The sequence below is a fragment of the Pogoniulus pusillus genome, chromosome 12, assembly GCF_015220805.1.
Source record: "Pogoniulus pusillus isolate bPogPus1 chromosome 12, bPogPus1.pri, whole genome shotgun sequence".
Classification (NCBI taxonomy): Eukaryota; Metazoa; Chordata; class Aves; order Piciformes; family Lybiidae; genus Pogoniulus; species Pogoniulus pusillus.
The window spans coordinates 2527497-2780861 of record NC_087275.1 but is presented as its reverse complement, the minus strand read 5'-3'; the positions used below and the strand labels follow the sequence as shown (position 1 = coordinate 2780861).

Here is a 253365-nt window from a genome sequence, read left to right as displayed (position 1 = left end):
TAGTTGCAGACAGCAATGAGCTCTGCCCTGAGCCTCCTCTGCTGCAGGCTGCACACCCCCAGCTCCCTCAGCCTCTCCTCACAGGGCTCTGCTCCAGGCCCCTCCCCAGCCTTGCTGCCCTTCTCTCAACACCTTCCAGCACCTCAACATCTTTCTTTAGTTGAGGAGCCCAGAACTGGACACAGCACTCCAGGGGTGGCCTGAGCAGTGGTGGGCACAGGGGCAGAAGAACCTCCCTTGCCCTGTGCCCACACTGCTCTTGCTGCAGCCCAGCACAGGGCTGTGTCTGGGCTGCACTCCCACTGCAGGCTCATGTAGAGCTTTTCGTCAGCCCAGATGCACAGGTCCTTGTCCTCAGGGCTGCTCTCAGCCATTCCCCACCCAACCATTAAACCATGTTTCTCAGCACCACATCTCCAACTTTCAAAAATGTCTCCAGGGATGCTGACTCCAGCACATCCCAGAGCAGCCTGTTCCAAGGCTTTGGGGGAAGAAGTATTTCCTAATGTCCACCCTAAATTTTCTCTGGTGCAACCTGCTACCTGGGAGAAGAGACCAACTCCCACCTTGCTAAAACCTCCTTCCATGCAGCTGTAGAGAGTAAGGAGGTCTCCTCTGAGCCTTCTTTTTCCAGGTTAACAACCACCTTTCCCTCAGCCACTTCTCATAAGACTTGTGCTCTAGATCCTTCCACACCTTTGTTGCAAATAACTGGACACACTCCAGCACCTCAATGTCTTTCCAATTGTAATGGCTTAGGAACCTCCACACACACTCACGGCTTGGATGGCAACACTCTGTGCTGGGTTAGGAACTGGCTGGAGGGCCGGACCCAGAGAGTGGTGGTGAATGGTGCCACATCCAGCTGGCAGCTGTCACTAGTGGTGTCCCTCAGGGATCAGTGCTGGGCCCCATCCTCTTTAACATCTTCATAGATGATCTGGATGAGGGCATGGAGTCAGTCATCAGCAAGTGTGCAGATGACACCAAGCTGGGGGCAGATGTGGCTGGGTTGGAGGGCAGAAGGGCTCTGCAGCAGGACCTTGACCGCCTGGACAGATGGGCAGAGTCCAAGGGGATGGCTTCAATAGCTCCAAGTGCAGGGTGCTGCACTTTGGCCACAACAACTCCATGCAGAGCTACAGGCTGGGGTTGGAGTGGCTGAGAGCAGCCAGACAGAGAGGGATCTGGGGATGCTGATTGATACCCACCTGAACATGAGCCAGCAGTGTGTCCAGGTGGCCAAGAGAGACAGTGGCATCCTGGCCTGCATCAGGAATGGTGTGGTCAGCAGGAGCAGGGAGGTCATTCTGCCCCTGTACTCTGCACTGCTTAGACCACACCTTGAGTGATGTGTTCAGTTCTGGGCCCCCAGTTTAGGAGGGACATTGAGATGCTTGAGCGTGTCCAGAGAAGGGCGACGAGGCTGGGGAGAGGCCTTGAGCACAGCCCTACGAGGAGAGGCTGAGGGAGCTGGGATTGGTTAGCCTGGAGAAGAGGAGGCTCAGGGGTGACCTTATTGCTGTCTACAACTACCTGAGGGGTGGTTGTGGCCAGGAGGAGGTTGCTCTCTTCTCTCAGTTGGCCAGCACCAGAACAGGAGGACACAGCCTCAGGCTGCACCAGGGGAGATTTAGGCTGGAGGTGAGGAGAAAGTTCTTCCCTGAGAGAGTCATTGGACACTGGAATGGGCTGCCCGGGGAGGTGGTGGAGTCGCCGTCCCTGGAGCTGTTCAAGGCAGGATTGGACGTGGCACTTGGTGCCATGGTCTGGCCTTGAGCTCTGTGGTAAAGGGTTGGACTTGATGATCTGTGAGGTCTCTTCCAACCCTGATGATACTGTGATACTGTGATACTTTGAAATGACCCAGACTAACTCAGACAGTTTTGGAAGTAAGCTGAAGCTGTATTTACAGCACTGCAAAAAGACTACAAGCACATATACACAATATATGCAAGTACTAACAATTATATACAAGTTAGCAATAATACTGAACCACTGAATCCCTCCTGGACAAAGCAAAACTGCCCAGAAGGACTCAAGGCTAACCCCCACACCTTTCTGATTCCTCCCCCTTCTATCTCAGGAGTCCACACATAAACAGCTTAGATGATTAGTTGCTGATATTAGAGCAGGTTGGGGTTAGAAGAAAGTGATTAGAGCAAGCAACACAGAGTCCAGAGAGAGAAGTGAATGGGTCAAGATCCCAGGAGAAAGTGCCTGAACATTATTTATGTTTTGACATTTTATCCCACTGAATGATATAGACAGCATCATTATTTGCTTTCCACAACCAATGATCTACTTTCTCTCAATAATAAATTCAGTAATTAATAAATTCTCTCCTCCAGCTGTGATGCCATAGACAGAAATATGCAAGTTCAAAGTAATGCAGAAACACAGCAGCTCTCCCAGACATCAGAGTCCCCAGGAGGGGCTCCCAAACACCCTTCCACCTTCTCCTACCCCTCTACCTTATCCCAGACTTTGCCTTACGTGTAAGGTGAGCTTGGAGGATCGGCAAGGGGGGTTAGAAAGCAGAGGATCAGTTATGCAGAAGCAGCCTAGGGTACCAACTTCAACAGAGACTCACACACATACACTGCCTCTCGAGCTCTGTCTTATCTATATTTGTGTCCTTGTCTTTATCCATCTCAGCAAGCCTATGAGTGCAGCAGGCATCATCAGTGTTTCCTTTTCACAGCCTCGCATCTAACTTCTCTCACTAAAATATTCCAGTTTGCCTGAAAGCAGCACATCCTGCTCTTAGACAAGCAGTCCCAGAGAAAGTGATTGAGCTCCTCAGCTGTCAGTCTGCATCATAACCCCTTCTTAGCAGCAGAAGAACCCAGAGCAGCTATTCACTTCATTAATGCTACCTAGAATTTAGATAGACAGCTGAACTCATGGATGCTATTCTTGGTCAGAGCTCCTTCCCTTTTTCTAGGTATCATGGCTCTTGGTATCTTCTCCTTTAGAGAGTTCCCTGATTGCAAAGTGGCTGCAATACCAGAATGTGTATAGCAGTCAAGTGCTTTGTTCTGCATTGATCAGAGGCAGATGTCAGAATTTTCCCACCACTTAAAGCTTCCCTAAGCACAAACCCTTGATCCTTGGTAGCTGTCTCCTCAAGGGAAGAGGTATTGTGCACCCCCAGGATGCTAACAAAGTTGAAGGTCTCATCCATAATGATGTCACAGTCCAGAAGAGGCTCCTTTCTATGACTGAGCAGAGTATCAGGCAATATAAGCCCATTAATTCACAGCAAAATCCCCCCAGCAATAAGCTCTGATCTCCCACACAATTTAACAGGCCCTCAGCATTTCATAGAATCATAGAAGCAACCAGGTTGGAAGAGACCTCCAAGCTCATCCAGTCCAACCTAGCACCCAGCCCTAGACAATCAACCAGACCATGGCACTAAGTGCCCCAGCCAGGCTTGGCTTCAACACCTCCTATATGTGCCCCAGAAACAGGTTTAGATGGTTAGAAGCAGCATTGCAGCCTGAAAAGGGAAGCTTGGATTTAATAAGAAAGAGCTTTTAAATGCTGATAAAAACAGGTAGTGTGGAAAAGAGAAAGACGTGAGAGCATCACAGACCTCTCATTTTCCTTTTATTTTCACACAAGCCCATTAGGGGAAAAAAAGCAGAAAAGGCAAGGGAAAATGTGCAGTGTCTGCTGCGTAGAGGAAATTCACTTCCCTAATCAGCACTTGTGGTAAAAATCCTTTGCACTCAAAGGGGAGGCTGCTCAAATATAGCACTGCTGTGTTTTTCCTGCAGACCCACTGATATCACAACCTGAAAACAGAGTCACCGCTGCAGAAATGCACTTGTAGCACAGTCAAACCATCCTTATTTTGCAACAGTCAGCCACTGGTAAAGACAAAACAAAATAAGCCAACCTTCCCCTGTGCCTCAGCTGACAGCTGACAGAGGATCAGCAAGGGTAGAATGGGATAGATACTAAAACCCAAAGCACAGCACCTGCTCTCCAGTGAGGATTCATAACCACATTGCCTCCTGGGGAACTGGGATCCCTTTTGTGGTTTTTAATGTAAAAAGACATCCTCATCTGTGTTAATCTGAAAGGTTGGATGTTGGGAGGAAGCTCTTTCCTGAGAGGGTGGTCAGGCACTGGAACAGGCTGCCCAGGGAGGTGGTGGAGTCACCATCCCTGGAGGTGTTTCAAAGGGGAGTGGATGTGGTGCTTGAGGCTATGGTCTGGTGATGAAGGATGCTGGGATGAAGGTTGGACTGGATGATCCTGGTGGTCCTTTCCAAGCATAGCAATTCACAGTGATCAGATGTTGTGCTGAGGGGTTTGGATGAGTCAAGGACTTGTCAGTGTGAAACTAATGCTTGGACTGGGTGAGCTTGAAGGGCTTTGCCAACCTAAGAGATTCTGTGATTCCATATACAGAAATATGCAAGTTCAAAGTAATGCAGAAACACAGCAGCCCTCCCAGACATCAGAGTCCCAAGGAGGGGCTCCCAACCACCCTTCCACCTTCTCCCACTCTTCTACCTTATCCCAGACTTGAAGGGCTTTGCCAACCTAAGAGATTCTGTGGTTCTGTGAAACAAAAGCATATCTGCATGTTTTTAACACAAGAACTTCTGGGTGAATGGGAAGCAATCAGTATGGCTTCCAGAGATGTACTTCACCAAAACTTAGTCATGCAAGTGCCCTAAAAGCATGTCAGATAAGTGATTCCATTGCAAAGCAGATTAACAGGTGCCAGCTTAACAGCTGGGCTCAATGATCTTAAAGGTCTTTTCCAACCTAAATGATTCTATGATTCAGTGAGCAATACTTCCTAAACAATGTTCATAGAGTCATGATTCTATGATTATGTGGTTCTGTGGTTCTATGATTATGTGGTTCTGTGGTTCCATGAGTCCATGGTTCTGTGGTTCTATAGTTCTGTGCTTCTGTGGTTCTATGGTTCAATAGTTCTATGATTCTATGGTTCTATGATTCTGTGTTTCTATGGTTCTGTGGTTCTTTGGTTCTATGATTCTATGGTTCCATGAGTCTATGTGTCCATGGTTCTATGATTCTATGATTCCATGATTCTATAGTTCCATGGTTCTATGGTTCCATGGTTCTATGGTTCCATGGTTCTATGATTCTATGATTCCAGGATTCTATGGTTCCATGGTTCTATAATTCCATGCTTCCATGATTCTATGATACCATGGTTCTTTGGTTTTATGATTCTGTGGTTCCATGATTCTATGCTTCAATGATTCTATGGTTCCATGGTCCTATGATTCTATGGTTCCAGGATTCTGTTTCCATGCTTCTATGGTTTCATGATTCTATGGCTCCATGGTTCTATGATTCTATGATTCTATGGTTCCATGGTTCTATGATTCTATGATTCTATGGTTTCATGATTCTATGGCTCCATGAGTCTATGGTTCCATGGTTCTATGATTCTATGATTCTATGATTCCATGATTCCATGATTCTATGGTTTCATGGTTCTATGGTTCTATGATTCTATGGTTCCATGGTTCTATGGTTCTATGATTCCATGATTCCATGATTCTATGGTTCCATGGTTCTATGATTCTATGATTCTATGGTTCCATGGTTCTATGATTCTATGATTCCATGATTCCATGATTCTATGGTTCCATGGTTCTATGATTCTATGATTCCATGATTCCATGATTCTATGGTTCCATGGTTCTATGATTCTATGATTCCATGATTCTATGGTTCCATGGTTCTATGGTTCTATGATTCTATGGTTCCATGAATCTATGATTCTATGGTTCCATGATTCCATGATTCTATGGTTCCATGGTTCTATGATTCTATGATTCCATGATTCTATGATTCCATGATTCTATGGTTCCATGGTTCTATGGTTCTATGATTCCATGGATCTATGATTCTATGGTTCCATGAGTCTATGGTTCCATGGTTTTATGATTCTAAGGTTCTATGATTCCATGATTCTATGATTCCATGATTCTATGGTTCCATGGTTCTATGATTCTATGATTCTATGGTTCCATGAGTCCATGGTTACATGGTTTTATGATTCTAAGGTTCTATGATTCCATGATTCTATGATTCCATGATTCTATGGTTCCATGGTTCTATGATTCTATGATTCTATGGTTCCATGAGTCCATGGTTACATGGTTTTATGATTCTAAGGTTCTATGGTTCCATGATTCTGTGGTTTCATGGTTCTATGATTCCAAGGTTGTATGATTCCATGGTTCTGTGGTTCTATGGTTCTGTGATTCTATGAACATTGTTTGGGAAGTATTTATTACAGAATCATAGAATCATTTAGGTTGGAAAAGACCTTTAAGATCATTGAGCCCAGCTTCTAACCTGGCACTGCCAAGTCTACCATGAAATCATTTCCCTAAGCACCACACCTACATGTCTTTTAAATACCTCCAGGGATGTCACCTCCACCACTTCTCTGCACAGCTTGTTCCAAAGTTTAACAACCCTTTTGGTGAAAAAAAATAACCCCTATATTCACTTGAAACCTCCCTTGGCACAACTTGAGGCTATTTCCTCTTGTCCTGTCAGCATCTGATGGCTCCAATACCAGCATGTGTAACACAAGATATATGGAGTAATGTACTGAATTTAGCTGAGAAAACTGCTCTCATCACCTGTGGATGTAGATGACACTTTTTGGCCTCTTCCTGTAAGAGAAGTGTAGAAAGCAGCCTTACCCAAGAGGGCACAGCATCCTGAAGATTTAGGTCATTCTCCTACACAATGTCAGTAACAAAATCATAGAATCATAGAATCAGGCAGGGTTGGAAGGGACCACAAGGAGCAGCCAGTGCCAACCCCCCTGCCATGCCCAGGGACACCCTACCCTAGAGCAGGCTGCACACAGCCTCAGCCAGCCTGGCCTCAAACACCTCCAGCCATGGGGCCTCAAAGACCTCCCTGGGCAACCCCTGCCAGCCTCTCACCACTCTCCTGCTCAACAACTTCCTCCTCACCTCCAGCCTGAACCTACCCACCCAGCTTTGCTCCATTCCCCCCAATCCTGACACTCCCTCACAGCCTCAAAACTCCCTCCCCAGCTTTTTTGCTGGTTCATCTCAAAGCAGAGTGCACTGCCTGTGATGGCTGTGCCAGCCCTCCTGGATGGGGAGTCACAGCCCTCAGGCTGTGAGGAAGGCATGGGCTGGTTTAAGTTGGCAGCAGCTATTTCAGCACATGGCTGGCTTAAAGTCTGCTGCTGTCTGTGTTATTTGTTACTGTCTGTGCTGCTTGCATAGTAGACTTATCATAGAATCATAGAATCAAGGAAGAGACCTCCAAGATCATCCAGTCCAACCTATCACTTCTGCTGGCTCATAAGGGGCAGAGAGATTTGGTCCTGTTTTCATAAGCAGCCTAAGCTAGCAGGGCACAACAGCTCAGCAAGAGGATGGCTGTGGCTTAGATGGCCTCATCCTATGTCCATGGCAGTCCTAGGACAGCAAGCAGGGAGAGCACAGTACCACTTTTATGATCAGGTTCCTGCCTGGTGAATGTGGGGCAGGCTGTGGATGGAGTCTACCTGGGCTGCAGCAAAGCCTTTGACACTGCCTGCCACAACAAGCTCCTGGCACAGCTGGCAGCTCATGGCTTGGACAGATTCACTCTGTGCTGGGTCAAGAACTGGCTGGAGGGCTGGGCCCAGAGAGTGGTGGTGAATGGTGCCACATCCAGCTGGCAGCTGTCACCAGTGGTGTGCCCTGTGCTCAGCACTGCTCAGGCCACACCTTCGGTGCTGTGTCCAGTTCTGGGCCCCTCAATTCAAGAGAGATGTTGAGGTGCTGGAAGATGTGCACACTAGAGGTGTGCAGCCTGCAGAAGAGGAGGCTCAGGGCAGAGCTCATTGCTGTCTACAACTACCTGAAGGGAGGCTGTAGCCAGGTGGGGTTGGTCTCTTCTGCCAGGCAAGCAGCAACAGAAGGAGGGGACACAGTCTGAAGTTGTGGCAGGGCAGGTCTAGGCTGGATGTTAGGAGGAAGTTGTTAGCAGAGAGAGTGATTGGCACTGGAATGGGCTGCCCAGGGAGGGGGTGGTGTTGCCTTCCATGGAGGTGTTCAAGCCAAGCCTGGCTGGGGCACTTAGTGCCATGGTCTGGTTGATTGGCCAGGGCTGGGTGCTAGGTTGGACTGGCTGAGCTTGGAGCTCTCTTCCAACCTGGTTGATTCTATGATTCAGTGATTTGCTTTTTCTGATCTTTAGAAAACATAAGCCCACATGTGTGTAAAATGTATTAGCTGTTATCAGTTTACATCTGCCCAGCAGAGACATCATACAGGGAGCTTCCAAAACTTCCATCTGCATCAAGGTTGTGCTGGCAGCCTGGGCCCCAGTCAGTCCTCACACCAGTGTAGTTTTCTTGCCAAACACAACATTGTTTTGGCAGACTTGGAGACATCTCTGTACCTGTCCGTGCTGATGCATCCATGGACTGCTCCCCCCAGTGTACACACAGATCAGGCAGCAACATGGGAAGTGTAAATTCTCAGCTTTCAGGAATCAGAAGCTCAAAAGGACTCAGTTCCAGAAACCTGCCACGTTGCCATTTGAAGGTGGGAGGGGGAGTGAAGGACAAAACAAACAAAAGCAAAAGCCCCAAAGCTTAAAACAAGAACCAAAGCTGAAAACATTAGACTATCAAACCTAAATGTGGTGTCCAGCTTTGGGTTGTTTCTTTTCCCTTCCAATCCAAAGGAGAGTGATTTTCTGTAAGTGCAGACCCTGGGACTTTCCCCTTTACATGAGTACTGCACTTTGGACCTCTGTTACATGGGCACCTTTTGCTTGGTTGTGCCTCCCTTCAGAGGCACCATCCACCCACTGGGACACTCAGGCAAGCCTGTCTGCTGAATTCAGTTCCTCTCTCCATATCACTTATTTTCCCCTCAGGGTATGGGGAAGATTGAGGGGAGGCCTGAAACCTGAACATGCTCATGAGAAGCCGTGGGAAGAGACAAAGCAATCCGACAGCACAGGTGCTGTGTTTGGCAGGTGTGCTGCCTGTGCCCTTAGACACACAGGTGCCCCTCTGCTATCCCACAGCCAAGCCATGGGTTTTCAGAAGTTTGAAACGTTTAGAGGAAGACTAAGGAGACTTGGAGACAGGGATCCATCCAGAGGGACGTGGACAGGCTGCAGAGGTGGGCACAAGCCAGCCTCAGGAGGTTCAACAAGACCCAGTGCAGTGCCCTGCATCTGGATTGAGGCAATGCCAAGCACCAATGCAGGCTGGGCAGGGAGGGGCTGGAGAGCAGCCTTGAGGAGAGGGACTTGGGGGTGCTGCTGGAGGAGAAGCTCAACAGGAGCCAGCAGTGTGCACTTGCAGCCCAGAAAGCCAAGCAGAGCCTGGGCTGCAGCAGCAGCAGTGTGGCCAGCAGGGCCAGGGAGAGGATTCTCCCCCTCTGCTCTGCTCTGCTGAGACCCCACCTGGAGTCCTGCATCCAGTTCTGGAGCCCCTATTACAAGAAGGACATGGACATGCTGGAGTGTGTCCAGAGCAGGGCTACTGGGTTGATCAGAGGCTGCAGCAGCTCTCACCTCTCCTATAAGGACAGACTGAAAGAGTTGGGGCTGTTGAGCCTGGAGCAGAGGAGGCTCCCAGGTGACCTTCTTGTGGCCTTCCAGCATCTGAAAGGGGCTACAAAAAAGCTGGAGAGGGATTTTCCAGGATATTAGGGAGTGGCAGGAGTGAGGGGAATGGAGCAAAGCTGGAGGTGGGGAGAGTGAGGCTGGAGGTGAGGAGGAAGTTGTTGAGCAGGAGAGTGGTGAGAGGCTGGAATGGGTTGCCCAGGGAGGTGGTTGAGGGCCCATGGCTGGAGGGGTTTGAGGCCAGGCTGGCTGAGGCTGTGTGCAGCCTGCTCTAGGGTAGGGTGTCCCTGGGCATGGCAGGGGGGTTGGCACTGGCTGATCCTTGTGGTCCCTTCCAACCCTGACTGATTGTGTGATTCTATGACTGCACTATGGCAAGGACCTTTAGAAGCCTGCAAGAACCATCAGGAGCTCTAGGACTGCCTTTAGGAATAAGCCCAAAGCAAACATGTCTGGAATAAGCCTGAAAGACATGTCTGGATCAATGGGCCAATGTTAATGCTATGAGCTTCAACAAGGCCAAGTGCCAGGTCCTGAGCCTGAGTCACAACAACCCTAAGCAGCACTACAGGCTTGGGGAAGTGTGGCTGGAGAGCTGCTGCAGAGAGAGACCTGGGAGGTTCTAACTGACAAGTGGCTGAATATAAGCCAGCAGTGTGCCCAGGTGGCAAAGAAAGCCAGTGGCATCCTGGCTTCTGCTAGAAATGCTGTGTCCTGCAGGGGTAGGGAGAGGATTGTCCCCTCTGGTGAGACCCCACCTCTAGTGCTGTGTCCAGTGCTGGGCACCTCAATATGAGAGGAATGTTTAGGTGCTGGAGCAAGTGCAGAGGAGGGCAATGAAGCTAGGCAAGGGCCTGGAGGACAGAAATTATGAGGAGTGATTGAAGGAGAGCTCTGCAGAGGGATCCTGACTGGCTGGAGATGGGTGGGCAGAGGCCAATGGGATGAGACTGAACAAGGCCAAGTGCAGGGTTCTACACTTTGGCCACAACAACCCCAAGCAGCACTACAGGCTGGGGCCAGAGTGGCTGAGAGCAGCCAGGCAGAGAGGGAGCTGGGGGTGCTGGGAGAGAGGAGCTGAAGAGGAGGCAGCAGTGCCCAGGTGGGCAGCAAAGCCAATGGCATCCTGGGCTGGCTCAGGAGCAGTGTGGGCAGCAGGACAAGGGAGGTTCTTCTGCCCCTGTGCTCAGCACTGCTCAGGCCACACCTTGAGTGCTGTGTCCAGTTCTGGGCTCCTCAGTTCAAGAGAGATGTTGAGGTACTGGAAGGTGTTGAGAGAAGGGCAGCAAGGCTGGGGAGGGGCCTGGAGCACAGCCCTGTGAGGAGAGGCTGAGGGAGCTGGGGGTGTGCAGCCTGCAGCAGAGGAGGCTCAGGGCAGAGCTCATTGCTGTCTGCAACTACCTGAAGGGAGGCTAGATGTTAGACTGGATGTTAGGAGGAAGTTCTTCACAGCCAAGAGTGATTGGCATTGGAATGGGCTGCCCAGGGAGGTGGTGGAGTTGCTGTCCCTGGAGGTGTTCAGGCAAAGGCTGGATGAGGCACTTAGTGCCATGGTCTGGTTGATTGTCTAGGGCTGGGTGCTAGGTTGGACTGGATGAGCTTGGAAGGTCTCTTCCAATCTGGTTTGTTCTATGATTCTATGATTATATGATTATATCTTCTTTAAGGAGCTGAGGATGTTTAGTCTGAAGAGAAAGCTAAGGGTAGAGACCTCATGGCTCTCTACAGCTACCTGAAATAACACTGTGGAGAGGTTGGTGCTGGTCCCTTCTCACAGGTAATTAGCAATGGAACAAGAGTGCCTGGCCTCAAACTGTGCTGTAGCCTAAGCAAGTTCTGCAGTGAGTAGCCCTTCAAATCTGACTGAATCTGATTACAGGTTGTGTTCCTCCTGGGTAAATGAGGAGCATTGCTCATAACCTCTTTCCCCTCTACTCACTTCCATTGGGGCTCAGCCTCCTGACATTTTCTTTTAAGATTAATCCTTACAACACTTACATTAATCTGCTCTTTTCCCAGTTTAATGGCTTTGCTTGTAGCACTCTAAGGACTACACTTCTGTGGTCCTCTGTCTACACACTCAACCATCATATCAAAACCTACCTACTAAGGCAGCCTGGCATAAAATAGCCTTGGTAGACTCATTTTGCACTTTATCTCATTTCCCATTTACTGAGATCAGGCCAGTTGGCTGCTTGGAGATCCCAGGTCACATATATCTCCTGTCTCAGTTTCTTAATTACAGCAAGGACCTTTGTAATTCTACCCCTCAGATGGTAGAAATTCTTACCATTAGATTGTGTTTTCACATGCCAGTCCCTGAACTTAGAATCACAGAATCACAGAATCAAGCAGGTTGGAAGAGACCTCCAAGCTCACCCAGCCCAACCTAGCACCCGGCCCTGGCCAATCAACCAGACCATGGCACTAAGTGCCCCAGCCAGGCTTTACTGAACACCTCCATGGAAGGCAACTCCACCACCTCCCTGGGCAGCCCATTCCAATGCCAATCACTCTCTCTGACAACAACTTCCTAACAACATCCAGCCTAGACCTCCCCTGCCACAGCTTCACACTGTGTCCCCTTGTTCTGTTGCTGCTTGCCTGGCAGAAGAGACCAACCCCACCTGGCTAGAGGTAGCTGCAGACAGCAATGAGCTCTGCCCTGAGCCTCCTCTGCTGCAGGCTGCACACCCCCAGCTCCCTCAGCCTCTCCTCACAGGGCTCTGCTCCAGGCCCCTCCCCAGCCTTGTTGCCCTTCTCTGGACACCTTTCAGCATCTCAACACCTCTCTTGAATGGAGGAGCCCAGAACTGGACACAGCACTCAAGGTGTGTCCTGAGCAGTGCTGAGCACATAGGCAGAATAACCTCCCTTGTCCTGCTGCCCACACTGCTCCTGAGCCAGCCCAGGATGCCATTGACTCTGCTGCCCACCTGGGCACTCTGCTGGCTCAACTTCAGCTACTCTCTACCAGTACTCCCAGCTCCCTCTCTGCCTAGCTCTACCATTAGGTTATGTTTTCATAAGCCAGTTCCTGAACTTGGGTACTGTTGCTCCTCATTTCCCCCCTACCATCATCCACACACACAACCACCCCATTTTCAGCAAGGGGAGCCATCAGCTCTTCTGGTTTGCTTCCTCCTGGCCATGGCACAAGGCAGCCAAGTATTCCTCATATCAGCCTCACTTATGGCTGGGCACATTTGTGTCAGTTCATGCATGGCTTCACAGGTTCTGCTGTCATAGTCAAGACAGCTGGCACCACGCATGGCTAAGTTACATCACAGTGCTTGGCATGTCAGGGATATTCAGTGGGAAAAAGATGAGAAGACACTGGAGCCCGAGGATGGGATAAGCAACATTTCACTTCCCAGGCACCAGTCCCAGTGCAAGCAGATGACAGAACAGCATGCAAAAGATCTCACACTCCTCTGCTTCGTGCAGCTCCCCAGCTACTCCAGCATGACTGTGGATCTGGCAGACCAGAGATCAACATGTTTCCCACTCCCTGCAAGTGCCTGCTCTGGCACACAGCCTGATGCCTGAGCTCATGCCCTTGCCACATCTATGTCACGTAAGAAGCCCTCCTGTGCTCCTCCTGCTGAAGGTGTGGGCTGGAGCGCAGGGAAAGGGGCTTCAGTACAGAAGCAAAGTGCAAGTGTGGTATTTTCACCTCTGCTCCAAGAAGTGGTGACTTAGAAGTGGTGCAGTGCTGCTGTCACTGAGGGTGCATGGCCTTTGGCACTACTGCACCTACAAGAGGGGCAGCAGCCTTTCCCCCATGCCTCATTCTCTCCTCCAGTGGTGATCTTCTCAACTTCGCAGAACCATAGGATTAACTAGGTTGGAAAAGACCTTTGAGATCATGGTGACCAACCTATCACCTGCCACCTTCTAATCAACTAAACCATGGCACTAAGTGCCTCATCCAGCCTCCTCTTAAACACCTTCAGGGATGGTGACTCCACCACCTCCCTGGGCAGCCCATTCCAATGCCAATCACTCTTGGCTGTGAGGAACTTCCTCCTAACATCCAGCCTAGACCTCCCCTGTCACAACTTCACACTGTGTTCCCTTGTTCTGTTGCTGGGTGCCTGGCAGCAGAGCCCAACCCCACCTGGCTACAGCCTCCCTTCAGGGAGTTGTAGACAGCAATGAGCTCTGCCCTGAGCCTCCTCTGCTGCAGGCTGCACACCCCCAGCTCCCTCAGCCTCTCCTCACAGGGCTCTGCTCCAGGCCCCTCCCCAGCCTTGCTGCCCTTCTCTCAACACCTTCCAGCACCTCAGCATCTTTCTTGAATTGAGGAGCCCAGAACTGGACACAATACTCAAGGTGTGGCCTGAGCAGTGCTGAGCACAGGGGCAGAAGAACCTCCCTTGTCCTGCTGCCCACACTGCTCCTGAGCCAGCACAGGATGCCATTGGCTCTGCTGCCCACCTGGGCACTGCTGCCTCAGCTTCAGCTCCTCTCTCCCAGCACTCCCAGCTCCCTCTCTGCCTGGCTGCTCTCAGCCACTCTGGCCCCAGCCTGTAGCACTGCTTGGGGTTGTTGTGGCCAAAGTGCAGAACCCTGCACTTGGCCTCTTTCAGTCTCATCCCATTGGCCTCTGCCCTCCAACATCTCCACACCTGCTCCTAGCTTGGTGTCATCTGCAAACTTACTGATGCTGGACTCAACCCCCTCATCCAGATCATCAATAAAGATACTGGACTGTGCCCAGTACTGATCCCTGGGGCACACCACTAGTGCCAGCTGCCAGCTGGATGTGGCACCATTCACCACCACTCTCTGGGCCCAGCCCTCTAGCCAGTTTTTGACCCATTTCAAAGTGCCCCTGTCCAAGCCAGGAGTTGCCAGCTTTGCCAGGAGCTTGTTGTGGCAGACAGTGTCAAAGGCCTTGCTGAAGACTAAGTAGCCTACATCCACAGCCTGTCCCACATTCAGCAGGCAGGGAACCTTATCATAAAAGATCTTGAATGCTATCTCAGTTTTAAGAGGAAGAGGTTTCTTAGCAAATTCCTTCTCCTAGTGGTTGCTGTGAAGAACTTGCCCTTCCTTTCTGCCAGACCAAGATCATTGTGGGAACACACCAGAGGGCTAACTGCAGCACCTCACTGTTTTTGGTGACCTCCTCCAAAGGCCTTGCTCCCTTGTGAGTTCAGGCACATGCATGGGATGAGAGCAAAGCTGGAACAGAGCTGGGCAGTACTTCATGTACTTCACAGTATCACAGTATCACCAAGGTTGGAAGAGACCTCACAGATCATCAAGTCCAACCCTTTACCACAGAGCTCAAGGCCAGACCATGGCACCAAGTGCCACGTCCAGTCCTGCCTTGAACAGCTCCAGGGACGGCGACTCCACCACCTCCCCGGGCAGCCCATTCCAGTGTCCCATGACTCTCTCAGGGAAGAACTTTCTCCTCACCTCCAGCCTAAATTTCCCCTGGACTAGCTTGAGGTTGTGTCCTCTTGTTCTGGTGCTGGCCACCTGAGAGAAGAGAGCAACCTCCTCCTGGCCACAACCTCCCCTCAGGTAGTTGTAGACAGCATCAACTCCCTGCTCCTCTTCCAGGAGGGCTACTCCCCACATCGAGGCAATGTCACCACTGAATTGCATCACACAAAGTACCAGAGTACAGGAAGGACACAGGCAGATATTTTTAAGCCTTGTCAGACCAGAGTACTCAGTGCTCTTGTTCATACGTTCCTCTTCTGTCATACACCACTACTTCCCAATTCTCTGAAACTCAATTAATGAAGACTCAAATGCAGAAGTAGCCTTTCAAATGTCATGTTTTGCTCTCCTTGAGCCCCTCCCCACCAACTCTCATGCCCCTTTGTTCTTTTGGTATGTGGCCAAAAGTAGGAGTCATTCCCAGGAACAGCAGTGTTTTCAAGGAAGGTGAAGAAACAGCCAGAGGAGAAAGGCAGTGGAGGAGGCTCAGGTCACAACCCAGCATCAGAGAGATCCCTGTGGTGGAAAACAACCACCCAATTCAATTACAGCCACCACTGGGCTTTTCCTGACCTTTCACAGCCAGGATTTTGCCTAGTCTCAGTTTAAGTCATTCAAGCTGAGGAAAGCCATCCTTCACTCTGGCAGCTCCTGCTGCTGCTGTAAGCACTCGCAGACAGCAGAGCACCATTTCCACCCACCTGCTTCCCCCCACCTCACATACCACCTCCAGCTCTTCCTCCTCAAGTTTAGCTCTCAGGCCTGTACAAACCCTCTGATTTCCTTAGGCAGCTTGGATACATTTGCAACTTGCTGGCAGAAGAGCCAAACCACAGGTCCCACAGGTCCACTGATGTCCTCAGGCTCAGAAGTAGGACTTGCAGTGTGCTGGGGAGGTCTCTGTGCCCACACAGAGCTCTTTATCAGCACACTAGCCACAGAATCATAGAATGGTCCAGGTTGGAAGTGATCTCCCACCATAGGCAGGGACACCTCCCACTAGAACAGGTCACTCAAAACTCATTCAGCCTGGCCTTGAACACCTCCAGGGAGGTCGTGGAGCACCTGGTCGTGCTCCACGACCTCCCTGGGCAACCTGTGCCAGTGTCTCACCACCCTCAACCTGTGCCAGTGTCTCACCACCCTCACTGCAAACAACCCTTTCTCACATCCAGTTCAATCTCCTCTCTGACAATTCAAACCCATTCCCCCTTGTCCTGTCATTACAAGACCTCATCAATAGTCCCTCCACAGCCTTCCTGTAGGTCCCTTTCAAATATTGGGAGGCCACTCTAAGGTCTCCTCAAAGCCTTCTCTTCTCCAGGCTGCAGAGCCCCAACTCTTATAGCCTGTCCTCAGAGCAGAGCTGCTGCAGCCCTCTGATTATCTTTGTGGCCATAAACCTAATGAGTTTGCAGTTCCTTTTGCTTAATGTGGATATGGAAGAGGTGATCACAGCCCTCAGCTCACCCAGGAGATGTTCCCTATGTCACTGACCTTGCTGGCTGCTGCAATGCAGTCCTCTCTCTGTGATAAAGCAGCAATCCTGCTTATCTGCTTCCCTGCAGAATTATGGATATTTGAACCAGCTAGGTTGTGGGGTTTTCTATCTTTCTTTTACACTTGTGTTAAAGAAGGCTTTTGGAAGCCTCCTGAGGACACTGGCAGATGCCACAGTGTACAGATCACACTAATTTTCCACTGGTTCCCTTTTGCCCTGGGTGGAGAGCCAGAGCCACTCTCAGCTCGTAGAAAGAAGCCAGGCTGGAAAGAAAGAGGAATCCATTTTCACAATGAAGTCTGATCCCTTGAATAAGAGGCCAAAGTCCAACGTACCCTGAAACCAAGTTGGTTGATGACAGGCATCTCTTCTGCTGCCATCTCCAAAACTTGCTTCAGCCAAGCCCTGAGGTGCTGGAAGGTGTCCAGAGAAGGGCAACAAAGCTGGTGAAAGGCCTGGAACACAAACCCTATGAGGAGAGGCTGAGGGAGCTGGGGGTGTGCAGCCTGCAGAAGAAGAGGCTCAGGGGTGACCTCGTTGCTGTCTACAACTATCTGAAGGGAGGCTGTAGCCAGGTGGGGGTGGCCTCTTCTGCCAGGCAACCAGCAATAGAACAAGGGGACAGAGTCTCAGGCTGTGCCAGGGGAGGTCTAGGCTGGATGTTAGGAAGAAGTTGTTGTCAGAGAGAGTGATTGGCATTGGAATGGGCTGCCCAGGGAGGTGGTGGAGGCACTGTCCCTGGAGGTGTTCAAGAAAAGCCTGTCTGGGGCACTTAGTGCCATGGTCTGGTTGCTTGGCCAGGGCTGGGTGCTAGGTTGGACTGGCTGAGCTTGGAGGTCTCTTCCAACCCGGTTGATTCTATGATTCTATGATCCTATGTCTAGGTGAAAGCATCTCTGCAACTGTCTTTGCCACAGGCCCAGGCTGTCTTTGCAGACAAGGCCCTGGATGGGATGGAGGGACAGAAGTGCCCCCCATGCCTGTCATCTCCATGACAAGTCTGGCAACATGTGAGAGTCACCCCCCCTACTAGAATTAGCTGCAGAAAGCAAAGCCCTGCCATGATTAAGGGTGAAGAAGCACAGAGGTACCACTGGGTGCCCATCATCTGCTGCAAACATCCAACCAGAGCAAGTGAAACAGCCCTGAGCACCCTGCAACTGCGAGCATTTCACTTGCATGTGTATGCAGGGCCATGTCCTGCTGCCTCACCAGCAGTTGCTACCCAGGCTCCCTACAGCAAGCTGGCCAGGTCATGAGCAGATCTGGGCATGAGCAGACAGGGGCAACAAACACTGCTGTCTCATGTCCTGCTGCCTCACCAGCAGTTGCTACCCAGGCTCCCTACAGCAAGCTGGCCAGGTCTTGAGCACACCCGGGCATGAGCAGACAGGGGCAACAAACACTGCTGTCTCATGTCCTGCTGCCTCACCAGCAGTTGCTACCCAGGCTCCCTACAGCAAGCTGGCCAGGTCATGAGCAGATCTGGGCATGAGCAGACAGGGGCAACAAACACTGCTGTCTCATGTCCTGTTGTCTCACCAGCAATTGCTACCCAGGTTCCTTCCAGCAACCTGTCCAGGTCATGAACAGATCTGTTCATGAGCAGACAGGGGCAACAAACACTGCTGTCTCATGTCCTGCTGTCTCACCAGCAATTGCTACCCAGGCTCCCTCCAGCAACCTGGCCAGGTCATGAGCAGACCTCACATGGTGTTTGCTGCCCCTGTTTTGAATGTCCCTGTTAGAACAGATTGCTATTTATTGGCTAGTAACAAAGACATGCACCTGGGGACTGAGCATTAGGCTAAGCCCAGAAACATTTCCCACTCAGAAGGATAAAAAAGAGGCTGCTGTCATTGCAGAGAAAAAAGAGCTATCAGAAGAATGAGAGACTGTTAAAAGGTTGGCATTGGTCCAAAACCAAACACAGGTTGAAGGCCACGGAAGATGCTGTGTAAAGCCACTTTTGAACCTCAGGGGCAAAAAGAAGATGATAGGAGAGGTGAGAAATGAGAATTCCAGATGTTCCCTTGCAGTGTCATTTTGAGGCCAGGTGTAGGGTGTACAACAGGGACACTATTGTGTTTGAGAGGGTGTGCCACACAGTCCTAGCATCTGCCTTCTGACAGCGCTTGGCCTGAAGGTAGCCTAGAGCTCTCAGGAAGCATCCCACAGGGTCTAAGTAAATAGATAGCTCCACCACTGCAATGCTACCCTTCACACTACCTCCAAACAGGAGCCTTCAACTCATCCAGAAATGCAGACTGGTTTTTCTGAGTCAGAAAAAATGATCTAGGGTAGGGTGTCCCTGCCCATGGCAGGGGGGTTGGAATTAGATGATCCTTGTGGCCCCTTCCAGCCCTGACTGATTCTGTGATTCTCTGATTCTAAAGAATTACCTGTTGTTTTTTTTTTTTTTTTAATCAGAGTACTGGTCTGATTTAAGCTTCCCAGAGGCTCAAGTACCTAACAGAACAAGACACTAATAGGAGGCTTTCCCCTCTCCCTCTTCTGGAAGAAAGTCAACGAAGCTGGGGAGGGGCCTGGAGCAAAACCCTATGAGGAGAGGCTGAGGGAGCTGGGGGTGTGCAGCCTGCAGCAGAGGAGGCTCAGGGCAGAGCTCATTGCTGTCTGCAGCTGCCTGAAGGGAGGCTGTAGCCAGGTGGGGTTGGGCTCTTGTGCCAGGCAAGCAGCAACAGAACAAGGGGACACAGTCTCAAGTTGTGGTGAGGGAGGTCTAGGGTGGATGTTAGGAGGAAGTTCTTCACAGCCAAGAGTGATTGGCATTGGAATGGGCTGCCCAGGGAGGTGGTGGAGTTGCCTTCCATGGAGGTATTGAAGCCAAGCCTGGCTGGGGCACTTAGTGCCATGGTCTGGTTGATTATCTAGGGCTAGGTGCTAGGTTGGCCTGGCTGAGCTTGGAGGTCTCTTCCAACCTGGCTGATTCTACGAAGGGAGGCTGTAGCCAGGTGGGGTTGGGCTCTTCTGCCAGGCAAGCAGCAACAGAACAAGGGGACACAGTCTCAAGCTGTGGTAGAGGAGGTCTAGGCTGGATGTTAGGAGGAAGTTGTTGGCAGAGTGATTGGCATTGGAATGGGCTGCCCAGGGAGGTGGTGGAGTTGCTGTGCCTGGAGGTGTTGAAGCAAAGCCTGGATGAGGCACTTAGTGCCATGGTCTGGTTGATTGGCAAGGGATGGGTGCTTGGTTGGGCTGGCTGAGCTTGGAGGTCTCTTCCAACCTGGCTGATATCATAGAATCAACCAGCTACTCTCTACCAGCAACCCCAGGTCCCTCTCTGCCTGGCTGCTCTCAGCCACTCTGTCCCCAGCTGCTTGGGGTTGTTGTGGCCAAAGTGTAGAACCCTGCACTTAGCCTTGTTGAATCTCATCCCACTGGCCTCTGCCCACCCATCCAGCTGCATCACAGACATCTTGTTCTGCTCCAAAGCATTTTCCTGTCCTCCTGTCGGCTTAAGGAACCCTGAAACTTTCCCTCAGCCTCTTTGCCCTGCAGGCAAAGCAGGAGGGGTTGAAAGCAGGAGGGGTTTTCCCTCCCATGGTCCCAAAACCCTGCTGTGCTTGTATGCCCTTCATCCAAATCAAGTCAGTTCAGAGTTGTTCTCTATAAACAGGCAGAGAAGCAAAGGTCAACTGGTGCCGCTGGCACAGCTGAGCCACAGCAGCTTCCTTCCCACTTCCTTTTCTGTTACTGTTTTCTCTACTAGATAGTTCTCAAACTCCACCTTTGCAGTGGGGCACAGAGGAGCAGCAGGCATCTCAACAGGCACAGCATCCTGAAACAACAGAGCTGCTGAGGTGGACTGTCCCGTGCTGCCCTGCACACTCAGATACCTGAAATCCCCCAGGACTCTGCTCCAATCTCCTGCTCTCACTTGCCCCCCAAATTCCCCAGGGACTCTGCTACACTACATTCTTGATTGCCCTGAAATCCCCCAAAGCTGCAGCTTAACAACTACCACTGCTCTCCCCTACAGGCATGGGGGACAGGGGGAGATAGTTTTTCCTTCATGTAAGAGGTGCCAGTACCTTCTGAGGTGAACTGGGGCTTTGAAGACCTGGCTTGTGGCATGTCAAGAGACAGCTGATTGGTAAAAAGGTTAGGCCTCCACAAAATGCAGTCCCAGACGTGCCCAATCCTGTTTCTTGCTCCTGCTTCCTTCTTCTGTCCCTTCCTCACCCATTCACTAGATGCCCTCAGCTGCCTATCTACCACGATTGAAAATAAATGATAAAGCAAGACAGTGGCATCAACAAGTGCCTTGAGATGCAACCCCTGGACATAGTAAAGACTAGCCCTGGTTTGGAAGAGGCTGATGTCACCACAGGGCTGATTTTGGCTGCACTGAGGGCAGTGGGGACAATGTTGCTCTAAACCACCACCTCCCTGGGCAGCCCATTCCAATGCCAATCACTCTCTCTGACAACAACTTCCTCCTCACATCCAGCCTAGACCTGCCCTGGCACAACATGAGACTGTGTCCCCCTTCTTCTGTTGCTGCTTGCCTGGCAGAAGAGACCAACCCCACCTGGCTACAGCCTCCCTTCAGGTAGTTGTAGACAGCAATGAGCTCTGCCCTGAGCCTCCTCTGCTGCAGGCTGCACACCCCCAGCTCCCTCAGCCTCTCCTCACAGGGCTCTGCTCCAGGCCCCTCACCAGCCTTGCTGCCCTTCTCTCAACACCTTCCAGCACCTCAGCATCTCTCTTGAATTCAGGAGCCCAGAACTGGACACAGCACTCAAGGGGTGGCCTGAGCAGTGCTGAGCACAGGGGCACAAGAACCTCCCTTGTCCTGCTGCCCACACTGCTCCTGAGCCAGCCCAGGATGCCATTGGCTCTGCTGCCCACCTGGACACTGCTGCCTCCTCTTCAGCCTACTATCTATCAGTACCCCCAGCTCCCTCTCTGCCTGGCTGCTCTCAGCCACTCTGGCCCCAGCCTGTAGTGCTGCTTGGGGTTGTTGTGGCCAAAGTGCAGAACCCTGCACTTGGCCTTGTTCAGTCTCATCCCATTGGCCTCTGCCCACCCATCCAGCCTGGCCAGGTCCCTCTGCAGGGCTCTCCACCATTAAACCATATCCCTAAACATCACATTTCCAATTATTTTAAATAGATCCATCAGTGACTTCATCATGTCCCTGGGCAGCCTGCTTTGAGGCTTGACAATCCTTTTGGGGAAGGAATTTTTCCTAATGTCCAACATAAATCTCTCTTGCTGCCACCTGAGACCATTTCTTCTTGTCCTACCACTTGTTACTGGGGGAAGAGACTAATGCCTTGCTCCTACCTCCTTTCAGGCATTTGGAGAAAGCAATGTGGTCTCCCCACCCCAGCCTCCTTTTCTCCAGGTTAAAAAATCCCAGCTCCCTCAGCAGCTCCTGGTAACATTCATTCTCTAGCCCCTTCTTGATTTCAGTTCATAGAATCACAGAATCAGTCAGGGTTGGAAGGGACCACAAGGAGCAGCCAGTGCCAACCCCCCTGCCATGCCCAGGGACACCCTACCCTAGAGCAGGCTGCACACAGCCTCAGCCAGCCTGGCCTCAAACACCTCCAGCCATGGGGCCTCAACCACCTCCCTGGGCAACCCATTCCAGCCTCTCACCACTCTCATGCTCAACAACTTCCTCCTCACCTCCAGCCTCACTCTCCCCACCTCCACCTTTGCTCCATTCCCCCCAGTCCTGTCACTCCCTCACAGCCTAAAAAGTCCCTCCCCAGCTTTTTTGTAGCCCCCTTCAGATGCTGGCAGGCCACAAGAAGGTCACCTGGGAGCCTCCTCTGCTCCAGCCTGCACAGCCCCAACTCTTTCAGTCTGTGCTCACAGCAGAGCTGCTGCAGCCTCTGAGCATCCTCCTGGCCCTGCTCTGGACACTCTCCAGCACCTCCACATCCCTCTTGTCAAGGGGGCTCCAGAACTGGATGCAGTACTCCAGGTGGGGTCTCCTCCATCAATTCAATGTCTTTCATGGAGTCAGGGGCCCAAAACCTAACACAGTATTTGAGATGTGACCTCAGCAGTGCCGAGTACAGCACTGAGCAATGCACAGAGAAGAAACAAGGGAAACGCTGAGAAGAGTCTTTAATTTTTACTCTTTGCAGGCTTCACCGCAGAGTCACAGAACCAGGCAGGCTGGAAAAGCCCTCCGGGATCGCCGAGTCCAACCTTCCACCCAACGCTTCTCATTAACTGGAGAAGAGGAGGCTCAGGGCAGACCTTATTGCTGTCTACAACTACCTGAGGGGAGGTTGTGGCCAGGAGGAGGTTGCTCTCTTCTCTCAGGTGGCCAGCACCAGAACAAGAGGACACAGCCTCAGGCTGCGCCAGGGGAGATTTAGGCTGGAGGTGAGGAGAAAGTTCTTCCCTGAGAGAGTCATTGGACACTGGAATGGGCTGCCCGGGGAGGTGGTGGAGTCGCCGTCCCTGGAGCTGTTCAAGGCAGGATTGGACGTGGCACTTGGTGCCATGGTCTGGCCTTGAGCTCTGTGGTGAAGGGTTGGACTTGATGATCTGTGAGGTCTCTTCCAACCCTGATAATACTGTGATACTGTGATACTGTGAACTAACCCATGGCTCTAAGTGCCTCACCCAGCCGCCTCTCAAACGCCTCCGGGGCTGGGGGCTGCACCACCACCCCGGGCAGCCCGTTCCCATGCCCATCACCCTTTCCGTGGGGAATGTCTTCCTGATGCCCGGGCTGAACCTGCCCCGCTGCAGTTGGAGGCTGCGTCCCCTTGTTCTCCCGCTGGGTGCCCGGGAGCAGAGACCAGCCCCGCCTGCCTGCAGCCTCCTTTCAGGTAGCTGTAGACAGAGCTGTAGAGAGCAGTGAGGTGTCCCCTGAGCCCACCCTCCTCCAGGCTGAGAGCTGAGCTGCCATGCGGCGACTACATTTCATGTGGCAACTCTCTTTCCGCGCTGACTGCTGTGCCTCTGAGCGACAGTCCCGAAATCGAAGGGGAACAACCAACTGCCCCCGCAGCTTCCGCCCCTCGGGCCCGGGAGCCGAGTCTGCGCCAGCCCCGGCAGGACTCTGCCCTGTCGAGCCGGCGGCGGCCGGGACACAGCGGCTCAGGCTCCTCCGGGCACGCCGCCCCCGGGCTCGGCGACTGACAGGCAAGGAGGGGCCGCAGCTGCGCGGGGCCTGCCGCACGGCCTCGGGAGCGGCGGAGGGGGAGGGCTGGGCTGAAGCGTCCCGGGCGGGCAGCGGGCGGCGGAGCCTAAGGACCGCGCCGCATGCCCCCGGGGAGCCGCTCGCCGCTGCCGGGCCGGGGCAAGGCCCTGCTCGCAGGGCTGGCCGTGTAAGTACCGCGGAGGCCGGGGAGAGGCCGCCGCCACTCCTGGAGTGGGTCCCGGCGGAGGCCTCGGCTGCCTCCGGCGTCCGTCGATTCTCTCAAGCGAAAGGAGTCGCTCCGGGAGGTGCACAACGAGTGTGGGGTTCTGTTCGGGGGGCGTCGCTGACAGTGCCTGCCCGGACAGACAGCTCAGCCTGTGTGCTCCCTGCTCTGGTGCTGTCCTGTGTTGGGTACACAGCTCAGCCTGTGTGCTCCCTGCTCTGGTAGCTGTGCTGTGTTGGGTACACAGCTCAGCCTGTGTGCTCCCTGCTCTGGTAGCTCTGCTGTGTTGGGTACACAGCTCAGCCTGTGTGCTCCCTGCTCTGGTAGCTGTGCTGTGTTGGGTACACAGCTCAGCCTGTGTGCTCCCTGCTCTGGTAGCTGTGCTGTGTTGGGTACACAGCTCAGCCTGTGTGCTCCCTGCTCTGGTAGCTGTGCTGTGTTGGGTACACAGCTCAGCCTGTGTGCTCCCTGCTCTGGTGCTGGCCTGTGTTGGGTACACAGCTCAGCCTGTGTGCTCCCTGCTCTGGTACTGGCCTGTGTTGGGTACACAGCTCAGCCTGTGTGCTCCCTGCTCTGGTAGCTCTGCTGTGTTGGGTACACAGCTCAGCCTGTGTGCTCCCCTGCTCTGGTAGCTGTGCTGTGTTGGACAGACAGCTCAGCCTGTGTGCTCCCTGCTCTGGTAGCTGTGCTGTGTTGGGTACACAGCTCAGCCTGTGTGCTCCCTGCTCTGGTAGCTCTGCTGTGTTGGGTACACAGCTCAGCCTGTGTGCCCCCTGCTCTGGTAGCTCTGCTGTGTTGGACAGACAGCTCAGCCTGTGTGCTCCCTGCTCTGGTAGCTGTGCTGTGTTGGGTACACAGCTCAGCCTGTGTGCTCCCTGCTCTGGTAGCTCTGCTGTGTTGGGTACACAGCTCAGCCTGTGTGCTCCCTGCTCTGGTAGCTCTGCTGTGTTGGACAGACAGCTCAGCCTGTGTGCTCCCTGCTCTGGTAGCTGTGCTGTGTTGGGTACACAGCTCAGCCTGTGTGCTCCCCTGCTCTGGTAGCTGGCCCGTGGAGCATCGCTGGGCATTGCCCAGGCCCCTGTGCCTAGCTCTGCCAGACCCTGCTAAAAGACGAGCTGAGCCTCAGCTTCTGTAACCTCCCTGCTCCTGCCCTGGGCTGGGTGCAAAGCACAGGTAGCACTGCTGTGGTCACGTAACCTGAACACAGTTCTGCCATCCTGGTCATGCTTTTTGGTCTGAGACCTGGCTGCAGCACACAGCATTGTCCTGGGCAGCTGCTGTGAGATGACATGCCCAGGAGCTGCCTCACACCAGTGAGTGCATACGGCTGGAGGTCCATGAGGAAGCATGTGCTTTGAAGAAATACCTCCTGAGAGGGAGAAGCAATTGCTAGGCTGGGGACCCAGCCTGATGGAGCTTAGCAGTAGAGGCTCATACTGATCTGGGAAAGGCTTAATTTTCGTTTTCCCAGTCTTTTTGTTTGTTTGTTTGTTTTTCTTCACAGTGTTTTCTGTATTGAAGCAGTCCTGGGGCAAAAACTGTGTCCTAAAGTGATGGAAAACTACGTGGCAGCAATGGTGCTGAGTGCAGTTGGCGACACGCTGGGCTATTACAATGGCCACTGGGAGTTCCTGCAGAGTGGCCCAGCCATCCACAAGGAGCTGGCAGAGATGGGGGGACTTGGCAACTTCAGCATTCAAGGTTGGAAAGTCAGTGATGACACAGTAATGCACTTGGCCACAGCTGAAGCCCTGGTAGCTGCTGGAAAAAACCCAAGTTTAGTGCATCTCTATTCCCTGATTGCAAAGAACTACAAGGAGTGTATGAATGACATGAAGGGCAGAGCTCCAGGTAACCCTTCTGTTATACTCTCTGGGCAGAGCTGTCCTCTTGCTAAAAGTTGTTCATGTTGTTAACTGTGTTTCTTGTACCAAAAATCTGGGGAGGGACTTTTTAGGCTGTCAGGGAGTGCCAGGACTGGGGGGAATGGAGCAGAGCTGGAGGTGGGGAGATTCAGGCTGAATGTGAGGATGATGTGAGGATGAAGTTGTTGAGCAGGAGAGTGGTGAGAGGCTGGAATGGGTTGCCCAGGGAGGTGGTTGAAGCCCCATGGCTGGCGGTGCTTAAGGCCAGGCTGGCTGAGGCTGTGTGCAGCCTGCTCTAGGGTAGGGTGTCCCTGGGCATGGCAGGGGGGTTGGAGCTGTCTTGTGCTTCCTTCCAACCCTGACTGATTCTATGATTCTATTATTCTATGATGGCAAAAAAATTCTGCACTCAGTACCTATTTCAGGATCAACTAAAGAAAACAGCATAAGACAAGCTGAAGTGGTTTAGGCTTCTCAGAGTTAGATGAAGAAGCCACTGTTTGCAAAACCTTCTTACAGCTGTGTTTGAGGCCTGGCCTTGAGCTCAGGGGAAGGATGTTGCCTTTTGTGATGGGGATGTGTCCTTTCCTACACTGATGGATGAGAACCACAGACTCAGCCATGTATAACACACCCCCTGAGGTGCTGTGTTAAAACAGCATATTTAAATAGAGAATTAGCACAGAACTGAAATGCAATGAATTGCACACAAAATATACTTAAGAGCACAAAGATCCTTCCTTGAAATTGTTATCTTTACTAAACCCATTAAACACAAAGTTTACTAAGGCAAACTTCTGGCTAGCTCCATATCTGCATTCTGAGACAGGATTGTCAGGCCACAGTTGCCTTTTCTAAACCCTGTGTTTCCATCATCTCTCTATTTTCCTGCATAGACATGGTGCTGAGTTTGGGTCACAGGCAGTGCAGACTGGCAGTGTGTGGCAGTATTCAGGAAGGGTGCCTTGGTAGGCTGCAGTAGCTAACCCATAGGCAACATAATCCTGTAGCTTCCACTTTGCTCAGGCTTGCTGACCCAGGTCTTCCCCAGGAACCTCATGTGCTTCTGTGCTTGTGGCCCAGTCTCTTCTGGCTGCTTGAACTAAACTTAGAGCTCATAGAATCATAGTATCAACCAGGTTGGAAGAGAGCTCCAAGCTCAGCCAGTCCAACCTAGCACCCAGCCCTGGCCAATCAGCCAGACCATGGCACTAAGTGCCCCAGCCAGGTTTTTCTTCAACATCTCCAAGGAAGGTGACTCCACCACCTCCCAGGGCAGCCCATTCCAATGCCAATCACTCTCTCTGCCAACAGCTTCCTCCTAACATCCAGCCTAGACCTCCACCAACACAACTTGAGACTGTGTCCCCTTGTTATGTTGCTGCTTGCCTGGGAGAAGAGACCAAACTCAACTGAGTACAACCTTCCTTCAGCCAGTTGTTTCCTGAAAGGCTGGCTGCAACCTAGAGTCTCCATGCCATAGTGATAAATCCTAATGTTAAAAGTTGCATCTCAGTAACTTCTTTTGGCAGTTCAAAGAACACTGAGACCATAACCTAAGGCCAAAGTAAGTCCTCAGTGGGGAACTGCAGCCTTTAAGGCTGAGAATGGAAAGTTGATGCTGCACCTTTAAGCCAACAGAGAATAGATTCCCCTAGAACAGTGGGGAAAAGCCACATTGCTCACTCACACAAGGGAGGCCAGACCTAAAACCAAAACCTGAAGTAAGAAAGGGATTCCCACAATTTATGTGTCATCAGAAGGTCACAGCAGGATCCCTCAAGTATGCAGCCCCAGGAGAACACTCATGCTTTTAATTCAACAGCAATTTAATCACTGTTTCATTACTGCTTTGTGATGGGCTGAAGCCCCACATTCATTGTTTTTGCAGATAACAAAGTCAAATGAAATAAGCAAGCATGGATATACTTCTTTTTTCATGGCACAATTACCTCTGCCTCCATAACTCTCCAGGAAAACTGCTTCAGAATTCTTGGAGCAAGTCCTCTCCTTGCAGAATTATTTACCACTTATGCAGTTGTTTTAACTTGCTTTTTTATGTCTGTTCATAGCATCATAGAATCAACCAGGTTGGGAGAGACCTCCAAGCTCAGCCAGTCCAACCTAGCACCCAGTCCTGGCCAACCAACCAGACCATGGCACCAAGTGCCTCATAGAATCAGCCAAGTTGGAAGAGATCTCCAAGATCATTCAGTCCAACCTAGCACCCAGCCCTATCCAGTCAACCAGACCATGGCACTAAGTGCCTCATCCAGGCTTTTCCTGAACACCTCCAGGGACAGTGACTCCACCACCTCCCTGGGCAGCCCATTCCAATGCCAATCACTCTCTCTGACAACAACTTCCTCCTAACATCCAGCCTAGACCTCCCCTGCCACAACTTGAGACTGTGTCTCCTTCTTCTGTTGCTGCTTGCCTGGCTGAAGAGCCCAACCCCACCTGGCTACAGCCTCCCTTCAGGTAGTTGTAGACAGCAGTGAGCTCTGCCCTGAGCCTCCTCTTCTCTAGGCTGCACACCCCCAGCTCCCTCAGCCTCTCCTCATTGGCCTTGTGTTCCAGGCTTTACTTCAACACCTCCAGGCACAGCGACTCCACCACCTCCCTGGGCAGCCCATTCCAATGCCAATCACTCTCTCTCCTAATATCGCCTCTTCCTATCATCCAGCCTCTACCTCCTCTGGCACCACTTGAGACTGTGTCCCCTTGTTCTGTTGCTGGTTGCCTGGCAGCAGAGCCCAACCCCACCTGGCTACAGCCTCCCTTCAGGTAGTTGTAGACAGCAATGAGCTCTGCCCTGAGCCTTCTCTTCTGCAGGCTGCACACCCCCATCTCCCTCAGCCTCTCCTCATGGGGCTTGATCCCAAACAACTGTTGCTGCCTGTGCTCATGAAGTGTCTGATAGGAGTGGGAGCCTATTCCAGAAATAGCATGCAGTTATACTTGGAACTTTTTCAGGTTGTCTTTGTTTAACACATGGCTTTCTGCTTGTATTTCTTCTTTCCTTAGGCCAGTACCATCCTTAGGTGACGTAGAGTTTTTCATTGTTAGTACAAAGGATTCCTAAGCAGGATTTGCTGGATTTCCCAAACATTTTCCTGATACAAAAAAATCCTACATCAGCTGCTTAAAAACACCCACTTTTTTTAGACAAAAGGGCCTGAAAATGTGATCCCAGCTTAGTCTTCCTAAATCAGCTTTCAAATACTTTAATATTTTAACTGTTTAAAAGTATGAGGATAATATTTGTAATACAGCACAAGAGTCTTAACTCTTGCCTGCTAGGTTTACACTTTGTATTTGTTCCATTTGTGAGTTAGCATCAGTCATCTCCTAAAGTAATATGCACATATTGCAAACAATAGCACTGAGCACAGGCACAGGCTGCCCAGAGAGGTTGTGGAGTCTCCTTCTCTGGAGCCTTTCAAGGCCTGTCTGGGTGTGTTCCTCTGTGATCTGTGTTAGATTGTGTAGTCCTGCTCTGGCAGGGGGCTTGGACTCAATGATCTCCTTGGGTCCCTTCCAACCCCTAATTCTGTAATCCTGTGATATTTAAAGCTTTAAATAAATCAGAATCAGTCAGAGTTGGAAGGGACCACAAGGAGCACCCAGTTCCAATCCCTCTGCCATGGGCAGGGATGCCCTACCCTAGATCAACCTGGCCACAGCCTCAGCCAGCCTGGCCTGAAACACAGTATCACAGTATCATCAGGGTTGGAAGAGACCTCACAGATCATCAAGTCCAACCCTTTACCACAGAGCTCAAGGCCAGACCATGGCACCAAGTGCCACGTCCAACCTTGCCTTGAACTGCCCCAGGGACGGCGACTCCACCACCTCCCCGGGCAGCCCATTCCAGTGTCCAATGACTCTCTCAGGGAAGAACTTTCTCCTCACCTCCAGCCTAAATTTCCCCTGGTGCAGCTAGAGGCTGCGTCCTCTTGTTCTGGTGCTGGCCACCTCCTGTCGTGGAGCCTCAACCACCTCCCTGGGCAACCCATTCCAGCCTCTCACCACTCTCATGGTGAAGAACTTCCTCTTCATGTCCAGCCCGAATTGTTATTGCAAAATAACAACTCCTTCCTTAGAGTTTCAGTGTTGTAATCTCCCCTTTTCTTGTGACCGCAGCTAATGAAAGAACAACCACATTTATTGTCAAGGACTGTGTTGCCTGGTTTCAACCTGCCCACACATGTGCTGAAGAAATGTCTTTTTCTCGGTCTTTCTGTAGTCAGGAGACCACAGAGTTTATTTTGCTTTTGTTACGCAGATTTTAATTTTAAACCACCCCAGTCCCTTTGCTCTCTGCCTTTCCCCTGTGTCTTCCTGGCAGAAGGGCTGGTTTACCAGAAGCACATGAACACAGTGGTTGACACAGCTCTTTGAGAACCTGGCTTTGTATGACATGGTCAACCAGACCATGGCACTAAGTGCCCCAGCCAGGCTTTTCTTGAACACCTCCTGGGACAGCAACTCCACCACCTCCCTGGGCAGCCCATTCCAATGCCAATCACTCTCTCTGACAACAACTTCCTCCTCACATCCAGCCTAGACCTCCCCTGACACAACTTCACAGTGTGTCCCCTTGTTCTGTTGCTTCTTGCCTGGCAGCAGAGCCCAACCCCACCTGGCTACAGCCTCCCTACAGGCAGCTGCAGACAGCAATGAGCTCTGCCCTGAGCCTCCTCTTCTGCAGGCTGCACACCCCCAGCTCCCTCAGCCTCTCCTCATAGGGTTTGACCTAACCCTTTTTCCTCTAACTCATCTTTTTGACATCTCACCGCAGATCTCCAGATTTATCATGTGAGATATACAGGGATTGGTCTGGTTATTTCTGAAGGGAGGTAAAGAGGGAGGAGGGAGAAGGTTTGGGTTGGGAGTGTCTTGGGAACTCTGTATTACTTTTAACTTGTATATAACTGTAAATACGTTGTAAATATCTGCTTGTAAATTGTGCTAAGCTGTAAATATAGCTTCATTCCTTAACTTCCAACTGGCTGAGTCTAGTCTGAGTGATTCCACTGTGTGAAGGTGACTCTCAAACCATCACATAATCCTATCCTATTCTATTCTAATTCTAGTCCTCTTCCCTTCTCTCTTCTCTCTTCTCTCTTCTCTCTTCTCTCTTCTCTCTTTTCTCTTCTCTTCTGTTTCCACTCACTTCTTTTCTCTTCTTATTCCACTCCACTTCTCTTCTCTTCTGGCTTTCAGAGTAACAGAGCACCTGCAAGTTTATCAGCTATCTGTTCTAGTGAGGCAGCAGTTGAGCTTAGCTCTCAAAACATGTTTTATAGTCTTGGCTTGGGAACCTGGCTGGGTTGTGCTGGATGTGTTTGTGTGGATGGCTTCACCCTATGAATGTGGTGGACTAACAAGTGAAGTTCTGAGAAAGCAGCACTGGAAGATGCAGTGGTCTCTGTTAAAAGTGAATAGCAGAATATGAAAGAGAGAGTGATGGACAAGGAGTTAAGAGTGTGGCTTCCCACCAGAAGAAAGACAACTTTAGACTTAAGGTGTCAGCTTCTAACAGGAGAGAACTAAGAGGGACAAGGTATCTATCATGTTGAATAGTGTGGAGCATGAAAAGTTGTTATTTCTTCTAATGTTAGAGGAGAAGTGAAGAAACTGTCAAATGGCAGTTTGAAACAAAAGGAAATGCTTTGCCTAACAAAGTTCCGGCTCTGGTTACCATGGGATGTTAAAAGGAATCTGAAGATGGGTTCGAGCTAAGGAGACCAATTCATGGTGGTAGGTCTGCTGGGGGTTATTGAATGCACCACTTTGATCCATCTTCTGACTCAAGTGGACTCTGCTTCTCTTGTCTGCTGGAAGCCAGGCAGGTTGCCTTGAGGAAACATTGTACTTGCCTTGTTTTTCTTGAGTTTATAGTTACCCGTTACTGGCTGAGTTTAGACATGAGCTAGTGGGCTGGCCAAATGTTTGACCTCACTAGAACAGTTGTTGCACACTAAGAGTAGTACACTAAAGTACACTAAAGCCAGCTTAAAGGCCATTTTTTTGAGAGGGAGACACAATGCTCATTGCTTTCAGGCAAAACTGCAGTGAGGAAGATCTGGAAACCATTTCCTATCATCAAGGCAATGGGAAAGACTCGTGGAGAGCTTGTGAGGTCTTTGGTTAAACAAGTCAAAAAGCAGAGATACATCATCTGCCCTAAGGTCAGGGATTCTCCAACCTCCCCCCTTCTGTTTCTCTTTTTATGTGTCTGCCTAGATAAATGTGTACACAATACACCTAATACATGTAGTATATGTGGCTTATTGTGGGTATTAAATAAATGACATTTAATGTAGAATCATAGAATCAACCAGGTTGGAAGAGACCTCTAAGCTCAGCCAGTCCAACCTAGCACCCAGCCCTGGCCAATCAACCAGACCATGGCACTAAGTGCCCCATCCAGTCTTTGTTTTAAACACCTCCAAGGGTGGACTCCACCACCTCTTTGGGCATCCATTCTGATGCCAATCACTCTCTCTGGCTAGAACTGCCTTCTAAAGAGGAGGAGAGCATTCAGAGCACTGGAACAGGCTCCCCAGAGAGGTTGTAGAGTCTGCTTCTCTGGAGACTTTCAAGGCCTGTCTGGATGCATTCCTTGTGATCTGTACTACATTGTGTGGTCCTCCTCTGGCAGGGGGGTTGGACTCAATGTTATCTCCTTGGGTCCATTCCAACCCCTAACGTCCTGTGAGCCCTCAAGCAACATAGGCTTGAGGTGAGGAGAAAGTTCTTCACTGAGAGAGTCATTGGACACTGGAATGGGCTGCCCGGGGAGGTGGTGGAGTCCCTGGGGTACTTCAAGGCAAGGTTGGACGTGGCACTTGGTGCCATGGTCTGGCCTTGAGCTCTGTGGTAAAGGGTTGGACTTGATGATCTATGAGGTCTCTTCCAACCCTGATGTTACTGTGATACTGTGAAATAAATCAGCAGTGGAGTGTTTCTTACCCCCCTAAACTCTTCAATCACTTTCCCAAAGAGGAATCTGTGAGGTCTCTTCCAACCCTGATGACACTGTGATACTGTGAATCACCAGGTCTGCTGTGAGGTGTGCAGGACGCATGGCAGGTTAAGGCAGGATATGTATGTGAGCAGCCAGCTGATGTTCTCAAAGGGAAGCTCAGCTCCCGTATGCAGGGTATTGCTTCCTTCCTCACTACTTTGCCTGTCTTCCCTCAGCTCCCAAGGTACGTGACCTCATCTCCCACTGACCTGTTTCTTTCTTTGGTGGGCTCTGCTGCTGCTGCCTAGGTGTGACCTGCGAGGAGAACGCGCGGAAGCTGGACCCGGAGCGGCCGGACGGCTGGAGGGTGCCCTTCAGCCCACGGGCGGGAGGCTGCGGGGCTGCCATGCGCTCCATGTGCGTGGGGCTGCGCTTCTGGCACCCTGCTGAGCTGGACACCCTTGTGCAAGTCAGCATCGAGAGCGGGCGCATGACCCACCACCACCCCACCGGCTACCTAGGCTCCCTCGCCTCTGCCCTCTTCACAGCCTTTGCAGTCAACAGAGTGCCCCCCCAGGCCTGGGGGAAGGGCCTGCTGGAGCTGCTGCCGCGGGCCAAAGCCTACGTGCGCAACGCTGGCTTCTTCGTGGAGGAGAACATGGGGCAATGGTAAGCTGTGCTCCCAGCACCAGGACTGACTCAAGTGGAAACCAGCCTCTCCTAAGAGAGGGCAGACTCTTGGTACTTAAGCTTATACAAACTCCTTATACACCTTATACAAACTCCTCGAGTGGCACATGCCTGCTGTGGGATTGAGTAGGATCAGAAAGTCTGAAGTCCACTTCAGAAGATAAAACAAAAGGGCAGATTGTGTGTGGCAGTTTTTGCACCCAGTATGAGTTTGCCAGACCTGCTATCTCAAGCAACCGTGAGCTGATGAAAAGTGGGAGCTCAATTTGAAAGTCACAACCTGCAGCTGGGTCAAGGCAATGCCAAGCACAGTGACAGGCTGGGCAGGGACTGGCTGGAGAGCAGCCCTGAGGAGGGGAGCTTAGGGGTGCTGCTGGACAAGAAGCTCAACAGGAGCCAGCAGTGTGCACTTGCAGCCCAGAAAGCCAAGCAGAGCCTGAGCTGCAGCAGCAGAAGTGTGGCCAGCAGGGCCAGGGAGGTGATTCTCCTCTGCTGTGCTCTGCTGAGCCCCCACCTGGAGTCCTGCATCCACTTTCTGGAGCCCCCATTCCAAGAGGGATGTGGAGATGCTGGAGTGTGCCCAGAGCAGGGCCAGGAGGATGCTCAGAGGCTGCAGCAGCTCTGCTGTGAGCACAGCCTGAAAGAGTTGGGGCTGTGCAGGCTGGAGCAGAGGAGGCTCCCAGGTGACCTTCTTGTGGCCTTCCAGGATCTGATGTGGGCTACAAAAAACCTGGGGAGGGACTTTTGAGGCTGTGAGGGAGTGGCAGGAGTGGGGGGAATGGAGCAAAGGTGGAGGTGGGGAGAGTGAGGCTGGAGGTGAGGAGGAAGTTGTTGAGCAGGAGAGTGGTGAGAGGCTGGAATGGGTTGCCCAGGGAGGTGGTTGAGGCTCCATGGCTGGAGGTGTTTGAGGCCAGGCTGGCTGAGGCTGTGTGCAGCCTGCTCTAGGGTAGGGTGTCCCTGGGCATGGCAGGGGGGTTGGCATTATCTGATCCTTGTGGTCCCTTCCAACCCTGACTGTTTCTGTGATTCTAGTCTATGTTTCCTCTGCCCTCTGAATACAGTGTCAGGCTTTTCTGTGATTCTATGAAATCTGGCAGCAGCTTCAGTGTGGCTGTGCACAGGGACATGTGCAGCCGGGATCAGAGAGAGGTACTCCAAGTTTGGGAGGGTGACTCAGTTCTTGCTGGGAGCCTCTGAATCCTCTGCAGCATGACAGCAGCAGGTGCTAGACTGCCAGCTCCCCTGTGACTGGAGGGAGGGGAAATCTCCTGCAGAGAATCGTGGCCTTGTACCTCTTACTGTAAATCATGTCTTTTGGAAACTTGGGGGGGCATCTGCCTGCCACCTTGTCAAACCATCACAAGGGCCTTTTGACGTGGCATGTTTTCAGCTGGTGCCCAGCATGCCTGTGGGGAGGGAGCTCAGATACTTGCTTCTGCCACGGGAGGTCTGCTACAGCCCCTCCATGTCACCTCCTGTTTTGCAGGCATTACTTTGAAGAGCAGTGGGAAAAATACCTGTCGGAGAGAGGCATATCGGATGGGGTCTCTCTGCCCACCTTCCCCCTCAAGTATGGAGTGAAAGAGAGAGACTCGTTTTACACCTCCCTCAGCTACAGTGGCTGGGGAGGCAGCAGTGGGCATGATGCCCCCATGATTGCTTATGATGCCCTGCTGGGTGCTGGGGACTCCTGGCAAGAGCTGGCTCACCGGGCTTTCTTCCACGGCGGCGACAGCGACTCCACTGCTGCCATCGCAGCCTGCTGGTGGGGGGCCATGCATGGCTTCCAAGGGGTCAATGCCTCCCTTTATGCCCACCTGGAGTACAGGGACCGCCTGGAACAGGTGGCCAAAGACTTATACCACATTGCCTCGGTGGGGGTGGCTGAGTCCCCCAGTGGCACTCTTACTATACCTGCTGGTCCTCACTAACTCAAGGTTGTGCAAAGTGTTTGCAAAGCTCCTGGATTAAAGCACATGTGTGTAAGCTGGAGCTGGGCCTGCTCTTTCTTTGTGTGTTGGCTTCAGAGGGGAGGCCATTCTGGAGCTAGCAGTTTGGGGCTTGTGGGTGGAAGGGAAGCGGTTACAAAGTGGTTTGATGGGAGCACACAATGGTCCTTTGAGCAGCCAGGCACTGAGACATCTCTCCTCCGCTTGCTGCACAGTGTCTAGTCCTCAGTGGGAACAGGAGCACCTGCACCAGCATTGCTAGCCATGCTTGAGAGACTAGAAGGTGTCCAGGGAAGGGCAACGAAGCTGGTGAGGGGCCTGGAGCACAGCCCTGTGAGGAGAGGCTGAGGGAGCTGGAGGTGTGCACCCTCAGCAAGTTTGCTGAGGACACCAGGCTGTGTGGTGCAGTGGACTCACTTGAGGAAGGGATGCCATCCAGAGGGACCCTGACAGGCTTGAGAAGTGGGGCAGCAACAACTGCATGAGGTTCAACAAGTCAAAGTCCTGCATCTCGGTCAGGCAGTCCCAGGCACAAATACAGGCTGGGTGCAGAGTGGGTTGAGAGTAGCTCTGACAAAGAAGGCTTGGGGAAGCTGACTGTGATGAGCACAGCCCAAAAGGCAAGCTGTATCCTAGGCTGCCTCAAGAGGAGCATGGCCAGCTGCCTTCCAGTATCTGAAGGGAGCATGCAGAAGAGGCTTTTCATAGGGGTGTCCAGTGACAGGACTAGGGGGAATGGTTTGAAGCTGAGGGACAGTAGGTTTAGAGTGGATCTTAGGAAGTAGCTCTTCAGTACGAAGGTGGTGAGACTCTGAAATAAGTTGGATGCCCCTCGCCAGAGGGGGTTAAGGCTAGATTGGATGAGGCCTCAGGCAACAAAGTCTAGTAGAGAGGCATCCCTGCCCATGGCATGGGAGCTGATCTGAGGTCCCTTCCAACCTAGAATCATAGAATCAAGCAGGTTGGAAGAGACCTGCAAGCTCATCCAGTCCAACCTAGCACCCAGCCCTGGCCAATCAACCAGACCATGGCACTAAGTGCCTAGACCATGGCACCTGGGCCATGCTATAATTCTATGACTCTTTCAGTAAAGAAGTTTTTCCTAATATCCAATCCAAAGCTCCCCTGGCACAACTGAACTCCATTTCTTCATGTTCCATTGCTAGTTTCTTGGGAGACAAGATCAACACTGGCCTCACTACAACCTCCTTTTGGGTGGTTGTGGAGAGCAGTTAAGACCTCCCCTTAGCCTTCTCTTCTCCAAACTAAACACCCCCAGTTCCCTCAGTTGCCCCTCAAAGGACATGCCCTCCAAACGCCTCATCAGCCTTCTTGTCTCTGGACACACTCCAGGATCTCAATGACTTTGGGGCCCAGAACTGCACGGAGTCACCCAGCTGTGGCATCACTAGGACCAAGCACAGGAGCACAGTCACAGTATCACAGCATCACCAAGGTTGGAAGAGACCTCACAGATCATCAAGTCCAACCCTTGACCACAGGGCTCAAGGCCAGACCATGGCACCAAGTGCCACGTCCAGTCCTGCCTTGAACAGCTCCAGGGACGGCGACTCCACCACCTCCCCGGGCAGCCCATTCCAGTGTCCAATGACTCTCTCAGGGAAGAACTTTCTCCTCACCTCCAGCCTAAATCTCCCCTGGCACAGCTTGAGGCTGTGTCCTCTTGTTCTGGTGCTGGCCACCTGAGAGAAGAGAGCAACCTCCTCCTGGCCACAACCACCCCTCAGGTAGTTGTAGACAGCAATAAGGTCTCTCCTGAGCCTCCTCTTCTCCAGGCTAAGCAATCCCAGCTCCCATTTGCTCAGGGATACAGGAAACTGATGTCCAGTAGAATCTTCCCTTATGGCCCTTAGCCCTTCCACTTTGTCCCTCAGTTCAGCCAGTAGGTTAAGCAGACCACTGATGTGCTCACACCTAATGCAGGCATTGTCTCTGCCACCCTCGAGTGCCAGGCTCCAACACTCATTGCCGCCAGTTGCCTGGATGCCTGCGTGCCTACGGGTGGGCTCTGTGATGAGAGGGGGAAGCGTGAAAAGCCAGAAGGTGCAAGGTGCCTGCAAGAGAGAGGAAATGTGCTACCAGAGTGGGAGGAAAGCTACCACGTCAGGGAAGAGGGGTGGTGGGAGAGAAGCTTGTTGAAAGCGGGGAGCTGGGCACACGGTTACACAGAGTGCACTCAGAAACATCCTGGGCCCAAACCCGACCCCAAGCAGCAGCAAGAAAGAGGACTCACAATTTCAACACGGTTTACTACAGCTCTCAGGTGTGTTGTATAAAACATGTCTTAGTGCAACATAGTACAAAGTTGGGGGTGGGGGGGGGGGGTGGGTTTTGTTTTGTTCTGTTTTAAAAACCCCAAAATCCCAAACGTTTTTCCACATCATGCATGGAGAGGGTTTAGCTCTCTTTCTTCTCGGGTTCGTTACGGACAGTTACAGCAGAGAGAGTGCTTTGAAAAAGCTTTGTTAGAACTCCTGAACGGGAAGAGTCTGCCCTATGAAAACAAACGTTTGAGACTGGGCCAACTGGGCCACTGCACTGCCAGGGCAACGGAGAAATGTCACCAGCAAGGGATGTTCAGGGTGGGAGTCACCTCCTGGGCTCAGTGCAGGAACCACAGGTTGCGAAGGGACCCATCTCAGCCAGGGGCAGGGGGGCTATAGGAGAGCCCTCCTCCTGGAAAGCCCTGCTCTGAAGCAGACAGGAAGGAGGAGCACCATTCAGATGCAGCACAGTGCTCTCCCAGGACAGACTGGCTCCTGCCAACTTCAGTTTCACTTATTTATTTGTTAACTTTAAAGCTGAAAGGAGTTGTAGTTCCTGCCCAGGAGCAGGATGTACAAAAGAGAACACATTCAGGGAACAGTACCCACTGGCTGCAGCTGCTGCTGTTTGCACCTTGGTTCTTCAATTCCATTCACTTCTCATCTCACTCTTTGCAGATGCCTTATCCAGAAAGGGAAGACAAGTGTGTGGGTGCTATGATACATATATATAGAGGAGTGTGATATTATGCATATGCTGGGGCCAGTAAGCAGTTGTGTCTGGAGGAGGGGCAGACTCTGCAGAGGAAGGAGTGAAATGTGGGCTTCTCAGCAGCAGAAGAAACCATTGCCCTTCTGGTGGAGGAACAGAGGTGGCTGACAGAGAATACCCTGGTGTGAGATGGTCTGTGGCCACATGGGTCCTCTCCCAGGTCAGAGAGAGAGGATGCACGGTGCAGACCTCCTACCTGAGGCTTCACCACCTCTGCAGAATCAAGGCATCAGGGTCTAACCAACTAGTGCTACAGAGCATCTGCCGAGGTCCCCTTCTCTCCACAAAGAGCAGGCTGGCCCTCCTGAAGCGGACAACGGCTGTGGCACGGCACCTCCCCACGGTGAGGCAGGGGCACCTTGTGGCTGCGCCCACTCGCCCCAGTTGGCTTCAGCCACGCTGCAAAAGAGAAATGGCTGCATTTGCCAGGAAGACATCAAGGAAGACAACAGAAGGCCATTTTTGGCAAACATTTCCTTCCGCCGGACAGAACGCTTGGGGCGCGGGCGGGAGGAGGCGCGTTCCTCCGCAGGACGGGGCAGGGGGGCTTGGCATCGTGGGGTAGGGGAGCTCAGGTGCCCCAAGTGGCTAGAGCCCAGGTTTGGTTTGCCAGAGCCATATCTTTCACAGAAAGAACAGCATTTCCTGCCACCTCGACTGCCAGGGGGAGCAGCTTCTGCAGAAGTGGTTTCTCCTCCTAAGGCCCCAGGAGGGACGCACGGCCGACGCTTGCACACAGAGGGCAAGACAAGAAAGCCCCCAGGATGCTGACGTGGTGCAGGCTTCTTGCGTTGTCCAATCTCGTGATGGGAAGTAGTGGAAGCCGCAGGGAAGCTCATGACATGTGGTAGTTAATTGCATGTCCCCTCTGTGTGGCACGGCTGAAACTGGGCTCCTTAGCTAAACCATTCAGGGGCCACGAACCCAATTGTGGAGCTTCTCCTTTCCCCCTTCTTAGAGTCATTACTTTGGTCGTGTTGAAGTCTTCAGAGACTGGATCCAGCCACCCATGCCCAGGTGATGGGGGCACAGAGAGGATGTGTCTCATCAGAGGTGGCAGCATGAACCCCAGGGAGCACAAATCTGATAAGATGGACCATACAAGGGCCCTCTTTGCTACCAACAAAGTCAGGGCTTTCTGGTGTGCTTCTATCCCCCACTTCAGTTCCTGGTGACAAACTAGATTACTTTTGTCCTGACCACAAGTGTGCTGAATATTCAGTCTCTCCAAGACTTGGGAATGCTCCCAAAAGGTGGTTTGTTTCCTCCTGAGAAAGCAGTAAGATGAAGGAGAGAATATGCTGAGGCTACAGCCAGTCTTGGAGATGAACCTCCCAATAGCCCAGCTAATCTGTCCAGAGGTGAAACTGGCTTTGTCCATTCTGGAAGAGGGAGGAGCTACCTCAGTGTACCCTGGGAAATAGCCTTCTTCACCATAGCACTGAGTCTGAGGAGGAAGACCAGTCTGGTTTGGAAAACTAAAACATGTATTAACTTCCAAAAAGCTCATCCCAGAACCAAACACCTGGGAACGTCGAGGGCAGGGGAAGCCTACACTTGAGTGACTGAAAAATAAACAGCAACATAAAAGTAATGGCCCAAAAGACAGGAACAAAATTAATCTCAGAGGAACATCTGCTACGTACAGCAAGTGCAGGGACCCTCTGTCCATCAGGGGAGGCGATGCACTCCTACAGATGCTGGAGTGAGCCTCAGCCCGTCCCATCCCTGCCGGCTGGGCACTCTGCAGAGCTCAGCTGCTGCACCAGAGCACAGACACTCAAACAGATGAAACAAGAACAACAAAACCCACTCCATTCCTTCGGTTCCTGCTGTGCCTCTGCTCCTCTCCCTCTCTCTGTGTCCTCCTGGGCACCTCTACCTCTTTAGTCCATGGTTCCCGGGTGGATGCTGAGGACCGGCGGCTCTAGGCAAGTGGGAGAGTAGTTGAGGTGAGGCTCTTTGATCCACAGCAAGGGGACCCCATTCTTGCCCTCTGAGTTCTTGCTGGAGTTTCGGCTCTTGAACCGCACCAGGAGAATAGTGATGATCAAGATGCCAAAGATGGGGAAGGGGTAGAAGAACACGAAGTAGAAGAGGGCATCACTGGAGCAGATGACAGACTGCAAGGTGGAGCCTGGAAAAGAGACACAAGACGATACCATTTCATGGCTTACCTGTGATACAGGGCCCACAAACGTCTTCAGAAACAAAACAGCAGATGACAGTATCACAGTATCACCAAGGTTGGAAGAGACCTCACAGATCATCAAGTCCAACCCTTTACCACAGAGCTCAAGGCCAGACCATGGCACCAAGTGCCACGTCCAGTCCTGCCTTGAACAGCTCCAGGGACGGCGACTCCACCACCTCCCCAGGCAGCCCATTCCAGTGTCCAATGACTCTCTCAGTGAAGAACTTTCTCCTCAGATGCAGTGTTCTGTGTGCATGTAGGAGGTGGAGCTCTGGGAAAAATACCAAGATTAGGAACCAGAGCAGCAGAAAAAAGTTGTCACAGGGATGCTTTATTGCCCTGAGGAGCTTCCTGAATGCTAAAGAGTCCTCCCTGGTGCAGACTTGGTTATGTCTTACAAAGTGGGGAGGCCTCACAAAGTGATGCTTCCCTCAGTGGTGTACACAGAGGTAGTATCCCAGGGTATATCCCCTGCCCGGGGAGGTGGTGGAGTCGCCGTCCCTGGAGCTGTTCAAGGCAGGACTGGACGTGGCACTTGGTGCCAGGGTCTAGCCTTGAGCTCTGTGGCAAAGGGTTGGACTTGAGGATCTGTGAGGTCTCTTCCAACCTTGGTGATACTGTGATACTGTGTGATATTGTATATCCTTGATGAACTCCTCTCATGAATTCAGTTATCTCTGGGGTCTCTAACCCATCCAATGGCTTCAAGAGCTGCTGGGAGGAGACCCTCACACCACAGCCTGCACCCTTGTGCACAGCTAATCAAATTCCATGGTGTTTTCCAAAGGGAAGAATTAATCCTCCACAGTGGGGAACACTGTGAAACACACCAGGTGCTGTGCAGCGCAGGTGCCCAAGCCCAAGCAAGCGCTGGTCTAAAAGCCATGGAGGTGACTGGAAAAGCACTGGCACCAGAAGCCTGTCCCAGTGCAGGTGAGACCCAAGCCCAAGCAAGCGCTGGTCTAGAAGCCATAGAGGTGACTGGAAAAGCACTGGCACCACAAACCTGTCCCAGTGCTGTGCAGCGCAGGTGCCCAAGCCCAAGCAAGCGCTGGTCTAGAAGCCATGGAGGTGACTGGAAAAGCACTGGCACCAGAAGCCTGTCCCAGTGCAGGTGAGACCCAGGCCCAAGCATGCACTGGTCTAGAAGCCATGGAGGTGACTGGAAAAGCACTGGCACCAGAAGCCTGTCCCAGTGCAGGTGAGACCCAAGCCCAAGCATGCACTGGTCTAGAAGCCATGGAGGTGACTGGAAAAGCACTGGCACCACAAACCTGCCCCAGTGCAGGCAAGACCCAAGCCCAAGCATGCACTGGTCTAGAAGCCATGGAGGTGACTGGAGAAGCACTGGCACCACAAACCTGTCCCAGTGCAGGTGAGACCCAGGCCCACTCACTCCTTGGCCTTTTTATCTTGGCTGAACCAAAGCCATGGGGGATGCCAGGGCCGTGCCCCTAAAAGGGTTGCTGCCTCTTCTCACCTGCATCCTGCACGTGGACGGCCACGGCCCCCGACTCCTGCTCTGCCAGCCGGTACCACACGCCGCTGGGGTCTGCCAGCCACTCCTCCACACGGCAGGAGTAGTTGCCCGTGTCGGCACCGCCTGCCTGCAGCACCGTCAGTCGGAACAGCACTGCCGAGAGCCTCTGGAAGCGCAGCCGGCCCTCCCAGCGACCAGCCTCAGGGCTGAAGATGGCATCAGGGCCCACGCTCAGCACGGCTTCCTTCTCCTCCTCCTCTTCCTCCTCCTCTCCACCTGGCTCTTTGGCCCGCAGGTTGTACCACGTCACTGCGAAGTGAGACTCTGGACTGGAGCGAGACAGGATGCTGCAGTCCAGTGGGAAGGACTCCTTCTCCTGCACTGTCAGGTTGCCAGTTGCTGTGTCCACCTGCAAGGTGGGATCTGAGAGGACAAAAAAGGGAGAGGCAAGCGCTGAGCAAAATGGTATTACCAAAGCCACCCTGCCCCAACACGAGCTTACTGTCACAACTCCAGTACTAGGCACAACCCAAGCAAAACCTAAGGGCTTGAGGCAGTTTGCCACCTCCCACAGGACCTCTGTGGTCAGCCCTGCAGGAGCAGCATCCTCACCTGGTTGCACAGTGTGGCACAGGGACAAACAGGAGATAGCTGTGAGCACCACACTACTACCCTGCCCATGCAGATGCCTGCACCAAAATGTGGCCATGCATGAGAGGAGAAAGCTGCTGCAGCTCATCTGAATCACAGAACTGTTTAGGTTGGAAAAGACCTTCAAGATCATCAAGTCCAACAGTTAACCCAGCACACCACATCCTTCAGCACTTCATCTACTTCTCTTTTAAACACCCCCGAGGACAGTGACTCCTCCACTTCCCTGGGCAGCCTGTTCCAGTGCTTGACAACTCTTTCAGTGAAGGAACTTTTCTTGAAGTCAAATCTTCTCTGGTGCAACTTGAGGCATTTCCTTTCTTAACTATCACTTGTTATTTGGGTGCATCCAGTTCTGGAGCCCCCATTGCAAGAGGGCTGTGGAGATGCTGGAGTGTGTCCAGAGCAGGGCCAGGAGGATGCTCAGAGGCTGCAGCAGCTCTGCTGTGAGCACAGACTGAAAGAGTTGGGGCTGTGCAGGCTGGAGCAGAGGAGGCTCCCAGGTGACCTTCTTGTGGACTGCCAGGATCTGAAGGGGGCTCCAAAAAAGCTGGGGAGGGACTTTTGAGGCTGTGAGGGAGTGGCAGGAGTGGGAGGAATGGAGCAAAGTTGGAGGTGGGGAGAGTGAGGCTGGAGGTGATGGGGAAGTTGTTGCGCATGAGAGTGGTGAGAGGCTGGAATGGGTTGCCCAGGGAGGTGGTTGAGGCCCCATGGCTGGAGGTGTTTGAGGCCAGGCTGGCTGAGGCTGTGTGCAGCCTGCTCTAGGGTAGGGTGTCCCTGGCCATGGCAGGGGGGTTGGAATTAGATGATCCTTGTGGTCCCTTCCAACCCTGATTGATTCTATGAAAAGCCTCCAATCCCCCACTCTTCTCTACAACCTCCTTGAAGGGGGCTGTAGAGAGGGATAAGATCTCTCCTCAGACCCCTTTTCTCCAGAAGCAAAATTCTTTGAAGAAGCAAAGTCTCCTCATCCAGGTGTGCTGGATGATCAAGAAGTCTCCAGGCTTTGTGCTGGAGCTGGGCACTACTCAGCTGCTGGTGCAAGGAGCACTGCACTCTGTGCTCACTTTTAATTTCTTTGAGACTACTCAAAGAACCTGAAGATCAGTATGACAGGGGAGGATTTTTGCCAGTAATCTGGCAAGTTATCTAGTTAAGAGGTTGCTCCACGGAGGTGTCCTCAGCACAGACACAGTGAGGATGCTTCCAAAAGTCTCCCTCTAGTTTTGTTTTCATACAGTGCTTGCTGCAAAGCTAAAGAGATGCTTTTACCTAGCTGAGATACATGGCCAGAACCCAACATGAGTTGATGAAGGGCTGACTTCAAGTGCAATTAACATCTGGTTTAGTCAGCATGCCAGGGAACACAGACTCCAGGGGTTGCAATCAGTCTGGATCTCAGTTTTCATTTGAAGATTAAAAAGCCCTTTGTGACATGGAAGCTGAGCAGGAAAGGGAAGTGGGTAGCTCACTGAAGACAGAAGTGCTTTCTCCTCCAGCAAAGACAGCCGGGCAAACTCTCCCTCATGCAGACTCTGGGTGTCCCTGCAGGAGGAGGCTGCTGTCCCCCAGCTCTCATCAGCCACTCCTCTGATGTGCCTAGGCAGGACTTGGCATTACAACACCTCCCCTACACTTTGAAAATGGTTCCATAAGGAAAGTCTTCCTTAAGACCAGAGCTCTTCTGGCCACAGGCAACACAAGTGTTTTTAGTTCACAGGCTCACAGGATGTCAGGGGTTGGAAGGGACCCAAGGAGATCATCGAGTCCAACTCCCCTGCCAGAGCAGGACCACACAATCTAACACAGATCACAGAGGAACACATCCAGACAGGCCTGGAAAGGCTCCAGAGAAGGAGACTCCACAGCCTCTCTGGGCAGCCTGTGCCAGGGCTCTGGGACCCTTACAGTAAAGAAGTTCCCCCTTGTGCTGAGCTGGAACCTCCTGTGCTGCAGCTTACACCCATTGCTGCTTGTCCTATCCCAGGGAGCAGTGAGCAGAGCCTGTCCCCCCCTCCTGACCCCCAGCCCTCAGATACTTATGAACATTGATCAAATGCTCCTTTAAGTCTTCCCTTCTCCAGACTAAGCAGCCCCAGGCCTCTCAGCCTCTCCTCATCAGCCATGCCCTCCAGACCCCTCATCATCCTCCTGGCCCTTCACTGGACCCTCTCCAGCAGATCCCTGTCCCTCTTAAGCTCTTCACATCTTCCCCAGGAAGACTCCTGAGCAGAAACGAGAATCAAGTCAGTCTTGAGATTTAGGGGACTACTGATGTGAAAAGGAGGAGAGGAAGGAAATGGCTTGTCAAAACCAACACAAATGCTCCCCCCACCTCAGCAGGTTCAGCAGATGCTGCCTGATGGTGCTGAGAGGGATTATTTTTGCTCCACTTTGCTCACAATTACAGTTCTGAAGGATGAATGTGGAGATCCTCGCTAATGAGACATGAGTCACAAGCGAGGCTGTATTTAAGTGTAGCCATTTTGTTAGCTACTGGCTGCCAGGAAAGAAAAACAAACAACAGCAAAGCACTTTCAGACAAAAATGATCTTGAATTAGTGCACCCCCAACTCTCCCTCCCACTCCATGTCCTCCTGCAGTTCAAAATGAGCCTCGAGGATTTCCCCTGCTGTTCATTCCTTCTTCCATCAGGACTGGCAATTCTCATCCACATGTGGGCATGCAGGGTATGGAGACTTCCTGGCACAGATGGCAGTGTCCCTGCTCAAGCCACCTTGGCCAGCAGAGTTTCCCAAGCAAGGACCTGCAGGTAAAGGCTTTGCTATTGCCTAAGAGAGCTCCTTCTTTGCAGCATAAATTCCTTCTGCTAGGAATGACCACTAAAACCTGTACTGAATCCTACCCTTTTGCCAGCTCTGCTGCAGTTATGAGGGTGGTGACAGGTTGGAAGAGACCTCCAAGCTCAGCCAGGCCAACCTAGCACCCAGCCTTGGCCAATCAACCAGACCATGGCACTAAGTGCCCCAGCCAGGCTTGGCTTCAACACCTCCAGCCACAGCCACTCCACCACCTCCCTGGGCAGCCCATTCCAATGCCAATCACTCTCTGCCAACAACTTCCTAACAACATCCAGCCTAGACCTCCCCTGGCACAACTTGAGACTGTCCCCCCTTGTTCTGTTGCTGCTTGCCTGGCAGAAGAGCCCAACCCCACCTGGCTACAGCCTCCCTTCAGGTACTTGTAGACAGCAATGAGCTCTGCCCTGAGCCTCCTCTTCTGCAGGCTGCACACCCCCAGCTCCCTCAGCCTCTCCTCACAGGGCTGTGCTCCAGGCCCCTCCCCAGCTTTGTCACCCTTCTCTGGACACACTCCAGCATCTCCTTACACTGTTATATTTAGTTTAAACTGTAAGGGATACGATGTCCTTTTTCCTGACTTTCCCAAAGATCCATGCTGTAGTGAGTTTACTCTACTGGGGGAGAGATCCACCCTAACCCAGGACACCTCCTCTGCTGTTCTCTCTTCATGCAAGGACCATTCCCTGGGTTGCACGCCTGGGAAGCACAGATAGCTTCTCCCACCTCGTTCTCAAAGGAGATGTGAGTACAATCTGAAGCCCATCCTACTGAATGTCCAGAGTGCTGCAAAAGCAGGAAGCGTGTGCAGATTTGCAGATGCAGTAGTGACAATGTCTCAAGCTCATCTAGCTGTGTTTGCACAACTTGCTCTGTTGTCCTTCCACAAAAGCAAAGCTGCACCCTTGCTTCCTGCAAGGTGACAAAGGTGCAAAGCTGCACCCTTGCATCTTGCAAGATGACAAAGGTGCAAAGCTGCACCCTTGCATCTTGCAAGGTGACAAAGGTGCAAAGCTGCACCCTTGCTTCTTGCAAGGTGACAAAGGCGCTAAGCTGCACCCTTGCATCTTGCAAGATGACAAAGGTGCAAAGCTGCACCCCACATCTTGCAAGGTGACAAAGGCGCAAAGCTGCACCCTTGCTTCTTGCAAGGTGACAAAAGTGCAAAGCTGCACCCTTGCTTCTTGCAAGGTGACAAAGGTGCAAAGCTGCACCCTTGCATCTTGCAAGATGACAAAGGTGCAAAGCTGCACCCCACATCTTGCAAGGTGACAAAGGTGCAAAGCTGCACTCTTGCATCTTGCAAGGTGACAAAGGGGCAAAGCTGCACCCTTGCATCTTGCAAGATGACATGCAAGAAAGCATCAGCACTGTCTGCATCACAGTGGTCCTGCTCTCTGCCCAGACCTGCTGTCAATGACAGACAGATGAGGGCTCATCCATTCAGTCCAAGAGGGCAGAGCACTTGCAAAGCTCTTGGCATGAGATCTTCTGTGGGAAGCTTTCTCCTGCAACGAGGTATTGAATGTAAACATCAGGCCCTGTGATGGGAAGTGTCCTTGGAGTCTTACTGATGCCCAGGGGCCTAACGGAACCATGAGCAACCCATGCACAGCTGTCAGGGGGTGGAATCTGCCGGCTCCTGGGGTGGACACAGCCCCAAGGGGGCTGACCCTGGCCAGCCCCCCTGGGTGGTACTCACAGGTTGTTTACCACAGGTAACCTATCTCTGCCTTACACATAACTTGGGGCCAATCTGTACTGTCCACTTCTGCCAGCCCCAGGCTGGCTGGAAACACCTCCTCTGAGCACTATATAAGCCATTGCACTGCCCTAATAAAGTTGTACTGATGCACTGATGCACAGATGCCTGGAAGCTGCTGTCTCGAGTCATCAGTACCCCGATCTCGCCTCTCACCAGCCTCCGTACCCCGACAATCTTCCTCACCTGGCTGCTTGACCGTGAGGGTGATGAGTCCAGAGAGGTCCTCCGCTCGCTTGTACCAGCGGTCACTGGGGTCAAGGAGCCACTCCTCCACACGGCAGTCATAGGCCCCACTGTCGCGTACGGTGGCATTTTGGATGGAGAGGAGGTAGAGACCCGGGGATGGGCTCTCCAGGTGCAGCCGGCTCCGCAGGTCGCCCAGCGCCGCCGGGTCCCCGTAGCGCAGGGTGTTCTGCCGGCTCAGCCGGGCCACCACCTCCTTCTCGGGGTGGCCTGACCTCCACACGTACCACTCCACGGAGAGCTGAGATGAGGGGCTGGTCCGGCTGCTGACCAGGCACTCCAAGGTCACCCACTGGTTCTCCAGCACCGTGATGTTCTTGTGGGTCTGATTCACCTGCAGGCGGTTATCTGTGGGAAAAGACCGTAAGAAATTCTGCTGGTTTGAGGCTGACTGGAATATTTTAGTGAGAGAAATGAGATGACAGGCTGTGAAAAGGAAACACTGGTGGTGTCTGCTGCACTCCTAGGCTTGCTGAGATGGATAAAACAAGAACACAAACATAGATAAGACAGAGTGGGAAAGTCAGTGTGTGTGTGGGTCTCTGTCACAGTTGGTGCCCTGGGCTGCTTCTGTGTAACTAAACCTTCTGCTTCTACCCCCTTGGTCGATCCTCCAAACTCACCTTGCACATAAGGCAAACTCTGGGATAAGGTAGAGGGGTGGAAAGGAGGTGGAAGGGCAGTTGGGAGCCCCTCCTGGGCACTCTGGTTTCTGGCAGGGCTGTTGTGTTTCTGTGTTACCTTTACCTTGTCTATTTCTGTCTGTAGCTGTAACTATTGTAACTCTCTGCTTGTATCTTGTGCTAAGCTGTGAATACAAAGCTTCGTTCCTTAACTCCCAGCTGGCAGAGTCTAGTCTGGGTGATTTCATAAGAGGGTGGGGGGCAGGGAACATCATACAGGATCCATCACACAGGATTAAACACTGAGGAAGAAATGCAGACACGGACGTAACAGGCTGGAGTTTCATTCTAGATGTAATATGCTAATGGACTAAATATAACCCCCAAACCATCACAGAAATACAGGGTGACCAAAGGTTGCAAGGTTTCTTTGTCTCCCCAAAAGCCCTTCCTGCATGGCTACAGTCCTGGGGTAGGATGAAAGAAATGAGGAAGGAGCCGTAAAAAAAAGGCAGAAGACTGATAGCTGACACCACAGCAAAATGGGAAGTGGCATGAAGGCAAAGTCACATATGGTGTTTGCTGCCTTGGGAATGTCCCTGATTGGTACTCCAGTTTCACTGATAGGGAGGCAGTGACTGCAGTCAGCTCTTCTGTGTGAAATGACTTGTTCAGCACTCCTGACTCCATGACTTCGTTCTGGGGGCGGTCTGGACTTCCCCGGTACAGCAGGCAACTGGCACTGTACAGTTGGCAGCTGTCACTAGTGGTGTGCCCACAGGGACCAGTGCTGGGCCCAGTCCTGTTCAATATCTTTACTGACCTGAATCAGGGTCTTGAGCTCAGTATCGGTTAGTTTGCAGATGACACCAAGCTAGGAGCAGCTGTGGAGCTGTTGGAGGGTAGCAGAGCTCTGCAGAGGAACCTGGCCAGGCTGGATGGGTGGGCAGAGGCCAATGGGATGAGATTGAACAAGGCCAAGTGCAGGGTTCTACACTTTGGCCACAACAACCCCAAGCAGCACTACAGGCTGGGCCCAAAGTGGCTGAGAGCAGGCAGGCAGAGAGGGAGCTGGGGGTGCTAGTAGAGAGTAGAGGAAGCTGAGGCAGCAGTGCCCAGGTGGGCAGCAGAGCCAATGACATCCTGGGCTGGCTCAGGAGCAGGGTGGGCAGCAGGAAAAGGGAGGTTCTTGTGCCCCTGTGCTCAGCACTGCTCAGGCCACCCCTGGAGTGCTGTGTCCAGTTCTGGGCTCCTCAATTCAAGAGAGATGTTGAGGTGCTGGAAGGTGTCCAGAGAAGGGGCAATGAAGCTGGGGAGGGGCCTGGAGCAGAGCCCTGTGAGGAGAGGCTGAGGGAGCTGGGGGTGTGCAGCCTGCAGCAGAGGAGGCTCGGGGCAGAGCTCATTGCTGCCTACAACTACCTGAAGGGAGGCTGTAGCCAGGTGGGGTTGGGCTTTGCTGCCAGGCGACTAGCAACAGAAGGAGGGGACACAGTCTCAAGTTGTGCCAGGGCAGGTCTAGGCTGGATGTTGTTAGGAAGTTGTTGTCAGAGAGAGTGATTGGCATTGGAATGGGCTGCCCAGGGAGGTGCTGGAGTGGCTGTGCCTGGAGGTGTTGAAGCCAAGCCTGGCTGGGGCACTTAGTGCCATGGTCTGGTTGCTTGGCCAGGGCTGGGTGCTAGGTTGGACTGGCTGAGCTTGGAGGTCTCTTCCAACCTGGTGGACTCTGTGATTCTCTGTACTTCCCATAGAGAGACAGGCAATGCACAGATGGAGGCAGATCACAGCTCCTCACTCACTCACTGCCCCACAGCCACCTCGGGGCTTGGCACAGAAATGAGGAGCTGGGACTGGCAGTGAGCTGCAGGCTGTGGCCTGATGTGCTCCTTGCACGACCAGGCAAAGCTGCACCAGGGGCCATATTCAATATCGCTCTTGCTCCCTCATCCATAGAGCTTGTGTCTAGCTAGCCAAATCTAGACCCAGAAATTGAATTGGGCATCCTAGTCCAGCCCTGATACCTGTATCCCTCCTGCATGAGGGATATTATCCTCCAGAAACAGGCACCTGCAGCAAGCAGGAACAATGGAGGCACCGTCCCTGGGGGCCTTCAAGAAAAGACTGGATAAGGCACTTAGTGCCATGGTCTGGTTGATTGGATAGGGCAGGGTGATAGGTTGGACTGGATGATCTTGGAGGTCTCTTCCAACCTGGTTGATTCTATGATTCTATGATTCTAAGGCTTCCTCGTGAAGTACTGAGGATGCTCTGCTGCTGTGCTAGTTTGAGCTGCAGTATTTAGGTGAGAAGAACTAGATGCTAGGCTGTGAAAGGGAAACACTGGTGATGTCTGCTGCACTCCTAGGCTTGCAGAGATGGACAAGAACAAGAACACAAACACAGATAACACAGTTGTTCTCTGGCTCTGGCTGCCTGCACTTCTCTCTCTAACTGCTGTCTGTGTAACTAATCCTTCTGCTTCCTAACCCCCCTGGCTGATTCTCCAAACTCACCTTGAACGTAAAGCAAGCTCTGGGATAAGGTTGAGGGGTGGAAAGGAGGTGGAAGGGTGGTTGGAGCCCCTCCTGGGCACTCTGGTTTCTGGCAGGGCTGTTGTGTTTCTGTATTACCTTTAACTTGTCTGTTTCTGTCCAGAGCTGTAACTATTGTAACTCTCTGCTTGTCTCTTGTGCTAAGCTGTAAATACAAAGCTTCATTCAATTTCCAGCTGGGCTGAGTCTTTTCTGGGGGATTTTCTTAAAGGAGGGGGTGGGGGGGGGGGGGGAACACCCAAACCATCACAGCCACCAAAGCACACATGGGATGCAGTCTGCTTTCAGAGATTGCCTCTGTACCTCCCCGCCTTGCATGAAGTGAAGGCTTTGTCTCCAGCTTGTGGTGGCCATCTTTAGCTCCTCCACCAGTCCACCCGTACCAGTAAAGCCTGCTGCCACAGAAACCACCATCGGAGCAGGCTTCTCCTTTTGTGGCAGCCACCTCCCCACCTCATTAAATTCGTTACTCCTATTTCATGTGCACAGCACAGAGGGAAAAGAGACAAGCTCCCCAGAGCTGCCAGAGTAACATTAAACTGTGTGCAGAACACAAAGATGCTTTCCCAGGCAGGCACACAGCAGCTCTCTCTCTCAGTAGGTCGCTAGTCGACACTCTTGCTACGTGATGCTCCTGAGGATAAAGAAACATAGTGTTCAATAGCTCCAAGTGCAGGGTGCTGCACTTTGGCCACAGCAACCCCATGCAGAGATACAGGCTGGGGTCGCAGTGGCTGAGAGCAGCCAAACAGAGAGGGATCTGGGGGTGCTGATTGATACCCGCCTGAACATGAGCCAGCAGTGTGCCCAGGTGGCCAAGAGAGCCAGTGGCATCCTGGCCTGCATCAGGAATGGTGTGGCCAGCAGGAGCAGGGAGGTCATTCTGCCCCTGTACTCTGCACTGCTTAGACCACACCTTGAGTGCTGTGTTCAGTTCTGGGCCCCCCAGTTTAGGAGGGACATTGAGATGCTTGAGCGTGTCCAGAGAAGGGCAACGAGGCTGGGGAGAGGCCTTGAGCACAGCCCTACGAGGAGAGGCTGAGGGAGCTGGGATTGGTTAGCCTGGAGAAGAGGAGGCTCAGGGGTGACCTTATTGCTGTCTGCAACTACCTGAGGGGTGGTTGTGGCCAGGAGGAGGTTGCTCTCTTCTCTCAGGTGGCCAGCACCAGAACAAGAGGACACAGCCTCAGGCTGCGCCAGGGGAGATTTAGGCTCGAGGTGAGGAGAAAGTTCTTCCCTGAGAGAGTCATTGGACACTGGAATGGGCTGCCCGGGGAGGTGGTGGAGTCGCCGTCCCTGGAGCTGTTCAAGGCAGGACTGGACGTGGCACTTGGTGCCATGGTCTGGCCTTGAGCTCTGTGGTAAAGGGTTGGACTTGATGATCTGTGAGGTCTCTTCCAACCCTGATGATACTGTGATACTGTGAAACCTGGCTGGATACAGCAGCTCCAGATCACAGAGGAGCTACAGCCTTCGTGTGGAGACATTGACAGCCTTCATGTGGGGACACTGACATTCACTCCAGCCCAGTCTAAATGGAGGAGGGTCACATCAAAGGAGGAAGACATCCCTCTTCACACCGGGGCATGCAGGCATGATGATACAAAGAGGAGGTGACCTGGCTGTAGCAGAAAGAAAAGCAAAGGATTCCTGCTACCCCACAGAAGCTCACTGAGCTTGTGAGTCATTGTGCAGGGTTAACCCTCCTGGGGGAGCGGTCTTGAACCTGAGCCCAGGTGGTCTTGAGCCCTCCCCAGGGGTAGGTCTGAACACTACCAGGTGATGATGGTTAGCCCACTCCCCCTTCCTGCCTAAGATCCATAAAAGCAGGGGGACTGCCTGTTTGTCTCACTCCCCTGCCTGCCTGCCTCACCTTTTCTGGTTCTCCTTGTTTTTACCACATGGCCTTCACCCCCACGAGGTGGACAAAACCCACTGCCATCAAATCTGGTTGTGTATTTACATGTTTTGTACCTTGTTTTCCCTTCCCTATACCTTTGTAACTTCCCTACCTCATATAGAGTCATAGAACCAAGCAGGCTGGAAGAGACCTCCAAGCTCATCCAGCCCAACCTAGCACCCAGCCCTGGCCAATCAACCAGACCATGGCACTAAGTGCCCCATCCAGGCTTTGCTTGAGCACTTCCAGGGATGGTGAATCCACCACCTCCCTACCTCTTACATATTGTTAAACTCCTTTTAACTTCCAAATCACAGTGAGATTATTCATTTGGGCTGTGCTTACCTTTTCTCTCTCTCCATCTAATTCTTTTACCTTCCAAATCGCAGTGAGATTATTCATTTGGGCTGTGCTTATCTTTTCTCTCTCTCCATCTAATTCTTTTACCTTCCAAATTGCAGTGAGAATATTCATTTGGGCTGTGCTTACCTTTTCTCTCTCTCCATCTAATTCTTTTACCTTCCAAATCGCAGTGAGATTATTTATTTGGGCTGTGCTTACCTTTCCTCTCTCTCCATCTAATTCTTTTACCTTCCAAATCGCAGTGAGATTATTTATTTGGGCCGTGCTTATATTTTCTCTCTCTCCATCCAATTCTTTTACCTTCCAAATTGCAGTGACATTATTTATTTGGGCTGTGCTTACCTTTTCTCTCTCTCCATCTAATTCCTTTTCCTTGGGAAACAAGGGGGAAGAGGGAAGGGCATCCTCTAAGTCGTTATTGGTCCTATCAACTATATTGGGGTCTCTGGGAAGCTTAAATTAGACCCTGGGCAGTCATGCCCCAGAGCTGATGCCAAGAGGATGCCTTTGGCGGGGCACGCGGTACCTGGCTGCTTGACGGTGACCTCCGTGCGGCCTGACACCTCCTCTGCCAGCTTGTACCAGGCATGGTTGGGGCTGAGCAGCCATTCCTCCACGTGGCAGTAGTAGCTGCCGCTGTCTCGGACCTCCGCCCGCTGCACCGTCAGGCTGAAGAGCCCTCCCGACGCCGAGCGCTCGAACTGGAGCCGGCCCCGCAGTCCCTCCTCCTCCGCGTAGGTGCCGTACTCGAAGGCTGAGCTGTGGGTGGTCTTCAGGATGAGCTTGCCGTCGGCGTCGGAGGGCTTGTGCACGTACCACAGCACGGCGAAGTGCGAGTCGGGGCTGGTCTGGGACTTCACGGAGCAGTTGAGGGGGATGGGCTTGTTCTCCACCAGCGTGATGCTCCGCTTTGACTTGCTCACCTGCAGCTTGGTCACTGCAAAGGAGGAGAGAGAAGGATGAGGAGAGGTGGATCATTAACACAGGAAAGAGACTCACCTGGCTTGGGGAAGGCTCCCCCCCAGCTGCAGGCATGGCTGCTCTTGCCTGGGTGCTGCTTGCACTAGACCTTTAAGGCGAAGACCTTGAGATGTTCTCTTACCGAGTTCACTTCCTGCACTATTCTTGGATCCTCCCACCGTGTCCCTCTGCCAGAGCCTGCTTTGGCACACTCTGTCCTTTCAAAAACTCCCTTCCTTAATTCATCATGAGTTAGGGCATCACATCTAGCAAGAAGGCTACACCCAAACTCAGTGGGGGTTTTTTCACGGTACAATCACACACACTTGCACCCTGGGGCAATGAGATGTTTAATCAGTTCAAGAGAAAAGGATTTCCAGGGAGAGCGAATTCAACGAGACTCTACTGCTGTTACAGGTCAGCCACCTCAGTGGCACAGAGCTGCCAACACACGATGGCTAGGGGTGCCAGCGTGGGCACAACCAGGCAAGAGCGAGCCCCAGACTGCACAGAATCAGTGCTTGCTCCAACAGCGAGCAGATCTGGCTCCAGGCAGACAACCCAGCCAGGACAAAACACCTCTCTCAGCTTCCCAAGCCAGCTGCAGTTCCCACATGGGTAGCTAAGTGCTTACACATAGCCAAGGATGACACGGCAGTGTCTTTGGCTTTTGTCCCTGCAAGGAGAGCTCCACACCAGTTTGTGATTCCTCTCCCACTACAGAAGCAGTGGATGTAGTCTGCCTTGACCTGAGCAAGGCCTTTGACACCCTCTCCCATGACATTTTAGTGAGCAAGCTGAGGAAGTGTGGGATGGAGGAGCAGGCAGTGAGGTGGGTTAGGAACTGGTTGCAAGAGAGAGTTCAGAGGGTGGTGATCAATGGTGCCAGGTACAGCTGGAGAGCTGTGACCAGTGGTGTCCCCCAGGGATCAGTGCTGGGGCCAGTCCTGTTCAACATCTTCATCAATGACATGGATGAGAGAACAGACAGACAGAGTCTGCTCAGCAAGTCTGCTGATGACACCAAGCTGGGAGGCTTGGCTGACCTGGGCAGACTGAGAGCTGGGCACAGAGGAACCAGATGAGGTTCAACAAGGACAAGTGCAGAGTCCTGCACCTGGGGAGGGATAATAAACTGCAGCAGTCCAGGCTGGGAGGTGACTGCTGGAGAGCAGCCCTGTGGAGAGGGACCTGGGGGTGCTGGTGGAGAACATCCATGGCACAGCAATGTGCCCTTGTGGCCAAGAAGGCCAATGGGAGCCTGGGGTGTATTAGGAGGAGTGTGTCCAGCAGAGCAAGGGAGGTTCTCCTGCCCCTCTGCTCTGCCCTGCTGAGACCTCATCTTGAGTACTGCCTTCAGTTTTGGGCTCCCCAGTTGAAGAAGGACAGGGATCTGCTGGAGAGGGTCCAACAGAGGGCCACGAGGATGATGAGGGGACTGGAGGGCATGGCTGATGAGGAGAGGCTGAGGGCCCTGGGGCTGCTTAGTCTGCAGAAGAGAAGACTGAGAGGGGATTTGATAAATGTTTATAAGTATCTGAGGGCTGCCAGGAGGGGGAGGACAGGCTCTGCTCACTGCTGCCTGGGATAGCACAAGCAGCAATGGGTGTAAGCTGCAGCACAGGAGGTTCCAGCTCAGCACAAGGGGGAACTTCTTGACTGTAAGGGTCCCAGAGCCCTGGCACAGGCTGCCCAGAGAGGCTGTGGAGTCTCCTTCTCTGGAGCCTTTCAAGGCCTGTCTGGATGTGTTCCTCTGTGATCTGTGCTAGATAGGATTGTCCTGCTCTGGCAGGGGGGTTGGACTCGATGATCTCCTTGGGTCCCTTCCAACCCCTCACATCCTGTGAGCCTGTGATTAAGTCTCTGCTGCTTGTGTTGGGCTGTGCCTCTTGCCGAAGCCTTGATCCAGGGCATCCCCATCTGCAGGAGAGGACACGAAGCGCCCTCCTGTGACACTTGTGTTTGCTGTGCCCTGAAACCCTGCTGGTTACCGACACAAGGAGCAGCTCCTTCGTCGTTGGACACATCGCTTCTCCCAGTAGCTCCACCAGCATCTCCCCTCCTTTGGCTCTCCCCAGGCGGCAGCTCCTCTCTGAGAGGATGCATACTGTCCTGCCACCAGGGGAAGGGACTCTGCTGACAGCTGGTACAGCTCTTCACGAAACTCAGCAAGCACCTTAGGCACCAGTGGCACAACGACAGTGTGGCAACACAGGCACGAAAAACCGATGGCTGTGCCCACCCAAAGCCTGGAAACGTCCCACACATCTTGTGTCTGTGAGGAAGCAGTGTCCCCTCTCTCTGGCCAAGGCACAGGCTCCTCACCATCATGCTTTGCTTCCAGCTCCTCTTGGGCCCCAGGGGCTTGGATGCCTGTCAGCACAAGCAGAGAGTGACAGTGCCGAGAGAGAGCCTGGGCACAGGCAAACAACATCAGCTGGGAGGAGAGAACTCCCACCGCAGCAGGCTTTCTGCTCGAGCACAGCATCTCAGATAGGCATCCCGGCAGCGTTAGATGTTCCCCGGGAGCCTGCCATGGCCCCTGCCTTTAATCACTATGCTAATAAGGACTCCGTGGCTGGCTTAGGGGCACAGCATGCAGACGGTGGAGGGAGGGAGGGAAACAGTCCCTTGGTTTTGCTCCCCAGGGACTACAACCTAATGGAGAGCTTCAGCACTACTGTTGGATTTCTGCTGTAGCCCAGACACACTCTTTCCCCTTTGTTTCACTTCGGGATGGCAGCCTTAGCCACAGCACCCACCCTCGTCCCACCTTTTTGGTTTGCTGTTGGTTAAGAAAGGTTATTTCAAGCATTCATCAATCTTCCAAGTCCCTGGGAGATGAACTAATAAAGGGGAAGGTGATACACAGCAGTTTCCTTTCTCCTCCAGCCCCCTTTCCAAACAGTTTATTTTTAATTGGTACTGGATTATTTTCTGCAACCGTTACTAAGGAAACCTCTGTTACTATAGCAACTGTGTATGTTAACTCAGCAGCCCTACAGCTATTAAAATGCACTACATACACATGCTGCCTGTGCTGGGGCTGCTCAGGATCAACACACTGAGAGACAAAGGCAGGATACAATCATAGAATCAACCAGGTTGGAAGAGAGCTCCAAGCTCAGCCAGTCCAACCTAGCACCCAGCCCTGGCCAAGCAACCAGACCATGGCACTAAGTGCCCCAGCCAGGCTTGGCTTCAACACCTCCAGGCACAGCCACTCCACCACTTCCCTGGGCAGCCCATTCCAATGCCAATCACTCTCTCTGCCAACAACTTCCTAACAACATCCACCCTAGACCTCCCCTGACACAGCTTGACACTCTGTCCCCTTGTTCTGTTGCTGCTTGCCTGGCAGCAGAGCCCAACCCCACCTGGCTACAGCCTCCCTTCAGGTAGCTGCAGACAGCAATGAGCTCTGCCCCGAGCCTCCTCTGCTGCAGGCTGCACACCCCCAGCTCCCTCAGCCTCTCCTCACAGGGCTCTGCTCCAGGCCCCTCCCCAGCTTCATTGCCCCTTCTCTGGACACCTTCCAGCACCTCAACATCTCTCTTGAATTGAGGAGCCCAGAACTGGACACAGCACTCAAGGTGTGGCCTGGGCAGTGCTGAGCACAGGGGCAGAAGAACCTCCCTTGTCCTGCTGCCCACACTGCTCCTGAGCCAGGTCCCTCCCAGCAGTCTTCCCATTTTGCAGCACCTCCAGGAGATGAAAATGAGGAATGATGGGCACGGAGTAATTTAAAGCCTGGTGTCTGGGGCAATACAGACCACGGACCTTGTGTGTGACAGATGTGTTTCACTGAAGCAGAATGGGCTTGTTCCTGGCCCATAATCACAGCAATTCTCATAGAGAAAGTGATTTGCCATTGGAATGGGCTGCCCAGGGAGGTGGTGGAGTGGCTGTCCCTGGAGGTGTTGAAGCCAAGCCTGGCTGGGGCACTTAGTGCCATGGTCTGGTTGATTGGCCAGGGCTGGGTGCTAGGTTGGACTTGGTAACCTCGGAGGTCTCTTCCAACCTGGTTGGTTCTGTGATTGTATGATTGTATCCTGCCTTTGTCTCTCAGTGTGTTGATCCTGAGCAACCCCAGCACAGGCAGCATGTGTATATAGTGCATTTTAATTGATTTAGGGCTGGTTGATTCTATGATCACAGACCCTTGAGCTCATCCCAGGGCTTTCAGGTGTCCTCCCTGCAGCTCTCCTTGCTTCCGTGTGACACTTGGGAAGAGAGAGTCTTTTGTGGAGGTGAGGGTGGTGGGGAAGAGAGCCTATTGACTCTGGCTAAATTTAAATCTTACATTCCATGCACACAGTTCAGCTCTCCCTGGCAGCAGCTGCAGGAACCTGCCAACGCATGCACAGCTCCCTCCAAATCTTGATGAGATGATCCCTTTTGCTGCTGCTGCTGGTAGGTGCAGCAGGCCCTGGCAGGGAATCACAGGTCTCTCTTTTGATAGACTGCATGCACTGGCACAGGTTCATAACACCTTCACAAAGTCTCATCTAGATTAGAGGTATCAGTGCTGTGTAATGACACCCCTGCCTGTGAACTTCTCATCCAGCATGACTTACCTAACAGAAGCACACCAAGGAAAATGCAAGCACAGACTTTGTCTCCCTCCCACAGACTTAAAGAGGACATTCTAAGGAACTTCTTTACTGTAAGGGTCCCAGAGCACTGGCACAGGCTGCCCAGAGTGGTTGTGGGGTCTCCTTCTCTGGAGCCTTTCAAGGCCTGTCTGGATGTGTTCCTCTGTGACCTGTGCTAGATTGTGTGGTCCTGCTCAGGCAGAGGAGTTGGACTGGATGATCTCCTTGGGTCCCATCCAACCCCTGACATCCTGTGAGCCTGTGAACACCAAATGTGTCTCCACCCAGGTGGTGGCTCCTGCATGGTAAATGTGCATATATCTCTTCTTCACTACCTTTTGCTGATCCTCCAGAACGAATTCATGGCTTTTGCAGACTGGAAAATGCTACATTGGAAGAACTGTGGCAAAGAGGTTGCCTAAGGACACCTTCAGTTTTCAGCTGCAGGCTGGTTTGCTTGCTCAGGCAGGAAAAAGATCCTCTGCCCACAGTCTGGTTAAGACATGGGAAGTACTATGTGCAGTTCTGGAGCCCCCAACACAAAAAGGACATGGAACTGTTAGAGTGAGTCCAGAGGAGGCCATGGAGACACTCAGAGGGCTGCAGCAGCTCTGCTCTGAGGACATGCTACAAGAGTTGGGGCTCTTCAGCCTGGAGAAGAGAAGGCTTCGAGGAGACCTTGGAGTGGCCTTCCAGTGTGGGAATGCAATGTGAGAAGAATAACAAGCAGCCTGAGCACTCCAACCTTGGTTCCCACAGCTGCAGCATACCTTATCTGGGGCAGCAGAGACAGTGGACATCTGGTTAATGAGCAAAGCAAGGTGTGATGTATGTAGAAGACTGGGCAGTGCTTGTCTAGCTCATGCTGATGTGTAGGTGTGTGCTCTGTGCTCAAGACTATGTTAATGGAGTCAGAATGAACAGTAAAGGTCTCTGGTGGGGTTCACATTGAATTCTGTGGAGTGGAGTCCCTGTGGCATTGATCTGATCATATTGCTCTGCATGGCTTTGCCTGCTGACCTCCCACAACAGCAACATTCCAGTATCTGAAGGGGGCTATAGGAAGGCTGCGGAGGGACTATCGACAAGGTCTGGTAATGACAGGACAAGGGGGAATGGGTTTGAACTGGCAGAGGGGAGATTCAAACTGGATGTTAGGAAAGGGTTCTTTGCAGTGAGGGTGGTGAGACACTGGCACAGGTTGAGGGTGGTGAGACACAGGCACAGGTTAAGGGTGGTGAGACACTGGCACAGGTTGCCCCGGGAGGTTGTGGAGCACAGAATCACCCAACGTGATCAAAGATCACGTTGGGTGCTTCTGTGCTCCACAACCTCCCTGGAGGTGTTCAAGACCAGGTTGGATGAGGCCTTGAGTGACCTGTTCTAGTGGGAGGTGTCCCTGCCTATGGCAGGAGGTTGGAACTGGCTGATCCTTGAGGTCCCTTCCAATCTAAACCGTTCTATGATTCCTGGCCAGGCTCCAGCATCACCCTCCACCATCACCTCCTGGAGCTTCCCCAGCAGATGCACTGGGATGCCCTCAGCAGTGTGGCAGAGTGTGCCTGTGTGCCAACGAGGGAGCTGATCTTCTGTCCTGGCACTGCCTGCGGGACCCCTGCCTGAGCACCGCCGCAGAGTTCACCACGTGCTCATCACACAGGTTGTGTGGCTCCACAGGAGCAGGGAGACCAGGCTGGCTTGAAAGAAAACCATCAGAGTTGTAACCATGACTTGTTGCCAGTGCAAATTGAAAGCCTTAGCAGCGTCTGCAAGGCCATTTAGAACACGTCAAGGCACAATATCCTCTTTAGCAGCACTCTCCAGGGCGCCGGGAGGCTGCAAGGGGATTATGGTGTGCAGATGATGTGCACGATAACTTCACCTAGACAGATGCACCTGTTCCCCTCCGTAAGCAGATGTTCAGGAGGCTGTTAAGAGAAGATGGGCCTCTTGACAGCAGGGCAGAAAATGCCATGTAGCACAGCCTGTTCACACGGCCACACCCTCACTGCTTGGCAGAGCTGGAGCAGCCCTGCCCTGGCACACCAAAACCTCAGCGCCTGGGGCAGACTGGATCCACTCAGCGTTCCAAGGCAGAGCCCTTTACTGGCTGTCTGCCCAGGCAGATCCCCAAGCCAGGAAAGGGAGTTTCCCCTGTGTCAGGAGGGTGATGTTTGTGTGGCTGGCTCAGTGCCTGGGGTGTCAGTCTTCCTGCAGCCTCTGTCACCTGCCAGCCCGCAGTCACTCCGTGCCACGGCAAGCGTCTGTAGGCATGGCCTGGCAAGCTGCACAGGGCAGAGAGGGACCCACTTTGTACTGCCACCAGAATGGAAAGAGCTGGACTCTCTGACATCGCAGGGTACTGTTACCATCACCCTGGACCACGATCTGCAGGGTTGAGTGGTTTTTATTCGCTTCTTTGCCAAGGGAGCCCTTTGCATTAGCTTGGATGTCTGTGAATGGCAGCTGATGGGCATCCTTGAGGGGGGTAAATGTGTGAGCCACCTCACAAAACACAGAAGGGTTTAGGCTGGAAGGGACCTCAAAGCTCATCCAGTTCCAACCCCCTGCCTGTCATCACAAGACCTCATCAATAGTCCTTCCACAGCCTTCCTGTAGGCCCCCTTCAGATGCTGAAAGGCTACTCTAAGGTCTCCTCAAAGCCTTCTCTTCTCCAGGCTGCACAGCCCCAACTCTCTCAGCCTGTCCTCATAGCCTGTCCTGCTGCAGCCCTCTCAGCATCTTCCTGGCTCTCCTCGGGACTGGCTCCAACAGTTCCATGTCCTTCTTTTGTTGTGGGCTCCAGAACTGCACCCAGGACTCCAGGTGAGATCTGAGGAGAGCAGAGTAAAGGGACAGAATCCCCTCCCTTGCCCTGCTGCCCACGCAGGATGTGGAGGATGTGAGGTGCCTGCTAGGGTCGAGAGGCTGGCCAAAACGCTAGCTGTCCACAGCAACCTCATACACCTACCACACTCTTCATCAGCATCACAGTCCCTCTGCACTAATTCCCAGGCTGAGGAAAAGACATGCACTCATTTGCAGGGACACACATTGTCTCAGGATACCTGCAGCAGCTGCTGGTCCTCCAACCTTGCACCTCTGGGCTGGTCAGACACACCATACAACCGCGTCAGGCTATGACAGCCAGGCACCAAGGGGCCTGGAGGTGCTGGCAGATAGCAGCTGAACATGAGCCAGCAGTGTGCCCAGGTGGCCAGGAGGGCCTTCACTGCTTCAGTGACACACATCTGTCACACACAAGGCCCGTGGTCTGTGTTGCCCCAGGCACCAGACTTTAAATTACTCCGTGCCCATCCTCCTCATTTTCATCTCCTGGAGGTGCTGCAAAATGGGAAGACTGCTGGGAGGGACCTGGCTCAGGAGCAGTGTGGCCAGCAGGACAAGAGAGGTTCTTCTGCCCTTGTAATCAGCACTGCTCAGGCCACACCTTGAGTGCTGGATGTTGTTAGGAAGTTGTTGTCAGAGAGAGTGATTGGCATTGGAATGGGCTGCCCAGGGAGGTGGTGGAGTTGCTGTCCCTGGAGGTGTTGAAGCCAAGCCTGTCTGGGGCACTTAGTGCCATGGTCTGGCTGGGTGCTAGGTTGGACTGGCTGAGCTTGGAGGTCTCTTCCAACCCGGTTGATTCTATGATTCAATGACACAGCTCAGTGCTCTACAAGCTGATGTGTACAGTAGGGGTTTCTCCACACCCTCAAGCAGGCAACCAGTCCCCTCCAGCCAGGCATGTGGTAAGCCCTTACACAACTCTTTGGGTGAAGAGAAAGCAGTCATCATCAGGGGAAGACAGAGGCAGTGATGTGACTCACAGTTTTTCTGCTGACTTGCTGTCACAGTGAAGTCTCTTGGCTCCCTCCCCTCTGTTTTCCAATTATCAAGCAGGGATTACAAAACCTTCCTTTACCAAAGCATTTTACAATCCATACCTAAAAGAGCTGCAATAAGATACTGTGTCTCTGAGCCCTTACATTGTCTTCCCTTGTAGGCAGTAAGAATCATAGAATCATAGCACCAACTAGGTTGGGAGAGACCTCCAAGCTCACCAAGTCCAACCTAGCACCCAGCCCTGGCCAAGCAACCAGACCATGGCACTAAGTGCCCCAGCCAGGCTTGGCTTCAACACCTCCAGGGACAGTGCCTCCACCACCTCCCTGGGCAGCCCATTCCAATGCCAATCACTCTCTCTGACAACAACTTCCTAACAACATCCAGCCTAGACCTCCCCTGACACAGCTGCAGACTGTGTCCCCTTCTTCTGTTGCTGCTTGCCTGGCAGCAGAGCCCAACCCCACCTGGCTACAGCCTCCCTGCAGGCAGCTGCAGACAGCAATGAGCTCTGCCCTGAGCCTCCTCTGCTGCAGGCTGCACACCCCCAGCTCCCTCAGCCTCTCCTCACAGGGCTCTGCTCCAGGCCCCTCCCCAGCCTTGCTGCCCTTCTCTGGACACCTTCCAGCACCTCAGCATCTCTCTTGAATTGAGGAGCCCAGAACTGGACACAGCACTCAAGGGGTGGCCTGAGCAGTGCTGAGCACAGGGGCACAAGAACCTCCCTTGTCCTGCTGGCCACACTGCTCCTGAGCCAGCCCAGGATGCCATTGGCTCTGCTGCCCACCTGGGCACTGCTGCCTCATCTTCATCTATTCTCTACCAGCACCCCCAGCTCCCTTTCTGCCTGGCTGCTCTCAGCCACTCTGGCCCCAGCCTGTAGTGCTGCTTGGGGTTGTTGTGGCCAAAGTGCAGAACCCTGCACTTGGCCTTGTTCAATCTCATCCCATTGGCCTCTGCCCACCCATCCAGCCTGGCCAGGTCCCTCTGCAGGGCTCTCCTACCCTCCAGCAGCTCCACAGCTGCTCCTGGCTTGGTGTCATCTGCAAACTTATGCCAGTGGTTGTGGTGCAGGAGTGGGCAGGCGGATGGGAAGCTGGTCACCATCAGCCCACAGAGTCCTCAGTGAGCCCTGTCATTGCAGCAGGGAGGCACTGGCCCACTTTGGAGGCTACTGCCCTCTGGGGAAGAGCTCCTGCAGAAGACAGTCTTGCCTGGAGAGATATGAAGAAGTATTGCAAAACAACTTTTCCTAGGGAACGTCCTACTTTTAAAAGCCTCTGCTGGGATTTCGTTGTGCTGAGGGATGTGTGTATGTGGGAGCAGAAATGAGGCCAACCAAGCCCAAACCCAGCCCCAGTTTGACACCAGACATGGATGGTTTCAGCAGGCCAATCAGGAGAGACTCACTTCCAGGAGCATGGCCTCAGGGTGACTTTCTGCAAGGAGTCCATCTCTCCCCAGCACCCTCAGCCTGCATCACATAAGGGCAAGGACTCAGCAGACCCCTTAGACCCCTGCAGTCACAACCCAAAGGTGCCCTCATCACTTTCTTTACCAGGGACTAAAAAGCACTCAGTGCCCAAATTCCTCAAGATGCTTGCCTGGGATCCAAGAGACCTGTGTGCAGATCACTGCTGTGCCACACCAATCCCCAGCTCCCTGCCAGCACTGCTCTCTTACACAAAGCAAGGCTGAAGAGCTTCCTCCACCTTCATGCAGACCTGTGTGCAGATCACTGCTGTGCCACACCAATCTCCAGCTCCCTGCCAGCACTGCTCTCTTACACAAAGCAAGGCTGAAGAGCTTCCTCCACCTTCATGCACACCTGTGTGCAGATCACTGCTGTGTCACACCAATCTCCAGCCCCCTGCCAGCACTGCTCTCTTACACAAAGCAAGGCTGAAGAGCTTCCTCCACCTTCATGCACACCTCTGTGCAGGTCACTGCTGTGCCACACCAATCTCCAGCCCCCTGCCAGCACTGCTCTCTTCTGCCAGCACTGCTCTCTTACACAAAGCAAGGCTGAAGAGCTTCCTCCACCTTCATGCACACCTGTGTGCAGATCACTGCTGTGTCACACCAATCCCCAGCTCTCTGCCAGCACTGCTCTCTTACACAAAGCAAGGCTGAAGAGCTTCCTCCACCTTCCTGCACACTGCATAGACAGTCATATTAATGACCATGGGGAGCTGGGACAATGGGAGCCAAGCAAGTGCACACTTGCCTTCAGACTCAGCATGGAGAGAGATGGGTGACTCACCTTTACTAGGCAAGCTGAATGCCTTCGAAAGGGAAAGGTGTGCAAGAAGAGGAGAAGAGGAGGCACCAGAGGAAAGGCCTTTGCAGAAGTGAAGACTCCTAGGAGGTTCCTAGGAGGACCTTGCTCATTAGGCTTAATCGTGGCATAGAAACCAAAGCAAAGGCAAAGGCTTCCAGCACCAGGGCAGCCCCCCAGGGGAGGGTGGGAGTGTGGCAGCACAGCTCTCAACTCCTACTATTCTCTTTTAACAGAACACAATTCCTCCTGAAACTGGATTAGTGAGGTTGCAAATTGCATTAGCCAACATGGGAGGCTGCTGCTGCAACAGGAGCAGGAGGAAGGGAAATAGCATTAGAGTTTGCCTGCCATTATTACTGCCATTATTAACTTGTCAGCTCACTGTAGTGTTCCTGTAACAATGAATTATTGCCTGCAAACAGACTGACATGATTGAATTACTGGGAGAGGAGCTCTGCAGGATGGAGAGACAATGTTAACCCTTTCCTGAGGAAGGCTCAGCTGCTGCCCCCTCCCAGGTGGGCAGAAACAAAGCCAGGGCTTTGACTCAGAGCACCAACCTGCCATCTTGACCCTCAGCAGTCTCTTCTGCCAGGCAACCACCAATAGAACAAGGGGACACAGTCTCAAGGTGTGCCAGGCAGGGGAGGTCTAGGCTGGATGTTAGGAGGAAGTTGCTGGCAGAGAGAGTGATTGGCATTGGAATGGGCTGCCCAGGGAGGTGGTGGAGTGGCTGTGCCTGGAGGTGTTGAAGCCAAGCCTGGCTGGGGCACTTAGTGCCATGGTCTGGGTGATTGGCCAGGGCTGGGTGCTAGGTTGGGCTGGATGAATTTGGAGGTCTCTTCCAACCTGGTTGATTCTATGATTCTATGCTGCTTTCAGAGCAATGCCAAGTTTCTATGGTCCCCAAATCATTCAGTTTCTGATCACAGGTGGGCTACTCTGGGTTGGACATGTGTGTCTGCCTGCAAGTAGTGACAGAGGTCACCAGCTTGAGCTCTCTCATCTCAGGTTGGATAAGGCCTTGAGTGACCTGTTCCAGTGGGAGGTGTCCCTGCCTATGGCAGGGGTTGGAACTGGCTGATCCTTGAGGTCTCTTCCAACCTAAACCATTCTGTGATTCTACCTTTCTGCAACTTCTGTAGTCTACTAATTCTGTAAAGTTAAAACCTCACTTTGCATGCTCCTCCTTTCTGATGCAGTGAAGACAGGAGGTTGGACATGCCACGAAGAATGCCAGTCTAGATGGATGGCAGTCATCTCTGGTCTTCCTCCTTTCTGCCTTTGCAGGGTCAGTACCATCTGCCTGCCATCAGACAGGCTGTTAATCCAACTCTGCTCTCCCCCTGACAGCTCTCCTGGAGAGATGGTCAGATGGCCCTTCCCAAGAAGGCTGTGCCAAGGCAAAGCCCCCTGCAAGGAGCAGGCACAGAATCATAGAATCAACCAGGTAGGAAGACATCTCCAAGCTCATCCAGTCCAACCTAGCACCCAGCCCTATTCAGTCCTCACCCACTGAAGCCATGCCCCTTGGGTGCCACCTGAATGCTAGTCCCACTCCTGCAAAGTTGAGGCTTGAGCTTGCCTCCAGGTACTGCTCATGTTTTGCTAAAGATCAGCCACACAACACTTCTCTGATCCCTGTATGAATGCTGCAAGCAATGCTCCCTGCAGCATGCACTGCTGGGATGCTCCCAGCCCCAGGAGCAAGCCACGACCCAGCTCCTCCCAGGGACAGAAAAAGGCCAGAAATAAACTACCAAACACATAGGAAGAGGGTCAAGTCTGTTCTGCACACCTCACACTGTGGCACAAAGACTGCAGGCAGTGGCAAGGACATCTGCTCAGCCAGAGGACAGCCTGGGGTCACCAGCCATGCCACACTGGTGTCTGTGGAGCAGCTAACAAACAGGTAGCCGAGTGGGGCCTTGGGGGAGCACACATATGTGACCCAGAAAGTCACCTGGAAGCCCAGAAGCCATACATCTGTGAAATACATATGCAAAAGGCTGTGAGTGTAGCTGCAGAGATGGAGAGATGTGGGAAGCCCATGGCCTCCAAGGTCTGGCCATACATAAGCCAGAGACCACCAGCTGGGACATGCCACTAGCCTGCAAAGAGCAAGAGCCTCCCCAGGGAACAGAAACCATCTCCCTCCGAGGGACAGCAAGAAACAAATGCAATCCAAAGCAGAATGTGCCACAAATCTACAGCAAGAAACCTTCCTGCCAAACCCTGAAATGAATGGAGAAGATCTGCAGCAGAGAGTGGAGGGGAGGGAAGAATAGAAGACACCCAGCATGAGTTGTGCTTGCTGCCAGAAAACAATATATGGCTCACTGATCACTTGTAAATTAAAACATGGAGATAGGATCACTGGAAAATGAATTCAGCACCAAGCTACAGCTACCCAGGGTAACAAAAGGGGGAAAAAAATAACATACTGAGATATTTAATCAAGTCCTGATCAGAGAGATTTCAAACAAAGGAGTGCTCTGTCAACTGGGGGAGTGGGAAAGTAATTGCATGTACCCAAAGAGCAAGTTGAAACACACACAGAGCAGCACCACACACACACTCCCATCACACACACACACACAGACCAGCACCACACACACACTCCCATCACACACACACAGCAGCACTACACACACACTCCCATCACACACACACAGCAGCACCACACACACACTCCCATCACACACACACAGCAGCACCACACACACACTCCCATCACACACACACAGCAGCATCACACACACACTCCCATCACACACACACAGCAGCATCACACACACACTCCCATCACACACACAGCAGCACCACACACACACTCCCATCACACACACACAGCAGCACCACACACACACTCCCATCACACACACAGAGCAGCACCACACACACACTCCCATCACACACACACAGCAACACCACACACACACTCCCATCACACACACAGCAGCACCACACACACACTCCCATCACACACACAGCAGCACCACACACACACTCCCATCACACACACACAGCAGCATCACACACACACTCCCATCACACACACACAGCAGCACCACACACACACTCCCATCACACACACAGCAGCACCACACACACACTCCCATCACACACACACAGCACCACACACACACTCCCATCACACACACAGCAGCATCACACACACACTCCCATCACACACACACAGCAGCACCACACACACACTCCCATCACACACACACAGCAGCACCACACACACACTCCCATCACACACACACAGCAGCACCACACACACACTCCCATCACACACACACACAGCACCACACACACACTCCCATCACACACACAGCAGCATCACACACACACTCCCATCACACACACACAGCAGCACCACACACACACTCCCATCACACACACACAGCAGCACCACACACACACTCCCATCACACACACACAGCAGCACCACACACACACTCCCATCACACACACAGCAGCACCACACACACACTCCCATCACACACACAGCAACACCACACACACACTCCCATCACACACACACAGCAGCACCACACACACACTCCCATCACACACACACAGCAGCACCACACACACACTCCCATCACACACACACAGCAGCACCACACACACACTCCCATCACACACACAGCAGCACCACACACACACTCCCATCACACACACACAGCAGCACCACACACACACTCCCATCACACACACACAGCAGCACCACACACACACTCTCATCACACACACACAGCAGCATCACACACACACTCCCATCACACACACAAAGCAGCACCACACACACACTCCCATCACACACACAGCAGCACCACACACACTCCCATCACACACACACAGCAGCATCACACACACACTCCCATCACACACACAGCAGCACCACACACACTCCCATCACACACACACAGCAGCATCACACACACACTCCCATCACACACACAAAGCAGCACCACACACACACTCCCATCACACACACAGCAGCACCACACACACACTCCCATCACACACACAGCAGCACAACACACACACTCCCATGACACACACAGCAGCACCCACACACTCCCATCACACACACAGCAGCACCACACACACACTCCCATCACACACACACAGCAGCACCACACACACACTCCCATCACACACACACAGCAGCACCACACACACACTCCCATCACACACACAGCAGCACCACACACACACTCCCATCACACACACACAGGGCTCTGCCATCCTCTAACAGCTCCACAGCTGCTCCTTGCTTGGTGTCCTCTGCAAACTTACTAATGCTGGACTCAATCCCCTGGTCCAGATCATCAATAAAGATACTGCACACCTTGGGAAGGTGTTCAATAGTTAGGTATTCAATTCAATAAAGATACTGAATACCTTCAGAGGGATCGAAGTAAATCCATCCAGGAGCTCTCTAGCTTGCTCCCCTCACCTTTCACTATTCCTTTCCAATGGGTTAATTCTCTGCAGGTTTAGTAAACTGAGGTGGTCTACAGCAGCATCAATGCTGGCATAAGAAATGGGGCAGTACCCTGTACCTAGAGTACCCTGTAGCCAGCAGCATGCATCAGGGATGAAGATCATCTCCTGTGATGAGTACTAGATCAATTCCACCTGTATCCTGAACACTCAGGTTCCTGCTGCATCCATCAATTGATTGTGAAATTACACTACTGTGAGGAAAAACAACCAAGAGAAACAAGCCATCTGTTGTTTCCTATGAGCAATCTTCTTGAACTTCCTAAGAACAAAGGAAGTATTAGAGTAAGCCTGGCTACAGATCCATCATTATCTGCAGTCCCTGCTTCTCTTACATGGAACAGGGAAAACTCAAAGGAATTTTCTTTAAGAGCATACCAAACTCCTCTTTAAGCAGATAAAATGGTCCTGGGAGCCAACTTTTATGTAGACATGTTATAAAGAAGACCCTGAGTTATAGGTTCAGCATGTCCAGGGCTCACCATTTTGCTGTAAGGAAGGAGATGTAGGTTCACTGAACCCAGGAGTTTAGCCTTTGCTCAATGTCAGAACAGGTAGAAATCCCAAAATAGTCACCCCTGTGGGCTCAAGGTTCTGGAAGAGCACTTGGTTAAAAACTGCCCTTGTTTATTCTGCTGACAGAGAGGTATCAATCCCACACTGTAAAAGCACCACAGCAAGAACCAGCCAGGCTTATTTTAGTGAAGTTGTTTCCTTCATGTGGGCATTGGCAGAGGCCAATGGGATGAGACTGAACAAGGCTCTACACTTTGGCCACAACAACCCCAAGCAGCTCTACAGGCTGGGGACAGAGTGGCTGAGAGCAGCCAGGCAGAGAGGGAGCTGGGGGTGCTGGGAGAGAGGAGATGAAGAGGAGGCAGCAGTGCCCAGGTGGGCAGCAGAGCCAATGGCATCCTGGGCTGGCACAGGAGCAGTGTGGGCAGCAGGACAAGGGAGGTTCTTGTGCCCCTGTGCTCAGCACTGCTCAGGCCACCCCTGCAGTGCTGTGTCCAGTTCTGGGCTCCTCAATTCAAGAGAGATGTTGAGGTGCTGGAAGGTGCCCAGAGAAGGGTGACAAAGTTGATGAGGGGCCTGGAGCAGAGCCCTGTGAGGAGAGGCTGAGGGAGCTGGGGGTGTGCAGCCTGGGGAAGAGGAGGCTCAGGGCAGAGCTCACTGCTGTCTGCAACTACCTGAAGGGAGGCTGCAGCCAGGTGGGGTTGGGCTCTGCTGCCAGGCAACCAGCAACAGAAGAAAGGGACACAGTCTGAAGTTGTGTCAGGGGAGGTCTAGGCTGGATGTTGTTAGGAAGTTGTTGTCAGAGAGAGTGATTGGCATTGGAATGGGCTGCCCAGGGAGGTGGTGGAGTGGCTGTGGCTGGAGGTGTTGAAGCCAAGCCTGGCTGGGCCACTTAGTGCCATGGTCTGGTTGATTGGCCAGGGCTGGGTGCTAGGTTGGGCTGGCTGAGCTTGGAGCTCTCTTCCAACCTGGTTGATTCTATGATCTTTGCACCACCTGGCTATGCAGGTGCCTGCCACATTGAAGGGAGAAGCCACTGTGCCCAGCCATCTGCAGGCACCACTCTCAGACCATCAGCTGAAGCAGTGCTCAGGAAGGCCAAATGCAGGGGCTGTACTGTAACAGGGGCTGTGCCATCTCTCTGCCAGTCTCTTTAGCACTGCTCTCAGAACAAGGGACAGCCTGGCTGTGCAAAGGACTGATGGGCAAGTTTCTCATCCCAGCAGAAGCACCTCATGTGATATGGGATCCAGAATAACGACACAGCTGCCATGCACGAGGATGGAGAGCTAAAGCTCCTGCTTGGATATGCTGAGTGACACTGGGGCTGCATACTGCTCTGACTAGAGGGCTAAGAATACACCAAGGGGAAAAACTGCTGCTGCAGCACGGAGCCTGCTTGCCCCAAGCCCACCTACCTTGTGGTGACCAGCATGGCAGCTGAGGAGCTGGGGCTCCAAGCATGAACCAGAGAAGAATGGAAACCCACCAGTGCTCTCTCTCCCACAAAGGGCTGTTTTAAGCCGAAGAGTCTAAGCACTGTTCACTGCAGAGTGTTTTAGTCCAAGGAGAGCAAACAGAATCGATGAGAAGCTGAAGTGTGTGGAGAGAAGACATCCAAGACAGCATCAAAGCAGCTGCACGTGCAGAGACTGCAAAGAGGCTGGCACCGTGGCTGTGCGCGTTGCACGCCACGCCAATGGGAGAGGAGAACTGCTCAGGAGCCATCAGAGACTGAAGCCAGAGAGTGCTTTGAAATGGAAGGGAAAAAAATTGCTCCTAAAGAAGTAAGTGTGAAGAGAGTGAATGTGACCAGAGCAGCATGTTCTGAATGCAGCCCAGGTCTCCTGGCATCGTCAGTCTTGGGACAGGGCTGAAGAGTAACACTGCCTGCAGCGAGATCAATGGGCACACACAGAGCAGGTGGTGCTGGGTTAGAGTCCCACTAGGTGCAAAGATGTATTCCCACCCCCTTCACCCTCATGAAATGCATCCAAGAAATGCATCCAGCTTCTCAGGTTATATACCCTTGGGTGCACTTCCAGCCTGAGGCCCCAAAGGAAGCCCTGAACGCAACAAATTGCAATCATCTCAACATGTTTGGCTCTGACAGAAACGTTTCAAGGGCAAACCTGCAGAGCAGCCAAATATTGCTGCTTCCAGATGGGAAATCAAAGGCAGGGGGAGGTAAATGACAGCTTTGACCCCAGAAGGCCAGCTTCAGAATCCCCAGCATTTGGTGAGGAATGCTGCAGCACACTCAACACAAGATCCCTCCCCTGCTGCTCAGGTCAATGAGCTCATTTCGACGTGACAGCCTTTTTGTGGGATCAAGATAGCATTCACTGGGGTTGATTCAGCTCTGCTGACACCAGTGTAAGCAAGGTCTAGATGACTGGATAGGGCTGGGTGCTAGGTTGGACTGGATGATCTTGAAGGTCTCTTCCAACCTGGTTGACTCTATGATTCTAAGGTCATGCCTACATGTAATGTGCACAGGGCCAGATCTGACCATTTGCATGATGTGGCAGAGCATCTCTCTGATACCTGCGAGCACAAAATCACAGCCAGCTTGAGAAGGTCAGCCAGGAAAGCACCTTGCTTGGAACGGGGCAGGGAGGGCATCCTCAGGGGGATGCATGCCAACAGGTGAAGCCTCACCTTGAATTTCTATTTACAAACCAGTGCCCAAACACCAGAGGGTACATTATGCACCACAGCAGTAGCAAGAAGAGGAAGCTCTCAGATGCATCACTTCACCACCAGCTGGGTAAGACCTGCTGTTCTGCCTCAGAGCTGCTGCTCTTTCCATACTGGCTTCCAGCACACTGAACAGATGAAATGAAGGGGCTTGGTGTTGCATGACCCATCTGTGACAGTGCATGGAGATGTGGGACAGTGATGTCTGGAGCAGGGTGTGATGGCTAAGTGTGGAAGAAAACCACCCTAGAATGCCAGCCTAGGATAAATAACTGTGCCAAGGAGGTGGTAGCAAATCGAAGTGGGGAAGCTGTCCCAGAGGACCTGGCAAGTGCAGGTACAGAGCTCCCCAGTGCAAATGCCTTGAGGTAGCAGACTACCAGGGGGGCAAATTGGAAGAAGCAAACCCACCTGTGCTACTTGGAGAAAAAACAGGCTCCAGTGGGTTGTTAAGGCAGGTCTGTGTGAAAGGACAGCCCTGGGTCATGCAACACCAAGCCCCTTCATTTCATCTGTTCAGTGTGCTGGAAGCCAGCATGGAAAGAGCAGCAGCTCTGAGGCAGAACAGCAGGTCCTGCCCGGCTGGTGGTGAAGGGAAAGGAGCAAGACCCTGAGCACCCAGGGGAGAGGTGACAGCTCTGCACCACGGTTGCAGCTGCTGATAAACAGCCTCCTGTCTCTCCTGAGCACTTTGTGAACTCCTCCATCACTCAAGCAAGTGTGTGAGTGTTTGCCAGATGGAGCAGGCAGCTGCCAAGCCAGGAAGCAGTGCTGTTCTACAGAGCAAAACCACTCTGGGATCAAGCAAGCAGCAAACATAAGTTTCTGGAGTTTGCTTCTGTGAGGAAGTTTCCAGCTCATTAGCTCTCCTTGTTTAACTTTATTGCTTGATGCTGCCAGCAGCAAAGGTGTCAGGCTTTAAAAGATGCACTTTGTGGCCCTGGAAAACACTTGTTTGAGCATCCACTCATGAGGCTGGTCAGTACCCCACCCATGGCAGAAAAGGCATCTTTCACATCCACCCATGACAGGATTCCTTGCATGCAGACATCACTAAGAGGTGAGACAGAAGAAAGGCATTAACAGAAATATCTGATGGTCCTTTCTAAGGAAAAGCCTTTCCCTGTACACCACGAGTGTCCCAGCAATTGTTAGGTCATTCCTCCTCCTCTCCCAGCATTAAGTGCCATTAGGCAGCCTGCTTTTCCAGCTGTCCTCTGCCTTATCCTGGCCACAGTCTGCACAGTCACAACCACCCCCTGCCTGGCAGCTCACTGACTCTGCAGAGGGAAGAGCGAGCAAGGTACTGAGCTGTCTCTCTGTGGCTTCCAGGGGTGGCTTTGGACAAAGGGGTGAGGGTCCTCTGCTATTTGCTCCTCAGGTTTCTCTGGCCAGTGCTAATCCAGTGCAGCCAGGCTGCCATCGGTGGTTTCTGGTGGACAGCAGGAGGGCAGCAAAGTGCTCTGCACTCACCCAGGGGCAGGGTTTCAGGCAAAGGACAGCGCTGGCTCACCCTGCTCTCAAAGCAAGGTACAGGAACAAGACTCCCCCAGCTGCTCCAAGGCCAGCCTGAGGAGCCTCCACCCTCCTCCATGACAGTTCCGACTTGACAGCTCCTAATAAACCAAACTTCATGAAGCAACCCCTGGAGAGCTCCTGGAAGCTAATTAATGCTCTAATGAAGAGCCTCTCTGCCTTGTTTGCTCAATGGCTCCCAGGTCAATCAATCTGCCATAGCCCAGCTTGCAGAAAAGCAGCAAGGAGCCCAGCACCCGTGGTGTCTGCTCAGTTACCATCCTCTGCCACCCCTCCCCGTCCCTCCTTCCACATTCATTACTGTCAAAACCCCAGCAGCAAGAGGGCAGATTTATAGCTGCAACTGCAGCATCTCCCTGTGTGCCCACTCCAGGGTTAGTCATGGAGGAGCTGGCCAAAGGGATGATGCAAAGATGGAGGGATGGGAAGAGCGCAGAGGCCTGGGGTGAGCTGCACATTGGGATGGGCAGCTCTGTGCCTGAGCATGAAAGGGGTGAGGAGGGTGCTCTGCAGGGGACTGTCACAACCTCCTGTTCTATGAAAGCCCTACCCTTTTATTCTGCTGCTGCCAGAAGGAGTTCCCAGCAGCCAGAGCCAAGGCCTTCCCAAAGCTCTGCCAAATCACCCTCTCGCTTGTGCGACAGGGGAAAGGTAAGTGTGGAAATGTGTACAAGGACAATGGTAATTTAATGCACCAGCACAAATCTGCTCAAGCCTCCTTGCCAAAATAGTCCTATCTGGGTGTCCTAGCTTGCACAGCTCTTAGGAGAGCCCTCCTCAGAGACTGCTGCCCTTGTCTGATCCCGAAGGCTGCACAGACCTGTGCTGTTCTCAGACAGCACCTCCCATCTCAGCTGCTCCATCTCTGGAAACTTGGCAGAGAGAAGACACATCCAAGGAGGAGTCAGGAACAGAGCCTGCCTGGATGCTTTCAGTTCTCCACCTGCATCTATCCACCCTACCACCTTCCTTCCTCAGGCAGGATCCAGAGCCTGGCACCAGCCCACTTCCATGCTGAGTCAGGAAGCAGGCAGACCACAGCGAGTGGCTAATGTCCAGTGGGCACCCTCACACCAAATGCAAACAGGATTCAAAGGGAGCCACTTGCAATCTGCCTCAAGAGATTAGCAAGTGCTAGGGAGCCACCACACCTCTCCCCTCCACACACTGGACATACCTGCCCTGACTGATTGCTGGCAGACCAGCCTGGTAAAGCTTGCATAGAGGATACTCCTCTCCACTGGAAAGGGTCAAGTGTGCAAAGAGCAAGGCAACATCTCTAGAAGGGAAAGGAGTGCTGAATCTTGGGGGAAAGAGGTGGTAAGCCTTTGGGGCAAGCCTCAGCTGTCAGGGATGAAAGAACCAGGGTTTCAGAGTGGGGCCAGATACTACAGCAGAAGGGGGAGCAGCAAACAAGGATGTGAGTGTGAAGAAATCTTCAGTGCTGCACTTGGGGATTGCTCCAAGGTCAGCCCATGCTCCTCTGCGTGGTCTCCTGCCAGCTCTGGCTTCAGGGAAGCAGCTGGCATGAACTGAGCCATAAGTTTATTGTTCTTCCTCCTCTGCTGCAACATGAGCTCACCAAGAGAGAAACAACAGGCAGCTTGAGGGATGGAAGTGAAAAAAGAGAGCACTGTGCTGTAAGGACACAAAACAGACACAGGCAGTCTAGCCAGTCTGGTCCTCAATCCTGCCCAACAGACCCTTACCAGACCTGGATTTCTGCCCCAGCCTACAGAACTTAAACCTCAGCACTCACCCTGCAGCAGTGCAGGTCTCTCTCCCTGCAAAGCACACACAAGCTACCTGGGGCTGCATGCCTCTACCTGTGCACAACCCTCCCTCTACTTTATGACCTAAGATGCACAGACTTGCACGACTTGTAGGATCAGGCCATGAAAGGGAGCTTCAGGTCCTACTGCTGTGGAGTTTTCACACCCCAGCAAATGATAATCACAGGCTCACAGGATGTTAGGGGTTGGAAGGGACCCGAGGAGATCATCGAGTCCAATCCCCCTGCCAGAGCAGGACCACACAATCTGGCACAGATCACAGAGGAACACATCCAGAAAGGCCTTGAAAGGCTCCAGAGAAGGAGACTCCACAACCTCTCTGGGCAGCCTGTGCCAGTGCTCTGGGACCCTCACAGTAAAGAAGTTCCTCCTTGTGCTGAGCTGGAACCTCCTGTGCTGCAGCTTACACCCATTGCTGCTTGTTCCTGTCCCAGGGAGCAGTGAGCAGAGCCTGTCCCCCACTCCTGGCAGCCCTCAGACACTTATAAACATTGATCAAATCCCCTCTCAGTCTTCTCTTCCCCAGACTAAGCAGCCCCAGGTCCCTCAGCCTCTCCTCATCAGCCATGCCCTCCCATCCCCTCATCATCCTTGTAGCTCACCACTGGTCCCCCTCCAGCAGATCCCTGTCCCTCTGAAACTGGGGAGCCCAAATCTGAAGGCAGTATTCAAGATGAGGTCTCAGCAGAGCAGAGCAGAGGGGCAGGAGAACCTCCCTTGATCTGCTGGACACACTCCTCCTAATACACCCCAGGATCCCACATTGCCCCCATGATACTTACATTGTCTCTAAGCTCTCACATGGGTTTTTCCTCACACTCCCAGTCCTTATAGAAGGCTTCAAGCACAAAGGGCCAGAAACATCACACTCAGGGGCCCAATCTGGCTCCAGATGCCGTGCAGGACACCTGCCTAGAGCCCTTGTATTCAGGGCTGACAATGCTGCCATGCCTGCCTTCTTCAGTCCCTCTGTCAGGAGCTCTGTTTCATTTCCCAAACACTGCTCATTTCTTCCTAGGAGTATGAAAGGACCAGAATGTTTCAAGCTGCTGAACATTACATGTTGGCTATGAGATAGCTGTAGGTGAAATTACTTTGCAGCCACATTAATACACAGAATTCGAAACCACTGCTGCAGCCTCTGCAGTTACCACTCAGAGTAACTCAAAGATGACAACTACAACCATTACCCACTGCAAGAGTGGCAAGGAGAGGCAGCCTGAGTGCTGAAATGGCAAATTGACACACCAGGAGAAGCTCCAGCACCCTGTCCCTTGAGGATGTGCAATTTCACACAGCCAAGAGATTAATGAAGCAATCAGGCAGCCACTATTTTACCTCTCTCACCTCAACATACTTGAAAGGCTGACTGCAGTGGTCTGAACCACATAATATTCTCCACTATCAGAATCATGGATTTACAACTGCAGCATGTGTGGCTGCAGGGCATTACCACCCTGGGCAGGAGAGGCTCAGGCTCTGTTACCTTTCCAGTCCTTGAGCAGAGGCTGTGTTTTCGCTTGTTAGGGGACTCATAGGGGATTTCCTTTCCCTTTGCCTTCTGTTTGCTACATGTACTGGTGTAATCTGCTATCTTGATAGCAGAGGAGTAAAATACTCTGCTCTCCTCAGACCCCACCTGCAGTCCTGGGGGCAGTTCTGGAGCCCCCAACACAAGAAGGACATGGAAGTGTTGGAGCCAGTCCAGAAGAGGACCACGAAGATGCTCAGAGGGCTGCAGCAGCTCTGCTATGAGGAAAGGCTGCAAGAGTTGGGGCTATGCAGCCTGGAGTAGGCATCCAGGAGACTTTAGAGTGGCCTCCCAGTATCTGAAGGGGACCTACAGTAAGGTTAGGGAGGGGCTATTGACAAGGTCTTGTAATGACAGGAGAAGGGGAAATGGGTTTAAAGTGGCAGAGGGGAGATTCAAACTGCATGTTAGGAAAGGGTTCTTTGCAGTGAGGGTGGTGAGACACTGGTACAGGTTAAGGGTGGTGAGACACTGGCACATGTTGAGGGTGGTGAGATACTGGCACAGGTTGCCCAGGGAGGTCGTGGAGCACAGAAGCACCCAACGTGATCTTTGATCACGTTGGGTGCTTCTGTGCTCCACGACCTCCCTGGAGGTGTTCAAAGCCAGGTTGGATGAGGCCTCGAGTTCTAGTGGGAGGTGTCCCTGCCTATGGCAGGGGGTTGGAACTGGATGATAAAGAGGTCCATTCCAACCTAAACCATTCTATGATTCTATAAATCAATGGCAAACTCTCCCTCTGCTTTTTTCCCCTCTCTTTCTTATCTCCTGGTAAGGAGAAAGAGGAGACAGGAGGTGGAGTGGGAGGTGTGGGGGAATTCAGCCCTTGCACTAAGCCATTATATTCTTTCTTGGTGTCCAGTGTGGGGCAGCAAAAGCAGCTGTGTCTTTATGCTCCCTGAGTTTTCACTTGTTATGGGATGCAGACAGCTATTCCTTGCCCTTTTCCTTCTGTTCTCTATATATGCTGATGTAATCAAGCATAATCAAGTTGTGCCAGGGGAGGTCTAGGCTGGGTGTTAGGAGGAAGTTCCTGGCAGAGAGAGTGATTGGCATTGGAATGGGCTGCCCAGGGAGGTGGTGGAGTGGCTGTGCCTGGAGGTGTTGAAGCCAAGCCTGGCTGGGGCACTTAGTGCCATGGTCTGGTTGATTGGGCAGGGTTGGGTGCTAGGTTGGACTGGATGAGCTTGGAGGTCTCTTCCAACCCAGTTGATTCTATGATCTTTTCACCACCTGGCCCTGTCACATTGAAGGAGAAGCCACTGTGTCCATCCTGGTTGATTCTCTGATCTTTGTAGCAGAGGAGTAAAACACTGTGTAAATCAATGGAAAACTCTGCCTCTTTTCCCCCCCTCCTTTTCTTGTCTCCAGGTAAGGAGAGGAGATGGCAGGGGGAGTGGTGGGAGTGAGGGAGTTCAGCCCTTGCACTAAACCACTACACTGACATTTATTGATTGCAATGTCTGCACCTGGATGCTGTCAAATAGAAAGGTCACTCTGACAAATAGGGAGCAGTGGTTTAAGAGGGAGCCAGAATCTCAACATGAACTTACAATTTGGAAACATGTTGGCTCAGTTTGCCAGAAGACCTCCAGAAAACTCTTCTCTACAGTGTCCACTGGTAGTGGAGAGCGTTCACCCCAAACCCACTGGCACAGGGGACAAGGCAAAAAGCCATAGCTTAGTGGCAAAGGAAAAAGAAAGCAAAGATTAAGACACCAAAGAGTATCCTGAGGTTGTATCACATTAAGGAGCCTATGAAGACAGAATTAGACTGACACCCTCTCAGCTGGTCAGTCCTTCAGGGTGCCTGAATGACCCCTGTTGAAGAAACTCTGAATATAGAATCATAGAATCAGAATCATAGAATCAGGCAGGGTTGGAAGGGACCACAAGGAGCAGCCAGTTCCAACCCCCCTGCCATGCCCAGGGACATTCTACCCTAGAGCAGGCTGCACACAGCCTCAGCCAGCCTGGCCTCAAACACCTCCAGCCATGGGGCCTCAACCACCTCCCTGGGCAACCCATTCCAGCCTCTCACCACTCTCCTGCTCAACAACTTCCTTCTCACCTCCAGCTTTGCTCCATTCCCCCCAGTCCTGTCACTCCCTGAGAGCCTAAAAAGTCCCTCCTCAGCTTTTTTGTAGGCCCCCTTCAGACACTAGAAGGCCACAATAAGGTCACCTGGGAGCTTCCTCTTCTCCTGACTCCAGCCTCATCTCTTTCAGTCTGTTCTCATAGCAGAGCTGCTCCTGTGAATCTGAAAACCAGCAGCTGCTCCATCAGCACAGATCTGACTGGGGGGCTCTAGGATGTTCATTCAGAGATGTCTGCAGATGAGACCTCCCACATTATCCTGGATACTCTCTGGAGGTTATCCAGCCAAAGACTCAGCAATGACATAAAACTGTGGAATAGCTGAGGTTGGAAACACTCCTAAGATCATCAAGTCCAGCTGTCAACCCAACACTACCATGACTACCTCACCATGCCCCAAAGTGCCACGACCCTCTGCAGCCTGCAGGACTCAGAGAATGGGAGTGGCTGCCAGTGCAACAGCTGGAACATCTGTTAAGGCATCACTTGATTGATTGCTACTCCAATACAAAACTGGCTGCCAGAGCACACTTAAATGTGCTCTAAGTTTTTTCCCAAGCACAAATGCAGGCTTGGCAGTGCCTGGCTGGAGAGCAGCCCTGAGGAGTGGTACCTCGGGGTGCTGCTGGATGAGAAGCTCAGTAGGAGCCAGCAGTGTGCACTTGCAGCCCAGAAAGCCAAGCAGAGCCTGGGCTGCAGCAGCAGAAGTGTGGCCAGCAGGGCCAGGGAGGGGATTTTCCCCCTCTGCTGTGGTCTGCTCAGACCCCACCTGGAGTACTGCATCCAGTGCTGGAGCCCCCATTACAAGAGGGATGTGGAGATGCTGGACTGTGTCCAGAGCAGGGCCAGGAGGATGCTCAGAGGCTGCAGCAGCTCTGCTGTGAGCACAGACTGAAAGAGTTGGGGCTGTGCAGGCTGGAGCAGAGGAGGCTCCCAGGTGACCTTCTTGTGGCCTTCCAGGATCTGAAGAGGGCTACAAAAAAGCTGGGGAGGGACTTTTTAGGCTGTCAGGGAGTGCCAGGAGTGGGGGGAATGGAGCAAAGGTGGAGGTGGGGAGAGTGAGGCTGGAGGTGAGGAGGAAGTTGTTGAGCATGAGAGTGGTGAGAGGCTGGAATGGGTTGCCCAGGGAGGTGGTTGAGGCCCCATGGCTGGAGGTGTTTGAGGCCAGGCTGGCTGAGGCTGTGTGCAGCCTGCTCTAGGGTAGGGTGTCCCTGGGCATGGCAGGGGGGTTGGCACTGGCTGCTCCTTGTGGTCCCTTCCAACCCTGACTGATTCTATGATTCTAAGTGTCCTTCTTGCCACCCTCAGCTGTGACACAGAAGCTCCCTTCTGGAAGCTGTTATCAAGGATTCTTCTTATACATATGCATGCACAGAGATGTGCCATGAAGCAGCAGGTTACTCCAGGGACTACACATCCTCAGGCAGTGCTGTTTCCAGGGAGATAAGCTAAACCGATGAACATCTCCAGCGTGACCTTGTGAGCAATAAAACATGCATTACAAGGCAGGATAATCAAGATAAATGGAGAAAATTAACCTGGAGATGAGGACAAGGAAGCAGAGGAGGGAAAAAAAATGACAAAGCTTCATGAGATGCCCCTGACTTTTGGGGTCCCCAGTTGAAGAGGGACAGGGATCTGCTGGAGAGAGTTCAGTGGAGGGCTACGAGGATGATGAGGGGACTGGAGGGCATGGCTGATGAGGAGAGGCTGAGGGCCATGGGGCTGCTTAGTCTGGAGAAGAGAAGACTGAGAGGGGATTTGATCAATGTTTATAAGTATCTGAGGGCTGCCAGGAGGGGGAGACAGGCTCTGCTCACTGCTGCCTGGGATAGGACAAGCAGCAATGGGTGTAAGCTGCAGCACAGGAGGTTCAAGCTCAGCACAAGGGGGAACTTCTTTACTGTGAGGGTCCCAGAGCCCTGGCACAGGCTGCCCAGAGAGGCTGTGGAGTCTCCTTCTCTGGAGCCTTTCAGGGCCTGTCTGGATGTGTTCCTCTGTGATCTGTGCCAGATTGTATGGTTCTGCTCTGGCAGGGGAGTTTGACTCGATGATCTCCTTGTGTCCCTTCCAACCCCTAACATCCTTTTCTAAAGACATGCTCAGGGTTGGGGAAGGTGTAGGAGAGTATGAGAAAGACCACTGAGGGGAAAAACACAAAGCCTAAGCCAGAAAGACCCTAGGAAAGAGTCACTTCTGCACAGGAACACAGAGAGGACTACCATGATGCAAGGACCTAAGCCAAGAGTCTCGAAAGCGCTAAAAGGCTCACTCAGAAGTTCATCTCCTGCCTTAAGGCCAAGACAGCAGTAAACAGTTTGGCTCAGCAGGGACTCAGAGCTGTCCTGACCACATATATGTGCACCCTTCATGGGCAATACAAGGAATCACCAACATATTAGTGACAAAGCCTACAGAAGGTGCCCAACTCTCACTGGCGGCACAGGGAACATAACCTCCTCGTACGTGTTCTGCTCTGCCTGCCCAGCCAGGTATCTCTTGCTTAGCTGCTGCACACTCTGCCTGGACACCCACGGCCTGGGTGACTTTCAGAAACTGAGACCTTTCCTCTAGTGGGCATGAAACTCATGCTCTGATCACTAGCTGCTTTTGAAGATACCTCCAGCACAACAAGAGATGTAGCCAGTTACTGAGCAAGAGATGTAGGCAGTTACCTCCCTTGTCCTGCTGGCCACGCTGCTCCTGAGCCAGCCCAGGATGCCATTGGCTCTGCTGCCCACCTGGGCACACTGCTGCCTCAGCTGCAGCTCCTCTCTCCCAGCACCCCCAGCTCCCTCTCTGCCTGGCTGCTCTCAGCCACTCTGGCCCCAGCCTGTAGTGCTGCTTGGGTTGTTGTGGCTAAAGTGCAGAACCCTGCACTTGGCCTTGTTCAGTCTCATCCCATTGGCCTCTGCCCACCCATCCAGCCTGGCCAGGTCCCTCTGCAGGGCACTCCTACCCTCCAGCAGCTCCACAGCTGCTCCTAGCTTGGTGTCATCTGCAAACTTACTGATGCAGGACTCAAACCCCTGGTCCAGATCATCAATAAAGATACTGAACAGGACTGTGCCCAGCACTGATCCCTGGGGAACAGCACTGGTGCCAGCTGCCAGCTGGATGTGGCACCATTCACCACCACTCTCTGGGCCCAGCCCTCCAGCCAGTTCCTGACCCATATCAGAGTGAATCTGTCCAAGCCAGGAGCTGCCAGCTGTGCCAGGAGCTTGTTGTGGCAGACAGTGTCAAAGGCTTTGCTGCAGTCCAGGCAGACTCCATCCACAGCCTGCCCCACATTCACCAGGCAGGAACCTGATCATAAAAGGAGCTCAGGTTGGTGAGGCAGGACCTGCCCTTCCTAAACTCATGCTGGCTGGGCCTGACCCCTTGGCCATCCTGTAGGTGCTGTGTGATGGCACTCAGGATGATGGAGCTCCAACAGATCTGCAGGCAAAAGGACGAGCACCTCCCCTTCAGCCAGGCACAAGTGCGAGAGGCCAGCTGCAGCTCCGAGAGCAGTCCTTGCTCCAGGCAGCACCGCAGCACCCCCGCCGCACACGCAGCCCCTGCCCCTCCCGGCGCTCACCTGGCCGCAGCACCCTGATTTCCAGGAGGTTGGAGGTCCTGTCCGCCAGCCGCGTCCAGCTGCTGTTGTAGTTCTTCCTCCAGAGCTCCGCCACGCACTGGTACTTGCCGGCCTCCGTGTCGCTGGCCCTGCTGATGCTCAGGCGCACGTTGTTGCTGGCCTCGGCCTTCTCGATGGCGGTGCGGGTGCGGAAGCCCACGTACCTGTCGCCCCACTGGACTCCGCCGTCGCGCGTGAAGGTGACCAGGTCGTGAAACTCGGTGCTGCCCGCTGGCTGGAAACGCCACGTCACCGACACCGGCACCCACGACGGGTAGTGGGGCTTGATGATGCACTGCAGGTCGAAAGACTCGTTATAGGTCACCCCGGGGGTGCGGGAGATAGCGGTGACAGCAAAGCCAGCCTCTGCGGGAAGAGAGAAGAGGACTGTGAGAGACGTCTGCCTAAGCAGGCCCTGCTGCTAGCATGCAAAAGCTGGGGGTGGTCACTCAGCTGTGGGCCTAGAAGAAGCAGCTACTCATGGGATGTTGGCTCCTCGTTTGCAATTTCAAGGTGGCACGAAAAGCAGCAACAAAAACGCACTTTGGTGCCCGTGTGGCAGTGTGGTGAACAGCTGTCTGCAGCGGCAGCAGGATCACACTCCCCTTCTGCCCAGAGGACCTGGGAGAGCAGGCAGCCAGCTCGGGCAAGATGCCCAAGTCCCGTATGAAGATGCAGCAGCATAACGGCAAGGGAGCAGCACTAGGCAGAGCAGACACTCAGCACCAGCCTGACTGGAATGGGCTGCCCGGGGAGGTGGTGGAGTCGCCATCCCTGGGGCAGTTCAAGGCAAGGCCGGACATGGCACTTGGTGCCATGGTCTAGCCTTGAGCTCTGTGGTAAAGGGTTGGACTTGATGATCTGTGAGGTCTCTTCCAACCTTGCTGATACTGTGATACTGTGATACTGTGGTACTGTGATACTGTGGTACTGTGATACTGTGGTACTGTGATACTGTGTGATACTGTGACTGCTCACAAGACTCCACAGTTCAGTTCTACCTCTCAGGCAGGGGGTCCCCACCCTGTTCCCTAACCCCAGGCCTGTGGCTGGTTGTTGCAGGTGAAGGCAAAACGAGGGAAGTGAGAAGCAGCAGCCTTCACTTGTGCACTGCAGAGGTGGCAGAGGTTGCAAAACCCCGGGATGGAGGCAGCTGAAAGAGAAGCTCCTGTCCTTCGCACAGCATGGCTTCTGTGCTCTTCCACATCACAGCTCCCGGACACTTCTGTGCAGCTCTCCTTGCACATCCACCCCTCTGCAAGTCGCTCAATACATTCTGACTTGTTTACCCTCAGCATTTTGTTCAGGGGAGTCTAAACCCAGCAGTCTATTAGTAATTTCAAGATAACATGTTCCCAGTTGTCTGGCTTACATTTTGGGTCAGAGGACTTCCACTGATCACTTGTTCTAAGATGCAGAGAGAAATATTTTCTTCTCTTCTGATCACTTTGGTGCTGTCAGCAGATTTAGCAAGGACGTGGATTTTCCTCTAGCAACATCCCCCAAGAAGCACTCCCTTCCCAAGAGGCTCCATGGGGTATTCCTGGCTGTCTGGCAGCTTTCTTCTCTTTCCCTGCCGTGTTGACCATCCCAGCGCCCTGCACAGCTGCCTCTGCTGGAGAAAAAGACTCCAGCCAGAGCCCAGTAGAAACATGAACAGCTTCTGGAGCAGCAGAGAGCTGCAGTTTGCCACTGGCTCAAAATTACTGTTAGAGGGATGAGCTGGGAGTTCATCATGACCCACAAAGCTGCTGCCACAAGCCAGACGGGCACAGCATGGACATCGCTGCCTTGAGATGCTTCCAGCTTCTGCAGCCCTATGGCATTGCCATCCCAGAGCACCAGAACATCTGATCTCTGACAAGACAGCTCAACCTTTGGGATTAAAGCCTCTTCCAACATGTTCAGTGATCACCCAGGGAAGGAGAGGGAGACACAGGCTGACTTCCCTGCAGGACTGCTGCACCTCACTCCCATATCGGTGCTGACCATCAGACACTGAAGCAGCCCTGCTGCCCCAGCAACTGAGCAGCTCAGAGCGCTGCGCAGCCAACAGTGGCTCTAGAAAACTCCCTTCATTTCACCAAGATCAGTTGACTTCTTAAATTTAATCTCCAGCTGGCCTGGGCAAGGAAGCTTTTGAAGAGTCTTCTTTTGACTGCTGTGCAAAAGCCAGGTGTGTATCTCAGGTCCTCAGCCCAACCAGCATGCTCATCCAAAGACTGGACGAGGCACTCAGTGCCATGGTCTGGTTGACTGGACAGGGCTGGGTGCTAGGGTGGACTGGCTGAGCTTGGAGGTCTCTTCCAAGCTGGCTGATTCCACGATTTTCTATGATTTTCTGGTACTTAGGTTAACACACCAAAGCCCTTCTTCCTTCAGGACTTAGTACAAAAGAGGAGAAGCCATGCATAAAAGTGAGCAGGTTTTTCTGCAAGGCCTCCCTTCAAGAACACAACAGTCCCCCACCACCCTGCCTGCCTCCTTCCCCAGCCAGCCAGGGACTGAGATCCTCCAAAGATCAGGGACATCTGGGCTTGTCTGACAGCTCATCTCCCTTCTGGCTATTGCTTCTGAAACGCCTTCGAGAGAGATTTATGGGTCTGAACATCATCTGTGTGCTGGTTCAGCTGAAGAGTTTCTTACCCTGGCAAACTGGAAAATAATTAGACCTTAACTTGAAATCACAGAATCACAAAATGGTTTGGGTTGGAAGGGACCTCAAGGATCAGCCAGCTCCAACCCCCTGCCGTAGGCAGGGACACCTCCCACTAGAACAGGTCACTCAAAGACTCATTCAGCCTGGCCTTGAACACCTCCAGGGAGGTTGTGGAACACAGAAGCACCCAACGTGATCTCTGATCACGTTGGGTGCTTCTGTGCTCCACAACCTCCCTGGGCAACCTATGCCAGTGTCTCACCACCCTCAACCTGTGCCAGTGTCTCACCACTCTCACTGTAAAGAACTTCTTCCTAACATCTACTTTGAATCTCCCCTCTGCCAGTTCAAACCCATTCCCCCTCGTTCTGGCATTACCAGACTTTGTCAATAGTCCCTTTCCAGCCTTCCTGTAGGTCCCCTTCAGATACTGGAAGGCCACTCCAAGGTCTCCTCAAAGCCTTCTCTTCTCCAGGCTGCAGAGCCCCAACTCTTGTAGCCTGTCCTCAGAGCAGAGCTGCTGCAGCCCTCTGAGCATCCTCATGGCCCTCCTCTGGACTGGCTCCAACACTTCCATGTCCTCCTTGTGCTGGGGGCTCCAGAACTGCCCCCAGGACTGCAAGTGGGGTCTGAGGAGAGCAGAGCCAAGGGGCAGAATCCCCTCCCTTGCCCTGCTGCCCACACTGCTCTTGCTGCAGCAGCCCAGGACACAGCTGGCTGCCTGGGCTGCATGTGCACACTGCAGGCTCATGTTCAGTGTCATTAAATTTACTGCTTCTTTAAAAAGAAAGGAAAAGTTTATTAGCAATTTCTGTAGCCATAAACCTCTCCTGCTATTTCTTGGGACCTTCCACTTGAGCTCCTCAGGACACCTCTAAACCGCTGTGCCGAACGAAAAGATTCAGCAGCAGTGAAATAAGAGTCAGTATTTTCGGCACTAAATTTTCATCAGCTCCTTCAGCTTTGCTGGCTGGAGGAAGAGGGCCTGGGAATTGCTTAGGACTTGACAGGATGTGCTCAGCAGCCAGCAATTACTCTGGGACAAGGACATCTTCTGGAACTGCTGGGCAATTTTAAGCATCTTAAATCTTACCAGGAGTAAAAGCGACTAAGCACTGAGATTTAAAACGAGTCTCGAGACTTCCACAAGTGGCAACCAGAAAGGCCAACACACAGGCTTAGGGCAGGCCAAAGTCTGCTGACCTCAGTGTTGCAACCAGACAAGAATGCTCCTTCTTTTCTCTACAGATTAATGACCCTGTCTATTTCTGGAAGCTATAGAGCAGAGATTTCTAGCTCCAGGCAGAACAGCATCTGAAAGAAGGTTGGAAGTGAAAGGGAGGAAAGGAAGGGGAAAAAAAAGGCAAGATTTAAATCAGAAAACAAAACAACTTTGAAGTCTGGTCTCTCACACATCTTGCCAAAGCTTAGCGCTGCAGAGAACCACATTAAAAAACCCCCAACCCAATAAGAAAAAACAAACCCCAGAAATTCTTCTCTCAATCTTTCAAGAGAGGTCCCCAAATTTTTATAGCCTTGGAATTGTGCAGATTAGTAGCCTCATAGGAACAGTCTCCCTTCTCCAGTCTCCTGCAGGGGCACTTTGGGAACTTCTTCAGAACTTATCATAGCAAGGGCTCAGCAGGACCAAATAAGTCACAACCTGTGCAAAATCCCTAATGCCCTTCCTGCCCTCTCTTAGACTGACAAAGTGTCATGGGTTTGAAAGGGAGAAGCCCTATGGAAGAGCAGAGCACCAGCTGCAACGATCCCAGATCTTAGTTCAGCTTGGTCACGGACAATGGTGTAGCCCTGGGCCAGCAGCTCACTGTCTGCTCTCCTCCCAGAGGCAGTGAGGACTGTATCTGGGCCATGTCTTCTGTAGGTTTCTGATGCTGCCAGAGACTTTGCCATTTCTGGTGGCAAGGCCAATTCATGCCCAGTGTGTTACTCTCCTGGTCTGGCAAGTGGAGGTAAGGTTTACCCAGGGCATGCAAGGAGGCATCAATGCCCATGGACTGCCAGGGGAGCACCACTACTGCCCATAAGCCAGCTCCAATACTGTAGGAACTGGCAGCCTGTCTTCTTGGAAGGCTGCTAGAAACACTGCCCCTCTCCTTAGCTCTGCTTTGCTCCTGCCACAGCCACCCTTTAGACTTTGACCTAGCACACACTGAGGCATGCAGGAGCCTTCTTGGAAGGCTGCTAGAAACACTGCCCCTCTCCTTAGCTCTGCTTTGCTCCTGCCACAGCCACCCTTTAGACTTTGACCTAGCACACACTGAGGCATGCAGGAGTCTTCTTGGAAGGCTGCTAGAAACACTGCCCCTCTCCTTAGCTCTGCTTTGCTCCTGCCACAGCCACCCTTTAGACTTTGACCTAGCACACATTGAGGCATGCAGGAGTCTTCTTGGAAGGCTGCTAGAAACACTGCCCCTCTCCTTAGCTCTGCTTTGCTCCTGCCACAGCCACCCTTTAGACTTTGACCTAGCACACACTGAGGCATGCAGGAGTCTTCTTGGAAGGCTGCTGGAAACACTGCCCCTCTCCTTAGCTCTGCTTTGCTCCTGCCACAGCCACCCTTTAGACTTTGACCTCGCACACATTGGGGCATGCAGGAGTTTTGCACCAACCTACCAGGAGCACGGGCAAGCTGCCAGGTACTTCCATTTTGCCAGCAAGCATGGGCATGAGTGCTGAGAGCAGCCTCAGCCACTCCCAGGTGATGTCCTTGGGCAGGGCAGGCATGTGGGTAGCACAGCCTCGTGGCCCCCCGTACCTTGAGTACTCACCCAGAGCAGTGATGGACACCAGGGTGCCCATGTGGCGCTCCCCAACCATCTGCCACTCCCCATCCAGTGTCCGTGTCCACTCGACTACCCGGCACTCGTAGTGGCCCTCATCCGCCTTGACGCTGTTGAAGATCTCCAGGGTGAAGGAGCCAGGCCGGACCTGCTCTACCTGGATGCCCCCATAGCTGCTGCGCTCAGCGTAGGCGGGCCCCGGCTGCAGCGTGCCCTCCCGATCCAGACGCACCACCTCACTGCGCCGGTTCAGCTTGTCCACCAGCTGCCAGGCGACGGAGAAGCGGCTTTGGGGCCCGAAGGCCGAGCGCACGCTGCAGCCGAACCGCAGGCTCTCGCCCTCCAAGACACTGCTGGCGTTGTTGATAATCTCCAAGGAGATGCTGGTCTCTAAGGAGAGAAACGCATACACACAGGGCAGATGATACACACTTGCCACTTCTGCCAGAAGGACGCTGGTGGCCAGAGAGGCTTCCTACCAGCTGCGGGAAACTGCCTACACAACTGGGTCCGGGCACGGCTTAATCTCATGCACGACCATATCCAAGACCAGCCTGTGGGCAGCGAGCTGCTCCTGGCGACTTGCACACCCAAAGCACGTGGAGGCCAAACATGGCAGGAACCGCTCTGCCTACGGCTCATGAGACATTGCCACATCTTCTGCTCGCAGGTCCAGGATGGGCTCTCAGCAAAACTTCAGGGGGTTTGTGTTGCTGCAGCACACACCGCGTGCAACGGCTCTGCATTCCCTCCTGCGCCCTGGGCTTTTCGAGTCAGGGCATCCCCATCACCATCGTGCCACGTCCATCCCTACAGCAATCTTTAAGAAGAGCTCTCCACAACTCCCATTGCTTGTGACACTATAGGTAGCTATCTATGCTGGGTAACCTCAAAACACCTCTGGTATCCTGAGCTTCCCAGAGATGTAAGACTCTACAGCTGGTTTTTTTCAGAGCATGCTGGTTACTGCTGCTGTATTCCATCAGAGTTATGGACACAGAACCCCTGGAAAACCATCACATTTGTTCTTAGAGCTGGTGAGGCATTGAAGGCAAGAACAAAACCTGTCTAAAAGGTGGCTGTGTTTAGAAACACTACGTTTCAGACGTTGGCCCAGTGCAAGACTTCTAGCTAAAGTAATTTTCAAGACCAAACAAACGAGACCAAATATTGGTAGGAGAGAAAAGAAACAGAATTGCCTTTTGCAGAAATGAGGAGGGTGAGGAAAAAAAAGCTAGAAGAGAGAGCTGCATTTCCCTACAAATCTAAGAGACAGGAGACAAATAGCACACAAAATCCTCTCGCAGTTATCTTCTCCTTGGATTAAAGCGCACTGCCAGGGTAGCCTGGGCACATGCATGGCTCATCATGCCGCAGCTGCCTGAGTTTCAGACAGCAAACCTAGGAAAGAGTCAGAGGACCCTCTCCTCTCCCTGTTATTTCTGCATTCTTCACATTTCTCTGACGAACATAAAAGGCATCCAGGAAAGCCTCTGGCAGGATTGTTTTCACCAGGGTTAGCAGACGCACAGCGATCACGAGAAGGCTCCACACTAAACAGCAAACAGGGGCTGAAGGAGACGGTGAACCTTGGTGTCTTCCAGTACAGCTGTCTGACAAGACAGCTGAGCAACAGCCACTGAACAGCCTGCAGCAACTTAGCGGCTCTTAGGATAAAACCGAGGCCAAGTTGGTCTCTCTGTCATGCCTATTGTGTACTTGACAGCACCCAGCTCCCTGCAGAGCAAGGTGAGGAGAAAGGTGTGAGGAGCAAGTAAGATGCTGCCACAAGCACCTTCAGCTCAGGACAAAACTGCCATACCAAGGTGGGGGCATGTTTCCCCACCTACAAACCTGACACAAATCCCTCCTTCTCTATCCCCTTCCCACCAAAAGATCACCTCACCAGTGGGGATTTCAAGCCTCCACTGCACGCAAACTCTTCCCCACCCTCTTCCCCACTGCGGAAGTCCAGGCGCACCACAGCCTCACCAGCTAGCTGCCCAGGCGCCCCAGGAGGGGATGGGCAGGTCTCTACTTACTGAGTGGCAGGACAGTGATGGGGATGTTCTTTGGCCGCTTGCTCTCCTTGTCAATGAAGTCTCCCGTCACAGTCTTCTCTCGCTCGGTCACCCGGCAGTTGTACTTGCCGCTGTCCTCGAGGCGGAGGCGGTAGATCTTCAGCACAAAAACGCTGTCACTTTCTTTGGCCACCTTGAGCTGGCCCAGAGCCTCACGTTGGGCAAACTCGTTGTTGAGCACTGGCACAGCGTTTGGTCCCAGGCTGGCAATGAGGGAGCTGTTGAAGGCCCAGGAGATAGAGAAGTAGCGGTCAGGGACATTCTGTGCCTCCAGGATGCACCGAAACTCCACTGGCTCACCCACGATGTATGTCCGCTTCTCTGTCTCCAGCCGGACGCTGAACTCCTTATCTGAGAAGAGACAGAGCAGCTCATGTCAGCACGGCAAAGCCCAGCGGGACAGCCTGCACCACTCAGGCAAGCTGCTTACCTTCAGTTGCTGCTCTGTCACTCCTACCTCCTCTCACTTACCAAAACCCTCATCGCCTGTGGTAGCACCAAGTGCTTAAGATACATGGTTCAGCTCCTGTGCCAGCCCCAGACTGCTGAACGTGTCAGGAGGTCTGCCACGCAAGCCCCTTGCTACCCCAGTGTCCCTTGGCTGCACTTCCCTCATGTTCTCCCTGTCTGCAGGCAGCCCTTGGGCCCTCCTTTGCCTTAGAATCATAGAATCAGTCAGGGTTGGAAAGGACCACGAGGATCAGCCAGTTCCAACCCCCACACCAAGGGCATGGACACCCTACCCTAGAGCAGGCTGCCCACAGCCTCAGCCAGCCTGGCCTCAAACACCTCCCTGGGCAACCCATTCCAGCCTCTCACCACTCTCCTGCTCAACAACCTCTTCCTCACATCCAGCCTGACTCTCCCCACCTCCAGCTTTGCTCCATTCCGCACAGTCCTGGCACTCCCTCACAGCCTAAAAAGTACCTTCCCAGCTTTTTTGGAGGCCCCCTTCAGATCCTGGAAGGCCACAAGAAGGTCACCTGGGAGCCTCCTCTGCTCCAGACTCAACAGCCCCAACTCTCAGTCTGTGCTCACAGCAGAGCTGCTGCAGCCCTCTGAGCATCCTTGTGGCCCTTTTCTGGACACACTCCAGCATCTCCACATCCCTCTTGTAATGGGGGCTCCAGACCTGGATGCAGTACTCCAGGTGGGGTCTCACTAGAGTGGAGTAGGGGGGGAAAATCCCCTCCCTGGCCCTGCTGGCCACACTTCTGCTGCTGCAGCCCTTGCTTCACCCTGTCAGCCTCCTCCCAAGTAGGACACATACCAAAGCAGGGATCCAAGCCTCAGCCACCTAACATGATGCAGCCATATTATCCACCTCCACCCACAGCCAGAGGGAAAAGAGGCAGAGGAGACACTGACCTGTGGCTTGCACGTTGACGATGGCACCTTGGGAACGCTTGCGGGTCATGGCATACCAAGATTTGTCCGGGTCCTGGATCCACTCTGCTGCCTCGCAGTAAAACTCGCCCTGATCCGATGGGTGGAGGTTGTAGATGGTGAGCTTTGAGGTGGTCTCCCCAACTTTGTCCAAGCGAACGTCCCCCGTGGCTTGCCGCTGGGCATAGGCACTGCCAGCTCGCAGGACGAAGTCGCGGCTGAGGGAGATGACCTCCACGGGCGCCTCGCTGCCTCGCTGCCGGTACCAAGCGATGGAGACGTGGCTGTGCTGGGCTGTGCTCTTAGACACCTCACACTTCAGCTCCAGGGAGTCATGTTCCACCTTGTTCAGTGTCTGTGGGACTGCTGTCACTCGCAGCGAGTCAGGGATCACTGCAGCAAACAGGGACAGAGAAACACAGCTTGAGAGACGGCAGTGCCACAGCAGCCCAGATGTATCAAAGAGCAGGGGAGAGAGGTTTCTGTTTACACTTGTAATTAATTGTTAAGTACTAGCAAAGTCCTGTTAGCTCACATCTTGCCATCTAAAAGAGAACTGTCCCCAAATCCCTTGGCTGGGACAGATGACAGCTCCTGCTCAATGGCCCCAGCAACTGTGTTCCATCACCCAGCAGAGCAGTGCAGGTCAATACACCTGCTTCCTATCAAGCTACTGTGTCATGGGCAGTCTCCCTTTCACCATGTGCCCCCACAGTGTGCTTCACGACTCATCTCCTGTCCACATCCTTTAGCCACTTGTGCTAGGTTGAAGCTGGCTAGAATGTTTTGGTGAGAAGAAGTAGATTACAGGCTGTGAAAGGAGAACAATGGTGATGTCTACTTCACTCATAGGCTTGCTGAGAGGTTTAAGAACAAGAATCCAAACATAGATAAGGCACTTCTACTGCTGGGGAGCTCTGAGCTGCAGCTCTCTCTCTAACCTCACCTTCTGTTTCTCTGGTTAATCCACTTTGCTTCCTAACCCCCTTGCTCAACCTCCATTCTTCCATGGGGCTGGGGTAAGGTTGAGTGAGGTAGGGGGAAGGTGCAGGGGTGGTTGGGAGCCCCTCCTGGGGACTCAGGTTTCTGGGAGGGCTGTTGTGTTTCTGTATTCCCTTTTACCTTGTCTATTTCTGTCTATAACTGTCTATACTGTAACTATCTGCTTGTCTATTGTGCTAAGCTGTAAATATAAGCTTCATTCAATTTCCAGAGCTGCTGAGTCTAGTCTGAGTGATTTCCAAAGTGTGGAGGGGCAGGGAACACCCAAACCATCACACCACCCCTTAGCCTTGCACCCTGATCTTCACCCTTGTCTCATCAGCCTTTGTAAGCCCAAGCTACACCTCTTTAGTTCCTTTAACCTGATCTCACAAAAATAACTTAGGAGAAGCAATTCCTTTTGTTTCTATCCTTAATGGCCCACTCAGGCCAAATGAAGACGTTTCAGGATTGGGAGGGAAGTGACTTCCAGAGGGCAGAAACACAAACTGCAGCATGCCCAGCCTGGAACCAAGGCACTTCCAGAACCTCTGGCTGCTTCTCCAGCTGTGGCACTGGAGGACAGAAGGTAGTGACACTACAGGAAGGGAAAAAAGAAAATCTGCAGCCCCCTATCCCCTCTACCACCAGAGGACAGGAGGGAGCTGGGGGTGGCAGCCTGCAGAAGAGGAGGCCCAGGGCAGACCTCATTACTGTCTACAGCTACCTGAAGGGAGGCTGTAGCCAGGTGGGGTTGGGCTCTTCTGCCAGGCACCCAGCAACAGAACAAGGGGACACAGTCTCAAATTGTACCGGGGGAGGTCTAGGCTGGATGTTAGGAGGAAGTTGTTGGCAGAGAGAGTGATTGGCATGGGAATGGGCTGCCCAGGGAGGTGGTGGAGTCTCTGTGGCTGGAGGTGTTGAAGCCAAGCCTGGATGAGGCACTTAGTGCCATGGTCTGGTTGATTGGCCAGGGCTGGGTGCTAGGTTGGGCTGGCTGAGCTTGGAGGTCTCTTCCAAGTGCTTTCGTTCTATGATTCTCCCCATCTCTGCAGTCAAGGCAGCACCAGCAGGCCTGTTAATGCCCACAGTTTCACTGCATGCTGGTGAAATATAATTACCATATCCCAGTGCAGTTTCATTGACAGCAAGGGAAGATGTGATGAAATCAGCTGAGCTGCAGAAAGCTGCAGCGGGTTCATCTAGGCGCAGCTACAAACTGCCACAAAGATAACTGCTGGCAGTATTGCTGGCAGAAAAGTCATGGCACAAGAAGAGGAATGAAAAAGCTCATGAGATGGAGCAAACGAGAGGGAAATCTTCCTGCATGCAGCCCAGCCCAGAGCATTCACCTTTGCCACACATTCACTACCCAGGGAATTCACTGCTCCGGATAGGTAAAGTACCTGCTAAGGCCATCTCCATCACAAGCCACTGCCCTCTTCCCTGCAGCCATCTCTTCTCTCTCCCTTTCCCTCCTCTTCCTCACCAGGGCTCCCATCTCCTGTTCACATACCATAATGTCAGGCAGATCACGGCCAGGAGCTCACTTCACTCTGCCTTCCCCCTTTGCCCTGCCTCCCAAATTAGTGCTGAGAGCAGCAACCGGCCTCACTGGCTCACACTGCCTGCACAACGAGATGTAAATCTCTCATTTCAAACCCTTCTGAGCTATGTCGAGAGCCACACAGCTCCATTCTCTTTGCCCTCCAGCCACGGGCTCTTACAGCTTTTCTTATGTTATTTAAATAAATTAAACCTGATCATCATCTTGCTGGAGATACTTCCCTGCTGAGCCGCTTCAAAGGCAGAGCTCCCTGCCACACCAGCCTCTGCATGGCAGCTTATGGGGCCAAAGTGGTTAGCCATGAGGAAAGCTTTGTTGCTCTTCTCTGGACACATTCCAGTACCTCAACATCTCTCTTGAATTGAGGAGCCCAGAACTGGACCAGTGCTGAGCACAGGGGCAGAAGAACCTCCCTTGTCCTGCTGCCCACACTGCTCCTCAGCCAGCCCAGGATGCCACTGGTGCTGCTGCCCACCTGGGCACTGCTGCCTCATCTTCATCTACTCTCTACCAGCACCCCCAACTCCCTCTCTGCCTGGCTGCTCCTCAGCCACTCTGGCCCCAGCCTGTAGCGCTGCTTGGGGTTGTTGTGGCCAAAGTGTAGGACCCTGCCCTTGGCCTGACCTCCTAACCAGAAGGACTACAGATGCTTGCTAAATGAGAGCCCAGTTTCCAAAGGATCAAATGTTGGGAGGACAGGCAGAAGATCTGAGCTGGCAGGGCCAGCAGGAAGGCTCTGTGCTTCACACCACCACTCATGCCTGGCCAGTGATGCACAAACAAGTGTTTTAGTTACATTGGGGTACCAGGTTTGAGTAGGAGGAAGGTGAAAACATTGTCCCATCCTCCTTTCCCCAGCTTGATAGCCCTGGGTACCCCACTGGGTGCCTGTGTGCCCCTCCGGCCAAACTCAGCAGCACATCTGCCTCCTGGTTATGGTTAAGGTAGTGCCCTGCTTACCCTTGAATCCTGCCTGCCTCTGCAGGAGGAGTACATGGCAGGCACTTGGCTTGCCAGATGTGGAGTTGCCCACTCCCTGGGAGTGATGCCAGGAAGCCTATCTGAAGGCTGGTCCTCAGCAAGCGCTTGCCATGCTGTTCCCTGCGCAGGTCAGAGGCTGGCACAGGCACCATTTCTCCACCTGGAACCATGACTTTGCACTTCCAGGTCATAACCTGTCTGGAGGGTGTGCATCTTTTACCCCACCCAGGCAAGCTATTGCAAAATGCATTCCTGGAGAAAAACCAGGAGGCAGCAGCATGCTGCTGGCTGTGCTAACACCTGGCACACGATGCTGCATTCCTCCTGCTCCTTTGGTCCAGAAGCCAAGCAAGACTTTCTGGGTTAAAAGAAATGTCATTTTGGGTTGCATGCAGCCTTAATGCCACTGTATTAAATCAGGCTGGAATTGAGATATGTTCAGCCAGTGTCACCTTCATAGACTCATACCAGATGGAAGAGAGCTCCAAGCTCAGCCAGCCCAACCTAGCACCCAGCCCTGGCCAACCAACCAGACCATGGCACTCAGTGTCCCAGCCAGGCTTGGCTTCAACACCTCCAGGCACAGCCACTCCACCACCTCCCTGGGCAGCCCATTCCAATGCCAATCACTCTCTCTGACAACAACTTCCTAACAACATCCAGCCTAGACCTGCCCTGACACAGCTGCAGACTGTGTCCCCTTCTTCTGTTGCTGCTTGCCTGGCAGAAGAGCCCAACCCCACCTGGCTACAGCCTCCCTGCAGGTGGTGGCAGACAGCAATGAGCTCTGCCCTGAGCCTCCTCTGCTGCAGGCTGCACACCCCCAGCTCCCTCAGCCTCTCCTCACAGGGCTCTGCTCCAGGCCCCTCCCCAGCCTTGCTGCCCTTCTCCAAACACCTTCCAGCACCTCAACATCTCTCTGCAGTGGAGGAGCCCAGAACTGGACACAGCACTCAAGGGGTGGCCTGAGCAGTGCTGAGCACAGGGGCAGAAGAACCTCCCTTGTCCTGCTGGCCACACTGCTCCTGAGCCAGCCCAGGATGCCAGTGGCTCTGCTGCCCACCTGGGCACACTGCTGCCTCATCTTCAGCTCCTCTCTCCCAGCACCCCCAGCTCCCTCTCTGCCTGGCTGCTCCTCAGCCACTTTGTCCCCAGCCTACAGCACTGCTTGGGGTTGTTGTGGCCAAAGTACAGGACCCTGCACTTGGCCTAACTTCCTAACCAGAAGGACTACAGATGCTTGCCAAATGAGAGCCCAGTTTCCAAAGGATTGAGTGCTGGGAGGACAGGCAAAAGATTTGATCTGGCAGGGCCAGCAAGGAGGCTCTGTGCTTCACACCACCACTCATGCTTGGCCAGTGATGCAAACAAGTGTTTCAGTTGCACTTGGGGTACCAGGTTTGGGGAGGAGGGAACGGAGCAGGAGAAAGGTGAAAACACTGTTCTCAAGAGGCAGCCAAACGTGGCAGCAGGTCACAGCTCATTTCAGAAGCCCAATGAGTATTTCCTTCTGAGTGCTGCAGAACACCAGGGACTCCCACAGCAGGCCTGCAGGTCTGCTGGGGCTTGTGCACCACCCCCAGGCACAGACCCTGCTGGCCTGCACTGATGCCAGGGCTACAGGCATGACTTTAGCTCATTGGGCTGGAGCAGATCAGGCCTGGAAGTCACAGAATCAAAAGTAAGCAGGGAATGGTGTGAAGGTGCTCCCCAGGGCACAGTCAGGTGTGTTATCAGAAGAGAAGCCAGTTATCCTGCTCAGGCTTCAAAGACATCAGCTTGCAGACCATGACATGAGTAACTGCATGGCGTTCAGCCAGGAGCCCTGCTGCCAGGCACCACAGTGCTGAGCTGCCTGCACTCATTCTGCAGCCTCCTGCCACGGGAAGCACAGTAGCTCTAAGGACACTGTGGTGGTTTTGATGTTCCCTGCCCCCCCCCACTTTGGAAATCACCCAGACTAGACTCAGTGGCTCTGGAAATTGAATGAAGCTTATATTTACAGCTTAGCACAATAGACAAGCAGATAGTTACAGTATTGACAGAAATAGACAAGGGAAAAGGGAATACAGAAACACAACAGCCCTCCCAGAAACCTGAGTCCCCAGGAGGGGCTCCCAACCACCCTTCCACCTTCTCCCACCCCTCTCAACCTTACCCCAGCCCCAAGGAAGAATGGAGGTTGAGCCAGGGGGTTAGGAAGCAAAGTGGATTAATTAGAGAGACAGCAGAGAGGCGAAAGAGAGAAACGCAGCCCAGAGCTCCCCAGCAGTAGTGCCTTATCTATGTTTGGATTCTTGTTCTTATACCTCTCAGCAAGCCTATGAGTGAGTTAGACATCAGCCTTGTTTCTCTTTCACAGGCTGTGATCTAGTTCTCACCAAAACATCCTAGGTAGGCTCAAACTAGCACAGGCACTCTGCACGCTGCGCTCCCCTTGTCAGTGCGTAAAGGAGAGCAGGGCTACACCCACAGCAAAGCCAAGAAGGATGCTGCAAACCTCATCCTCTTGCCTAGTCCTTCTCACCCAGCTCCTGCCTGTTTCTCCCTTCTCTTCAATATGCCAGCCAAGCAGCCAGCCTTGCACTTCCCCCAGTGCCTAGCCTTGCTTGTTCTTTGTGTCCCACCACAAGTCCACCCCTGCAGCTGCCATATCTCCCCCAAGGTGTCAACAAAGCTTCTCTCTCTCTCCAGCACTAGAGTTAGGTTTGGTGGTTGTACAGGGTTAACCCTCCTGGAGGAGTGATCTTTAACCTGAGCCCAGGTGGTCTTGACCCCTCCCCAGGAGCAGGTCTGAACACTACCAGGTGATGATGGTTAGCCCACTCCCCCTTCCTGCCTAAGATCCATAAAAGCAGAGGGACCTGATGTTTGCTCTCTCTCTCCTGCCTTGCTGCTCACCAAAAATCACCATTCCTGTTTCCTGCTGCTCTTTGTTACACTATGTGGCCATCACCCACGAGGTGGACAAAACCCACTGCCATCAAATCTGGTTGTAGACTTGCAGATTTTGTATCTTGTTTCCCCTTCCCTACACCCCTGTAACTCCCCTACCTCATATACCTTTTATTTATTGTTAAACTTCCCTTCTTTGAGCTTCCAAATCTCAGTGAGATTATTTATTTGGGTCTGCTTTACCTTTCCTCTCTCTCCATCTAAATCCTATAAGCTTCATTCAACCAGCAACAGAAAAAGGGGGCACAGCCTCAAGCTGTGGCAGGGGAGGTCTAGGCTGGATGTGAGGAGGAAGTTGTTGGCAGAGAGAGTGACTGGCATTGGAATGGGCTGCCCAGGGAGGTGGTGGAGTCACCATCCCTGGAGAATCATCACAGAATCAAGCAGGTTGGAAGAGACCTCCAAGCTCAGCCAGCCCAACCTAGCACCCAGCCCTGCCCAATCAACCAGACCATGGCACTAAGTGCCCCAGCCAGGCTTGGCTTCAACACCTCCATGGAAAGCAACTCCACCACCTCCCTGGGCACCCATTCCAATGCAAATCACTCTCTCTGACAACAACTTCCTCCTCACATCTAGCCTAGACCTCTCCTGGCACAGCTTGACACTGTGTCCCCTTGTTCTGTTGCTGCTTGCCTGGCAGCAGAGCCCAACCCCACCTGGAGGTGTTCAAGCAAAGCCTGGATGAGGCACTTAGTGCCATGGTCTGGATGACCGGATAGGGCTGGGTGCTAGGTTGGACTGGATGATCTTGGAGGTCCCTTCCAACCTGCTTGATTCTATGATTCTGATTCTTTCCTTTTGGCAAAGAAGGGGGAAGAGGGAAGGGCATCCTATAAATTGTTATTGGCCCTATCAACTAAATTTGAGTCTCTGGGATACTGAAACTGGAACCCAGACAGCGGTGAGTGGCTGGACAAAAAGAGAAGTGGCTGAAAACACTTACTGGGAACCAGCCTGCTACACCACTGCCATCCCTGAGCCACTTTGCTGAGCCCAGACACAGCCAACAGCATTGAGCTTGCACTTACAGCACTGGAAAAAAATAAGAGCAAGAAAGAGAGCACTTCCCATTAGCCCCCAAGCCACAGGTTACTGCAGAGGGCAGTGGGGCAGGATGCTCAGTGGTGAGCAGGCTGCTAAGCACAGAGTGCTCACAACCCCCATCGAGTTTTGAGAGCTCCTCAAGTATTCAATGTAAATAGAGCCACTAGAGGGTGTGAGGGACCCAGGCAGCCAGAGCCCCAGGGCCCTGCAGCCAGCACTAGGAGGAGAGGGAAGGCTGCAGATGCTTCCCCCTCACCAGGCCAGTGACCATGGGCATCCATCCTCAGGAAGTCTGCAGTCAAACTCATCTCAAATGCACATACTTCAATAATGCACAGTAAACAAGTGCTCAGTCAGCTGATTTAGACTAACTTCAGGACATGGAACTGCCTTACAGTCTCCCAGACAGCAAATGGAGAGAAGAAGCTGGAGTAGAGTCTAGATTTGGAGCACACAAACCCACCTCAAATGCACACACTTCAATACCACGCATCAAGCAAGTGCTCAGTCAGCTGATTTAGACTAACCTCAGGACATGGAACTGCCTTACAGCCTCCCAGACAACAAATGGAGAGCAAAAACTGGAGCAGAGTCTAGAATTGGTGCACACAAACCCATAACAGAGAGAGTGATTGGCATTGGAATGGGCTGCCCAGGGAGGTGGTGGAGGCACCGTCCCTGGAGGTCTTCAAGAAAAGCCTGGCTGAGGCACCTAGTGCCATGGTCTGGTTGATTGGATAGGGCTGGGTGCTAGGTTGGACTGGATGATCTTGGAGCTCTCTTCCAACCTGGCTGATTCTGTGATTCTATGATCTCAAACGCACTCACTTCAATAACACACAACAAGCAAGTGCTCAGTCAGCTGATTTAGACTAACTTCAGGACATGGAACTGCCTTACAGTCTCCCAGGAAACCAATGGAGAGCAGAAGCTGGAGCAGAGTCCAGATTTGGAGCACACCTCAATGCACTTTCCACCCAACCTCAAGACCAGCTCCATCTCCAGTAGCTCTTGGCACCATGCTGAACTCTGCTCACAGACAAAGATGATCTTCTTCCCCAGGCTGGCTCTGGCTCATCCTTCAGTACCCAAAATCCCAACCACCTCCAAGGCTCTCTGCCATTCACAAGCCAGAGAGATACCAATGCTTCATCTACTCCCAGGCAAGGCAGATGGTGCTTCCTTGTTCACCAGTACACCTCCAGGATGGTCAAGGGATCAGGCCCAGCCAGCATGGGTTTAGGAAGGGCAGGTCCTGCCTGACCAACCTGAGCTCCTTTTATGATCAGGATCCTGCCTGGTGAACGTGGGGCAGGCTGTGGATGGAGTCTGCCTGGACTGCAGCAAAGCCTTTGACACTGCCTGCCACAAACAAGCTCCTGGCACAGCTGGCAGCTCCTGGCTTGCACAGATTCACTCTGATATGGGCCAAGAACTGGCTGGAGGGCTGGGCCCAGAGAGTGGTGGTGAATGGTGCCACATCCATCTGGCAGCTGGCACCAGTGGTGTGCCCCAGGGATCAGTGCTGGGCACAGTCCTGCTCAATATCTTCATTGATGATCTGGACGAGGGGATTGAGTCCAGCATCAGTAAGTTTGCAGCTGACACCAAGCTAGGAGCAGGTGTGGAGCTGTTGGAGGATAGGAGAGCCCTGCAGAGGGACCTGGCCAGGCTGGATGGGTGGGCAGAGGCCAATGGGATGAGATTGAACAAGGCCAAGTGCAGGGTTCTGCACTTTGGCCACAACAACCCCAAGCAGTGCTACAGGCTGGGGACAGAGTGGCTGAGAGCAGCCAGGCAGAGAGGGAGCTGGGGGTGCTGGGAGAGAGGAGCTGAAGATGAGGCAGCAGTGCCCAGGTGGGCAGCAGAGCCAATGGCATCCTGGGCTGGCTCAGGAGCAGTGTGGGCAGCAGGACAAGGGAGGTTCTTGTGCCCCTGTGCTCAGCACTGCTCAGGCCACCCCTTGAGTGCTGTGTCCAGTTCTGGGCTCCTCAATTCAAGAGAGATGTTGAGGTGCTGGAAGGTGTTTGGAGAAGGGCAGCAAGGCTGGGGAGGGGCCTGGAGCAGAGCCCTGTGAGGAGAGGCTGAGGGAGCTGGGGGTGTGCAGCCTGCAGCAGAGGAGGCTCAGGGCAGACCTCATTGCTGTCTACAACTACCTGAAGGGAGGCTGTAGCCAGGTGGGGTTGGGCTCTGCTGCCAGGCAAGCAGCAACAGAAGAAGGGGACACAGTCTGCAGCTGTGCCAGGGGAGGTCTAGGCTGGATGTTGTGAGGAAGTTGTTGTCAGAGAGAGTGACTGGCATTGGAATGGGCTGCCCAGGGAGGTGGTGGAGTTGCTGTGGCTGGAGGTGTTGAAGCCAAGCCTGGCTGGGGCACTTAGTGCCATGGTCTGGTTGGTTGGGCAGGGCTGGGTGCTAGGTTGGGCTGGCTGAGCTTGGAGCTCTCTTCCAACCTGGCTGATTCTGTGATTCTACAAGACAGAAAAAAGCTACTCAGAAGGAAGCACAATTCCAGCACCACCAGGTCCAGAGGTTAGCAGTGTCAGACAGCAAACAGCACCATGAACAGAACTGCAGATGGGAGTGCAAGGCATGGATACAGAGTGTTTTGTTTGCCAACCTTCCTGTGGCCACTCATGACAGACATTCCAGGGAAGAGGCAGGGTCTGCCACCAGAGCCACCCTGATGCCACAAAAAACAGCTGGAAGAGACCTGGCCTGGCCTGGCCACTGCATGCTCTCAAGGAAGCACACTCCTTACATCCCTCCCCCACACTGCTATTGATTTCCATTCCAGCACTCAAATGTGTGTGCATGTGTGTGTCAGGAGGCAGGGGGTGGTGATAAGGCAGGAAAGATATCTAGATTAGCAATGTAATCCTCTCAAGCCCTCCTGCCTACCAATTAGCTGTACAGGCCAATCTATACCTGCTTGCAGCACACCAGACACCACTCCTTCCTCTTCAATCTACATCTCAGAATCATAGAACCTGGATGAGCTTGGAGGTCTCTTCCAACCTGGTTGATTCTATGATACAGGGAAGCCTGGCAAAGGGATTACATCACTCTGCCACAAAGCAGCCCAGGCAAACACTGCTGCTTACAACAGTAGAAGCAAGCACTGGATGGCTGAAAACACACTCAGTGCCCCATGCCACTGATCAAAACACCATTCTAGGCCTTGAAAAGCAAGTGACACAGAATCACAGCATCAAGCAGGTTGGAAGAGAGCTCCAAGCTCAGCCAGCCCAACCTAGCACCCAGCCCTGGCCAATCAACCAGACCATGGCACTAAGTGCCCCAGCCAGGCTTGGCTTCAACACCTCCAGCCACAGAGACTCCACCACCTCCCTGGGCAGCCCATTCCAATGCCAATCACTCTCTCTGACAACAACTTCCTAACAACATCCAGCCTAGACCTCCTCTGCCACAGCTTGACGCTGTGTCCCCTTGTTCTGTTGCTGCTTGCCTGGCAGCAGAGCCCAACCCCACCTGGCTACAGCCTCCCTTCAGGAGGCTGGGAGGGGGGTTGGAACTGGCTGCTCCTTGTGGTCCCTTCCAACCCTGACTGATTCTATGACTCTGACTTTTTCCATGGGTCAGGGAGTTGGCCTCCTGACGAGGTGAGCAGAGCTTGCACTGAGCTCTAAAGAAAGGCAGTTAGAATACACTTTTAATCCTTGGTGCACAAAGCTAAACCTTAATTCAAAGGAGCAGTTGAACTACAAAGTCACTTCCAGCTGCTGCACTGAAGCACTGAAGCTGCAACTGGAGCACCGCAGCAACCTGTGTCCAAAGCAGTAAGATAAACCAACAGCTTCCCGAGCCTGCAAGCTTGCAGCTTTTTAAAAGGGCAGCTTGCTACTGATCCAGCTGCTGGCAGAAGGCAAGAGGGGAGTTGAAGAGTCAAGACTGCATGGCAGTTGTTTGACAGCAGCAGTAGTAAATCCTCAGCTCACAATAGTGTCCTTGTATGTACATCAACGAGGGACTGGAACAGTTACGCCAATGACAACGCATCTCTGAAAGCAGAACGGGTGAAAGAAAGGGCACAGCAAAGGAAACAGAGCAGCTAACACAGAAGAAAGAGGAAAACAGAATTGCACAGAAGATGTAAAATTGGAAATCAGCTCAGCTGCCTGACTCAGGGCCTGAACTTTTGGTTGCTTGCAGCAGGCAACGTCAGTTGTGCGCTCAGCCTGCCCTGCGAGCCCATTGGAGACAGACACTGTGCTCCCTCCCAGCCAGGGGCAGAGGATGCCACTGCACAGCCTGCTCCCCACCCCACGATGTGCCTTGTGAGAGGAGCTTCCTAGCCAAAGCTCTGCACCGAAGACATGTGAGACCCCCCAGCTGGGTGGTGTGCTTGGAAGCCAGTGTGTCCAGCTGCCAAGTGTCAGGTGTCACTCTCCCACAGCTTCCCAAGCCTGCTGCAAACCCAGAGGGGTTCACAGAATCAAGCAGGTTGGAAGAGAGCTCCAAGCTCAGCCAGCCCAACCTAGCACCCAGCCCTGGCCAACCAACCAGACCATGGCACTAAGTGCCCCAGCCAGCCTTGGATTCAACACCTCCAGGCACAGCCACTCCACCACCTCCCTGGGCAGCCCATTCCAATGCCAATCACTCTCTCTGACAACAACTTCCTAACAACATCCAGCCTAGACCTGCCCTGCCACAACTTCAGACTGTGTCCCCTTCTTCTGTTGCTGGTTGCCTGGCAGCAGAGCCCAACCCCACCTGGCTACAGCCTCCCTTCACAGCAATGAGGTCTGCCCTGAGCCTCCCCTTCTGCAGGCTGCACACCCCCAGCTCCCTCAGCCTCTCCTCACAGGGCTCTGCTCCAGGCCCCTCCCCAGCCTTGCTGCCCTTCTCCAAACACCTTCCAGCACCTCAACATCTCTCTTCAATTGAGGGGCTCAGAACTGGACATAGGACTCAAGGTGTGGCCTGAGCAGTGCTGAGCACAGGGGCAGAAGAACCTCCCTCGTCCTGGTGGCCACACTGCTCCTGAGCCAGCCCAGGATGCCATTGGCTCTGCTGCCCACCTGGGCACACTGCTGCCTCATCTTCAGTGTTAGCTGCAGGTGCCCTGTGACCTCACCAGCAATCCCTCCTTCCATGTGCACCCAGAGAAGGTGTGCAAAGGGGACAGACATGCTCAGCCACAGCTCCAACTTGTCCTCAATGGACCCAGGAGATCTACAGCTTTCCCAGCTAGTCCTGAGTGCCTCATCTCATGATTCCTGCAGGTGCCTCATGATGAGGGGACTGCAGGGCATGGCTTATGAGAGGAGGCTGAGGGACCTGGGGCTGCTTAGTCTGGACAAAAGAAGACTTAGAAAGGATTTGATAAATGTTTCTAAGTATCTGAGGGCTGCCAGGAGAGGGGGACAGGCTCTGCTCACTGCTGCCTGGGATAGGACAAGCAGCAATGGGTGTAAGCTGCAGCACAGGAGGTTCCAGCTCAGCACAAGGGGGAACTTCTTGACTGTAAGGGTCCCAGAGCCCTGGCACAGGCTGCCCAGAGAGGTTGTGGAGTCTCCTTCTCTGGAGCCTTTCAAGGCCTGTCTGGATGTGTTCCTGTGTGATCTGTGCTAGATAGCATTGCCCTGCTCTGGCAGGGGGTTGGACTCAATGATCTCCTTGGGTCCCTTCCAACCCCTAACAACCTGTGAGCCTGTGATCTCCAGGAGAAAGGACACTCACCCTCCCTTTTCCCCTGTGGGCTTCACTCCCAGGCTGCAGCCTTGCCAGCACAACATCGTTTAAAGCAGTTCTCCAAGCCTCCTTTTGCCAACAAGCGGCAGATGCTCCTCCAAATCTGCTGGTTCCCTTCCCTTGACTGCTCTGAATGCCAGGAGCACATCCATGCTCACTGACCCCTGTTTAGTCGTGCCTCATCACCCCCTGCCCTCAGCCAAAGCCATGGTGGGGAGCAGGGGAAGGCAGGCTCCCACTAACAAGCTGCTTCCCCTCTCTCCACCGACCTGATCCCCAACTGCTTTGAGGAGCATCTGCTTATTAGGCCAGATAATTCGGGTAGAGAAGTTCAACTCACCTCATTAAAAGAGACAGAGAAGAGGAGAAACCAGAAAAGGAGTGGTAAAAGGACAAGGCAGCATCCAGCAGTGAGAGTCACCACTTGTTCATTAAGCAAACATGAGCTGGAGGATCAGTGGAGCAAACACTGAGCCAGGAGTCCTGGGGGCAGCTGCTGGGGATGCAGAAGCACCCACAGAGCCTGCCCAGCTGGGTGCATGGCAGGGGCAGAGAGCACGGGCCTGGGGTCTGGCTCCATCTCTCAGCTCTGGCAGGGAGGAAAAGCCTTCAGTCCCTCACACAGGCACACTCTTTTCTGCACTCCTGCTCTGTGGGGCAGAGGCTCTGTGTGAGGAGAGGCAAGCAACCCAGCCTGCAGCCAAGAAACCAAGGCACAGGTCACTGGAAGAGCTGACATCCACAGGGACAGGCATTTTCCCTCCCCTGGCCTTGGGAGCCCCCTGTGCCCCAGCTGCATTGCTCAGTGACACCTCACCAGGCTGCCAGGCCAGCAGCCCCCTGCCCTTGGGACCCCCCTGTGCCCCAGCTGCATTGCTCAGTGACACCTCACCAGGCTGCCAGGCCAGCAGCCCCCTGCCCTTGGGACCCCCCTGTGCCCCAGCTGCATTGCTCAGTGACACCTCACCAGGCTGCCAGGCCAGCAGCCCCCTGCCCTTGGGACCCCCCTGTGCCCCAGCTGCATTGCTCAGTGACACCTCACCAGGCTGCCAGGCCAGCAGCTCCCTGGCCTTGGGACCCCCCTGTGCCCCAGCTGCATTGCTCAGTGACACCTCACCAGGCTGCCAGGCCAGCAGCCCCCTGCCCTTGGGACCCCCCTGTGCCCCAGCTGCACTGCTCAGTGACACCTCACCAGGCTGCCAGGCCAGCAGCCCCCTGCCCTTGGGACCCCCCCTGTGCCCCAGCTGCATTGCTCAGTGACACCTCACCAGGCTGCCAGGCCAGCAGCCCCCTGCCCTTGGGACCCCCCTGTGCCCCAGCTGCATTGCTCAGTGACACCTCACCAGGCTGCCAGGCCAGCAGCTCCCTGGCCTTGGGACCCCCCTGTGCCCCAGCTGCATTGCTCAGTGACACCTCACCAGGCTGCCAGGCCAGCAGCCCCCTGCCCTTGGGACCCCCCTGTGCCCCAGCTGCACTGCTCAGTGACACCTCACCAGGCTGCCAGGCCAGCAGCCCCCTGCCCTTGGGACCCCCCTGTGCCCCAGCTGCATTGCTCAGTGACACCTCACCAGGCTGCCAGGCCAGCAGCCCCCTGCCCTTGGGACTGTGAGAGTCTGATCCTCTCTCTTGTTAATCAACAAAGATAAAGATTGCATTGTCCCTCCTTAATCTTGTTACTTCTGGGACTCAGACTCGGTGCTTGGCCCAAAAGCTCAGAGATGCAAATCAACAGACAATACTCCTAGACCTCACCCTGGCTGGACTGCCCAGGAAGCCTCCATCTTATCTCAGCTGCCCCCAAGGGCTGTGTATGCAGGGTGTGGAGAGGTGTAGCCGAGAGAGGGCGGAGGCCCTCCCCCCCGGCGACGCCGGACCCCTGCGAATGTGTGAGAATGCACAGGAAGATGCCCTGGGGGGGCTGCAGCTGGACACTGAGCAGAAAACTGTATAAAAAGGCAGGAGAAAGGCCTGCCAAAGTGTGGCATCCCCACCAGACAAAGCGTGGTATCCCCACCAGTGGTATTCCCACCGCACCACCAGTGGCATTCCCAGCGGACCACCATTCCCACCGGACCAAGAGTGGCACCTCCATCGGACCACCAGTGACATCTCCACCGGACCACCGAGGGCAGACCATCACCAGACCACCAGAACTGCCCACCGCCTGAAGAACCTCTGACAAACTCCGCAGATCATCCCTGGGCCACGCACCCGTTTCTCTCTCTCCCCTTCATCGGCGGCTGAGGGTAATATGATCACAGCCTTTTCCCCTTCCCTGCTCCTTCTTTTCTTCTCCATCGATCTCTTTATCTCTCTCTCTCCCCCTTCTCCCCTCTCTCCCTCTGTTCTGATCTTTCTCTCTCCCCCTTCTCCCCTCTCTCCCTCCGTTTTGCCCAACCTTATCCTTTAATAAACAGTTTCATGGTGATATATGGTCTCGTTTGCACCTTAATTCCACAACACGGAATCCATAAGAACTGGTCTAGCTCCTCTGGACAGAGATACCGTTAATCTCTGCTCCTCCGGACCTTGACATTTTTTGGCGTCACGGACAGGATTCTGTGTAGTGAAAGTATCATCAGGAAACTGTTTTATTTCTGAGAACCCCAAAGTGTGCACGAGTGTGTCTGAGATGTACTCTGAGAGCAAAATGAATGCTTGTGGAGCAGAGTGTGGGGATTCTTCAAATGTCTAAATGTGTCTGCGTTCCCGGGAAAGAATATTTTGGGGTACAAGTGTTGATTCTATAGTGTGGCCTTCCCGAGAATTCTTAGTACCCTGCGGTAAATAGGAAATATTGTGTAAAGTGTGTCCTCTTGGGGAGAGCTACCTCCACAAGAAGTCTAGTAAAATTGAGAATATTGAGAAAGTGTGTCCCCTTGGGGAAAGGTTCACGAGAAGTCTAGGAAACCTGTGAATATTGTGTAAAGTGTGTCCTGGGGGAAAGAATTTCCCCCGAGAAGTCTCTCTGTTGGTAAAGTGTGTCCTCTCGGGGTGACTGTGGCTGTCCTCTCCGAGAAGCTAGATCTCTGCGTTCCCGGGAAAGAATATTTTAGGGTACAAGTGTTGATTTTATAGTGTGACCTTCCCGAGAATTCTTAGTACCCTGCGGTAAATAGGATTGTGTAAAGTGTGTCCTGGGGGAAAGAATTCCCCCCGAGAAGTCTAGCGAACCCAAACGGAACAGCTTCTCTGTTGGTAAAGTGTGTCCCCTCGGGGTGACTGTGGCTGTCCTCTCCGAGAAGCTAGATCTTGGTGTGATCTCCCTGGAGGAATTTATTGTGTGTTTTTCCAGGGAACAGTGTTTGTGAGTGAGCTTTCTCTGAGCAGTTTTTGTAGGGAAGATTTTTGAGGTATAAGGTCTTTGTGTTGTTGTGACCTCCCCGTGGAGCTCTTACCTTAAAGGCAATGGCCACGGTGGAGAGGCTTTTCTGTCTGTTGGAAGCTCACGGTGCCCGCCCGTCCGTGGAAGGGCTGGATTGGGCCCGTGAGAACTGGAATAACTGTCAGAGTGTGGCGGATCGGATTGTGGCCCTGCAGAAGGAGGCACGGGCCAAGTCGGGAAAGGGCAAAGCCTTCATCTGTGCAGTTTTGGGTGCGTGTTTGGCTGCTTCAATAGATGAAAAGCAAAGCCGAAACGGACGAGAGAATAAACTCATTTCCTCCTTGCAGGAGCTGGTAGATTCCCTGCAAGGGCATATTGTAACTTTAAAGGACGAAGTGGCAGATCTTAAGGATAGATTAAAAACAGAACAGAAGTGGCAAAAGTGGTTTTTGAAGGAGGAAGAGTTAAAGCAGACAGAGCCTGCCTCCATATACCCCCAGGCAGAGCTGGCAGCAGCAGAGGAAGCTGCTGCTCACATGCGTCCTCTCATTAACACTGAAATGCTGTATGAGGATGAGGATGGCACCCCTGCCATCACAACGAAAGAGATACCCTTTTCTTCCACTGAGCTGGCCAAACTGCGTAAAGAGTTCACGCGTTCGGCTGGAGAGTCTGAGGTGGAATATGTATGGCGTGTCTCTAGAACTGGAGGGGATCAGATTAGGTTAACAGAGGCTGAAGCTACCGGCTATTGGGGTGCTAACGTGTTCCTAACTACGGGAAATAGGAGTGGTCCCTGGAGCCTTACTCAGCGAGCAGCTTTCTGGGCTGGGGGCTTTGATTCAAAGGAGAGAGGAGAGCCTCTAGTTCTGAGGGGAGGCATGAATCAGATAATGGAAAATGTGCAGAAGGCAGCTTGTTTGCAAATGGTCTATGATCGAGAACTGAAACATCATTTTGAATCGCCCCTTTCTCTCTTGGTGGACCCGAAGCGAATGACCCCCCTGGTGAGGGGACTTCCTGACTCCCTTAAGATGAAGGGCATCCAGCTTCAAAAGGAGATAGCTGACACCCCACTTACCTCCCGAATACAAGCTGCTCTGAGGGAGAACTTAACACCCGGGAGGAACCAGCCGGATTGCAGACAATGGACGTGGGAGGAGGTGGCTAGAGAGCTATTAGATTATGCCAGGCAGTATGGGGTGCCTGAGGAAGTTCATAAGCCTGAGCCTAGAGGCTTGAGGCATGTGGAAATTAATCACCCACTGCCAAGTGCAGATCCCCGGAGCCAGATGCTTCGAATCCCCAAACGACACTCGACTGGGGGGAGGGAGCACCAGAACACTAGACAGTATTGGTGGGTGCTAGGCCGAAAGAAAGGTATCCCAAAAGAAGTGATTGATGGGTTATCTTCAGTGCACTTGGAAATCGTTGTAAAAAACTGGCCAGAGTCTAGCCAGAAACTCGAACCCACTGCACCCCCCTTGATAGACTTATCTGATGTGGGGAAAGGCATGCCCCCTTCTCAGCCTCAGAGGAGCTGAGAGCTTCACCCCTCTGTGGTGAGTGGGGGAGGTGAAGCCTAGAGATCTGTGAGCTCACCAATCAATTGCAAATTGTACAGGGTTTGGGAGGTGGATTTGGCTTCAAGCTGGAACAATCAAAGCCACTTAAAGGCCCATTCAAAGCAATTAGCTTCACCTGGGCAGGCTCTCTTTGGGTGGGGGTGCTTTGCACTGATACCTTACCAGTATCTGAGGGAGTTGACTAAAGATTCCTTGATATTATCAGAAGGATGTTTGTTGTTACCATACTAAAGACTTCTCAAGTTTTGCAGGCTACAAGTCTCCCAGCAGCATCACTACGCCAGAGGACTGCACTTTCCTCACAGCCTGGCAGTTTCATCAGACCCACAGGGAAGCTTTACCTAAGCTTCAATGGACTCCCACCTGAAGGACTGACGGGGAGGGGGGATATGGAATTAATGTATTCTGTTCTGTTTTGTTAAATGACACAGCATTATTCTTTTGCCTGATACACGGGGAAGGTTTACATAAGCTTCAATGGACTCCCACCTGAAGGATTGATGGGGTGGGGGGATATGGAATTAATGTATTCTGTCCTGGTTTGTTAAGCAATTCAGCATTGTTCTTTTGTCTAAAATATGTCTTTGGTGTATTGTCTTAGTGAGAAATCATTTGGGTGCTTGGTATTGTAGTATGAAGGGTCGTGCACATCCTGAGGGGAGATGGAACAATGTCCTTTTCCCTAACACATTGGCAGGGACAAATTCTATAAAAAGGTTACCACCTAATTGGACTGGGGTATGCTATATTGGACTGATTCACCCACTGTTTTTCTTACTCCCAGGTGGAGAAGGAAAGGGTCTGGGAATCAAAGTATATGATAATTTGGGAAGAAAGAGAAGGTCCATCTCCACGCATTTGGCACAAGGTAGTGGTCAAAAGTGGGGAAAAAGGTGACTGGACCTCCCCAACAGACTTTTAAATACTATGGTCCTGCTACCTGGAAACTCTGTGAATGGTTCTTGATTATCTGTTAGCAGAAGAAGGAGGAGTTTGTGGAAAATTAAATGATTCCAACTGTTGTCTACAGATTGATGACAATGGGAAAGTAGTGAGACAAATATCTTCTGGGATTCGAAAATTAGCTCATGTACCTGTCCAGACCTGGGAAGGATGGAATATGGACTGGCTCTCCTGGCTTCCAGGGGGACCTTGGGTTAAACAGATGTTGTTTTATTTGTTATGTGTTTTGGCATTGTTACTTTTCTTGCCATGTATCATTCCCTGTTTTATACAACTGATTCAACATGTAGTATCCAATATGCAATTTGTATCCACTGATGGTGTGAGACACGTTCGGGCCATTACCCGATCAAAACCCATGTCTATTGTGAAAATTGTATAAAACTTCCCATTTTTCCCCTAAACCTTCCTTTTCCTTTCGTTCTCTTCCCCCCCCCCCCCCCCCCTTTATCCTTTTTCCCTCTTTTATCTTTGTTGACGGGGTGATGTGAGAGTCTGATCCTCTCTCTTGTTAATCAACAAAGATAAAGATTGCATTGTCCCTCCTTAATCTTGTTACTTCTGGGACTCAGACTCGGTGCTTGGCCCAAAAGCTCAGAGATGCAAATCAACAGACAATACTCCTAGACCTCACCCTGGCTGGACTGCCCAGGAAGCCTCCATCTTATCTCAGCTGCCCCCAAGGGCTGTGTATGCAGGGTGTGGAGAGGTGTAGCCGAGAGAGGGCGGAGGCCCTCCCCCCCGGCGACGCCGGACCCCTGCGAATGTGTGAGAATGCACAGGAAGATGCCCTGGGGGGGCTGCAGCTGGACACTGAGCAGAAAACTGTATAAAAAGGCAGGAGAAAGGCCTGCCAAAGTGTGGCATCCCCACCAGACAAAGCGTGGTATCCCCACCAGTGGTATTCCCACCGCACCACCAGTGGCATTCCCAGCGGACCACCATTCCCACCGGACCAAGAGTGGCACCTCCATCGGACCACCAGTGACATCTCCACCGGACCACCGAGGGCAGACCATCACCAGACCACCAGAACTGCCCACCGCCTGAAGAACCTCTGACAAACTCCGCAGATCATCCCTGGGCCACGCACCCGTTTCTCTCTCTCCCCTTCATCGGCGGCTGAGGGTAATATGATCACAGCCTTTTCCCCTTCCCTGCTCCTTCTTTTCTTCTCCATCGATCTCTTTATCTTTCTCTCTCCCCCTTCTCCCCTCTCTCCCTCTGTTCTGATCTTTCTCTCTCCCCCTTCTCCCCTCTCTCCCTCCGTTTTGCCCAACCTTATCCTTTAATAAACAGTTTCATGGTGATATCTGGTCTCGTTTGCACCTTAATTCCACAACACGGAATCCATAAGAACTGGTCTAGCTCCTCTGGACAGAGATACCGTTAATCTCTGCTCCTCCGGACCTTGACAGGGACCCCCCTGTGCCCCAGCTGCACTGCTCAGTGACACCTCACCAGGCTGCCAGGCCAGCAGCCCCCTGCCCTTGGGACCCCCCTGTGCCCCAGCTGCATTGCTCAGTGACACCTCACCAGGCTGCCAGGCCAGCAGCCCCCTGAAACAGAGCCCGAGGGAAAACACTCAGTTTGAGCAGCAGGAGGCTGCAGACCACCACACACCACACTGCCCCCTCACCTGCAGAGGCAATGACCTCCAGCAGCAGGCAAGCCAAGGAGAGTTAGCTCACAAATCCGCCCTTCTCCAGCTCTCTCCAGCTCTCTCCTTCCACTACAATCTCTCCTTGGTGAGGGTTTAACTCTCCCAGGCAGTGGCAGAGGATGCCACAGCACAGCCTGCTCCCCACCCCACGATGTGCCCTGTGAGAGGAGCATCCTAGCCAAAGCTGTGCCCCCAAGCCATGTGGAAGGCAGTGTGTCCAGCTGCCAAGTGTCAGGTGTGGCTCTCCCACAGCTTCCCAAGCCTGTTGCAAACCCATGGGGGCTGGCTGCAGGTGCCCTGTGACCTCACCAGCAATCCCTCCTTCCATGTGCACCCAGGCAAGGGGTGCAAAGGGAGCAGACATCCTCAGCCACAGCTGCCTACAACCTCACCTTTGTCAGGGCTTAACTCTCCTGCTGACCCTAAGCACCACCAGCAAGCAACTGCAGCTTAAGGCTAGGCTGAGCCACTGCAAACAGGAGGGCAGAGCACCTCAGCATGCAGCTCCTCCACTGAGGGTTAAGCTGATGTGTTTTACTTAACAGCACTCGTGAGCTGAGAGCAGGGTCACAGGAATTTGCTGTGGCTTAAATGGGCACAGGGCAACCTGCTAAGCCACAGCCTGCCAGAGCCCACAGGACACCCAGGGAGAGCTCACAAGGGATAAAACCCAACGTGGCAAAGATGGAGCTGAGCAGCTGATGCAGCCTGGGCTCCTCTGAAGCTGCAGATGCCAACAGTGCCTTAATATTTCATAGAATCATAGAATCAAGCAGGTTGGAAGAGAGCTCCAAGCTCAGTGAGCCCAACCTAGCACCCAGCCCTGGACAACCAACCAGACCATGGCACTAAGTGCCCCAGCCAGGCTTGGCTTCAACACCTCCAGGCACAGTGACTCCACCACTTCCCTGGGCAGCCCATTCCAATGCCAATCACTCTCTCTGACAACAACTTCCTAACAACATCCAGCCTAGACCTCCCCTGGCACAACTTCACACTGTGTCCCCTTCTTCTGTTGCTGCTTGCCTGGCAGCAGAGCCCAACCCCACCTGGCTACAGCCTCCCTTCAGTTACTTGCAGACAGCAATGAGCTCTGCCCTGAGCCTCCTCTGCTGCAGGCTGCACACCCCCAGCTCCCTCAGCCTCTCCTCACAGGGCTCTGCTCCAGGCCCCTCCCCAGCCTTGCTGCCCTTCTCTCAACACCTTCCAGCACCTCAACATCTCTCTTGAATTCAGGAGCCCAGAACTGGACACAGCACTCCAGGGGTGGCCTGAGCAGTGTTGAGCACAGGCTAAGAACCTCCCTTGTCCTGCTGCCCACACTGCTCCTGAGCCAGCCCAGGATACCATTGGCTCTGCTGCCCACCTGGGCAATGCTGCCTCATCTTCAGCTACTCTCTACCAGCAGTCCCTGGTTCCTTTCTGCCTGGCTGTTCTCAGCCACTCTGTTCTCAGCCTCCAATAGCTCAATGCCCTTCTTGTAGAGATGGACCCAAAAGTGAATGCTGCATGTGAGGTGTTGCCTCACCAGTGCTGGCTCCAGGGGCACAATCACTTCCATACTCCTACTGGTCACACTACTGATACAGGCCAGGATGCTGCTGGCTTTCTGGGCCACCTGAGCACACACCACTGGCTGACATTCAGTCAGCTGTCAACCAATACCCTCAGATCCTTCTCTGCTAAGCACCTTCCAAGTCAGGTTTCCTCAGGCCTGAGGCACTGCATGGCATTTCAGTGACTGAAACGCAGGATCTGGCACTTGGCCATGTTGAATCTCATACAGCTGGCCTCAGCCCACCCTCTCCACGTCCCTCTACAGAGCCTTCCTCACCTCCAGCAGACTGACCCTGCCACCCAGCTTGGTGTCATATGGCAGTCACAACTTTAAGATCAGCCCAAGCACAAATGCAGGCTGCAGGCTGGGCAGGGACTGGCTGGAGAGCAGCCCTGAGGAGAGGGACTTGGGGGTGCTGCTGGAGGAGAAGCTCAACAGGAGCCAGCAGTGTGCACTTGCAGCCCAGAAAGCCAAGCAGAGCCTGGGCTGCAGCAGCAGCAGTGTGGCCAGCAGGGCCAGGGAGGGGATTCTCCCCCTCTGCACTGCTCTGCTCTGCTGAGACCCCACCTGGAGTACTGCATCCAGTTCTGGAGCCCCCATTACAAGAAGGATGTGGAGATGCTGGAGAGTGTCCAGAGCAGGGCCAGGAGGATGCTCAGAGGGCTGCAGCAGCTCTGCTGTGAGCACAGACTGAAAGAGTTGGGGCTGTGCAGGCTGGAGCAGAGGAGGCTCCCAGGTGACCTTCTTGTGGCCTTCCAGCATCTGAAGGGGCCTCCAAAAAAGCTGGGGAGGGACTTTTTAGGCTGTCAGGGAGTGCCAGGACTGGGGGGAATGGAGCAAAGGTGGAGGTGGGGAGAGTGAGGCTGGAGGTGAGGAGGAAGTTGTTGAGCAGGAGAGTGGTGAGAGGCTGGAATGGGTTGCCCAGGGAGGTGGTTGAGGCCCCATGGCTGGAGGTGTTTGAGGCCAGGCTGGCTGAGGCTGTGTGCAGCCTGCTCTAGGGTAGGGTGTCCCTGGGCAAGGCAGGGGGGTTGGAACTGGCTGATCCTTGTGGTCCCTTCCAACCCTGACTGATTCTGTGACTCTATTTTTGCCTTTGAGGCAAGGTGGCCCAGACTGAGACACACTCAGGAGATGATTTCTGTGAGCAGCAGTTTTGAAGCTAAGGAATTCTGAAGGCTTCCAAATGTGAGAACTGAATCCATCCCCTCCTAAACCCACTTGCTCAACACACAGCACATTTCATTCCTCACAAGCAGAGCAGGGAAAGAAGCATAGAATTAGGCTTTATTCTCCACAGCCCAAACTTCTGCTCAGCCCAGGTCTGGGTCTTAAGTTTTCACAGGAAGAAAAAGCAAAAATGGTGGCATCCTGATACACAGGTAGGGAAGGAGAGACCAAAATCACAGCTCCTGCACATGCAGACACAGAGGGGATGATAAGCAGATGAAAAATAATGTTGCAGTCCAAAAACAAAGTGACATAGAAGTCTTTACCTCCTCTATCAGTCCTGTTTAAAGCATGGAAACTATCCATGACATATTACACATGGAAACATTTCCACCTGACAACAATGATCCAGTGAGCCACAAAGTCAGCAGGAGCTGGGGGGACTTCAGAGAGCTGGAATTAAGGGTAGGGGGTCTTTGCATATTGCCAAGCTGCCTTCCTCCAGCAAGGAATTGGCAGCTCGTTGTTCCAAAGTTGGCATTCTCTGGATGAATGAAAGGTGTGCTTCTGGCTCTGGAAGGTGAAGTCCAAGCTCTCCAGCCAGGAGGACCACCTGCTCCCCTCCTGCACTACAGGCTCTGAAAGCAGAAGTAACAGGAGTAATGCAAATTCAGCCAAGAGATGATGGAGTGCCCATGAAGGTATGCGAGAGCCCAACGACTCTGTTGTCTCCAACAATGAGCGACACACCTGCTGTGAATAGACAGGGTGATGGCTTCCCTAGCCCTGAATAGAACCAGAGCTAACCAGGATGGAAGAGACCTCCGAGCTCAGCCAGCCCAACCTAGCACCCAGCCCTGCCCAATCACAGAATCAATTGGGTGATAAGAGAGCTCCAAGCTCAGCCAGCCCAGCCTAGCACCCAGCCCTGGCCAAGCAACCAGACCATGGCACTAAGTGCCCCAGCCAGGCTTGGCTTCAACACCTCCAGCCACAGCCACTCCACCACCTCCCTGGGCAGCCCATTCCAATGCCAATCACTCTCTCTGACAACAACTTCCTCACAACATCCAGCCTAGACCTGCCCTGGCACAGCTTGAGACTCTGTCCCCTTGTTCTGTTGCTGCTTGCCTGGCAGCAGAGCCCAACCCCACCTGGCTGCAGCCTCCCTGCAGGCAGCTGCAGACAGCAATGAGCTCTGCCCTGAGCCTCCTCTGCTGCAGGCTGCACACCCCCAGCTCCCTCAGCCTCTCCTCACAGGGCTCTGCTCCAGGCCCCTCCCCAGCCTTGCTGCCCTTCTCTGGACACCTTCCAGCACCTCAACAGCTCTCTTCAATTGAGGAGCCCAGAACTGGACACAGCACTCAAGGGGTGGCCTGAGCAGTGCTGAGCACAGGGGCACAAGAACCTCCCTTGTCCTGCTGGCCACAGTGTTCCTGATACAGGCCAAGATGCCATTGCCTTCTTGGCCACCTGGGCACTGCTGGCTCATGTTCAGTTGCCTGTCAACCAGTACCCCCAAGTCCCTTTGTGCCTGGATGCTCTTCAGGCTGGTCCACTCTGTCTCCAGCTTGTAGCACTCCATGGGGTTGTTGTGGCCAAAGTGCAGAACCTGGCACTTGGACTCGCTAGCACTCATGGCACTGGACTGTGCCCATCTGCCCAGGTCCCTCTGCAGAGCCCTCCTGCCCTCTAACAGATCGACTCATGCTCCTAACTTGGTGTTGCCTGCAAACATACTGATGGAAAAAATGACAGTTCTTTCCTCTCTGCAGTCTGGGCAGGGTGCATGAAATCTGTTTCTAAGATGAATCACAGAATCAAGCAGGTTGGAAGAGAGCTCCAAGCTCAGACAGCCCAACCTAGCACCCAGCCCTGCCCAATCAATCAGACCATGGCACTAAGTGCCCCAGCCAGCCTTGGCTTCAACACCTCCAGCCACAGCCACTCCACCACCTCCCTGGGCAGCCCATTCCAATGCCAATCACTCTCTCTGACAACAACTTCCTAACAACATCCAGCCTAGACCTCCCCTGGCACAACTTCACACTGTGTCCCCTTCTTCTGTTGCTGGCTGCCTGGCAGCAGAGCCCAGCCCCACCTGGCTACAGCCTCCCTTCAGGTAGCTGCAGACAGCAATGAGCTCTGCCCAGAGCCTCCTCTGCTGCAGGCTGCACACCCCCAGCTCCCTCAGCCTCTCCTCACAGGGCTCTGCTCCAGGCCCCTCACCAGCCTTGCTGCCCTTCTCTGGACACCTTCCAGTGCCTCAACATCTCTCTGGAATTGAGGAAGGGAGTTGTTGCTAAGACTGAATTCTCTCATCCAGACCATCAATACAGATCTGAAACAGGATTGGGCCCAGCACTGATCCCTGGGGCAGACCACTTGTGACTGGTTGCCAGCTGGATGTGGCACCATTCTCCACCACTCTCCGGGCCCAGCCATCCCCCCTGGCTGATCCTCCAACCTCACCTTGCATATGAGGCAAAGTCTGGGATAAGGCAGAGAGGTGGATAGGAGGTGCAAGGGTGGTTGGGAGCCCCTCCTGGGCACTCTGGTTTCTGGCAGGGCTGCTGTGTTTCTGTAGCACCTTTAACTTGTCTATTTCTGTCTGTAGCTGTAGACAGTGTAAATACCTGCTTGTATCTTGTGCTAAGCTGGTTCTTGACCCAGCACAGGGTGCCCCTGTGCAAGCCATGCACTGCCAGCTTGGCCAGGAACTTGCTATGGCAGACAGTGCCCAATGCCTTGCTGAAGTCCAGGTAGACTACATCCACAGGCTCACAGTGTGAGCCTAACAAAATACAAGCAGGTCTTGTGGGGCACATTACTCATCCAAACCCTCTGCAGGCACCACTGGGCACTTAAAAGGAAGTTTGCAGCAAATGCATCTCACTTTAAAATAAGGAGAAGATGCTTTTGGTACATCCAGCAGCAACCCAAAGGTACAGGTTGTATCAGAGCACTGCATTAAAAACCCCACCCAAAAAACAGTGAGGGAAACAAGTCACCAAATCAACTAGCAAAGAGGAAGCTTGCATGGTGTCTCCAGTGAGGGATCAATAGCACTGACTCCAGCAGGACTCAAGGGTTTATTTATAGCACTTCCAGCCCTTGACTGCTGAAAGTCTCTGAGTGAGAGCCAAGCACAGTCTACTGTCCCTAGGTCTCCAGACAACTCCAGTTTTCCCAGGCAGTGTTTGTTCCACCACTGGATCCAAGTGCCAAAGGTTCTGTGAGCTGCCAGCCTCCCAGCTGCAGCTGCTAGCCTGTAGGTAGATGGCAAAGGGACCATCACGAAGCGCTTCACTCGGGAATGCCCTCAGCTGAGGTAAGCTCTGGGGTTTAACTGGCTCAGACACCAAGAGAGGCATGCCCAAGGGTGGCAGCAGATACTCTGCTGGCTGCTGGCTGCTCAGCAGCTCGAGGAAAGCACAGCACAATGGAAATGACACCAACTCACAGCAGTCTGAGAAGCAGGAAGATCTTCCCAGCAGTTGTAAGAGAGAATCTGAAAATGTGTGGCACTCCCAAGAAGGAAAAATCAGGAGCAAGATTGAAAGATTATGCTTCTAAGATCACTGAAAAGGCAGCAATCCCAGGATGGGCTTCCCAGCACTGAAGTACCCTTGCATAATCTCTTCTTGCACCTCTACCTTTTCTATCAGTACCTGGCTGGCAGGCAGGCATCCCCAGGTCAGCCTCCTCCTGCAGCTGCGTGGGCTTCTAGACAAACAAGAGGGAAGATTTTCCCATAGTGCTTCAGGCACCTAATGTTTAACATCCAGGAGTGCCACCAGTTCTGCCTGACCTCTGCCTCAGGCTCTGCCTGCTCAAGACCCATTCCACTTACTTTACAAAGGTAACAGCAGGTCTCATAAAATCAACCAGGCTGGAAGAGAGCTCCAAGCTCAGCCAGCCCAACCTAGCACCCAGCCCTGGCCAAGCAACCAGACCATGGCACTAAGTGCCCCAGCCAGGCTTGGCTTCAACACCTCCAGCCACAGCCACTCCACCACCTCCCTGGGCAGCCCATTCCAATGCCAATCACTCTCTCTGACAACAACTTCCTAACAACATCCAGCCTAGACCTGCCCTGGCACAACTTCAGACTGTGTCCCCTTCTTCTGTTGCTGCTTGCCTGGCAGAAGAGCCCAACCCCACCTGGCTACAGCCTCCCTTCAGGCAGTTGCAGACAGCAATGAGCTCTGCCCTGAGCCTCCTCTGCTGCAGGCTGCACACCCCCAGCTCCCTCAGCCTCTCCTCACAGGGCTCTGCTCCAGGCCCCTCCCCAGCCTTGCTGCCCTTCTCTCAACACCTTCCAGCACCTCAACATCTCTCTTGAATTCAGGAGCCCAGAACTGGACACAGCACTCAAGGGGTGGCCTGAGCAGTGCTGAGCACAGGGGCACAAGAACCTCCCTTGTCCTGCTGCCCACACTGCTCCTGAGCCAGCCCAGGATGCCATTGGCTCTGCTGCCCACCTGGGCACTGCTGCCTCACCTTCAGCTCCTCTCTCCCAGCACCCCCAGCTCCCTCTCTGCCTGGCTGCTCTCAGCCCCTCTGTTCAGGGCCCAAGATCTCTCATGCAGATGAGCTATGGAATGCAAATAAAGAACATATTTGGATACCGATCAGATACTTATTCCTGCATCACTCTCACTCTGCACTCTGTGTGGAGATGAACTTCTCCCAGCTCTCTGATCCAAGTGGCTTTATTTTTCAAAAGAAGAGCTGGAAACCAAGATGGGTCAGTCTGCAGAATTATGACCAATTAGTGGATGCAATCCATCATTGCACTACCTAAGGCAGAGCACATCAATGGCAAATGGTCAGAGCAGATTACTTAACTCAGGGCAAGTGCATGGACCCACAACCCATTTAACAGCTTTCTCCTGCTATGCAGAGCTGGAGTGGGAGGGAGCCTGGCTGATTCCCTCTCACTACCACTGCAGAGACTGGAAGTCTGCTTGTAGCAGTCCCTGTGCACAGCTTAGCAGCCAGGTCTTGAGGCTTGCTTCATAGAATCAGCCAGACTGGAAGTGAGCCTCAAGCTCAGCCAGCCCAACCTAGCACCCAGCCCAAGCCAATCAACCAGACCATGGCACTAAGTGCCACTAAGTGCCCCATCCAGGCTTTGCTTGGACACCTCCAGGGACAGTGACTCCATCACCTTTCTGGGCAGCCCATTCCAGCCCAACCCAGCACCCAGATCAACCTAGCACCCAGCCCTAGGCAATCAACCAGACCATGGCACTAAGTGCCCCAGCCAGGCTTGGCTTCAACACCTCCAGAGACAGTGACTCCACCACATCTCTGGGCAGCCCATTCATAGAATCACAGAATCAGCCAGGTTGGAAGAGACCTCCAAGCTCAGCCAGCCCAACCTAGCACCCAACCCTGGCCAAGCAAACAGACCATGGCACTAAGTGCCCCAGCTGAGCTCTGCTTCAACACCCAGGTAACTACACCTCCTCCCTGGGTGCAGGGGAGCATCACTCTCCTGACTTAGCTGGTCAGAAGAGCAGCACACAGTGTGTCTCCTGACTGATGAAACCAGTCTGCAGTTACATCATGGGTGCATGCACTGTCTCCTATCTAACTTTAGTAACTGCCTATAGCTCTCATACTGAGAGGTGGATGGCAGCCTCAGAGTTAAGTTTCACAGGTTCCATGAAGTAGCTAGAGAAGCTGAGGAGATGCCCACTACACATTAATGTTCCTCTGCAGCCTTTGATCAACCCTTACAGACCAAAGAAGTCAACTGAAAGACAACCATGGAGATACCCCAAACCAAGCAAAAGCAATGACTGCAGTTCAACAGACACCAAAGTATTCAGCCATGGAGCAAAACCCATAGAAAACTAAGCTTCACCAATCCCTCTGCTCTGGTTTGTCCTTCCAACAGAAATCTTCTCCAAAGTCATAGAATCACAGAATGGTTTAGGTTGGAAGGGATCTCAAGGATCAGCCAGTTCCAGCCCCCTGCCATAGGCAGGGACACCTCCCACTAGAACAGGCTGCTCAGGCATTCATTCAGCCTGGCCTTGAACACCTCCAGGGAGGTTGTGGAGCACAGAAGCACCCAACGTGATCAAAGATCACGTTGGGTGCTTCTGTGCTCCACAACCTCCCTGGGCAACCTGTGCCAGTGTCTCACCACCCTCACTGCAAAGAATCCTTTCCTAACATCTAGTTCAAGTCTCCCCTCTGCCAGTTCAAACTCATTCCCCCTTGTCCTGTCATTTCAAGACCTTGTCAATAGTCCCTCCTCAGCCTTCCTGTAGCCCTCTTCAGATGCTGGAAGGCCACTCTAAGGTCTCCTTGAAGCCTTCTCTTCTCCAGGATGCAGAGTCCCAACTCTTGTAGCCTGTCCTCATAGCAGAGCTGCTGCAGCCCTCTGAGCATCTTGGTGGCCTCCTCTGAGCATCTTGGTGGCCTCCTCTGAGCATCTTCCTGCTCTCCTTTGAGCATCTTGGTGGCCTCCTCTGAGCATCTTCCTGCTCTCCTTTGAGCATCTTGGTGGCCTCCTCTGAGCATCTTCATGGCCTTCTCTGAGCATCTTCGTGGTCTCCTTTCAGCATCTTCGTGGCCTTATCTGAGCATCTTCGTGCTCTCCTCTGAGCATCTTCGTGGTCTCCTTTGAGCATCTTGGTGGCCTCCTCTGAGCATCTTCGTGGCCTCCTCTGGATTGGCTCCAACAACTGAATTTCACAGAAGGCAGTGAGGAAATCAATAAGGAAAGAGAGTTTCAGTTGGATTCTTACAGCTTCCAAGTACTCACTTGGGAGAAGAATTTCCTTGGCAAAGACTTGCTACCTGCAACCCTCTGGAAGAAACGGGAGAAGCTTTTTTTTGTCACACCTGAGTCTCCAATCATCTCTTCTGGGCAGATTCTTCCAAATACCACCACTCTATAGCAGAATTAAGTACACAGCAACACTGCACACTACTCCCCTAAAGCACGAAAGCAGGTAAGTTGGGAAGGGATTTGAAAGTGGTGGTGAATGGTGCCACATCCAGCTGGCAGCTGTCACTAGTGGTGTCCCTCAGGGATCTGTGCTGGGCCCCATCCTCTTTAACATCTTCATAGATGATCTGGATGAGGGCATGGAGTCACTCATCAGCAAGTTTGCAGATGACACTAAGCTGGGGGCAGATGTGGCTGAGTTGGAGGGCAGAAGGGCTCTGCAGCAGGACCTTGACCGCCTGGACAGATGGGCAGAGTCCAAAGGGATGGCTTCAATAGCTCCAAGTGCAGGGTGCTGCACTTTGGCCACAACAACCCCATGCAGAGATACAGGCTGGGGTCAGAGTGGCTGGAGAGCAGCCAGACAGAGAGGGATCTGGGGGTGCTGATTGATACCCACCTGAACATGAGCCAGCAGTGTGCCCAGGTGGCCAAGAGAGCCAGTGGCATCCTGGCCTGCATCAGGAATGGTGTGGCCAGCAGGAGCAGGGAGGTCATTCTGCCCCTGTACTCTGCACTGGTTAGACCACACCTTGAGTGCTGTGTTCAGTTCTGGGCCCCCCAGTTTAGGAGGGACATTGAGATGCTTGAGCGTGTCCAGAGAAGGGCAACGAGGCTGGGGAGAGGCCTTGAGCACAGCCCTACGAGGAGAGGCTGAGGGAGCTGGGATTGGTTAGCCTGGAGAAGAGGAGGCTCAGGGCAGACCTTATTGCTGTCTACAACTACCTGAGGGGAGGTTGTGGCCAGGAGGAGGTTGCTCTCTTCTCTCAGGTGGCCAGCACCAGAACAAGAGGACACAGCCTCAGGCTGTGCCAGGGGAAATTTAGGCTGGAGGTGAGGAGAAAGTTCTTCCCTGAGAGAGTCATTGGACACTGGAATGGGCTGCCCGGGGAGGTGGTGGAGTCGCCGTCCCTGGAGCTGTTCAAGGCAGGACTGGACGTGGCACTTGGTGCCATGGTCTGGCCTTGAGCCCTGTGGTAAAGGGCTGTGAAACAGAAAAAAAAACCCAAGTACCCTTCAGAAAAATATTCATAGCTATCACTGGGGGGAAAAAAAAACCACCACAAAACACCACACATCAAACCAAGCAAACATTAAAAAGAGATGGGAAACTGTTTCCCCTTAAAATTCATTGCAGGTTTATCTGAGCACTCAATCATCCTCAGCCGCTCTGCATCTGTTAAGGACTGGTTCGTGCCAGCAAAAATCCATGCAAAGTGATTTCAGTGGAAATAAGGCAGCCTCTTACACTTGCCTGGTAAAAGAGTTTTGCAGCAGAGTTTAATCCATGCCGTTTATTTAAGGAATTTAAGGGTGGTCACAGGGTGGGGGGAAGGTAGAAAGGCTGCGGAAGAGATGCAGAGGGCACACTCCAAGCTGGAGACCTCACATGTTGCGAGTGGAAAGTCAGTCCCTCTTGTGCCATCAGTGCAAATGCAACCCCCCAGAGCCCCCCAAAACAGCATGAGAAAAATGGGAGGATTAAATTCCTAGGAGGCTGACAAATGCCACCATGATACCAAGTTAGGAGCAGCTGTGGAGCTGTTGGGAGGGCAGGAGAGCCCTGCAGAGGGATCTGGCCCGGCTGGATGGGTGGGCAGAGGCCAATGGGATGAGACTGAACAAGGCTAAGTGCAGGGTTCTACACTTTGGCCACAACAACCCCAAGCAGCACTACAGGCTGGGGACAGAGTGGCTGAGAGCAGCCTCTTTAACACAATGGTAGGGAGATTGGACTAAATGATCTTTAAAGGTCCCTTTCAATCCAAACCATTCTTTGATTCTGTAAGAAACATCACATTGAAAGAAGAATGCAAAAAAAGAGGCAGCAGTGCCCAGGTGGGCAGCAGAGCCAGTGGCAGCCTGGGCTGGCTCAGGAGCAGTGTGGGCAGTAGGACAAGAGGTTATTCTGCCCCTGTGCTCAGCACCTAGAGTGCTGTGTCCAGTTCTGGACTCCTCAATTGAAGAGAGATGTTGAGGTGCTGGAAGGTGTTTGGAGAAGGGCAGCAAGGCTGGGGAGGGGCCTGGAGCAGAGCCCTGTGAGGAGAGGCTGAGGGAGCTGGGGGTGTGCAGCCTGCAGCAGAGGAGGCTCAGGGCAGAGCTCATTGCTGTCTGCAGCTGCCTGCAGGGAGGCTGTAGCCAGGTGGGGTTGGGCTCTGCTGCCAGGCAAGCAGCAACAGAAGAAGGGGACACAGTCTCAAGCTGTGCCAGGGCAGGTCTAGGCTGGATGTTGTTAGGAAGTTGTTGGCAGAGAGAGTGATTGGCATTGGAATGGGCTGCCCAGGGAGGTGGTGGAGTGGCTGTGGCTGGAGGTGTTGAAGCAAAGCCTGGCTGGGGCACTTAGTGCCATGGTCTGGTTGCTTGGCCAGGGCTGGGTGCTAGGTTGGGCTGGCTGAGCTTGGAGGTCTCTTCCAGCCTGCTTGATTCTACAACTCTCTGCTTCTCCTTTTCCAACACAGCTGCTGAGGTGCACACCACCAATGCTGGGAGCACAGCCTTCCACTTCAGTTAAGTCTGATGCAGGAGCCCTTTCCCACAGCCCACAAGTCATTCAAACCCTGGAAACACAGGTTGTGAGCATGGAAGAGGCAGCCACATCCCTAACCAACGTACCACATTCACCCTGAGCACAGCAGCAGAGGCAGGGCAGACAGATGTGCAGCCTAACGTGGGCTAACAGCAGCGACTGGCTTGCTGAGTTCTGCTTCCCCCAGCCCTCAATTTCCTTTTCTTAGCACACATTTCAATCTATGGTGAATTAGGTCCCTGTGAGTCAACCTTTTTGCTCTATGGAAAAGAATCATGTGTCTGTTTGCCACCTTTTTGTGGCTAGTGCTGTGATCTTACCCTGGCTGTTGACTAACACACAGTTCAGAGACAGGACTGTCCAGTGCAGTATGCCAGACTGTCTCACTCCTGAAAACGTGCCCTCTGTGGAGGACCTGAGCCACACAGCCTCACCCACGAGTGTACAGCATGGATGGCAGCAAGACTGTCCCTGGCGAGCCTGAAAGCTGCTGGAAATGGCTTCAGTTTAAGACTGGGGTTTTGCTGACTGTGTTTTAAGAATGTGGTAAAATGCCACAATGCTGCTCTGAGAATCCAAGGGCTAAATCATAGAATCAAATCTTTACCATTATTGCTCAAGAAGCATCTTGAAGTGTCAAGAGAGGTTCTCCTGCCCCTGTACTCTGCCCTACCAAAGCCTTGTCTGGAGTATTGTGTCCAGTTTAGGGCTGTGCAGTTCAAGAGGTACAGCTAACTACCAGAGAGAGTCCAGTGGAGGCTGTGAGGATGATGAAGGATGATAAGGGGACTGGAGCACTGCCTGATGAGGAGAGGCTGAGGGGCCTGGGGCTGCTTAGTCTGCAGAAGAGAAGACTGAGAGGGGATTGGATAAATGTTTATAAGTATCTGAAGGCTGCCAGGAGGGGGGGACAGGCTCTGCTCACTGCTGCCTGGGACAGGACAAGCAGCAATGGGTGTAAGCTGCAGCACAGGAGGTTCCAGCTCAGCACAAGGGGGAACTTCTTGACTGTAAGGGTCACAGAGCACTGGAACAGGATCCCCAGAGAGGTTGTGGAGTCTCCTTCTGTGATGCCTTTCAAGGCCTGTCTGGATGTGTTCCTGTGTGACTTGAGCTAGATTGTGAGGTCCTGTTGTGGCAGGGGGGTTGGACTTGATGATCTCTTTGGGTCCCTTCCAACCATTAACATCCTGTCAGCCTGAGTCAGGCACACCACACAGAAACTCCTCCAATGGAAGAGGAGGAAGACCAAGGTCAGTGAACCCAGACTCTCCTCATTTTGCTTTTCTCTTGTACTCATGGAGTCGATCAGCACCGAAGATGCCAGCCAGGCTCAGAGCAACCACACTCTTCTACCTGCCTAGAGGTTAGACCTGACCACCCACAAGTGCAAGCAATATCACAGCTCCCCAGAGCAGGGTCTGATGTCTTCATCTAGCAGAGCCTTATCCCACCAAGCCAAGAAACTCCCCAGAGTGGCAAGGGCCTAACCAGTCACAAAATATAAGACCATCTTATAAACCCTCCCACTAGCCCAGCAGGAGATTGGCTCCTCACTGGCAAGCAGGGGACCATGTCCCCTCCTTCCCAAACCCCCCACCTCTATAACATCATAGCAAAGCAAAGCAAAGCAAACCACTGCAAACAGCACCCTGCAGCGACCAAACCACTGCAAACAGCACCCTGCAGCGACCAAACCACTGCAAACAGCACCCTGCAGAGACCAAACCACTGCAAACAGCACCCTGCAGAGACCAAACCACTGCAAACAGCACCCTGCAACGACCAAACCACTGCAAACAGCACCCTGCAACGACCAAACCACTGCAAACAGCACCCTGCAGCCAAACACTTTTGGGTGGAGAATGATGATATTTTCCTAAGGAGGTATCAAAGTCCCCTTCCTTCACAGAATCAGGCAGGGTTGGAAGGGACCACAAGGAGTAGCCAGTTCCAACCCCCCTGCCATGCCCAGGGACACCCTACCCTAGAGCAGGCTGCACACAGCCTCAGCCAGTCTGGCCTCAAACACCTCCAGCCATGGGGCCTCAACCCCCTCCCTGGGCAACCCATTCCAGCCTCTCACCACTCTCCTGCTCAACAACTTCCTCCTCACCTCCAGCCTCACTCTCCCCACCTCCACCTTTGCTCCATTCCCCCCACTCCTGCCACTCCCTCACAGCCTCAAAAGTCCCTCCCCAGCTTTTTCGTAGCCCACTTCAGATGCTGGAAGGCCACAAGAAGGTCACCTGGGAGCCTCCTCTGCTCCAGCCTGCAGAGCCCCAACTCTTTCAGTCTGTGCTCACACCAGAGCTGCTGCAGCCTCTGAGCATCCTCCTGGCCCTGCTCTGGACACTCTCAGCATCTCCACAGCCCTCTTGTCCCAGGGGCTCCAGAGCTGGATGCAGTACTCCAGGTGGGGTCTCAGCACAGCAGAGCAGAGGAGGAGAATCCCCTCCCTGGCCCTGCTGGCCACACTTCTGCTGCTGCAGTCCAGGCTCTGCTTGGCTTTCTGGGCTGCAAGTGCACACTGCTGGCTCCTGTTGAGCTTCTCCTCCAGCAGCACCCCCAGGTCCCTCCTCAGGGCTGCTCTCCAGCCAGTCTCTGCCCAGCCTGGATTGGTGCTTGGCATTGCCTCAACCCAGCTGCAGGACTGGTGGGGAGTGCCCTGCTGGCTGTGCAACCCCAGGCAAGCACTGAGCTGCCAACTCAACTCTCTCTGGTCTCTCTGCCTCTGGAGGGAAAGCAGTGCCCCTGAAGAGGCTGTGCTTAGCATTGGCAGCAGCAGCAGCTTCTAGCATGTAATCCCCTCAGGAAGCAAAGACTGGATCATAACCTGCAGGTAAGGAGAGCCACGAAAGGAGGACACTGTCAGCTTTAGATGCTCAGAAAATTTCACCTCGTGGAAAAAAAAATTAATTGTGAGGTTTTGGCTTTGCTTTTTTTCCAAGCCTCCAGCACTGGTCACGTTGTCAGAGATTATGGAGCATCTCTGCTGACATGCTGAACAGCACACACCTGCAAAACCTCTCATTTGCCTCCTAAACGCTTCCCTCCTTTCCTGCCTTCCACTTGCTTGGTTGTGATTGTGTTTCTTTGCAGGCTCCTCATTTATCTCCAGCCTCAGCCATTTAAATTTTAATGAGAGGCTTCACTGTCTATCCTCTTCTTCTTCAAAGGCCCTGCTTTATTTTTCTGTCTCTTCTCAGTCCCCCAGCCTAATTGCTGTCATTAATTTAACCTTCAGTAGTTTGCTCTGCTTTCTTCTCTGTCCTCACCTTTCCCTGCTCCTGTTTCCCCCCACTTTAAGCCCCTTTCATCCCTCGCTGCCCTCTTGCTCCCAGCCAAGCATCCAAGCACAAATGTGAAAGGGATCATCCCCTTTCAGCAAAACACTTGCCCCTACCTACTCAAATATTTGACTTGCAATGATTAGGTCCAAGAAGATCATAATTTCCCCCCTTTTTTCCCAGATCTCTGCAGGTCTTTCATAAAGCTCAGCCTCTGCCTTGCTGGCAGCCAGCACTGCAGCTGCTGAGCTGTTTCCTATGCATTACAGCAGCTTTGCCCGAGGTAAGCGAGAGGGAAGCCTGAGCTGGGAGCGTGCATTATAAGTGAGGAGATTTCATTTCCCAGTGGCTGGCTTATTGAAATTCCATGCCTCCCTGCTCACCTGCTGCTTTCTTATGCTAACCTCTTCTGGCTGGCCTCAAAATTCCAGGCCACTGTGCAAGCAAGCTGCTGCTCTCCATCAAAGCTGGGTAACTGTGTCCTGAAGCAAGGGAGGTTCTCCTGCCCCTCTGCTCTGCCCTGCTGAGACCTCATCTTGAATACTGCCTTCAGTTTGGGGCTCCCCAGTTGAAGAGGGACAGGGATCTGCTGGAGAGGGTCCAGCAGAGGGCTACAAGGATGATGAGGGGACTGGAGGGCACTGCCTGATGAGAAGAGGCTGAGGGCCCTGGGGCTGCTTAGTCTGGAGAAGAGAAGGCTGAGAGGGGATTTGATAACTGTTTATAAGTATCTGAGGGCTGGGGGTCAGGAAGGGGGGGACAGGCTCTGCTCACTGATCCCTGGGATAGCACAAGCAGCAATGGGTGTAAGCTGCAGCACAGGAGGTTCCAGCTCAACACAAAGGGGAACTTCTTGACTGTAAGGGTCCCAGAGCCCTGGCACAGGCTGCCCAGAGAGGCTGTGGAGTCTCCTTCTGTGATGCCTTTCCAGGCCTGTCTGGATGTGCTCCTCTGTGATCTGTGTCAGATAGGATTGTCCTGCTCTGGCAGGGGGGTTGGACTCAATGATCTCTTTGGGTCCCTTCCAACCTCTAACATCCTGTGAGCCTATGAAGACCTGCTGGAGGGGGCATCACCACAGCCTCTCATGGCACAAGACTGTCCCACCAGGGAGTGGGGGGTCAGTCCTCTGAAGGGGGGTTAATAGAGGGGTGTCACTACAGGCTGGCCTCAGTGCCAGGGGACAACTAGACACAATCACATCATGCACCAGCTGGTGAGAAGGGCTGTGGGGAGCTCCTCTAGCCTTAGGGAGGATCTGCCAGGGTTCTGAATCCAGAGCACCCACCAAGGTCTTGCACTTGAATTGCAAACAGCCTCTCTGGCCTCCAAATGGTGCAAATGGAATGGGCTGCCCAGGGAGCTGGTGGAGTGGCTGTGCCTGGAGGTGTTGAAGCTAAGCCTGGCTGGGGCACTTAGTGCCATGGTCTGGTTGATTGGCCAGGGCTGGGTGCTAGGCTGGACTGGATGAGCTTGGAGCTCTCTTCCAACCTGCTTGATTCTATGATTCTGTTTCTCTGGGAAGCCTGTTGCAGTGCTCTGCCACCCTCGAAGTAAAGAAGTTCCTTCTCATGCTTAGATGGAACTTAAAACGTTCAAGTTTAAGCCCACTACTTATTCTCTTGTCATTGGGAACCAATGAGAAGAATCTTGACCTCATCTCCCTGATACCCACCCCTTAGTTATTTGTAAGTATAAATAAGATGCCCTCTGCTCAGACTGCTCCTCTTCAAGCTAAACCAAATCAGCTCTCTCAGCCTTTCCTCATAGGAGAGATGTTCCAGTCCCCTAATCTTCTTAGTGGCTCTGCACTGGACTCTCTCCAGAAGTTCTTTGTCCTTCTTGAGCTGGGGTGCCCAGCACTGGATACAGCACTCCAGGTAAGACCTCACCAGTGCAGGATAGAAGGGGAGGAGGACCTCCCCCAACCTCCTATCCTCACACCTCTTAATGCATTTCAGGATGTCCTGGGCTGCAGCAGCAGAAGTGTGGCCAGCAGGGCCAGGGAGGGGATTCTCCCCCTCTGCTCTGCTCTGCTGAGACCCCACCTGGAGTCCTGCATCCAGCTCTGGAGCCCCCATTGCAAGAGGGATGTGGAGATGCTGGAGTGTGTCCAGAGCAGGGCCAGGAGGATGCTGAGAGGGCTGCAGCAGCTCTGCTGTGAGCACAGACTGAAAGAGTTGGGGCTGTGCAGGCTGGAGCAGAGGAGGCTCCCAGGTGACCTTCTTGTGGCCTGCCAGGATATGAAGGGGGCTACAAAAAAGCTGGGGAGGGACTTTTTAGACTGTGAGGGAGTGGCAGGAGTGGGGGGAATGGAGCAAAGCTGGAGGTGGGGAGAGTGAGGCTGGAGGTGAGGAGGAAGTTGTTGAGCAGGAGAGTGGTGAGAGGCTGGAATGGGTTGCCCAGGGAGGTGGTTGAGGCCCCATGGCTGGAGGTGTTTGAGGCCAGGCTGGCTGAGGCTGTGTGCAGCCTGCTCTAGGGTAGGGTGTGCCTGGGCATGGCAGGGGGGTTGGAACTGGCTGCTCCTTGTGGTCCCTTCCAACCCTGACTGATTCTATGATTCTATGTCATTTGCTTTCCTGGCTGTGAGGGTACACTGCTGGCTCACACTCATCCTGCTGAATTACAGGACTCCCAAGTCCTTTCTGTCTCAGCTGCTTCCTGACAGGTGAGCACTCAACCTGTACTGACACATGGGGCTGCTCTTCCCCAGATGCAGGACTGTAAACACTTGATTCTATTGGATTTCCTTAGAACCAGTAAGAGCCCATCCCAAAAGCACCAAGAGCATGGCAGCTCTGATGGAGCAATGACACAAAACTGGCAAAGCCACTGTGTTTACCCAGTGGAACAGGACTGGAGTATAAAGTAATCACCTAACTCTCCATGCCCTCTTCCTGTTTTTTTTAGGAGAGACAGAAGGCTTCTGCACATGGTAGTGAAGAGTCCATTTTTTGCCAGTCTGGTGTGCAAACTGTGTGATAAAGAATACAGAATAGATCTGTTTCTGGTTCATCAATACTTTGATTTCATTTCTAGTCACAGAATGAGCCAGGTTGGAAAACACCTCCAAGCTCATCCAGTTCAGCCTAGCACCCAGCACTGGCCAACCAAACAGACCATGGCACTAAGTGCCCCAGCCAGGCTTGGCTTCAACACCTCCAGGCACAGCAACGTCACCACCTCCCTGGGCAGCCCATTCCAATGCCAATCACTCTCTCTGACAACAACTCCCTCCTCACATCCAGCCTAGACCTCCCCTGCCACAAATTCAGACTGTGTCCCCTTCTTCTGTCACTAGCTGCCTGGCAGCAGAGCCCAACCCCACCTGGCTACAGCCTCCCTTCAAGTACTTGTATACAGCAATGAGCTCTGCCCTGAGCCTCCTCTGCTGCAGCCTGCACACCCCCAGCTCCCTCAGCCTCTCCTCACAGGGCTGTGCTCCAGGCCCCTCCCCAGCCTTGCTGCCCTTCTCTGGACACCTTCCAGCACCTCAACATCTCTCTAGAATTGAGGAGCCCAGAACTGGACACAGCACTCAAGGTGTGGTCTGAGCAGTCTCCTAGGTTTCAAACTGGCTTTCTACACTGACTCAGCCATGGAGATACCCCCAGTAACCTGGCAATCTTTGTGTGAAGATTAGCTAAAGCAAGCCTGCCACAGCCTTCCAGATGCTGCTGCCCACACCGCTGCTGGAAGGTGCTCCACCTGCCCTGCACACACCCCTGCAGCACCAGCTAAAGCAAGCCTGCCACACTGCAGCCCCACACTGCTGCTGGAAGGTGCTCCACCTGCCCTGCACACACCCCTGCAGCACCAGCTAAAGCAAGCCTGCCACACTGCAGCCCCACACTGCTGCTGGAAGGTGCTCCACCTGCCCTGCACACACCCCTGCAGCACCAGCTAAAGCAAGCCTGCCACACTGCAGCCCCACACTGCTGCTGGAAGGTACTCCACCTGCCCTGCACACACCCCTGCAGCACCAGCTAAAGCAAGCCTGCCACACTGCTGCCCCACACCGCTGCTGGAAGGTGCTCCACCTGCCCTGCACACACCCCTGCAGCACCAGCTAAAGCAAGCCTGCCACACTGCTGCCCCACACCGCTGCTGGAAGGTGCTCCACCTGCCCAGCACACACCCCTGCAGCACCAGCTAAAGCAAGCCTGCCACACTGCTGCCCCACACCGCTGCTGGAAGGTGCTCCACCTGCCCTGCACACACCCCTGCAGCACCAGCTAAAGCAAGCCTGCCACACTGCTGCCCCACACTGCTGCTGGAAGGTGCTCCACCTGCCCTGCACACACCCCTGCAGCACCAGCTAAAGCAAGCCTGCCACACTGCTGCCCCACACCGCTGCTGGAAGGTGCTCCACCTGCCCAGCACACACCCCTGCAGCACCAGCTAAAGCAAGCCTGCCACACTGCTGCCCCACACCGCTGCTGGAAGGTGCTCCACCTGCCCAGCACACACCCCTGCAGCACCAGCTAAAGCAAGCCTGCCACACTGCTGCCCCACAGTGCTGCTGGAAGGTGCTCCACCTGCCCTGCACACACCCCTGCAGCACCAGCTAAAGCAAGCCTGCCACACTGCTGCCCCACACCGCTGCTGGAAGGTGCTCCACCTGCCCTGCACACACCCCTGCAGCACCAGCTAAAGCAAGCCTGCCACACTGCTGCCCCACACTGCTGCTGGAAGGTGCTCCACCTGCCCTGCACACACCCCTGCAGCACCAGCTAAGGCAAGCCTGCCACACTGCTGCCCCACACCGCTGCTGGAAGGTGCTCCACCTGCCCTGCACACACCCCTGCAGCACCAGCTAAAGCAAGCCTGCCACACTGCTGCCCCACACCGCTGCTGGAAGGTGCTCCACCTGCCCAGCACACACCCCTGCAGCACCAGCTAAAGCAAGCCTGCCACACTGCTGCCCCACACCGCTGCTGGAAGGTGCTCCACCTGCCCTGCACACACCCCTGCAGCACCAGCTAAAGCAAGCCTGCCACACTGCTGCCCCACAGTGCTGCTGGAAGGTGCTCCACCTGCCCTGCACACACCCCTGCAGCACCAGCAAGCTCCGAGGGCAGGCTCTGAGAAGAGGGCGGCGCTCACACTTAGTGTGCAGCAGGAAAAGCAGGTCTCACCAGCAGAACCAGACCCACAGGAGCTGGCTGTAAGCCCCACAGCGAGAAAGGCTTTGAAAACACCCCAAAATTCCCCAGCACCCCCCTGGCTGCTTTCCCAGAGGGCAGACCTGGAAGCAGACTCTTGCCAGGAGGACACCCATAGAAGAGAACAGAGCCGTGTGTGGGCTCATGCAATTTTAATCACACTAATGTCCGCAAAGGGGGGGGCAGAGGGGCAGGCAGGGATTACAGTGCCACTTGTTCCGAGCGCTTCCGATGGCTCCACATCTGCGCTGCCCTGAGAGCCCCCAGCAGCGGCGAGGGGACCAGCCCTGCGCCGCCAGCAGCTGCACAAGGCCAGCGCCCGCTGCGCGCTCAGCTGGCTCTGGGTGAGCCACGGTCTGCCACCCATGCCAGCCACACAGCGCCCCGGGGTGCGCGCCGCAGCGCCCGCCAGCCAGCCACACGCTGAGCGCAGCACCGCCAAGGGGAGCCAGGAGAGGGGCGACCTAAGCACCAAACAGGGAGCTTTGTGGGGGGCAGGAGCTAGGGGGCAAGAACCATAGAATCAGACAGGTTGGAAGAGACCTCCAAGCTCAGCCAGCCCAGCCTAGCACCCAGCCCTGGCCAATCAACCAGACCATGGCACTAAGTGCCCCAGCCAGGCTTGGCTTCAACACCTCCAGCCACAGCCACTCCACCACCTCCCTGGGCAGCCCATTCCAATGCCAATCACTCTCTCTGACAACAACTTCCTAACAACATCCAGCCTAGACCTGCCCTGCCACAACTTGAGGCTGTGTCCCCTTGTTCTGTTGCTGGGTGCCTGGCAGAAGAGCCCAACCCCACCTGGCTACAGCCTCCCTTCAGGCAGCTGCAGACAGCAATGAGCTCTGCCCTGAGCCTCCTCTGCTGCAGGCTGCACACCCCCAGCTCCCTCAGCCTCTCCTCACAGGGCTCTGCTCCAGGCCCCTCCCCAGCCTTGCTGCCCTTCTCTGGACACCTTCCAGCACCTCCACATCTCTCTTGAATTGAGAGGCCCAGAACTGGACACAGCACTCAAGGTGTGGCATGACCATTGCTAAGCACAGACCTATGTTTCATAAGGCTGGGGAGAAGGGGTAATGCATGAAGGGGCACAGAGCAGCCTGAGCTCCACCAGGGTTTGCCCACAGCAGCAAGGATGCCAGAAGAGGCGAAGGGGGCAGTGTGATGGCCCTGCCCAGCCAGCAATACAATGGGTGGAAGAAGAACAATGCAAGGGGAGTTGTAGGCATCTCCCGGGATCTCAGCAGAAGGAGATGGCAGCAACATGGAGAATCACTTGAAAAGTTTTGGAGACTTTTTCCTTCAGGAGCACCAGCCAAAAGATCTGGAGCAACAGGAAAAGGAGAGAACCTGATGGATTGTGGAAGCATGGAGATATTTGTGCCAGCCATGTCAATGCCTGACATGTTTTGGAGATGGAGGAGTGAAGCACATGGCAGAAGCAGGAGAAGGGAAGTTCTGTCCCTGCAAGCCCCAATCCCTGTCCTTCAGCTGGCCTGCTGCTAAGCTGGCAATACAGTATCACAGTATCATCAGGGCTGGAAGAGACCTCACAGATCATCATGTCCAACCCTTTACCACAGAGCTCAAGGCCAGACCATGGCACCAAGTGCCACATCCAGTCCTGCCTTGAACAGCTCCAGGGACGGCGACTCCACCACCTCCCCGGGCAGCCCATTCCAGTGTCCAATGACTCTCTCAGTGAAGAACTTTCTCCTCACCTCCAGCCTAAATTTCCCCTGGCACAGCCTGAGGCTGTGTCCTCTTGTTCTGGTGCTGGCCACCTGAGAGAAGAGAGCAACCTCCTCCTGGCCACAACCACCCCTCAGGTAGTTGTAGACAGCAATAAGGTCTGCCCTGAGCCTCCTCTTCTCCAGGCTAACCAATCCCAGCTCCCTCAGCCTCTCCTCGTAGGGCTGTGCTCAAGGCCTCTCCCCAGCCTCGTCGCCCTTCTCTGGACACGCTCAAGCATCTCAATGTCCCTCCTAAACTGGGGGGCCCAGAACTGAACACAGTACTGAAGGTGTACAGAATATTAGGGGCTGGAAGGGACCCTGGGAAATCAGCTAGTCCTATGGCCTTAACTTGCCTGAACTCCCTTTGCAGTCAGTGAAGTGGAGCTCAGACCATGCTCTTCTCCACTCCCCTCACTCAAGCTGTGTTGAAAAGCTGTTTCAGCCAAAAAGCCTGTAAACCTTGCTTGCTGGCACAGGCTTAGACAGACTGAACTCAGCATCTGAGAATGGAAGTCCATGGATTTCATCTCTTTTATACAAACCCTCACCCACTGCAGTGAGTGAGGTTTTTTTCCTCCAGTCACACATTTGTTATGCTGCACTCAGAGACATAAGGAATTAAGAGGACTTTACTGCTCCTATGAGGTATAAAAAACACTTAAATGTTGGGGTACAGAAGGATGTTCAGTTAAAAACAACTTTTGATCCCAGCAACACAGAGGGAATCACCCAGGCACAGATGCTCCCCAGCCTCATGAAGAACACCTTAACACATAACTACTCCTTGGGAAGTGGTCCAGTCAGTACAGTTCCTCCCTCAGAGACACCTGAGGGCTACCAGTCATGAGGAGCCCAACGACTCTACTGTCTCCAACAATGTGTGACATCTCTGGTCTGAATAGACAGGGTGGTGGCTTCCATAGTCCTTACTAGAATCACAGAAATAACCAGGTTGGGAGAGACCTCCAAGCTCAGCCAGTCCACCCTAGCACCCAGCCCTGGCCAATCAACCAGACCATGGCACTAAGTGCCTCAGCCAGGCTTTGCCTGAACGCTTCCAGGCACAGCCACTCCACCACCTCCCTGGGCAGCCCATTCCAACCCAACCTAGCACCCATCCCTGGCCAATCATAGAATCAATCAGGTTGGAAGAGACCTCCAAGCTCATCCAGTCCAATCCAGCCCTGGCCAATCAACCAGACCATGGCACTAAGTGCCCCAGCCAGGCTTGGCTTCAACACCTCCAGCCACAGCCACTCCACCACCTCCCTGGGCAGCCCATTCCAATGCCAATCACTCTCTCTGACAACAACTTCCTAACAACATCCAGCCTAGACCTCCTCTGCCACAGCTTGAGACTGTGTCCCCTTGTTCTATTGCCTGCACTTCCCCCAGTGGCATGCAAATGTGCACAGCTGGCTGGAGACTATAGGCTCCTCATATATAGGCAAGCTTAAATGAGCTCTGCATCTAAGGTACACAGACAGGTGAGCTGCGAGTGAGGCTCCGAGTGTGAGCAATGGCATCTGAGCCAGGGTCTGAGCGGCTGAGCTAGCAAGGTAGCATCTGAGCATGTTGTTTACCTGTGCACCCCTATTTATTGAATGTGGGCTGAGATAAATGGCCTCTTGGCCACTAGAATGACCAATCAGGTTGGCAGTCAGCCAAACCTTACCATAATAGGCAAAAGGCTCTTGCCTGGACTTTCCCAAACATGGGGATCACATGGGCTTACCCCAGGGAGACAAGAGCAGGGTGTGTGGGGGCTTACACAACCTGTTTACAACCAGGGGTCCTGGCAGAAAAACATGTCCAGGCAAGCACAGGCAGAAATAAGCCTATTTTCAGGCCTACAGGCCCTCCACCACACTGTGTCCTGACCAGCACGAGCTCGTTTGAGCGACCACCTGTACCAAGCTGCAATGGGGCATCACCCAGCACAGAACGAGAGGCTGCTCCCCCTTTGCAGGCAGATGCAACCAATGCCTCTTTTGGGAGGAAGCTCCTTCTGCATGCTGCTGGCTAACAGCTGCAAGAGACTTTCACATGCTGCCTACTCAACAGTTAGATGTGTGCCATGACAGGCTCCAAGTGACACATCCCTAATGCTTGTGCTGCTGCAGCGAGAACACAGTTCCCAGTCAAGCAGCCTCCAGCAATACCACCTTGGGCTGTGATCTTGTCAGGTTTCATAAGTTTAATCAGGCTCTGCTCTGGCTGCTGTACAGGGGTTTTACCAGCAGGCTGGCTGCCCTGCTGCTCCAGACAACGCTCCTGAATGCTCAGCAGCAGCACTGCACCCTGGCAGCCAACAGGAGGTTCAGTCTCGACAGCTTTAACCAGCAGATAATAAGGGACAGGAGGGGTGGCCTTTGGGGCATCAGCTCCACAGACTGGCAGCTGGCTCAAGTATATTAGCAGCCACAGAAAGCACTTTTTAGCAGTCCAAGAAGCAGAGGGTTCCAGGGTGGCTCCTGGAGCACACATGCCATCTAAAACATCTTACTAGTGCAAAGCCCCAACAGTTTCCCAGCTTCTACACTTTGGCCACAACAACCCCAAGCAGCACTACAGGCTGGGGACAGAGTGGCTGAGAGCAGCCAGGCAGAGAGGGAGCTGGGGATGCTGGGAGAGAGGAGCTGAAGCTGAGGCAGCAGTGCCCAGGTGGGCAGCAGAGCCAATGGCATCCTGGGCTGGCTCAGGAGCAGTGTGGGCAGCAGGACAAGGGAGGTTCTTGTGCCCCTGTGCTCAGCACTGCTCAGGCCACACCTTGAGTGCTGTGTCCAATTCTGGGCTCCTCAGTTCAAGAGAGATGCTGAGGTGCTGGAAGGTGTCCAGAGAAGGGCAGCAAGGCTGGGGAGGGGCCTGGAGCACAGCCCTGTGAGGAGAGGCTGAGGGAGCTGGGGGGGTGCAGCCTGCAGCAGAGGAGGCTCAGGGCAGAGCTCATTGCTGTCTGCAGCTGCCTGCAGGGAGGCTGTAGCCAGGTGGGGTTGGGCTCTGCTGCCAGGCAGGCAGCAACAGAAGAAGGGGACACAGCCTCAAGCTGTGGCAGGGGAGGTCTAGGCTGGATGTTGTTAGGAAGTTGTTGTCAGAGAGAGTGATTGGCATTGGAATGGGCTGCCCAGGGAGGTGGTGGAGTGGCTGTGCCTGGAGGTGTTGAAGCCAAGCCTGGCTGGGGCACTTAGTGCCATGGTCTGGTTGGTTGGCCAGGGCTGGGTGCTAGGTTGGGCTGGCTGAGCTTGGAGGTCTCTTCCAGCCTGATTGATTCTGTGACTCACTGGCAGAGCCTGTTGGCATTTCTGGCAGCTTTGCCAGAGTACCAGGCCAGGGGAGAGACACAAAGTGTGCAGGTGTCTCTACTTCTGTGTCTCCAAAGAGTCTCATGGCATTAAATGGGGGAAGTGATAGCTGTGAGCACAGCTGGTAACATATGGCACCCGTCCCCTGCCTTAGCAATTGCTCACTCAGCTCTGAAAGTGGAATACAGTCCCTGTGGCTCCAGCCAGGGCTGGGTGCTAGGTTGGGCTGGCTGAGCTTGGAGCTCTCTTCCAACCTCGCTGATTCTATGACCCTGAGCCCTGAACATATCACAAATCATGACAAGTTTACCTTCCTGTACCAACAGTCTGCAACAGGGTTGCCTGTAGAAACTCACCACACTTGATGCCATGGGACAGCTCAGCACCCATGCAACACCCTGAGACAGCACTGAGCTTAGGCTCTGGCTAAGCCTGACCCAATGGTCACAATGAAAAGCCACTGCACTGCTGCACAGCCCAGCACACATCTGGTGTCCTAGTTCCTCCTCCCCTCCTCCATCTATCCACAGCAGGAGCCTTTTGAAACAGAGGAGATCTGAGGAGCCCAGTGTCTCTGAGGATGGGCAAGCAGCATGCACTGCTCCATCCACAGACACTTGGGAGATGAAACAATTTTAGAGTGCCAGGTGCCAACATCTCATTCCCCACCACTTGCCAGCCCCTGTGATTCACAAAGTCACTTCAAAAGCAGATCCTCAAAGTGGCATCCCTGCCTGACTTCCCAGTCACAAGAGGACAGGAAGAAAGAGTAGGAGGTGGCAGCACAGAGGTAACTACTGCATCTTGATGGCCTTGATGGAAGACAGCAGTGAAACCAGCATTGTCTGCTCTGGAGTCAAGAGCCTGGAAGAATACCTCAGACACTTGAAGGACTCATGGGAAGGATGGAGGATGAGCCCTGACAAGGCCCTTGCAAAGGAGGCCAGCTGGAGAGGCTGGGACCCATGTCTCTGGCAGCTTTGGGTCCTCCTCTTTTCACAGGAGGGAACAGGAATGCTCCTGCCACTCCAGTCCCAGTCCCTCCCCACGTGCAACTCTCCCTGCTCCACCACCCTCCTACACAGCCTGCTGCTCTCCACAGCAAGGAAGCTCCTGCCCAAGGTCTTCTGCTTATCATTTCCACATTGCCTCCCGCTCCTCGTGCCCTCCCAGCGCTGATCCAGCTTTCCCTCCTGCCCTCTTTTCAGCTCTCTTTCTCCCCAGCCTTTGCTTGTTTGTACCTCACTCACCTCCAGTATCCCTCTGCCTGCTCACTCTGGCCTTGCAGCCTGCATTCACTCCCCTTCATGTTGCCCAGCCCAGCACTGGGATGACCACAAACCTCATTCCCCAGCAAAGGCTGGAGACCTTGGATTCTCCCCAGCCACACTGCAGCCAAAGGCACAGCTTAGCCTGCACCTCAGAACCTGGCTTGGAGGCCCCCACGCAAAGGGATGCTATCCCCAGCACCACCTGCACCAACCATTTAGTTCTCACACACTCATGTGGTTTCAGCTGCACAGCTTGAGTGAGGCTGTTTGGATGATGGGCAGTGCTCCTAACTGTACTCATCAGATAAGCTCTGCAGTGTTGCCACACAGGTGTGGCCTGAGCAGCACCCCTCAAGAGTGACACACTGGCCCAGACTGTCACTACAGAAAGGCAGAGGCTGGAAGCATCCCTGTGGCCATAGTGCATCCCTGAACTGTCTCAGAGTGGCTTTCCTACTCAGGGTTGACATTCTGGCCAGCAACTGCAACCAGGTTCCCTCTCCAAAGCATATGAGCAGCTCATGCCTCCAGCAACCCCAGCTGCCCACTAGCTTCTCCCTCCCTGTAGATAAGCATCGTTGTGCCAGGGCTCCCACCCTCCAGCTGTAGTGAGGGGAGTCCATTTGCTACACAGGGATCGCAGGCTCACAGGATGTTAGGGGTTGGAAGAGACCCAAGAGGATCATCCAGTCCAACCCCTCTGCCAGAGCAGGACAATACTAACACAGATCACAGAGGAACACATCCAGACAGGCCTTGAAAGGCTCCAGAGAAGGAGACTCCACAACCTCTCTGGGCAGCCTGTGCCAGGGCTCTGGGACCCTTACAGTAAAGAAGTTCCCCCTTGTGCTGAGCTGGAACCTCCTGTGCTGCAGCTTACACCCATTGCTGCTTGTCCTATCCCAGGCAGCAGTGAGCAGAGCCTGTCCCCCCCCTCCTGGCAGCCCTCAGATACTTATAAACATTGATCAAATCCCCTCTCAGTCTTCTCTTCTCCAGACTAAGCAGCCCCAGGCCCCTCAGCCTCTCCTCATCAGACAGTGCCCTCCAGTCCCCTCATCATCCTTCTAGCCCTCTGCTGGATCCTCTCCAGCAGATCCCTGTCCCTCTTCAACTGGGGAGCCCAAAACTGAACACAGTATTCAAGATGAGGTCTCAGCAGGGCAGAGCAGAGGGGCAGGAGAACCTCCCTTGCTCTGCTGGACACACTCCTCCTAATACACCCCAGGATCCCATTGGCCTTCTTGGCCACAAGGGCACATTGCTGTGCCATGGATGTTCTCCACCAGCACCCCCAGGTCCCTCTCCACAGGGCTGCCCTCCAGCAGATCACCTCCCAGCTGCACTGGTGCAGGTCACCACCTGCAGTTTTGCAAGGAGTCCTACCTGCAGGCAACACCTGAGAGAGCTCCAAAGGTGGCAACAGACTGCCAGAGCACCTGTGGCCATCTGTGGCATGCTGATGCAGCCTTTCAGTGAACAAGGCTTGAGAACCTTGCATTAGCCCTCTGATAGTAAGCTGTTGCTTTGGGATCTCTTGGTTTCTATGCAGCAGCTCAAAGCTTCAAAACAAAATGTTCTCCTTAAATTTTCTCACCCTCACTGAGCTAGAAGTTACAGCCATTAAATGCTTGGGGGAAGGAAAGGCTTTATGAAGTCCTGCTCTCTTGAACTGCCAGCTAAAGATGAATCAACCAGGTTGGAAGAGACCTCCAAGCTCAGCCAGACCAACCTAGCACCCAGCCCTGGCCAATCAACCTTAGTCCATGGCACTAAGTGCCCCAGCCAGGCTTGGTCTCAACACCTCCAGCCACAGCCACTCCACCACCTCCCTGGGCAGCCCATTCCAATGCCAATCACTCTCTCTGACAACAACTTCCTAACAACATCCAGCCTAGACCTCCCTGGCAGAGCTGGAGACTCTGTCCCCTTGTTCTCTTGCTGCTTGCCTGGCAGCAGAGCCCAACCCCACCTGGATACAGCCTCCCTGCAGGCAGCTGCAGGCAGCTGCAGACAGCAATGAGCTCTGCCCTGAGCCTCCTCTGCTGCAGGCTGCACACCCCCAGCTCCCTCAGCCTCTCCTCACAGGGCTCTGCTCCAGGCCCCTCCCCAGGCTTGCTGCCCTTCTCTGGACACCTTCCAGCACCTCAGCATCTCTCTTGAATTGCGTAGCCCAGAACTGGACACAGCACTGAGCAGTGGCCTGAGCAGTGCTGAGCCCAGGGGCACAAGAACCTCCCTTGTCCTGCTGCCCACACTGCTCTTGACCCATGCCAGGATGCCATTGGCATTCTGAAGAGTGACAAGGTCTAAGAACTTTAAGTGTTCAGTGCACATTGTGCCTGTGACAGAGGCATTCCTGTTCAGAAAGTGGTGCTTGCTCCCAGGGCAGGCACCCCTGGCCACAGCATTTCTTTACAGAGCTCTAAGTTATCATTTTAACTACTACACAGTAAAGAATAAAGCCCTAAAGGACATAACATGTTGAAACAGAGCATCAGGGAACTGGAGCAGCACAGAGAAGGGACACTGAAGAGCATCCAGCCCATTAGTACCAAGTCAGCCAAGAAGGCTCCCTCAAGGCAGAGGCTCATTTAGATTTGCAATGGGAGTGGAGCAGCCCCAGCTCTTGGCTCCATAGGGCCAGAGGGTAAAATCCTGCTTCTCTCTGCACTCAAAAGAGCTTTTGTTCATGTTCTCCCAGGCAGCTCTGCCTTGCATTTTCTTTGTAGGGTCTCTTGCTGATGGCAAGGACAAGTGGGGCAGTGCTATCCTATGAGCATCCTCTGCAGTGCTCCAAGGACCATGGACTCCCTGGGCACAGGCAGCCAGAAGGTGGCTCTCACTAAGCCAGAGACTGCTGGATGTGTGCACACAGATCAATGCCCAGAGCCACCCATCTAAACCAAAGCTGCTGGAGGGAGGGGGAGGACAAGGAAATAGCCCACTGTGCTAGTTTGAGCCTAGCTAGAATGTTCTGGTGAGAAGAACTAGATGACAGGCTGTGAAAGGGAAACACTGGTGATGTCTGCTGCACTCATAGGCTTGCTGAGATGGATAAGAACCAGAACATACATATAGATAACAGAGTTGCTCTCTGGGCTTTGGGCTGCACTTCTCTCTCTAACCTAACCTGCTGTCTGTGTGACCAATCCATCTGCTTCCTAACCCCCCTGGCTGACCCTCCAAACTACCTTGAGCATAAGGCAAAGTCTTGGGTAAGGTAGAGGGGTGGGAAGGAGGTGGGAGGGTGGTTGGGAGCCCCTCCTGGGCACTCTGGTTTCTGGCAGGGCTGCTGTGTTTCTGTATTACCTTTACCTTGTCTATGTCTGTCTATAGCTGTAACTATTGTAACTCTCTGCTTGTCTCTTGTGCTAAGCTGTGAACACAAAGCTTCCTTCATTCTCCAGCTCAGCTGAGTCTAGTTTGGGTGAGTTTCTTAAGCAAGGAACACCCAAACCATCACACCCACGGAGACTTGTCCCCAACAGCCACAGCTTTCTCGTGCCAAGGGTCAGCACTGCTCTTCTTGCCTGAAGGTGGCACGAAAACCTTAAATTAGGAGGAAGACATTAGTGTAAACCCAACTGAGTGGCATCCCACAAGGGCTGAAGAGCATGCATGGGGCACACCCAGCCCCCAGCCGTGCTCCTGGGGTCTGGAAACCTCCTCACAGCCACTGGTACCATCTGGGGGGCAGATACATGGTTCACAGGCTCACAGGATGTGAGGGGTTGGAAGGGACCCAAGGAGATCATCCAGTCCAACCCCCTGCCAGAGCAGGACCACACAGTCTAACACAGATCACAGAGGAACACATCCAGACAGGCCTGGAAAGGCTCCAGAGAAGGAGACTCCACAACCTCTCTGGGCAGCCTGTGCCAGGGCTCTGGGACCCTCACAGTAAAGAAGTTCCCCCTTGTGCTGAGCTGGAACCTCCTGTGCTGCAGCTTACACCCATTGCTCCTTGTGCTATCCCAGGCAGCAGTGAGCAGAGCCTGTCCCCCCCTCCTGACAGTCCTCAGATACTCATAAACATTGATCAAATCCCCTCTCAGCCTTCTCTTCTCCAGACTAAGCAGCCCCAGGGCCCTCAGCCTCTCCTCATCAGCCATGCCCTCCAGTCCCCTCATCATCCTCATAGCTCCAGTCCCCTCATCATCCTCAGCCCTCCACTGGACCCTCTCCAGCAGATCCCTGTCCCTCTTCAACTGGGGAGCCCAAAACTGAAGGCAGTACTCAAGAACAGGTCTGGGGGTGGTTGCCAGAAGCCACCCTCCTCCCTCCCAACGACGAGCCAGTGCCGCCTGCAGCACTGCCATGTTCCTTGCTGCTCTCCTCCTCATTACAGCTCCTGTTTAGAAGCAGCTGTTTGGCAGCATTACTAATCAGTGCCCTGTGGAATAATGGTCCACATTTCTCTCAACATTACTATTTTATCTCCTTTCCTCCACACCTCCAGCTGCTGCTTTCCTTCCACCACCACCCTCTAGCCTGGAAAGCAGTAACACATTTCTTCATTTTATCCAAGCTCCACTGATCAAGTAAACAATTCACTTACAACCCATTAATAAAAAATAGAGAAAAGAAAGGGGGAAAAAAAAGAGAAATCTACAAAATTAAATACTGGTAAACCCACTTAAAATAAATAGTTGCTGAAGGAGTATCAGCTGGAGACTGCTCTGCGACTTAAACTAATCCCACTGCGCCCAGGGAAATCCTCTTAAACCTATATCAGATAAAGATTGTAACACTGTTATCAGGCTACACTGGCAGGGCAGCCACAGAACCGACAGGCAAAATCTCTCCTCCCACCTTAGAACCAGAGGGGAGAGCTGGGCACACTGCAACCAGATATAGAGCAACGAGGACAAGGGAACCAGATGAAATTCAACAAGGGCAGGGATCCATCCAGAGGCACCTGGACAGGCTGCAGAGGTGGGCACAAGCCAACCTCAGGAGGTTCAACAAGACCAAGGGCAAGGTCCTGCAGCTGGGTGGAGGCAATGCCAAGCACCAATCCAGGCTGGGCAGGGAGGGGCTGGAGAGCAGCCCTGAGGAGAGGGACTTGGGGGTGCTGCTGGAGGAGAAGCTCAACAGGAGCCAGCAGTGTGCACTTGCAGCCCAGAAAGCCAAGCAGAGCCTGGGCTGCAGCAGCAGAAGTGTGGCCAGCAGGGCCAGGGAGGGGATTCTGCCCCTCTGCTCTGCTCTGCTGAGACCCCACCTGGAGTACTGCATCCAGCTCTGGAGCCCCCATTGCAAGAGGGATGTGGAGATGCTGGAGAGTGTCCAGAGCAGGGCCAGGAGGATGCTGAGAGGCTGCAGCAGCTCTGCTGTGAGCACAGACTGAAAGAGTTGGGGCTGTGCAGGCTGGAGCAGAGGAGGCTCCCAGGTGACCTTCTGGTGGCCTTCCAGCATCTGAAGGGGGCCTCAAAAAAAGCTGGGGAGGGACTTTTGAGGCTGTGAGGGAGTGGCAGGAGTGGGGGGAACGGAGCAAAGGTGGAGGTGGGGAGAGTGAGGCTGGAGGTGAGGAGGAAGTTGTTGAGCAGGAGAGTGGTGAGAGGCTGGAATGGGTTGCCCAGGGAGGTGGTTGAGGCCCCATGGCTGGAGGTGTTTGAGGCCAGGCTGGCTGAGGCTGTGTGCAGCCTGCTCTAGGGTAGGGTGTCCCTGGGCACGGAAGGGTGCTTGGAACTGGCTGCTCCTTGTGGTCCCTTCCAACCCTGACTGATTCTGTGATTCTTAGTGCAGAGTCCTGCACCTGGGGAGGGATAATAAACTGCAGCAGTACAGGCTGGGAGGTGACTGCTGGAGAGCAGCCCTGTGGAGAGGGACATGGGGGAGCTGGTGGAGAACATCCATGGCACAGCAATGTGCCCTTGTGGCCAAGAAGGCCAATGGGATCCTGGGGTGTATTAGGAGGAGTGTGTCCAGCAGATCAAGGGAGGTTCTCCTCCCCCTCTGCTCTGCCCTGCTGAGACTTCATCTTGAATACTGCCTTCAGTTTTGGGCTCCCCAGTTGAAGAGGAGAGGCTGAGGGCCCTGGGGCTGTTTAGTATGGAGAAAAGAAGACTGAGAGGGGATCTGAGGAATGTTTATAAGTATCTGAGGGCTGCCAGGAGTTGGGGGACAGGCTCTGCTCACTGCTGGGTGTAAGCTGCAGCACAGGAGGTTCCAGCTCAACACAAGGGGGAACTACTTTACTGTGAGGGTCCCAGAGCCCTGGCACAGGCTCCCAGGAAAGTGGTTGTGGAGTCTCCTCTGGAGCCTTTCAAGGCCTGTCTGGATGTGTCAGATAGTATTCAAGGCCTCTCTGTGATCTGTGTTAGATAGTATTGTCTTGCTGTGGCAGGGGGGTTGGATTGGATGACCTCTTTGGGTCCCTTCCAACTCCTAACCTCCAGTGTGAGCCTGTGAACCAGGTTGGAAGAGAGCTCCAAGCTCAGCCAGTCCAACCTAGCACCCAGCCCTGGCCAATCAACCAGACCATGGCACTAAGTGCCCCATCCAGGCTTGGCTTCAACACCTCCAGGGATGGCGACTCCACCACCTCCCTGGGCAGCCCATACTTCTTCCCAGCTTCTCCCTACTGAGAGGCAGCTCTGTCCCAGTACAGCACAAGCTTCCTTCTCAGCACATGAAGCAAAACCTTGCATTGCCTGGAAGGAGCTAGAGGAGGGATGGAATGGGCAATCCTGCCAAGCCTTTGGGCTGGAGAAGGGTAAAAGGCTGCCTTTGGACCCAAAGCCTACCCATGGAGCATGAAAGTGTTCCCCTCCCTTTCCCACTCCCCCAGTGGGCAGTAGGAACAAGGCAGAGACTCTGAAGCTTTAAACAAGAAGTCTGACCCCAACTTTCAGATGCTCAAAAGCAACATTTCCAAGTTAGCAACTACTAAGTCCAAATCAGAGGGCACCCACTGATGCTTCTGGCCCTTTGCCCAGGGGTGGCAAAGAAGCAGCAGGCCTCAACCTAGAATCATAGAATCAGTCAGGGTTGGAAGGCATCACAAGGAGCAGCCAGTTCCAACTCCCCTGCCATGCCCAGGGACACCCTACCCTAGAGCAGGCTGCACACAGCCTCAGCCAGCCTGGCCTCAAACACCTCCAGCCATGGGGCCTCAACCACCTCCCTGGGCAACCCATTCCAGCCTCTCACCACTCTCCTGCTCAACAACTTCCTCCTCACCTCCAGCCTCACTCTCCCCACCTCCACCTTTGCTCCATTCCCCCCTAGTCCTGTCACTTCCTAAAAGCCTAAAAAGTCCCTCCCCAGCTTTTTTGTAGCCCCCTTCAGACCCTGGAAGGCCACAAGAAGGTCACCTGGGAGCCTCCTCTGCTCCAGCCTGCACAGCCCCAACTCTTTCAGGCTGTGCTCACAGCAGAGCTGCTGCAGCCTCTGAGCATCCTCCTGGCCCTGCTCTGGACACTCTCCAGCATCTCCACATCCCTCCTGTCATGGGGGCTCCAGAACTTTTATGCTATTACATCTGATAGGGCAAAGAAAAAAGTCTGATTTGCAATTGGCAATGCTGCTAGGGGCTTTAGGCTTTGCTGCTGCTGTGTGGCTTACCTAGGCACTGGCCCCCAGTTTGACTTTCTTTGTTCTGTGCTTCTTGAACAAAACAGATGCACATCCACACCACAATGAGCAGGCAGCTTCAAGGCACAGATGCAGCCTGGCTCAGCAACAGGCACTGCATTTCCCCTCTGATACCTGGGGACTCAATTTTTCTCCACCAAATCCTATTTGTTCTCCAAGAGGAGCTGAGGAAAGCATCAACAGCAGAAACAGCTGCCTCTGCTTCTCAGAGCAGTGGGCTGACAGAAATGCAGAGCTACCAAGGTTAAGGGGCTGGAACTAAAGAACAGACAAAGCAATGCTCCAGTGGAAAGGAGAGGGGAGAAGGGACAGGAAGGGAGGGGAGGGGAGAAGGGAAGGGAAGGGAGGGGAGAAGGGAAGGGAAGGGAGGGGAGAAGGGAAGGGAAGGGAGGGGAGAAGGGAAGGGAAGGGAGGGGAGAAGGGAAGGGAAGGGAGGGGAGAAGGGAAGGGAGGGGAGAGGAGAAGGGAAGGGAGGGGAGAAGGGAAGGGAGGGGAGAAGGGAAGGGAAGGGCGGGGAGAAGGGAAGGGAGGGGCGGGGAGAAGGGAAAGGAGGGGAGGGGAGAAGGGAAAGGAGGGGAGGGGAGAAGGGAAGGGAGGGGAGGGGAGAAGGGAAGGGAGGGGAGGGGAGAAGGGAAGGGAGGGGAGGGGGGAAGGGACGGGAGGGGAGCAGGGAAGGGAAGGGAGGGGAGGGGAGAAGGGAAGGGAGGGGAGGGGAGCAGGGAAGGGAGGGGAGGGGAGAAGGGAAGGGAGGGGAGAAGGGAAGGGAGGGGAGGGGAGAAGGGAGAAGGGAGGGGAGAAGGGAAGGGAGAAGGGAGGAAAAGAAGGGAAGGGAGAAGGGAGGAAAAGAAGGGAAGGGAGAAGGGAGGAAAAGAAGGGAAGAAGTGGGAGGAAGGAGTAAGCATGGCAAAAACCTTCCCAGGGAGGCAGCAGGAAAAGCAGGCAGGGTGGAAGGTGAAGTGTTCACTGGTAATGGTGGTAATGGAATAAAGCACTGCTGCACGGTGGGATTGCTCAGCACTGCAGCTGGCTGGAGCCACAGGGACTGTATTCCACTTTCAGAGCTGAGTGAGCAATTGCTAAGGCAGGGGACGGGTGCCATATGTTACCAGCTGTGCTCACAGCTATCACTTCCCCCATTTAATGCCATGAGACTCTTTGGAGACACAGAAGTAGAGACACCTGCACACTTTGTGTCTCTCCCCCGGCCTGGTACTCTGGCAAAGCTGCCAGAAATGCCAACAGGCTCTGCCAGTGAGTCACAGAATCAATCAGGCTGGAAGAGACCTCCAAGCTCAGACAGCCCAACCTAGCACCCAGCCCTGGCCAAGCAACCAGACCATGGCACTAAGTGCCCCAGCCAGGCTTGGCTTCAACACCTCCAGGGATGGTGACTCCACCACTTTCCCTATTCCATTTCTCCTGCACAAGTGGAGGTGAAGTGATGTCAGGTAATACAACAATAAAAACTTAGGCAGCTGATTCCAAGAGGAAAGAACAGGAGATGGTGTACTCCATGAGGGCATGTAGTCAGTCATCAGCAAGTGTGCAGATGACACCAAGCTGGGGGCAGATGTGGCTGGGTTGGAGGGCAGAAGGGCTCTGCAGCAGGACCTTGACCGCCTGGACAGATGGGCAGAGTCCAAGGGGATGGCTTCAATAGCTCCAAGTGCAGGGTGCTGCACTTTGGCCACAACAACCCCATGCAGAGATACAGGCTGGGGTCAGAGTGGCTGGAGAGCAGCCAGACAGAGAGGGATCTGGGGGTGCTGATTGATACCCACCTGAACATGAGCCAGCAGTGTGCCCAGGTGGCCAAGAGAGCCAGTGGCATCCTGGCCTGCATCAGGAATGGTGTGGCCAGCAGGAGCAGGGAGGTCATTCTGCCCCTGTACTCTGCACTGGTTAGACCACACCTTGAGTGCTGTGTTCAGTTCTGGGCCCCCCAGTTTAGGAGGGACATTGAGATGCTTGAGCATGTCCAGAGAAGGGCAACGAGGCTGGGGAGAGGCCTTGAGCACAGCCCTACGAGGAGAGGCTGAGGGAGCTGGGATTGGTTAGCCTGGAGAAGAGGAGGCTCAGGGGAGACCTTATTGCTGTCTGCAACTACCTGAGGGGGGGTTGTGGCCAGGAGGAGGTTGCTCTCTTCTCTCAGGTGGCCAGCACCAGAACAAGAGGACACAGCCTCAAGCTGTGCCAGGGGAGATTTAGGCTGGAGGTGAGGAGAAAGTTCTTCCCTGAGAGAGTCATTGGACACTGGAATGGGCTGCCCGGGGAGGTGGTGGAGTCGCCGTCCCTGGAGCTGTTCAAGGCAGGACTGGACGTGGCACTTGGTGCCATGGTCTGGCCTTGAGCTCTGTGCTAAAGGGTTGGACTTGATGATCTGTGAGGTCTCTTCCAGCCCTGATGATACTGTGATACTGTGATACTGTGAAAACAGGAATAATTGGAACCATTTAGCAAGAAAATACAGTAAATAGATGGGGAGATAAAGAAGCACAAAATGAGGAGTGAACCTTTTCTAGCAGTGCAAGGACATACAACTGAAAGGCAATAACAGAAATCTCTGTACAACCTGAATGGGATCAGCAAAAAGGTATTTCAGAAAGCCAAAGGCAGAACCCCCCATGCAACTCACTGCCAGATTCTGCAAGACTGCACCTGACTAAAGCTAAGATTAAACAGAAGACAAAGAGACAAGCCAAGAAAAGCCACTGGAAATTTAAATGGGTCTTCAGTGACAGCCATATACAGGGAGAGTTTCACATCTGGCAGGGGCATGGAGCCTCTGAGCTGGTGTGCCAGGCACCCATGCTGCAGTGTGCAGCAAGGAAGCAGCCCCCTCGGTGCCAGCTGCAGGGCTGCCTGTGCTGGGCTCCCACACAGCCACCCACAGCAGCACAGAGCAGCAGCCCCCTCAGTCTGGCAGTGCTCATTAGCCTCACAGCTTCTGCAAGGGCAAGACTGGGTGAGCTTAGCAGCTCTATTTTCAAGACATCAGAAATGACTAAGCAGGACTGGAGATGAATCTCATTCAGCATCATTACCAGGCAGAGCTGAAGTGCAAGCCTTTGTTTCTAACTCCCACTATCTGAGGAGCTTAAAGCACTTCACAATTATTTAGCTGAGACTCTGTGAAAGGCTTCTATGCTATTATCTCCAATTCTACCAGCTGGAGAATGGGGTGGAAGAAAGAGAACATCACACCCAGGGACAAGCAGCAGCATACTAGAACCTGGTGCCTACAGCCCCTGCTTCTGTGCAGCATCAGGAAGCAGGTACTTTGGTTTGCTAATGCAATTCCTCAGCCTGTGTCCATAGGAACTGCCAGAGGTAAATCATAGAATCAACCAGGATGGAAGAGTCCTCCAAGCTCAGCCAGCCCAACCTAGCACCCAGCCCTGGACAATCAACCAGACCATGGCACTAAGTGCCTCAGCCAGGCTTGGCTTCAACACCTCCAGGCACAGCGACTCCACCACCTCCCTGGGCAGCCCATTCCAATGCCAATCACTCTCTGTGGCAACAACTTCCTAACAACATCCAGCCTAGACCTGCCCTGCCACAACTTCAGACTGTGTCCCCTTGTTCTGTTGCTGCTTGCCTGGCAGCAGAGCCCAACCCTACCTGGCTACAGCCTCCCTGCAGGTAGTTCACAGGCTCACAGGATGTTAGGGGTTGGAAGGGACCCAAGGAGATCATCGAGTCCAACCCCCCTGCCAGAGCAGGACAATCCTATCTGACACAGATCACAGAGGAGCACATCCAGCTAGCTGCAGGCAGCAATGAGCTCTGCCCTGAGCCTCCTCTGCTGCAGGCTGCACACCCCCAGCTCCCTCAGCCTCTCCTCACAGGGCTCTGCTCCAGGCCCCTCCCCAGCTTCACTGCCCTTCTCTGGACACCTTCCAGCACCTCAGCATCTCTTATATGCTTACCTCTCCTGATTCCTCCCCCACTAACAGACAAATGCTTCCTTCCTATGCACAGCAGGAACAGAAAAAAGAAAAGCAGAGCAACACAGGTTACATTTTCCAACCCCCAAGGCTACTACAGAGATGCAGGCATGTAAAGGAGGACAGTTAGAACAAAATACCCTGTGTCTAGCTGTGAAGGACCACCTAGGAGAAGGTACTTAATAGCAGGTAAAAGAGAGAAAAGATAATGTCAGCTAAAGGGTAATTTCAAAGTGAAGGACATTTTACTCCTCTGGGGAGCTAATTACTGCAACAAGCACAGGCCAAACAGGCAAAGATGAATGCAACTCACAACACAGGAATTTCCACACCACCACTCAGTTCTGCTTAACTGATGCCTTGGCCAAATGAAGCATACACACCGCTGATGGAGGTAGCAAAGCCACCAAGACATCCAAAGAGAGATTAGAACAGCTGAGTTTAGGACCTCCAAATTCTACCTTAATACACTAGAGTAGAAAAATGAAATCAAACCCCACATAGGACACAAAATAAATCCCAAATCATCAACAACAAAAAGCCCCTAATGTGCCAGAAAGAAAGAATGGGAGCTTGCTGTTCCTCCCTGGTTGAGGTATCACAGTATCACAGTATCATCAGGGTTGGAAGAGACCTCACAGATCATCAAGTCCAACCCTTTAGCACAGAGCTCAAGGCCAGACCATGGCACCAAGTGCCACGTCCAATCCTGCCTTGAACAGCTCCAGGGACGGCGACTCCACCACCTCCCCGGGCAGCCCATTCCAGTGTCCAATGACTCTCTCAGGGAAGAACTTTCTCCTCACCTCCAGCCTAAATTTTCCCTGGCACAGCCTGAGGCTGTGTCCTCTCTGTACCATTGTTTAGCACTGCCATCACCACTGCATCCCATCTCACACCTTTCCTTAAACAGCCTCCCTCCAAACTGCTGGTTCCCACAGCACAGCAGCCAAGTGGTCCAGTAACAGGCCCATAGCATAATTCAGGGTGGAAGGACCTTCTAGGGGTCTGTAGTGCCAGTGTAGGGGTCAAACAGGGTCAGTTATAAGGTCAGAGCATGCTGCTCAGAGCTCGATGCTGTCAGGTCTGGAAAATGCCCAGAGATGGAGCCTGCACCACCTCTTGGGGCAATCTGAAGTCCCCCTGGTTTGACTGCTGCCTGCTGCTGCTCATCAGCAGAAAGCCTGGCCTCCCCAGGACACGAGCTGCTTGCTCAGGTACAGCTGACAGACACTTTCTGCTGTCTCTCAGCAGTAGAAGGCAGCACAGAAAGAAAAGCCCCCAACGACTTCTATCAGAACTGGTAGATCCTTGTCCGCAAAGCTGTCAGCTCTCTATTTGACACCTCCCTCAAGCAAAGCCACCTCCAGCTCAGTGGATGGCTGGAACAAACACAGCCACCAAGGTCCACATGCCCCATGTGAGCAGAAGTGACTGCTCCTGCCCTGAGCCCCTCTAGGTAGCCGGGAGCAGATGGTGCTCTGCTAAGCATGGCAAAGCTGCACCATGACTTTCTGCCTCTGCTCTGAGCACAGACAGATCACCTATGGCAGCACTGACGAAGAAGAGAGGGAGCTGCTGGCAATAAGCAGCAGCAGGTGGCACAGGCTAATAAAAGTATTTTTTGGTTGGTTTTTTTTTGCCTATTACATGCCCCTTAGCTCTCCATAGAGATTCTGGAGGTCTTTGGTTCAATGGAAAAGACCTGCTTTCTTCTCTTGAATCTGAGACACATGCAAGTGCTTCCCTGCCACTGCTGTCTGGCCTGCATAACCCATCCTGTCATCTCCCATGGCACCAAAGCCTCTCAGATACACTCCATAGCTATTCTTCCCATCTCAGCCATGAGCTTGCAGCTTGCCACACAGTTACATACCATGACCACAGAATCACAGAATCAACCAGGTTGAAGAGACCTCCAAGCTCATCCAGTCCAACCTAGCACCCAGCCCTGGCCAATCAACCAGACCATGGCACTAAGTGCCCCAGCCAGACTTTGCTTGGACATGGGCTGGACATGAGGCAGCAGTGCCCAGGCGGGCAGCAGAGCCACTGGCATCCTGGGCTGGCTCAGGAGCAGTGTGGGCAGCAGGACAAGGGAGTTTCTTCTGCCCCTGTGCTCAGCACTGCTCAGGCCACACCTTGAGTGCTGTGTCCAGTTCTGGGCTCCTCAATTCAAGAGAGATGTTGAGGTGCTGGAAGGTGTCCAGAGAAGAGCAGCAAGGCTGGGGAGAGTCCTGGAGCAGAGCCCTGTGAGGAGAGGCTGAGGGAGCTGGGGGTGTGCAGCCTGCAGCAGAGGAGGCTCAGGGCAGAGCTCATTGCTGTCTGCAGCTGCCTGAAGGGAGGCTGTAGCCAGGTGGGGTTGGGCTCTGCTGCCAGGCAAGCAGCAACAGAACAAGGGGACACAGTCTCAGGTTGTGCCAGGGCAGGTCTAGGCTGGATGTTGTTAGGAAGTTGTTGTCAGACAGAGTGATTGGCATTGGAATAGGCTGCCCAGGGAGGTGGTGGAGTCACTGTGGCTGGAGGTGTTGAAGCCAAGCCTGGCTGGGGCACTTAGTGCCATGGTCTGGTTGACTGGACAGGGCTGGGTGCTAGGTTGGTCTCTTCCAACCTGGCTGATTCTGTGATTCTATGAGCAGAGCAGAGATCAAGGCATCTACCTATACGGGCAGTATGAGATCAGTGAGAAATAGCAGAGGCCAGAAGCATGACTGGGCTGAAAAGGTGTAAAGAGGAGCCACTGAGTAACACCTGGTTACTGTGAATCCTCTCTGGCCTCCTTCCACCTAAGCCTGGCAGGAAGGAGATGCTGGTAACTGTCTTTGCAGGCACTACCAGCTCCACAGCAGCTCCTGCCCACTGCTGAGGCAGCCGAGCGCTGCTTGCTTCTCAAGCCTGCGCCACAATCGCTCCTCCCCACTCTGCAGCGCTGTGGAGGTTGTGGTCTCTCCTCCCTCCCATACAAATCCCTTTTCTCTTTGTTTTATTTTGCTTTAACTTGTTTAGGATTGATGCTGTACAGCTGCTTCCCCCAAAACACAAAGCACAAGAACTGCCACCTCCCCAAGGGCTTTGAGTCCTTCCCTCTTGCTCTGTCGCTACCTGGTAAAGAAAATTCCTTAGAGCTCAACTCCTCTCCTCAAAGCAGCTGAAAAGCAACTCAGCGTTCTTGGGAGCACAGAGGCAAAAACAAAGCAGCAAGATAAAAGTCTGAAGCTTCTGAAGAGCTTAGACCTAGGCCACTTTGCTGTTATCTAAGGAAGGGCACAGGCACGCAAACAACTCCTTGCAGAGGCAGAGGGAAGTACAAGTCTGCAGCGGCTTGCGCCCGCCAAGTAACTGCCACAGGCTCACTTCTGCCCCGCAGCGCAACACAAACCCATCAGGCTCGTGTCCTGGGGAGGCCAGGCTTTCTGCTGATGAGCAGCAGGCAAAAATCAAACCAGGGGGACTTCAGGCTGCCCCAAAAGGTGGTGCAGGCTCAATCTCTGGGCATTTTCCAGACCTGACAGCATCAAGCTCTGAGCAGCATGCTCTGACCTTATAACTGACCCTGTTTGACCCCTACACTGGCACTACAGACCCCTAGGAGGTCCATCACAGGGTGCAGCCACAACCTCCCTGGGCAACCTGTTCCACCACCCTCACTACAAAGAGCTTCTTTGGAGGTCTCTTCCAACCTGGTTGATGCTATGATTGTAAATGAGCACAGTGCGGGTTAAATCTGGATCCAAATAATGAAACTAGACACATACATATAAATCAGTACCTTTAGCTACTGAAAAGTATATTGGGCAGGTACAATGCAAGGTAGCCAGGAAGAAAGTGTGTTCAGAATCTAAATCACAGGGCAAAGAAGCCATTGAGGGGCCTGGAGCACAGCCCTGTGAGGAGAGGCTGAGGGAGCTGGGGGTGTGCAGCCTGCAGAAGAGGAGGCTCAGGGCAGACCTCATTGCTGTCTGCAGCTCCCTGCAGGGAGGCTGTAGCCAGGTGGGGTTGAATACTTCTGCCAGGCAAGCAGCAACAGAAGAAGGGGACACAGTCTGAAGTTGTATCAGGGGAGGTCTAGGCTGGATGTTGTTAGGAAGTTGTTGTCAGAGAGAGTGATTGGCATTGGAATGGGCTGCCCAGGGAGGTGGTGGAGTGGCTGTGGCTGGAGGTGTTGAAGCCAAGCCTGGCTGGGGCACTTAGTGCCATGGTCTGGTTGATTGGCCAGGGCTGGGTGCTAGGTTGGACTGGCTGAGCTTGGAGGTCTCTTCCAACCTGCCTGATTCTATGATTCTTTGACTTTCTAAGTGCCCATCCAAGTTGATTAGATATGGCTGGGTGCTAGGTTGGACTGGCTGAGCTTGGAGGTCTCTTCCAACCTGGTTGATTCTATGAACTCAACCTCAAGGCTGTATTTTAAGCAGTTGAAACTTCCTTTCTACAAGTCAATGGAATTTAGATTCTGAACACACTTTCTTCCTGGCTACTTTGCATTCTACAACCCCAATATACTTTTCAGTAGCTAAAGGTACTGGTTTATATGTATGTGACTAGTTTTATTATTTGGATTCAGATTTAACCCACACTGTGCTTCTTCCCAGGTTGGAAGAGTCCTCCCTCCAAGCTCATCCAGTCCAACCTAGTACCCAGTCCCATCCAATCAACTAGAACAATATAGATTGTCCAAGGCAGTGGTGGAGTCACCATGCCTGGGGGAGTTGAAGAAGGGTGTGGATATTGCGCTTCAGGACATAGTTTAGTGTTCCTGGTAGCTGGGTGATGGTTGGACTGGATGACCTTCCAGGTCTTTTCCAACCTTCTTGATTAGGAGGAAGTTCTTCACAGAGAGAGTGATTTCCCACTGGAATGGGCTGCCCAGGGAGGTGGTGGAGGCACTGTCCCTGGAGGTCTTCAAGAAAAGACTGGATGAGGCACTTGGTGCCATGGTCTAGTTGACTGGATAGTGCTGGGGGATAGGTTGGACTGGATGATCTTGGAGGTCTCTTCCAACCTGGTTGATTCTATGATTCTGTGATTCTAAGTGCCCCAGACAGGCTTTTTTTGAACACTTCCAGGGATGGTGACTCCACCACCTCCCTGGGCAGCCCATTCCAGTGGCAGCAGCCATCATCCTCCTCAGCAATTTCATTCTCCATCTTCTCCTCCTCCTCTTCTTCCTTGGGGCTGTACTTTGGCTCCTCCATCTTGTTCTGTGGCTGCTTCTTCTCCCACCTTTTGTCTAGGTCCTTCTGAGGGGCCGTGCTGGTAGGAGTAGGTGTCACTGCTGTGCCCTCATGGTCCTGCAGCTCTGTCACGACAGCGCTGCCTGCGCGCACACCACAGGCACTGCTCCAGCGCCCCGCGGCCACTTCCCAGCGGGCCAGCTGTGCTAGTCTGAAGCTAGCTGGAATGTTTTGGTGAGAAGAACTAGCTAGCTTCAAACTAGCACACCAACCTATCACCCAGCTAGACCATGGCACTGAGTGCCTCACCCACCTCCAAGGCCATGGTTCCACAGCATCCCAGAAGGCTACACCTATGGTGGGGTTTTTTAGCCACCTCTCTCAGCACCTGCATCTGAATCTGAGATGTCCTAAATACTTCTTCCTAACACATCTCACAGCCCAGGCATAGCTCCCTCTTTTCAGTGCTGTAGCTCAGGAGGTGATGAGGAGAGAGGTACAGCATGATGCAGAAATGCTTGTTTTGGAAGCAAGTGAAGGCAATTGAAGGCTGATGAAAAAGTTCAAGCCCTGATATGCATTTCCCAGTGGAGAATGCTCTTGAAACACATTACTGGCCCCAATCCCAGATTTGGTGAGATTAGCACTTGCACTGCATGCTTAAATTCAGATAAGAGTCACACAAAATGCCTGGGGAGCACTTCTTACTCCAGGCCATCAGAGAAAGCAGGTCCTCAGAGTGGTACTAGTTTCCTGGCCAGGATCTTGATAAAAGAAAAGGAACCCCAAGTGGAAACACAGGGAATGGAAGAGGGCTCAACCATGCTTGCTGTTCATGAAGTGGAGAGAAGTGTATTTTCTGGTCCAAGTAGCAAATCATTGAAGCAGACTCTTTCCAGCAGCTGCAGAGCCCTGGACACACAATGCTGCTCAGCTGGCAGCAGCAAAGACACAGCCCAGCTGCTCTGCTGCAAGCTGAGACATAACAGCACAGACAGCAGCCCTAACTGGTATCCCATTCACCTTCCATCAAAGCTCCCAGCTTCCCCACCACAGGGCTCTATCACCCAGGCAGAAAGGGGAGAAGAGCTCTTCAGCTCTTCCCCCAAACCACAGGACACGACTCAAGACTCCCAGAGCAGAGCAGGAGGTCTGAAAAATCAACACTGCTCCAAATCCACCAATTTCACACATAAACAAAGAGAACAGAGAACACAGAATGGTTTAGGTTGGAAGGGACCTCAAGGATCAGCCAGTTCCAACCCCTTGCCCTAGGCAGGGACACCTCCCACTAGAACAGGTCGCTCAAAGGCTCATCCAACCTGGCCTTGAACACCTCCCTGGGCAACCTGTGCCAGTGTCTCACCACCCTCAACCTGTGCCAGTCTCACCACTCTCACTGCAAAGAACTTCCTCCTAACATCTACTTTGAATCTCCCCTCTGCCAGTTCAAACCCATTCCCCCTTGTCCTGCCATTACCAGACCTTGTCAATAGTCCCTCCACAGCCTTCCTGTAGCCCCCTTCAGACACTGGAAGGCCACTCCAAGGTCTCCTCAAAGCCTTCTCTTCTCCAGGCTGCACAGCCCCAACTCTCTCAGCCTGTCCTCACAGCAGAGCTGCTGCAGCCCTCTCAGCATCTTGGTGGCCTCCTCTGCACTGGCTCCAACACTTCCATGTCCTGCTTGTGCTGGGGGCTCCATAACTGCACCCAGGACTGCAGGTGGGGTGTGAGGAGAGCAGAGCCAAGGGGCAGAATCCCCTCCCTTGCCCTGTGCCCACACTGCTCTTGCTGCAGCCCAGCACAGGGTTGTGTCTGGGCTGCACTCCCACTGCAGGCTCCTGTGGAGCTTTGCATCAGCCCAGACCCCCAGGGCCTGTTCCTCAGGGCTGCTCTCAGCCATTCCCCACCCAGCCTGGAGCAGTGCTTGGGATTGCACCCACCCAGGTGCAGGACCTTACACTTGGCCTTGCTGAATGTCCTGAGGTTGGCCTCTGCAGCCTGTGCAGGTCTCTCTGGATGGCATCCCTGTCCTCTAGCAAGCCAACTGTGCCAAACATGCTAACAAACCTGTCTCCAAGCTTTGAAGCTGCCAAAAATGAGCCATTCAATCCAGTGAATCAATTAAAAACTCACAAATATATTTGTTTAAAGTTAGTTTCTCAGGAAATGAGAACAAGAACTCACCAGAGATGGTGACTCCACCACCTCCCTGGGCAGCCCATTCCAATGCCAATCACTCTCTCTGACAACAACTTCCTAACAACATCCAACCCATACTTCCCCCTGCACAACTTGAGACTGGAAAAAGAAAAGCCTGGATGGGACACTTAGTGCCATGGTCTGGTTGATTGGCCAGGGCTGGGTGCTAGGTTGGACTGGCTGAGCTTGGAGGTCTCTTCCAACCTGGTTGATTCTGTGATTCTATGATTTATTTAGCTCCTGTGCTAGTTCTTGCCTGCTGTGTGCAGCAACAAAACAAAGCCAGTGAAAATCCATGACCTGAAGTCAAGAGCTGAAAGGACACAAAGGAAAACAAAAAAAGAAGGTGCATGCTCTGCAGAGAGAAGCTCATTTCCTCAGCAGGCCTTCTGGGCTTGATAGGGCTTGAGTCAGTACCAGTTCACACGAATAGGAGTCAGAGGAGAAGCCCTCTGTAAGGGCTTGTCCTCTGCAAGTTCACTACAGAGGGCACTCTGGAAAATCCAGCTCCCCTCACAGTTGGGTTAGACTGCAGAAAGCACCTCTGCAGATGCACAGGTCCAAAACACAAGGGTCCCTAGGTTAATTCTCAAGGGAGTTTTCAGCTAACCCAAGTTAAGGCCCCATGCCTCCATCAAAGGGCACAATGTGACTTAACTAACCCACCAGAAGTAACTTCAGCTTGGTCTCCTTGAGCGTGCCCGAAACACGTCAGCCCCATAGCCAATGTCCTTAAAGCACTCCTCATGGGTGCTTATGGAGCTCCAAATCTTAGGTGTCCTCTCCCTGCAGCAAGAGCAGGATGGAGCAAAACATGTACCAGCACTGCAAGCTCTGGGCTGGCCACCCAAGCAGCTGCTGAGCTAGGGTTAGACCTGCTTCCCAGTCCCCAGGGAGAGCTGCAGATGTGTTTCCTGCTGCCCAGCCATTGGACATAGAACCATAGAACCAACCACTTTGGAAGACACCTCCAAGCTCATCCAGTCCATAAGTGTTTCTTCTCAGCTATGGAGAGGCTAAAATGGAGCCTTTCCCAGCAAAGTGGGGGTTAATCAAATTGCAAGGCAAGGAAATTGGGCCTGCAGCTGCCTTCAGTGAGTCTAGGAGGTCAGAGAGTCATAGAATGAATGAATCAGGTTGGAAGAGACCTCCAAGCTCAGCCAGCCCAACCTAGCACCCAGCCCTGGCCAATCAACCAGACCATGGCACTAAGTGCCCCAGCCAGGCTTGGCTTCAACACCTCCAGGCACAGCGACTCCACCACCTCCCTGGGCAGCCCATTCCAATGCCAATCACTCTCTCTGACAACAACTTCCTAACAACATCCAGCCTAGACTTACCCTGGCACAACCTGAGACTGTGTGCCCTTGTTTTGTTGCTGCTTGCCTGGCAGAAGAGCCCAACCCCACCTGGCTACAGCCTCCCTGCAGAGAGCTGCAGACAGCAATGAGCTCTGCCCTAAGCCTCCTCTGCTGCAGGCTGCACACCCCCAGCTCCCTCAGCCTCTCCTCACAGGGCTCTGCTCCAGCTCCTCACCAGCCTTGCTGCCCTTCTCTGGACACACATGCTTATGCAGTGTGCTCGTTTGAGGCTAATGGATGTATTTTAATGAGGAAAAATTAGCTCTTAGGCTGTGAAGTGGAAACACTGGTGATGTCTGCTGCACTCAAGGCTTGCTGAGATGGATAAAAACAAGGACACAAACACAGATAGGACAGCATCTATCTGTCAAAGTTGGTGTCTGTGTTTTCTCCCTGGGCTTCTGCTGTTCTGCTTGGATCTGTGTATCCCAACTAACGTTTCTGCTTTTAACCCCCCTTGCTGAGCCTCCAAACTCACCTTGCACATAAGGCAAAGTCTGGGATAAGGTAGAGGGGTGGAAGGGAGGTGGAAGGGTGGCTGGAGCCCCTCCTGGGCACTCTGGTTTCTGGCAGGGCTGTTGTGTTTCTGTATTACCTTTAACTTGTCTATTCCTGTCTATAGCTGTAACTGTTGTAACTCTCTGCTTGTCTCTTGTGCTAAGCTGTGAATACAAAGCTTCATTCCTTAACTCCCAGCTCAGCTGAGTCTAGTCTGGATGATTCTGGGGGGATGGGGGAGGTATATCTCCCAAATCATCACATGCAGATACCCTAACTTGTTCCAGTGGCATTCCTGTAAGGCTCACAGGCTGGGTTGCACAGGGTGCAGCTCCCTGGCACTGCCACCGTAGCTGCAAACTCTGACTGCAACCTCACCCTGGCCCCAGGCAGTTTTTTTTAGTGGGTGTTGGTTTTCAATGGGCTCTTCTCCCTAAGGTGACCTCACCCAGGCAGTGCTGAGTCAGTCTTGCTTAAACTGAAGGGGGAACTGCAAACCTGGACACCTAAAGCAAATCACTGAACTACAAAGGAAACCAGAGAAAGAGTATTCAGGCGTCTATATCCCACTGCTCAGGGACACCAAACTAAGTGCCTGCACCTGGGCTGTGGGGCTTCACCAGTGAGCCTGGGCTAGCACCTCTGAAGGGGAAGAGCCAAGGTGCACATGAAACTGGAGGCAAGAAGGGCCACTGTGATTTAAATGCACACCTCGGCTCCTTCCACAATAGGTTTCCTGTGTCAACATGGCAACACCCTGACTGGCTAAGAGCTTATATGCCAAAGCAGTCTCCAAACCAGAGACCTGCAGACTCAGGAAGGTCTCCCAAAGAATGCAAGCCTGCTGCCTGTGGGCTTAAATCTTCTAGCAGGTTGTTCTCTGCTATGGCAGAGCTCTTTCAGGAGTCCTTCAGCCAAAGAGTTTGACAGAAGCTACTTGACTGCTGGTCAGCAAAGTTAAGACACTTCAAATCCAGCCCCATTTTGAGATACAGAAAGCAAGCTGAGCCTTGAAAAAGGTCAAAAGAGTTAGTCAGAGGTGCTGCAGAAATCCTCTAGATTTTAAAGAGCTTGTTCTCAACTTTTCTGATGCAGACAAAAATCAAACCAGCCCAAACCAAATGCCCCATGTTCATCTACAGACAGCTCAATCTGGTGGCTGTGCTAGTTTCAGGACATCATCAGCACTGCCTGAAGATAACTGCTTGTTCCCTTTAAGTACTGCTTGTTATTGCTCCTTTCTTCCCCACTGCTGTTTTGCCACCTTTGGCACACAGCTCTCTCCTCAGCAGCTTTTGCCATCTGGAGCCATCTCCACACCTCTCTCTTCGCGTAAATCAGTTCCACATCCCTCTCTCTCGGCCACAGCTTCCAGCGTTCCTCTCCCCAGCTATGCTGCTCGGTGTCTCCTCTTTGTGAGGAGCAAGCTTGGTACCCTCCACATCTCTATACGGTCATTTCCTGCCATTCACATCGCTGCGCGCCCTGCTCCCGTTCTCCCTCACCGCTGCTTTTCCCGACGGCTTCTGCACCGCCGCCGCACACCAGCAGTTCGGGCACTCGCGTTGCGGCTGACCGAGAGCTACCCTGCCGCCCGCCCCCGTCCTTCGCGGCACAGCTTACCCACGAGGTTCATCTTGGCGCTGTAGCTGCCAAAGTACCTCTGGTCGGTGTTGGGCGTGTGGCACTCGTACTGCCCGGCGTCGCGGTCCTGCAGCTCGGCGATGTGCAGCAGCACAGCATCCCCCTGCACTCGCTCCACGTAGATCCCTCGGCTGCGCACACGCTGCGTGTAGATGGCGTAGGGGAAGGAGGGGTCCACGGTGCTGACGATCTGCACCTCCCGCTCAGGGGCAGAGGGCAGGTAGATGGACCACTGGAAGTTCTGCTCCGCCGGGCCCTGGTAGCCGCTCACCTTGCACCACAGCGTGATGTGGGATCCCTCTGTGCGGTAGAGAGGTCCTTCCTGCACCGCCACTTGCCGCTGGGCCAAGGCCATGCCTGTGGGATAAGAAGAGCCCAGCCTTATTTCTAGGTAGGCAGCCCCACTGCCTCCCTACAGATCACAGAATCAACCAGGTTGGAAGAGAGCTCCAAGCTCAGCCAGCCCAACCTAGCACCCAGCCCTAGACAATCAACCAGACCATGGCACTAAATGCCTCAGCCAGTCTTGGCTTCAACACCTCCAGGGACTCCACCACCTCCCTGGGTAGCCCATTCCAATGCCAATCACTCTCTCTGACAACAACTTCCTCCTAACATCCAGCCTAGACCTCCCCAGCATGACCTGAGACTGTGTCCCCTACCCTCCAACAGCTCCACGCCTGCTCCTAGTTTGGTGTCAACTGAAAACTTACTGATGCTGGACTCAATCCCCTCATCAACTGATCAACTTATGATCATAGAATCATAGAGTCAACCAGGTTGGAAGAGACCTCCACGATCATCCAGTCCAACCTATCCCCCAGCCCTATCCAATCAACCAGACCATGGCACTAAGTGCCTCATCCAGTCTTTTCTTCAAGACCTCCAGGGACGGTGCCTCCACCACCTCCCTGGGCAGCCCATTCCAAGGGGAGATCACTCTCTCTGTGAAGATCTTCCTCCACAGGGGAAAACACAGCATCTCCAGCACTGCCTTCCTAAGTCTATTTGAGAGGAGTAAACTTAGTCCATAAGAGAAACAATTAAAATTGATGGAGGGAGTGGACACACCACACTAAGCCTGGCCGCCCCCGGCTGCAGGAGAGCGAGCCCCAGCAGCGCGCTTTGTAGGTGCGCAAACTCTTGCGGCAGGGAACAAAGAGCATCCCGCAGCAGGGGGACTTGCGATCGCTGTCTCTGCACACAGATTATGGATGGCTGGCCCTTGGGCTCATGGCACATTACCAGCACGGCCCTCCAGGGGCCAGATAAATTACAGCAATCTATCTTGTTTGTTGCTACATCAAAGGCTGCAGGTCTGGAGACCACGGTGGGTGTTCATCGGTTATTGAGTTACCGGCAGCCTGCGCACACGGCGGAGCCGCTCGCCCTGGCTCCCGGTGCCTGCTTGCTTGCCGTTCTAAACCAGCAATAAGCCGATTTAAAGCGGGTCCTGCATAATCACGTTTGCAAATTTCATCCTCTGCGCTTGCAGGGTGTGGCTGGGCTTTCGAGCCCTCCCTCTCTAATTTTACAACAGCAATGCTCAAGCCCAGAGAAGAACTGAACCTTTCCAAAGCTACCCTCCTGCGCACGGAGGAGGTGGCCTGACATCTAGGGAATTAGCGACTCCATCCCACCCCTCTGCGTGTGGATGTCCAGCTCCAAAGTTTTCGCCTATGGCTAGGCTGGAGCAGAGCCAGAAGAGGTGGTCCTTACCAGCTTAAAACAAAGGGTAAAAGCTGGGTTCAGCACATCCATCAGGCTGTGCAGCTGAACAGATGGAGTGCAATTCAAACTATTAACTTGGGCTCAGCTCGCTGCTGCTCCAAATTATGTTTCTTCTGACTCTTCATGAACTAAAGTGATTTAAGGGGAGGATGGGGAACCCAGCACGCTCAAAACAAACAGGGAGAGGAGCAAGAGAGGCAAACGCTCCCCCGCTGTTTGCCGTACCAACCTCCTCATCTTGGGGAGAGATACCACCAGAGACAGCTAACACATCTAAGGTGCTGACAGCCTCTTCTCTCACCCCATAAAGGCCAAAGGACAAAGCAAATACTGCAGCCTTTTGAAGCGAGCTGTTTTTAAAGCAGCAGGAAGGGGAACATCTTTATGGCACACCTAAAGGCAGCCTGTAATGCAACTTCTGTGTGCACACAGAATCACAGAATCAGCCAAGTTGGAAGAGAGCTCCAAGCTCAGCCAGTCCAACCTAGCACCCAGTCCTGGCCAATCAACCAGACCATGGCACTAAGTGCCCCAGCCAGGCTTAGCTTCAACACCTCCAGCCACAGAGACTCCACCACCTCCCTGGGCAGCCCATTCCAATGCCAATCACTCTCTCTGACAACAACTTCCTAACAACATCCAGCCTAGACCTCCCCTGGCACAGCTGCAGACTGTGCCCCCTTGTTCTGTTGCTGCTTGTCTGGCAGAAGAAAGTGACCAACCCCACCTGGCTGCAGCCTCCCTTCAGGTAGCTGCAGACAGCAATGAGCTCTGCCCTGAGCCTCCTCTGCTGCAGGCTGCACACCCCCAGCTCCCTCAGCCTCTCCTCACAGGGCTCTGCTCCAGGACCTTCCCCAGCCTTGCTGCCCTTCTCTGGACACCTTCCAGCATCTCAACATCTCTCTTGACTTGAGGAGCCCAGAACTGGACACAGCACTCAGGCTGTGGCCTGAGCAGTGCTGAGCACAGGGGCACAAGAACCTCCCTTGTCCTGCTGCCCACACTGCTCCCCAGCCAGCCCAGGATGCCATTGGCTCTGCTGCCCACCTGGGCACTGCTGCCTCAGCTTCAGCTCCTCTCTGCCAGCACCCCCAGCTCCCTCTCTGCCTGGCTGCTCTCAGCCACTCTGGCCCCAGCCTGTAGTGCTGCTTGGGGCTGTTGTGGCCAAAGTGCAGAACCCTGCACTTGGCCTTGTTCAGTCTCATCCCATTGGCCTCTGCCCACCCATCCAGCCTGGCCAGCTCCCTCTGCAGGGCTCTCCTACCCTCCAAGCAATCAATGTAGGCTTGCTACACCATCCAGAGATACCCTTCATGCAATTAACATTGCACCATGAGGCAAACGTGCAGTGGTAGGAAGTAAGAGAGGCACACACAAAACTCAGCACGTCTCAGCTGAGTGCATGACCTTGTTCTGCAGAGTTTTAATGCAGTGCTGGGGGTTTTGCATGCAATTCTTTGAGGAGTTTTCCAACTATCCAGTTGAATAACACAATTTTGTTAGAGGCCTATTGACCATTCCAAAGCTCACTGGCAATTACAACCTCACAGACTCATCTTTGCATCCTGATGCATGCAGTCTTTAGTAGACAGCAAATCCCACCATCCTCATGACTGGCACTAATGTGGGCCTCCTTCTTCCCTTGCCAGTGGTTCTAGGTTCCTTGCTTCTATTCCTGCAGCCCAGAGACCTGATGCAGGTTCAAAAGACACTCACTTTCTATGTTCCTCCTCTCCTACTCCCCTCTTGCCCTGGGTTTCTGCATCTTGTAACCCTGCAGCAGGTTCACAAGACACTTACCTTCTCTGTTCCTCCTCTCCTATTCCCCTCTTGCCCTGGGTTTCTGCACCTTGTAATCCTGCAGCCCAGAGACCTGCAACAGGTTCAGAAGACACTCACTTTCTACATTCCTCCTCTCCTGTTCCCCTCTTGCCCTGGGTTTCTGCACCTTGTAATCCTGCTGCAGGTTCAGAAGACACTCACTTTATGCATTCCTCCTCTCCTTCTCCCCTCTTGCCCTGGGTTTCTGCACCTTGTAATCCTGCTGCAGGTTCAGAAGACACCTACTTTCTCGGTTCCTCCTCTACTGTTCCCCTCTTGCCCTGGGTTTCTGCACCTTGTAATCCTGCTGCACGTTCAGAAGACACCTACTTTCTCTGTTCCTCCTCTCCTGTTCCCCTCTTGCCCTGGGTTTCTGCACCTTGTAATCCTGCAGCCCAGAGACCTGCAACAGGTTCAGAAGACATTCACTTTCTACATTCCTCCTCTCCTGTTCCCCTCTTGCCCTGGCTTTCTGCACCTTGTAATCCTGCTGCAGGTTCAGCAGACACTCACTTCCTCTGTTCCTCCCCTCCTGTTCCTCTTGCCCTGGGTTTCTGCACCTTTGTGATCCAGCCAAAAGTCAGAGGGAACAGACAAAAGGCTCCTGCTTTCTGTTCAGGCTCCAGAAGCTGAGGCACTGAAGAAGCAGGCCCAGAACATGCCCTGCTCAGCTCCAGTGTGGAAGGAAGACAATGCAAGCAGGATTTTGCTACAGCTAGCAGCAAGTTGCCATTCAGCCTTTTGAGAGGTGAGACCCAAAAGGCTCAGCAGAGCTGGCAGAAGAGGGTGGCTCTCCAAAGGGGCTGGGAGCATTCCCCACGCTGCTCCACCCCTTGCCTACTCACAGGCTCCTGTTCTGACACAGATGGGCACAAATGCATTTCAACACTTCAATCCACACAGCAGAAGCAGAGATACGCTCCAAAAAAAATCATTTTAACTGAGAAGGAGGAGGAGGAAAACAATCAGCCTGAGACAGGCATCCACCACTACTAAGCCTTTTCCTCCAACAGCTCACTTTGAGCACAGTGAAGGCTGTTTGGCAGTTTCCAAGCTCTGGGACTTGCTATATGCAACAACATGCAGGAGCTAGAAAAGAACTGCATTTCTTAGCAAGTAAGTGTGCTGCTTAACAAAAATAATCTGCCTGAGATCCCACTTTAAACGCTTAGCTTCCCCTCTCAACGAGAGAAAAGCTCACTGCAGCAGGAGCTGTGTGCTCCACACCTCCCCCAGGAGATAGTTGGGGTGGCATTTGGCTGGTGCTTCACTGACACAGCTGGCTTTGAACAGCAAACCCAAAGCAATGCTCTGACAATGCAAGGGCTGCTACAAAGGAGGAAGGGAGCCAAGAGCTACTTTAAAATTAATAAGAAATTATAGGCTGGTGCATCTGGCTTTTTTCCCCCAAAACCACCAGCAAATCTCCTGCAATATGCAAGAAGTGTTCCCTGATCTTTGTCCCCTGCAGATGAGAGCAACTGTCACCTGCCTTTTACAGAGTCATAGAACCAACCAGGCTGGAGGATGGGCAAGGGGGCTTAGAAAGCAAAAGGATTACTTACAGAGAAGCAGCCCAGGGCACCACAGAATCATAGAATCAAGCAGGTTGGAAGAGAGTTCCAAGCTCAGCCAGCCCAACCTAGCACCCAGCCCTGCCCAATCAACCAGACCATGGCACTAAGTGCCCCAGCCAGGCTTGGCTTCAACACCTCCAGGCACAGCCACTCCACCACCTCCCTGGGCAGCCCATTCCAATGCCAATCACTCTCTCTGACAACAACTTCCTAACAACATCCAGCCTAGACCTGCCCTGCCACAACTTCAGACTCTGTCCCCTTCTTCTGTCACTGGCTGCCTGGACGAAGAGCCCAACCCCACCTGGCTACAGCCTCCCTTCAGGTAGCTGCAGACAGCAATGAGCTCTGCCCTGAGCCTCCTCTGCTGCAGGCTGCACACCCCCAGCTCCCTCAGCCTCTCCTCATAGGGTTTGTGTTCCAGGACCCTCCCTAGCTTCATTGCCCTTCTCTGGACACCTTCCAGCACTTCAACATCTCTTTTCAATTGAGGAGTCCAGAACTGGACACAGCACTCAAGATCTGGTCTGACCAGTGCTGAGGATTAATTGCCTGCCTGCACCATCCCCTCTTGCTGCTACCTCCTCTTTCCCCACCAGCTGCTGTGTCTAAGACAGGACCTGGAAGATAAGTAAGCCAGTGGAAGAGATGAGAGCTGCCTAGCCATTAGGAGAGGAGGCTCAGGGCAGAGCTCATTGCTGTCTGCAGCTACCTGAAGGGAGGCTGTAGCCAGGTGGGGTTGGGCTCTGCTGCCAGGCAACCAGAAACAGAAGGGGACACAGTCTCAAGTTGTGCCAGGGGAGGTCTAGGCTGGATGTTAGGAGGAAGTTGTTGTCAGAGAGAGTGATTGGCATTGGAATGGGCTGCCCAGGGAGGTGGTGGAGTCGCTGTGGCTGGAGGTGTTGAAGCCAAGCCTGGCTGGGGCACTTAGTGCCATGGTCTGGTTGCTTGGCCAGGGCTGGGTGCTAGGTTGGGCTGGCTGAGCTTGGACGTCTCTTCCAACCTGGTTTAGTCTATTATTCTATGGTCAAGGGCACAGAGGATATCAACAAAACACACAAATAAAGGCATGGTCAGGACCTGTGGACTGAGAGGCTGCAGACAGCAATGAGGTCACCCCTGAGTCCCACCTCCCAACAACCTCCCTTGAAGTAGCTGTAGAGAGCACTGAAGTCTGCTTTCTGCGAGGGAGAGTAGGGGCAGCATGATGAAGAATGCCTGAAACACTCTCCCCATCTGCAGGAGCATGAGTTATGCCTGCACCACACCCAGAAGCACACCAGCAAGTTGCATCAAAGTATCTTGAATATCAGTAATCAGATGAAAGGTCTGCTGGCAGTGAAGGAGAAACCTGAGCTCTTGGAAGGAGTATTACCCTGGGCCTCTAACCATTAGAGAGCAATTAAAACAGAAGGTCTTCATATTCTCAGCATCTTCCTGAAGCCTAAGTCTGACAGATGAACATCAAATAGATTACACAGCTCGAGGGGATGTTTCTGCCCCTGAAGGCTTTACAGCAGTCCTCCTCCACCTAGAAGCTCTAAAGAGGTACTTGTCAATAACTGATGATGCTAATCCTACCCTTCCTTTAAAAACTACTTTGGGCCTTTGACTGCAACTATTAGGCAGAAAACATTGTCAGAGGGACCCCTTGACCCTCCCCTCTCCATCACTTGAGCAAATACAGTGCACATTGGAGTCTTTAATTGTTGTCACTATCGTTTCCTCAGTGCTCCTGAAAAGGTGTCAGTAACAATGCTGCCCACATTGCTGGCTGCAGCTGCCTGAAGGGAGGCTGTAGCCAGGTGGGGTTGGGCTCTGCTGCCAGGCACCCAGCAACAGAACAAGGAGACACAGCCTCAAGTTGTGCCAGGGCAGGTCTAGGCTGGATGTTGTTAGGAAGTTGTTGTCAGAGAGAGTGATTGGCATTGGAATGAGCTGCCCAGGGAGGTGGTGGAGTCGCTGTCCCTGGAAGTATCAAAGCCAAGCCTGGCTTGGGGCACTTAGTGCCATGGTCTGGTTGACTGGGCAGGGCTGGGTGCTAGGTTGGGCTGGCTGAGCTTGGAGGTCTCTTCCAACCTGGCTGATTCTATAATTCTATGATCATGTCTTCAAGGATTTCTTCACTCAAAGCTTTGCACATGAAACACAATATTAAAAGTGAATAAAGGCTGCTGAAGGAGACAGGCACCCAAATGCCCTGAGGGCATTGCAGTCGTTGTACTGCTGGATGTGGCAGAGCTTGGAGCTCTCTTCCAACCTGTGCCCAGTGGCCCCCAAAACAGCCACAAGTCTGAAGCAGGAGCCTGTGCAGGGAAGGGAAGCGTGCTAAAAGCCTGTTTGGCTATGACAAATTGTCATCTGCAGCAGACCACAGGACCTGGCAGGAAGTCCCCAGTAATGAAGACAATAAAGACAGAAGTGTTAGAGAGCAGTTACGGTAAAGCATCTACTTCCTAGCTTGAAAGATGCTCTGGGCACACAAAACTAAAGAGCAGGTGCAAGCACCAAGTGCATCACAGCTTGTGGCAACTGCTGCCCTTTTGCCTGAGCAAGCCTGTGACAGCAGTGCTGGAGCCCAGGTTTGCCACCCAGATGGCCTTTGTGCTCCACCACACTGTGTGATGCTGTTTGAAGAGAGGTGAGTGCCAGCAAACCCTTCCTCTGGTTCTGCTCCCAGTCTTCAGCCCCAGCCAAATGCCACAGGAGGCAGCAGACACACCTGCACCCCGCTCTAAGCACGGGTGAGCAAAGGATGCTGTGCCCACAAGCAAACTGCTTTCAGCCAGCCCAAGGCTGCTTTATTAGCCAGCACTGTTAATTGTTGCTTCCCCTCTGCCTCCCATACACTCTCAGACCTCCACAAACCAGGAAGGCAGCACTGCAGGGTGACACCACAGCAAACAGCTCATGGGTAGCAGGACCCAGGCAGCAGCAGGGCAGGCAGAAGCAGCCTTCAATCTGCAGCAGTCTCTGTGCAGGCTGCTTTCACAAAGCAATGGGGTGCATGCAGTCTGGCAAGCAGGGCTCCCCTGCCACTCACTCTCCCCTCAGCATTTCCATTCCCCTACCCTATAACAGACACCATGCCCTGCACAGGTGTTTGCATCCAGCAAGTCACAGAGTGGCACTTAACATCCTCCAAGCTCACATTGCCTCTTAATTCTGATTAATAGTTCGGTCTCCCTTAGTGTGATGGTTTGGGAGTTCCCTGTGCCCCCCACTCCTATGAAGTCACCCAGACTGGACTCAGCCGAGCTGGCAGTTAAGCAAGGAAGCTTTATGTTCACAGCTTAGCACAAGATCAGAGAACCAGAGAATCAGCCAGGTGGGAAGAGAGCTCCAAGCTCAGCCAGCCCAACCTAGCACCCAGCCCTGGCCAAGCAACCAGACCATGGCACTAAGTGCCTCAGCCAGGATTGGATTCAACACCTCCAGCCACAGCAACTCCACCACCTCCCTGGGCAGCCCATTCCAATGCCAATCACTCTCTCTGACAACAACTTCATAACAACATCTAGCCTAGACCTCCCCTGGCACAACTAAAGGCTGTGCCCCCTTGTTCTGTTGCTGGCTGCCTGGCAGAAGAAAGTGACCTCCACCTGGCTGCAGCCACCCTTCAGGTAGCTGCAGACAGCAATGAGCTCTGCCCTGAGCCTCCTCTGCTACAGGCTGCACACCCTCAGCTCCCTCAGCCTCTCCTCACAGGGCTCTGCTCCAGGCCCCTCCCCAGCCTTGCTGCCCTTCTCTGGGCACCTTCCAGCACCTCAGCATCTCTCTCCAATTCAGGAGCCCAGAACTGGACACAGCACTCCAGGGGTGGCCTGAGCAGTGCTGAGCACAGGGGCACAAGAACCTCCCTTGTCCTGCTGCCCACACTGCTCCTCAGCCAGCCCAGGATGCCATTGGCTCTGCTGCCCACCTGGGCACTGCTGCCTCAGCTTCAGCTCCTCTCTCCCAGCACCCCCAGCTCCCTCTCTGCCTGCCTGCTCTCAGCCACTCTGGCCCCAGCCTGTAGTGCTGCTTGGGGTTGTTGTGGCCAAAGTGTAGAACCTTGCACTTGGCCTTGTTCAGTCTCATCCCATTGGCCTCTGCCCACCCATCCAGCCTGGCCAGGTCCCTCTGCAGGTCTCTGCTACCCTCCAACAGCTCCACAGCTGCTCCTAGCTTTGTGTCATCTGCAAACTTACTGATGCTGGACTCAATCCCCTGCTCCAGATCATCAATAATGATGTTGAACAGGACTGTGCCCAGCACTGATCCCTGGGGCACACCACTGGTGACAGCTGCCAGCTGGATGTGGCACCATTCACCACCACTCTCTGGGCCCAGCCCTCCAGCCAGTTCTTGACCCATATCCGAATGATACAAGCAGAGAGTTACAACAGTTACAGCTACAGACAGACATAGACAAGTTAAAGGTAATACAGAAACACAACAGCCCTGCCAGAAACCAGAGTGCCCAGGAGGGGCTCTCAACCACCTTTTCACCTTATTTCTACCCCTCTACCTTACCCCAGAGCCTGCCTCACATGCAAGGTGAGGTTGGAGGATTGGCAAGAGGGAGGGTTAGGCATGAAGGATTAGTTACACAGAAACATCTGAGGGAGAAACAGAGACTTCGAGACAGAGACACACACACAGAATGCCTTATCTGTGTGTCTTTGTTTTAATACATCTCAGCAAGCCTAGGAGTGCAGCAGACATCACCAGTGTTTCCTGTTCACAGCTTGTTATCTATTTGATCTCATTAAAATATACCCATTGGCCTCAAAACAGCACACTTAGACTCAAGTTGTGCCAGGGGAGGTACAGGCTGGATATTAGGAGGAAATTCTTGACAGAGTTGGTGTTGGAAGGGACCCCAAGGGTCATCCAGTTCCACCCCACCTGCCATGGGCAGGGACACCCTACCCTAGATCAGGTGATAGGCACTAGAATGGGCTGCCCAGGGAGGTGGTGGAGTTGCCATCCCTGGAGGTGTCAAAGCCAAGCCTGGCTGAGGCACTTAGTGCCATGGTCTGGTTGCTTGGCCAGGGCTGGGTGCTAGGTTGGGCTGGCTGAGCTTGGAGCTCTCTTCCAACCTGCTTGATTCTATTCTGTGATGCTTCCCAGGGGATAGTCCTTCTCTCCTTTCTGTCTCTTAGGAAGGATGATCCTGGTGGTCCTTTCTAACCACAGTGATTCATAGTGCTGAGATGTTGTGCTGAGGGATTTGGTTGAGTCAAAGACCTGTCAGTGTGAAACTAATGACTGGACTCTCTGAGCCTGAAGGGCTTTGCCAACCTAAGAGTCTGTGACTCTGTGAAGGGTGCAGACAGCTCTTGCCAAGGCCACCCTTTTACATGGCCCTGGTGCACAGTTCACAGACAAAGCAGAGACATCAATATCCACAGAACGTGGTTTCATTTCAAGAAGGATCTGCTCAAGTCACCACTGTCCAGCCACTGAGGACAGGGCTGGGTGCTAGGTTGGGCTGGCTGAGCTTGGAGCTCTCTTCCAACCTGCTTGATTCTATTCTGTGATGCTTCCCAGGGGATAGTCCTTCTCTCCTTTCTGTCTCTTAGGAAGGATGATCCTGGTGGTCCTTTCCAACCACAGCAATTCATAGTGCTGAGATGTTGTGCTGAGGGATTTGGTTGAGTCAAAGACCTGTCAGTGTGAAACTAATGATTGGACTCTGTGAGCCTGAAGGGTTTTGCCAACCTTAGAAAGTCTGTGATTCTGTGAAGGGTGCAGACAGCTCTTGCCAAGGCCACCCCTCTACATGGCCCTGGTGCACAGTCCACAGACAAAGCAGAGACATCAATATCCACAGAACGTGGTTTCATTTCAAGAAGGATCTACTAAAGTCACCACTGTCCAGCCACTGAGGACAGGGCTGGGTGCTAGGTTGGACTGGCTGAGCTTGCAGGTCTCTTCCAACCTGGTTGATTCTATGACTGTTCCCCAAATGCCCATTTCATTTTTCCCTGCCTGAAATCTAACACAGTCCCTAAGAGAGATTTTGCTCCAAGAGACAACCCCAAACCAGAGAATCTTCTAGCCACAGACACCTGCTACTCTGTGAAATCTCCTGTTAGCACACATAAATAAGAACTGGGTTCAAGCTTAATTTGTGCTGAAATGAGCCACAGCAGGGACAGTTCTGTACACTGCAACCTGCTGCTAGATGGAAAAAAGCAACATTGCTATCAGAAGAAAACCTGTGGCAACCCTCACCCCCACCCCACCCCCCTCTATTCCTGTAAAGCCCCATTCTGGGAAAACACAGGATTTTGCTTGATGTATTTTTTGTCATGCCAAGCAAGTGCACTCCTCTGAAAGGCTGGCTGGAGCCACCTGCACAACAACTCTGGTCCCATTCTCCACCCTTCTGCTTTGCTGGTTGAACCATGGTGCCAATGAGGTGTTCCTCTGTGATCTGTGCTAGATTGTGTGGTCCTGCTCTGGCAGGGGGGTTGGGCTCCATGATCACAAAGCTGGTGAAAGGCCTGGAACACAAACCCTATGAAGAGGGTCTGAGGGAGCTGGGGGTGTGCAGCCTGCAGCAGAGGAGGCTCAGGGCAGAGCTCATTGCTGTCTACAACTACCTGAAGGGAGGCTGTAGCCAAGTGGGGTTGGGCTCTTCTGCCAGGCAAGCAGCAACAGAACAAGGGGACACAGGTGGGCAGCAGAGCCAATGGCATCCTGGGCTGGCTCAGGAGCAGTGTGGGCAGCAGGACAAGGGAGGGTCTTGTGCCCCTGTGCTCAGCACTGCTCAGGCCACACCTTGAGTTCTGTGTCCAGTTCTGGGCTCCTGAATTCAGGAGAGATGTTGAGGTGCTGGAAGGTGTCCAGAGAAGGGCAACAAGGCTGGGGAGAGGCCTGGAGCAGAGCCCTGTGAGGAGAGGCTGAGGGAGCTGGGGGTGTGCACCCTGCAGCAGAGGAGGCTCAGGGCAGACTTCATTGCAGTCTACAATTCCCTGAGGGGAGGCTGTAGCCAGGTGGGGTTGGGCTCTGCTGCCAGGCAAGCAGCAACAGAAGAAGGGGACAGAGACTGAAGTTGTGGCAGGGGAGGTCTAGGCTGGATGTGAGGAGGAAGTTGTTGTCAGAGAGAGTGATTGGCATTGGAATGGGCTGCCCAGGGAGGTGGTGGAGTGGCTGTGCCTGGAGGTGTTGAAGCCAAGCCTGGCTGGGGCACTTAGTGCCATGGTCTGGTTGATTGGCCAGGGCTGGGTGCTAGGTTGGGCTGGCTGAGCTTGAAGCTCTCTTCCAACCTGGCTGATTCTATGATGTCCTTGTGTTCCTTCCAACCCCTAACATCCTGTGACCCTGTGCCTGATCCTCTTTTCTCCACCATCCCACCCCTCCCAGCACATGAACTGTCCTTCCTGAACCACCTCAAAACATTATTAATTCCTCATTCAAATTCCTCCCACTGCTGAGCCACCTAAGGATGGCTAAGTAGAGAGGTCAGCCAGGAACAATTTATACAATAATTGGTATGGAAATATCACAATCAGTGGGGAAATATCAAAGCATGGGCAAAGGAGACAGGAGCTGCTGAGGAAGCTCTTTGTTCTTCCAACTCAGCTGCTCTCCCCCAGCTCTGCCTTACAGCCACTCACTTCTACAGCAGATGTTTACTGTCTTTTAAGGAAAGGGTTTTCAATAAATATGAAAGAGGTGACATTTCTTTTAATCACCATGGATTATTCTGGCCTCTGACTAGCTTCCCAGCTTCTGACTGCAAAGAGGTCTTGTACCTCTGCTGTAATTATTATGCACCCAGTCAGACACCCAACTGCCTCGCCGAGATCAGAGCCGGTTCTCATCCTCGGCTTCTTCTCAGATCTGGTCCTTATATTGACAGGCAACTTCTGCCTTTCCCCAGAGCAGCATTGTTATTCTGCAGCTGCACAGTGTTAAATGTGATTTGCCCTTGTGATTTAGTTATTTATTTATTTTAAAGGCCAATCTCATATTCTAGGGATGTCACAGCCCTGCGCTGCTCCTGCTCTGTGTCTACAATTAAGCGTGTTAAAATAGGCTTGTTTTCAGATCACCTTAGAATGGCATCTTCCTCAGCTACAGACCTTGGAATCCTCAATTCAACCAGGTTGGAAAAGGGTGGGTTTGGCAAGTGCTGCCTACCTCCCTTCCAGGAGACAGAAGGGAGAGGACTATCTCCTAGGAAGCATCAGAGAAGAGAAACCAGCTGTCATCCTTTTGTCTTCACAGAAGCACAGAATCAGTCAGGGTTGGAAGGGACCACAAGGGTCAGAGAATCACAGAATCAACCAGGTTGGAAGAGAGCTCCAAGCTCAGCCAGCCCAGCCTAGCACCCAGCCCTGGCCAAGCAACCAGACCATGGCACTAAGTGCCCCAGCCAGGCTTGGCTTCAACACCTCCAGCCACAGAGACTCCAGCACCTCCCTGGGCAGCCCATTCCAATGCCAATCACTCTCTCTGACAACAACTTCCTCCTCACATCCAGCCTAGACTTCCCCAGCCAAAACATGAGGCTGTGTCCCCTTCTTCTGTTGCTGCTTGCCTGGCAGCAGAGCCCAACCCCACCTGGCTACAGCCTCCCTGCAAGTAGTTCACAGGCTCACAGGATGTTAGGAGTTGGAAGGGACCCAAGCAGATCGAGTCCAACCCCCCTGTCAGATCAGGACAATCCTATCTAACACAGATCACAGAGGAGCACATCCAGCTAGCTGCAGACAGCAATGAGCTCTGCCCTGAGCCTCCTCTGCTGCAGGCTGCACACCCCCAGCTCCCTCAGCCTCTCCTCACAGGGCTCTGCTCCAGGCCCCTCACCAGCCTTGCTGCCCTTCTCTGGACACCTTCCAGTACCTCAGCATCTCTTACATGTTTACCTCTCCTGATTCCTCCCTGGCACAACTTGAGACTGTGTCCCCTTCTTCTGTTGCTGCTTGCCTGGCAGCAGAGCCCAACCCCACCTGGCTACAGCCTCCCTTCAGGTAGCTGTAGACAGCAATGAGCTCTGCCCTGAGCCTTCTCTTCTCCAGGCTACACACCCTCAGCTACCCCTCACAGGGCTGTGCTCCAGGCCCCTCACCAGCTTCATCACTCTTCTCTGGACATGTTCCAGCATCTCAATATCTTGTCTATTAATAAATCCTTTAAACTTCTAAAAGTGCTGGAAGGAGGCAGGAATAATTAATTTCTATACATTGGCAAGTCAGAAGAGAAGAAACAACAGGCTTGGACTTGAACCACAGAGATTCAGGTTGGACACGGGAGCTAGGTCCATAAAACTTCCCAGAAGCAAGGGAATTGAGGCAGTACAGAGACTGCTTTGTAAGACTGAAGTCTGTCACTCTACAGCACCTTCTGAAAGACCTTCTTCAGGAATACCACAGCTGGAGATGTGGTAGTGCCAGATGAGATCTCCCTGCTCTTACTGCTCTGTTGTTCTCAAGCATCCCAGCAGAAAGAAGACTCAAAAGTTACTTGGCTGCACTGCAGTCTGAACCTACTCTTTTAATCTAGTATGGCTTCATGTTGAAAAGTCTTGGAGTCAAGCAGCCAGCAGCCAGACAGCCATGCCTGTGGTCAAAGGGGGATACCCCACATCAACAGAAGGAAGAAAGATGACAGAGCAGTCTGCACGTAAAGATGTGACAGTCTGGGAGTTACCTGACCCCCTACTCTCATGAAACTCACCCAGACCAGACTCAGCCAGCTGGGAGTTAAGGAATGAAGCTTTCTATTCACAGCTTAGCACAAGAGACAAGCAGAGAGTTACAATGGTTACAGCTGTAGACAGGAATAGACAAGGTAAAGGTAATACAGAAACACAACAGCCCTGCCAGAAACCAGTGGCCAGGAGGGGCTCCCAACCACCCTTCCACCTTCTTTCCCCTCCTCCACCTTATCCCAGACTTTGCTTATATGCAGGGTGAGGTTGGAGGGCTGGCAAGAGGGGTTAGAAGCAGAAGGATTAGTTACACAGAAGAGCTCAGAGCACCAACTGTGACAGGGACACACACACTCTGCCTCTCCCACTCTGCCTTATCTGCTTTGTCTCCTTGTTTTTCTGTTTTACATCTCAGCAAGCCTATGAGTGCAGCAGACATCACCACTGTTTCCTGTTCACAGCCTGTCATCTAATTGTTTCTCATTAAAACATTCCAATTAGCCTCAAACCAGAACACTGCACACAGGTCCTTGAGCAGCCAAGGTCGAGATGTGTTGCCTCCTTATTTGACACCACCTTTGAAGAAGTTGGTGGATCAAGGGGCACCTGATGTAAAAAGTGAATAGCAACAGTGCTGACCTACAAGAGAAAGGCTGAGCTGACAGACAGGCTGGTCCAGATTCACAGAATCATAGAAAACAACCAGGTTGGAAGAGACCTCCAAGCTCAGCCAGCCCAACCTAGCACCCAGCCCTGGCCAATCAACCAGACCATGGCACTAAGTGCCCCAGCCAGGCTTGGCTTCAGCACCTCCAGGCACAGCCACTCCACCACCTCCCTGGGCAGCCCACTCCAATGCCAATCACTCTCTCTGTGAATTCATAATGAATATTCAGATGTGAATTCATAATCATAGAATCAACCAGGTTGGAAGAGACCTCCAAGATCATCCATCCAGTCCAGCATAGCACCCAGCCCTAGCCAAACAGACCACGGCACTAAGTGCCCCAGCCTGGCTTGGCTTCAACACCTCCACCACCTCCCTGGGCAGCCCATTCCAATGCCAATCACTCTCTCTGACAACAACTTCCTAACAACATCCAGCCTAGACCTGCCCTGCCACAGCTTCACACTGTGTCCCCTTCTTCTGTGTTGCTTGCCTGGCAGCAGAGCCCAACCCCACCTGGCTACAGCCTCCCAGCAGGTAGTTGTAGCCAGCAATAGTGGTAAATCACTGCTATGGGTTTCAATATACTTATGGCAACTGTAGTGGGTTACAAACACCCTTGCCTCACCCCCATTGAAATTTAGCAGACTAGCTCAGATGGCTTGGAAGGAAGATGAAGCTATATTTAGAGCAAAGCTAAATTTAAAAGCATGTATGCAACATATTTAAAAGCATTCTCAATTATAAACAAAATAGAAATAATATAGAAATCCAGACCCCTATCCTGGACAAAGAAACTGTCCCCTGAGGGGGCTCAAAGCCTTTCTCTCCTTCTCCTAAACAGACTAAAACAATCACAGAATGGTTTAGGTTGGAAGAGACCTCAAGGATCAGCCAGTTCCAACCCCCTGCCATAGGCAGGGACACCTCCCACTAGAACAGGTTGCTCAAGGACTCATCCAACCTGGCCTTGAACACCTCCAGGGAGGTTGTGGAGCACAGAAGCACCCAACGTGACCTTTGATCACGTTGGGTGCTTCTGTGCTCCACAACCTCCCTGGGCAACCTGTGCCAGTGTCTCACCACCCTCACTGCAAAGAACCCTTTCCTAACACCTACTTTGTATATCTGCCAGTTCAAACCCATTCCCCCTTGTCCTGTCATTACAAGACCTTGTCAACGGTCCCTCCACAGCCTTCATATAGGTCCCCTCAGACACTGGAAGGCCACTCTAAGGTCTCCTTGAAGCCTTCTCTTCTTGGTTGGTTGCAGAGCCCCAACTCTCGTAGCAGCAAGGCTGGGGAGGGGCCTGGAGCAGAGCCCTGTGAGGAGAGGCTGAGGGAGCTGGGGGTGTGCAGCCTGCAGAAGAGGAGGCTCAGGGCAGAGCTCATTGCTGTCTGCAGCTGCCTGAAGGGAGGCTGTAGCCAGGTGGGGTTGGGCTCTGCTGCCAGGCAAGCAGCAACAGAAGAAGGGGACACAGTCTCAAGTTGTGTCAGGGGAGGTCTAGGCTGGATGTTGTTAGGAAGTTGTTGTCAGAGAGAGTGATTGGCATTGGAATGGGCTGCCCAGGGAGGTGGTGGAGTCGCTGTGGCTGGAGGTGTTGAAGCCAAGCCTGGCTGGGGCACTTAGTGCCATGGTCTGGTTGGTTGGCCAGGGCTGGGTGCTAGGTTGGGGTGGCTGAGCTTGGAGCTCTCTTCCAACCTGGTTGATTCTGTGGCACTATGGAGGCAGAAACTCACTGGCAGATTATCCTCACCCTGGGAATAGGCAGGAAGGGATTGCCTGCCCATGCAATACTTCTGACTTGCACTGCTCCCTTTGTCTTTTCCTTAAGAGTTTCCTGCAAGCCACTGAATAGATGCCCTAGTGACCTAATCAGTACTGCTGTTCCAGGTCTGGTAAAACACTACAAGACACAGCAGCATTCACAGTGGTCTGCTGGAATGCCCAAGGCAATGTCTACTTTTGTATTTTCCAGTGAAAACCACTGATGCCTTCATTACTGCCTTCCCAGCCTGGGCTTTGAAGCTGTAACCACAGGTACTGCACTGTAAGATTTAGCACAGACCTGCACAAAAAGTGAAGTCTCCTAAGATTCCTCCTTTTTTATTTCCTTCTGTTCTCTGAGCTCCCAAAACACAAGTAAGGACACACCAATTACACTGGTGCCTCCAGTACTGCTCCTAGGCCTTGAAAAGATTCAGCACAGTCACAGAATCACAGAACCAAGCAGGTTGGAAGAGACCTCCAAGCTCAGCCAGCCCAACCTAGCACCCAGCCATGGCCAATCAACCAGACCATGGCACTAAGTGCCCCAGCCAGGCTTGGCTTCAACACCTCCAGGCACAGCCACTCCACCACCTCCCTGGGCAGCCCATTCCAATGCCAATCACTCTCTCTGACAACAACTTCCTAACAACATCCAGCCTAGACCTCCCCTGCCACAACTTGAGACTCTGTCCCCTTGTTCTGTTGCTGCTTGCCTGGCAGCAGAGCCCAACCCCACCTGGCTACAGACTCCCTGCAGGCAGCTGCAGACAGCAATGAGCTCTGCCCTGAGCCTCCTCTTCTGCAGGCTGCACACCCCCAGCTCCCTCAGCCTCTCCTCACAGGGCTCTGCTCCAGGCCCCTCCCCAGCCTTGCTGCCCTTCTCTGGACACCTTCCAGCACCTCAACATCTCTCTTGAATTGAGGAGCCCAGAACTGGACACAGCACTCCAGGGGTGGCCTGAGCAGTGCTGAGCACAGGGGCACAAGAACCTCCCTTGTCCTGCTGCCCACACTGCTCCTGAGCCAGCCCAGGATGCCACTGGCTCTGCTGCCCACCTGGGCACTGCTGCCTCATCTTCAGCTCCTCTCTCCCAGCACCCCCAGCTCCCTCTCTGCCTGCCTGCTCTCAGCCACTCTGTCATGTTAGTCCCAAAGCTCTGAAGCCTCCAAACACATTTCAGCCCACTGAACTCTTCCCTGGTTTGTGCTCCTAACCTATCAAGAGAAGGAGGGCAAATGAAATTGTTCAGGCAACAAAGCTAGGCAGGAAATTTCTGACATAGTTCATTATGCCCTGCAGCCTCTGTCTCTCTTTTTATTATCATTCCTTAGTCTCCAGGTCCTACATGTTCCACAGCCAGGGTCACTCTTCAAGTTGTCAAGCATCGCTCCCTCTGCGCTCGCTCGCTCGCTCTCCGACGCTATGAGACCTCATTTTGTTTCACAGTCAATAATGTTTTAATGTCACTTCTTCTTCCTTCTCCATTTTCCTGTGTGCTCTGCAGCCTCTCCCAAGATTAAACAACTGCCTATCCCTGTTATTGCTCTAAGTCACCTCACAACATGCCAGGTGCTTAGAAGGTTCTCCCAGGAGCGAGAACTCTCTCCTTCGCGGTACCTTTGCCGAAAGGAAACAGCCTTTACCACCCAGCCTCCCATTAAAGGAGCTCCCTCTCTTTAAACTGAAGCATCTCACAGTACTTCTGATCCAGAGAGCTTCTCTCCTCACCTTACCTCACCTCACAGTTGGCTTTTCTGAAGAGAAGCACAGCTTCTTTCTCTCTTCATTCTAACCGAAGGAGGAAAGGAGCACACATAAGCACATCTCTCTACCTCCAAAGGGAAACTCCAGGGTTTTGGAACATCTTTCCATAATCCAGGAAACTACTTCCTTCCTCTCCTCTTTCTCCAAGAGATTCAAGCTTTCCTATGCTGTGAGAAGGGTGACATGGAGGCATTCAGCAGCCTGACTTTCTCTATGGCCTCTTGTTCTTTGGCACTCTCAAGTAGCCATTTATGAACTGCTTGACCCCAAATCTAAGGAGAGCTACTTAGAATCACAGAATGAATCAGGTTGGAAGAGAGCTCCAAGCTCAGCCAGCCCAACCTAGCACCCAGCCCTGGCCAATCAACCAGACCATGGCACTAAGTGCCCCAGCCAGGCTTGGCTTCAACACCTCCAGGCACAGCCACTGCAGCACCTCCCTGGGCAGCCCATTCCAATGCCAATCACTCTCTATGACAACAACTTCCTCACAACATCCAGCCTAGACCTGCCCTGGCACAGCTTGAGGCTGTGTCCCCTTGTTCTGTTGCTGCTTGCCTGGCAGCAGAGCCCAACCCCACCTGGCTACAGCCTCCATTCAGGTAGTTGTAGACAGCAATGAGATCTAGGCTGGATGCTAGGAGGAAGTTGTTGGCAGAGAGAGTGATTGGCATTGGAATGGGCTGCCCAGGGAGGTGGTGGAGTGGCTGTGGCTGGAGGTGTTGAAGCCAAGCCTGGCTGGGGCACTTAGTGCCATGGTCTGGTTGCTTGGCCAGGGCTGGGTGCTAGGATGCACTGGTTGAGCTTGGAGGCCTCTTCCAACCTGATTCATTCTATGATTCTATGGTGCCCTGGGCTGCTTCTGTGTAACTAATCCTTCTGCACTCTAAGCCCCCTTGCCTATCCTTCAAGCTCACTTTACACATATGGTATATTCTGGAGTAAGGCAGAGGCATGGAAGGGTGGTTGGGAGCCCCTCCTGGGCACTCTGGTTTCTGGCAGGGCTGTTGTGTTTCTGTATTACCTTTAACTTGTCTATAGCTGTAACTATTGTAACTCACTGCTTGTATCTTGTGCTAAACTGTGAATATAAAGCTTCATTCCTTAACTTCCAGCTTGCCTGAGTCTGGTCTGAGTTATTTCCTAAGAGGAAGAGGGTGTGGAAATCCCAAACTATCACCATCATCCATGTCCAATAGCATGAGAGAACATCCAATTCAAAAGGCAAAGCTGTCGTTTTGCACTTCTTTCTGTAGCAGAATGAGCTTTCAGATAAACAGCAACTTAGATTATCCCCAAAGTCAAATGTCTTGACTAAAAGCATGCATTTCTCTAAATTTTCCCTTCTCAACATAGACATAGAATCACAAAACCAGCCAGGGTTGGAAGGGACCACAAGGAGCAGCCAGTTCCAACCCCCCTGCCATGCCCAGGGACACCCTACCCTAGAGCAGGCTGCACACAGCCTCAGCCAGCCTGGCCTCAAACACCTCCAGCCATGGGGCCTCAACCACCTCCCTGGGCAACCCAGTCCAGCCTCTCACCACTCTCCTGCTCAACAACTTCCTCCTCACCTCCAGCCTCACTCTCCCCACCTCCAGCTTTGCTCCATTCCCCCCAGTTCCTGTCACTCCCTGACAGCCTAAAAAGTCCCTCCCCAGGTTTTTTGTAGCCCCCTTCAGATCCTGGAAGGCCACAGGAAGGTCACCTGGGAGCCTCCTCTGCTCCAGCCTGCACAGCCCCAACTCTTTCAGTCTGTGCTCACAGCAGAGCTGCTGCAGCCTCTGAGCATCCTCCTGGCCCTGCTCTGGACACTCTCCAGCATCTCCACAGCCCTCTTGAAATGGGGGCTCCAGAGCTGGATGCAGGACTCCAGGTGGGGTCTCAGCAGAGCAGAGCAGAGGGGGAGAATCCCCTCCCTGGCCCTGCTGGCCACACTTCTGCTGCTGCAGCCCAGGCTCTGCTTGGCTTTCTGGGCTGCAAGTGCACACTGCTGGCTCCTGCTGAGCTTCTCCTCCAGCAGCACCCCCAAGTCCCTCTCCTCAGGGCTGCTCTCCAGCCAGTCCCTGCCCAGCCTGGATTGGTGCTTGGCATTGCACATATCAGAGGATTAAAAAGCATGAATGTACAACACACTTTCTTTTTCCTTCTGGTTTCTTGTCTGTTTGCTAAGCACCAGCAAGATGCTGCCTCTCAAAACCTCCGTGACTTTCAGACGCCATCCCTGAAAGAGAGACACAGATCCAGGGAGATCCTTCAGCTACCTGCTGCCTCCTATGGCTAATTAAGGTGTTAGAACTCTTCATCTCCTTACAGTGCAATCCATGAGTCTGACATGCTACAGAGGCCAGCAGCAGTTGTCACCCAACGAGCAGGGCTCCCGTTTCAAATGGGAGGACAGGCGCTTTGGGGGGCTTGGAGAAGAAAACAAAGCAAAGCAAACAGTGACAAAAACAAGAGGGAGAAATGCAGAAGCATTGATGGCACTACTGCTTACAGCCTGGCAGAAAGCTAGAACCATTCCCTCGACCTTCCTAACACGATGCTATTACCTCTGAGTAAGAAGGACAATCAGATGCGATTCTTCTCCTTGGGTAGGGACAACCTTGCACTCCAGGGGAGACTGACTCAGCTGCACAGCACAGGAAAACACTTTTCTTTACATCTTTTTCCTTAAAAAAAACCCAAAACCCTACCCAAGCAGTAGCAGTGAGGGTGGTGAGACACTGGCACAGGTTGCCCAGGGAGGTTGTGGGGCACAGAAGCACCCAACGTGATCTTTGATCACGTTGGGTGCTTCTGTGCTCCACAACCTCCCTGGAGGTGTCCAAAAAGAAACCCACAAACAAAACACCCCACCAAAACCTACCCCCAACTCCAAACAGTAACCAAAAAACTCCAACTAAATAAGAAGAAAAAACTATTTACAACACCAAAAACAGCTCAAAAACCCCCAAAGATGTGACAGGGAAATGACACAGCCTGCCCCAAAAGGTTGCACAGGCTCCATCCTGGAGATACTCAAAACCTGTCTGGATATGATCCTGGAGGTGGTACTGTTTCAGAAGGGGAAGCATTGAATGGCTTAGGTTGGAAGGGATGTCAAGGATCATCCAGTTCCAAGCAGCTCTTCAGCTGGTCCCCCAAACCACAGGACACAACTCAAGACTCCCAGAGCAGAGCAGGAGGTCTAAAAAGATCAACATTGCTCCCAACCACAATAAACAGAGAGAACAGAGATCATAGAATGGCTTAAGTTGGAAGAGACCGCAAGGGTCTGCCAGTTCCAACCCCCTGCCATAGGCAGGGACAGCTCCCGCTAGAACAGGTCACTCAAAGACTCATCCAACCTGGCCTTGAACACCTCCAGGGAGGTTGTGGAGCACAGAAGCACCCAACGTGATCTTTGATCACGTTGGGTGCTTCTGTGCTCCACAGCCTCCCTGGGCAACCTGTGCCAGTGTCTCACCACCCTCACTGCAAAGAACCTTTGCCTAACATCTACTTTCAATCTCCCCTCTGCCAGTCCAAACCCACAGTATCACAGTATCATCAGGGTTGGAAGAGACCTCACAGATCATCAAGTCCAACCCTTTACCACAGAGCTCAAGGCCAGACCATGGCACCAAGTGCCACGTCCAGTCCTGCCTTGAACAGCTCCAGGGACGGCGACTCCACCACCTCCCCGGGCAGCCCATTCCAGTGTCCAATGACTCTCTCAGGGAAGAACTTTCTCCTCACCTCCAGCCTAAATCTCCCCTGGCACAGCCTGAGGCTGTGTCCTCTCCTTCTGGTGCTGGCCACCTGAGAGAAGAGAGCAACCTCCTCCTGGCCACAACCTCCCCTCAGGTAGTTGCAGACAGCAATAAGGTCACCCCTGAGCCTCCTCTTCTCCAGGCTAACCAATCCCAGCTCCCTCAGCCTCTCCTCGTAGGGCTGTGCTCAAGGCCTCTCCCCAGCCTCGTTGCCCTTCTCTGGACACGCTCAAGCATCTCAATGTCCCTCCTAAACTGGGGGGCCCAGAACTGAACACAGCACTCAAGGTGTGGTCTAAGCAGTGCAGAGTACAGGGGCAGAATGACCTCCCTGCTCCTGCTGGCCACACCATTCCTGATGCAGGCCAGGATGCCACTGGCTCTCTTGGCCACCTGGGCACACTGCTGGCTCATGTTCAGGTGGGTATCAATCAGCACCCCCAGATCCCTCTCTGTCTGGCTGCTCTCAGCCACTCTGACCCCAGCTTGTATCTCTGCATGGGGTTGTTGTGGCCAAAGTGCAGCACCCTGCACTGGGAGCTATTGAAGCCATCCCCTTGGACTCTGCCCATCTGTCCAGACGGTCAAGGTCCTGCTGCAGAGCCCTTCTGACCTCCAACTCAATCACATCTGCCCCCAGCTTGGTGTCATCTGCACACTTGCTGATGACTGACTCCATGCCCTCATCCAGATCATCTATGAAGATGTTAAAGAGGATAGGGCCCATTCCCCCTTGTCCTGGCATTACCAGACCTTGTCAATAGTCCCTCCCTAACCCTCCTGTAGCCCCCTTCAGATACTGGAAGGCCACTCCAAGGTCTCCTCAAAGCCTTCTCTTCTCCAGGCTGCAGAGCCCCAACTCTCTTAGCCTGTCCTCATAGCAGAGCTGCAACAGCCCTCTGAGCATCTTGGTGGCTTCCTCTGGACTGGCTCAAACACTTCCATGTCCTTCTTGCGTTGGGGGCTCCAGAACTGCACACAAGACTCCAGGTGGGGTTTGACAAGAGCAAAGAGGGACTGCACCACACGACCTGCCAAGGTCCATTCTGACCTTGACCTTGCTGAGAGAAGGACCTTTTGAGAAGGACATTCCACACACCACTGCCATAGCCTTATTACCTTAGCTCAGCACCAAGCTACTGTGCAGAGCAGCCTCACTGTGCCACCTCTTCCACTGGGAAAATGGCAGTAGAAATATCCTCATCCTAGGAAGCAGAGTTTAAAAGTCTGGTTTCACAATGCAGTCGAAGCTGATCTAGGGACCAGATGCCATGGGGGAAAAAAAAGCAGCAGTCTTGCTTTGGCACTCATGTTATTCCTAGCAACACACACATTCTTCTCCCCATGCTTGACCCTCAGGGAGCTGAAAGAATTACCCACGGGAAAAATTATTTCCACTAAGATAGCAAAGAATCCTTTTTGTCTTTGGGGCTTAGGGGAAACAACCATTTTCATTCTACCAGCTCAGAGAGGCAGCAAATGAATCAGAGAACCAAGCAGGTTGGAAGAGACCTCCAAGCTCAGCCAGCCCAACCTAGCACCCAGCCCTGCCCAGTCAACCAGACCATGGCATTAAGTGCCCCAGCCAGGCTTGGCTTCAACACCTCCAGGCACAGAGACTCCACCACCTCCCTGGGCAGCCCATTCCAATGCCAATCACTCTCTCTGACAACAACTTCCTAACAACATCCAGCCTAGACCTCCCCTGATACAACTTGAGGCTGTGTCCCCTTCTGTTGCTGGGTGCCTGGCAGCAGAGCCCAACCCCACCTGGCTGCAGCCTCCCTTCAGGCAGCTGCAGACAGCAATGAGCTCTGCCCTGAGCCTCCTCTGCTGCAGGCTGCACACCCCCAGCTCCCTCAGCCTCTCCTCACAGGGCTCTGCTCCAGGCCCCTCCCCAGCCTTGCTGCCCTTCTCTGGACACCTTCCAGCACCTCAACATCTCTCTTGAATTGAGGAGCCCAGAACTGGACACAATGAGGTCACCCCTAGGTCAAGAGAGGAGGCAGTTTGTGGACAAGTGCCATGGTCCCTCTCTGCTTGGAGACCCTAACAGTGAGTCTGTACGGGACCTGGCATCAAGGCACCAGGTGAAGCAGTGCTGCAGGTCCTCCCTGCAGGTTACTCCCAGTCACACAAAAGAAAAGGGCTCCAAGGCACCACTTTTAGCAAACAACCCTAAGAGCAGGAGACTTAATGCAGCCTAGCTTCCCATGCCTTCAGGAGGGGGCCTGTCTCTGACTAATGACTTGACTGCAAGCTTCAGCTGGAGCTCCTCCTGCAGCTGGCACAGCCATTGCCAGAGCCCTTGAAGGAAAGAGTCACCTTAAGTTTCCTGCCACACACCCAATACCCAAGCCCCCAACTTAGCTACCTGCTCTTCACAGGACTTGCAGGAACACATCTCTTCCCAAGCTCTCTACTCCCACCAAATTTGCCTGAAAATGGCCAAAGGGCTGCCAGGTTACCCAGCAAGGGGTGGCAGACAAAGCAGCATGATCAGATGAACCATCTTCATCTGAGAACCCAGCCTGAGGAAATCCAATGGGAGGCAGAGGCTGGGAATAGAAAACCACACAGAAGGAAGAAGCGCTAGAAAAAGACAAGGTGGAACAAGGCTAAGGGCTTAAAAGGGAAGGCAAGCAGCATGGATTTGGCAGGGCAGAGGAGGAGGAGGAGGAGGAACTAATTTGGAATTTCAGTCAAATGAGTAAACCACAACAAACCCTGAACAAATTTCAGAGGCAGAGCTGGATAGAAGATGCTGCAGCTCACACTGCTTTAAGCAGAAAGACACACAGGGGCGTGCACATGCACAGAAGTCACTGCCAGAGACAGAGGTCAGGAGTTTAACTTGAGGAGGATTATGAACTCATCAGCAGAGAGAGGCCAGTCCAACTTTGGTTAGTGGATAGGGCCACGGGGATGCTGAGAGGCTGCAGCAGCTCTGCTGTGAGCACAGACTGAAAGAGTTGGGGCTGGGCAGGCTGGAGCAGAGGAGGCTCCCAGGTGACATCTCCTTTTCCTCTTTACCATCACCCCTTCACATTCTGTGCAAATGAGACCCCACCTGGAGTACTGCATCCAGTTCTGGAGCCCCCATTACAAGAGGGCTGTGGAGATGCTGGAGTGTGTCCAGAGCAGGGCCAGGAGGATGCTCAGAGGCTGCAGCAGCTCTGCTGTGAGCACAGACTGAAAGAGTTGGGGCTGTGCAGGCTGGAGAAGAGGAGGCTGCCAGGTGACCTTCTTGTGGCCTTCCAGGATCTGAAGGGGGCTACAAAAAAGCTGGGGAGGGACTTTTGAGGCTTTCAGGAAGTGCCAGGACTAGGGGGGAATGGAGCAAAGCTGGAGGTGGGGAGAGTCAGGCTGGAGGTGAGGAGGAAGTTGTTGAGCAGGAGAGTGGTGAGAGGCTGGAATGGGTTGCCCAGGGAGGTGGTTGAGGCCCTATGGCTGGAGGTGCTTGAGGCCAGGCTGGCTGAGGCTGTGTGCAGCCTGCTCTAGGGCAGGGCGTCCCTGGGCATGGCAGGGGGTTGGAACTGGCTGCTCCTTGTGGTGCCTTCCAACCCTGACTGATTCCATGAAAATTACCAAGGGGGCAGGGATTGCAGGTGGACAGCATCACAGAATAGGCCCCATATAGCCAGGCAAAAAGAGAAGGAAGGGAAAAAATAAAGGTGAGGAAAATAAATCAAACCTTGAAGCTGAGCAAGGTATCCTCATGAGGATGCAAGGAAAACTTTGCCATGGAGACAGGAGAAGACAAACAAAACAGGACCCAAAAGAAACTGTTCCAGCAAGACAAAAGCAACCTATGGCAACGACAACTGCTAAGCCAAGGAAGGCAGCACTGGCTCACAACAGAGATGCAGAGCAGTGGAGGCTGTTAAGAGAACCCTTGCAAAGTAAATCAGACGTGCACTAAACTGACAGAGAGCTGGGAGACAAGAGCTCCAGACAGAGCATCTCATGGGGCTTGGGGAGGACAGAGCAGCTGCCGAAGGAGGGGATAAAGCTGCTTTGCGCTGAGCCAGAGAGGCTTTAAGTAGCCAAGCAAACAACAGAGACAAGGGAAAATGAGACAGGATCCCTCAGGAAAGCAGAAGAGTTATGAAATCTACCTTTGGGAAAAGCATGGATAAAGAGGGGAGTACAGGATGGACCCCCAGATAGAGGCAAGCCCTTACTCATATGCCAGTCCTCTTCCTAAATCCATTAAGGTTTGGGGGGCACACCTGAAGGTGGAGAAGGGGCTCGTTCAGACTGAGCATGAAGTATTATTAGTGGCATTCTGTGAAGCAGGAGAAGTTAAGCTCTGAGGAGAAACAAGGCAGAGGGAAGCAGCCGAGCACCAGGAGAGAGGTCAGCGCAGTCAGGGGGCTCAGGTCGGCTTCACGCCACAGCACGACAGCAGGAGCAGAGGCAGCAGATGGTGGGGCTGGGAGACAGGAGAGAGGGCGGAAGAAGAGACCTGGGGGTGGGGGCAGATGCCACCGTGTTGGTGGCATAAACAGCTACGGGATGCAAATAGCAGCAAAGAAGAGGGCTGGGGGGAAATCCAAGTCCTGGGCACAAAAAGAAAGGTGGCGCCAAGGGCGGCAGGCGATGGGGAAGGCAGAAAGATGCCAAAGCAGCAGAGTGGCACTGGCTGAAAATAAAGGGAAGCAAAAGCCTGGCTGGCAAACCAAGTGCCCTGTCACAACATGGGCTACCTCCACGCAGGGAGGCCTAACCAAGAGCACTTGCTGAATGAGAGAGGCCCCAGCCCTCAGCACCAAGATGAGAACTACACACAAGAGATGTGCTGGAGACACAGACACGACCTTAACAACCACGAAGTCTGACTTGATGGATGGAGTCTGGAAAAAGCTGCAAGTCAGATTTTTTCAGGCTGACAGCATCAGCTCAGCAACACCACACCTCTGGCACAAGTCCAAACACCCTCCTGCCTCCCAGAGCATCTCAGCACTCAGGTGACAAGACAGGGCAGTACAGCCCAAGAGATTCTCCAAAGGCGATACACACCAGCTTCAGCAAGAGCAGACTTGCCCCTTGCAACAGGGCTGCAGCTTCACCTGAAGGGCTGAAGGAAAACACAGACCCCAGTTTCTAGACATACAGTGCTCATCTGGAGGTGCTCAAGGCAAGGTTGGATGAGGCCCGGAGCAACCTGTTCTAGTGGGAGGTGTCCCTGCCTATGTCGGGGGGTTGGAACTGGCTGATCTTTGAGGTCCCTTCCAACCTAAACCAGTCTGTGGGTGCACAACTTCCTCCTGATGTCCAAACTAAATCTCCCCTGCTCCAGTTTCAAACCATTGCCTCTCACCCTGTGTATGGCAGGGGCTCAGAACTAGATGACCTCTGAGGTCCCTTCCAACCCAAGCCATTCTATGAACTGTGGGTGCACAACTTCCTCCTGATGTCCAAACTAAATCTCCCCTGCTCCAGTTTCAAACCATTGCCTCTCACCCTGTGTATGGCAGGGGCTCAGAACTAGATGACCTCTGAGGTCCCTTCCAACCCAAGCCATTCTATGAACTGTGGGTGCACAACTTCCTCCTGATGTCCAAACTAAATCTCCCCTGCTCCAGTTTCAAACCATTGCCTCTCACCCTGCCTATGGCAGAGGCTCAGAACTAGGTGACCTCTGAGGTCCTTTCCAACCTAAACCATTCTATGATTCTGTGCTATCATCCCAAGCCCTTCTGCACAGTCCCTCCCCAGCCTTCCTGTGGGTTCCCTTCAGATACTGAAATGCAGCTCTAAGGTCTCCCTGGAGTCTTCTCTTCTCCAGGCTGAACAGCCTCAACTCTCTCAGCCTGTCCCCATAGCAGAGGTGCTGCAGCCTTCTGATCACCTTTATGGCCTCCTCTGGACTGGCTCCATCAGGTCCATGTCTTTCTTGTGTTGGGGGTCACAGAGCTGGACACAATAAACAGTGCACATTTAGAGCAAATTAATGCAAGGAGCTGAAATGCAACAGCATTTTGCACTGAACAACAACTACATATTTCTGGTCAGCTGAGCAAAGGAAGACGGGAGGGGTGTGTGAGTTAAAGCCTCTCTCTGCCAACACACCACACCAAGCATCCTGCTGCCTACAGTCCCTGATGAGCAGATGTATACATAAGTTCTGATCTTCAGACACTTAGCAGAGCCTAGTCCCCACTGATCAGGGAGTTAAGGAAAGGCTTACATAGCTATCAGGGAGGGAGGCTTTTTATTTATCTGATGTGAACATGCCCAAGTTATCAGGCTCTAGAGGAATTCAATTAATGAGAATAAAACTCTTGTTTGATGCAAGTCTGGGAAGGTGGGGGTTTTTTTCCTCTCCAAATAGCTGTGCCCCAGAGATTTTATACTGATTATAAGCCCCACCAGCAACTGGCTGATGCAAGCTGAATAGATACAGCAACCACACCAGACCCCCACACATGCTCCAGACCAGCTGGGGACCAACAGAGATAGAGAAGAACAGGGAGAAGAGAGGGAGAGTGAGGCAGAGCCAGGAAGATGGGAAGAGCAAGTCCAAAGAAGCTGCTGATGCCACTTCCCTCCTCAGTTTGTTGCAGTGGGCAGCAAGGGGCAAGGGTTGACACAGGCTACACTTAAACACCCCATCAGCACAGCTCCAAAAGTACCTGACCACAGCAGCCACAAAATCTTAGAAGCAAATCACTCTCAAGTCACTCTCTCCGTGAAGAACTTTCTCCTGGCCAACCTTAACATCCTGAAGCACAATCCTCCAAAGACCCAGTTCTGGGCTCCTCAATTCAAGAGAGATATTGAGGTGCTGGAAGGTGCCCAGAGAAGGGCAGCAAGGCTGGGGAGGGGCCTGGAGCAGAGCCCTGTGAGGAGAGGCTGAGGGAGCTGCGGGTGTGCAGCCTGCAGCAGAGGAGGCTCAGGGCAGAGCTCATTGCTGCCTGCAGCTGCCTGCAGGGAGGCTGTAGCCAGCTGGGGCTGGGCTCTGCTGCCAGGCAAGCAGCAGAACAAGGGGACACAGTCTGAAGCTGTGTCAGGGGAGGTCTAGGCTGGATGTTGTTAGGAAGTTGTTGTCAGAGAGAGTGATTGGCATTGGAATGGGCTGCCCAGGGAGGTGGTGGAGTTGCTGTGCCTGGGGGTGTTGAAGCCAAGCCTGGCTGGGGCACTTAGTGCCATGGTCTGGTTGATTGGCCAGGGCTGGGTGCTAGGTTGGGCTGGCTGAGCTTGGAGGTCTCTTCCAACATGGTTAAATCTATGATTCCATGCACATTACAAACCTCTGGCTGGTGGAAACCAAACAGGGTAGGAAACTCTTCCTACACTAATGCCTTTTTTACACGCTGCCATGAAGATAAGCACAGCTCCCAAGCAGCACTAGTCCTAGGAGAGCTACCCAATGTTTATTCAACACACATTTCACTAAACCCCTCATAGTTCTATCCAGCCAGGAGACCAAACAAACATCCCTGATTTCCTTTGACAGCTGCTAGCTACACTGATCTCACAAAAGCAACCAGAGGTGTCTGGCACCATTACACGCCAAAGAAAAGAGCAACCCCAACTGACTTACTAAACCCTTCCAACACAGCAAGAGCACCAGGGAAGAGACACAGGCTCAACCAGCCAGAAGCCATCAGCTGGTTAAGAGAGCACCAATTATACCTGGTGGCTGTAGACTCAGGAAAGCCACATAGGCTGGATGTTGTTAGGAAGTTGTTGTCAGAGAGAGTGATTGGCATTGGAATGGGCTGCCCAGGGAGGTGGTGGAGTCACTGTGCCTGGAGGTGTTGAAGCCAAGGCTGGCTGGGGCACTTAGTGCCATGGTCTGGTTGATTGGCCAGGGCTGGGTGCTAGGTTGGACTGGCTGAGCTTGGAGCTCTCTTCCAACCTGGTTGATTCTATGACTCTACAATAGGTGTTTCCAGTCTACTTATGCAGAAACCTCAGGAACTCTTCCTCCCCTTCCCTAAGGGAGATTCAAGACATTTGAGGTTTAACAGCTGCAACAAACAGTCTCCTCTTACAAGAGAAAATATTCAGCAACAAGATAACAAGAGACATAGGTACTGCAAGAGGATAAAAACATGGGAAAAAGCCTCTGGGGGTCTAAGCATTGCCCTAATGATTGCAGACTGCTCCTCTGAACAATCAGGACTTGAGTACGCAGCTCACATCTCTGCACGCAGATCAAACACGAATGGCAAGATGCAAATCTCGACGCCTCTAAGAGAGGTAATCTCAGCCATCACTTGTGAGCAACCTGCCAGCAATGCCACAGCCCCTGCAAGCACACAGAAACCAAAAGCAATCTGCAGATGCCCTTGATCTCACATTCATTCCCCAGTAGAGTACTGCGCTGAACCCAAGGAACGCTGCTTTTCCGTTTGGAGTAGGTGATACGGGAGAAGGGATGGAGAACATAGAGTGTAGGCTCCTAGTTAATGATTTAACTGTGTGAGCACTGATAGGAAGCATCATCAATCAGATAAACACAAAGCAGCTGGGTTAAGCCTCAGAGGGTCATGAAACACTCTCACGGAAAAGAATACTATAGTCAAAGACGACAGCGCTGGAGACTCCAGCCAAGAATGTGACCCACGACTGATGGCAGGGAGAGGAAAGGTACAGAGGTCAGACTGAGGAAGATGTCAGCCTTCCTCCCAAAGACCCAAAAGGCAATCAACAGCCAAGAATGTGACCCACAACTGATGTCAGGTTGGAAGAGACCTCCAAGCTCAGCCAGTCCAACCTAGCACCCAGCCCGGGCCAATCAACCAGACCATGGCACTAAGTGCCCCATCCAGGCTTGGCTTCAACACCTCCACCACCTCCCTGGGCAGCCCATTCCAATGCCAATCACTCTCTCTGACAACAACTTCCTAACAACATCCAGCCTAGACCTCCCCTGCCACAGCTTGAGACTGTGTCCCCTTGTTCTGTTGCTGGGTGCCTGGCAGAAGAGCCCAACCCCTACCTGGCTACAGTCTCCCTTCAGGTAGTTGTAGACAGCTAATAGAGACCCCAAAAGGCAACCACCAGCCAAGAATGTTACCCACAACTGATGCCAGGGAGATGAAAGGTAGAGAGGTCAGACTGAGGAAGATGTCAGCCTTCCTCCCAAAGACCCCAAAAGCTGAGCACCAGGGGGCAATGAGGATGCTGTGATGGTTTGGGTGTTCCCTGCTCCCCCACACTTTGGAAATCACCCAGACTAGACTCAGCAGCTCTGGAAATTGAATGAAGCTTATATTTACAGCTAGCACAATAGACAAGCAGAAGGGAGGCTGTAGCCAGGTGGGGTTGGGCTCTGCTGCCAGGCAAGCAGCAGAACAAGGGGGGACAGTATGCAGCTGTGGCAGGGAAGGTCTAGGCTGGATGTTAGGAGGAAGTTGTTGGCAGAGAGAGTGATTGGCATTGGAATGGGCTGCCCAGGGAGGTGGTGGAGTCTCTGTGCCTGCAGGTGTTGAAGCCAAGCCTGGCTGGGGCACTTAGTGCCATGGTCTGGTTGGTTGGCCAGGGCTGGGTGCTAGGTTGGGCTGGCTGAGCTTGGAGCTCTCTTCCAACCTGGCTGATTTAATGATTCTGTGTCACCCAGCACTGATCAAACACACCTTACCTGATCATGCTCTGTGTGCTGAGGTCTCCTTTCCTGTAAGTCATAGCTGAGGCACAGTCCTTACTACACTCGCAGTGGCAAGGAAACACATTCTCCATTCAAATGTGATTGCATGCATGGGAGATGGGTTAGAAAGAAACAATAACCAGAAAGGAAACAAGTGCCAACTATGCTCCTCTAAAATACTTCCAAGAGCATCATTTTCCTTATTTCACAGCTGAGAGGTAGAGCAATTCCACAAAGCTAACTCAAAAAAGTCAGCAGATTCTCCCTGCACAGGAGAAGAGAGGGCAGATGCTAAACCCATTGTGCAGACAGCAAAGTGTCATCAGAGCAAAAGAAGGTAAAAATAGCTAAGTTATCTGTAAGATGACTAAGCAAATGGATTCTCAAAGAGATGCTTTCAGCTACGAGACCCTTTTCTTAGAGCTGCAATACATCTGTTCAGATTGGTTAATTTCTCAGAGCTTTCTTCTGAGGATTTATTTTTGGCCTCCTGCTAGCACACTTCCCCAGAAGCCTCGCTTCACCCTACCCACACTCAAGACTCTCTCTCACACACACACGGAGAGTGATTTAGAAACTGATGCTGATCACCCCCAGCGAGTACAGAGAAGCTCCACTGCAGCACTTTCAGGACAGCACAGGTGCACTTCTTCAGAGAGAATGGGCTGGGCTGGAAGGGACCTGTAAAGGTCATGGGATCACAGGATGTGAGGGGCTGGAAGGGACCCAAGGAGATCATCCAGTCCAACCCCCCTGCCAGAGCAGGACCACACAATCTAGTTCAGGTCACAGAGGAACACATCCAGACAGGCCTGGAAAGGCTCCAGAGAAGGAGACTCCACAACCTCTCTGGGCAGCCTGTGCCAGGGCTCTGGGACCCTCACAGTAAGAAAGTTCCCCTTGTGTTGAGCTGGAACCTCCTGTGCTGCAGCTTACACCCATTGCTGCTTGTGCTATCCCAGGCAGCAGTGAGCAGAGCCTGTCCTCCCCTCCTGGCAGCCTTCAGATACTTATAAACATTTATCACATCCCCTCTCAGTCTTCTCTTCTCCAGACTAAGCAGCCCCAGGGCCCTCAGCCTCTCCTCATCAGCCATGCCCTCCAGTCCCCTCATCATCCTCACAGCCCTCCACTGGACCCTCTCCAGCAGATCCCTGTCCCTCTGCAACTGGGGAGCCCAAAATTGAACACAGTACTCAACATGAGGTCTCAGCAGGGCAGAGCAGAGGGGCAGGAGAACCTCCCTTGCTCTGCTGGACACACTCCTCCTAATACAGCCCAGGATCCCATTGGCCTTCTTGGCCACAAGGGCACATTGCTGTGCCATGGATGTTCTCCACCAGCACCCCCAGGTCCCTCTCCACAGGGCTGCTCTCCAGCAGTCACCTCCCAGCCTGTACTGCTGCAGTTTATCATCCCTCCCCAGGTGCAGGACTCTGCACTTGTCCTTGTTGAACCTCATCTGGTTCCTCTGTGCCCAGCTCTCAGTCTGCCCAGGGCTCTCTGGATGGCAGCACAGCCTGCAGCTGTCTCAGCCAAGCCTCCCAGCTTGGTGTCATCAGCAGACTTGCTGAGCAGACTCTGTCTGTCTGTGCCCTCATCCATGTCATTGATGAAGATGCTGAACAGGACTGGCCCCAGCACTGATCCCTGGGGGACACCACTGGTCCCAGCTCTCCAGCTGTCATCTAGTCCAACTCCCTCTGCAGTAATTAGGGGCATCCTCCACTAGACCAGGTTGTGCAGAGTCCTGTCAAGCCTCACCTTGAGTGTCCCAAGGGATGGGGCCATAACCACCTCCCTGGACAACCTGTTCCAGTGTTCCATTGCATCCATCCATTCATTGAAAAACTGGCTTCCTGCTGTTGTAATTCCACCCTCATTTTGACCCCTTCCTCATCACCTCCCATCTATCTCAGAGGTCTTCATGGCTTCCCTGGCATCTTCCAGGACTGATGAGCCCTCCTTTCTCACGTGAACCTTGCACTGACCATTTCTGCAGGTGAGACACAGCCCATTTCTTTTCCAGGCCACTGCCAATGCCCAGAGGAAGAAGCAAGATGCTGTCACCTCAGCAACAGCAGCCATCAGAAGAAATGAGAGCAGCAGAGTCAGGTACTGCTCCTGCAGCCAGGCTGGCAGTCACAGTCTCCATCATCTCTCCCTCCTATATGTCCTGCCTGCTTAGACTGATGGCCTCAACTGTGGCCATGCTCCTCTGTGCATCTCCTTCTTCCACCAACGCTCAAATGTCTCCATGAAGAAAGTTACCTTGTACTCAGACTACAGCTCTTTAGGGACATAACTGGCCTCCATAGAATCAGCCAGGTTGGAAGAGAGCTCCAGGCTCAGCCAGCCCAACCTAGCACCCAGCCCTGCCCAATCAACCAGACCATGGCACTAAGTGCCCCAGCCAGGCTTGGCTTCAACACCTCCAGGCACACAGACTCCACCACCTCCCTGGGCAGCCCATTCCAATGCCAATCACTCTCTCTGACAACAACTTCCTCCTCACATCAAACCTAGACCTGCCCTGACAGCTTCAGACTCTGTCCCCTTCTTCTCTTGCTGCTTGCCTGGCAGAAGAGCCCAACCCCACCTGGCTACAGCCTCCCTGCAGGTAGCTGCAAACAGCAATGAGCTCTGCCCTGAGCCTCCTCTGCTGCAGGCTGCACACCCCCAGCTCCCTCAGCCTCTCCTCACAGGGCTCTGCTCCAGGCCCCTTCCCAGCTTTGTTGCCCTTCTCTGGACATGTAGCTGCAATCACTACAGTCTACATCTCTGAAGTCACAGCAGTAGTTGGTGCCTGGGCAAGCCTCTCAAGTCATCCTTCTGCCACGCCAAAGACCTGTGTGTGGCTCCTCTCCAGTTCATTCTGGTTGGGTGCCCACTACCATCCCAAAGAGCCAACTCATACCTGCAGCAGCCTTCCTTCTCCAGGAGCACAAAGCTCTAATCATAGAGTCAATCAGGTGGGAAGAGACCTCCAAGCTCATCCAGCCCAACCTATCACCCAGCCCTGTCCAATCAACTAGACCATGGTACTGTGTGCCCCATCCAGGCTTGGCTTGAAGGCTGCCCTTTCCACAAAGTGGTTTTCCAGGGCTCCAACCCACTACATTGGGATTATCAGGATGCTTTTAGTAGTGTATCCTCATGGATCTGCTAAACACAGCTATTAGCTATCTGACACACAGTGAATCTCTCCTCCTGTTCACCCCTCTCATCCCTACATCCTCCCCCAAAACAAGAGAACCAAGACGTGATCAGACCAAACTACACAGCTCTGCAACCATGGGCAAAAGCAAAAGGCTCCCTGGCCTACCCTACACCACCTCCTACAGCTCAAGCAAGTCTCAGATGGCTCTCCCCAACCTCTCTGCCACCCTATGTTTGCTGCCACCCCCCACGAAGCCTGGAGGGAATAAAATGATGCCCAGGACTAGGGCAGGGCACAACTACTGAGAGCTGCTGCACTGCCCTTCCTTTGCATGGCAGTCACAGCACAGCGAGAGTCACAGAATCATAGAATCAAGCAGGTTGGAAGAGAGCTCCAAGCTCAGCCAGCCCAACCTAGCACCCAGCCCTGCCCAACCAACCAGACCATGGCACTAAGTGCCCCAGCCAGTCTGTTCTTGAACACCTCAAGGGAGAGCGACTCCACCACCTCCCTGGGCAGCCCATTCCAATGCCAATCACTCTCTCTGACAACAACTTCCTAACAACATCCAGCCTAGACCTCCCCTGGCACAACTTGAGACTGAGTCCCCTTCTTCTGTTGCTGCTTGCCTGGCAGCAGAGCCCAACCCCACCTGGCTACAGCCTCCCTGCAGGCAGCTGCAGACAGCAATGAGCTCTGCCCTGAGCCTCCTCTGCTGCAGGCTGCACACCCCCAGCTCCCTCAGCCTCTCCTCACAGGGCTCTGCTCCAGGCCCCTCCCCAGCCTTGCTGCCCTGCTCCAAACACCTTCCAGCACCTCAACATCTCTCTTGAATTGAGGAGCCCAGAACTGGACACAGCACTCAAGGGGTGGCCTGAGCAGTGCTGAGCACAGGGGCACAAGAACCTCCCTTGTCCTGCTGCCCACACTGCTCCTGAGCCAGCCCAGGATGCCATAGGCTCTCTTGGCCACCCAGCCAAAGCAAGCGGACAGCAGACTCATATGCATAGCAACTGGCACTCTCCATCCCTCACTTTTGCAAAGTTATTGCATTTAAAAGATAATTGGGATGCTCTCCCATGACTTGGCCCACAAAGGCTGAGGAAGCTGCAGAGGAAGCAAGATTTTGGGCTCAGCTCTCACTGCTTCAGCAGCAGAAGTTCTTCCAAGCACGTGAGAGAGCTCTCACTCTGGAGGAGAAAGGAGTTAAGCTAAAGCTGTTTAGGTTGTAACAGTGAAAGCAATGGCACTGAAAAATGCCTTAAATCCTAGGATCATAGAACTGATTCAGTTGGAAATGACCTCTGAGTTGATTGAGTCCAAGCTTCAGATCACTGAGCAGATCGTTGGAGGTTCTCCTCTGCCTCTATTCTGCCCTGCTGAGACCTCATTTTGAGTACTGTGTTCAGTTTTGGGCTCCCCAATTTAAGTGGGACAGGGATCTGCTGCAGAGGCTCCAGCAGAAGGCTGTGAGGATGATGAGGGGACTGGAGGGCACTGGCTGATGAGGAGAGGCTGAGGGCCCTGGGGCTGCTTAGTCTGGAGAAGAGAAGCCTGAGAGGGGATTGGATAAATGTTTATAAGTATCTGAGGGCTGCCAGGAGGGGGGGACAGGCTCTGCTCACTGCTGCCTGGGATAGCACAAGCAGCAATGGGTGTAAGCTGCAGCACAGGAGGTTCCAGCTCAGCACAAGGGGGAACTTCTTGACTGTAAGGGTCCCAGAGCCCTGGCACAGGCTGCCCAGAGAGGTTGTGGAGTCTCCTTCTCTGGAGCCTTCCAGGCCTGTCTGGATGTGTTCCTGCATGAGCTGAGCTAGATTGTGTGGTGCTGCTGTGAGAGGGGGGTTGGACTCGATGATCTATGCAGGTCCCTTCCATCCCCTAACATCCTGTGAGCCTGTACAGCTGCAGAGGGACTGTGCAGGCACAAGTGGAAAAATCAAGAGGAGTGGCTGGGGTGTAAAAGAGCAGAAGATACCAGGAAAGAAGAGAACAAAATTAGGCATCTCAGGCAACACTTAAGCACAGGCAAGAATGCAGATGGAGATCCTTTATATTCCAGGCAGAACAACGACCCAGTATATGAGAGGCCACCTCTGAACACCTCTCTCCAAGGAGGGTGGGAGGTGGGGAGAAAGAGGCAGGAGGATGCGAGATGAGAAAGAGGAAGGTGTTTCAATATCTACAATGAAGCCAAGTAAGTTGATTTACACCTTGATTTACACCTACCTTGCAGCCGTCCAGACTCTGGACAACCTCTGCCCTTCCACAGCACAAGCTCCCAAGGCTGAACTCTGATCCTTGCTTGCAGGCAGGGCAGCTTCAGCTGATCTCTTACATCTGCCTTATTTACAGCAGACAGGAGCAAGTGCTTGGCAACTTAAAGCATTTGGCAGCTACAGGCTCTGGATTAGATTTGACTGCTGACCAGCCCATGGCATGGCACTGATTAGAGCTAACAGTTCCTGAGGTGCCAGTGACCCATAGATTAACTGTGCTGCTCTAACACTTACAGCTGGAATGAACAGCAGCAGCTCCCAGAGACAGTCACATAGGCTACACTCCACGAGTGTAATGAGGTGGCAAGGAGAGGCTGGTTCCATTCACACAGGGTAAGCAAGAGCTTGTGCAGGTAACTAACATCATAGAGCCCAAAGTGAAAATCAATTTTCCTCTGTTCCTGACACAAAGAGTGAAATCAATGAGGCCATAACAATCTTTTCCACACCACAGTCCCAACATGCATAAGAAGAAAGCAGCCTGCTCGCTTACCCACAGCAAGCAAAACCTCAGCTCTAACGTTGCACTGTTCCTCCAGAACAGTCCCAGGACACCTTTTAAGCCACTCTCTGTACTTCAGGGAGCCAGGAGCACAGACAGAGTGACTTGCCTACAATTACACCCCAAGTCAGAAGGAAGCACTGGAATCTGCATGCTGTGACTCCTGCTGTAGATGCCTGATAACGCTGCAGGCATAAAGGTCAAAGCCTTCAGCAGGAGCTCTTAAGATATTGTCTGCAGGACACAGTCAACAGAAAGCTGGGAGATGAAGTGATGCAGGCCAATTTCTCTTGGTGTCCATGGACTTCATTGCAAAGAACCTTAGCACCTGGCAGGGCAGCTAAGCAATCATCCCCTGCCAGACAGAGCAAACATCTCTCCTCTGTAATAGGATTAGATAGCAGAGTAGGAAGACAGGGCACAGGAACCTCCAGGGGAGAAAAGCTTGACACTGTATTCAGGAGGCAGAGAAAACGTAGACTAGAACCATAGATTCAGCCAGGGTTGGAAGGGACCACAAGGATCAGCCAGTTCCAGCCCCCCTGCCATGGCCAGGGACACCCTACCCTAGAGCAGGCTGCACACAGCCTCAGCCAGCCTGGCCTCAAACACCTCCAGCCATGGGGCCTCAACCACCTCCCTGGGCAACCCATTCCAGCCTCTCACCACTCTCCTGCTCAACAACTTCCTCCTCACCTCCAGCCTCACTCTCCCCACCTCCACCTTTGCTCCATTCCCCCCTAGTCCTGGCACTTCCTGAAAGCCTCAAAAGTCCCTCCCCAGCTTTTTTGTAGCCCCCTTCAGATCCTGGAAGGCCACAAGAAGGTCACCTGGGAGCCTCCTCTGCTCCAGCCTGCACAGCCCCAACTCTTTCAGTCTGTGCTCACAGCAGAGCTGCTGCAGCCTCTGAGCATCCTCCTGGCCCTGCTCTGGACACACTCCAGCATCTCCACAGCCCTCTTGTAATGGGGGCTCCAGACCTGGATGCAGTACTGGAAGCAGAGGACCAAGAACTGCCATGAGAAGAGGGAGAAGGAAGCAGTGAGGCAGGGAGATGGAATTACATAGTGAGGGGGGCAGAGTACTTTGCAAGCACACCAGAGAAAAACGCATTCAGGTAATTGCTTAGGAGAGAATAAATATTAGTGAGTACTATAATTACCTCAAACACTTCACAAAGCAGCAAGAAGAAACACCACCAGAAGCAGGGCTGGCACACGTGCTTGTCAGGGGCTCCTATTTCAAGCTAGCAAAAAGGAACCAAGAAAGCCTGAAATTATCAGCCTGGGTGTCAGCTTGGCAGCCTGCCACAGGCCTTTGGCTAGATCCTAGGTACTGGATAACTTGAGTTAATAAGTGCCAGATTTCAGCAGTACAGACTTTCAGAGTGAAAAGCTTCTGGACAACCTGGAGCTATGAGCACCTGCTCGATCTTGTGCTCTTACCCAAGCTCTAGCTCCACTTTCAGAGGGATTTGAAAGAACCTGGGCAGATTCTGACATCCCTGGTGGGGTGCTGCTGGACCAGAAGCTCAACAGGAGCCAGCAGTGTGCACTTGCAGCCCAGAAAGCCAAGCAGAGCCTGGGCTGCAGCAGCAGAAGTGTGGCCAGCAGGGCCAGGGAGGGGATTCTCCCCCTCTGCTCTGCTGAGACCCCACCTGGAGTCCTGCATCCAGTTCTGGAGCCCCCATTGCAAGAGGGCTGTGGAGATGCTGGAGTGTGTCCAGGGCAGGGCCAGGAGGATGCTCAGAGGCTGCAGCAGCTCTGCTGTGAGCACAGACTGAAAGAGTTGGGGCTGTGCAGGCTGGAGCAGAGGAGGCTCCCAGGTGAGCTTCCTGTGGCCTTCCAGCATCTGAAGGGGGCTACAAAAAAGCTGGGGAGGGACTTTTTAGACTCTCAGGGAGTGCCAGGAGTGGGGGGAATGGAGCAAAGCTGGAGATGGGGAGAGTGAGGCTGGAGGTGAGGAGGAAGTTGTTGAGCAGGAGAGTGGCGAGAGGCTGGAATGGGTTGCCCAGGGAGGTGGTTGAGGCCCCATGGCTGGAGGTGTTTGAGGCCAGGCTGGCTGAGGCTGTGTGCAGCCTGCTCTAGGGTAGGGTGTCCCTGGGCATGGCAGGGGGGTTGGAACTGGCTGAATCTTGTGCTCCCTTCCAACTCTGACTGATTCTATCCTATGACAGTAAATGGGGATAAAGATTAATTCAAGAAGTCAAAATACCAAATTATCTAAGCAGCCAAATCTGGACAGCCACACTGCAATCAGAGATCAGAGCCCTTCTTTCCCTGTGAGGCAAACAAAAACATTTTATCTGGGAGAGGGACAGGACTCAGTATCTCATCTTCAAGCATCCATTTCACACAGCAGACCGAGTCAGCACCGAGCTCCTCTCAAACACAGAGCAGCCATTCAGCATCACAGAAGCCACAGAAAAATGCAGCTAGCTCACCCTGTGCTCCCAGCTCCCTTTCAGAAGCTTGGTAACTTGCACATGAAACCCCAAACCCATCAGTGTAAGAGCATGCCTCAGGCAGAGATCAAAACTGCAGTGGAGGGAGGAAAACAACCACCAAGAGAGGAAATTAATAACCCCCCCACAAAGCCAGCCCAGGTGCATCACCAGTTCCCTGCTATTCCCCTCCAGAGGGGGAATGCATCTGCTGGGAAGCAAAACTATCTGCTGCTGTGTGAGCAGCAGGGCAACACCAGGCTGGATGCACCAACTCCAGACTCCACTGCTCAAAGCAAAACTTAGCAGTGACACAACAGCTGCACACCAAAATCGCCTCCAACCCTGCTAGATCCTCAGGAGCTCTTTTGCAAGGGCCACAGAAACTAAACCTGTGTTAGTGCAGTGCTTGACAAGCCTAATGGCTGCGTAGCTGCCTCAAGTGATGCTCTGCAGCACAAGCTCTGGGTCCTGGTGGTTTCTGCTATGCCAGTGAGGTCAGTTTTGTGGCCAGAAACCGCACAGGAATCTCCTTATTCCTGCACTTCAGGAGGAATTAGCCACATCTTAGCCCTTCCTGCCCAGCAAGCATTGCAGCTGCCAAGATCAGAAGAGACAGGAGAAGTGCTAGATGATTTTTTGAGTCTCAGTTAGAATCAATAGCTTGATAGGAAAGAAGTCAGCCAAGAGGAGTGGTAAGCACACAGCACAGGAACAAGAGAACAAGTAATGATGCATTCTCACTGGCTCCACTTTCATACTCTGGAATCTTTGCCACTTCAAAAGCTATGGGTGTGGTGGAAGGCTCAGCTCTTGGTAAGATCCATCCTTCAGAACCTGTTCTCATCTATATTTCTGATCAGTTAGATTCTTCACCTTCCTTCTGCTAGTGACCTCCCTTAGCTTAACTCTTCCCCGCTTCATGGTGAGCCACCTCACTGGAGCACCTCTCCTATGAGGACAGACTAAAAGAGTAGAGGATGTTCAGTCTGGAGAAGAGGAGGCTCCCAGGTGACCTTCTTGTGGCCTGCCAGGATCTGAAGGGGGCTACAAAAAAGCTGGGGAGGGACTTTTAAGGCTGTCAGGTTGTGGCAGGAGTGGGGGGAATGGAGCAAAGCTGGAGGTGGGGAGAGTGAGGCTGGAGGTAAGGAGGAAGTTGTTGAGCAGGAGAGTGGTGAGAGGCTGGCAGGGGTTGCCCAGGGAGGTAGTTGAGGTCCCATGGCTGGAGGTGTTTGAGGCCAGGTTGGATGAGGCTCTGACCAGGCTGATCTAGGGTAGGATGTCCTTGCCCATGGCAGGGGAGGTGGAACTAGATGATCCTTCTGGTCCCTTCCAACCCTGCCTGGTTCTATGATTCTATGGACAATCACTCTACAAAAGCATGAACTGGACCTGGAAGCAGCAGAGAACCACCAGCTGCAGAGTAAAGTACAAAGAAGGAGCCACAGGACAGCACAGGCAGTGGCTGCAGCCAGAGACTGCAAACTGAAGACTATGAAGGCTAGAGCAGGCAGCCTCTGTCAGAGGCCAGCAAAAGAGAGTGACTGCAGTCCAACACTGGCCTCACCTCATTTGGCAGGGCTGGGCAACTGCACACATACCCCAGACCCATGGTCCTGACAGCCTGGTGCATGAATAGCAAACCAGGGCAACCCAGCCAAATGAATGCACTGTGCCTTCCAGACACCTGCCTCCCAAAGCCCTTCCCTCAGCCCCCCACAAGTGACTGCAGGACCATGTGAAAAGCTGGACTGGGCTGAAGCCAGCCCAGATCCCTGATCCTTCTGTGCATTTGCTGGATTTGCCAAGTTAGTGTTCAGATCAAGCAAGTGCCTCCAAACAGCTCCTCGTGTGAGCAGCCAGTGTCAGGCAGGAACCAGCCTGGAACAGCTCCTTTTGTGAGGAGCCCTCCTTTCTAATATTGTGCAAGGGCTGTGCAGCAACAGTGCAGGTCCTGAGTGTCAAAGCCTCTCCCTTTCTGAGAAAAGCTCCCCGTGGCTCAGCTGAGATGGTCTAGTTCTGTGCCTGTGTTCAATTACTTACTGAGATGTGACTTTGGCACAGGTCAGACAGCCAAGATTGCCTCCTGTCTCCTTGTTGCTTGCTAAACCTCCTAATGGCAAGAATCTAACATACTTCCCTGGAAATGTGTTCTTGGTACCCTGATGGAAACAGGGAGAGCAACAGGTTAGAGCTGGAAACAACATACACACAGACAGGGTTCTGCACTTTGGCCACAACAACCCCCAGCAGCACTACAGGCTGCAGACAGAGTGGCTGAGAGCAGCCAGGCAGAGAGGGAGCTGGGGGTGCTGGGAGAGAGCAGCTGAAGATGAGGCAGCAGTGCCCAGGTGGGCAGCAGAGCCTATGGCATCCTGGGCTGGCTCAGGAGCAGTGTGGGCAGCAGGACAAGGGAGGTTCTTCTGCCCCTGGGCTCAGCACTGCTCAGGCCACACCCTGAGTGCTGTGTCCAGTTCTGGGCTCATCAATTCCAGAGAGATGTTGAGGTGCTGGAAGGTGTCCAGAGAAGGGCAGCAAGGCTGGGGAGGGGCCTGGAGCAGAGCCCTGTGAGAAGAGGCTGAGGGAGCTGGGGGTGTGCAGGCTGCAGCAGAGGAGGCTCAGGGCAGAGCTCATTGCTGTCTGCAGCTGCCTGCAGGGAGGCTGTAGCCAGGTGGGGTTGGTCACTTTCTTTTGCCAGACAAGCAGCAACAGAACAAGGGGACACAGTCTGCAGCTGTGCCAGGGCAGGTCTAGGCTGGATGTTGTTAGGAAGTTGTTGTCAGAGAGAGTGATTGGCATTGGAATGGGCTGCCCAGGGAGGTGGTGGAGTTGCTGTTCCATGGAGGTGTTGAAGCCAAGCCTGGCTGGGGCACTTAGTGCCATGGTCTGGTTCATTGGCCAGGGCTGGGTGCGTGGTTGGGCTGGCTGAGTTTGGGGGTCTCTTCCAACCTGGTTGATTCTGTGATTCTATGACATCCTAGCCTCACTGAAAGCAGCTGAGGGCCCAATTTCTTTGCCTTGCAATTTGATTAAACCCCACTTTGCCAACAAAGGCTCCACTTTAGCCTCTCCACAGCCGATGAGAAACAGATGCTAAACATCTCCTAACACTTAACCAGAGAACTCTTCCTTAAGAAGGTTTTATATGACTATGAAAGAACTGCCAACATAAAAAGAGAGTCAAAACCAATTTAGCAAGTTATCATTAAAAAGTATTTAGCAACTTACAAGCCAGAGGCAACTCACAGTACTGCAGCTTTGCAAACACTGGCTGGAGGGCCTGAAAGTCCTTGGGATCAGTAGACAAATTGAATCACGAGGACAGGAGCACAAGAAACAAGAAGAAAACTTCACTGTGCTTGAAAAGCTTCACCCCCCCCCCCCTTCCTTTCAGGCAATTTTGCCACTGATGTAGTTTTCTGTGACGAGTCTGCAGGCTGCTAACTGTCAGGGAGGGAGAAGCATCCTTTCAGGTTACACAGCACTCTTGTCCTGTCTGGATTAAAGCAACTAAAACACCTTTGGCTTCATACTAGGCTGTGTAGCCTTTAGGTCAGTGCATCACTGATTCTGCCAAGGTAAGAAAGATCTTTTTTGTTGTTAATGAAGTTTCCTTCAGCATCCTGGCCTGGATCAGCAGTGGTGTGACCAGCAGGAGCAGGGAGGTGACCATGCCCCTGTGCTCAGACCACACCTTGAGTACTGGGTCCAGTTTTGGTCACCACAGCACAGGAGGGACACTGAGGTGCTGGAGCAGCGGCAGAGAAGGGCGATGAGGCTGGGGAGAGGTCTGGCAAACATGAGCCATGAGGAGAGCTGAGGGAGCTGGGGGTGTTTAGTCTGGAGAAGAGGAGGCTGAGAGGGGACCTTATTGCCCTCTACAGCTACCTAAAAGGAGGTTGCAGTGAGGCTGGGGCTGGTCTCTTCTCCCCAGTTACTAATGCTAGGACAAGAGGCAATGGCCTCAAGTTGCATCAGGGGAGGTTTAGGTTGGCTGTTGGGAGGAAGTTCTTCCCTGAGCAGGTGGTCAGGCACTGGAACAGGCTGCCCAGGGAGGTGGTGGAGTCACCATCCCTGGAGGTGTTTAAAAGGAGAGTGGATGTGGTGCTTGAAGCTATGGTCTGGTGATAAAGGCTGCTGGGATGAAGGTTGGACTGGCTGATGCTGGTGGTCCTTTCCAAGCACAGCAATTCACAGTGATGAGATGTTGTGCTGAGGGACTTGGTTTAGCCAAGGACTTGTCAGTGTGAAACTAATGATTGGACTTGGTGAGCTTGAAGGGCTTTGCCAACCTAAGAAATTCTGTGATTCCTGGTCTAAAAAACCTAATAAGCTTCTCAAAGCAGAAGCAATGATCTCCCTTTGACCCTCTCTCATCCCCCTCCCTGTGGTCTGCAGTGCTGTTTATTCTGCCTTTCACTTTATATAATGGGTCTGGTAAAAGTGTTCCAAGTACATATTCGATTTACAATAAAAACTGCTTTAATAAAGACCTCTAACTTGATGGAAGGTCAACTAAAAGATGACAATTCACATAAACCAAAACCTCCTGTGTAAATAAACAGGATTTGCAGGAGCCTCAGGATGTCAGGCAGTCTGGCCAAGGCTGCAAGGGAGGGAGACTCTTCACAAAGAATTACATTTGGGAGCAGAGCCTGCCAGCCTGGCACCAGTGGCTGTGGCAGCCTCCCACCACACCTAGCAAACCCAGACAGCTGAACCATGTGCAGAGACAAGGCAACTGCCAGGGACATTTGCACAGCCCTCAAGCAACCTCAGGAGGTTTGACAACACCAAGTGCAAGGTCCTGCATCTGAGTCAGGGCAATGCCAAGCACCAATCCAGGCTGGGCAGTGCCTGGCTGAAGAGCAGCCTTGAGGAGAGGGACTTGGGGGTGCAGCTGGATAAGAAGCTCAACAGGAGCCTGCAGTGTGCACTTGCAGCCCAGAAAGCCAAGCAGAGCCTGGGCTGCAGCAGCAGCAGTGTGGCCAGCAGGGCCAGGGAGGGGATTCTCCTCCTCTGCTCTGCTCTGCTGAGACCTCACCTGGAGTCCTGCATCCAGCTCTGGAGCCCCCATGACAAGAGGGATGTGGAGATGCTGGAGAGTGTCCAGAGCAGGGCCAGGAGGATGCTCAGAGGCTGCAGCAGCTCTGCTGTGAGCACAGACTGAAAGAGTTGGGGCTGTGCAGGCTGGAGCAGAGGAGGCTCCCAGGTGACCTTCTTGTGGCCTTCCAGCATCTGAAAGGGGCTCCAAAAAGCTGGGGAGGAACTTTCTAGGCTGTGAGGGAGTGACAGGACTGGGGGGAATGGAGCAGAGCTGGAGGTGGAGAGAGTGAGGCTGGAGGTGAGGAGGAAGTTGTTGAGCAGGAGAGTGGTGAGAGGCTGGAATGGGTTGCCCAGGGAGGTGGTTGAGGCCCCATGGCTGGAGGTGTTTGAGGCCAGGCTGGCTGAGGCTGTGTGCAGCCTGCTCTAGGGTAGGGTGTCCCTGGGCACGGCAGGGGGGTTGGAACTGGCTGATCCTTGTGCTCCCTTCCAGCCCTGACTGATTCTATACCACATTCCCCAAAAGAACCAGTGCCAGAGCCCACCCTGACACACCTGGGATCACTCCAGGTCCAGCATTGCTCGGCAGGGTGATCTGGAGGCAGAAAGCACAAGGGTGAGGGCAGCACCAGCTGCCTGCAAAACGAAGCTGAGAGCAGAGAGCTGTGGGCAGACGCAGATGGAGAAAGCTTGATCTTGGCCACTGTTGCTAACAATGCATCGAGAAGCAGATGAGGCTCCAGCAACGTGCCGGGGCTGCTAGCTTTGGTAAACAAAACCAACCCCAACCCCCATGTGTGCAAACACCCACTCTGCTCTTCCAGCAGCCTGCTCCCCTCCAGCCAAGGAGCCTGCAGCTTTATTGCAGTGAGGCTTATGCAGGGAGCTGCTGACCTCCTCAAGCCGCTGCAGCCGGGCAGGCAGCAGAAGAGCAGGAGGGTGAGAGAGCAGAGCACTCGAGCAGCAGTCACCTGCACACCACTGCTGCTCAGCCAGCACCCCTTCCCCTCCAGCAGCCATGCCTTATGAACCACAGAACTCCTGAGGCTGCACTAGACCTCCGAGAGCATCAAGGCCAGCCTACAACCTAACACTGGCATTGGCCAGGCCATGTTAGGAGGCAGTTCTTCACAGAGAGAGTGATTTCCCATTGGAATGGGCTGCCCAGGGAGGTGGTGGAGGCACTGTCCCTGGAGGTCTTCAAGAAAAGCCTGGATGAGGCACTTAGTGCCATGGTCTGGTTGACTGGACAGGGCTGGGTGCTAGGTTGGGCTGGATGATCTTGGAGGTCTCTTCCAACCTGGTTGATTCTATGATTCTATGTCATTAAGTGCCACATCCCATTTTTCCTTAAAATGCCTGCTTTTCTTGCAAATCATTTCAGCTGAAGTTCTGAGGTTTCATTCACACAGAAAAGCAAACTCTTAAGCCAAGAATAAGGATTTGGTGAGTGGAATCTCAGGGAAAGAAGCTTTAACTGATCTATACGCTCAGGCTTTTGTTAAACCATCAAATTATGTGGGGAAGAAGGAGAAGTAGAAAGCTTTAGCTTAGGTCTAGGATTCAAGGTTCGTTAGGGTAGGTTTGTGGCTTTGATGGTTTAACATCTCTACTGCTTTTTCTGCTGAGGGTCTTACAGATCAGAGAGGAAATCATCCCCTCCTTCTCCGAGAGTCGCCTCCACACGGTAATTTCCCTCCAATGTGCCATTTACCACTAAGATGCAGCTTCGAGACCTTAGGCAGGCTCTGCTCCCCTCCAGGAATCACAAATAAATCACCAATTACTATGCATGAATAGAGAGAGGAAGAGGGTAATGAGTCTATGTACATATATACATATGCAATGTTTGAACACAAAGAGCTGTAAATTGCATTCACAGGTGGTATTCTGGAGACTGCAGGAGACTCAGGAGCAGAACTATTCATAAACCAGTCACTGACACGAATGAATTCAGCATTCCCCAGAAGTCTATTGTGTTCCCTATATATTACACTATAAATACGAGGAGTATCAGACTTTGCATCCCTTAAAAAGAAACAAATAAACAAATGAAGAAGGTAAATCTTGCAGCTACACACGGAATTAACACTGGCTGGCTAAAGTATTAACGGTCTCATCGCTGCATGAGGGTTATTTACAGCAGTTGCTCTCTTTCCCTATTTTGTGCTTGCTGTGATGAAGTGCCACTTGTTTAAAGAACCCTGTAACAAACGCCGCAGCAAGAGGGGGAGAGAAAAAAAACAACCCAGCCAGCAGAGATCTACAAATGTTACACCCACATGCCAGATGTGGGTTTTCAAACTCTGGGTTTTTCAGCGGCTTGGATTCTTGTAGCTACTTAATGCTTCGTATCTCAAATCATCCACCAGCTCCTTCCATAATCACAGTTCTTCCTTCAGTGATTCTAATGAGTCTGCAAAAGGATGAGGAAAATTGGAGTCGTGCCTCTTTTTCCTGCAGATTCAATCCATAGCACCTCACCCCCAGACCTTAGCAGTAGTGTTACTTGTTTGGGAAGCAACAGTCCTTTTCTAGCCAAAGATTGGTTTGGAACTAGATGATCCTTGTGGTCCCTTCCAATCTTGTCTGATTCTATGATTTGTGTTACCAAAATAAGACTTTTTACTCCTGCCTCTTCCTTGTTATGCCAAACGATGTCTCGGCTTCAGAAACAGCAACTTAAAGCATTTCTGTGCAACTCGGGGGGGGGGGGGGTTGATGCATGGTCACACATTGTTCACTGAGGGAGTCATTGGACACTGGAAGGGGCTGCCCGGGGAGGTGGTGGAGTCGCCGTCCCTGGGGCAGTTCAAAGCAAGGTTGGACGTGGCACTTGGTGCCATGGTCTAGCCTTGAGCTCTGTGGTAAAGGGTTGGACTTGATGATCTGTGAGGTCTCTTCCAACCCTGATGATACTGTGACACTGTGATCCCAGTCTTGTTAAAACCAGCACCTGGGCAAACGCAGATCAACTCTCTGAAGAGATCCCTCCCCCCCCCCCCCCCGTGAAAAACACCAAACGAAAACCAACTCCATGCACTAATGTGGCTTGCATGCTACTACTGAAAGCAGTGCCACGTTTAACACAAGGAGGCCAGCACAACGTCGCTACAAAGCAGGCACGTCCCTGGGACTTGCGGGACCACTAAAACGTTACCCATTTCCCAAGTACCGTTGAGACACTTCGCTGCTTATGCCCTGGGGAAGGTGAAAGCCTCTGACAGGTAATTTTAGGGCAAGCTCGAAAAGCCAGTTCCTGCACGCAAAGCGTCGGGGCAGTCTTGGCAGTCGCCCAGGCACGGGGTGAGCCCCGACACGGTGTGTCCAAGCACAGGCTGACAGGTCCCACTCCTCTACGGCCGTGGGAAACCTCCAGCAAGGCGATGCCCTCTACTGCTATGCCGCTAGAGCAGCCCGGCGTGCTTTGGAGCAGCGTGCAGGCAACCGACCGCTCGTTCGCTCCATATTAGGAAGACTTAATCCAGAATGGTGTTATTGTTCTTCAAGAGGAGAGACTGAGCGTGTGAAGCCAAAGCAGCAAGCAACTGCCGTCCGGCTGCACTCATCTCGTGGGCTACAACAGGCTGCCTGTACTTGTGGAGCAAAGTCACCCTGGATAAACTTAGCTCTAAGATGGCTTTTTTTCAAGGAACCCAAGGAAGAAACCTACTGGTTAAGGGAAGCTTGAACGCTCTCCAAAACCATTTCAAAGAGCCATCTCTCCTTCTCTTTTCCTAAAGACAGGCAGCACGGAAAGCCACGCACACACACACAGAGACAAATTAGAGGCACGGAAGCACAGTTTCAATTAAAGTAAAGATGCTGTTTCCAAATTGGCAGAGCAGGTAGATGACGATTCCCAAGGCAGCAAAACTGCCACCCCTGCTGATTCTCCCCTCACCATCATTAACGCCAGCAGAAATTTTTAACAGTGAAAAGGCAAATCAAAACTCCGTGGCTGCTCTAGACACAGGCAGAAAGCAGCTCAAGGGTGCCCTACGGTATTTTCCACCAACGTTCCTATCGACTCATCAGCACTAAACCAAGCACATGGGCTGCCACGGAAAAAAAGAACCAAGAGCCATTTTCATTGTCTCGTAGTCTCTTTTCCCCAAAGGCGTACGAATGGAACTTGGCGTTGCCACAGCATCTCTCACCCACCAGCGGTATCCCAAAGGACTTGACAAAAATCGCGTACAGTAATCCCCCGGGCAAGCACTTGTGGGATGGGACAACGCGACACGTTTAACGGTCCACAGCGTACGACACGCAGGCAGGAAGAGAAAGGACTACAGGAGTTTGGGAGAGACAATAACATTGCAGTTTACAACAGCAGGGACTGCCTGCCGCCTGCATCTCCACGTATTCTTCGAGAGCCAGGCGGAGAACTTCGCTTCTCCAGCCTGCACTGCCCCGAGCATTTTCTCTGCCTTTACCGTGCAAGCTCCACATCGACCCGCAGCTCCTCACTCTCACGGCTCCCCTCCGAGACGCCCCCTCAGCCCCGGACGGAGCAGCCCCTGGCCGGCCGCTCGCCGTCCTAAGTTGCTGCCAGAGCCCGGCGCGGAGGAGGTGCCCGACCCCTCCGCTCCCACGGCAGCTCGCTCCGGCCAGACCCGCGCCGTGCCCCGGGGCTCGGCCAGCAGAGCACCGGGGCATTTCCAAGGAGAGACAAGCCCCTGGTTTGGTTTTGCGAATACATATATATATCTACAGGCACGCACATATATACACGTATGCATTTATCCTCTCTCCGACCACGGGAACAGCGTCGGCAGTGACAACTCCTGGGGGAAGGTGCGGGGTACCTTCGGCAGGGGCCATCCACCGGGAAGCCTTGCGATAGAGGACACCCGCCGGCGGTCCCGCCCCGTCCTGCCTCGCCCCCAAGACCCCCGTCCCGTCCCCGCCAGCAACTGGCACTTACCGAGGAGGAGCAGGGAGGCCAGCTGCGGCCGCAGGGTCCGCATGGCTGCCGGGGCGCGGGGCGGCGGCCGCCCTTACCTCCCGCCGCGGGGCGCCGCGGGGCGCCAGCTGCCGGGGCAGGCGTCGCGCCGGGCCCGGCGGCACAAAGGGAAGGCAGCGGGGCCGGCACGGGGAGGCGCCAAGGCAGGCGGGGGCATCGCCCCCGCAGCGGGGCGGCCGCCGTGCCTCCCCTCCCCGCCGCTCCGCGCCGACGGCTCCGGGGCGAGAGGCGGGAAGAAAGGGAGAGATCGTCTTGTCCAAGGCGCGGAGAAAAAAGGCAAAGCGCCACGGGCAGGCAGGCAGGCGCGGGCTGGGGGCACGAAGCGACAACAAAAAGACCCCACCCCGAAAAGTTACACAGATCAGAGGGGCGCTCCGCCGCGCCCCCCAGCTTGCCCCGGCCTGCCGCCCTCACCTGCCCGCCCGCTCGGCGCTGCCGCCGCCGCGGGGTGCCCGCCCGGCGCTTCCTCCGCGCCGCCAGACTCCTCCCCCGGCCCGCCCCGGCCCGCCCCAGCGCCGTCCGCTCCCCCCGGCGGCGGGCGAGGAAGGTGGGCAGCCCCCGGGCGCGGGCAGGGCGCACTGCGGGCCTCGAAGCGAGGCAGAGGCTGGCGGTGTCCGCCGTGTGCGGGCGGTGCTGGGACGAGGGTCGGGGAGGGCACCGCCGAGATTGAGGCGTGGGGCTGCGAGGGCGCGGGTGAAGCGGGGGTCGTGGAAGCGAGCGGGGGTAAACTGAGTTCCTTTGTTTTAAGGGGGAAAAAAGAGCCCTCGGGCGCTCCTCGGAAACCCGGCTTCTTGAGACATGGTATAATGCTGCCTTTTGTTCCCAGGCACACCACAAATAGCAGCCAGGCTCTCCCAAGTTTCCCGTGACCGTCCCCCTGCGATGTCTGCTCCCCAGAGCTGAAACCCAGCGCTGGTATTTATGACCGGTTGCCAGATGTGAGCGCTCCCCGTGTGCAGGCTCCGCTGTGCTTGGGAGGCTGCCCAGGCGATCAACACTACAATGTCAACGCTACCACGTATCTACGGCAGGAATACACCAAAAGCACATCCAGGAGACTCTGAAATGCACAAAGATGGTATCGCCGGGGGGGGGGGGGGGGGGGAGGGAATAGGAAGGGGGAGAGGGACAGAGTCCGGGGTCCAGGTTATGCTGCTTGTAAATAAAAAATGAATGAGAAAGCTCTTTTCGAAGGCACAGAGGTTCAAATGTCCTAGCGAACAGAGCCCCCAGTTGCTTGTGTGCCCACAAACACATGAGCAGAGGCCAGACCAGGCAGCAATAGCAGAGTGGGGTACCCTCCTAATGCTCCAAGTCTGCGAGGACCATTTGCAGGAGACCATTCTGTCTACACACAGTCTCCAGTGAGGTCTTGGTGGAGCAAATGCAGGAATCCAGTCCTTCTGTGCGACAGAAAGGCAGAAACCAGCAGAATCCCAAACCATCTAATAAAAGATGCCAACTTTTCAGAAGCTGTACCCAGCAGAAGTCAGCAACTGTCTGCATTACCATATGGACTCTCTTCCCAACATGACTGTCGTGGCAGATGCATTGGTAGCCAGCTCCCAGTGACCCAGCAAATTATGTTTCTGCAGGCTGATAATATTAGACCATGCCATTTTCAGAGTGGGAGGCTTAATTGGCAGCTTTCTCTTGCTCCTTGAGTGGAGGAGCCACAGAACAGAATAACCAGAGACATGTGGGAGAGAAAGGGTTAGCATTGTTATTTGCATTGAAAATTAAACTCACACTTTGGTCCTTAGCCTTTGATTACATCAAGACTGCATTCAAGTGAGGCTTGGAGCAGAAGTGATGACAAGAGTTGATAGAAAGTACCAGTGTGTTTGCTTTTTCTCTTGGGTGATTTGAGAGCTGAGGGGTCATAGAATCACAGAATCAGTCAGGGCTGGAAGGGAGCACAAGGAGCAGCCAGTTCCAACTCCCCTGCCATGCCCAGGGACACCCTACCCTAGAGCAGGCTGCACACAGCCTCATCCAGCCTGGCCTCAAACACCTCCAGCCATGGGGCCTCAACCACCTCCCTGGGCAACCCATTCCAGCCTCTCACCACTCTCCTGCTCAACAACTTCCTCCTCACCTCCAGCCTCACTCTCCCCACCTCCAGCTTTGCTCCATTCCCCCCACTCCTGGCACTCCCTCACAGCCAAAAAGTCCCTCCCCAGCTTTTTTGTAGCCCCCTTCAGATGCTGGAAGGCCACAAGAAGGTCACCTGGGAGCCTCCTCTGCTCCAGCCTGCACAGCCCCAACTCTTTCAGTCTGTGCTCACAGCAGAGCTGCTGCAGCCTCTGAGCATCCTCCTGGCCCTGCTCTGGACACTCTCCAGCATCTCCACAGCCCTCTTGTCATGGGAGCTCCAGAAATGGATGCAGGACTCCAGGTGGGGTCTCAGCAGAGCAGAGCAGAGAGGGAGAATCCCCTCCCTGTCCCTGCTGGCCACACTTAATCCTGTGTACTACAGTGTACTACACACATCATCCACTGTCCTACCACTCAACTCCCATTTTTTCTCACATACAAGTCTCCTATGTCTTCACAGACAAGCCCACGAATATTTAGAGCAAGTACTGCTGGGGCTACATTGAAGTAACCTTCCAGCAACTCTAAATGGATCCAGAGTAAAGGTTGTTTAATTAAATGCTTCAAAAGAGGTACTGCTAAAGGGATAAATAATAGCAACTTTAAAGAAGAAAAGGATGAGAGAGAGTCAAATAAGAAATAAAAGAGGCAAGCTGACAAATAAAAGAGGCAAATTGACAAATAAAAGCTGCAGGCAGGAAAAGGCTTTTTTTCCCCTCCCAGTATAAACTCAATAAAAGGAAACATTAGAGCCTGGTGATACAAGAAAGATTTTCTAGATGGATATAGACCACAGACCCACTGGATAGCATTAAGGTGGAGGATGTTAGATTAAGGTTAGATATTAGGAAGAAATGCTCTACAATGAGGGTGGTGAGACACTGAAACAGGTAGCACAGTAAATTGTGGATGCCCCTTCCCTGGAGGTGTTCAAAGCCAGGTTGGATAGGGCCTTGAGCACACCAAGAGCCCTGCAGAGGGACCTGGCCAGGCTGGATGGGTGGGCAGAGGCCAATGGGATGAGGCTGAACAAGGCCAAGTGCAGGGTTCTACACTTTGGCCACAACAACCCCAAGCAGTGCTACAGGCTGGGGACAGAGTGGCTGAGAGCAGCCAGGCAGAGAGGGAGCTGGGGGTGCTGGTAGAGAGGAGCTGAAGAGGAGGCAGCAGTGCCCAGGTGGGCAGCAGAGCCAATGGCATCCTGGGCTGGCTCAGGAGCAGTGTGGGCAGCAGGACAAGGGAGGTTCTTGTGCCCCTGTGCTCAGCACTGCTCAGGCCACCCCTTGAGTGCTGTGTCCAGTTCTGGGCTCCTCAATTCAAGAGAGATGTTGAGGTGCTGGAAGGTGTCCAGAGAAGGGCAGCAAGGCTGGGGAGGGGCCTGGAGCAGAGCCCTGTGAGGAGAGGCTGAGGGAGCTGGGGGTGTGCAGCCTGCAGCAGAGGAGGCTCAGGGCAGAGCTCATTGCTGTATACAAGTACTTGAAGGGAGGCTGTAGCCAGGTGGGGTTGGGCTCTGCTGCCAGGCAGCTAGTGACAGAAGAAGGGGACACAGTCTGAAGCTGTGTCAGGGGAGGTCTAGGATGGATGTTAGGAGGAAGTTGTTGTCAGAGAGAGTGATTGGCATTGGAATGGGCTGCCCAGGGAGGTGGTGGAGCTGCTGTGGCTGGAGGTGTTGAAGCCAAGCCTGGCTGGGGCACTTAGTGCCATGGTCTGGTTGGTTGGATGGAGCTGGATGCTAGGTTGGGCTGGCTGAGCTTGGAGCTCTCTTCCAATCTGGCTGATTCTGTGATTCTCTGGTGATTCTATGATTGAACATGGTCTAGTGGAAGGTGTCCCTGCCTGTGGCATTGTGCTGATTTGAATCTACGTAGGATATTTCAGTGTGAGGAATTAGATTATAGGCCAAACCATCATGGGCAGAAGAGGTTGAATCTAGATGATCTTCAAGGTCTTTTCCAGCTCAACCCATGCTATGATTTTTTAGGCTGTCAATTAGGGAATGGAGAAAAGATGGAAGTGGAGAAATTCAGCCTGGAGGTGAGGAGGAAGTTGTTGAGCAGGAGTTGGTGAGAGGCTGGAATGGGTTGCCCAGGGAGGGGGTTGAGGCCCCATGGCTGGAGGTGTTTGAGGCCAGGCTGGCTGAGGCTGTGTGCAGCCTGCTCTAGGGTAGGGTGTCCCTGGGCATGGCAAGGGGATTGGCACTGTCTGATCCTTGTGGTCCCTTCCAACCCTGACTGAATCTATGATTTTGTGTGAAAAGGTTATTTCCACCTCCAGCTGAAGAGCCAGGGAGGAAAACATTGGCATGTTTCAGATGAGCTCCCAGTGCAGGTTAAGGACAAGCCATGAGCAGCCCCCTGGTCTCTTGGCTCTTGGCTACATTGTCTTCACCAGTACAGCCTGTTGCAAGAAAACCCAAGACAAATTCTCTTGAATTCTTGCTATTTGCTGGCATTATGGAGACTTTCCAGTGTGTGAGTCAAACAGAAGCATACAAATGCCCTGCAAAAAGTGTTATCAGAGATTCACTAAACAGCCACATCCTCCTCTCGGAGCTCTTGCACGAAGTCATGCTCACAATGAAAATATAAAGAGAGCATGGAAATGACATTAGAGCATTATAAGATTAATCCAATTCCAGTCAAATTAGATTATAATAAGAACTATGTGTGCTAAAGACTATTAATGGGAACCTGTGTTTCACAAGCTTCATCACCTTGATGTGTGTTCTCCTCCCTGACCCCAATAACAGAAATAGCTTGGCGGTGGTGAAAGTCCCCTTCCACACAGGGCTTCACAGAACACTCTCTGCTCCTCTGAGGAAGACATTGGCCTCACTCCTGCATTGGTGAGGAGACTGAGGTCTGGGGAGGGTGGCTTGCTCAGGCCTAGAGAGGCAGTCAGCACTTCCTCAGGTTTGGCTCCAGCTCCCCAGGGTGGAGTATTTGTGCTGGGTCGAGGCAATGCCAAGCATCAATCCAGGCTGGGCAGGGACTGGCTGGAGAGCAGCCCTGAGGAGAGGGACTTGGGGGTGCTGCTGGAGGAGAAGCTCAACAGGAGCCAGCAGTGTGCACTTGCAGCCCAGAAAGCCAAGCAGAGCCTGGGCTGCAGCAGCAGCAGTGTGGCCAGCAGGGCCAGGGAGGGGATTCTCCCCCTCTGCTGTGCACTGCTGAGACCCCACCTGGAGTACTGCATCCAGCTCTGGAGCCCCCATGACAAGAGGGCTGTGGAGATGCTGGAGTGTGTCCAGAGCAGGGCCAGGAGGATGCTCAGAGGGCTGCAGCAGCTCTGCTGTGAGCACAGACTGAAAGAGTTGGGGCTGTGCAGGCTGGAGCAGAGGAGGCTCCCAGGTGACCTTCTTGTGGCCTTCCAGCATCTGAAGGGGGCTACAAAAAAGCTGGGGAGGGACTTTTGAGGCTGTGAGGGAGTGCCAGGAGTGGGGGGAATGGAGCAAAGCTGGAGGTGGGGAGAGTGAGGCTGGAGGTGAGGAGGAAGTTGTTGAGCAGGAGAGTGGTGAGAGGCTGGAATGGGTTGCCCAGGGAGGTGGTTGAGGCCCCATGGCTGGAGGTGTTTGAGGCCAGGCTGGCTGAGGCTGTGTGCAGCCTGCTCTAGGGTAGGGTGTCCCTGGGCATGGCAGGGGGGTTGGAACTGGTTGATCCTTGTGGTCCCTTCCAACCCTGACTGATTCTATGATTCTATGAGTTCTGACTGCCTGTGGACATCTGTCTATGCACTTGTTTCATTCACACAGCCGAATGGGAGTAACATCACAACTGCCTCAAGACAAAACCATTTCAAACACAAGGTTACTGTGAAGCATCTCTCCAGGAGGATCTGGGCTGCCTTGTTCTCAGCCCAAGTGAGTCACTCAGGAGCACCATCCGCAGCAGGACCAGGTGCCTCGGTAGGCAGGATTGCTGCAACAGCTGGAGGCAGACGGGCGTGACTCAAGCGATGATGAAGCTCCATACACATCAGGGCAGAACCCACACTGCTGCCTCTCCTGCTGCTCGGTCACTGCCAGCAGTTTGCTCGGGCTTGATTCCACAGTGCTCTCCTCAGCAGGCAAGGGCAGAGGAGAGAGAGCAAGAGCTCTCTTCAGGGGAGAAGAGGAAAGGTTCCCACATGCTGCAGTTTGAGAGCTGCTGTGTGCTCGTACCGAGTCACAGGTTCTTCCCATCGGCCAACCTCCTGAGGCTCAACGAGAGCAAGGGCAAAGTCCTGCAGCTGGGTTGGGGCAATGCCAAGCACCAATCCAGGCTGGGCAGGGAGTGGCTGGAGAGCAGCCCTGAGGAGAGGCACTTGGGGGTGCTCCTGGAGGAGAAGCTCAACAGGAGCCAGCAGTGTGCACTTGCAGCCCAGAAAGCCAAGCAGAGCCTGGGCTGCAGCAGCAGAAGTGTGGCCAGCAGGGCCAGGGAGGGGATTCTCCCCCTCTGCTGTGCTCTGCTGAGACCCCACCTGGAGTCCTGCATCCAGTTCTGGAGCCCCCTTGACAAGAGGGATGTGGAGATGCTGGAGAGTGTCCAGAGCAGGGCCAGGAGGATGCTGAGAGGCTGCAGCAGCTCTGCTGTGAGCACAGCCTGAAAGAGTTGGGGCTGTGCAGGCTGGAGCAGAGGAGGCTCCCAGGTGACCTTCTGGTGGCCTTCCAGGATCTGAAGTGGGCTACAAAAAAGCTGGGGAGGGACTTTTGAGGCTGTGAGGGAGTGGCAGGAGTGGGGGGAATGGAGCAAAGGTGGAGGTGGGGAGAGTGAGGCTGGAGGTGAGGAGGAAGTTGTTGAGCAGGAGAGTGGTGAGAGGCTGGAATGGGTTGCCCAGGGAGGTGGTTGAGGCCCCATGGCTGGAGGTGTTTGAGGCCAGGCTGGATGGGGCTCTGGCCAGCTTGCTCTAGGGTAGGGTGTTCCTGCCCTTGTCAGGGGGGTTGGAACTGGCTGCTCCTGGTGGTGTCTTCCAACCCTGACTGATTCTGTGATTCTATCATCAGCTGTGCCTTTTCTGCAGGAGAAGCACAACCAACAGGTACTTGAAAAGTCAAGGCCAGCCAGCTGCTATGTTGCCAAGGGCTGCCAGAGTAGATGTCTCCCAATCCTCTGGGCTGCCAGAGGCTCCAGCAACACAACAGCTGTGAGTAGAAGCTGCATCCTTTGCCCTAAGGAAGCTCAGTGATGTTAACACCCAGCAACTGAAGACCCTGCTTGGCCATTGTGGAGTCACAGAAGAGAATGAAGTCAGACTATTATCACTCCCTCAGAGAAAAGGGCTTGGCAGAACTGCAACATGTATGTTATCAAATAAGAATGCAGGCCCTTCTTCAGAACTGAACACTGCACACTGCCAAGTACTGGACCCAGTGGGTGTTTACCCTACTCCTCTGCTCAGCAGGCAGGGGAGGGAATAAGGCAGAAGGCAGATTTGCAATCCTTAGCTTTGGAGCAGGCAGTAACCTGAGTGGCTAATGGCAACAGAGCATAGCAAAGAGGGGTCTGGCCTCACTCAGGCAAAGCAGGAGACTGCCAGCTCCTCTGTGGGGCAGGAGGAGTGATTTCCTTCCTACACTGGAAGAAAAGAGGTATAGGGTGAAAAGACTGAGCTGCAGCTGGAGGAGTGACTCTCTCCCTGAGGGCAGTGACTGGCCACAGCTGGAGATTACAAAAATCATAGAATCATAGAATCAAGCAGCTTGGAAGAGAGCTTCAAGCTCAGCCAGCCCAACCTAGCACCCAGCCCTGGCCAACCAACCAGACCATGGCACTAAGTGCCCCATCCAGGCTTGGCTTCAACACCTCCAGGCATAGCAACTCCACCACCTCCCTGGGCAGCCCATTCCAATGCCAATCTCTCTCTCTGCCAACAACTTCCTCCTAACATCCAGCCTAGACCTCCCCTGGCACAACTTGAGACTCTGTCCCCTTCTTCTGTTGCTGGGTGCCTGGCAGAAGAGCCCAACCCCACCTGGCTACAGCCTCCCTGCAGGGAGTTGTAGACAGCAATGAGCTCTGCCCTGAGCCTCCTCTGCTGCAGGCTGCACACCCCCAGCTCCCTCAGCCTCTCCTCACAGGGCTCTGCTCCAGGCCCCTCACCAGCCTTGCTGCCCTTCTCTGGACACCTTCCAGCACCTCAACATCTCTCTTCAATTGAGGAGCCCAGAACTGGACACAGCACTCAAGGTGTGGCCTGAGCAGTGCTGAGCACAGGGGCACAAGAACCTCCCTTGTCCTGCTGCCCACACTGCTCCTGAGCCAGCCCAGGATGCCATTGGCTCTGCTGCCCACCTGGGCACTGCTGCCTCATCTTCAGCTACTCTGTACCAGCACCCCCAGCTCCCTCTCTGCCTGGCTGCTCTCAGCCACTCTGGCCCCAGCCTGTAGTGCTGCTTGGGGTTGTTGTGGCCAAAGTGTAGAACCCTGCACTTGGCCTTGTTCAATCTCATCCCATGGCCTCTGCCCACCCATGCAGCCTGGCCAGGTCCCTCTGCAGGGCTCTCCTACCCTCCAACAGCTCCACAGCTGCTAAAAGACTATGTTGATTACATAGAGTGGATCTGCATCCCTCCCCTCATCCAGACCATCTGACCATTTCCTATTGAAGAATGAAGCTATGTGATTTGCCTGAGGTCACACAATGCAGTCCCCAGGACTTGGGGTCTTCTAGCTACTGCAGGCCTGAAGATGTGCTTGGAGCAAGGAAGTTCATAATCAGGGCAATGCTCTTCTGCCAGGAAAGGGAGTGGAAAGGCTCCTAGAGCTCCAGGCTAAAGCAGAGAGGAATGGCCAGAGCCATTTAGCTTGGCTAAAAACATTGTCTAAACCAGACCTTATTTACACTGCAAAGTCTTCAACACTGGTCTCACCCAGAAGAAGTAGAAGGCATTTATATTTAATGGCCATCATTTAAGCTCCTTTAAAATCAGCTGAGATGTTGCAGTTGGAACAGAGAGAAAACCCTAACTGCCCTAGCACAAAGAAGCAGTGCTGCCTTTGTGGTGAAGTTGGCATCTCTAACTAGACTGAGTTTAGGTCTGGGTTTTGTGCTGGTTTGAGCCTAGCTGGGACATTTTGGTGAGAAGAATTAGATGAGAGGCTGTGAAAAGGAAACAATGGTGATGGCTGCAACAGCAGATGGATGTGGATAGTCAAGTATTGGACCCAATGGGTATTTACCCTACTCCTCTGCTCAGCAGGCAGGGGAGGGAATAAGGCAGAAGGCAGATTTGTAATCCTTAGCTTTGGAGCAGGCAGTAACCTGAGTGGCTAATGGCAACAGAGCATAGCAAAGAGGGGTCTGGCCTCACTCAGGCAAAGCTGCCAGCTCCTCTGTGGGGCAGGAGGAGTGATTTCCTTCCTACACTGGAAGAAAAGGGGTATAGGGTGAAAAGACTGAACTGCAGCTGGAGGAGTGACTCTCTCCTTGAGGGCAGTGACTGGCCACAGCTGGAGATTACAAAAATCATAGAATCATAGAATCAACCAGGTTGGAAAGAGACCTCCAAGCTCAGCCAGCCCATCCTAGCACCCAGCCCTGGCCAACCAACCAGACCATGGCACTAAGTGCCCCAGCCAGGCTTGGCTTCAACACCTCCAGGGAGAGTGACTCCACCACCTCCCTGGGCAGCCCATTCCAATGCCAATCACTCTCTCTGACAACAACTTCCTAACAACATCCAGCCTAGACCTCCCCTGATACTGAGTGCCTCATCCAGGCTTGTCTTGAACACAAGAAGAATTAGATGCTAGGCTGTGAAAAGGAAGCACTGCTGATGTCTGCTGCACTCATAGGCTTGCTGAGATGGACAAAAACAATGACATAAACACAGATAACAGAGGTACTCTCTGGGTCTGGCTGCCTGCACTTCTCTCCCTAACCTGCTGTCTGTGTAACTAATCCCTCTGCCTCTAACCTCCCTTGCCCATCCTCCAAACTCACCTTGCATGTAAGGTATGCTCTGGGGTAAGATAGAGTGGTGGGGAGAATGTGGAAGGGTGGTTGGGAGCCCTTCCTGGGCACTCTGGTTTCTGAGAGGGCTGTTCACAGGCTCACAGGATGTCAGGGGTTGGAAGGGACCCAAGGCAATCATCGAGTCCAACCCCCTGCCAGAGCAGGACAATCCTATCTGACACAGGTCACAGAGGAACACATCCAGACAGGCCCTGAAAGGCTCCACAGAAGGAGACTCCACAACCTCTCTGGGCAGCCTGTGCCAGGGCTCTGGGACCCTTACAGTAAAGAAGTTCCCCCTTGTGCTGAGCTGGAACCTCCTGTGCTGCAGCTTACACCCATTGCTGCTTGTCCTATCCCAGGCAGCAGTGAGCAGAGCCTGTCCCCCCCTCCTGGCAGCCTTCAGATACTTATAAACATTTATCCAATCCCCTCTCAGTCTTCTCTTCTTCAGATTAAGCAGCCCCAGGGCCCTCAGCCTCTCCTCATCAGCCATGCCCTCCAGTCCCCTCATCATCCTCATAGCCCTGTGCTGGACCCTCTCCAGCAGATCCCTGTCCCTCTGCAACTGGGGAGCCCAAAACTGAAGGCAGTATTCAAGATGAGGTCTCAGCAGGGCAGAGTAGAGGGGGAGGAGAACCTCCCTTGCTCTGCTGGACACATCCTCCTAATACACCCCAGGATCCCATTGGCCTTCTTGGCCACAAGGGCACATTGCTGTGCCATGGGGAACTTGTTAGCCACCAGCACCCCCAGGTCCCTCTCCACAGGGCTGCTCTCCAGCAGTCACCTCCAGGCTCACAGGATGTTAGGGGTTGGAAGGGACCTAAGGAGCACATCCAGTCCAACCCCCCTGCCAGAGCAGGACAATCCTATCTGACACAGATCTCAGAGCAGCACATCCAGACAGGCCTTGAAAGGCTGCAGAGAAGGAGACTCCACAGCCTCCCTGGGGTGTCTCTGTTGCTGTGCTTCTGTATCACTTTTTAGCTGGTGTGTTTCTGTCTGCAGCTGTCTGTGCATTGTAAATACCTGCTTGTGTATTGTGCTAAGCTGTCCATTGAGCTTCATTCTTCCATTTCCACAGTATCACAGTATCACAGTATCACCAAGGTTGGAAGAGACCTCACAGATCATCAAGTCCAACCCTTTACCACAGTGCCCAAGGCTAGACCATGGCACCAAGTGCCACATCCAACCTTGCCTTGAACTGCCCCAGGGACGACGACTCCACCACCTCCCCAGGCAGCCCATTCCAGTGCCTAATGACTCTCTCAGTGAAGAACTTTCTCCTCACCTCGAGCCGAAATTTCCCCTGGCGCAGCCTGAGGCTGTGTCCTCTTGTTCTGGAGCTGGCCACCTGAGAGAAGAGAGCAACCTCCTCCTGGCCACAACCACCCCTCAGGTAGTTGTAGACAGCAATAAGGTCACCCCTGAGCCTCCTCTTCTCCAGGCTAAACAACCCCAGCTCCCTCAGCCTCTCCTCGTAGGGCTGTGCTCAAGGCCTCTCACCAGCCTCGTCGCCCTTCTCTGGACACGCTCAAGCATCTCAGTGTCCTTCCTAAACTGGGGGGCCCAGAACTGAACGCAGTACTCGAGGTGTGGTCTGACCAGTGCAGAGTACAGGGGCAGAATGACCTCCCTGCTCCTGCTGACCACACCACTCCTGATACAAGCCAGGATGCCACTGGCTCTCTTGGCCACCTGGGCACACTGCTGGCTCATGTTCAGGCGGGTATCAATCAGTACCCCCAGATCCCTCTCTGTCTGGCTGCTCTCCAGCCACTCCGACCCCAGCCTGTATCTCTGCATGGGGTTGTTGTGGCCAAAGTGCAGCACCCTGCACTTTGAGCTATTGAACCCCATCCCATTGGCCTCTGCCCATCTGTGCAGGCGGTCAAGGTCCCGCTGCAGAGCCCTTCTGCCCTCCAGCTCAGTCACATCTGCCCCCAGCTTAGTGTCATCTGCAAACTTGCTGATGACTGACTCGATGCCCTCATCCAGATCATCTATGAAGATGTTAAAGAGGATGGGGCCCAGCACTGATCCCTGAGGGACACCACTAGTGACAGCCGCCAGCTGGATGTGGCACCATTCACCACCACTCTCTGGGTCCGGCCCTCCAGCCAGTTCCTAACCCAGCACAGAGTGTTACCATCCAAGCCGCGGGTTGACAGCTTAGCCAGCAGTTTGCTGTGGGGGACAGTGTCAAAGGCCTTGCTGAAGTCCAGATAGACCACATCCACAGGCCTCCCCACATCCACCAAGCGGGTCACCTGATCATAGAAGGAGATCAGGTTAGAAAGGCAGGATCTGCCCTTCCTAAACCCATGCTGGCTGGACCTGAGATCTTTGCCATCCCTCAGGTGCGCAGTTATTGGCCCCAAGAGAACCTGCTCCATCAGTTTCCCTGGCACTGAGGTCAGGCTGACTGGTCTGTAGTTCCCAGGTTCCTCCATCCGACCCTTTTTGTGGATGGGGACCACGTTGGCCATTTTCCAGTCTCCTGGGACCTCTGCGGTGAGCCAGGACTGCTGGAAAATGATGGAGAGTGGCTTGGCCAGCTCAGCTGCCAGCTCTCTCAGCACCCTGGGATGGATCCCATCTGGTCCCATGGACTTGTGGGTGTCCAGATGGCTCAGCAGGTCCTGAACTAATTCCTCATGAATTTCCAGGGGAACACACTGCTCCCCGACCCCATCCCCCAGTTCAAGAGGCCATTTGCCTCCTCCTCCTCTCTCCTTACTGTTGAAAACTGAGGCAAAGAAGGCATTCAGGACCTCTGCCTTTGCTTCATCATCAGTTATAGTGTTCCCCTCCTGGTCCAGTAAGGAGTGGAGGGTCTTCTTGCCCTTCCTTTTAGCATTGATAAATTTATAAAAGTGTTTTTTGTTAAATTTCACGGAAGTGGCCAGCCTAAGTTCTAGCTGAGCCTTAGCCTCTCTAATTTTTCTCCTACATAGTCTGGCTACCTCCTTAAACACGTCAGGAGAAGCCTTCCCCTCCTTCCAGAGGCGATACACCCTCTTTTTCTCCCCCACTTCCTTCAGGAGCTCTTTGCTCATCCAGGCTGGTCGCCTCCCCCTGTGGCTCATCTTTCGGCATGTGGGAACTGCCAGTTCCTGTGCCTTCAAGAGCTCCTGTTTAAAGTAAGTCCAACCATCCTGGACCCCTTTGTTCTCAAGAACTGCTGCCCAGGGGACTTTGGAAATAAGTTCCTTGAGCAAATTGAAGTTTGCCCTCCTAAAGTCCAAGGTGTAGGTTTTGTTGAGGTGCCTCCCTACCTCCCTGTATATTGAAAACTCCACTAACTCGTGGTCGCTACACCCTAGGCAGCCTCCCACTATCACATCTCCTACCAGCCCTTCTCTGTTGGAGAGCAGCAGGTCAAGCTGAGCTTGACCCCTAGTAGGCTCGTTTAACAGTTGGGTCATGAAGCTGTCCTCCATGCACTCCAGAAATCTCCTGGACTGCCTCCTCTCTGCTGAATTAAGTTCCCAGCAGATATCTGGCAGGTTAAAGTCACCCACAAGGACAAGATCTGAAGATCTTGAGACAGCCTCCAACTGTTTGTAAAATATCTCATCTGTTCCCTCATCCTGGTTGGGTGGTCTGTAACAGACTCCAACCAGGATGTCAGATTTATTAGTCCTACCTCTGATTTTAATCCACAGGGTCTCTACCCCTTCATCCCTCACTTCTAGCTCAATGGCATGGAGTGACTCTCTAATATACAGGGCCACCCCTCCTCCTCTTCTCCCTTGCCTATCTCTCCTGAAAAGGTTATATCCCTCCAGTATAACAGCCCAGTCATGTCTGTCGTCCCACCAAGTTTCTGAAATGGCAACTACATCGTAGTCCCCCTGGTGGACCAGGACTTCCAATTCCTCCTGTTTGTTACCCAAGCTGCGTGCATTGGTGTAAATACACTTCAGCTGGGCTCTCGATTCAATTGTCCTTAGTTTCCTTCCATCTCTCTCCTTCTCAGAGAGAGTAATTTCCTCACCCACCCCCTTCAGACCTAGTTTAAAGCCCGCCTAATGAGCCCTGCCAACTCCAGTGCCAGGACTCTCCTGCCCTTCCTAGATAACTGCACCCCATCACAAGCCAGCAGGTCCGGCGCAGTAAAAGTTCCCCCATGATCAAAAAACCCAAAACGCCGCCGCTCACACCATCCCTTCAGCCATTTGTTGATATCGTAGGTTCTGCTATTCCTCTCTGTGAACTCCCTTGCCACAGAGGGAACTGAGCAGAACACCACCTGCGCTCCCGCCCCATCTATCAATTTCCCCAGGGCTTTAAATTCCTTTTTAATTGCCCTGGTCCCCTTCTTTTCAATTTCATCGCTGCCAGCCTGTATTACCAACAAGGGGTAATAATCAGAGGGCTGGATTAGGTTTGGGAGTCTCCTGGTGATGTCCCTAACCCGGGCACCAGGAAGGGAGCAGACCTCCCTGTGAGACGGGTCGGGACGACAAATGGGTCCCTCTGTCCCCCTCAAGATGGAGTCCCCGACAACTACAACTCTCCTCTTTTTCTTGTTTTTTGTGGAGCTAGTCACCACAGTTGGTGGTGACTGCTCCACCCTAGGCAATGTCTCAGTGGGGTGATCCTCATCGCTCTCACCCTCTGTACCCTCTGCATGCAGCGCCTCATACTTGTTGCGCAAGGGCAGAGGAGGAGAAGGAGAGGGCCGGGGATGATTTCCCTTACTTCCCCTGACAGGGATCTGCACCCATCCCTCACTGTTTCCAGGGGCAGATTCCTTAGCAGGGGGGATCTGCAGAGCCTGCACCCACAGATCCAGCTCCCTTTCATTCTCCCTTATTGACCTGAGCCTGGACACTTCGTCCTTCAGCTCGGCCACCTCATCTTTCAGTTCCGCCACCAAGGTGAGAAGGAAGTTCACCTGCTCACACCTGGTGCAATCGTTCTCCCCCTCCCCTTCAGCAGCAAGCGAGAGGCTGTAGCACTCCCTGCATCCAGTGGCCTGGACTCCTGTGTTTTCCCAGGTCACATCAGTCTGTGTGCACACGCTCCTCCTGCCCTTTGTAGCACGAGTGACAGGCATAGTGCACAGAGATACTGACAGTCAGAAAGAGGGAAGAGGAAAAAAAAAAAAAAAAAAAAAAAAAAAAAAAAAAAATCTCCCAGCCGCAGCTAGGCTGGCTTTTCACTCTCTCGGCTCGGCAGCCAAAATGGCGGCCGGCGCGGCACGCGGCGGGATTTTAAATCTCCCGCGGCTGACGTCACCAGCCCCGTCACAGTCTCACGCTGTATCGCGAGACCACAGCCCAGCCGTCCCCTCTGCTTACCTTATCCAGATCCACTGAGCCCAGTCTGGGTGACTTCACTGAAGTGGGGGGTAAGGGGGGGATGGGTAACAGCCAAACCATCACAAGGTTAGCCTAGATTGCATCCCAGGCCCAGGATACCTGTTCATGGATGGCAGCAGGGTCACGTCCAGGCAGCCACATGGATGTGAAGCAAGTCATATTTTTGTGCCCTGGGCAGAGGGATGAGTAGAGGGAGAAGAGAGAACAGGGGAAAAACCCTCACCACCCTGCATGTGTAAAGAGAGATGGACACATTGCCAGCTTTTCAGGACATCTGTCAGCCAGCCCCAGACTCTATGGCAGATAATCCCTTTGCAGATTTTCTTTTAACTGTTGCTTGGCAGAAGACTATGCCAATTTTGTCATAAACACCCTCTCTGCTACTGCACTCCTCCTGAGGTTGTGATCCATCTGTGAGGAAAAACATTACACTGCCAGCTTGGGAAATGACATTAAGGAAACATCTCTTGGAGGAGCAGGCAGCAGCTTTAAGCTTCGGTGTATGTGCAGGGTGAAAGAGGTTTGGTTGATTCTATGATTCTATGAAGTTGTGCCAGGGGAGGCATGGGCTGCATGCTAGGAGGAAGCTGTTGGCAGAGAGAGTGATTGGCATTGGAATGGGCTGCCCAGGCAGGTGGTGGAGTCTCTGTGCCTGGAGGTCATTGAATCACAGAATCAACCAGGTTGGAAGAGACCTCCAAGATCATTCAGTCCAACCTAGCACCCAGCCCTGGCCAATCAACCAGACCATGGCACTAAGTGCCTCATCCAGTCTTTTCTTGATGGAGGTGTTCTAGCAAAGCCTGGATAGGGCACTCTCTTGCCAGAGAGAGTGATTGGCATTGGAATGGGCTGCCCAGGGAGGTGGTGGAGTCACCATGCCTGGAGGTGTTGAAGCCAAGCCTGGCTGGGGCACTTAGTGCCATAGTCTGGTTGCTTGGCCAGGGCTAGGTGCTAGGTTGGGCTGGCTGAGCTTGGAGCTCTCTTCCAACCTGGTTGTTTCTATGATTCTATGACTGTATGATCATTTTTACTGTTAGGATAGGAGTTGATCATTGTTTTCTTCCCTCTGTAGGAGGAAAAGCAACATAGAAAAATGGGCAAATGGACATTGCCACTATCAACTCTTTTTCAGGGCCCATCAGTGAAAAATGGAGAGTTCAGCAGTAAAAAGGGGGGAAAAATCACTGTTGCCAAACCCACTTTTAGCCTCCTGCCCCACAAGGCTTTCAGCTCCTGGGTGCATGCTTTCCACAGTTTGAAAAGGCAAAAGAGATTCAAAGTTCCTGAATGAACAATGTGAGACTCTTTGGGTGTGTCTGAACTCTTCCTAAGCAGCCCTGGGCAGCTGTATATGGAGTAAAAAAAATCCCACATCCCTCTCTCAGCTGCTGTCATTTATCTTAAAGCATGTTTTTTTCCCAGGCAGTTCTCTATGATAAGCACTTTGGTTGTTAGTCAGGAAGAAATATTTAATCATTAGGTTTCAGAGTCCACACCTTCATTGCTGTGACAGGAGCCAATTCATGCCCCTCTCAGTGCTGGGCTGACAGCAAGATAGCAGCTGCTATGGGAAGATAACAGCAATCCTGCTTGTGTTTTGCTGTGGGTGTTAGTCACCTCTGTGTAATACCAAATGGTTTGGGACACAGCTGGGAGGGAGCAGTCCAGAGCACCATGCCCTGACTTCAGGAATTGTTTTGCATTTTACATTTAAGAGTCATTATATAAACCCTAAAATATTCATGACAGCAGGAGCGAAAGCCCAGGAGTCTGACCTTCTACTGAGCTTCCAGAATGTTAAATGAGAATCACAGAATCATTGAATCAAACAGGTTGGAAGAGACCTCAGAGCTCAGCCAGCCCAACCTAGCACCCAGCCCTGGCCAATCAACCAGACCATGGCACTAAGTGCCCCAGCCAGGCTTGGCTTCAACACCTCCAGCCACAGCCACTCCACCACCTCCCTGGGCAGCCCATTCCAATGCCAATCACTCTCTCTGACAACAACTTCCTAACAACATCCAGCCTAGACCTGCCCTGGCACAGCTTGAGACTGTGTCCCCTTCTTCTGTTGCTGCTTGCCTGGCAGAAGAGCCCAACCCCACCTGGCTACAGCCTCCCTTCAGGTAGCTGCAGACAGCAATGAGCTCTGCCCTGAGCCTCCTCTTCTGCAGGCTGCACATCCCCAGCTCCCTCAGCCTCTCCTCACAGGGCTCTGCTCCAGGCCCCTCCCCAGCCTTGCTGCCCTTCTCTGGACACCTTCCAGCACCTCAGCATCTCTCCTGAATTGAGTGGCCCAGAACTGGAATGGTTTAGGTTGGAAGGGACCTCAAGGATCATCCACTTCTAACATCCTAGCACAGGCAGGGACACCTCCCACTAGAACAGGTCACTCAAGGCCTCATCCAACCTGGCCCTGAACACCTCCAGGGAGGTTGTGGAGCACAGAAGCACCCAACGTGATCAAAGATCACGTTGGGTGCTTCTGTGCTCCACAACCTCCCTGGGCAACCTGTGCCAGTGTCTCACCACCCTCAACCTGTGCCAGTGTCTCACCACTCTCACTGCAAAGAACCCTTTCCTAACATCTGCTTTGAATCTCCCCTCTGCCAGTTCAAACCCATTCCCCCTTGTCCTGGCATTACCAGACCTTGTCAATAGTCCCTCCTCAGCCTTCCTGTGGGTCCCCTTCAGATACTGGAAGGCTACTCTATAAGGTCTGCTTCAAGCCTTCTCTTCTCCAGGCTGCACAGCCCCAACTCTGTAACTCTGCTTTACCACATATATCTTTTATTGATTGTTATGACTATCTTTTCTTACTTCTAAATCAATTTAACCCTCTGCCAGTTTAAACCCAGATTAAGGGAGAAGACTTCCTTCTCCCTTAATCCCCTCTGCCTGTTTGTTCTCTTTTCCCCTCAGCATTCCATCTCCTGCTCCCTGGAGCACACCTCCATGGGGTCAATGTCCCTAAACACAGCAGGCTTTGCTATCTCACTTCTGACCTGAGCTGAAAGCACACAGCATAGGCAGACAGATACCTGCCCACAACACGAGCAGGCAATGAGTGGCTTCTCTGCTACACTGCAGATGATTCACTGCCCCTGACTTTTCAGATCCCAGAGTCTCCTGAGGGAGGCAACAGGTTTTGAGCATCAGTGCTGCAGACTGGTATTTAGAACAAGTGCACTGGCAGAGCAAACACTGCCCCTTCCCCTTGAGGCAACCTGGAAGCAGGGGCTTGCCCAAGCATCTCTGCTCTAGCCTTACAACAGCAGAGCAGGCAGGCCTGCAGATGGGAAAGCAAACCTGCACCCCCAGCATGGAGAACCAGGGAGACCTCTCCTTTTCATCTTTACCATCACCCCTTTACATTCTGTGCAAATGGGACCCCACCTGCAGTACTGCATTCAGTTCTGGAGCCCCCATTGCAAGAGGGATGTGGAGATGCTGGAGTGTGTCCAGAGCAGGGCCAGGAGGATGCTCAGAGGCTGCAGCAGCTCTGCTGTGAGCACAGACTGAAAGAGTTGGGGCTGTGCAGGCTGGAGCAGAGGAGGCTCCCAGGTGAGCTTCTTGTGGCCTGCCAGCATCTGAAGGGGGCTACAAAAAAGCTGGGGAGGGACTTTTGAGGCAGTCAGGGAGTGGCAGGAGTGGGGGGAATGGAGCAAAGGTGGAGGTGGGAAGAGTGAGGCTGGAGGTGAGGAGGAAGTTGTTGAGCATGAGAGTGGTGAGAGGCTGGAATGGGTTGCCCAGGGAGGTGGTTGAGGCCCCATGGCTGGAGGTGTTTGAGGCCAGGCTGGCTGAGGCTGTGTGCAGCCTGCTCTAGGGTAGGGTGTCCCTGGGCATGGCAGGGGGGTTGGAACTGGCTGCTCCTTGTGGTGCCTTCCAACCACAGAAACAGCCCCAGCTCTCATAGCCTCTCCTCATCACTTCTGCAAAGAGGCCATGACCATGGTAAGAGAGGAGACCAGGCAGCCTTCACCACACTCTGCCTCCTTCCTTGGCAGTGGCTGCATCACTGCAGACAAGGCAGATACAGAGCACACCTAGGAGAAGAGGCATCAGGCTTGCAGGCTGCTTATTGCCAGGCTGATTTGCTGTGCTCAGCAATCTGCTGCCTGAAAGCAACTGCTGTGACTAAAGCTGGCCCTGGTACAGATGGTTGCCAAATTCTAGGGATATTGTCTTGCTCCTGCTTTACTCCAAGAGAAAAGACAGCTCAAGAGACAGAGCAGGGGACAACAACTGAGGTGATGGGTTCTCCTGAGGCAGGACCTGATGAAGGCCTGCTTGTGAGTTACCAAGAGATGCTACTAAAGCCTGTGAGGAGAGGCTGAGGGAGCTGGGGGTGTGTAGCCTGCAGAAGAGGAGGCTCAGGGCAGAGCTCATTGCTGTCTGCAGCTACCTGCAGGGAGGCTGTAGCCAGGTGGGGTTGGGCTCTTCTGCCAGGCAAGCAGCAACAGAACAAGGGGACACAGTCTCAAGCTGTGCCAGGGCAGGTCTAGGCTGGCTGTTAGGAGGAAGTTGTTGTCAGAGAGAGTGATTGGCACTGGAATGGGCTGCCCAGGGAGGTGGTGGAGACTGTGTGCCTGGAGGTGTTGAAGCCAAGGCTGGCTGGGGCACTTAGTGCCATGGTCTGGTTGATTGGCCAGGGCTGGGTGCTAGGTTGGATTGGCTGAGCTTGGAGGTCTCTCCCAACCTGGTTCATTCTATGATTCTTTGACTTGCTATCAGCCAAGCTGTCCTGGGCAGCCAGTGCAGACATGCTTTGGTCTGCAGCACTGGAGCCACCCAGACCATGCCACCCACGAGGAAATGTGATTCAGAGCAGGACTGCAAAGTGAGACTCTGCAGTGCTGCTCCAGTAAAACATATGCTGGATTCCCTTCCTACCCTGCCTCGGCAGATAAGCTGTAACAGAGCCTTAGTGTCCCAGGAGAGAGGGGGAGCTGCCAGTTGCCCTAAAAAGGCTTCTGGCTGCAGGCAGGGGAGTTCACTCACTGCTTTGCAAGAAGAGCCATTGGCTCTGCTTTGTTTTCCTTCGAGTGCTGTTTGGATTTCTCCATCCACACACATCTCAAGCTGCACCTACCACTGCAACTGCCAAGGGTTGCTGAGGAAGGACTCTGTCATCTGCTGCCTCCCTGCCAGCAGTGACAGCAGCCTGCCCTGGCAGCAGGGGGGAGGTCAGCCTGACACACAGCTCAGCTTGACCCACAGCTCGGTCTGTTCCCTACAGACCATCACAGAATTCACCTGGTTGGAAAAGACCTTCAGGATCATCGAGTCCAACTCCTCACCTAACACCTTCTAATTAACTAAGCCCTGACACCAAGTGCCTCATCCAGCCTCTTTTTAAACACCTCCAGGGATGGGGACTCCCCTGCACTCTAACCTTGGCTTTCCTTCTGCCTTATGTTAGCATAATCATCTTTGCCTTGGTTTGTGCCCCACTAGGACAAGCTAATGCTCTCTGCAGTGCTTCATGAGGCTTTTGGCAAGCAGCCCTGGCAGAAGGGAAAACCTGCCAGAACCTGCACTGGCACTTGGACTGGGCTGCATGGACTCGGAGACAGACCTCACAGCAGAGGTCTTTACACAGCCAAGAAAGATCAGATTTGATATAGCTGTGCTCCTGGGGTTTAAAAATGAGAAAAGAAGATCAGAACAGAAATAGCACTCTGGTAAAAATACAGCTCCTCAGTTCAAGATAGGTGTTGAGGTGCTGGAGGGTGTCCAGAGAAGGGCAATGAAGCTGTGGAAGGGCCTGGAGCAGAGCCCTGTGAGGAGAGGCTGAGGGAGCTGGGGGTGTGCAGCCTGCAGCAGAGGAGGCTCAGGGCAGAGCTCATTGCTGTCTGCAGCTGCCTGCAGGGAGGCTGTAGCCAGGTGGGGTTGGGCTCTGCTGCCAGGCAAGCAGCAACAGAAGAAGGGGACAGAGTCTCAAGCTGTGCCAGGGCAGGTCTAGGCTGGATGTTGTTAGGAAGTTGTTGTCAGAGAGAGTGATTGGCATTGGAATGGGCTGCCCAGGGAGGTGGTGGAGTCACTGCCTCTGGAGGTGTTGAAGCCAAGCCTGGCTGGGGCACTTAGTGCCATGGTCTGGTTGGTTGGCCAGGGCTGGGTGCTAGGTTGGGCTGGCTGAGCTCTGAGCTCTCTTCCAGCCTGCTTGGTTCTATGATTGTAAAATGGAACTTTTGCAAGTGTGCCACAGAGCAGTGACAGCATCTGAGAAAGAGCAAGGCAGGAGTTTTGCAACCTGGTTATGAGTGAGCTCCACTTTCACCTCAGCAGCCAAATGCAATGGCACTGTAATGCAAGCATGGTGTCATCACGTTGTTGCACAACCCTCACACAAGGGATGGTGCTCAACATTCATAAGAGGAAGCTTCCTTGTACCAGCAGGATGTGAGTTGCCCTGTCTCTGAAGGATGAGGTGGTTTTGGAAGCTGTCATAACCCCTTGGGGCAGCAGGTGTGGACTGTGGCCCCCATGTAAGCAGGGCAGAGAAGGGCAGAGAAGTGCCCTGATTCACGGTGATCGATTAGTAAGCAAAGCAACAGCAGATGGATGTGGATAGAGGAGCATAAAGAAGCTGTGAGGCAATGTTAGTCAGGATGATTAAGCCACCAGAGTGTCTGTGTTAGCAGTTATTTAGTTTACTTGTTCATAGACACACACAGCTGCAACTTAGAGGAGATGTGAAAGGGTATGGCCATGGAGTGCTGTGGATGTCCACAGTGGGCTCCTGCTTGTCAACAATGGGCAGTTACAGCTCAGCAATGTCTGCTGAAGAGCTGAGAAGGGAAAGCTGGAATAGGCCTCCATGACTCAGTTCAGGAGAGATGTTGAGGTGCTGGAAGGTGTCCAGAGAAGGGCAGCAAGGCTGGGGAGGGGCCTGGAGCAGAGCCCTGTGAGGAGAGGCTGAGGGAGCTGGGGGTGTGCAGCCTGCAGCAGAGGAGGCTCAGGGCAGAGCTCATTGCTGCCTGCAGCTACCTGCAGGGAGGCTGTAGCCAGGTGGGGTTGGGCTCTTCTGCCAGGCAAGCAGCAACAGAAGAAGGGGACACAGTGTCAAGTTGTGGCAGGGCAGGTCTAGGCTGGATGGTAGGAGGAAGTTGTTGGCAGAGAGAGTGATTGGCATTGGAATGGGCTGCCCAGGGAGGTGGTGGAGTCACTGTGCCTGGACGTGTTGAAGCCAAGCCTGGCTGGGGCACTTAGTGCCATGGTCTGGTTGACTGGCCAGGACTGGGTGCTAGGTTGGACTGGCTGAGCTTGGAGGTCTCTTCCAGCCTGCTTGATTCTATGATTCTATGATTCTACCCTAGAGCAGGCTGCACACAGCCTCATCCAGACTGGCCTTAAACACCTCCAGGCAGAAGTCAAAGTCAGCAACTGTCTGCATTACCATATGGACTCTCTTCCCAACATGACTGTCGTGGCAGATGCATTGGTAGCCAGCTCCTAGTGACCCAGCAAATTATGTTTCTGCAGGCTGATAATATTAGACCATGCCATTTTCAGAGTGGGAGGCTTAATTGGCAGCTTTGTCTTGCTCCTTGAGTGGAGGAGCCACAGAACAGAATAAGCCTCATCCAGCCTGGCCTCAAACACCTCCAGCCATGGGGCCTCAAACACCTCCCTGGGCAACCCATTCCAGCTTCTCACCACTCTCCTGCTCAACAACTTCCTCCTCACCTCCAGCTTCACTCTCCCCACCTCAGCTCTGCTCCATTCCTCCCACTCCTGCCACTCCCTCACAGCCTATAAAGTCCCTCCCCAGCTTTTTTGTAGCCCCCTTCAGATGCTGGAAGGCCACAAGAAGGTCAGCTGGGAGCCTCCTCTGCTCCAGCCTGCACAGCCCCAACTCTTTCAGTCTGTGCTCACAGCAGAGCTGCTGCAGCCTCTGAGCATCCTCCTGGCCCTGCTCTGGACACACTCCAGCATCTCCACATCCCTCTTGTAATGGGGGCTCCAGAACTGGATGCAGGACTCCAGGTGGGGTCTCAGCAGAGCACAGCAGAGCACAGCACAGCACAGCAGAGGGGCAGAATCCCCTCCCTGGCCCTGCTGGCCACACTTCTGCTGCTGCAGCCCAGGCTCTGCTTGGCTTTCTGGGCTGCAAGTGCACACTGCTGGCTCCTGTTGAGCTTCTCCTCCAGCAGCACCCCCAAGTCCCTCTCCTCAGGGCTGCTCTCCAGCCACTCACTGCCCAGCCTGGAGTTGTGCTTGGCATTGCCCCAACCCAGCTGCAGAACCTTGCCCTTGGTCTTGTTGAACCTCCTGAGCTTGGCTTGTGCCCACCTCTGCAGCCTGCCCAGGTGCCTCTGGATGGATCCCTGCCCTCCAGCCTGGCTGCTGCACCACACAGCTTGGTGTGGGCAGCAAACTTGCTGAGGCTGCACTCAGTGCCTCTGTCCATGGCATCTGCAGAGATGCTGTAAAAGCCTGGTCCCAGGACTGATCCCTGAGGGACTTCACTTGTCACTGACCTCCACTTGGCCATGGAGCCATTGACAGCCACTCTTTGGGTGCAGCCATCAAGGCAGTTCTTTATCCATCTCCTGGCCCACCCATCAAACCCATGTGTCACCAGCTTGGAGACCAGGATGTGGTGCAGGACAGTGCCAAAGGCCTTGCTCAGCTCCAGGTCAATGCCATCAGTTACTCTCCCCTGAAGGAAGCACTGATCACACTGAGCTATCCCATTTGCAGCAGGGACCTCACAGTCCTGCCAGACAGAAAGCAGCATCACTAACTAGAGCTTCCCAGAAGGGAAATTACAGCCCAAATATGTTTTCTGTGTAGGAAATCCAGGAGAAGAAGTAGGAAAAAAAAGAGGAAAAAAAGAAGCCCTTATCTATATTTATAAGATGAAGCTTTTCCTGCACGAACAAACCTCTTAACACTTTTTTCCTGGGCACTGAGGTTATATATTTAATAGGTTTTTCTGGTATCACTTAAAAGTGGATCAGCAGCCTGCGCCGCCGCCTGCTGCACTCTTTTTCTGGCATCCTCAGCAGCTCCCTTCACCCATGCCCTCAGTAACTAGAGCACCCTGTGTTGTTCTCACCAGGCTGCAAGTGAGGAGTTTGCCTTTGCTTAGGAACTTCTGCTACAGTGGCCTTCTTTTGCCCCTCCATGCTTTCTTCTTTCCAACTTAGCTAAAAGCAGAGGAAACGCTCTTCAGACGAGCAGGCAGACACCTCATGTGATGCTTTGGGTGTTCCCTGCCTCCCCACACTTCAGAAAACCACCCAGACTAGGCTCAGCCCAGCTGGGAGTTAAGGAATGAAGCTTTCTATTCACAGCTCAGCACAAGAGACAAGCAGAAAGTTACAATAGTTACAGCTACAGACAGATATAGACAAGTTAAAGGTGATACAGAAACACAACAGCCCTGCCAGAAACCAGAGTGCCCAGGAGGGGCTCCCAACCACCCTTCCACCTTCTTTCTACCCCTCTACCTTACCCCAGATTTTGCTTTATGTGCAAGGTGAGTTTGGAGTAATCAGCAAGGAGGGTTAGAAGCAGAGGGATTAGTTACACAGACAGCAGTTAGAGAGAGAAGGGAGGCAGCCAGAGCCAGAGAGCAACTCAGTTATCTATGTTTATCATAGAATCATACAATCAGCCAGGTTGGAAGAGACCTCCAAGCTCATCCAGTCCAACCTAGCACCCAGCCCTATCCAGTCAACCAGACCATGGCACTAAGTGCCTCATCCAGGCTTTTCTTGTTCTTATCCATCTCAGCAAGCCTATGAGTGCAGAAGACATCAGCAGTGTTTCCTTTTCACAGCCTAGCATCTAATTCTTCTTGTGTTGAAGCCAAGCCTGGCTGGGGCACTCAGTGCCATAGTCTGGTTGATTGGCTAGGGCTGGGTGCTAGGTTGGACTCAAACTAGCACACCTCACTGAAACCCTCCTCCTAGTTCTTCATTAGCAGCCAGGGGCTGCAGATAAGGTGTTCTGCCCCTGAGTGCAGAGCAGAAGTGTGTGCAGTCAACCTCAGTGCAACTGAGAACCTAGTTCCTTGTCATAGAATCATAGAATCAACCAGCTTGGAAGAGACCTCCAAGCTCATCCAGCCCAAGCTATCAGCCAGCCCTGTCCAATCAACAGACCATGGCACCAAGTGGGTAGTGTGGCAAACAGCAGCCACAACCAGGTGGAAGTCTTATGAGTGTGGGTTAGAGATAAGGACAACAAAGGGAGCCCTGTGGTAGGAGTCTACTACAGGTCACCCAAACAAATGAGTGAAGCCTTCTGAATGAGTTCTTATGAAGCCTTCTTACTCCAGCTTGAGGAGACAAAGACATCACAGGCTCTCAGCCTTCTGGGGGTTTTAAACACCCCAGCATCTGTTGAAAAGTAGCACAGCTAGCTGTGGGCAGTCCAGGAGGCTCCTAGAGTACCGAGATGACAACTTCTTAAGCCAAGAAATTAACAGCCCTACATAAGGGGATGTTTTGTTGGACTTCCTGGTGACAACTGCAAGTGAAGTCATAAGGGACATCAAAGTCAAAGGCAGCCTGGGCTGCAGTGATCACAGTCATGTGCTGGTGTAGTTCACTGCCCACAAGGGTATGAAGCCAATGAGAAGCACAGATAGGATTCTGTATTTTAGGAAAGCAAACTTCCAGCTCTTCAAGGAGTTAGTAAGCAGGATCCTATGGGAAACATCCCTCATTGATAGGCAGATCTTTGAGGGTGCTTTCATACAATCATAGAATCAACAAGACTGGAAGAGAGCTCCAAGCTCAGCCAGCCCAACCTAGCACCCAGCCCTGGCCAACCAACCAGACCATGGCACTAAGTGCCCCAGCCAGGCTTGGCTTCAACACCTCCAGGCACAGCCACTCCACCACCTCCCTGGGCAGCCCATTCCAATGCCAATCACTCTCTCTGCCAACAACTTCCTAACAACATCCATCACAGACCTCCCCTGACACAACTTGAGACTCTGTCCCCTTGTTCTGTTGCTGGCTGCCTGGCAGAAGAGCCCAACCCCACCTGGCTACAGCCTCCCTGCAGGTAGCTGCAGACAGCAATGAGCTCTGCCCTGAGCCTCCTCTGCTGCAGGCTGCACACCCCCAGCTCCCATAGCCTCTCCTCACAGGGCTCTGCTCCAGGCCCCTTCCCAGCTTCATTGCCCTTCTCTGGACACCTTCCAGCACCTCAACATCTCTCTTGAATTGAGGAGCCCAGAACTGCAAGCCAGGACACCTAATAGGCCTATTTGCCTTCCAGGACAACCATTTAACTCCCTCATGTCCAGAGTACAGCTCTGGAAGCCCAAGAAGCCCTTTCCATGCATCACATCCCTGCCTTACTGATTGCTCCAGCACAAGGCATCCCTCTGAGCAAGGCCTTGCAAATTCCTGATGGATGTACTGAAGTATACAAACCAGGTTCAGGAGAATTATACCCTGCAGGGCTGTCTCACTCTTGAGCCAAGGCTACTTTGGTTTCCTCCTTCCTGGTGCCAGCAGTTGTGCACTGCAATGCAAACAGTCTAAGCTCTGTAACCTTGCACTGGTTTGAGGCTAACTGGAATATTTTAATGAGAAAAATTAGATTCTAGGCTGTGAAAAATAACCACTGGTGATGTCTGCTGCACTCATTGGATGCTGAGATGGATAAAAACAAGAACATAAACACAGATAAGACAGAGTGGGAGAGTCAGTGTGTGTGTGGCACTGTTGGAGTTGGTGTCTGTGCTTTCCTCCCTGGGCTTCTTCTGTGTAACTAATCCCTCTGCTTCTAACCCCCCCTTGCTTGTCCTCTAACCTCACCTTGCATGTAAGGTATACTCTGGGGTAAGGTAGAGGGGTGGGGAGAAGGTGGGAGGGTGGTTGGGAGCCCCTCCTGGGCACTCTGGTTTCTGGCAGGGCTGTTGTGTTTCTGTATTACCTTTACCTTGCCTATGTCTGTCTATAGCTGTGACTATTGTAACTCTCTGCTTGTGTCTGGTGCTAAGCTGTGAATACAAAGCTTCATTCCTTATCTCCCAGCTGGCTGAGTCCAGTCTGGGTGATTTCATAAGAGCAGGGGTGCAGGTAACTCCCAAAGCATCACAAACCTGTGCGCTTCTGCTTTCCACTTTTCAGACTTGGTGACTAAACTTTTGTCTAACCTCTTTCCCCTTCTTGCTATGTTGTGGCCAGAAGTTTCATGTTGTTGCTTTATTGCCTCTCAGCTCCTTATTAAATACAGTAAGTTAAGGGCATTGCCTTCACAGTCATCTCTCAGGAGGGAAGAAGTGAGTTACTGTGCTGTCATTTCTGTGTTCCTGACCTAGGAGGAGAATAATTGTGGGACTGCTCTGTTTCACCTCTGCAAGGAATAAATATCTTGCACTGATTCTCAAGCTGTAGCTCACTGTAGGCACCTCTCTGTTTCCTCCATCCACTTCCCACTCTTCAGGACAAAATAACTGCCTCTTCATCTCAAGAGATTTCTCTGTTCCCTTTCGTGCAGGGACAGGAAAAAACCCATTTCTTCCCCCGCAACAGTGCAGCTAAGCCTGGGGTAGAGCAGGACAGCAATTTCACAGCACAGAAGGAGTGGCAGGGAAAATGCAGTTGGGTTTGCCTGCAGAGATGGAGCAGCAGATTGGGATGGCAAAAGCTGCAATTTAACTGGAACCTTGGGAAATTCTGCACAGTTTTCACCGTGCAGGAACCGCAGAGTCATAGAATCAGGCAGGGTTGGAAGGGAGCACAAGGAGCAGCCAGTTCCAACCCCCCTGCCATGCCCAGGGACACCCTACCCTAGAGCAGGCTGCACACAGCCTCAGCCAGCCTGGCCTCAAACACCTCCAGCCATGGGGCCTCAACCACCTCCCTGGGCAACCCAGTCCAGCCTCTCACCACTCTCCTGCTCAACAACTTCCTCCTCACCTCCAGCCTCACGCTCCCCACCTCCAGCTTTGCTCCATTCCCCCCACTCCTGGCACTCCCTGACTGCCTCAAAAGTCCCTCCCCAGCTTTTTTGTAGCCCCCTTCAGATGCTGGAAGGCCACAAGAAGGTCCCCTGGGAACCTCCTCTGCTCCAGCCTGCACAGCCCCAACTCTTTCAGCCTGTGCTCACAGCAGAGCTGCTGCAGCCTCTGAGCATCCTCCTGGCCCTAACAACCTGCCTGTAAAGGCTGGGTCACTGAAGCACAGGCTGACTCAAAGGGAAGGCTTCTGTTTAGTGGAGCACTTTACTATCTTCCAGAGCACCCACATATTTCTTAGAAGTCTTTTAATCTACCCAGTGAGTAAGCCCATTTCTGCTTACCTGGGAAACCAGGCAAGCCCAGAGGCAGGAGCATGAGGGTGGCAGGTGAAGTAGAAAAGGTGTGGGTCGCTGCCTGAGCAGCTCACATGGCAGCCATCTCACCTTACCTGATTAGAGGGTGTGATACTTGTGTGAGAATTGATCACAAGCACTTTTTCTCCTGGCATTATTTCTGAGGTAGGCATTAGCCAACACCACCCCTTCCCCCACACCATTTCCCTGCCCAAACCTGCTCCAGAAAATGAAAGCTTCAGCATAACTGGGCTCCTCAATTCCAGAGAGATGTTGAGGTGCTGGAAGGTGTCCAGAGAAGGGCAGCAAGGCTGGGGAGGGGCCTGGAGCAGAGCCCTGTGAGGAGAGGCTGAGGGAGCTGGGGGTGTGCAGCCTGCAGCAGAGGAGGCTCAGGGCAGAGCTCATTGCTGTCTGCAGCTGCCTGCAGGGAGGCTGTAGCCAGGTGGGGTTGGGCTCTTCTGCCAGGCACCCAGCAACAGAAGAAGGGGACACAGTCTCAAGTTGTGGCAGGCAGGTCTAGGCTGGATGTCAGAATCATAGAATCAGTCAGGGTTGGAAGGGACCACAAGGATCAGACAGTTCCAACCCCCCTGCCATGGGCAGGGATGCCCTACCCTAGCCTAGGTTGGACAGAGCCTCAGCCAGCCTGGCCTCAAACACCTCCAGCCATGGGGCCTCAACCCCCTCCCTGGGCAACCCATTCCAGCCTCTCACCACTCTCATGCTCAACAACTTCCTCCCCTCATCCAGCCTGACTCTCCCCACCTCCAGCTTTGCTCCATTAGGAGGAAGTTGTTGTCAGAGAGAGTGATTGGCATTGGAATGGGCTGCCCAGGGAGGTGGTGGAGTGGCTGTGGCTGGAGGTGTTGAAGCCAAGCCTGGCTGGGGCACTTAGTGCCATGGTCTGGTTGGTTGGCCAGGGCTGGGTGCTAGGTTGGGCTGGCTGAGCTTGGAGGTCTTATCCAGCAAGGTTGGTTCTATGATTCTGTGATTCTGTGAACTGTATCCCCATGAGAGCTGGCTGAGGTGAAAATGCCTACTGTTGCAGTGATTAGCTTGATAGAATTATATGCTCAAGACATTACAGATAATTTGGGGGTCCCGAGCTTCTGAGCAGGCAAAAGCAAATGCTGTCTACACTGATAAAAGTAGAAGGTCAGGACACAGGAGAAGGAGGTTAGTTAAGCAAAAATCAGCCTTCATTGGGACCTCATACATCAATGTCATTCATGTATAAAGTAGTAGACAGAGTAAATGTCCTATGCATATCCTCAAGGAAACATCAAGCTAACAGCACTGAGCCATCTCTGACTGCTGCCTTTACTCTCTGCTCCTTTGGAGGAAGGCACACTGGGAATTAGGGGCCCAGCAGGAGCTGGGAGGAGAATGTCTCTGCTGGAGCTGATTTTTGGTGCAGCATGGTTTTGTGCCCAGCACCTTCAGGCAGCACAGTCCCAAATGTCTAGCACATGAGAGCAACTTGGCAGAAACACACCATGCAACAGCTTGGAAGCTATCACAGTATCACAGTATCATCAGGGTTGGAAGAGACCTCACAGATCATCAAGTCCAACCCTTTACCACAGAGCCCAAGGCCAGACCATGGCACCAAGTGCCACGTCCAATCCTGCCTTGAACAGCTCCAGGGACGGCGACTCCACCACCTCCCCGGGCAGCCCATTCCAGTGTCCAATGACTCTCTCAGGGAAGAACTTTCTCCTCACCTCCAGCCTAAATCTCCCCTGGTGCAGCCTGAGGCTGTGTCCTCTTGTTCTGGTGCTGGCCACCTGAGAGAAGAGAGCAACCTCCTCCTGGCTACCCCTCACTATGGCTGTCCTGCTTATCATAGCATAGCTCTGGCTCATGGGCCTGGCTCTTCCACTTTACAGCACAGGGCTGTGTGAGAGGACTCCCAGGAGACAAAGCCAAAGATCTGGGGATTCCTGGGGATCTGGGGATGCTATAAGCAAAATCTGAAGACTAAGAAAGGCAGACACCTCTCCCACTGACACCTACCAGCTCTTGGGAGGATGCAGGATGTGGTCCTGGTGGTCCTTTCCAACCATAGTGATTCACAGTGATGAGATGTGCTGAGGGATTTGGTTCAGTCAAGGACTTGTCAGTGTGAAACTAATGATTGGATTCAAGGAGCCTGAAGGGCTTTGCCAACCTAAGGTGTTCTGTTTCAAGTCACTTCCAAGCCATGTGTGCCTTCTCTCCAGTCTTAGCCATAGTTTTATTCATTTGCCTGGAAGTATTGCCCAGGTTGCCCAGGGAGGTTGTGGATGCTCCTTTCCTGCAGGTATTTAAGGCCAGGCTGGATGAGGTCTTGGGCAGCCTGTTTTAGTGGGAAGTGTTGCTGCCTATGGCAGATGGGTTGGAACTGGCTGATCCTTGAGGTTCCTTTCAACCCAAACCATTCAAGTTCTGGGCCACTCAATTGCAGAGAGATCTTGAGGTGCTGGAAGGTATTCAGACAAGGGCAATGAAGCTGGGGAGAGGCCTGGAGCAGAGCCCTGTGAGGAGAGGCTGAGGGAGCTGGGGGTGTGCAGCCTGCAGCAGAGGAGGCTCAGGGCAGAGCTCATTGCTGTCTGCAGCTGCCTGAAGGGAGGCTGTAGTCAGGTGGGGTTGGGCTCTGCTGCCAGGCAAGCAGCAACAGAAGAAGGGGACACAGTCTGAAGTTGTGGCAGATCAGGTCTAGGCTGGCAGATGGGTTGGAACTGGATGATCCTTGTGGTCCCTTCCAACCTTGAATGATTCTATGACTCTATGATTCTGATATCATGGACTCAAGGCCAGATTGGATGAGGCCTTGGGCAGCCTGTTCTAGTGGGAAGTGTTGCTGTCTATGGCAGATGGGTTGGAACTGGATGATCCTTGTAGTCCCTTCCAACCTTGACTGATTCTATGATTCTAATATCATAGAATTAAAGCCAGGTTGGACAAGGGTTTGGGCAGCCTGTTCTAGTGGGAAGTGTTGCTGTCTATGGGAGGTGTCCCTACCTATGGCAGATGGGTTGGAACTGGCTGATCCTTGTGGTCCCTTCCAACCTTGACTGATTCTATGATTCTAATATCGTAGAATTAAAGCCAGGTTGGATGAGGGTTTGGGCAGCCTGTTCTAGTGGGAGGTGTCTCTGCCTATGGCAGATGGGTTGGAACTGGATGATCCTTGTGGTCCCTTCCAACCTTGACTGATTCTATGATTCTAATATCATAGAATTAAAGCCAGGTTGGATGAGGCCTTGAGAGACCTGTTCTAGTGGGAGGTGTCTTTGCCTGTTGGGAAGTGTCCCTGCCTGTGGCAGATGGGTTGGACCTGGATGATCCTTGTGGTCCCTTCCAACCTTGACTGATTCTATGATTCTATGATTCTGATATCACAGAATCAGGGCCAGGTTGGATGAGGCCTTGGGCAGCCTGTTCTAGTGGGAGGTGTCCCTGCCTGTGGGAGGTGTCCCTGCCTACGGCAGATGGGTTGGAACTGGCTGATCCTTGAGGTCCCTTCCAACTTAAACCATTCTGTGATTCTATGATTTTGCAGCAGGGTTCTCTGACTGAGCCAAAGAGTCTAGACCAGCAGCCAAAGAGTGACACTTGTACTACACAGCATCCAGCCACAAGGGATTTAGATTCTGATCTGCTTGCTGTTGCTTCTACTCTAGTAATCAGTGGTCAACTCATTGCCAACATCTGTATCACCTCAAGCATCTGCACCCATGTGGAGAATGCATAATTAAAGCTTGGTGCACACAACTGTGAAAACTTTCTCCTATCCTCCTTAAATTGCACTGCAACTCCCAGATGAGGACTGGGAGCCAAAATGGAAGGAGTCTGGCATAAATATTTAACTAACTCCAGATACATAATCCTCAACTATTAGCTAATTATTCTGTGCCAGCCATAAATGGCATCTGGTTCGTTAGCACAGGACACAGAAGGGTAGTGCAGGTTGGCCACATGAATGGGAGCTGAAACGTGACTCCATGCTAATTAATATTAATGAAGGGATCAGGGACCAGCAGCCCTTTGAAAATATGAGCCTGGCTGTGATTCATGATGATTACTGCTGGGGTGACAACCATTACCAATTTCAGAGAAGCCTCTGCTTCGTGTAGCATCTCTTTGGGAAAGACTTAATTGGCTTCTGGAAGAGGTGAGGATGAATGGGGGTGGGGTGGGGGGTTCAAACCAAACAGCAAATATGTGTTTTATTATCACCCTGCAATAGGAGTGGTACTAACACTCCTCTTGTCTGTGTGTGCTGAGATTCCCTTGCTTCAGCTGGCTTGCCAAGGCAGCAGCTGTAGCCTGCTGTCAAAACCCTGCCATACTTACACCTACTGCTCCCTTAGATGCCACCTACTCCGCTGCTGTGTCAGACTGCCTTGACAGCCCAGCTCTGAGGCCTTCTACCTGCATCAGATGGGTTTCTCTGGGGAAGAAGAGTTTGTCCTTGCTTCCATAGAAGACCTTCTACCTGCATCAGATGGGTTTCTCTGGGGAAGAAGAGTTTGTCCTTGTGTGGCCGTTTGAGCTGATCCTCTAGCTCAGACATAGGGGAGAGATGAACACTCCAGGGATAGGCCACATAAATGGCAACAATAGATAAATTAATATAATTGCATTGGAGCATCAAGAACTTAATGTCTAGAAGCACAGTTTGTTCTGCCCCTTCTCCCGCTGGCTTCTGCTGCTGCAGCTTCGCCTATCTTCCCCAGCTGCTGTTTTGGCTACTGCTGCTTCTGCTGCTTCACTGCCGCTTGACCCCTCCCCCATCTCCCTTAAGGTTATTGTATTGTTTTTTTTTTCCTTCCTTCCTTCTCTAGTTATTATCTCTCTTTACATTGTTATACTATAAGAAAATACAATTTCATCTTTCCCTGACTTTCAAAAAAAGTAGGGGGGGTTGTGTTGTGAATTTTCTTCCCAGGGGAGGGATCAGCCCAGCTAGTTCAGTCGGTAGAGCATGAGACTCTTAATTTCAGGGTCGTGGGTTCGTGCCTCACGTTGGGTGCCAAAAGAGTCCTGTCCTGGGTTTGGGCTGATCCCTCCCCCGGGAAGAAAATTCACAACACAAACCCCCCTACTTTTTTTGAAAGTCAGGGAGAGATGAAATTGTATTTTCTTATAGTATAACAATGTAAAGAGAGATAATAACTAGAGAAGGAAGGAAGGAAAAAAAAACAATACAATAACCTTAAGGGAGATGGGGAGGGGTCAAGCGGCAGTGAAGCAGCAGAAGCAGCAGTAGCCAAAACAGCAGCCGGGGAAGATAGGCGAAGCTGCAGCAGCAGAAGCCAGCGGGTGAAGGGGGAGAACAAACTGTGCTTCTAGACATTAAGTTCTTGATGCTCCAATGAAATTATATTAATTTATCTATTGTTGCCATTTATGTGGCCTATCCCTGGAATGTTCATCTCTCCCTTATGTCTGAGCTAGAGGATCAGCTCAAACGGCCACACCTTGCTTCCATAGAAGACCTTCTACCTGCATCAGATGTGTTTCTCTGGCATCAGATGGGTTTCTCTGGCATCAGATGGGTTTCTCTGGCATCAGATGGGTTTCTCTGGGGAAGAAGAATTTGTCCTTGCTTCCATAGAAGACCTTCTATCTGTATCAGATGGGTTTCTCTGGCATCAGATGGGTTTCTCTGGGGAAGAGTTTGTCCTTGCTTCCATAGAAGACCTTCTACCTGCATCAGATGGGTTTCTCTGGCATCAGATGGGTTTCTCTGGCATCAGATGTGTTTCTCTGGGGAAGAGTTTGTCCTTGCTTCCATAGAAGACCTTCTACCTGCATCAGATGTGTTTCTCTGGCATCAGATGTGTTTCTCTGGCATCAGATGAGTTTCTCTGGCTTCAGATGGGTTTCTCTGGGGAAAAAGAGTTTGTCCTTGCTTTCATAGAAAGCATTCTACCTGCATCAGATGTGTTTCTCTGGGGAAGAAGGGTTTGTCCTTGCTTTCATAGAAAGCCTTCTACCTGCATCAGATGGGTTTCTCTGGGGAAGAAGGGTTTGTCCTTGCTTCCACAGAAAGCCTTCTACCTGCATCAGATGAGTTTCTCTGGCATCAGATGGGTTTCTCTGGGGAAGAAGAGTTTGTCCTTGCTTCCACAGAAAGCCTTCTACCTGCATCAGATGAGTTTCTCTGGCATCAGATGGGTTTCTCTGGGGAAGAAGAGTTTGTCCTTGCTTTCACAGAAGACCTTCTACCTGCATCAGATGTGTTTCTCTGGGGAAGAAGGGTTTGTCCTTGCTTTCATAGAGCATCTCTCTAGGCTATGCTCCCTGTGGTGCCAGGGTGATTACCTTAGCCAGTATACAGCTGTGTGATAGGAACTACCCTTTGTTCAGATATATGTGGCTTGCTCTCCCTTGCTGAAACACAATAAGTCGTTAACAAAAGTGTTTGCACTCCTATTAGGGGAACTGCTGTTTAGAAGGGCTTGTGTCACAGAATATCATATCACAGAACCAACCAGGTTGGAAGAGACCTCCAAGCTCAGCCAGCCCAACCTAGCACCCAGCCCTGGCCAAGCAACCAGACCATGGCACTAAGTGCCCCGGCCAGGCTTGGCTTCAACACCTCCAGCCACAGCCACTCCACCACCTCTCTGGGCAGCCCATTCCAATGCCAATCACTCTCTCTGACAACAACTTCCTCCTAGCATCCAGCCTAGACCTCCCCTGACACAACTTGAGGCTGTGTCCCCTTGTTCTGTTGCTGGCTGTCTGGCAGAAGAGACCAACCCCACCTGGCTACAGCCTCCCTGTAGGTAGTTGTAGCAATAGGGAGAGGGAAAATGGTTTTAAACTGGAGCAGAGTAAATGTAGGATGGACATAAGGAAGAAGTTCTTTACAATGAGAGTGGTGAAATACTGGAACAGATTGTCCAGGGCTGTGGCTGAGGCCCCCCTGGAGACATTCAAGACCAGCCTTGATGTGGCCCTGGGCAGCCTGATCTAGTTGGAGATTTTCCTGCTGACTGCAGGGGGGAGGTTGGAAAAGATGACCTTTGAGAGTCCTTTCCAGCCCAATGCAATCTGTGGATCTGTGAACAGAGAGACCTGGAACAATCATCATCTGGTAGCCACTTGCTTTGGTAATCAATCATATCTATACATCTCTTGAGCCACTGTGCTGACAGATGTGCAGCTTTAGCAGGGCTCATGGCAAGTCACTGCTATATTCTCTTTCTTTGGTTAAGCCTATTCAAGTCAAAGAAAATTCCTCCAAGTTGGTTTCTGGCCTTGAAACAGCTCCCAGACTTGCATTCTCTATATTTGGGGAGTGTGTTAGTTTTTTGGAAGGCATAAATCTTGCTACCTCAGAATTACCACTCATCCCAGCATTTACCAACTGTGCTCCTCCATTTCTCACTCAATTTTCTGCTAACATCTGACTACTCCACCCACTAATTTCCCCCTGGTCTTGAACAAACATCAACAAAAGTCAGCTGAAGCTGAAAGCCTGGTGCTGCTTTACACTATAATTTTCCTCAATCATGCAAGTCCCAAAGAGCCACTACCACCACCTGCACATCTCCAGAAAGGAAAGAGGACAACTGTCTGTGAGCTATCATAGAATCATAAAATCATAGAATCAAGCAGGTTGGAAGAGAGCTCCAAGCTCATCCAGACCAACCTAGCACCCAGCCCTGGCCAATCAACCAGACCATGGCACTAAGTGCCCCAGCCAGGCTTGGCTTCAACACCTCCAGCCACAGCCACTCCACCACCTCCCTGGGCAGCCCATTCCAATGCCAATCACTCTCTCTGCCAACAACTTCCTCACAACATCCAGCCTAGACCTCCCCTGCCACAGCCTGAGACTGTGTCCCCTTCTTCTGTTGCTGGCTGCCTGGCAGCAGAGCCCAACCCCACCTGGCTACAGCCTCCCTTCAGGTAGCTGCAGACAGCAATGAGCTCTGCCCTGAGCCTCCTCTGCTGCAAGCTGCACACCCCCAGCTCCCTCAGCCTCTCCTCACAGGGCTCTGCTCCAGGCCCCTCCCCAGCCTTGCTGCCCTTCTCTGGACGCCTTCCAGCACCTCAGCATCTCTCTTGCATTGCACTGTCATTGCAGTTCCTGTTAGTACAGCTTTGACACTGCCACTCCTGCATCATCCTCATCACTCTCTCAAGCCTTTGTGAGAATCAGTCCTGTCACCAAAGTCTAACAGAGAAAGAGGGAGAGCAATCAATGTGCAGCTAGTGTTCTGGACTGATGGTGGGACTCAAACTAGGAATCTTCCCCCAAGGCAGTCCATCACATCTTGTGACCTTATGTAAAGCCCTTATATTTCCTCCAAAACTGGATGGAAAATTGGGTTAACAAAAATGTAAAGAATCTGTCAAGGCAGCAGAGAGTGCTTCAGAGCCAAGCTCCTCAGGGGAAATAAACCATGAACAAACCAAACAACAACCCAGCTCATATGATTCCTCCCTTCACCACAGTCCTGAGATTTCATAATTGCTCCCTTCATGGCCGTTTTGGTTTGCAATATGCAGAGTAAAGATTTCCATTATAGCTCTGTTTACTTAATCACTGTGATTTTTTAAAGCTAAGTTCAGGCTGTTGAAAACACCAAGCTGCCAAACTCAAGCAAATAAGCCATCAGTTAGTTGGACTAGAATCATAGAGTCATAGAATCAACCACGTTGGAAGAGACCTCCAAACTCATCCAGCACAACCTAGCACCCAGCCCTGGCCAATCAATTAGACCACAGAATCACAGAATCAGCCAGGTTGGAAGAGACCTCCAAGCTCAGTCAGCCTAACCTAACACCCAGCCCTATCCATTCAACTAGACCATAGAATCATAGAATCAAGCAGGTTGGAAGAGACCTCCAAGCTCAGCCAGCCCAACCTAGCACCCAGCCCTGGCCAAGCAACCAGACCATGGCACTAAGTGCCCCAGCCAGGATTGGCTTCAACACCTCCAGGGACACTAACTCCACCACCTCCCTGGGCAGCCCATTCCAATGCCAATCACTCTCTCTGACAACAACTTCCTCACAACATCCAGCCTAGACCTGCCCTGGCACAACTTGAGACTGTGTCCCCTTCTTCTGTTGCTGCTTGCCTGGCAGCAGAGCCCAACCCCACCTGGCTGCAGCCTCCCTTCAGGTAGTTGTAGACAAAGATGGGTGAAGATGAAAGCCCTGCAGAAAGGACAGTGTGAAGGAGGCCTGCATGAGCAATGTGAGGCTTTTGCTGGAGATCCTAGACACACCAGAGCCAACAAAGTCCAGCTACTGAACTCCTGGGTTTTGTTTGTGCTTTCACTCCCAAGAGGTTACAAGCTTTACTCAGCAGCTCAGGTCAAACCAACTTGAAAATGGCAATGGCAGTCTGGTTTGGTTTTGAGCACAGTGATTTAGGGTGTTGGATACAGCAGCAGGAAAATCTTGATGTTGCCTGGCTGCTTCAAGTGACAACAAACCACATACATCCAACCAAAGCAGTACCTTCATTCCAGCTGCTGCAGGTACTGCCTCTGTCTCCTCCTGTTCATCTCATTTGGCTTGAGACTGCCATGTAATAGCTGCTGCTGCTCTTACAAAGGCTGAGAGATGCCTCCTGTGGCAGAGGATGAGTGGATTGGGAGGATGGGCTGGAACAGGAGATGGAGCTTTCCCATCTGAAATCACCAATTCTAGTCTGGGCCCAGGTCACCTGGAAGTTGCTGTCACCTGGAATGTCAATCCACTTATATTTGCCCTGCATGATTGAATATTCATGCCAGGATATTCACTGCAGGCATGAGGAGAATATTTGATGTCACCTCGCTGCAAAGCCCCTGTCACAGATGTAGGCAATGTCCTGCTGCCTCCTTCAATGGATTCTGCTTTTATCACCTCTCCAGCTTCCCTCTGCTGGTCATCAGACTGCTCCTAGATGTCCACAAGATCACCTCACCCCCACAGACTGTTTTTTTTCTGGGGGGTTGGGGTTTATGGTTTGGGCACACAGCACAAAAAAGCTCCCCTTGTCTTACCAGATAAGGCACAGAGTTTAACATGTTACATCAGCTTCCCACTGCCAGAGCTGGGTAAGCCATCAGAGAACCAAGAGGCTGCTGGGGAGCACACGTTTTGCTAGGGCAGCTTCCAGCAATCCAGTTCTGGGCTGCTCAGTGCAAGAGAGAGAGGGAATTGAGTCCAGCACCAGAAAGTTTGCGGATGGCACCAAGCTAGGAGCAGCTGTGGAGCTGTTGGAGGGTAGCAGAGCCCTGCAGAGGGACCTGGCCAGGCTGGATGGGTGGGCAGAGGCCAATGGGATGAGACTGAACAAGGCCAAGTGCAGGGTTCTACACTTTGGCCACAACAACCCCAAGCAGCACTACAGGCTGGGGGCAGAGTGGCTGAGAGCAGCCAGGCAGAGAGGGAGCTGGGGGTGCTGGGAGAGAGCAGCTGAAGCAGAGACAGCAGTGCCCAGGTGGGCAGCAGAGCCAATGGCATCCTGGGCTGGCTCAAGAGTAGTGTGGCTCATCTTCAGCCTGCTATGTAGCAGTACCCCCAGAGTAAGGACAGAAATCAGATACATTATTTTTTCTGGCCTGAAGGTGCTGCAGCACTGGGACCTGATGCATCACCAGAGCAAAGGAAACAAAAAAGGAGATGCACACTGTCAAGAAGACAGGACATTAACAGGCTTGTTCCTTTCTGTAGTTATAAGTGCAAATTCCTCCACTCCTGTGTTTAAATAACTGATTTCATACTTTCTAGTTTCAGGAATATAATTCAATCATTTCAACAAGGTTGTCAGGCATCATGAATGAATGGTCCCTGGATTGAAAGCTCCCAGTCTTATCCTCATTTCCTAGTGGGAGAGATTCAGAATGTTCAATATCATAGAATCAAAGAATCATAGAATTAGTGAGGTTGGAAGAGAGCTCCAAGCTCAGCCAGCCCAACCTAGCACCCAGCCCTGGCCAACCAACCAGACCATGGCACTAAGTGCCCCAGCCAGGATTGGCTTCAACACCTCCAGGCACAGCCACTCCACCACCTCCCTGGGCAGCCCATTCCAATGCCAATCACTCTCTCTGACAACAACTTCCTCCTAACAGCCAGCCTAGACCTGCCCTGCCACAGCTTCAGACTGTGTCCCCTTGTTCTGTTGCTGGGTGCCTGGCAGCAGAGCCCAACCCCACCTGGCTACAGCCTCCCTTCAGGGAGTTGCAGACAGCAATGAGCTCTGCCCTGAGCCTCCTCTGCTGCAGGCTGCACACCCCCAGCTCCCTCAGCCTCTCCTCACAGGGCTCTGCTCCAGGCCCCTCCCCAGCCTTGCTGCCCTTCTCTCAACACCTTCCAGCACCTCAACATCTCTCTGCAATGGCGGAGCCCAGAACTGGACACAGCACTCCAGGTGTGGCCTGAGCAGTGCTGAGCACTGGGGTGGGCAGAATAACCTCCCTTGTCCTGCTGCCCACACTGCTCCTGAGCCAGCCCAGGATGCCATTGGCTCTCTTGCCCACCTGGGCACACTGCTGCCTCAGCTTCAGGCTACTATCCACCAGCACCCCCAGTTCCCTCTCTGCCTGCCTGCTCTCCAGCCGCTCTATCCCCAGCCTGTAGTGCTGCTTGGGGTTGTTGCGGCCAAAGTGCAGAACCCTGCATGTCTGTTGGCAGAAAGAAATCCACATAAACTAAAGCCATCATAGGAAATGTTAGTGAATGTGTTTGTATCATGGAGAGGTGGAGGAGGGATGCAGGAGAGATCTCACTGCACAGGTGATGGGCAGAGATTAGAAGAGCAGCAAGTGGGCAGGTGGTGCAGGAACCCA

General features: G+C 53.1%; 2 protein-coding genes across 5 annotated transcripts; one reads left to right on the top strand and one right to left on the bottom strand.

Moving 5' to 3' along the window:
- The first annotated feature begins 23565 nt into the window (after nt 1–23565).
- ADPRH (ADP-ribosylarginine hydrolase) lies at nt 23566–35466 on the top strand. Of its 2 annotated transcripts, none has more exons than XM_064152272.1 (4): nt 23566–23722; nt 25448–25794; nt 33093–33453; nt 34961–35466. In XM_064152272.1, the coding sequence occupies exons 2-4, from the start codon at nt 25497–25499 to the stop codon at nt 35403–35405; spliced, it is 1104 nt and encodes a 367-aa protein (XP_064008342.1). In that variant the 5' UTR covers nt 23566–23722; nt 25448–25496; the 3' UTR covers nt 35406–35466. The 2 variants fall into 2 exon arrangements, with proteins under 2 accessions (XP_064008342.1, XP_064008341.1); XM_064152271.1 differs by lacking the exon at nt 23566–23722 and adding an exon at nt 23757–23907.
- Nucleotides 35467–37673: 2207 nt separating this feature from the next.
- On the bottom strand, nt 37674–212982 carry IGSF3 (immunoglobulin superfamily member 3). Of its 3 annotated transcripts, XM_064152264.1 has the most exons (11): nt 212883–212982; nt 162461–162546; nt 162169–162331; nt 91978–92388; nt 90571–90960; nt 88517–88918; nt 83027–83431; nt 53594–54004; nt 47573–47980; nt 42155–42577; nt 37674–40617 (listed from the first exon to the last, which is right to left on the bottom strand). In XM_064152264.1, the coding sequence occupies exons 1-11, from the start codon at nt 212923–212925 to the stop codon at nt 40367–40369; spliced, it is 3393 nt and encodes a 1130-aa protein (XP_064008334.1). In that variant the 5' UTR covers nt 212926–212982; the 3' UTR covers nt 37674–40366. The 3 variants fall into 3 exon arrangements, with proteins under 3 accessions (XP_064008334.1, XP_064008332.1, XP_064008333.1); XM_064152262.1 differs by having other exon boundaries at nt 162169–162546; XM_064152263.1 differs by lacking the exon at nt 212883–212982 and adding an exon at nt 202681–202740 and having other exon boundaries at nt 162169–162546.
- Nucleotides 212983–253365: the final 40383 nt, after the last annotated feature.

Coding starts and splice junctions, on each gene's coding strand:
- ADPRH (XM_064152271.1), top strand. CDS start 23,843: ATGCCCCCGGGGAGCCGCTCGCCGCTGCCGGGCCGGGGCAAGGCCCTG. Junction 23,908..25,447: donor CTGCTCGCAGGGCTGGCCGT/GTAAGTACCGCG, acceptor TTTTCTTCACAG/TGTTTTCTGTATTGAAGCAG. Junction 25,795..33,092: donor CATGAAGGGCAGAGCTCCAG/GTAACCCTTCTG, acceptor GCTGCTGCCTAG/GTGTGACCTGCGAGGAGAAC.
- IGSF3 (XM_064152262.1), bottom strand. CDS start 212,925: ATGCGGACCCTGCGGCCGCAGCTGGCCTCCCTGCTCCTCCTCG. Junction 92,389..162,168: donor CGCCAAGATGAACCTCGTGG/GTAAGCTGTGCC, acceptor TGTTTGCTGCAG/TGATCCCTGACTCGCTGCGA. Junction 83,432..88,516: donor GGTGTCCATCACTGCTCTGG/GTGAGTACTCAA, acceptor CTCTTCCCGCAG/AGGCTGGCTTTGCTGTCACC.